The sequence below is a fragment of the Balaenoptera ricei genome, chromosome 10 (assembly GCF_028023285.1).
Source record: "Balaenoptera ricei isolate mBalRic1 chromosome 10, mBalRic1.hap2, whole genome shotgun sequence".
NCBI classification, from domain to species: domain Eukaryota; kingdom Metazoa; phylum Chordata; class Mammalia; order Artiodactyla; family Balaenopteridae; genus Balaenoptera; species Balaenoptera ricei.
In genome coordinates, this window is record NC_082648.1 from 26,425,378 (window position 1) to 26,713,735 (window position 288,358).

Genomic DNA, 288,358 nt, shown 5'->3' on the forward strand with positions numbered 1-288,358 from the left:
CTGCTATGGGCCTCTCTTACTGACCAGGAGAGAGGTCTTTGATTAGGCTGACTCAGTAACTGTTAAGTTGAGCCATTGTATTTCTCATTGGAAATGAATAACTTGGCATTCTATTTTATACATTTCTGTCTTTGAGCTTTGTTAGTGAATTAGTATCTGCGTCCTTTTAACTTAGGGCTGCTAATTAAAGATTCCTAATTAGCAAAAGTGAAAGACAAACCTCTTGGGCCTGTCTGGAGGGGCTATCAGAAGGCCAGGTGATACCTGTCTCCATGATACTACCTTGTTCTTTTCCATTGAAATGTCTTCGTGCATAAAATGGACTCTGCTCCTAGCACTCTTTCCTGCCCATGGACACCGCCCTCAGTCCTAATTGAGGATTAGAACTAAATGTGGCTGTTTTTCCACTTTATCTCCAAAAGCTGCTCTGATTTTATCTCTAAGTTATTCTTGTCCTATAAAAAGTAAAATGCTCCCAACTGATTAACTCTACTGTAATTTAGTGGTTGCATCAAATTCCCAAGAGTGTTTGTCCTTGGGCATAATTTTTATACGACTAAGTAGTTATGAGTGTCTATGTGCGTGCATGGTTGCTTGGCTTCCAATGAGATGCTTGTACAATGTGATAACCTTGTGCCATATGTTGGGCAAATATCTTGGCTGTAATTCACAGGCAATTGACACATTAATAGGTCCTCTGCCATTCTCATTGTGGAGACTCTGTGCTAGTGACCTTTGTCTACCATGGATATGACAGAGGGACAGGATTAGCTCACTGATGCTCGGAACACAGTTGACAAGGGATTTCATGAAAACAAAGCCAAACAAACAAGGCAGCTTCCACAGGCACCTGGCTGAAAAAATTAAAGTTGATTGAATCCTCTATTACAATGATAGAAAAGGAGGTAAAATATGCCTTTCCTAATGAGTTTCTTTACAATCATTAACTGTTTAAGACTTGCTCTTCCAGGAAAGCAGCAACTTTGCAAGACACCTTCTACTGGGTCTGGGCCCCAGAGGTATTGTTCACACTTCTGGCAAGCAGAGTCACTGGACAACATTGCTTCCAAGCCAGTGCTGGCAAAGAACCTGACACTCTCTTCCCCTTGGCCTGCCCTGGCTACTGAGTGGCCACGTGGGGATGGACTCAGTGCGGGAGAAATTAAATGTGCCCAGAAGGAAAAAAACTGAATTAAAGTAACAGTCTAAAAAGGACCATGAAAATAGACAAAATAAGTACAGATTCTATGTGAAAGAAGAAAAAAAAATAGCACCAAGGTTTACTAATAAACTTGGCATGAATAAATACTGTACCATCGGATTTAACATTATTTATGGATCTTTCATTTGCTGAGTTGGCATTACCAGCAAGCATGAGGCACTCAAATGCAAAAGTACACAGGAAAAGCCATTTTCACTCTGTAAAAATGAGCACATACAAGATTACACAAGTGCCCTGTGAAACGGTGAAAAGTCTGCATAGTGTGGTTTTAATGGTCACACCTGTCCACACAGAAATCCACACCAACCTGCCATTGTGCTCACCTCCACTGAGAATGTCTACCAACAGTGTCCCTCGACAAAGACAGCAATGTCAGTTCCAGACGAATAGGGTTAAAATACACTGGGATTTAACTATTACCTGGGGCTGAAAGGAGTAACTAAGGTTAGCTTTTACCCATTAGTACACTGTGGTTGGCCAGAGAATTAGCTACTCCTCTTGGTAGTTATGGGATTGATATTTGATTTCTGTGTGGGATCAGGGTGCCCACCCCGAACAGGAAGTGACCAAGGGTCAGAGAGAATAGAATAAACAAAGCATGTGAAATAGCAAAAGAGGTTCAGAGAGGCAGCGTGCATGGTAAGAATACTCACTTAACAAGCTCCAGAAAACTGTTATTACTGCCACTTCCTAAACTGTACAATTTTTCAGCAAACTACCTACATTTTGTGGGCTTCAGTTTCCTCATCTGTAAAACTGGGGTCATAATACCACTGTCATAGGACCGTTGTCAAAATTAAACTAGGTATATGTGTAAACACAGACATATGAGACACAGTATGCCCTTGAAAATACAAACTTCCCAACTGCTTCGCTACAGGATAAGCTGAAATTGTGAAGGGGAGCAGGGTAGGGCGACCAATGGAGCATGTAAGGAGCTTCTGAAGTGCGGCCAAAGTCGGAGGCCACTGCTTTAACTGATTAATACTAGACTTCTTTCATGTAACTATTATTATCAGTGCTAGACCTCAACAGGGGCTTTTGGCAAACTTTTTCTGTAAAGGGTCAGATAGTATATATTTTAAGCTTTGCAGCTCATGCTCTGTCTCAACTACTCATCCCAGCAGAGCAGAAAGGCATCCACAGACAATACAAAAAAGAATGAGTTTTACAGTGTTCCAATAAAACTTTATTTTTGGACACTTATATTTGAATTTCATGTAATTTTCACGTGTCACGAAATACTATTCTCCTTTTTTAAAAATAAATTTATTTATCTTATTTATTTATTTTTGGCTGTGTTGGGTCTTCGTTGCTGCACGCGGGCTTTCTTTAGTTGCAGCGAGCGGGGGCTACTCTCCATTGTGGTGCGTGGGCTTCTCATTGTGGTGGCTTGTCTTGTTGCAGAGCACGGGCTCTAGGCGTGCAGGCTTCAGTAGTTGTGGCACACGGGCTCAGTAGTTGTGGCGCACGGGCTTAGTTGCTCCGCGGCATGTGGGATCCTCCCAGACCAGGGATCGAACCCGTGTCGCTTGCATTGGCAGGTGGATTCTTAACCACTGCGCCACCAGGGAAGTCCCACTATTCTCCTTTCGATTTGATTTTTTCCAACTATTTAAAACTATGAAAACAATTCTTAGCTCATGGGTCATACAAAACCAGGTGACAGGGCTGGATTTGGCCTGTGGGCTGAAATTTGCTAACCCCCGTTTCTGGACACTGAATTATTTTCTTTATATTCGTTACCTCCTTTAATTCAAATATCAATCTGATGAGCTAATGTTAGGAAGGGAACTTATTTTATGGAAAAGAAAATTGACCTTGGGATCAGCTGGGTGACCTTGGCAATTTTCTTAACGTTTCTCTACCTCAGCTTCCTCATCTACCTTGTAAGCTTGGTACAGAATTAAATGAGTTCTGACACATAAAACACTCAGAACACTGCTTAACACATGGTAAGCGCCTCATAAATATTAACTGTTACATCCTCAAGCATTAAAAACTCTTCTCCAACATGATATTTAATGACGGCATAGCATTCCATGTAGATTTTCATGATTTACTTACCAAAGTCTCTAATGTTGGACTTTTAATTTGTCCTTTATTTTGTTTCCTCAAAAGGAACTCATAATTACTTTGTAGAAAAAATTTGAAGTGGAGATAAGGGGACTTCCCTGGCGGTCCAGTGGTTAAGACTCTGTGCTCCCAGTGCAGGGGGCCCGGGTTCGATCCCTGGTTGGGGAACTAAGATCCCACAAACTGCAACTAAGCCTGCACGCTGAAACTACTGAGCCCACATGTTCTAGAGTCCTCGCGCTGCAACTAGAGAAGCCGGTGCGCCACAACAAAGACCCAGTGCAGCCAAAATACATACATAAATAAAGTGGAGATAAGAAAAATAAAAATTGCTCGTAATTCCATTATGCAGAGATTATAACTGCTATTATAATGTTATGATGTATGTTTTTCCAGGTTTATTTTTATCTTCAAACAAAGCTGGAGGAATTCCCTGGCAGTCCAGTGGTTAGGACTCTGCGCTTTCACTGCCAAGGGCCCGGGTTAGATCCCTGGTTGGGGAACTAAGATCCCACAAGCCTCGCAGCCAATAAATAAATAAATAAATAAATAAATAAATAAATAAACAAACAAACAAACAAAGCTGGGGTTACACTGTACATACTGTTTTATAACATGAATTTTCACTTATCATGATAGTGAAGGGCTTCATGACCTCTAAGATCCTGATCTTGAACTCCTGGACTCTGATTTCTATTATCCTAGTTTAACATGTGCCTTCCCACTTCTCACACCTATTCCCATAAGGGAGACTGGGCTGACCATCTGGTCTTCTTGGCATTATATTTCTTACTGTGAAACTACAAATTGGCAGCTGGTTTCACACATCAGTCTCTTAGGAGTTTAGTTACTGTTAGCTCCCACTGTGAGCCTGAGTGATTACCTCCAAAACAGCAAAATAGGGAGTTTGGGGATCTTCAAAGCTGAGAACCTTGGGCATTATGACCTAAATAAAGTCACGCAGTCCTGTCTGAGCAGCCAGTCAAACCCTGTCAGCCTCCTTCTCTGACATCTTTATTTTGCTTTCTTTAAGTGCCTTACCAATGATTATACATGATGACTAGTATTTATCATTTTAAATGGCAAACAACTCTAAGTGGCTCTGGTGGAGAGCAAGTTCAGACGTAGTTGCTAGAGACTAGCTGAAAGTAGATGCCCCTTTGGAGTATTATTTGAAATGCTCACTTTATACAAAAATGCCAAATTACCTCTCCCACTGTTAAAATATCTTGTTATACTTCTCCTTCCTGTTTATGTTATCAAGGAAGTACGTATGTAGACTTCAGAACTCAAATTTTGATCTGTTTTTGACTAAACCTAGGTTCACCACACTATGGTAAATTTTCACATTGTTGAGAGAAAGTTGAATTGTTACAGTGAATTTTCTGTGGATATAGAAGCTTCTACAGTTGATTTAAATATCTAAAACTCTCAACACGATGTGTCTTCTGATCACACATGAAGTCAGGCACTGGCACACACTAGACCATGAACTGGACTGATCTGAAAAGACTACTGACTTGCTATCTTACCCCCTGTGTCTACTCTGGGCAATGAAAAGAAAGTCGGATGCATTTAATTTTTGAAGTCAAGTGTTTATTGATCTGGAAATCGAGTCTGTATACCTGCTGCTGATGGCACAGTGTAGGCAGCACGTGAGCCACTGTGTTTTGTGTGCTCTGAGTGATGTGGGCATTTCCCTTTCACCTGTGACAGGGCCAAAGCAGAGGCACAGAGGCCTGAATACAAACACGAGAAACACCTTACCACCTGGGAGTCGGCGGCAGGTTCAGGCACATCCCTTCCTCAGGCATTTGAGCAGCTCTTTCTACAGCATTGCCCCGAACGGCAGATGGAAGAGTCAGATTAAAAACCAGTGAAACAGTGGTCCCCTAACCTCTTAACCTTCTCCTACTCCACCTCCTGACAAAAAACCAAACCAAAAACCTAAAGAGGCACTTTGTCGGCTAGACATCAACCATCTTCTTTAGCTTTATATATTTCCAAGGAAAAATTACAAGGATTGTTAAAGTCATTTTAAAACACACAAGAAGCAACTATTGAACACTTACTACTACAATGCCATGCATTGTCACATTCGTGGTTTTTTAAAATTAATCTCAGAACGGGGGAAACAGCTTATTAGCAGACCCCGCCCCAGAGGATGAGGCCTAGGTGGCCGGTAACACGAGCAGGGTAAATATCATAAATGGTAGAACTCAGATTTGAAAGCAGATCTGCGCCCTCAGACCCATGTCCTTCCCACGATCACACTACCACACATCTAGAGCAGAACCTTCTTAGCCACAGAGAGCAGCTAGCAGAAAGCCACTGCAGGAGGAAGGGCCCAGAGGAAAACTGCTGGGAGTGTCCAGTGGGGCAGCGGACAGAAGCACACGCCATGCGTGCAGTGTTATTTAGAAGCTTTTTTTCTTAAATATACAGAGATGTGTTCATACCCAGGCGTGTCTCTCAAACATTCATTCATCCAGCTTGGGCACAATAGGGATGCTGGCAGATTGGCAGTGGGGGTTCGTGGTACAGCCAGCACAGGGTAACAGGGGGGCCCCCCCGGGAAGACAATCTAGCCAAGAGCAGGAGCCCAAAGGACAGTGTGATACCTGCGCAGAGGCAGGTGCTGGGCTCCAGGAACCGTATTGCGAGCTCAGGGTTAGGTCTGAGATAGTGAGTGACCTGTGGGTCGGATCACCAGAAAATGAAAGCAGCAGGAGTACTTTGGGCTAGTGGGTTTTTTGTTTCGTTTTGTTTTGTTTCGCTTTTTGCAGGGACTCCCCACGACGTGCTGGAACAAACAGTGTAACAGTTGGGTTGGCTGGAGGAACTGAGCGGCTCTCCCTCCTCACCTGCCATTCAGAAACCCCGCAAAAGTGTAGCCTGAGGGTGTGTGTGAAGAAGCAAGGAGTGACTCCTCTCTCCCCACGAGGAGAGGGCGGTGCACGCACAGTGGCCGGGTGTGTGCGCCCGGGTCGGGGAGGGCGGCAGGCTTGGCTCTGAATGCCTGAGCCTCTTCCTGGAGCTGCAGCTCTGCTTGGGGGCGACTGCTGTCATACTGTAGGTGTGCAAAGGTGCGGCCAGAGCAGGGTGGGATTCAGTCTTGAGAAGGTGAAAGGGACTTCTTCTTTCTTTTTTTAATAACTTTATTTATTTATTTATTTTTGGCTGCGTTGGGTCTTCCTTACTGCGCCCGGGCTTTCTCTAGTTGCGGTAAGCGGGGGGCTACTCTTCGTTGTGGTGCGCCGGCTTCTCATTGCGGTGGCTTCTCTTGTTGCGGAGCACGGCCACCAGGCACAGGGGCTTCAGTAGTTGTGGCACACAGGCTCAGTAGTTGTGGCTCACGGGCCTAGTTGCTCCGCGGCATGTGGGATCTTCCCGGACCAGGGCTCGAACCCGTATCCCCTGCATTGGCAGGTGGATTCTTAACCACTGCGCCACCAGGGAAGTCCCTGGGCTTTTTCTTTCTTTTCCCCAAAGAGCCTGCAGTCTGGGGGCGGAGATCTGGACAAATCCCTAATTCTACTACTAAGGGCTAAGTACTGAGCATGACTGGTGGAAATCGGAAGTCAGGAGGACCCTGAAGTTGGTGTGGAGGAGGGGCAGGGGTCCAGAGGTGGTACTGGTTATCTATTTCTGCGTAACAAATTAACAAAAAGGTGGAGCTGCTTAAACCAACAGACGGTGATTAACTCACAGTTTCTTTGGGTCAGAAATCAAGGTGTGGCTTAGCCGGGGGCCTCCAGGCTGAAGGGCTTTCGTGGGGTGGCAGTTTTGCCATTAGCCGAGGCTGCCCTCCTGTCTGAACGCTCAACTGGTGTCGGACCTGGTTCCGAGCTCGCTCCTGCGGTTGCTGACAGGAGTCAGTTCCTCACAGGCTGCTGGCTGGAGGCCTCCCCTCTGTTCCTGGTCACGTGGCCCCATCCCAGGGTGTTCGCAACAGGGCAGCTGGCTTCCTGCAGAGCAGGTGAGTGGGGGGGAGGGCCCCCAGAAAGGAGCCACAGTCTTTGCGGAGCTGATGTCACTCCCGCCATACTCTGTTCTCCAGAATCACATCAGGAAACACACTCAAGGGCATGAATACCAGGAGGCGGGGATCAGCGGGGCCATCTTAAAGGCTGCCTGTCAGAGTGTCCAAGCTGAGACCTGAAGAGTGAGGAGTTGGCTGAGCACAAGGGGAGGGGCGGGAGGGAGTGTCTGGCGGGTTGGGCTGCAGCTGTAACTCTGTGGCTGTGCGGAGAGCGGCTCCCGTGGGTGGAGACGTGTGCTAGAGAGACCAGCAGGGCCCAGAGGGCGTAAGACCTTTTAACCCAGATTTGTGAAGGTGGACTTTACCCTGGAGGGAGGGAGACCTTCAAGCTGGAGGCTAAAATTTAAGATCTGACCTTAGAAAGATGACGGTGCTGTGGGGAGAACGGATTGGAGGGAGTAAGAGAGAAAGAGGAAGGCCATTGGGGGATTTTGAACTAAGGTAGTGACTGAAGGAGTCTAGAGATACGAAGGAGTTGGACTGACGGTCGCCACCTTCTAGAACACAAGTTCAGCAGGGTCTCTGGTATCCCCAACCTTCTGGCTTGAATAACTTGGGAGAGCCTTTCTCTGAGATATGAAACACAGAGGACAAACATGGCTAGGAACTCAATATTTGAGAAACAGTGGGTCTGAGGTGCTTCGTGGGACATCCGAGAGTAGACGCTCTGTAGGCAGTTGAAATGAGGGCATCTGCAGAGCTTCCCACAGAAATAGTGAGAGATGCAGATTAGAGAACAGTAAGCACCCAGGTGCCGATCGTGAGAGTGGATAATACGGCCACCAGAGGTTCCGGGACACCCTGAGCAGCAACAGTGCTTTGAAAGACAGTACAAGAAGAGAGGCCAATTGTCATGCACGAAAGAAAGCCCAAAATATGCTGCCAGGGAGGAAAACCAGCAGTCACGGGAACCAGAAAGAACACGGGGTATAAGAGTGTCAAGTAAGGACTGCAGAGCCCAGTGAGCTGAAGCCTGGGGCAGGTGGGGAGAGAGGTGAAAAGGAATGTTTTCCAGAAATACGAAGTATTATTTAATATTTTAGAAGTTAAAGCTGCCATTTCCAAATTCCATTAAAAGACAAACAAAATAGATAAGCATTTAGACATCAGTTCCCCAAAGTTGGTCTTTGTAGCGGCAACTTGAAAAAATCACCCAGGAGGCTTTTCAAAAATACAAGTTCCAGTGTATGTCCCAACCCTATAAAATTAGTCTCCCAAAATGGAGGCAGGGGCAACTGACATTTTTTTTAAAGCAGCCAAGTGATTTTTGAAGTGTGACAGGCTTTGAAATCACTTATTTAAACCTCTAAGAACTACTGCTTGATATTTGGCTTAAGCCCTTTCAGAAGAATTAAAGTGACAGAAAAATTCATAGTTTGCTGAGCTGTGAGAGGCTGATTGTTAAATTTAAGGCTTTAATAGGAAATTTAAAGCAATCAAGAAAATAAACTCCCCCACGAAGTTAAAAAACAACAACTCAAAAACACATCTTGTATGTTTATTATCAAGAAAATGCTAATGACGGCAATTAGGACTATAAATTTAGTTGAGAGTAAATGAGAGCTAGGCTAGTAAATAAAACTGTCTGTAAACATTTCTAAAATAGTTATCCTCCTTGGTGTGGTTTGTAAAAGAACCCAGTGGATATCTGAAGAGCTGGGGACCAGTTCCTGGCTCTGACTGAGTGGGAAGTCCTCATGGTTTCATAAACCAAGAAAAGCCCCCCAGCTCACAGTTGCCTCTTCTCTGGGAAAACCCCGAAGCTCTCTTCTCGGCACTCCTGGACCAGCCTGGGCTGCACCCCGGCCTCCACGTCCTTACCGCTTTCCTTTGCCCCTTGGCAGTTTACCTGGGAGCCTCAGAAGTCCATTAAAAGCCCTTTCCGGGTCCTCGGGGACCCCTGGCCTTGTAAGCTCCACAACCAAACAGCAGCCTGTCACATACAAAGTCTCCAGAGTCCCCCTCGGGCCCCTCCAGGCTGGCAGCAGACCCTCAGGGACTTACCTCCCTTCCTCTGGAAATATATTTCAAAGTTCACCGCTCATCCCTCCCCTTTCTCCAGGACTTTAAGTTGAAATAGTTTTCCCATTTCTACTTTCTCTTGCTGTCCTTAATGAAAAACCTTATACTGGTTTTTCATTTGTTTTATACCATTAACTCCTCATCAGGAAATGAAAGTAACAAACAGAGGGAGGCTAGGAAATCACAGCTCCCCCTCCCTGGTTCAGTGGAAGCCTCTCTAGAAAGGCTCAGATGTTTACATCTTCAGGTCAAATTGCTCCAAACAATAGGTGCCCTTAGGTTTACCCTCACTGGGCAGAATGTGCCTAGTTTCACTGGTCTCCTACCCCACACAGGATTTCTCTGGGCTCCTTAGAATGTTTCTTTAAAATCAGTTGAATCCCAAACTTATTAGTCCACAAAGAAATGCAAATAAAATATTATTCTTGTTCTATCAAGATGGCAAAAAAAATTAAAATGAAGTTTGATAATACCCAGTTTGAGCCAGCGTGCTGGGAAGCTGACTCATTCTTGCATCGCTGGAGGGGTTCAGAATCGAGAGCCTTCTGTACTGTACTGAAGGGTAAATGTGGGCGTACTCTTCACAGTAATCCCACTTTTAGGAAAATATCCTAAGGAAATAATCAAGAGATGCAGTCAAGGATTTAGGAACAAAGAATATGCACGGCAAAGCCATAATTGAGAAAAACTGGAAAGGACTTACGTGCCTCCCAGGTGGGGCTATTTCCACAAATCCTCCTGCATCTCTATGGTGCATGGGGCGCATCCAGCCTTGCGGTCGTCCAGGTGGCAAATGTTTATTAGGTACCTACTTTGCATTAGGCACTTGCCTGGGTAAACAAAACAGGAAAGTTCCTAGCCGCCCCCGCCGGAAGATGCACTCACTAAAATTCCTAATCTCGTAAAACAAGTCTAAGATCGTTCACATTGTGCTTTTTGAGGGGAAGCAGGGTACACACTGTATCACCCCTCACTCTCTCATCCCCTGCCATAAGCAGTTACCAAATCCGAATATTTTTTCCTCCAGTGGCTCTCCCTAGACGACCTCTTCATTCCTTTTCAAAAGCAGATCCTAAGGCTCAGAGGTAACCTGATAATAGCAGAAAGAACACCCACATGGAAGTCTTCCGATTGGTTTCTAATTCCAGGAAGTTGCCGACTTTGGGCAAATCACGTCACCTCTGGACTGTTTCTAATCAGAATAAAGAAAGAAAGGGCTGGACCCATCTTTCAGGTTCTCGGAGTCCAATAATCTCTGACTCTGTGACAGAAACATCCGTAGATGAGGGAGTCTTACGCCGCGGCTAGAGGGAGGGGGAGGTGGTGAACCCCTTGAGGATCTGCGCACCTCTGTCCGGGGAGTTCCAGGACAGGGAAAAGGCAAGGGGCCGTGTAGCTAGAAGGAGGGCAACAGTACAGAAGCTGACGGGCCTGTGGCTGGTGGGGAGGCCGGGCAGTGGCACAGGCTCGGCCCCAGGCCAGTTCCCTACACGCTGCCCTCCTTCCCCTGGGCCGACTCCAGGCCCACCGCGTTGGTAAGCAGGCAACGCCCTTCCTTCGAGTTGCTATTTCATAGTAATAAATAACAGCTAATAATTATTGGGTGCTTCCAGGTTCAAAACAGTGTGTAGTCAATTGAGTTACCTCACAACAAAAGTATGAGGTTCATTCTGCTGTTCCTGTTCTTCTTAGCGCAAAACATAGGCTTAGGAAGGTTACAAAACTTACAGGAAGTCGCTTGGCTAGTCCCCAGGTCCAGGGCTCTTCACCTGCATACTGGCCAGTCTTCCTCTTTTCCTGAAAAGGCAGTGGGACAGTCTCCCATTTTACCCCCTCTTTCCTGCTGCAGAAGACAGGAACTCGGGTCATTATGGTGGTAAGGGTTTATTGATTACCAACTGGGAGACTGAAATAAATAAACAGGGTTGCCTAAGTTTACGGATGGTCTTAGAATCTACTGGGGCCTCCTGTTTCCATTTAGAGCCCCCTTCCTCCAGCCCTCGTCCTCCACAGCGCCCTTCCCTGTCAGGTCAGGGTGAAGGGTCAGCTCTGAAGGGGCCGTCAGGAAGGAACAATCCTCGTCCTTTCCTCAAAGGGAGAGAGAAATTTGCAACTCAGAGGAGCTCAGATCTTGACACCCAGTTTGGACTTTGATCCTTGCAGTTAAGATCTGCTCTGAGAAATTTCCTGTGACCTGTTGAGGTTCGCTGCTACAAAGCAATAAGGAGTTTTGACATTAAGGGCTACTTAATTCAGGAATCTAAAAAGGAGGTTTAGTGTCAGGGTCCTATGAGCTCCTTGAAATTGTACAGGTGTGTATGTGCACAGGTGCATTTTTCTGGGGAGAGTGTTCATAGCTCTCCTTGGATTCTCAGAGGGGCTTACAGCTGCCCATAGGTTAACAATTTCAAGTGACAAGCGGGTGTTGCTAAGGCGGGGACAGTGGGCAAATCTGGTGGGAGTGGAAAAGGGAGAATGGAAGGTGGGGGAGGGGTATTCAGGTAAGACTTCACAAAGAGGCAGGATTCTGGGATTGGGGGTTGGGGGAGCTAACATTTCTTGTGCTCTTACTGTGCGCCAGACATTGTTCTAGACTAAAATTTACAAGGATTAGTTCATTCTTATAACAGCCTTATGAGGTAAATAAGATTATTGTTCTGGCTTTGTAGATTCATTCATTTAATAAATATTTACTGAGCACTATGTATCAGGCACTGTTCCCAGAGCTGGGGCTACAGCAGTTAACAAAACAGTCAAAAATGCCTCCTCTGTGGAACTTACATTCCTGTGGGGAGACAGATGAGGAAACCAGGTTCCCAGAGACTTAAGTGACAAACAAGGGTCTTCAGCTAGTTAAGCAGTAGAGATTTGAACCCAGGCAGTATGGCACCAGAAGCTTTTGTTTTGTTTTGTTTTTTTTAAGGAATGTATAATAACTTTAAACAATTGAAAACTTAAATTTTCTGTGCAACAAAAAATACCAAAAATTAAAAGGAAAGTGAGAAAATATTGATATCGTATAGAGCAAAGAATAGCTCAAAAATGTTTTTAAACTATAAATCAAAGCCAAAACAGACATTAAAAATGAATGGGCAAAGATTACTAAAATAACTCAGAAGAGGAAATATACACGATCAATAATGTTAAATACTGGCTTCCTGAATTAACGTCAAACATTCTGTTTATTGCTTGCACAGTAAGGAAGAGCTTTACCTTGACAGAGTCTTAGTAACCTGTCAGAGGGCAAAGGGTGGAGTCTGGATATTTACTCAGGTTTTGGAAACTGGTCTAGGGCAGACCTTTGCATGGGGAAAGGGGGCTTGGTTAGGTTTGGGTAGGACCATGATCTAATAGTTTGGGATTAACTGACACAGCCATGCAAGGATTTTAAGGAAGGGAGTTTAAAGAATCACAACAGCATGCCAGGTAGAAACCTAGAAGCAAAAATGCAAGTTGGTTTTCTTTGAAGGAGTGTATAACTGTGACTGCAGTCGTGTGCCTGCAGTTCTTCATGCTAGGCACTTGTTGGGTTTATCTAGATTTACCTGACCTGCTTCCGATCTTTAGCATAGATGTCTTTAGTGCTTGTGGATAAACAGGTGATGGTGCTAAGAAGCCCATAGAATGAGGTAGAAGGGAATGATTGGTAAATCAAGTTATTGGGTTTTCCCTTTTTTTTTTTTTAAACCCCATTTTAATTACAGTGTGTGTATTCTCAACTTTTCAGTTAGATTTTTAAAAATCCTTGAGGTGTTATTGACATTCAACAAATTTCACTTACTTAAAAGTATGCAATTTTGCTAAGTTTTGACATGAGTTATGTACTCGTGAAACTATCACCACAATTAAAATTATGAATATATCTGTTACTTCCAAAGTTTCCTTGGGCCTCTGTCAAACTCCCCTCAGCTGCCATCTCCAAGCAGCAACTGATTTGTCTTCTGTAACTATAGATTATTTGCATTTTTGGTTTGATTTTATACAAATGGAACCCTATAGTATGCATTCATTTTTTGCCTGGCTTTTTTTACTCAGAATAATTGTTTTTAGATGCATTCATGTTGCTTCATGTATTAATAGCTTACTCCTTTTTATTGCTGAATAGTATTCCATTGTATGGATATATCACAAATTATTTATCCACTCATCTGTTGATGCCAATTGGGTTGATTCCAGTTTTTGGCTATTACAAATAAAACTGTGATTAACATTCATGTGTAAGTATTTGTGTAGACATATACATATGCTTTTATTTCTCTTCAGTATTTAATTACCTAAAGAATGGCTGGATCATGTGGTAGGTATATGTCAAAGTTATTATTATTATTATTTTTTGGCCACAGCTTGCAGCATCTTACTTCCCCAACCAGGGATCGAACCTGTGCCCCCTGCAGTGGAAGTGCGGACTCTTAACCACTGGACTGCCAGAGAAGTCCCACAAAGAGTGTACATTTGGGCAGAGACTACTTAGTCTGGGGCTTCGCAGATTTGTTCTCGTCTCCTTTCAGGCCAAAGGCCTTTGCCACAAATATGTTCCACTAGATCCTTGGTTAGGCCAAGAAGCATACAAACTTGATTTCTTTCTTCGTATTTATTGGAGCCGGAGGTACTGGAGCAGCACTGTATGTCTTGTATCTGGCACTGCTCAGTCATTTGGAACAGAAAGAATAACCCAGAACCCAGAAGAAATTGAATCCCAGTGATCAATATATGTTCTACTCAGTGAATGTGGATTACAGCAAACTGAAAAAAGAAGGTCCAGACTTCTAAATGAAATGTTTGACTATAAAGCTGCTTAGAATGAAGGTCTTCCAGGGCTTCCCTGGTGGCGCAGTGGTTGAGAATCTGCCTGCTAATGCAGGGGACACGGGTTCGAGCCCTGGTCTGGGAAGATCCCACATGCCACGGAGTAGCTGGGCCCGTGAGCCACAACTACTGAGCCTGCGCGTCTGGAGCCTGTGCCCCGCAACGGGAGGGGCCGCGATAGTGAAAGGCCCGCGCACCGCGATGAAGAGCGGTCCCCGCACCGCGATGAAGAGTGGCCCCCGCTTGCCGCAACTGGAGAAAGCCCTCGCACGAACCGAAGACCCAACACAGCCAATAAATAAATAAATAAATAAATAAAAGTAGTTATAAAAAAAATTAAAAAAAAAAAAAAAAAAAAAAAAAAAAAAGAATGAAGGTCTTCCAGAAGTTATCTGTAAAATTTTCTATTTAACCAGGAAGTATTTGCCCTCTACATACATGAAATCACGTTGGTGTATTGTGTTGGTGTTTACACTGATTAATAAATGTCTGAAACTTGAAAAAAAAAAAGCATACGTACATTCTTAATTTTTGTTAAGTCTAATTTATCAATATTTTAAATATTTATTTATTATTATTATTTTTAAATTTTTGGCTGCATTGGGTCTTAGTTGCAGCACACGGGATCTTCATTGTGGCATGCAGGATCTTTCGTTGTGGTGCGTGGGCTTCTCTCTAGTTGTGGTGCACGGACTTCTCTCTAGTTGTGGCCTATAGGTTTTCTCTCTCTAGTTGTGGTGCGTGGGCTCCAAGAGCGCGTGGGCTCTGTAGCTGTGGTACGTGAGCTCCAGAGCGTGTAGGCTCTGTAGTTTGTGGCATGCGGGCTCTCTAGCTGAGGCACACGGGCTCAGTAGTTGTGGCGGGCGGGCTTACTTGCCCTGCGGCATGTGGGATCTTAGTTCCCCGACCAGGGATTGAACTGGCGTCCCCTGCATTGAAAGGCAGATTCTTTACCACTGGACCACCAGGGAAGTCTCGATCAATGTTTTTTAAGGACTGTACCTTTCTTCATATCTCAGAAATCTTTGCCTAACCCAAGATCATTTACCATGTGTTTTCTTTCGAAGTTTTCTAATTTTAGGATTTACATTTATATCTATGATTCATTTTGAGTTGATTTTTGTATATGGTGGGAGGTGTGGATCAAAGTTCATTTCTTTTACATGTAGCTATTCAATTGTTCCAGGACCATTCACTGAAAAGACTATCCTCTTTGTCACTTAATAACCCTTGAACTTTGTTGAGCAATTGACCATATATGTTTGGGTCTATTACCAGACTCTTTGTTCTGTTCAATTGATCTATTTGTCTGACTTTACCTCAATTTCCCCACACTGTATTTATTAATCACTGTAGCTTTAGTGTAAGTATTGAAATCAGGTAATGTAAGTCCTCCAAGTTTGTTTATCTTTTTCCAAGTTATTTAGGCTCTTCTAGGGCTTTTGCATTTCTATATTAATTTTAGGATCAATTTGTTAAGTTCTACGGAAAAGACTGCTGGGAGTTTGAATGGGATTGCACTGACTCTATAGATCAATTTGGGGAGAACTGACATCTTAATAATATTGAATCTTCTGACCTAGGACCACACTATATTTCTCCATGTATTTAGGACTTCTTTAGTTTCCCTCAGTAGTTTTCAGTGAGCAAGTCTTGCACATTTTTTGTCAAACTTATCCCCAAGTATTTCAGATTTGCCTTGTAATACTATTGCATATAGAAATACAACTGATTTTTGTAGATTGACTCTATATCCTGCAACCTTGATAACCTCACTTATTAGCATCAGTAAGTTTTTAGTAAATTCCATAGGATTTTCTACATGGACCATCATGTCATCTGTGAATAAAGACAGTTTTACTTCTTTCTTTTCAAACTTTATGCCTTTTTTTTCTTGTCTTATTGCACTGACTAGAAACTATAGTACAATGTTGAATAGAAGTATTAAGAGTGGATATCCATGCCTTGTTCTTGATCTTATGGGGGAAGCACTCAGCATTTCCCCATAAAGGATGATGTTAGCTGTAGGTTTTTTGCAGATGACTTTCAGTATTTTCTGATCCATGAACACAGTATATCTGAGGTGAGGAAGTCCACTGAGTTTTTGGTTTTCTTTTCTAAACCATGAATGAACATTAGAATTTGTCAAAAAACTTTTGTGTTTATTGGGATGAGCATATAAATTGTTTTTATTTTTTAATCTGTAACTGTGGTGAATTATATTGCTTGACTGAATGCTAAACCAACCTTGCTCTCCTTGATAGACCCCAATTAGTCATGACATACCATTTTTATCACTGGATTTGAATTACTAATATTTTGTTAAGAATTTTTACATCTACATTCATGAGAGTTCTTGGTCTGTATTTTTCTTTTCTTGTAATTTCTTTGTCTGCTATAGGTATCAGGGTAATGCTGGCTCATGGGATGAGTTGGGAAGTATTACCTTGTTGTGGGCTGAATTGTGTCCTCTCAGAATTCATATGTTGAGGTCCTAACCCCCAGTACCTCAGAATGTGACTGTATTTGGAGGTAGGGTCTTCAAAGAGGTAAGTTAAAAAGAAGTCATTAGGGTTGGCCCTCATCCAATATGACTGGTGTCCTTATAAGAGGAAGAAATTAGGACCCAGACATGCACTGAGAGAAGACCATATAAAGACAGAGGTAAGACGGCCATCTATAAGCCAAGGGAAAGGCCTCAGAAGAAACATCCTGCTGACACCTTGATCTCAGACTTCTAGCCTTCAGAATAGTGAGAAAATAGATTTCTGTGGTTTAAGCCAACCAGTCTTCGTTACAGCAGCCTTAGCAACTAACACATACTTCATCCATTTTCTGGAAGACTTTGATTAGAATTTTCATTATTTCTTCCTTAAATTTTTGATAGAATTCACCAGTGGACGGCTTCCCTGGCACCCTCTCCAGTGGTTTCCCAGCAAGTTCTGGGCTATGCCACCTCTCCATGGATGTTCCCCTGGTGCCTGACAGCAGATTCCAAACAAGTGGCACTGGTGCAGCATCTCAGTAAACTTCTTTACCATCCGGTGGGCCATGGCTGTGCCCTCTTAATAAAGTCTGACTCTCAGCCCAAGGGGGAGGGGGCTTTTTTAGGTTTGCCTTGCCTCAGCCCTAGGGTTAGTGGCTGCTTCCTATATATGCTATTCTTGTATTCTTTAGAGTTCTTTTCATTGCTTAATAGCAAATAGTCCATAATTCCAATTTCTTATTACAGTAGTCTGTGATGGTTACTTTTATGTATCAACTTGGCTGGGCCATGGAGCCCAGATATTTATCAAACATTATTCTGGATGTTTCTGTGAAGGTGTTTTTTGGATAAGACTAACATTTACATTGGTGGTCTTTGAGTAAAGCAGATTACCCTCCATAATGTATCCTATCAGTTGAAGGCCTTAGTAGAGCAAGAAGGCATTCTGCCAGTCAACCCTCTTTGAACTTGAACTACAACTCTTTCCCTGGGTCTCCAGCCCGCCAGCCTACCCTGCAGATTTTGGATTTACCAAGGCTCTACAATTGTGTGAGCCAATTCCTTAAAATAAATCTCTATATATACATATACATACACACACACATCCTGTCAGTTCTGTTTCTCTGGAGAATTCTCACATAGTTCTATACATTAAACTACCCCTCTTCAAATTGCTGTGTGATTTCTGTCTCTTGATTTGGACCCTGACAAACACACCATTATTTTCCCCTGAACTCTGAATCCATATGTGCAGCTGTCTATCAGCATCTTTACTTGGATGTCTATCAGGCATGCCAAACTTACTGCCAAAAGTAAGCTCTTGATGTTCCTCCTGCAAACTTGTTTCTCTTATGCTTTTTCCAATTTTTGCTAAAGACAACTCCATTTTCAGTGAGGCTTTCCCTGGCTAACCCATTTACAATTGCAGTCCATCTCTAAGCAGTCCCAGCTATACTTTCAATCCTTCTTCTTTGCTTGTTGTTATTATCTAACTACTATATGTATTACCTATTTGTCATGTTTATTGTGTAACTCCTCCATTAGAATATAAATTCCATGATAGCAGGAATTTGATGTATGTGTATGTTTAAACTGCTTTATGTCCATAACCTAAAGTAATGCTTAACATACAGTGGGTAATCAATGAATCTCTGCCTTTCATTTTTGCTGCGGACTAAAAAGCTATTTTTGAGTGTTTTGTTTAAATACTACCCTTTCCCCAGTTCATACATACATTCTACATTTTCTTCAAAAATTTTTGTTTTGCCTTTTACATTTAGGTTGTTAAGCCAAGAATTAATTGATCTTTCTGTATGGTGTGAGGTAGGGTTTTTTTTTTTTTTTAACCCCTTTTAGATAACCAGTTGCCCAGCAGGCTATATTTCTACTACATAATGGTTTTATGTAGTTTTATCTCTCATAATGGTTTTATCCCTCTACTTTCTGGAGTCACTTGCCCTGTGAACTGCTCAGTATTAAGGTTCTACAAAAATGAAGCAAAACAAAGTATCAACCCCACAGTTTTATTTGTAAAGAATGAAGCATGAAAAGTCATATTTAAATGTACTCCAAAACCTGAAAAACCCACATCAGTTTCTCTGATACATATGTTAAAGTGCTTGATATCACAATACTCTTTAAATTTTAAGTATGCTCAGATGAGAAAAAAAATCCAGTTCTGATGCATTTTGTTAACAATACAAAGAAAACAATATAATTTAAATGCAGAAATGCTCATTTAAAAAAAAGATACACAGGGTACATTTATACATGGTTCAAGTGTAACATAGAGAATTCTTTTTATAAGTTTAACACCCTCATTTGATTGACAACAGGAACTCTTACCACACCTCTCTACTTTTAACAAGATCTGTCTAGTGTTTGGAATAAAGGCTGGGCCACATGTAAATACATTTAGGTAATTGGGTCAAGCGTGATTCCCTCCCACATAACCCAAGGATACCCTGGATTCCTTCAAATGAGGAGAGTGTTTTTGATGATTTTTTTTCACTCTGGTATTAATTGCTCAATGTGATAACTTTCTGGAGCCAATCTTTATTTTGTCCTTGAGAGGACAATCAGGTCTAGTAAGATCTGAAAGGATGAGGTTCTCCTTGGATTACTCTGATCTCACTCCATCGGTACCCTCTTCAAAAAGCTTGGAAATCAGTTTGATTCAAGAGATTTATAAATGTATTTTAATAGGAATAAGAGACCTAGTAGCTTATTATTTGTTTCTGTCTCCTTTTACACTAAAAGGTAATGTAACAAATACTTACATAAGAAACACGGACTTCAAATGACATGGATGACTTGGAAATAGGATTGATTCACTTTACAAAAGTAGAGAAGATCTCAAGACTCCATTCTCAATCAGTGAAGGTGTGTTAATACTGAAATGTAAATAGCTACGGTTCAGATTGTCCTTTCGAATGGTGAAAAAGATAGACTAGTTTCTGTAAACCTCACAGAGAAAATACTCACAGTTCTCAAAATGAAAATCTACTGAAAAAATCATAATTCTTAGCAGAAAGAAGCTATTTCATCATTAAGAGTTACACTTCCAATGCTGTCAAATAAATATTTCCCTGGGGAATCTGAGGTCCTTGTCTGTTGCCTCATGTTTCAAAATATCTCAGAGATGTCAACATTTACTACACATGGACTGTTATGTATAGCCTCTATCCCTCTTTTACTTACATTTACATACTACAGTGCTTTATTGCCAAAAAAAGGAAATATGAGCAATTCAGTATTTCCCCTGTATCATTCATATAGTGTGACAGAAGTTCATTAAAATGATTTCTTAAAAAGCCATGTTAAAGTAAATACCACAGTGTTACAAAAGGTACAAAATGTGTGAAATATTTAAAACAAATTTTAGAGGGAAATTATAAACTTTTGCAAGCTTTAGGTTCTTCTATCAAATTCTTGCCCCCAGTGGGAAAAAGGGTGGAGAAGGTTGGGAAGCCTTCCTTTTGTTCTCAGTAGCCCATTTTTCCCCACTGAGAACCCTATTTTATACTACTCCACACTGAGCCTCAGTCATTTTTAAGGCGCTGGTGAGCCCCCAGACAGGGCACAGCTTCAGGGTCTCACACATAACACCAATGTCGGTGTAATGCCACTATGTCACCAAGGTTGATATTAGGAGTTTCAGGACATTTGAAAAACACTTGGAAGATAAATGTTTCAAGAGATAATATTTTTGGCAATTTAATTTTAAAACAATTTCTTCTTAAGCTATTATTATGTGAAAATACTAATTATGATTCCAGGCATTACTTTTAATTTATTTTGAGGAAAAAAAAGTCAATTACAAAATTGATTTTTATGTACTTTAACTTTGAAGTGTGATGATAAAGCAATATACTAATTTAGAGTATTAACAGGAAAAAAAATAAAGTGTTAACAGAGCAGAAAGTATACCTCTGAATGACTTTCAAAAGTCAGCTTAGAAGGCTATGTACATTTATTCTAAGGATTCTGCTACTGTCCTGCTCAAAATATTTTGATATTGGCTCAAAGACAGTTATAAGCCATGTAAGAACTAAGTCTTATTTCTTTAGAATTGTGTTACTGGAAAGTTACTCTTATGTGACTCCAAACTTTGCTTAAGTATCCTTTTCATTCATCAACTTGTAACCTAAGGACTTTTTGTTGTTTCCAAATATTAAATTTCTTTTGAAAGGCCACCATTTCCCACCACTGGCAGTATTCAAAAGAATGGGCTGTAGGTCATTCAGGCAGCTCATAAGAAGGTCCCCAGCTGTCTGGAGCACTGGCTTTATCACTGGCATACATATATGGACTCCCAAGGTGACCACTCTAAAGGGCCTAGTAGCATTCTAGAGGATGTGTCAGTTCTGGTGTGATTCCTTCTTTTGAAATTGGTCGTTTCGCTACTGTAGTCAGACAACAGAAAGTGGGATGAAACTTTAGGTATAACTCTTTGGGCAGGTATTACTTTTTAAAGTAATGGTTTTATTCACAGGTCCGAAATCCAATTTTGCTCCTAGTTTTTTTTTTTTTTTTGGCTGCGCCGTGAGGCTTGTGGGATCTTAGTTCCCTGACCAGGGATCAAACCCGGGCCCTTGGCAGTGAGAGCACGGAGGCCTAACCACTGGACCGCCAGAGAATTCCTGCTCCTACTTTTTATAATAGGTGTAATTCTCTATAACTTAAGGACAACTTGTTAAAATGAATATTAATCCCTGTGCTACCTATATAGGTGGATGAATAAACAACCAAGGGGAGAAAGGCTATTAATATGAATGCCTTGAAGGCCAGTCTCATGCAGCCTGGTGTAATAAAAAACATGAATTCTAGACTCTGTGTTGTCACTGCCCAGGTGTGCGGGTAAGTATTTAATCTCTCTGACCCTTAAGTGTTCCCATCTGTAAAATGAGAAGGCTAGACTAGATGACTCAATTCTAGCCTGCTAACCTAAGCCATCTCTCTGTTTGCCCAGAATGTGTCACAAGCATGGCCTTTGGAAAAGGTAACAAGAACAAAATCCGGGATTGGATCACGCTATGGTTTCTCATCATTGAAACAGTAAGTGCCTAGTGTGAAACTGGTGCTGGATGGCTCCCATAACAGACTTTCCATGTCCCTGGAACAGCCATATCACTGTGGACAAACTTTAGCTGTAGGCAAACAAATTTCTGGTCCACCCAGGTCACCCAGAACCATCTTCTTAAACCCTTTCCACGGGTTTCTAAATGCTGCCTTCAACTCTCCCTACCCTCCTCAAGTACTCAGTCTCGTATTAAAAGCGCGTGTGCCTTGGCTGAATACAGTGTTTGATAAAGGGAGTGAGGCACTTGTTTCATTAGTTTCTTCTTCCAGGAAAAAAGGTAAACAACGCTATTGGCTAAAGCCTGGACCCTCAGATTACACAAGGGTCCTGAGAGGCCATGGCTTTGTTTCTCAGCCACAACTGGGAATAAAATCTGGAGCTCTGCTGAGGCAATTTCCCTGCTAACAAGATGCAAATGCCTAATTAGACTTACAGGACTGACCGTAAGATGAAGACTTAAGGTAACGAGCTAATACCAAATTTATTTAACTGCCTTAAAAAATACCAAACTGGAAAGTTACTCACAATGTTTGGTCTTCTAAAACTGTTGCCTCTTGTTTTGCTTCCATTTTGTCAGTACTGGCCTGTACCTTCTCTGGGCCAGTTGTTTTACATTTTCACCCCTGCTTACAAAAGAACATAAAGCTTGCCCTGAAACACCCAGAAAGGGTTCATTCTTTCTCTCTTCTTCTGTTATTTGCATTATCATGGTCAACAAATACTTTCACAAAAACATTCCAAGCCACACAGAGCCCTCCTCCTTCTTAAACATTCTTTCCATTTCCTGAGGGGGGATGGGCACCGGGCGAGGGGAGGCGGGTGATTGGAACCAAACAAAGACAGTGTTTGTGGTTATCCTTAAGAGGTAAGGGACCACTGCAGGGTTGAGATGGCCAAATTAAAAGTACAGAATCAAACTGCTGTTTGCAGTTCTTAAGACCATGAGGCCAACACTCTGAAATTCACATCTCCCCAAAGTACCTCAAATAACAAGAATAAAAATGCCAAGAATGAAGTTAGTCTAGGCTAATCTTTCCAAAGTGTAAAGAAGTTATAATCCCACAAGTTAACACACTTCTCAGGGCTTTGTGTGTTCTCTTTCCAGTTTAGCCAAGCTCCTGGGGTACAGTATTTAAAATATTTGAATCATATCTTGTGCTGACGGAAAAATTTTTCCAAAAGACTGGAAAAGTGGCTCAATTCAAACGTATGAAACCATGTGAAACTTAAAAGCTATAAGTGAGGGCTACTATCCCCTACAGTAGGTAAAGCTGTTTACATTCACAATACAAAGGATCAGACACCAGGACGGCTGGTTACGACATAACAATGCATTCTGAGTTCCTTTGTGATACCTGGAGGAAAAAAAAAGCCCCACTCGGTTGCACTGTATTTACATGTTTACTGGCTTCTTCCTGACTAGCACCACTCTTTCTCCTCTCCCCCCCAACTCCCAATACTTTTAAGCTACTTATTTTAAGTCACAGGAATATTCAATCTAAGAAAAGTTATCTTATTAGAGTAATATAATTTCTCAAAGAAGAGAGCATATTTACACACATCTAACACATGAAAATACTCTATTTTATACTAAATTCCAGGTTCAAATGAACTACAATACAGCATTTTACCTTGTCTGTAGTGTCAGGATTGTTCAAATTGGGGGATACGGTGTGTTGCCCCCTGCAGTGACTCACTACCTTGTCAGACAAGTCCAAATCGGTCCCCATCGTTGGGGAAGGTTCAGGAACAAGGGGTCTGGACTGAGAGTTTCTAGCTAATTGGGTTACACATCCACTCCTTTGATGAGTGAGCCTTCTAAGACTATGGTGAAGTCCTGGATGGTCTGCAGAATGCGGATGAGGGAGTTGACGGTCATGCGATCTCGCAGGAGGGCGCTCTCCTCGTACATTCGGGTGATGGCAGGACACTCGGCTAACAGTGGAATCCACTGTGGGAGCAGGCGATCCCTACAGACCCAAACAGAAACAAGTCCTGAGCACTGCTGCCCTCGCTGCAGAACAAGGCACACACTGGAGCTTTTGACGGGAAGGTGTGGGTGTGGGACTGGATGGGGAAAAAATCTAGCCAAGCTCTGAGGTCACCAAAGACAAAACCAAAGTCAAGTAGCTGGATAATTACTGGTTAAAAAGATAAGGTAAGGAGACAGTGTAAGCTAACGAGGAAACCCATCAGATTCTAAAAGTGGGTCTGCACAAGTTGGCCATAAGGACTTAGATGTATTAAAGAAATTCTCTATTCTGATTCTACCACTTAAAAAAAAAAAGGCAGAATGCCATTTTGTATTCTTTTTTACAGGGATGTTAATCAGACATCTGTGGCAAAGCATGCCGAAGTATACTGACCTTTTGGGAAGAAAGTCTCCATTTAATCGTAGGGACTAGCAATTTTTTTTTTAATTTACACAACATTACAAGGTAAGGAACAAAATCAAAGCAGAAAAACATTAAGTAGATTTTATAAACCAAAAGAGGGGTTGCGCTGGTCTAATAAATCAGAACAGTAAAGCGATAAAAGGAGATAAGGATCATACTCAAAAGGAACGTAAAAAATACACAGCTGAAACTGGGCAGCTTTTATTAAGAAGAAATACAGAACTTAGCTCAGTTAACCAGTTGTTTCAGGAGGACAGGATCTCAACCTTCAGTGTTTCCTGATTAAACTGACATTAGCTATGTGTCACTAAGTAGCTAGGACAGCCTCAATGAGCACCTCTCACTGCGCTTCACGACAAGGCAGCTAGGCCATCCTGCACCTCTTGTTGGGGCTTCTAGGGGTTTAGAAGAAAACAAACATTGCACAGATAAAAAAATCTTCTAAAGGTCTATGGGGTTCATTTCTTACAATTCTGAGAGCCGCTTTAAAATTAATGGCGTGTACAGCTCCTATGTGTCATTTTAAAAAAAGAAAGGGGTAGGAAACTGTCTTAAAGAGAAGACTTTCCATAGTAAGAATTACTCAGATAGTAAGAATTCCGCAATGTATTAAAATTAAAGCAACATGGTAGCATGTACACACTATACAAGCTCTATAGAGGAACTATATATGTGTGAAGGTGCTGGTGTGTCTAATTATCTACCCATCTACCTATTACTTACCCACCCACCTCTGGTGCAGTACTGTGTAACGGTTCAGAGCTTTGGGCTCTGGAGTGCGACTGGGTGTAAATCTTGGCTCTGCCTCTTTCTAGCTGTGTGACCTTGGGAAAGTTTGTTAACTTATCCATGCCTCTTCTACCTTCTATTTTCTCATCTATACAGTGGGGATATCGCTTGCTACTTCATGCAGTGGTGGTGGTGAAGTGATAGGAGGGTTAAATGAGCTAATGTATGTGAAGTACTTAGCATACTGCCCAACACATAGCAAGCACCCAATAAACAGGAGTCTCACAAAATTTGGTACGAAAGAAACCCAAGGGAGAGCTTTGGAAGGGGCATGATCTGGTATAATCTTTTCTAAATTCTTGCTCAACATATGACAAAGATAGGGAAAGTCAAGAACTGGCTTAATACCGTGTTCCAAGGCAAACTAAAATCTGGAATTTGCCGTCCTTCCCAATGTTCCTGGGCGCAGTATTAATAGCATTTACATAGTGGCAGAAGGTTTTGCAGGATGATTTCTGAATGAGGACATCATCTTCATTGTCTAGAATCTGGTCAGTTGTTTCAAAATAAGCAACTGCTCTCTCTGGAGAAGGAAGTCAGAGTCATATCACAATACACATAATACTTCAAATAAAAAAAGATGAATCACTTGGTTTATTCTGGAAATACTAACGACACTGCATTATAGCCAGTCCTAAAACCAAAACCATTACTTTATCACTGGTTTCACAATAAATTCTAGAGGCCCATGTTTCATGGTAGAACAATATGCTCCCAGGAGTTTATTTTCTAATCTAGACTGCATTCCAGACGGTTGGAAAGTTTACTCTCTTTAGAATACCTTCAAGAAATGGCAATTGACAGCAAAGAAAAAAAAACCCATGAACTTGTCTGTTAAGACTGGAGCCTTCTAAGAGTAAGTAGCAAAGACATGGTAGCCATTGAGGTGGCGCCCTTTGTTCTAGTTACAGAACGGCTGGCTAACACTGTGCAACAAAATTCTTGAAATGGAACTGCTTCAGTAAATCTGAGGAAGAGGGACTTCCCTGGTGGTGCAGTGGTTAAGAATCCGCCTGCCAATGCAAGGGACATGGGTTCAAGCCCTGGTCCGGGAAGATCCCACATGCCATGGAGCAACTAAGCCCGTGCACCACAACTACTGAGTCTGCGCTCTAGAGCCTGCGAGCCACAACTACTGAGCCTGCATGCTACAACTACTGAAGCCCGTGTGCCTACAGCCCGTGCTCCGCGACAAAGAGAAGCCACCGCAATGAGAAGCCCGCGTACCGCAACGAAGAGTAGCCCCCGTGCGCTGCAACTAGAGAAAGCCTGTGTGCAGCAACGAAGACCCAATGCAGCCAAAAATAAATAAATAAATTTATTAAAAAAAAAAATCTGAGGAAGAGTTATGTATATACATATCAGAAGCAGGAGCAGTAAGAGTCTATGCATTCCAAAAGAAAAAACAACAACCCACTCTAGGGGGCCTAGCTCTGTCAACTTTCCTTTCTTTGTCTAAAAGTTATTGGATAAAATCAACTACTTCATCCAGGCCTTATTTACAAACATGAAATGATTAATCTCCCTGTTAAAGAAACTGGGAATTGTAGAAGAAGCTGCATAGCAAGATAAAGAATACAAAGTTTAGCGAGCTAGAGCAGTGCATTCCAGTAGGACTTTCCATGATGATGAAAATATTCTACATCTGCAAGGTCCAGTTCTACAGCCACTAGTAGGGCTGGTGTGACTGAGGGAGTGAATTTTAAATTTAATTTAAATTAAGCCAATTTAAATAGCCACATGTGACTACTGGTTACCATACTGGACAGCACAGAACTAGAGTGATCCTTTAAAAACGTAGATTATATCATGTCACTCCTTAGCTCCAGGCCTTCCAAGGACTTCCCATCCCATTCAGTACAAAGAACAAAGTGCTTCCAGAGGCCTAGAAGGCCCTCCACAAGCGGCTCTGGCAGTAAACACCCTCTCCTCCGAATCCCAGCCCCTCTCCCTCACTCCGCTCCAGTCACACCGACATCCCTGCTGCCCCATGCAAGGCCAAGCACAGCCCCAGCCTGCTCTGCCGGGCGCTTCTCTCAGCCTCCAGCGCCCTCTTCCCCGTATTCACAAGGCTCACTTCCTTAAAGTCTTTGCTTAATGTTACCTTGTCAACAAAGTCTACAAGCACCCCAATTAAAAGAGTGCTCCCACTCCACTTCCTTTCACCTTGCTCCATTTTTCCGGATCAACAATGACCTTCTAATATATCAGATGAATTGCATATCTGTTATGTTTTTGTGTATTGTTTGCCCCTACCAGATTATAAATTTGTCAACCATAGGAATTTCTGTGTTTTGTTTACTTTTACCTTTATGTATATCTTGAACATATGTATATCTTGAGAATACTGTTTAGAATATTGTGGACATTTATATATATTTGTTGATTGAATGAAAAGCACAGATACTGCTTATTTGATATTTACTTTTAAAAACATACACCCTTATCAATAACTCTTATTCACTCAAATTCCTGAGTCTTCCTGAGTTTTCTAAGAAACATTCTGATGACCTTATAACAACATACACCAGCTTTAATTTACCTATGAAGTCCCAGATGAAGACGTTCTTGTGAAAGATGCGAGCAGATTTGAAGCCATGGTGGAAAACTTGCTCAAGTGCTGCAACTAAGCCACTCTCTCCACACAGCAACACAGTGAGGCTTCCTCTCTGTGGAGCGCAACACACAGTGCCGGAGAATAAGCTCTTGCTCGATGTTTAAGAAAAATACTAGAGGAACAAGTGCTGAGAGTAGCTATGAAGCATCTTTTGCAGCTATTAGAAAGCTTACAAATGAAAATTAAAGCACCTTTTATTGTCTTATGTATCATGTATAAAGCAGCTTTAAAAATCCTACCATATTAAGTTTTACAGCCCATCATACCTCTTTTTCAGGTTTGTGAAAATGTTTCACAATATTGTTCACAGCTTCTCCAATTCCTTCTTGGATCTGTCCAGCATTGGGTTCTAAAAAATAATCAATAATGGCTGAATTCTCATGCAAGGGAAATAAACCAAAGTACTACAGGACATCAACTGTGCCTGCCTGTGGTGGAAACACTTCACCAGAGCAGGCTGGCTTGTCAGGGTTCCATGAAACTTGCCTTGGCCAGTTTGGCCAAGGGAGAGGCATATTGGCACAATGGAGAAGAAACCAAGAGACCCCCAAGACTCAAATCCCAGCCTTACCACTTGCAATCCATAACCTTGGTCAAATTCTCTAACTTCCTCTGAGTCTGAGTTTCTTCAATCTAAAACAGGGAAAATACACACCTCTTGGGTCACAGGGAAAAGTGAATGAGATATTAGGTGTAAATCATCCGGCATGGTGCCTGTCACAAGGTGCTAGCTAGTCCTCAGATCTAAGGAGAGAGGTGGGAAAGACCCACAGCATCATTCCTCAGGTACCCCTTATCCCACCTACCTCCGAGTCCTTAGTAGGCACAGACCAAGGCTTCTGGAGCTCTGAATGTCTAACTTGGATCTTGTGCTTTGCTGTTGTCTTAAAAGTAAAGGGTATATGTTTAAAGATGCCAGGTACATGGGGACACCCTGCCTGAAGCCCAGAACTGTTTCTTTCTGGCTAGTTAGGCCATCTGGGCACTGCTTCATTCTCTCAGCCAGTACTTGCTTACCTAGGCCCCCTTCCTGAGGGAGAGCTTGGTGGGTTGCTTGAATGGAATCTAAAGCACCTTTGCCTCCCAAACCCCAAGAATGATTAAAAAAAAAAAAAAAGGAGAAAAAGACGGAAAAGAAAAAAAGGTGGTAAACAAGTTTCATCCATGGATAGAAGTAAGTAACAAGAGAAAAATTAAATAATTGGTCTTTTCTTGTAGTGATTAACTCTTAAATCAAACTCACATATCACACTATAAATGACATGCTATACAGTCTAGAATTTAAGAATCTTTAAATTCATACTGCTGGAGGATTTCTTGCATAAGACATTTTCCAGGTAAGACTCAAGTAAGTTTTTTCTATAGCAACGCAAAAAAATTGTTAAAATGGAAACCTCTTATAACTGAAGGACTGATACTGTGTCATCTCCAGCTCCTAGTAATTTTTTTACTTGTACCTTTCTCTTTTAAACATGAAGATCTATTTTGAAAGCTTTTATTCATTTCGAATGAACCCTGTGCTGATCAGCATTATTTTGAAACCAATTTGAAGTGTTTAGTTCTCTAAATATCACCTTGCACACACTGTGAAAAAAACACCACGGTACCCATCTCTCAGTTTCACGTTATTTAAATTTTTCTGCTTATTGAGAAAGAAAATATGACCAGAAGTGGGGGATAAGGCCTCTCAAAACATTAATACCCCATGAAATTGGACTGATTCACAAGTTGTAATAATTTGGAAGGACTGAACTGAAATCCACTTTTTAATTTTAAATCAGCATAGTTGAGGTATTACATACAATAAATTCACCAATTTTAAGTGTGTAATTTGATGAGTTTTGACAGATGTATAGACATATAACCATCACTATAGACATAATATAGAAAACTTCCATCAACCCCAAAAGTTCCCCCATTCCCCTTTTCAGTCAATCCCCTTCCCCAGCTCATAACCCCTGTCAACTGCTGATCTGCTTTTCATCGTTATTATATTGCCTTTTCTAGAATTTAATACAAATGGAATCATATAGTGTCTGGTCCTTTGTGTCTGGTTTCTCTCACCTGGCATAATACTTTTGATTCATCCATGATGTTAGATATATCCACAGTATTGCTGAATAGTATCCCACTGACTAGATATACTACTATCTGCTTCTCCACTCACCAGCTGGTGGACACTGGGGTTGTTTCCATTTTGGTTATTATGAATAAAGCTGCTAGCAGCATTTGAGTACAAGTCTTGGTATAGATATATGTATTTATTTCTTTTGGGTATATATCTAGAGTGGGACTGCTGGGTCAAGTGTATGGATAGTATATGTATATCTTTAAAAGAAATTGCCAAATGGTTTTTCCTTTTGCATTCCCACTGGCAATATATGAGTATTCCACTGTTCTCTATCCTTATTTTAGCTATTCTAGTGTGTGTGTGTGTTAAATTTACTTCTGAAGGCAGAGAAGAATTATGAATACAGGGAATCATTTGAGAAAGAATAAGGGAGATTTTTAGACTGTATCATTCTAATAGTTAATATATTACTATGTACTAAGAAATGGATATGGAATAATAATATCTAAGGAAGCTGCTTTGTTAGTTAACTAAGGACCTCTTAGGTACCTCTTATTCTACTCATGGTTACTGTCTATAAACTGAAATAAAACCACTTCACTGATAAACTTCTGTGATTTTTCACTAAATCATACTGCCTCTTTATTAGTTTTCTGTGGTTCTGGTACTAGGTTACCACAAATTTGGTAACTTAAAAAAGCAGAAATTTATTCTCCCACAATTCCAAAGGCAGAAGTCAGAAATCAGTATCACCAGGCAGAAATCAAGGTGTGGACAGGGCTGCACTTCCTCTGGAGGCTCAGTGGAAGAAGCTGCTCCTTGCCTCTTCAAGCTCTGGTGGCTCTGGCATTCCTTGGCTTGTGGCCGGATCACTTCAATTTCTGCCTCCATCTTTCTATTGTCTTCTCCTCTGTGTGTGTCTAATTTCCTTTTGCCTCCCTCTTATAAGAATACATGTGATTGCATTTAGGGCCTACCTGGATAATCCAGGATAATCTCCCCATCTCAAGTTCCTTAACGTAATTATATTTGCAAAGAGCCTTTTTCTAAATAAAGTAACATTTACAGATCCCAGGGATTAAAATCTGACACCCCTGGGAGACATTATTCAGCCTATTAAAGACCACATTAGTATAAATTAGAAGTTTATTGTACTATTCAAAATGGCATATGAACATAGTATCCTATCCACAGAATTCACTATTTTATAGTATTTTGTTTTATCACTTCTACAGGAAGTTGGGGGTGGGGTAGGGAGAGGAATTTTTAGAATTCCTCTTAGAAAAAGGGGCTCTGGATAACTAGATGTGGGAGTACTGTAACATGTAACTGTCCTTATTCCTCCTTTAAGTTTCAGGCAAGATATTATTTATTCATACTTCCAAAGCTTAATTAAAACAGAAGCATGCAATTTTTGTTGGATTTTAACATCTAAATTCTTCAGGCTTTTAATTATTTGTTAATGTCCTGCTTTATTTTTCCCCCTTTTTTCTCTCCCCATTCTTTTTTTTTTTTTTTTAATTTATTTACTTTATTTTATTGGCCTTGTTGGGTCTTTGTTGCCACACGTGGGCTTTCTCTAGTTGTGATGAGCGGGGGCTACTCTTCGTTGTGGTGCGCAGGCTTCTCATTGCGGTGGCTTCTCTTGTTGCAGAGCATGGGCTTCAGTGGTTGTGGTGCGTGGGCTTCAGTAGTTGCGGCACGTGGGCTCAGTAGTTGTGGCTCGTGGGCTCTAGAGCGCAGGCTAGGTAGCTGTGGTGCACGGTCTTAGTTACTCCGCGGCATGTGGGATCTTCCCGGGCCAGGGCTCAAACCCGTGTCCCCTGCATTGGCAGGTGGATTCTTAACCACTGTGCCACCAGGGAAGCCCTCTCTCCCCACTCTTAAAGCCTTCCTCTCAAATTAATTTTCCTCAGCTTTTTTCTTTTCAATCTCCTTACCGTAATTCATTAATACAACAGTTTTCTATGAAATGGCTACATGATGCCTGCAACATGACACACTGGAAAATAAAAAAAACTATTTACTGGTAGTTTTTCCCGTCAGTGAGGTGATGCTTAGTCTCCTGGCCGTGGTGGGTGATTTCTGCTGGGGTGGAGTCCGACACTGCTTCACCAGGTCCTCATCTGCTGCTGTCGTCATCAGTTCTCCAATGAGAATTCTCTCCAGGCTTCCATCATCAATGCCTTTCCCCAGCCACCGCCCGCATGGGAACCTGGTAGGACAGAAACACACTTCAGAATCACCAATATCTTACTAGCTTTAATTAGAATTTTTAAATGGCACCATGGGTGAAGCCCATCATTTTAGTGCCTGTGGGTTGCTTTTTTCATTATGAAAAATTTCAAACACGTAAAAAAGCAGAAAAGTATAAGAGACACCCATATTCTTATGACTTAAACATAACATTTTGCCATATGCTTCATTGTTATTTTTTGTTAAAAGTATTTTAAAGTAAATTACAAACAACAGGACATTTTACTCCCAAGCACTTTAGAATGAGTCTCTGAAAACTAAAGATATTCTCTCTTATATAAAGAGAATAAATTGTTATCACCAAATTAAAATAATTCTTTAATATTTTCTCATACCTCGTCTGTATTAAAATTCTGGGGTTAGGTTCAACAACAATATCTTCAAACTAGATGTTAACGTGGGAGTTAAGTTATAGGAGAAAAGAGGAGAATGCTCTCAAAGAAGAGTGCTGGCTTTGCCGGGAGCATCTGAAAGAGCTTTCCTCTTACTGATATTATTTTAAGCTTCTTTTTTGTGTCCTTTTTTTATCAGACTTCCACCAATCTTTTTCAACATTTGTGGACTAAGCATTAGCAGCAAACACAATCAGTTTCTTAAAAGTATTTTGGGGCTTCCCTGGTGGCGCAGTGGTTGAGAATCTGCCTGCCAATGCAGGGGACACGGGTCCGAGCCCTGGTCTGGGAAGATCCCACATGCCGCGGATCAACTGGGCCCGTGAGCCACAACTACTGAGCCTGCGCGTCTGGAGCTTGTGCTCCGCAACAAGAGAGGCCGCGATAGTGAAGAGGTCCGCGCACCACGATGAAGAGTGGCCCCCGCTTGCCGCAACTGGAGAAAGCCCTCGCACAGAAACGAAGACCCAACACAGCCAAAGATGAATAAATAAATAAATAAAGTAGGTGACTTAAAAAAAAAAAAAGTATTTTGGAGACAATTTTGTATTCGGAACAAAATAACACAATTTTGTTATGACATAAACAAAAACAAAACAACCCAAAAAACTAAACTAAAATTCAGAAGGCAGCGGGAAAGCTTTGGAATGAAAACAATTCTCAAACCTTTTCTTGTCTAAAGAGTCTTAAAAGAAGTCTGAGCTCCCAAGGACATTTACTTACCTGTATGTATGTCCTGTGATTTCATTTCTGACCATGACACAATCCACTAGCCATTTGGCTAACAGTCCTGAGTTATCGTGACCAATCTGAACAGTAGTCAGCTTCCCCAGGTTCTGGCACTGCAGGGACAGGACCACAGGTTACTCAGTACCTGATCCCTTCCTGCTACCTCTCAGCTTTAGCAGTGGCGCCATGATTCCACCCAATTTAACAACTGCAGAGGACCCACTCTGCATAATGTGTTCTGCTGTGCACTAGAGAAAAATATTCACATCTAATAGATCCCTTCTAATGAGACAGGAGACACAGGAACATTAACTGTCAAATGAGGGGGACTGCACAATGCCCTAGAGTAGAGATGTAAACAGGTACTTGAAGAACACTGGGGAAAGAACAAAGATTTCTAATTGGAGAACCCAGAAACACTGCAGAGTCAGTCATTTGTGCCTATGAAGGATGAGAAGGATCCCAAGAAGTGGGAAAAGGATGCTATTTAGATTTAGTTACAGAGAGGTCAGAGAAACAACTATAGATACAAAATATCACCAACATGACTACTTTTCTGCTTCTAATAAAATACTAAGGCAGAACTGACTTCAAACCTCACCTAGAAGTCTTTGAAGCTATTGTTAAAAAGAAAAAAAAAAAAGCATGGTTATTAGCGTCCTTCCTGACCCTTTGTGGACAAGTACAAAAGAAAGCGATGATAATAGGAATGGTGAAAATAAATGTCAACTAAATTCTGACTTTTAAATTCTGATAAAAGATCATAGACCCCAACTGACTATGTATGGTTGGGAACATCAGAGCTATGAGTTCTCATAGCTCTGATGTTACTAGCTTTAATTAGATGCTAGTATCTTTGACGTCTTTGAATCACAGCGATCTAGGTGAGGGAGGATGGCATCTTGAATTAGTTGTGGCAGCAGAGATGGAAAGAAGTAGGCAGATGTGAGAGTCTAGAAACAGCAATGATGGGACTTATAATGCAGTTTATGTTCCGTACTTGGTAGTCAAAGAAAAGCCAAGGATTTTAATCTTTTATATACAGATGGCTGTGACTCCACTAGATAGATGGTGTCAAAATAAGCTCTTGGGCAGTGTTATGACTCTGAGTGGAAACTGCTATTCCTAGACTCCAAGGAACATGAGAACAGGACATTTCAGTTAGCACCACTTCCCTCCTGAAACAAGAACAGCTGTTTGTCTTCTTCCTGCGTGCCAGGATCAACCAGCATGTGGGCTCAAAAGTATGGAAGTACTTCACCAGGTAAAACCTGAAAACTGACTACCATAGTGAAAGGTATATTTTTGCAAAATCACTTTATAAATATCACCACGTGGTCTAAAAACCAAAAGCATGGATAGCAGCTCCCCTGTCCCTTTGTCTAGGTTCAGGCAGGGTGAATTTACCGTTTGGAAGAGAACCACTGTGGGGAAAGCATTTACTTGAATGTTCTCTACTTGCCAGGTTCTGTGCTAGGCACTGGGAATTATGGAATAGGACCTGGCAAAGCCCCAAAGTGCACCATTATGAGTGGAAAAATAGAGCTTAACAATTAAAATAACAATAAAAATACAAAAATTCATGTGTTCAAGACAACTTTAGGTATATAATCCCAAAAATGATCCTGCATGCTTAATTACTCCTTTATATTATTTGACTCAAGGAAAAATGAAAAAGTGAAACTGGCATCATTGTGTAGAACTATGTATGACACTTTGTGCTAAGAAAGGTTTTAGCTGAACTTACTTCAAAAGTCATTTCGAGGAGATTTTTGGGAATCTGCATTACTCCCGTGTCTCCTAGTTCTCCTGATACACAGATCCAAGGGTTCGATGTGATGATTGCATTGCTTAGCTTTTTAATGGGAATGATCACTGACCTATACGGAATCACTGAAAGAAAAATGCTGAAATTAATACAAAATTACAATAAAATTCTCCTGATAACAAAACAAATATATATTAAGAACTCGGTTGGCTTTCACAGATAATGTTTTTTAATGATCTATCAAGATGTACTTAAACAAAAAGATAGATCATAACCTCCCCCAGTCTAGAAAGATGAGTTCTGGTTTATAAGCCAAAAGTCCAAATATTTGTGGTTTCCACACATATACATCACCATGTGTACATGACATGCTTATCATCACCACTACATTTATAAACAATGTCAGGCATTAGCACCAGAATCTCTGAGGACATAAACAGTGACTGTGCTATATAGTATTTTCATTGTTTTAATGTTTTTATTAATTTTGTTCCAGAATCGAGTATAAATGAGCATGGTTACTGGTATGGTTTCATATAAAAAAAGGTGGTAGATGACTTCTTGGATAGTATCCTCTTGTTGCTGATTTTCTTGGCCAACCCTTAAAAGCACTGCACTTCAGAACTTTCCCATCCCAGTTTTACAGTCCAATAGGCAAAGCCAAGAATAATAAACAACAGCACCTCCATTCTGGATGTAATATGAAGTCTATAAACTACAACTTGGAAAGGTGACTCATGTGCAAGTGGTGCCCCAGGGAAAGAATCAGGATATGGAAACGGATCTGTAAGAAATCTTTCCCCTCTGAAGGCTCTTCAAAAGGCACACCACTAGATGTCACTGTCCTATCACCGTCCTTTGCTCAAATGTGTAAACCACACAGGCATTACACATACCTCCATTTCCTTTAAAAAATGGGGATGGCTCAAACACATTAGCATATTTTTATCCCTCAGAGCCATACTTTTTTTTTTTTTTAAAGCAGGGTAGAATCAATATTTTGGTTGGTATTCTCAGGATTTCTGTTCATTCAGTCACAAGAGAGCTAACAGAAAGCCCTCCTTGAAAGAACTACACGTAGAATTAAAAACATTTACTGGACAAGAGGCTCAGATACAGCCTCACAATAGGAGCTCGTGTTTCAATGTGCTCTTAGATGAGCAAAATGAATGGGATAAATGGTTCATTTCCCTAACTTTACATAGACGACTTTCTGTTGGGTGAATAACCTCCCTTTCTGTCCTTTTTATTTTGGCTGAAGGAAAGGAAAATGTCAGAGGAAAGGCCATACTTTCATGGTTTAGTAATCATGAGACTCAAATGATTTTTGAAACTGAAAGCAGAAGAGGTTAGTGCAAGATGTTATTTTAGGTGCCAGAGGCTACTTTCATTTCTTTCACTGACAGGATTAGAAAAGCTACAGAAAAAGGCCTCTTTAAGGTCAGCAGTTCTGTGGCTGCAAAGGGCTCACAGATGCACAACAATGATTTCATAAAGTAGAAAAAGAGCAATATTATTAAACTCAGAATATTTATTTCATGAAGTATTTCGATTCCTCTAATTGAAAGAGTTCCTCAGATGAAGAGAAATCTGCATATATGGGGAGGAACTTAGGATCCTAACTCTCTCTGCTATTTCTTCTCTTTCAAAACTGTATATAACACCTTAGTTTCTAGTAAACTAATAGTAGCTTGAAAGACAATACAGGTTGGCCCAATAACCATTCCAACTCCATTTTCCCCTTGTCTGCCTCTACCAGAGACTCTGAAGGCCAAAACCTACACAATTGTGCCCAGTGAAATATTGGTGATATTTATTGAGATTTCTTAGAAAACTATGTTTTTCTGGCACAGATTCTAACTCCTCTTCCTTGGCACTCCTTCCCTCTTCGGGCTGGAGGGTAGACTGAGAACAGCCATCGCTGGAGGCGATTAGCACGCACTGATAACTGTCAAAGGGCCTGGGTCCGTGATAGCACTGTGGACTGCCTACCCCAAGACTTATCACTGTATAAGAAAATTAAAACAACCGATTTCTTTAAACTACTATTTTCCAAGCTTCTGATACTTGCAGCTGAATAAAACTCCTGATACAAGTAAAAATTCTCCAAAGTAGGGAAGGGGACCCACTGCAACAGAATAAATGCTGTAATTCAATTTATCAAAAACACATCTCTAATCATCATTTCCTCCCTCTATAGACCTACAACACCCAGCAAGATCCTGAAGTCTTTCTGAATCTTCAAAGTTTAATGATGTTCAGTTATATGTTTATTATCATATACTGATTCTTTGAATTTATGTGTTTCAGGTAAGATATTGGAATATTTGTTTAATAAAACATTTTTCTTTACATCCATCCCAATTGGGTTTCCTGGGAAGCAGACTCTGAGTCAGAAATTAGCATGCAGAATGTGAGGAAGAAAGCAGGATGCGCTGAGGCAGAAACTGAGCTCTGATGATGTGAGTGCTCAGCTGGTCCCACAGTGAGTTCTGGGACAGCCCATGGGTCAGGCAGGGATGCTGGCCAGCTCTGGTAGGAGGGATAGCTTCAGGTAAGGTAGTTTTCTTTGGTGAGACACTCCCCACAGGAGCTGACAGCTGAGGGTGGTCTTCCAGCAGCATCTCCGGCTGCTGGGGCATAACCTTCGTTCATAAATGGAGATGGGGTCGGGCGGGGTGGGTGGGTGGATGTCGCAGTGTCTGACTCACTGTACTGTGATATGTCTCGTTTTAAAAAATATAAACTCTTATTCCATTAGTCATCTGAGCAACTCTTCACTTAACAGTCAATTCTCCAGACTTACTGATAGTGGTGAACACACTGGTGAAGCAGAAATAGTCCACAGCATTGAGGGAAAGAAGATGGTAAAGAAACTGCTCTCTTTCTTCTTCACAACGTAGAAAAGCATAACGTTTATAAAGCTTCCTAGGAAAGGGTAAGACAAGCACAAAATAATAGTATAGTATATTTTTCATTATGTCTTCCACTAAAAATAAACATCTCCACTTAGACAAACTATAGGTAGAAACTTTAATCTAGAAAGAACAGACAATTCACAAAAATGAACACATATACAGTTAATAATACATTTAAATCTACTTAGTAATTAAAGAAACAACCTGCCGTGAATCCATTTTGTCTCTCAAAGTAATAAAGATTTAAGAGTGATGACCGCTGCTGATGGGGGGTGGGGGTTGGCAGTGAATAATAGAAAGTGGAACTGAAAATTTCAGAAAAGCAATTTGTTGGTAATAATTATTTTGAACCAATCATATTCTTTGACTCATTAATTTTACTTTAAGGACTCAGTCCTAGGGATATAATATGAAATGTGGGCAAAGATTTACTCACAAATGTCCACTTGAATATTATTTGTAAAAGTAAAAATATATCATGGTATACCCATTAAAAATAAAGTTTAGGAAGAGTTTTAACAAAAACAAAACTACTACTCCCAAAAATAATAAATAACTTTTTATTAAGCACTTACATTTAAGTATTTTTTAATTATTAATATATTTAATTCTCGTGACCACGTATGAGGTAAGTCTATTAGCATCCTCCTTTTATAGATGAGGAAAACAGAGATACAGTGAAGTTAAGTATCTTGTCTACGGCCATTCAAATAGTGAATAGTAAAGGTAGTATTTGAACACAGGCATTCAGATTTCAGAGGCTAAAACCCTTATGATATAGAAAATGTTATGGTATAATATTAAGCTAAAAAAAAGATGATGCTGAATTGCAAATATAGTATAATCTTAACTAAGAGAACATGTACAGAAGTAGAGTAGAAAACATGTGAAATACTTAGTAGTCACCTTTATGTAGTAAGATTTTAAATGATTATCATTTTCTTCTTTGTACTTTGGCCACAAAGGGCAAGTGACTTACGGGTGGGGATAAGGTGTGGGGAGAGTAATCAGTTTTAAGAGAACAAGGTCAGGTTCAGACTGTACTTCACATCACGCACTCTTTATCAAACCTATTCTTTGGACATTAAGACTCATCCTAAAATGCTCCAGAGAGTAACTTAACCCAACAGTGATATGTACAAACACAAAATCACAAAAAGAACTGGGTTTTGGTGGCATTCCAACACTGTCATGTTTGAGGTCTCTGTTGAATTCTTTGCATACCTTTGGTCTAGAGAACTCAAAGTCCTCAACCTTCAAATTAGTTCTACTATACATATTAGCTGGATGATGCATTTCATCCAAGGTTTCTTGATGGCGTAAAGGGAAACCTATCAAAACAGTTAACAATTAACTAATATGCACTTGATTGGTTTCCTGGCTCTAAACTACTAAATGTAAGTATTAGCAAGACTCTCAGAGAAGCCCTTTCCTGTGGACTTTTAAATTTTTTTGCCACTCCTGGTTTTGTTGTGATCTTTACAATATGATATACAGTTTACATAAATTCAACCCATCTTTTGGATGTTACTATCAGCCTGTGGGACTATTAGCTTTTGTTCTGAACAGAGTAGCACAATCTGCCCTTTGGCTTTGAAATCTGTACCCTCCCAGATATAATCAAATAGGAGGTCATGACACAGAGTTTCTGAAGCATGTGCCTGTTAGAAAGGAAGAGTTCATGTGCACAGGAGTCAGCAACTCATGCTGGAGAAGCCAGCTTGTCAGCCTATGCAATTTATTTTGTAAGCACACAGGTCACAGAAACAGAAATGCCTCAAGAGGCCATCTCTTACTTTGTGAGCAGTTGGTTAGAGAGCAACTGCTTGAGATGCTGGGACAAGAGCTTCTTTTCTAGAGACAATCTTATCCATGCTCGAGCTCGTCCGACATCAGTCTTGATCTCACTCATGTTTTGAATATGCCTAAAGAATAGTAAAACAGCAAAGATGTAAATCCTAAGGCTAAACTTGAACTGGAAAAGCAATGAAGAGTTACAGCACCTTGCACAGAAAAGTTATTTTATACTTAGAGGAAGCAACAGGCAACACACAATTTATGTTGATTAAACTTCAAGTGTTCCACCTGAATCATGAAATTAGTCCAACATCAGAATTACCATTACAACAAGAGCACACAGGCAATATCCTAAGATAAAGCATTTAACACTCATTCACTCTTTCAGGTTTTATTTATTCTTGTTTCAGGCTCATAGATATCTATAAACTGGCACTTGGTTATTCCTGATACTCAGAAAAATAAAAGCAATAAAACAGGCTGAATATTCAAGTTCTTATTCAAAATAATTGTTCTACAGTTGAAGTATCTGCTACAACTTTAATCCACTGAATCATTTTTCAAATTGCCCTGACAACATATGGAAAATATGAAATCGCATTTTCTATGGCATTAGAATACAAGCTGTACTGTACTAATAAATTCAAAATTCTTAAAAATTTGAGAGACTTAGGAAATTGTGTGGCCACAAACAAACTGTGTGGTCAACCCCCAAATGAATGTTACATATATGTATATATTAGTATTCTGTGTAGAAGTTGATGCCATATCCAGCAGGACTGAATTTATCTTCCTAATGATTTTCCTCCTAAGGAGAAAGAAGGATTGAGCAGGAAGGACAAGCCTAAGGGACAGGATAATTATAGAACCACTACAATGACTCACTGAAAAGTCTTTGTGATTGTGACCCACCATCCCTTCCTTTGATTTTTTTTTTTTTTAATGTACAGAATGACTCATCTCAGCTGTAATAAATATTGCAACAAACCCTTTTCTCTGATGATTCCAAGCATTCAGAATAAGGAATATCCTCCCAGTAAAACACACACATTCTCTTTCCCCACCCCAGTTTTATTGAGATATAATTGACACACGGCACTGTATAAGTTTAAGGTGTACAACATAATGATTTGACTTATACAGGTCATGAGGCCTATCACTGCCCCTCCCTGTAGCCCCTAACTCCAGGCCTCTGGAAGGAGCCAGGACAGATGAAGAGCCACTCTCCTTCCTTCCACTGGGGCTCAGTCTTGTGGACAGAAGCTGGCTCAGTGGTGGCGGGGGATGGTCACAGCACGACTCTCCAAGGCTTGGTGGTTGAGGAATGTAGCTGGGCCCAAGGTAGCAGTGGCACAAGGTGGCCTAGGCCCAGGGCTGGTAATGTGAGGCTGAAGTTTATGGTCCCGAAGTCCTCCTGAAGTGGGGTCAGATGGTGGGAAGGACAGAGAGACAGGGCCAAGGTGGGTGGGAGTGGGGACCAGGTGCTCAGGGCTCAGAGCTTGTGGGAGTTCACTCCTGGTAGGTCCCCTTGTATGGGAAGCCCACTCTCTTCATCAGCTCGTCTGCCTCTGTGGGGCCTCAGCTGCTGCAGACGTAGGGGATGGGCTGGGGCTACTCCCATTCGATCTGGTGCAGCAGCGGTGTGAAGATGCACCAGGCCTGCTGGAGCTCATCACTGCACATAAAGTGCGTCTGGCTCCCACAGAAGATGTCCAGGATGAGGCGCTCATATGCATCTGGGAGCTTCACGTTCTTGTATCTGCTGCCATAGGTCAGGCTCAGCACCGACTCCTCATGGTTGAAGAACATGCTGGGCTTCTTGGTCATCATCTTGGTGTACACGGCCTCGTTGGGCTGCACGCGGATCACCAGCTCACTGCTCTTGCACTGCTGCTGGAAGATGTCACCGGCCACGTCTCAGAACTGCAGAGGCACCTCAGCTTTGTGCTCATTCAGGGCTTTGCCATAGCGCAAGATGAAGGGCACCCCGTCCCACCTCTCATTCCCCACGTAGAGGATGACAGCTGCAAAGGTGGCGGTGGTGGAGCCGCAGGGCACCATGGGGTCGTCCAGGTACGCTTTGGTGGCCTCACCTTCTCCGTTGGGTTCCCCACGTACTGGCCCAGGACCACACTGCTTGCCTGCACCTCTGAGATACATTTCAACACCTTGACCTTCTCATCACGGACGTCATCTGAGTCGGTGGAGACGGGCTTCTCCTTGGCCACCAGACACACCATCTGCAGGATGTGATTTTGCATCACGTCCCGGATGATCCCAAAGTCACTGAAGTAGCCCCAGCAGCCCTCAGTGCCAAAGGACTCCTTGAAGGTGAGAATGACGTAGGACATGTTGTCACGGTTCCAGATGGGGCCGAAGATCCTGTTGGCAAACCTCAGCACCATGAGGTTCTGGACCATCTCCCTGCCCATGTAGTGGTCAATGCGGCAGATTTGGTCCTCGTGAAACAGGGAGGAAGTGTGGTTGGAACTCTGCAGGTACCTCCCAAAGGGCTTCTCCATAATGATACAGTTCCAGCCTATCTGGCTCATGCAGGTCTTGTGGATGTTCTTGGTGACAGCCTGATAGACTGTGGGGGGCAAGGCCAGGCAGAAGAGGTGGTTGGCCTACGTACCCTGGTGGAGGGTGTTCGTGTGGCTGTTGAGGCGCTCATAGGAGGCCACATCATCATACTGGCCGGTCACATAGGAGTTGCGGGCAAAGAACTCCTCCAGCGTGGTCCTCTCCTCTGGGGTAGCTTTGATGAATAGCTCGCTCCACTTGCGTGTATTGGCCACTGTGAGGTGGGAGAGGGCGTAGCCCATGATGAAGGTATCTTCTGGCAGAAGGTCATCCCAGAACAGCCACCAGATGGTGACGTAGATCTTCCTCTTGGCCAGGTTGCCGGATGCGCCCATGATGATGAAGATATGTGTATCAGACTGGTGGAAGGAATCACTTTGGTACAGCTCTTCCCGTAGTATCCGGCACACCTGGGTCTGGTTCAGAGCCACCTGCTCTGCCATGATGCTCTCTGCGCCGGTTGCCGGGCCGCGGGTCCCCTGTGGTCCCCAGCGCTGCTGGTCCATGTCCTGGATGCCTCGTGAGTGCCCGTGCATCTCCATACTGTTCGCACAGGTCCACATCCCCGACCCACCCAGCCCCTGCAATTTGGCTTTCTCACCAGCCCTGGGCGGAAGGGCTCCACTTCTGCAGTGTGGTCACGCCCCTTGACCCCATTTGTAGGCGGGCCTTCTGCAGCCCCACCCCCTCGCCTCCTCGCCCCCTGGCCATTGGTCACCTGCTCAGGTCAAACAAGCCCCATTAGGCAGCCTCGTTGTGGCTCCTCCCCCAGCAGGGGCACGGTGGCTCGGCTGGCTGCTCGGGCTTCCGGTCTGGGGCAGCCTCCCTCGCATCTGATCAAACACTCTTGATAAAATGTAAAGCATTATCACATCCCACAAGTGAGGCTTAAAGAGATGGCTTGAAAACGAGTCAGAATGAGGAAATAAAAGAAAATTCTGTTGCCGTTTCGTTAACCAACCTCACCTCTAAGAATTTTTTTCAGAAATTATGACAGACTTAATTTATCTTTAAAGGGCTAATACCATTACACATGGTCGTGAACGGAGAAAGCTGGTGTCAGGCAAGTCCCGCTTCGACCCTGGTTCTGGTGGTGGTGGCAGTGGTGGGCGCTGGACGACCCACACGGGCACCTCCAAAGTGAGCCTAGGAAACAGCACTGGCTGTTCCTCAACTACTGACATTGACCAAATGATGACACAGTTGACTAAAAGCAACAAGGGGGAAATGCTCAGGTATTTACCACTTAAAGTTCCACAGTATGTACAAGGTCCCCCCATGAGCGCAGTGCCAGGTTAGAGCTCACATGATCCAGGAATACCAAGTTGATCAAAGTGTATCCACCAGAAATGAATCTATATGAGGTTTGGTAAGTACGTATGTTGTATAATCTTTCCCTAAGTATTCTTCCTACTCTAAAACAGTAAAGTCTACTGAAATTAGTTTCATACTGGTCTTAGGCATCTGGAGACATGATAGGTGAAGAATGTCAAAATGGGAAATAATTATTTGAAAAACAATGTTATGTTAAAGGAAAATGGGAAGGATTGGAATACACAAAGTGAAACCTCTTTTATTTAGGTGGCTAGCAGCATTCCCATCATAAAAATGTTTGCACTAATTTTTGTTTGTTTGTTCTTTTGTGTTCTTTTTGGCAGGAAGCATGGGAATCAGGAGATGAGGCCACCAGATTCTTCTCCTCAAGCCCCTTGTTCACTGGCACCAGGGAAATTACTCTGCCTAAAAGATTGCCGCCTAATGTAATTCCTTTGTTCCAGAATATTCAAAAGCTCACGGGATATAGCCTGAACTGCTCAGGCTGGCATTCAAGGCCCATTACCCCTTGGCCTCAACATATTTTCCTATTAAAAAATTCTATTCCGGGCTTCCCTGGTGGTGCAGTGGTTGAGAATCTGCCTGCCAATGCAGGGGACACGGGTTCGAGCCCTGGTCTGGGAAGATCCCACATGCCGCGGAGCAACTGGGCCCGTGAGCCACGATTGCTGAGCCTGCGCGTCTGGAGCCTGTGCTCCGCAACAAGAGAGATCACGATAGTGAGAGGCCCGCGCACCACGATGAAGAGTGGCCCCCACTTGCCGCAACTAGAGAAAGCCCTCGCACAGAAATGAAGACCTGACACAGCCATAAATAAATTAAAAAAAAAAAAAAAATTATATTCCAAGCAGTTAACTTATAAGACTCTGTATTTTATTACCTGAAATACTTACTCTCTTCTAGCTTCCTTATTTGATTCTATTCATGTTTGAAATCCCAGCTTCTTCTAGAAAGCTTTCCTTGACCATGAGAGCCTTCAATGACCTCTCTAATTTATGGAATTCTATAGTCTGATTTGCATTTATTGTGCACTACTACTTTTATCATTTTCTTTTGGTATACATTTTTCTCAGCTTGACAAAAGCTCCCTGAGAATGAGAAGCCCAATACTTCTTACTAGCCTTGAATCCTTCTTTGCTCCCTATAGGGCCTAGTGTATATAAAAAGCTAAAAAAATTCTGTTGCTTTGTAAATCTATATCTAATTTAATGCTTTAAAACAATTTATATGTGTTGTGTTATTAAACTTTAAATCTATTAAAATTTTTTCTGTGTAGTTATACCATTTGAATCTTTTTAATTGGAATAATTTATTATAGGTAATTATAATGATATTCAGCATAATATTATACAAGTATTACTTCTAAAATAGATCTTGGGGACTTCCCTGGTGGCGCAGTGGTTGGGAGTCCGCCTGCCAATGCAGGGGACACGGGTTTGATCCCTGGTCCAGGAGGATCCCACATGCCGTGGAGCAACTGGTCCCGTGTGCCACAACTACTGAGCCTGACCTCTACAGCCCACAAGCCACAACTACTGAGCCTGCATGCCACAACTACTGAGGCCATGTGCCACAACTACTGAGCCCATGCGCCTCAACTACTGAGGCACATGTGCTCTAGGGCCCGCATGCTGCAACTACTGAGCCCACATGCTGCAACTACTGAAGCCCGTGTGCCTAGAGCCCGTGGTCCGCAACAAGAGAAGCCACTGCAATGAGAAGCCCATGCACTGCAATGAAGAGTAGACTCCACTCGGCGCAGCTAGAGAAAGCCCATGCGCAGCAACGAAGACCCAATGCAGCCAAAAATTAAAATTAAAATAAAAAACTAAAATAGATCCTGTTAATTCACAGAAAAGCATACATGGTGTGGTTTAAATAGCTTATTTATTTGATTTGTTTCCAACCCTGGTACAAAGCTTTCTAATATTTATGTATTCTGTCTTATCTGATTGTCACAATAACTAGTGAGAGGGAGACCATCATTATTTCACTTCAAAAATGAGAAAACTGAGATTCATCAAGACTAAGTGACCCACCCAAGGTCACAGAAATAGTACATATTCTAGAGATGCCACCCATTTCTTACCAATCATTTCTTCCTGGTACTCACATTCTTGGAGAAGCTCTCCTTCTACAGACCCAGAAGAACCAGAAGCAACAACTTCAGGTACCACCCTGACGGATGCTCCTTATCCTTCAGCTAGAACTGAATGGATAAGCAGCATCTGCCTGATCTGAGCTGAGCCAATCAGATTTTCTCTCAGAAACTGGAAACTAGTACACTGAAAAACCAAGTTAGTTTTTGTTGAATGCTTAAATAAGGGATGTTAAGGCCAGGGCTTGGGAGAGCATGTTCACAGTAAAGCAGAAAAGGAGGGAAAGGGACAGAGGGGAGGAGAAGCAGCAGAAGTGGAGGGAAAAGCAGGGACAATTTGCTTCTACTGAGATGGAGAGTAACCTTGCACAAAACTGTTTCCAATCCAGCCACAGTTCTTGTGCTTGGATTCTGGAAAATACCCTCATGTATCTCCCATAAATCCTCCTTTCTGCTGAAGCTAGTTTGAATGGGCTTCTGTTCCCTAAAACTGAATGATTCCTAAGAGTGGCAGCAACTAAATTTGAATCCACATTTCCTGAGTCCAAAACTGGTGCTTATTTCACTGTATCACCAATGAAACACAATAATATTTATTAGAGAGATTAAGGAATTAGCCAATTTTAGTTTGAACCCACATTCTGTATAGTCATAAAAATTCCTCAAATATTCCTTCTGAGGGTAACAAAATCAATCGTGACTATTTAACTTTAGTGTAGAATAAAGCCGGATGCTCATAAGCTCATATGCACACATTATTTATAAAAAAGACAAAGTGAGTAGCCAATTTACCCTCAAGTAATTTATTCCCATCGTAAACCAGATATTTCTAGGATTTACTCAGATATCCTGTTCATTTGTTTACATATTCAGAATATCTATACTTGGATTATAGTACTCACAATCTCCTCAATCATGTAATGTTCTACTATGCCCCTCATTATTAATTGCATTTTGTCATTAAGAATAAAAGTTGGGGGACTTCCCTGGTGGTGCAGTGGTTAGGAATCCACCTGCCAATTCAGGGGACATGGGTTCGAGCCCTGGTCTGGGAAGATCCCACATGCAGAGGAGCAACTAAGCCTGTGTGCCACAACTACTGAGCCTGCACTCTAGAGCGCGAGAGCCACAACTACTGAGCCCGTGTGCCTAGAACCTGTGCTCTGCAACAAGAGAAGCCACTGCAATGAGAAGCCTGCGCACCACAATGAACAGTAGGCCCTGCTCACGGCAACTAGAGAAAGCCCGTGCTAGTTTGTATGGCTAGATGATATATGTACAGCTACTCTGGAAAGAAATTGGTAATAATGGTAACCGCATGGTAATACTCCTCTTTTATAAGTAGACAACAACTTGTACAATTATTAATATTTACTGTCCCAAGCCTTTCTCTTTGGAAGAAAAGAATCATTCTATAACTGACAGCATGGTGATACTTGGCATCTATGAAGGTCCTGGGGAGTTGTCTGAGATAACAGGGGATAGCCTGTAGACATGTCTGGACTCATGCCAGCTGCTAAGCAGTCTGGTACCAAGACACTTGACAACTATGAGGACTCTAAGTCTCTACACTGCCAATGTCTTTGCTTCAAGAGAGAAATGTGGGAAACAGGAGGTACTGTCAGGGAATGTGCCCCACAGAAAGCGTGAACTCAGATATCTTTGCTACCTAATCTTTAAAAAACAAGTTTTTAAGTGTCCAGAGTGAAAGAAACCGAAGTTTAGAATATTACTTGGGTGTTTCTCTTTAAGGAAAAGCGTCTACATCAACTATCGCGGTAGCAACTAGGGATTACAATGAAGTACTTGCCAAGAACTTGGAAACAGAAATAAGCCCGTACACTGAGAGTTAAAGTAAACATATCATGAATAAGAACAACAATACATATAAAGGTATCTTAAAGAGGCAGAATGAAGCAGAGAAAAGGGAGAGAGAACCATGGGCAGTGTTTCTGCAGGGCCTTTCTGAGATGACATCAGTCCCCTTAGTATGACGATCAGTGGCGTGGAGCTGGGTGATCAGGCATCCATATCTCTGCTCCCGAGGACAGCAAGTAGACTTCTGATTTTGATCTAGCTTCCAGGCAGAGCCTATCCTTATCAATGAAAGAATATCAAGTCCTCTGGTTAAGGAAATAATAAATTGGTTTAACTGGCTTCCTGTGACCATGCCCTTACCTGGTCATAGATGACTAGACAAGAGTGGACAGATGACCCAAGTCCAGCCTATTATTTTTCCATCTCTCTTAGGTATCTGAGGTAAGTCTCTTGGTTAGTAGGAGTATCTTAGAGTCTGATTACATTTTGATTTACTAATGATTTGGTTTCTGATCTCATAAAGCTAAAGACTTTAGCACAAGGTCTATGAAGACCTGATGGCTACGCATGCCATAAGAAACTGGAAGGTCACACATATTAGGATGGCTACTGTCAAAAAGAACAGAAAGTAAAAGATGTTGGTAAGGATGTGGAGAAACTGGAACAGTTGTGCATTACTTGTGGGAATGTAAAATGGTGGCAGCCACTGTGGAAAACAGTATGTTGGTTTCTCAAAAAATTAAACATAAAATTACTGCATGATCAAGCAATTCCATTTTTGGGTACATACCCAAAAGAACTAAAAGCAGGAACTCAAACACGTATTTGTACACTCACATTCATAGCAGCACTATTCACAACAGCCAAAAGGTGGAAACAACCCAAATGCCCATCGATGAATGAGTGGAATAACAAAATGTGGTATATACATACACTGGAATACTATTCAGCCTTCAAAAGTAAGGAAGTTCTGATACATGCTGTAACACGGATGAACCACAAAAATACTATGCTAAGTGAAACGAACTAGACACAAAAGGCATGATTCCACTTATATGAGGTACCTAGAATAGTCAAATTCATAGTGACAGGAAATAGAACAGTGGTTACCAGGGGCTTGAGGAGCTATTGTTTAATGGGTACAGAGTTTCAGTTTAGAATGACAATCAGTTCTGGAGATGGATAGTGGTAATGGTTGTACCACTGCAAATGTACTTAATGCCACTGACTATACACATAAAAATGGTTAAAATGGTAAATTTTATGATATATATATTTCACCCCATTTTTTTAAAAAGCCATAGAAAAATGTTAGTGGTAGAATCTAGGTTGTGGGTATATGGGTGCATTCACTATAAAATCTTTTGACTTTGCTGTATGTTTAAAATTTTCAATAATAAAATCTTAGGGGAAAACCCTAGGAAGTCAGCTTGTCTTTTCTCGGCAATGCCTTTCTACCTTACTAGACACCTTTTGAAAGCAATTAACCAGTTAAGTTTTATTAAAAGTATCTATTATTTGGCCAAAACATCACTTTAGGGTACCCAGCGGTCTCTTTCAGGCAAAGTCTGAAAATTAAAAGCCAAAGTAACCCTTAAGTGAGAAGTCATAGGAAATCAACTTTTTAGTTGAGTATCCTGAACAAATACAGACTATTCAAGGTTACACTAAATTATATTTAGGGTGATGTGCACCCATACGCTACTGCCAACTTCTTTGTGCCTAGTCACACCTGGCATTTTTTCTGATGACAAGGCAAAGGCTGAGAACTTGAATCTAGTTAGAAAGAGACGTGAACTGTGTCAGGAAACCTTAGTTCTAGTCCCATTTCTGCTGTTAATTGGCTGTATATATGGTCTTAGACTTTATCTGCCTGCGCCTGAGTTTCCACATATACAAAAGGAAGAAGCTAAGCAATATGACTTCTCAAGTTTCTTCTATATTCTAAATTTTAAATTGATTAGTAAAAAGTACCTCAGCAATCACCACCTTTCTAAATCTTCAAAACTGTAACCAATGTAATTCAATAACAATTTGGCTATAAGGAGATATATATATGTATATATATACACACACGTATATATGTTAGATAAACACACACACACACACACACATAACACACACACACATTCTCTTACCCACACTCAAAGAGATTAAAATATGGCAAATCCTTCATTTAACAAATATTAATTGAACACCAATTATGTGCCACTCTGTTAACACTAACTTGCAATTCAACAGTTTCACATGCCAGATAGATTCCCTTCTCTCATGAAGTTCATAAGTAGCATTAGAAAAACAAACAAGCAAATAGGTGCTATTATGCAAAGAATTAAAATAAGGGGATTTGAGAGCCTGCGTGCCGCAACTAAGGAGACTGTGAGCCACAACTAAGGAGCCTGCCTGCCGCAACTAAGGAGCCCAGCTGCTGCAACTAAGACCCAGTACAACCAAATAAATAAATAAATATATTTTTTTAAAATAGGGGAATTTGAAAGAGAGTGACTGGGTTGCTGCTGTAGACCAGGTGGTCAGGGATGGCTAGTGGAGGAAGTGACATTTGAACCAAGGTGCAAATGACAAGAAGGAGCCTTAGCTGTGGAGATTCTATGGGGGTAGGACTCAGGGGAAAGCTATCAGGTGAAGGGAACGGGTAAAGAAAGCCCCAGGGCAGGAAACAAGTTTGGCATGCTGGAGGAAATAAAGAGAGAGTGATAGGAAATAATGCTGCAGTCAGACAGGCATCAGATCAAGTAGGGCCCTGCCACTCAGGGTAAGTGATTTGCACTTTATTCTAGGATCACCATATTAGCAGTAAGGAGGATGAATTACAGTAGGGCAAGCACTGAAATATGCGGACCATGATGTAATCCAGGAGAGAAATTTTAGGGGCTTAGACTAGAGAGGTCACAGCTCACTGATCTAACAGTCAAGAGAAGAGGTGAGCAGCAGTTGTACCAAGAATTATACCCCAGGATAATAAGCTATCTACTCCTGGGACTTCTCTGGTGGTCCAGTGGCTAAGACTCTGTGCTCCCAATGCAGGGGGCCCGGGTTCAATCCTTGGTCAGGGAACTAGATCTCACATGCCAGAACTAAGACTGCATGCCACAACTAAAAATCCCACGTGCTGCAACTAAAGATCCCACATGACACAACGAAGATAACTGGTGCCTCAACTAAGACCTGACACAGCCAAATAAATTTTAAAATAACAACAGGGACTTCCCTGATGGCGCAGTGGTTAAGAATCCGCCTGCCAACACAGGGGACACGGGTTTGAGCCCTAGTCCAGGAAGATCCCACATGCTGTGGAGCAACTAAGCCCGTGCACCACAACTACTGAGCCTGCGCTCTACACCCTGCGAGCCACAACTGCTGAGCCTGCATGCCACAACTACTGAAGTCCGCACGCCTAGAGCCTGTGCTCCACAACAAGAGAAGCCACCGCAATGAGAAGCCTGCGCACCGCAACGAAGAGGAGCCCCCGCTCACCGCAACGAAGAGGAGCCCCCGCTCACCGCAACTAGAGAAAGCCTGTGCGCATCAACGAAGACCCAACACAGCCAAAAACAAATTAATTAATTAATTAAAATAAATAAATTAAAAAATAACCGAAAAAAACAACCCCCAAAAAACAGTATTGAAAAAAAATAAGCTATGTACTCCATAGCTATAACAATAACAGCCCTTAGACATTTACTTTGTACCAGGCCTGGTTTAAAAAAAATACGCACACACACGCACACATTTTTTGGAAATAATTTGATTTACAAAAATGTTGTAAAAGTAGTACAGAGAGTTCCTGTATACCCAGCTTCCCTTAATGTTAACATCTTACATAACCAAACTAAGACATTCACATTGGTACAACACTATTAATTGAACTACAGACTGATTTCACCAGTTTTTCCACTTATGTTCTTTTTCTGTTCTAGGATCTAATCCAGCAACCCTAATGTACTTGGTTGTCACCTCCTTAGTCTCCTCCAATCCATGATATTTCCTCAGCCTTTTCATGTCTTCATGACTTTGATACTTTTGAAAAGTACTAAAAAAAAAAAAAAAGAAAAAAAAGAAAAGTACTAGTCAACTATTTTGTAGAATGACCCCCAATTTGGATTTTTCTCATGTTTTCTCATAGTTATATTGAGTTTATGCATTTATGGCAGGAATACTGAAGAAGTGATGTTCTCTTCTTGGTGTATCATATCGGGGGTACATTACTAGTTTTGTCTTATTACTAGTGATGTTAACCTTGATCACTTGCTTAAAGAGATGTCTGTTGGGTTTCTCCACTGTAAACTTACTTATTTTTTCCTCTGTAATTAATAAATTCTTGGGGGAGGATACTTTGAGACTATGCAAATATGCTGGTTTCACCTTAGACCCTTCAACCACTGATTTTTCTACTTCATTCTTCTACGTTTATTAATTGGAATGCTTCTGTAAAAAAGAGCTGTCCCATTGCTTTCATCTATTTATTTAATTAGAATAGGCTCTTGGATATTTATTTTATGGGTTATGCTCTATTACTAATGTTATTTATTTTGTTGCTCAAATTGTTTCAGCTTTGGCCATTTGGAGCTCTTTCAGGCTGGCTCCTATGTCTTTTTTTTTTTTTTTTTTTTCTATTTTTTGGCCATGCCATGTAGCATGTGGGATCTTAGTTTCCCGACCAGGCATCGAAACCACTCCCCCTGCAATGGAAGCTCGGTGTCTTAACCACTAGACCGCCAGGGATGTCCCTCCTATGTCTTTATTACCTGATCCTATACTTTCTGAGCACTTCCTTACTTTCTGGCCTTACCAAAGATGCACTAAGTTCATCCTATATTTTCCCTTCCTTAGTCCTGGAATCAATCACTTCTCTAGAGAGCCATGGTTCCTTTCATTGGAGAATGGTATTTGGAAACCAATATGTGGGCACTAGTTGTGCTCATTGTTACTGGGGTATTACTACTTCTAGGCCCTCTCAGTGGAAAGAGCTTGGAATTATACCAGTTGACTGCCAACGGTAGGAAACTGGGAGAGATGTTGATGCGAAAGGAGTGATGGAACTGTTCTGTATCATGATTGTGTGTTTATGAAAACATATAGAACTACACACCAAGAGAGGATGAATTTTACTGTATATAAATTTAACCAAAACCCAACACAAAAACCACTAGGATGTGGAGGGAACCCCAAAAGGAATACAAGCTAACAAATAACCCTAACACTATTACAAATGAATAATACAACCACACTGAAGGGACTGGAGAAAAAAAGAACTAAACTAAGTTTTGGAAAACAGTATTTTGACTGGATACTGAAAGGCTAATGACAAAGAAAACTGGAGCTGTGCACAGCACTGAGCTTAGCTAGTAACCTTGCTCCTTACAGGGGCTGGGGTAGCAATTCCGAAAATACAGGTTGCACAAATAAGTGAGTATGTTGCAGATAACAAGAGTCAGGTGTCTCATAGTTGGAGAAAAAAATTACGAATAAGAGAGAAGCCTAGAATGGTCCCTGTGGTACTGAACTGGAATCAGAGATATCATTATGAATTTGTGGTCTTAAAAAAAAAAAAAAAAAAAAAAATTAACTGTCGGGGCTTCCCTGGTGGCGCAGTGGTTGAGAATCTGCCTGCCAGTGCAGGGGACACGGGTTCGAGCCCTGGTCTGGGGAGATCCCACATGCCACGGAGCAGCTAGGCCCGTGAGCCACAACTACTGAGCCTGCGCGCCTGGAGCCTGTGCTCCGCAACAAGAGAGGCAACGATAGTGAGGGGCCCACGCACCGCGATGAAGAGTGGCCCCCGCTTGCCGCAACTAGAGAAAGCCCTCACAGAAACGAAGACCCAACACAGCCAAAAATAAATAAATAAATAAATAAATAAGAACAAGGCAAGGATATCGCCTCAACACATTTAAAAAAAAAAAAAATTAACTGTGTGTATGTGTGTGTAAAAATACATATACACACATATAAATAAATATAGAAACAGAAATAAGTATAGATGTATGTGTATGCATGAGTTCATAAACATAGATTTATTTCCAGGCCTATTTTGAGTGCTTTACACTTATTAACTCACTGATTATTTACACCAAAATTTTAAGAGAAACACTATTATTTTACAGGTGAGATAACTGGGAATATAAGGAACTACCCTTGGCTACGGAGCCTAGTGAGTGGCAGAGCTAAAATAGCAACCTTTATAGGCTGGTTCCATAGCCTGAGGTCTTAACCAGCACGCTAGACTGCCTCTTATAAAGTGAAGGGAGTTTATTGAAGCCGGACATCCCTCCCCACAAAAAACCAACAACATGAAGCAGATAAAAGTAAATAAGCAGGAAACTGGAAGGAGCAGGGCAGCCTTATGTGACGTCACCATCTCCTAATTAGGTTTCAGAAGTTTGGCCCTGAGGTCACCACTGCAAAGCTTTTGACAATCATCCCCTTAAAGTTATGGCTACTGTGAAATCACTGCAGAACAGATGTGGTTTTATGTTTCCATTAAGAGAGCTGGAGTGCATTTTCCCCTCAAAGTTACAACTATTCATCTCATGCTGACCATCAAAAGGAGTCATAAGCCACATGAGGACAACTACATTTCATCTATCAAGGAATAAGGGCATTTAAGATACAAACATAGGAACTGATTCAGATAACAAAATCCAACATTTACTGAACTCTCAGGATGACCCGAGTACTTCTTGAAACTTTTTAGTATAATGGACTAACTAGTTTAATTCTTATGAGCTAGATAACTGTTTTTATCTCTATTTGAGAGAAGGAAAAACTGAGGCAGAGAGAAGTTACAAAAAGTGCCAAGGATCACACAGCTAGTGTGAAGCCAGGATGTGTCACCACCATACTATGATGCCACTCATAAAAGTTATGCTTTTCACTTGTAAGCCTCTGACAAATCAAATAAACATCGATAGTTAATATTAAAGCACACCACAAAAGAAAAATTTCAAGCATTATACATGTTATAACATTCACTTTAGACCCACATATTTTAAAAGCTGACTAAAATGTACCCAAAATGTTTAAAAGAAAAAAGCCTCTGCCTTCCTCATTCAATAAATCTATTTTAGGTATGTTGATGCCTTCTAATGATTTCTAAAGCCAGTAACTGCATGTGATAATTCTCAGATTTGCATTTGCTTCAAAGAAAATCTACCTGTCAGCGATTTTTCTGCTAAGTAACCTGTCATTATTTGCAGATTTTTTGGTTTATATTTGGGGGCAGAAGGAATTTAAGGAGATTAAAAAAAAAAAAAGAACAAAAGAAATTGTCAAATAATTTAGGGCTATTTTAAAATTCTTCTCAGTTGCATTTTGCCTTTGGATTTAATGTCAGGAAAAAACATAATAGTATAAAAGTAAAATGAATAAGATTATAAAAAATGTTTTCTTCAGAATACATAAGCAAAAAATACCATAGCCACAGTTATTTGAGCAATTTAAATGAAAGCCATAAATATTTCAAAGTTATCACCATATGCTAGCACATATATCAAATACCTCATGTCTTGGATAAGAGAGACCCTGAGTGTTGGCAACATAACTCCTGAGTCAGATTTTCTTCTTTCTGGTCCAAGGGCAACTATGTAGAAAAATATCAGCAAAGTATTAGAAAAATAACAGTAAAGACTTAAAAAAACTACATGGTTCACATTCCATAAATAAATACTTTGAAATTATTTTGATGTGAACAAATTTTAAAGACAACAGAAAAGCTCAAATTTGTTTACCTGAATGTTCCTACTTTATTAATACAGTAAACTAGTTATTTTCTTTCTAGTTAATATGGGGCTGTATTTGAAAATTTTAAATGAATCATGAAAGCTCACTTAGCAAATAAGACAATGTGTGCACATTTTGGCCAGAAGGGCCAGTCACTTTCTAAAGTTATCATTCTAATAGCTCCAAATAATTACAGGAAAGTAATGTCTGTAAATTAACCTACTAAGTACGTGAACGATCTCTGGGCTTGTGAACTACAATTATACAATTCCCCTTTTGAAAGAATGTTTAAAAAGAAAAACCTAAGAGTTTGGATTCTTTAGTCTGATATAAGTTTCTACTTCAAAGTTCAGAATCCAAACTACAGTATGTTTATCATGCAAAGTGAGTAATCTTAATGGACAGAAGTATAATGTCTATGAGCCATTCTCCTATGAAGTCTGAAGAGCTAACATTTATAAAAGAAGGAAAGATTATTCTCTTATATAGCAATGGCTAAACAATCAATTATTGGTTAATATGTTGTAGCTGGAGTGCTCAATCTCACTTTAAATGAGACGCTGTGGAGTTTTGTCCCCTTTCTTTATTTCCATTTTCCCACCTGTAAATGGAAAGTAAATTGCAACATCACACTTGGCAAATACATTGATAAAATCAGAATTTAGGATGTGGGTTTTCGTTGTATATTAAACTTGCATTTTCTCAGTTTTTAGATCCATTCTACTTCGGGGGGCTAGAATACAATATCAGAACACATAAATATACATGAAGCTGGCACTGAAGGAAGATAGGGAACATTTTGGTGGATTAGGATCTGCAAGTTTTTGGCACTTGGTGAAAGAAGCTGGGCTGATACTTGGCAGGTATAAATGAGCACTGATGGGGTTGCCAAGACAAAGAGAATGCGGCCAGACCAACCCAAAGGCAGTCCTTTTGAGGGCCTTCCCTACCAAGCAGGTAACTAATAGGGCATTTGTCTTGGCAGTTTGGGGAGGGAGTTTTCAAGGGGTCACTGAAAACACTGGTTCATCTTGATACCCAAGAGGTAACAGACACCGAAGACACTGTTCCAGAAACTTGCAGGGAATGTGCTGGTTGTCTTCCTGTCTGAGACTATCATCACTTAAGTGTGTTAATTAATGAAAGCACATCCCTCTTTTGGGGGAGAAAGTGAAATACCTCAGAGAATGTCTCTACACTCCAGATGATTAGACAGCATGAAAGATGGCCACACACGTAGTAAGAAATGGGTTGAGGGACTTCCCTGGTGGGGCAGTGGTTAAGAATCCGCCTGCCAACACAAGGGACACGGGTACGATCCCTGGTCCGGGAAGATCTCACATGCTGCAGAGCAACTAAGCCCGTGCACCACAACTACTGAGCCTGCGCTCTAGGGCCCATGAGCCACAATTACTGAGCCCATGTGCCCACAACGACTGAAGCCCGCACACCTAGAGCCTGTGCTCCGCAACAAGAGAAGCCACCGCAATGAGAAGCGCACACACAGCAATGAAGAGTAGAGAAAGCCCGCGCATAGCAACGACGACCCAACAGACCAAAAATAGATAAATAAATGAATTCATTTTTTTAAAAAATGAAATGGGTTGAGAAGAGAAAAAGAAAAGATCATGAGGCAGGAGAAAGGAGCTGAGACCAGAATCTGGCAACTTGGCCAGAGGAAGGCATGACAATACAAGGAATCATGCCTCAGGGAGCAGAGAACAGCTGAGAGACTTAATAAAAGAGGAGTCTGACATTTAAAGAAGCAGTAGCAACCACAATAAGAGCATTCACAGGCCTAACCATGTTCTGGAATCCTGTTTTGGAATCCTGTATTCTAGCCACCCTTCACTGATCAATAGTCCTTAAACATGCGATATACTTTTTCATGTCTCCATGCAATTCGTTAAAGTCTCTGGTTCATCCTTTAGTGATTCTGTATCTTTCTCCTTGTTTATAGCCTATTTATCACTTCAGATTGAGAGCAGTATAGCTTAATGGTTAAGAACATGGCTTTCTCAAGCCCTACAGAGAACTTAATAGCTCGCTGACCTTGGGTTGGTCGTTTAACCCCTCTATGGTCTGTTTCCTCATCTGCAAATTGGGGACAGTCACAATACCTACCATATTCAAATAGATGTAAAGCACTTATAATAGTGCCTGGCATAAAGTAAGTTCTCAAAAAAAAAAAAAAAGAAAGAAATTTAGCTTTAATTTTGCCTCTGTGTGAAATCTTTCCTGAATATTCTCTTTCCCCTAGGAACACTGTTGGATAAGTCATTCCCCCTCTCTCATGGGACTTGTAAAACTGAACCTCTATCACAAACTTACCACAGTTTAACACTTCTGTTACTCCTATTAAATTATACGCCTCTTGAGGCTTGGTCATATCCTATTCTGAGAATATCCAGAGGGCCCCTCAAAATGCTCAGCAAATACTCACTGAGGAAGATGAGATTATTTAGGGCCAGATGGCAGAACCTTAAATGACAAGTTAGAAAATTACAGAAATCCTAGGGAGGGGAAAGAAATTTTGAAAAGAAATGATATGCTTCTCAGTGCTTTTTAGTTAGTTAACTAGAGTGATAGTGTGATGGTATAAGGGCTATAAGGGAGATGAGCTAGAAGTTGTTCCAAAGGCCAGCCTGTGGATGAACTAAGACAGTGGCAGCCAATGAGAACGAAGAGGAGAAATATGCAGTGGACTTAAATGACTGGATTAAGGGTAAGCAAGACTCAAGAGTCACAAACAATATTAAGTATGAATATAAACTGTATTAATATATACTATCCCATAGTTAGAACTTTCCTTAAAATTTTTTAACCTTAACTTTGCAAATGAAGAAACTGAGGCTCAAAGAGGTTAAGAAACCTGCCCAATCATATCCATTAATTAAAAGGGGCAGAGTGTTCTGATGTCATGTCCAGTGGGCTGTTACATTAAGGATGACTTTTTGGCTTATAGTTTGACTGAGAAGAGGGTGCTGATGTCATTAAGTGAAATGGAAAGAAGAAGGGAGAAAGTCTGACTGGGACAGGAGGGAGAGGTGCTAAGATAATGAGTTTGTTTCAGGATGTGTTGAGTTTGAGGTCCCAGTGGGCTATGGACGTCTAGGAACTAGGGATGGAGATAGAGATTTATGAAAAATCTGCTAATGGGATAGTTGGATGATAACATCGGATTAACTGTCAACAAAAAATGCTGAAGTCCTAATGCCCAGTACCTCTGCCATAAATGCCTGTTGTTTAAGCCACCCAGTTTATGGTCCTGTATAATGGTAGTCCCAGGAAATTAATACAGTACTTTATTAGTAACTTTGGAGGAAAGTTTAGAAGCCTGTGAACAAAAATGCAGATTAGGAATAAAGGAGTAAGGCCATACTTTTTATCTAGAGATCTAAAATCTAAGAAGTTTCCATGAAGTCTACTCTAGCCAGAAGAGAAATTTATGAACTATTTTAAAATGTGTATTTCTATTAGTATATATATATATATATATATATATATATATATATACATTTTTTTTTTTTTTTTTTTTTTGCCACACTGCATGGCTTGCAGGATCTCAGTTCCCCAACCAGGGATTGAACCTGGGCCACAGCAGGGAAAGCCCTGAATCCTAACCACTAGGCCACCAAGGAACTCTCTATTAGTATTTCTTAATTCACTATACTCAAATGCAATAGGCTTCTTTCTCCTTCAATATAAACACTCATGGATTTAATACTTAGCCACAGGAATTCCTTTGTATTCTGCCTGAATCAATGTTACTGCATAGACAGCAAGTTTGTAGAGCGCAGATTGCATATATTATTTTTATAGAGCCATCTATAGTCTACGGACAGGTAAGTAACTAAAGAAAACTTTTGATGAAAATAAGACGTTTAAAGAGTGACTCCAAATTCTTGGCTAGATCCAGAATAACCGTTCAAAATGGTATTTCAACTCCCTTCTGCATCCTACCCCACTCCCTATGTCTAAGCTGGTCAACATTCTTAAAGGTAGAAACTTTGGGGTGATATGTCAAGAACAGTGCTCTTTCTAGAATCAATTGCATTCTGAGATCTTTTCTCTAAAATAGGACTTTTAACTACTAGGTACAGTGTCTTGGTCAAAATTTGACTAGGTCAAAATTAAGACAGTTTTAAGACATGGAGGAAACTTAAATGCATATTACTAAGTGAAAGAAGCCAATCTGAAAAGGCCTCATACTATATGACTTCAACTATATGACATTCTGGATAAGGCAAGACTATGGAGACAGTAAAAAAGATCAGTGGTTGACAGGGGTTAGTTAGAGGAGAGGGAGGGATAAATAGGAGGAACACACCATTATTAGGACAGTGAAGGTACTCTATATGATACCACAATGGCAGATCCATGTCATTAACATGTATTTGTCTAAACCCACAGTCTGCACGACACACCAAGAGTGAATCCTAATGTAAATAAACTATGGGCTTAGGGTGACTATATGTCAATGTAGGTTCATCAACGGTAAGCAACGTACTACTCTGGTGGAGGATGATGATGATGAGGGAGGCTATGCATGTGTAGGGGCAGAGGCTACAGGGGAAATCTCTGAACCATCTCTTGAATATTGCCATGAATCTGAAACTGCTATAAAAATAAAATCTATTAAAAAAATTTCAAGACAGTCTACCCTGCTATGGTCCTCTTACTAAGACAGATCTTTTCCATTCTTCTGCAACCCTTAAAATGTCTGATTCCTGTTTAGTGCTGCTTCTGAAAGAATAGTAATGATCTATCACCTAATCTCAGCCTGGCTCGATGCTAATAAGAGCTGTCTTCAAACCCACTGTGAATCTCTAAGGACTTGGAGGATCTTTCCTTAATATGAAGATGCAGACTGTTTACTGCCATTAATTAGGAAGCTAAGTAGTTGGCAAACAAAAAGTATTTTTTGGGGAAACAAACAAACATCCAGATTTAAAATCATTAAAGTCAGTGAACTGCTAATTTCTAAATAATTAGAACACACTGTTTCTCAACAATGAACGATTTTACTTTTAAACTGATTTTTTAAAATACATTTCACACTGTCATCTTTTTAAGTCCTAACTTCGTGGGCTGAATTATCAGAAGTGTTAGAGCAATATTTATCAAATCCACCCCTTCAGACAGACAATAAATTTGATTTCAAAAGCTACACAGCTTACATTAATCCTACTTAGGATCAGTACAATATTTAGCTTATGTTTGTTCTTAGATCTCCAGCCCTTCATTGACACCTGGCAGTGCAGCACAGGGACTGCATGCGGCTTTGACACATTCCATATTTCTGAGCCTTGACTTCAGAGTTGTACTGGTGTCATCACTGACTGACTGAAAGGCCCTGCAAACAGCTGAGTCTCTGGTCTCTAGCTCAACCACCCACAATTTGACCATTCAAAGCCATGAACTTGCTGGTGCTGCCTGGTAGCTGCTCACTTTAACAGCTGGACATTCTCACATGCCTGTTCAGCCCAAGAGTCAAATGCTTCCACCTCCCTGCTTAACTGAGCTTGGCTTTGCAGCATTTCATCCTACAAATGGTTATTTCTTCCTAGGAATTTATTTATTCTAATTAGGGTAAACTACCTTGGTTATGGCCTTACGTCTGAAGAGCTAAATCTTCTATGAACGTGGGTAAACGTTAGAGATAGTTTCAGGGAATATGCCAATGCATTTTTACTTTTTCAATAGAAAAATGGACAACGGAGATAGATGGACACTAGAGAATGCTTTTAAACTCTATCTAAATCTTTATAAATATAGTTACATCCTGGGACATCAGAACCTTGACATTCTGTTTAGAGGGGCTCCAGGGCAATGTAGTATCAAATTCATATTCCTAGCTGTTTTATTGGATACATTGAAAAACTAGGTTTCCAACAATAAACACCACATTTAGGGTAGTATTGCCCTCTAGGGGCAGTGAGGGGAATGGAAATAGGGTGGTTCAATCATATTTGCAATGCTTTATTTCTTAAACTGGTGGTTGGCTTATGAGTTTTTAAAAAAAGAAAACTTTTTTTTTTTTACATTTTTCAATGTCTAAAGTAATCAATAATTTTAGAAAATGTTCCCAAATAGCTGACTCAGTATAAAACATTTTACCTCTACTGGCTTTCCACGGTTACTTCTACTTTTTGTGAAATAGATGGTTATTTTACCGTTATTAGGTAATGACTCATGATACTGTAACATGAGATGTCTTGTTATAAATTGAAGAAGAAATTTGATTTCTGAATATTTTTGAAACGTATATACACGTTTTCTCCCCTGAAAGATTATTAACGATGTGAATAAACTTTTATTTAAGTAAAAAACCAGTATACACCACACCCTAATACTGGTGAGAGTAAGGAATACCACTTGTATGATCTACGATTACAACTCATTAGAAGTTTTCAAATGTTTTCTGATTTGATCAACACTACAGCCTTGGCATGGCTAATATTATTTTCCCTATCTTGTGGATGAGGAAGCTGAAGATCAGAAAGGTCAAGGGACTTTTCCCAGGTCTCACAGCTAGTACGTAATATTGCTCCTTCTACTTTACCCCGCTTTTGGCAAGATGGGATGAGCGTCAGCTTGAGAGAGGTGGAGACAAAGCCATAGGCACTGACTTTTCACATGGTTCACTGCTGCCAGTGCTGTAGAAACCATCAAGCCAATGAATTCTCACCTGGTGATTCTGCAAGGTGCTCTTGTTTCTCTTCTCTGTCCTGAAACTGAATTAAATGTGACCACAAAGCTGACTTCCCCTGAAAGTACAAGGCATATAAAATTTTTCATTTTATAAGAAATGATTCATCAAAAAATAACTTATCAAAACCATTCACATTGAAATGCCTATTATTTGAAGCTGGGAGACCCAAGCTCATCCACTCCGAGCTGTGTGACATTCTGAGCATCCCACTCACGTGTAGTGAGGGTCATCCTTTGCCTCACTGACAAGACTGGCAACAGCCTGGGGAAGGGCAGCTAAGCAAAGGGCAGGAGTGCAGCCAAGGAAATTCCCGACTTCAGCTCGGTTGTTACTTAGTTGTATGTAACTAGGGCTGTCTACACTGGCCACACAAGCAAGCATGGAATTAAAGGCTCCAGCAGCACAGAATGTATTTCTGTATGCAAAATATGTTTGGATGTATGCAGTAGCAATGAGGGAAGAAAACTGGGGCAAGAGGAGATAGAGAAAAGGGGACAAAGAGAGGAAGATGAACAGAAAAAAAAAATAATAGAAAGGGAAATGAGGGACAAAAGCAAAGAAATCATCTATGTTTCCACCTTGAATAACCAGATTACTTAAAATGGCAAAGAACTGTTAATTCTGGCTAATAGATTTTTTTCTTGGACAGTGATGAAAGCAGATACTTAATGGAATCTACAGGGGATACAGCCTCCGCAATGAATGTGTTGTTTTATCTTTTCCTGTTTACCAGAAAAGAGCCCCAAACTGTCTGCTAATCATGGGTTATATTTTCTTTTTCTGGAACTAAAATGCCTGTGGCGTATTTCTAGTCATCCTGTGACAAAGGGACATAACCTTTAATTTTTATAATATCTTTTTCTTTTTGTTACTTTTCTTAACAGAGCTCCTAACTCGCCCTGTCACCAGGGTCTCTTGAGACTGTTACCTGCTTGACCTGCAAGCCATGGCTCCAGATCCTTTCCAGCAGGTCACAGAGGCTGGCGATCAGGGTGTTCTCCTCCAAGCCGGTTATGTTTGCTTCCCCATGGCCCAGTTCCACTGCTTCGTGTCCCATCTTTTCCACCAACATGCGTTTTGTCTGAAAACATCACACGTGGTCACAAGTGTTAACCCCAGCAGTGAGCCCAAAAGCCATCAAGTCAATTCCTGGATAAGGAGATCTGGGTTCCCCTTCATTATACTTCTAACTGCAGATTTTGAATCACCTTGGGAAAAGTGTCTTAATCTCTGTGGTCAACTAACAAGTAATATTATGTATACTTTTACTATTTTGTCAGAGAAATAGTCACTAAAGAGAGACTCTGATGCTATTTTAAAGTATCCTCATGTAAATGCTTATGTACAACAATTTTCAGATTACTAACTTGAATAATACTGGGGGATTACACCAGGCCTAGAAAATATACTATAGAATCTGAAACCCCATCCTGCCACAACTCACACTTCATCTTAGCATACTAAAGATATTCACACTTAGTTTTGATTGCACTTAGGCAAAAACTACAATACAAACAGGCAGCTCTAAATTTTTTCAGAACTGTCTAATTTGTGAGTGAAGCAGACCTCTTTTTTTCCTTTCTCTTTTTCTCTTTCATCTCTTCTCTGCTATGAGTATGTACCAGAAAATGGAAAGGAAATGGAAATCAGTTTCAAGTAAGTTAAGTTACAGCAGACTTAGCTGCCCTCATAAAATGTAAAGTGAGAGAGAATCTAGTTCCTCTAGGCAAGGACCTTGTCTGTGTGATTCAGCATTGTAAGCTGATGCTAAAATAGTGCATTTACTGAATACAGAGAAGGTACTCAAGAAATGACTGTCAAATAAATGAAGTTATTGGCTAAAATGATGTTCTGAGTTTTGTCAATTTGTATTGCTACCTCTGATAAACACAGATGTCTGAGAGGAGACTCCTGTGTAATATACACAAACCTACAACACAGCTAAGGTCTTCTTCTTTATGGATATACGCACACACATATGAGCACAGATAAGGTTCTGCACAGGTGCACACAGAGACACGTATAAACACATACAAAAAAATGTGTTGCCTTTCACATAAGATGATGACATCCCTGACACAACTTCTGACTGGCTTAATATCTGTCATGTTGGAGAGGAAGATAGCAATGGCTGAAAGGTGAGAAAAACCATGCAGGGCTCCCATTTCACTGACTCTGTGGCTAACAGAACCCATGGAGGTTCATGCCCTCAGTAAAGAGCACATGAGGCTTATGCCCCAGTAAAAGTGTCCTTCTAAGGAAGCTACAGGCTCAAGTGGGGGTTGGCTCAGCTCAGCTTCATACATGGATTGAACATGAATGTACACTGTCCTGCACAGTGAGTAATACATACCTTCATTCTACATTCTTTTAATAAGCCTTCTACAAATTTCCAGTTGGTTTGTGCAATCACTGCAGGAGAGAGGTCTGACAATTTGGGTTGCCTCAGGTTTTTTCCTAAACTTCGTGCCTCTTGCATGTATTTCTAAAAATTAAAGAGTATTTTTAATGTATAAACATCAGATATTCTTCTGACCTACTTAACCTTACAAACAAGTGCAGGAACAACAAGATGCAAAAAAAGGCCATAAGTGTATACGTGCAACAGCACACTGAAAGGTTTAGCACACTGAAAGGTGGAGGGTATTCATACCCCCTCTACTGTTAGCCCTGTGAAAAGGAGAGTGACAGAAGCCACACCAAGTAAAAACTCATTCAAAATGAGATGGAGTTTCATCTAGTTCAGTCTTTTTATTGGGAATACCCAGGGGTGTGATTAGTCACGATCATGGCTGGGATGGAAAAATTCACGTGTCTGAATAACAAATCCAAGGTTCTACAGGAACCCAGTGATTCTCAGATCACTGGTTTCCTCCACCCATCTCCCCACAAAACAAGAGCCTTGACATGTTTCTAACCTCTTGGGCAGTGCTGTCCAACCCAACCCTTTGCCCTAATCAAGTCACAACAGTAAAATCAGGAGCTCTGGAAAATGGTTGCAACAAATTTTATGACCTCAGGCATATCTGCTTATTCATAAAATGGGCATAAAACAAGCCCACCTGCCTCACAAGAAAGCTATGAGATCACTCTGAAAAGTATCATGTGCTCCAAATGCAGGAGGAGGCCTCTTGTTTCCAAGACATTTTGCTACATCCCTCCTTTGCCTTGTTCCACAGTCAAAAGAAAGCAGAAATATCATATTATTTTAGGAGACATCAGAGAGGACCACAGAAACTCAGACCACTGCTCTTGAGCTTTGATTAGTGAACTTCCAGGAAAAAAAAAAAAATCACTACACGTAATTAGCGCAGGACAGCTGTTGTCTCTCTTCTTTCTGTGGTACCTGCAAAAGCTCATCCAGATACCTTATGTTTGTATCAGGATCACAGGGCAGAATCTCCAAAAAGTCTGTCTTAGGTCCATATTTAGAGAATAATTGCTCTAAATTATACAGTAAAATCAGCAGTTTATTGGAGAAAGAGAGATTGCAAGCCAGCACATCCTCCCACAGATACATATGTGAAGTCTATCTTTTCTATCTTAAGGGGAAATTCGATATTATAAGAAAAAGATGTGTAAAATCCTTTGCATTCTTTAAATAAAAGAGAGTTTGCACATTTAATACATTCCCCTTGGAAGAAAAATAACCTGCTAAATCTAGTACAATTTGTTAAAAATCTCACCAATTAGGGATTCAACGAATCCATTTACCTTCTACTTCTATCAGCCCTCCTGCCGAAAGGCAGCATTAACAAAATAATCTCTTTTCCAGTGTAATTATTTTAAGAACAGATTAAAAAATGAAATGAACTCTGCAAGAATTTAGTTGCTATAACAGTTGTGTATACATCTTTCTGCTTCAAATCTTTTTTAGAGGGTCAAAGAAAGAGGAAAAATGGACAATGAGAGTCAATTATCACCACTAGGGAAATTAAGTGTAACAAGGTCTAGCAAAACATCCTGAAGGTTAATGTTCAAATAAATAAAAGCAGGAAATGAAAAGTTTCAGAAAAACAAACCTGAGATATAAGACAGGGATCATATATGAGATTATAATACCTGCATTTCCTATCATTTCAGGTTGTACTAATGTTATCTGGAATATTACAAATGAGAGATAAATGGTTGGTAAAAACAAATGTTAACTGTTAAATGTTAAAAGGGTTCTGTTTCTCCCCCAGCCTCAATTCCTCCATCTTTAGGACTTGTGCAAATGCAGAGAGACCCACTACAACACTCAATTCTCAAGAAGACTTAAGTATTAAACTTGGCTTAGGAAGAAACACACTGGCTACAAGGAAAGAAGTGAGGTACATGGTTAGGCAAGAGGCTAGGAAGAAGCCGCAGGCATTTTTCTTTTCTCTGAAATATATGCATAATTAGATTTTTAAAAGTCAATAACTGGATTAAAAATTAAGCACTGTTTAAAGTTTATGTTCTATTTTATAAATGACAGCAAGCTAGAATGGGGCTGTCCTTTGAGTGGCCATATTCACCAATCACCCTGCACATACAGGGCAGATGTAGTATTAGCCAACGGTGAATTCCACAGGGCCACGTGCAAACTCTCCTTCTGAGCACCTTTGCTGAAGTCACAAAATAAGCAACATTCCACAGACATGCACAGAATGGATACAGGGGTGGCTCAAGACCCTTCCTCACAGCAAGAAGTGAGGCTGCCCCTGTATACTACAAAAATAGAGCAGTGCCTTTACAGCAAACAAGTGACAATAAAAATGTGATTTTCTTTGGGGTCGCTGGAAGAAAAGGTGTATTTTAAGATAAAAAACTGAGAAGAAAGAGAAATCTTTCACAAGGAGTGGTTTTATAATAAAGTCGATTTCCCTACAGAGGGAAGCCACCCCAGGTTTCTTCTGAGATTTCTACTATGCTCTTCGTCGTTTTTGTCTAAGCCAAAAGCAAATCAGTAGGAGCTACCTGTGAAAATATATCCTATTATTCAGTAAACACTGAAATAACTGCTCTTTAGTACAGGCTTTCCCTGAATTTTCTAATCAACACACTGTCCCTCTAACCAACATGGAGCTTGTGAAGAGCAGACCACTGTAAAGTTAAGTAAATTTATATTAATATGTCTTTATACTAATATGTCATAATGGGAAAAAATACAACCAGGAGTCCTAAGTAACTCTGGCCCTCAGGTGAGCAGCTGTTCAGTGCAACCCAGTGTGCAGGGTTACTGGGAAGGGCACTGGCTTTGAGTAAGGAGGCCTGGCCTGTGCGCCTAGCCCTGACTTTGTGTGTCCATTTGACTTTAGGCAAGCCTCTTGGACTTCAGTTAAATCATGTCAAGTTGGACAAAGTTACCTCAAATGTTCCTCTTAGCACTAAGATTCTATATTGATGATCTGATTTTTCTGACCATATAAAATACAGACCAGGAATAAGGAAGGGTAAATTAAAACACTGTGGAGATAAAACTCGGCAAAAGAAAAGTTGTTTGAAAATGAATCACCTCTGCACTTTTGCAAAATGCTTAAATAAAAGAAAATTTGAATATTTAATGTATTTCCCCTTTGGAAGAAAAACAATGGTGCTAGATCTAGTCCCCCCTTTCCCCCTCAAAAACACCACTGATAGGGAATTCAAATAATCAGTTTTACCTGCCAATGGTATAGAATTACTCTTGTTAGTACACACCACCATGAAAAGGTACCAATCACAAAAGGAAGTGGAGAGATAACAGTTCACGTCACAAGGTGATGTGAGGCATTCTAGAGCTATGTGCACTCATACACATGGATGATTCGAGGAACACCAAAGACAAGATTCAGGAACATCTGCAAAGCACTTTCAGGCAAAGAACATACCAGGCAGCACTCAGAGAAGGATTTTTTAGGAAGTCGTGCAGGAGGAGGTGGACCCTGATCCCACTCCCAGAATGCCATGGAGTTCTGACAGACCACAAGTTCCCCGGAAGGCTAAGAGGATGGAGAAGTGCCAATGACAGAAAAGCAAAAAAGAAAAGGATAGGGAGAAAGAGACAGCAAAACAAGCATGCATATGATAAAGTCACAGCAGAAGGGAAGGGAGAGAAGAAATACAGCAGCACAAAAGAAAAGCAGTAGACAGGCTATGCTTCAGTTCTTAAGAAAATGTTTAAAATCATATATATATATATATGAACACATCAACAAAGAGCAATATATATATTTGGAATGCTGTTTTCTGCTTTATTTCTACCCATCTGAGTTTAGAAAATAGTTAATGGATCTTCTAACTACATTTTCTTTTGATCACAAGAAAAAATAAAAACTTACTTATCATTATTCAAATGTGTAATTACCGTTTTATTTTCAAGTAGTACAAATAAAGCATAAGGATCTCAATTTAAAATAATTTTAAAACACTCCTAAAAATGGTGTCAGCAAGCCAAGGACAAAGCACAGGCAAATATATCTTTACTTACTAAGTTTAAATTATGCTTGAAACTTAGAAAGTCTATGCTCTTATACCTTTTTTCCCTGTGGGAGACATACTGACCAAAAATTTATCCTAAGCTTAACCTTTACTTGATGTGGTACACAGGGAGACTTGTTTTACAGCCTTATTTTAGATGTATTAAAATTACAAAAAATGGAAAAAAAAGGTGTTTTCAGCTATGTCAGTATAAAAGGATTACTATTTTAAAACATAATTGAACGATTCTTTTAGAAGAACACGAAAGAACCTACACAATTGACACCTGCTGGGCTAAGTAGGCCTAGTTCACAGCTCTTGCATCAAGGCATCCCGGGAAGGCAGCCCACATACCTCCCTCAGGTCGTTGTCCAGCCCAACGTGCTCGGAATGTTGGCGAAGGCGGTCTTTCCGGCGCTGTGCAGTGGCACTCCGACTTACCCAGCGACTGAAAGAACAGAAGGGGTAGGTTAAAAGAAACAACCAAACAAAAAAAAGTGTGATCACTTGTCTTTAAAATAGAAAGAATGTACTGTTGAAAACCAAAGACCAACAATACTTATTTTTCAATCAATTCTTTTTAAACATATATAGCAGCTTTATTGAGATGTAATTTAGATACATACAATTCACCCATTTAAAGTATCCAATTCAATGGTTTTTAGTATATTCATAGAGATATGCAATCGTCACCACAATCAATGCTTTGTTGAAACGGACGTTAAAAAAATGCACAGTAGCTGTAATGATCCTCTCTTTTCCACCTTACCTGCCCAACAGAACCCCAAACCTGGATAGAGACTACTACCCTCTCACTTCCTTTTAAAATATCCATGCAAATTAGTTATTGATTTCCCTCATGACTACCATGAATCACTTTACCTGCCCTTTATCAACTTTCCCCCGCTCCCCATTCCCAAACCTCTCACTTTATCCTCAAGTGCCTCCACTCAACTGATGACCCAGCCTTGCCTCCCTCTTCCTACCCTCTACTTCAATGATGCACACACACAAACCCCTCATCTTTCTTCTAATCCCAAAGTATAATGTATATTGGCCACAACTATTGCTTCCACCAGGATCCCTGACCAGTTCTCTCTTGCCTTCTCCAATGTGCTCCATTAGAAACCTCCTGTGCCATATCTCCAATTTTTCTCTCTCAACTGAGTATTGCCCTTCAGCTTACAAGTATGCTGGTCTCTCTCGACATTCTATAGTTACATTTAAATCTGTTTCTTCACTCTTCTCATGTAAACATTCTTAAGAAAAGTTTAGGTGTAAGGCCTCTACTTATTTATCTTTGGATATTTTGTTCATCTCAAATCACCTTCTTCCCCTGAAAATGCTCTTGAAGCCATTTATAGCCCTCACTGCCAATCCAATGGCTATTTTTCAATTCTTAGCTTACTTAAACTCTCTGCTGATCACCCTTTCTACCTTAAAACTCCAGTTGTCTTCAACTACCTCAGTGCTTCCAATGGGATAAGCTCTCTCACCTTTGAGCCTTTGAAGATGAAGTTTTCTCCCAACTTCTATTCATCTCTCAGACAGCTTTAGATGCTACACAGAAAGTCTTCTATGGTTCCTCCAAATCTAAATTAGCTACCCCTCTTATACTCTCCAATTGTAGTATTTATCACAGTGTGTTATAATTACTTATCTCTATTTTCTATATAATCCTCTCTACTATAAACGCTTGAAGGGTTGGTATCATGTCTTTCAGCCATTTTATTTGCAGAGTCAACTACATCACCTGCCCCTTCTATAAATGTACCCTAAATAAATGTAATCAGAGACACAGTCTAATATTTAGGTTTATAGACGTTCATCACAGCATATATGCAGTAACCAATTCTGTGTTTCCATTATTCTAAGACTCACATTTTGGCTTTTAAATGTTCCTGAAACTAGGATGAATCTTCTACACCATATACATGTTTAAAGTATAATTTTTCCAAAAAGCTTTTGAATTAATAGCAGATCTTACAACCAACAGTTACTTAGAATCAAGTAAATGTGCTCAAAGCAACCCAAATGTTCAACAGTAGGAGGTGCTATATAATGAAACGTCATATAGTCATTTAAAAAAATTAAGTTACTAGTAATATCAATAATATGGGAGAGTACTCATGATACAATAATGAATGAAAAAGCAGGATACAACATTGTGTAAGCATTTTCTACTTTTGTAAAAAACAAAACAAAATAAGTATGGACATGCACACATATCAGGATCCATGCAATGGAAGGGCATAAAACCAAATGTTAACATCTCATGGTGATGGCATTATAGGTGGTTTTATTTTTATTTACAATTAATTTTTTATTGAGGTATAGTTGATATACAATATTATACAAATTTCAGGTATACAACAAAGTGATTCACAATTTTTTTTTTTTTTTTTTAGTTAAAAACTTTTATTTAGGGCTTCCCTGGTGGCGCAGTGGTTAAGAATCTGCCTGCCAATGCAGAGGACACAGGTTCGAGCCCTGGTCTGGGAAGATCCCACATGCTGCGGAGCAACTAGGCCCGTGAGCCACAACTACTGAGCCTGCGCGTCTGAAGCCTGTGCTCCACAACGGGAGAGGTCGCGACAGTGAGAGGCCCGCGCACCGCGATGAAGAGTGGCCCCCGCTCGCCGCAACTGGAGAAAGCCCTCGCACAGAAACGAAGACCCAACACAGCCAAAAATAAATAAATAAATAATTAAAAAACCCACAAACTTTTATTTATTTATTTTTGTTTGCATCGGGTCTTAGTGGCATGCGGGATCTTTCGTTGTGGCGTGTGTGCTTCTCTCTAGTTGTGATGCGCGGGCTTAGTTGCCCTGCGGCATGTGGGATCTTAGTTCCCCGACCAGGGATCGAACCACTGTCCCCTGCATAGGAAGGCAGATTCTTAGCCACTGGACCACCAGGGAAGTCCCAAAGTGAGTCACAATTTTTAAAGGTTATATTCCATTTACAGTTATTATAAAATATTGGCTACATTTCCTGTGTTGTACAGTATTATCCTTGTAGCATATTTATTTCATGCATAGTAGTTTGTACTTCTTAATTCCCTCCTCCTATCTTGTCCCTCACCGCTTCGCTCTCCCCACTGGTAACCACTAGTTTGTTCTCTGTATCTGTGAATCTGTTTCTGTTTTGTTATGTTCACTAATTTGTTTTATTTTTTAGATTCCACATATAAGTGATATCATTATTTGTCTTTCTCTGACTTATTTCACTTAGCATAATACCCTCCATGTCCATCCATGTTGTTGCAAATTGCAAATTTTCATTCTTTTTTATGGCTGAGTAATATTCCATTGTGTGTATATATGTATGTGTGTGTGTGTGTATATATATATACACACACACACACACACACATCACATCTTCTTTATCCATTCATCTGTTGATGGAAGCTTAGGTTGCTTTCATATCTTGGCAATTATAAATAATGCTGCTATGAACATTGGGGTGCATGTATCTTTTCGAATTAGTGTTTTCTGTTTTTTCAGGTAAATACCCAGAAGTGGAAATGCTATAAAATATAGCAATAGAACTATAAAATAGTTCTATTTTTAGTTTTTTAAGAAACCTCCATAATGTTTTCCTTAGTGACCTCACTGATTACGTTCCCACCAATAGTGTACGAGGGTTCCATTTTCTCCACATCCTCACCAACATTTGTTATTTGTGGTCCTCTTGATAACAGCCATTTTGACAGGTGTGAACTGATACTTCTCTGGTTTTAATTTGCACTTCTTTGATGATTAATGATGTTGAGCATCTTTCCTGTGTCTGTTGGCCATCTGTGTATGTCTTCTCTGGGAAAATGTCTATTCAGGTCTTCTGCCCATTTTTTAATTGGGTTGTTTGTTTTTTTGATGTTGAGTTGTATGAGCTGTTTATTTATGTTGGGTATTAATTCCTTATTGGTCATATCATTTGCAAATATTTTCTCCCATTCAGTAGGTTGTCTTTTGGTTTTGTTGATGGTCTCCTTTGCTATGCAAAAGTTTTTAAGTTTAATTAGGTCTTATTTGTTTATTTTTGCTTTTATTTCCTTTGCTTTAGGAGACAGATCCAAAAAATATTGCTACGATTTATGTCAAAGAGTGTTCTGCCTATGTTTTCTTCATATATCAAACTATTTAAGAAGATTTCTCAGGTCTTGACTTATCATCCCCATGACTGTATTCATTGTACTACTCTAGAAATATTTACTCTTGAGTATATCCCTGACAGCACAGAGCTATACACGAGTTAAAAAATGAATTTATACTTTTGCCATTCAGCGAAAGTCATACTGCATTAATGACAATTCACAATTTAAAATTTTCTTATTAATGAAGTATCCAATTTACAAAAAGCTTAAAATGAGAATGCTGCTTCTTTTGTTGCTTCTTAAATAATTTATGCATGGCTTTGGTTTCAAACTGACGAATCATCTCATTTCAGTCTGCTATTTAGAGGAACACTGAATAATTATGATAAAAATGGTAGCAAAGGAAGGTAACCCTTCTTAAAATAGTGTTGTGTTTTTTTTTTTAAAGAATAGGTTTAGAGCGGGAAAAAAAAGGTACAAAGATCTAGTGACAGATCTTTGAAGTAGAATTCTTGGAAATGTCCCTAAAGCAAAAGATCAATAAAAGACTGTAAAAAGGGGGGCTTCCCTGGTGGCGCAGTGGTTGAGAATCTGCCCGCTAATGCGGGGGACACGGGTTCGAGCCCTGGTCTGGGAGGATCCCACATGCCACGGAGCAGCTAGGCCCGTGAGCCACAACTACTGAGCCTGCGCGTCTGGAGCCTGTGCTCCGCAACAAGAGAGGCCGCGATAGTGAGAGGCCCGCGCACCGCGATGAAGAGTGGCCCCCGCTTGCCGCAACTGGAGAGGGCCCTCGCACAGAAACGAAGACCAAACACAGACAAAAATAAATAAATAAATAAAATAAATTTATATTAAAAAAAAAGCTAATAAAGGAACAATAAAACCTGAGGAAAGTAGAAGGAATAAAGTAGTATAGAAGTCATTGGAATAGATCATACTTCCCCACTCACTCCCCCAAAACAGAATTAATCAATAAAACCAAAAAAATCTGGTTCTTTAAAAAAAAAAAAAAAAAAAAGACTGTAAAAAGGATACAAAGAGAATTGGGTGACTGAAAAGGAAGATCCAGAAAAAAAGCATATCAAGACACTGACAAAGATTCTCTGCTTGACCAAACTTTAGTCAGACTCCTAACCTTTCCTAAGCCCATTTGTGCATTTCTTTGTAAAATCCAGTTTTAGCAAGAACCTAGCTAAGTCAGTTTAGCGGAAGCCATCTCCCCTCTCATTATATGATCATTCTGGATATCTGATCATGTTCTGAATTCTCCACCATTCCCCAGGTGATGTTTAATCACCTAGGCCTGCCTTCCACAAGAATCCTGTTAGGTCAGTTTAGTCAGAATCCCCCACACCCATGATGTTTCCTCTTAGTAATTTTCTATCTGCTGACCTCCACTCTGCTCCTTGGTGATAAATTCCCACTTGTCCATGCAGTATTCAGAGAAGCCTCTAATCTCCATCTCCACTGCAAGACCCAATTGCGGTGGTCCCTACACCTTGAATAAAGGTGCCCCTCCGCCGTGAATAAAGTCTGTCTTACCATCTTCAACAAGTGTCATGAATATTTTTTTAACAGCTCTGAAGCAAAATATAAATACCAGCTGATGAACTTATATAATAAATAAAGAGGAAAACTAAAATATAAGTAACACAATGTACAAAGACCTGGAGGCCTTGTAAACAGCCTTGTAGCAAAAAACAGTCAGTGTAAGATAGTAAAATTTGTTCAGGGATTTAAAAAATTAGGGTTACTGGGCAAGGTGGATCAAATAAATAGTAAAAATATGAAATAGATTATAAACACCAGCTAATAAACTTATATAATGAGCAGAATACACATGGATGAACATTTCTCCTGGCAGGCAAAGTGGAAAAGCACAAAAGATAAGGATAAATATTAATTTACAGGATATAACTAGCATCTCACTCTGTGAGACAAAATGCCCAGTTTAATTTTATTTTCAAAACAGGGAAATGAGCATCTGCTTAAGAAAATTACTATGAAGTCCACATATTCCTGGTCTTGTTAAGTAATTAATTTATTCTTTGCATTATTAAACCTCAGTTCTAAGCATAATTTTACCAAAGATGACCACATTTGCTGAAATACTAAAGACTGCTTATTTGCTTTTGCTTTGTAAGTAGTGTATGAAATTCTTACAGTTGATCAACCATTTGTACAGGCACAGTTACAAATCCCTTTACCCTGTAATTAGTTCTGACATCTATTCTCTTTCAGACTACAATCTAGCTGAAAATGTAATGCTTGGGGCTCTGTGTGGAAATGGGGAGATTATATATAAGATTAAAAGCAATAAAATATGGCAATAAGATTTGAAAATTGAAATCTTCCCTTCTAAGCACTCCTTACTTCCTTTCCCTTCCTTTATTTTTCTTCACAAACCTTACCGCTTTCTGACAGGTTACTTATTTTACATAGTAAGTTTTTTTGTTTGCGTCCTCATGTTGAAAGCAGGGATTTTTGTTATTTTGTTCATTGCTAAACTCCCAATGAACAGGACAGTGTCTCACATATAGTAAGGGGTTCGATAAATATTTGCCAAATGAATGAATGAGCACTCTAATGCTATCAAAAGGAAATAAAAACCATTTAAATTAATAGTCTACTCATATCAAATTGATTCAAAAAATTAGGATAATTTATAAACAAGAAAAAAATGAATAAACTGATGACTAGTCATTCACTTCTGAAAAATAGAACATTGTATCCAGTACAATCATCTGTAAAGTCTGAATCCCCATAATGGTCAACATCTCTTAGCACGTTTTAAGTTCAGTGTTTATAAAAGCAGGGATAGCTCTTCACTAGAAGGTGAAACCCTGTAAATTAACTAAGGTAAGTAAGGTAAAATTTTCAGTCATTAGTTATTTACTTCCATCTTGTAAGCAGCATATTAAATTCTCTCTACAGCCTTCCTACCCAAGACTTTAGCATAAACGCTTGCGTTTCTACAGGAGGGGCCACCTTTCTAGTGAATCATCCTCCTTTACTGTCTTCATTAAAGTTCAAACAACCTATTTAAATAAAAGAGTTCAATCAAATAAAGCTTTTTTTTTTTTAATTTTATTTATTTATTTTTGGCTGCGTTGGTTCTTCGTTGCTGCGTGCAGGCTTTCTCTAGTTGCGGCGAGGGGGGGCTACTCTTCGTTGCGGTGCAGGGGCTTCTCATTGCGGTGGCTTCTCTTGTTGTGGAGAACAGGCTCTAAGCGGGTGGGCTTCAGTAGTTGTGGTGCGTGGGCTTCAGTAGTTGTGGCTCGCGGGCTCTAGAGAGCAGGCTCAGTAGTTGTGGTGCACGGGCTTAGTTGCTCCGCGGCATGTGGGATCTTCCCGGACCAGGGCTCGAACCTGTGTCCCCTGCATTGGCAGGCAGATTCTTAACCACTACGCCACCAGGGAAGTCCAAATAAAGCTTTTTTTTTTTTTTTTTTTTTAATTTATTTATTTATTTTTGGCTGTGTTGGGTCTTCATTTCTGTGCGAGGGCTTTCTCTAGTTGTGGCGAGTGGTGGGGGGGCCACTCTTCATCGCGGTGCGCGGGCCTCTCACTATCGTGGCCTCTCTTGTTGCGGAGCACAGGCTCCAGACACGCAGGCTCAGTAGTTGTGGCTCACGGGCCTAGTTGCTCCGCGGCATGTGGGATCTTCCCAGACCAGGGCTCAAACCCGTGTCCCCTGCATTGGCAGGCAGATTCTCAACCACTGCGCCACCAGGGAAGCCCTCAAATAAAGCTTTTTAAAAATCCACAATTCTTTCACTTTACTGCATAGTGATCCTTTTCCAAATATGTAAAAGAATGCTGGTACTGAAGATTTTCCAGACCTTTCCACAGTTTTTATGAATGAGACACCATGAACATGGTGCCAGGAATAAGGAGACCTGGGTTCTAACCCTAACTCTGCCACTAACCCAGAAGTGTACTCTTACCAACATATAATGATGACACAACTTCAGGGTTAGGCTATTTGATCTCAATCTTTTCTTAATGTAGCTCTTCATGAGGCAAGATGGCGCATGAGAATGTATCTTGCTTCCCAAATTATTATCCTATCTTCTTTTGGGTCCACCCCTCTTAACAGAGCCCAGTGTGAGGCAGAAGTGAGGCATCTGAGGGCTCTTTCATTCTGAAAGACCATTAGGCTGGCATGACAGACTGTTGCTAAACTCCCTTACATTCAATATTTTAGGCGATTCAAAATTTCTTGGGGGCTACCAAAGCAAAACATCCAACTCCAGAAGTAACAAAAGGCACACGTCACCTTTATATTAGAGTAACAGAGCCAGGCAGTATACGCAGTACAATGGTTAAGTGCTTGGGCCCCTGAAACAGCAGACCTAGGTTTGAATCCTAGTTTCACCACTTCCTACTATGTGATCTTGAAGCAAGTTGTTGACTGTCTCTGAGACTCAATCATAAAATGGGTAAAGCAATAGAGGCTTTATATGTAGGGATATGTTTGTAATAAGGATCAATGAGCTAATGTACTTAATGCAGTCAGAAGAGACGCTAGTGCAGACTGGCTTAATAATATTAGCTACTATCAGCAGCATCTCCACAACCAACACTCTCTTGACATGGAGAAGGCTCCACTGGCAGGAAAGATAATGCTTTCTGAAAGCAGAAAAAATGGGTTACAAGGAAGGATAATTACCTTAAGTGAAGCAGTGATGAAAATTTTCAAATTTTTTGACTGAGATCTCAAAGGGGGCGGATATTTATAATGATACACACAAGCATACCTCATTTTATTGCACTTCAAAGATACTGCATTTTTTACAGATTGAAAGTTTGTGGCAACCCTGTGTTGTCAGATGACGGCTAGCGTTTTTTAGCAATAAAGTATTTTAAGATACATATATGTAAAAAAAATAGACATAATGTTATTCTACACTTAATAGACAACAGTATAGCATAAACGTAACTTTTATATGCACTGGGAAACCAAAAACTTCTTGCTTTATTGTGATATTCACTTTACTGTGGTGGTCTGGAATCAAAACCATAGTATCTCTGAGGTATGCCAGTACTAGACTGAAAGCAAAGGAAACAGCAATGCATATAGTACTGTAACTGTTTTCCTTAATTCATAACACACCATCTTTTTTCCTTTGATGTGTTTGCTATCACTGTAGTTTTCTCACGTGTAGACCTAAATGAATCAGTAATTTTGACACATTTCAGAAACACATTTAAAGGAACACCTTTAGCTGGGAAAATGGTAAGGGTTTCATTCCTTCAGGTTATTAAAAATAGGACAGTAACTATACAAACACAAGATATGCAAATATTACCACATATATATGCATCCCAAGAAACTCCAAGTAGCACAATACTTAGCTTAGTATAGTGTTTAATAAATGAAACCAAGCATTACCATCACATATAATAAAGATAATTTACTAAGTTTTCTTTTTTCCTGACCAATAAAATCATGACAATCATCACGGGAAATAAAGAGGTAAGTACCAAAACTTCCCCAACATGTAGCTCAGCAGATCATATGTTTGACAGAAACATCATACTTTAAAGCCATCTTTCAAGAACTTGCATATTATTATTTGGATTGGGCCATTTAGGTTAAAAGGCATAATTCCACCTGTCTTATTCCCCTCACTGATTCTCTGCTTGCCTTCTGACAATTCTGGTGGCTCAACGCCACTTCCATTTTATACGCTCAATCTCTACCACAGTCTTCTATCTCATTTGTTGGCCACTGCCTGGTTCCTCCCTTTCCTTCTCTGAGCCTCTTTAATAAAATCACAGATGTTATAGAATGTTAGAGTGTTTTTAAATGAGAAAAGGGGCAAGTGATTCCAAACTGTCCAAGGATCCTAAGCTGGTTAGTGGTCAGGAATGAACTAAATTCCAGAACTGCTGATTTCCAATTCAAAGGCTTCTTTCCAACTTACCATATTCCCCATTAATACTCTCCTTTGAGTTCTTTTCTTGTAAAATCCTTCTTTATTACATTCTTGTGTTCAACTAAAATCAAGACTTCCCCTAAATCCAAATAACTCTTTTCAATTCTAACCATATTCAGATATTTTCTGAGTGGAATCATCTACCATAAGAAACGATATGGTTTACCTTTATTTTTGGTTGTTTTGTAATTTCTGCACTTGATACTTAAAAGTACAAAATGGTGTCATGGGTTGAATTGTGTCTCCCTAAAAGATATGCTGAAGTCTTTTTTTTTTCCTAATTAATTAATTAATTAATTAACTTATTTATTTATTTTGGCTGCGTTGGGTCTTCCTTCCTGCGTGCGGGCTTTCTCTAGTTGCGGCAAGCAGGAGCTACTCTTCATTGCGGTGCGCGGGCTTCTCATTGTGGTGGCTCTCTTGTTGCGGAGCACAGGCTCTAGGCACGCGGGCTTCAGTAGCTGTGGCACGTGGGCTCAGTAGTTGTGGCTCATGAGCTCAGTAGTTGTGGCTCATGAGCTCTAGAGCACAGGCTCCGTAGTTCTGGTGCACGGGCTTAGCTACTCTGCGGCATGTGGGATCTTCCCGGACCAGGGCTTGAACCAGTGTCCCCTGCATTGGCAGGTGGATTCTTAACCACTGAGCCACCAGGGAAGCCCCAAGATATGCTGAAGTCTTAATCCCAGCACCTGTGGATGTTACCTTATTTGGAAAGAGGGTCTTTGCACATGTAATCAAGTTAAGATAAGGGCATTTAGGGTGGGCCCTAATCCAACATAACTGGTGTCCTTACAAGAGGAAAGCAGACACAGAGGGATGGTAGCCATGTGAAGAGGAGGCAGAGACTGAGTTATGTTCCTGTAAGCCAAACAATGCCTGGGGCTACCAGAAGTGGGAAGGGGCAAGGAAGGGTCCTTTCCTACAGGCCTTAGAGCCAGCATGGCACTGCCAATACCTTGATTTTGGACTTCTAGCTTCCAGAACTATGAAAGAATAAATTTCTCTCATTTTAAGCCACCAACTTTGCAGTACTTTGTTACAGCAGTCCTAGGAAACTAATACAGACAGTGAAGGCATAACTTTTCTAATTCCATTAGACAGTATTAGCATTATATTTAAAACAGTCATTTAAAATGAAACTATTCCCAAGTGCACATTACTTCAACAAGAGAAAAATATCTAGTCTTCGGATTTTCTTACATGATGGAATTAAAAGTCAAATACTCATTGAGTGTCAATTCATATTTCAAGCAGATTAATTTGGTCTTTGAAAAAGTAATGACTGATAAAATGTTTAATAGTTAAGCATTCCCCATTACAGCACTGCACCCTTCATTCACTCCTTCAACCAACTACTCAAGTGAAGAACATGCTTACTTGTTATTAGCTGGTCCTGTTGCCAAGACATCAGACTGTAACTTTGGAAAGAACCCTTGCTCATATTTGCCTTGACCAATTTTCATATCAAGTAGATGTGGGTGGATTGCAGTGTGATCCATTTTCATCAGTCGTTGCTCAATTGATTGGGCTATAAATTAAATTCATAACATATTAGAGACATTTCATTGGCTAAACTTTAAAAAATAATGCTTCCTCCATTCATGCAGTGATAAGAAACTCAACCTTTCTGATAGTCTGAAATAGATTTTACAAGAGCTCTTCAGAAATCAGTATAATGTTAAGTATAAAAAGGTTAGTTTTAAGTAAATACTAGATAATTAATTTTCATACTATTTTCTGCATCTGTCAAAAGCAGGGCAGAGGGGTTAAAAAAAAATCTATAATTTAGTATTGAAACAGTTTCCCTTAAGTGGGAAATTCAATATTCTTAATGAAAATATGGTTCTAAGTACAACATTAAAGAAAATGATGGCAAATAAAATATTTTCCTTGAGCTGAAAGACAAGTAAAGGGAAGAAAAAAGCAAGCACTGTAGCCTTATGTTACTTTATTTCTTTGTGCAAAGATCCATTAAATATTCATGCTTCTCCATTTGTAAAAACAAGGAACTGTGTAAAGTTTATTACCTCACTTTTAGCAACACATTCTCATTAGTAGGAGTCATTCAGGAGTGTTTATTAGATCAAAAGGCATAATGCAGAGAAAAATAAAATAAGCAGGCATTTAGAAAATGTCCAGGGGATAAGAAACTGCCTTTTGAAGAATAAAATAGGCCAGAGTTAAAAGATAGGAATTACTCAACATTTCTATTTTAAAACCACATAAAGTTGAGAGATGTTTCAAAGGCCCAGGAAACAGTGAACTATTTTTCTGGTAAAAAAATCTGATCTTAAATGCTTTTATCAACTGAATTTTCAAGAAAAGATATAATACTTGTGAAGTAAGATTAGGTCTCCCATCCCTTGCCTAGAGACTACTGCAAGGAGAACAAGCAGTAAGTGTGGTTGTGTGATAAACAGAACACACCGTGGGAACTGCCAATCTTGGGATTTGAGAGAAGTAAAAAGGTATTTTTACAAATATTTCATAGAATCAGTTTATTTTGCCCCATTCAATACCAGCAGATTGAGTATTGCTGGCTCTTCCCCATATATACTCTAGAAAAATTTCTGTTTTGGACGGGGATGGGTCTGTCCATGACACATTCCACTCTTGTCAAATGGACCTGCTTAAGACCATCTTATGTGAGATCGATGCCTCCCAGCCAGGTGTTTGCATTTGCAGCATTAAGGCACGTGTGCAGAAGGCATTATTACCCTAAACTTCAAAATGTTAGATATCTGTTTTAAGCTTCCCTAATTTTTCTTTATAACTCATATGAATTTATCCACAACTTTTTGAATTTCATTTTATTTTTAATGTGTAACTTGTAACTTCTCGTGAAACACAGTCCATATGTTCTAGGCTGGGCAAAAGGATGTCATGTTTTAATGTGAAATGATATTTAATTTTCAATGATGCCCCCTGACTCTCCACAACCGTATCTATACTCTTAATGTTTCCTAATATTTATAAAACACAATTAACAGATGGTTAGAGAAATAATGCTTAGATTCATGGCATGGAATTCTCTGAAGTCCTGACAATTTTATGTTCCATGAAATACTACAGAATTCCATCTCTGCCAAAAAGTGCTTCTGTTCTCACAAAAGGAAAAAAGGAAAAGTAGCTTCAGTTTTTCCATTGGATTTAAAATGACAGAAAAAAGTCCATCTGATATTGAGTTATTCTCCTTTAGTTAGGAAGCTCTGTAAAAACAAAAATCATGATTCACAATGAATTATTCTAGGGTTCATAAGATTGTCATAGGGAGCATAATGCAATGCTACTTTTCAGTGATTATATCATCAGTGAATACTGAACATTCAGAAATTATTAAATGCCTGCTTCGAGAGATCATGGGGCTGTTGTTAGACTTTCAAGGGTTTGTGCCAAAACTCATTTTCTGTGATCAGTAAGGAATAAGAAAACTCTGCGTTACTAGCAACTTGGTGTCTTTCTGCACAGAAATCATGAGGTTCTGGTGCCACAATATCAGCAGCAGATAGCCTCTGCCTAAAGAGTTCACCTGCAAATCAAAATTCTTTTTAGTTAGAGGCAAAACAGAAACAAAAGCAAAACGACAAAGGACAAAAAAAAAAAAGATACACAATAAAATCCAATGTCAACAAAAGAATCCTAGTCTCTCTAGTTTCTGCTGTGGGTGAGGGTGGGGAGGAGACAATTTTACCTGATAAAAGAAATATCTGCACCATTTGTGAGACAGACATACTTACAGCTGACTGCCTCCTTTTACTTTTTTTAAAAATAAATTTATTTATTCATTTTTATTTTTATCTTTGGCTGCATTGGGTCTTCGTTGCTGTGCACGGGCTTTCTCTAGTTGCAGCGAGTGGGGGCTACTCTTCGTTGTTGTGCACGGGCTTCTCATTGCAGTGGCTTCTCTTGTTGTGGAGCACGGGCTCTAGGCACGTGGGCTTCAGTAGTTGTGGCACGCGGGCTCAGTAGTTGTGGCTCATGGCCTCTAGAGCACAGGCTCAGTAGTTGTGGTGCACAGGCTTAGTTGCTCCGCGGCATGTGGGATCTTCCCGGACCAGGGTTCAAACCCTTGTCCCCTGCATTGGCAGGTGGATTCTTAACCACTGCTCCACAAGGGAAGCCCTCCTTTTACTTTTTAAGAAAGTCTTTGATAAATTAAGTTCCTGGGAGACTATTCCTAATTTAGCCTAATCTCTTTTTCATATATATTAAATCTGTAATGGTACATTTTTGTTGTTATTGTTGTTCTTAAAGCTCTTTTAATATAAAAGCAGTAAAGAAGAAGTGTTTTGGGTACATATTGTCTGTTTGTCAATGCTTTTTTAATAGCATCATAAAATAAAAGGACTTCACATATAAGCTATAATGGTACATTTTCAACAGTTTATATAATTTCTGCAATGACAGTAGGAGTATACAACTCTGAGAGGCTGATAGAAAATCTATTTTAATTGAAAAGATTTTCTAGAAGCACACAAATACAGCAATCAGCACTTAACTTCATTTAAAAAATTCTGTCAGGAAGGGAGGAATAAAATTTGCTCAACAAGGCATTATACTATTTACATGGCTATTAAAGCACTGAAAGTCATACTATTCTCTGAATAGGCATAGACAATTTCATTCACTCTACTCCCTCAACTTCTAGAAACACAGAAACAATTGTCACTTCCTAAAGGGGCTCCAAGGATCTATCCTCATAAGTGGGATACAACAGAATGATGTTTCAGCGAGTCATCAGAAACCTCTAAGGCTACACAAGAGACATCATTTATATACTTCTTTCCTTAAAATATGCTACAACTACAGCATCACCACTCCTGTAACTTTGATCTATTTAAAATGAAGTGAGAAAGGCAAGCAACAGAGGCAGAGCCAAGAAAATCCACATTTGCTGCCCCTTTTTGCTCCAGAAAAAAAAAATGTTCTCAAATAACTTCTACACGAAGAGGAAGAAATAAAAGGAAGGGGCACTCAAGTGATAGATATCAGTTTATTTGGCAAAGAAAGAGTTAGGAACTAGGTATAAATGTATAAAATTGTGTGGACTGGTACATTTTACATGTTTATTTATTGAATGAACAGCTAATGTGGTAGTGAGACTCCAGGGGCTAGAATCAGTCAAACTCTGGTTCAAATCAGGGCTCTACCAACCACAAGCTATGCAATCACAGCAAGTTACTTAACCTCTCAGTTTTCTCAACTGTAAGATGAAGACGGCAATAAAACAGACAATAAAATGTGTCTATACCCCCTCATTATTAAGATCAAATATCAAAATGCACGTAAAACAGCTGGTATTATGTCCTACACATAGTATGTACTCAGTAAACACTGACTATTAATATGATTATTTATTTAATGGACTATATTACACTGCCAGACAAGATTGGCCAAGACTCATAATTCTCTGAGAGAAAAAACTAATGTCAGGGTTGGGAACCTCTAATTTGAATACAAGAATCTAGAGATTTAATTTCAATAAATGAAGCTATTTTAATTAATGGCACCACTAAAGTAAATATACTGTTTTAGTTACGTAAATTAGGCAGCAACTCAAATTTACTATTTTAAATTAATACTTATCTTTCCTTGGATGAAGAGAGAAGAGGTAAAAAGCAAAAAGGCAAAATAAGCAGAAAGACAGAAATTAACATTTTCACAGCAACCTTATAGTTGTATTCCATTCAATTTGTTACTGTTTTTCATCTTCTGAGGGAAGAGGAATGTCAAGCAGGAACAGGACAGACATTAGCTCACAAAACAGAAGGAAATGAAACGATAGAAAGCATCTCTTGATACAGCACAAGGGTTAACCAAGAAGTCTAAAATTGAAAATTAATTCTGTGGTTTATAAGGCCAATGATGTGTAAAAAGATATGATCATGGATTTTAAGTTAATTTTAAAAGGCATAACAAATGTACCTGCTTCTTTTAAAGTGCTGCATTTCTGATATATAGATGTCCTCAAGGTGGGTGCCCTTACATTATACAGTCTTATCTTCTCAATCCGAGAGTCAAAGACTCGAAGCAAAGGATCTTTCTCTTCCCACTGAGACATAATTTTATTATCAATAAAGGTGGCAAACATCTGTGTTTCAATGAAGCGTGAAAGAAATGGCAGGTAAGGTTCTGGCTGGTCAGACAGAAAGGAAGCCTGTAATGAGATAATTAGGCAATTATTAGTGCAAAGAGACCATCTCAATACTACATGATAAATCCAAAAATTATCTGTTGCTAAGATCATTCCTTTTCAACCTTATAACACACAAAACTGATGCTTGAAATTTAAAAATCCTTAAAACTCCACTTTTTCTTCCTATCTTCTAAAGTCATAGAATTTAGGTCACTTAGTTCTTTAGCACTGATCCCACCTTTCAAAATTGATTTACATTCTGGTCCTCATGACCATTATGCAGAAAAAAGGGCATCATTAATGAAAGACGGTAGATCAGTTGCTGCATTATCGTCAATCATTCTCTTTACTTACCATTAAATTTGACCCCTTTCCCCAGTGAGCTGTAATTTCTTCTGCTCTCTATTCCTAGCCTGTGCCAAATACCTCCAAGTCATAAGGCATCGAGGTGATTAACCGATACAATAAGATATACATAAGCAATAACCTTAAAAAACCCAACAACGTGGAATTTGTGCTTATGGGTAAAATCTTTGGTTCAGGGGGATGTTTTCCTAGGCCCCCACAGTTAAAAACTGATGGATGAGCATTAGTTAAAGATCAAACTCCATCCAGACCTGTGCTGAAAGAATAGGTTGGGCCTTAACAACTAAAAAAAGCACTGCCTGAAAAACCATCCAAAGCTAGCCAAGCCTTTGGAAAACATGTACAACCAGCCACATGTTCCTGTTACCAGCTTGTCTGCTTGCATGGAATGGTTCAGTAAATTGTAATCAGTTTCTAATTCAAAGGGTTCATTTTTTTCCTTTGGCTCCTCAGGTCCATGTGTGTAGAGGAATTCTAGCCACAATTTGACACTAGCTAAAATTTGGAAGTGGATTACTATTTCAGCTGTGGGGTTGCTTTTGCTTTTCATTCTTTTGATTAGGTGCAATGTGGCAAAAGCCAGAAGGGGAAAGGTGGAAGGATAAGTTCTGACCTAAGGTTACTCTCCTTAATACTCACTAGCTTCCTCCTAGCATATTTATTTAGGAAATAAATTCTGAAATTTAGGATGCCTTTGAAAAACTTCCTTACAGAAATCCACTTATTCAATTTAAGTGCCTCCATAGTTCAGATGTAGTTACACAAATCCAAATAGCCAAATAAAGGTTCACAGTCATCTCCAGAAATAGTTCACCTCTTCAAAAGATGTTTTACAGATAAATATCAATTTTACTTTTCATAGAGCAAACAGCCTTTTTTCCTAAATGGACCAAATGTCTGGCTTTTGATATTCAGATCCTTGTGGGCTACATCACTTAAGTTAGCAAAGACTTGGCTTGCAGGACTACTATGTGATAGTCCTGTAAATTTTCCTAGTGAAAATGAGATGATTACAAGCCTTCTGGAATCCAACATGAAACTTTCATTTCTCTAGGGGTTATATAAAAAGAATTCCATTTATAGTTTGAAGCTACATAAAGATTAAGAAGGAAGAAAGTACCAGTGCTCGATTTAGATAAGAATTTGAATTGCTCCAAGGATAAATCATGAGTATACACAGATTAGTTCCAAGCTGGCTAGGAAAAAATGTGGAAAAATGGTTAAGCTTAATGAGAACGGAAACTAAGAGCAAGAATACATTTGGAGAGGTGAAAGCTTCTTAATTTGTTAAAGAAGTTTTCTCAAACATAAAGTGCATCAGAAATTAACTGTTAAATGTGGTTTATATAACTCATCTAAAAAAATCTGATGAAATCAGAAAATAATCTTTTATACCACCCACCTTTACAAAAATTTTTTATTAATTCTTATTTGTCAGATGCTCCAAGATTGTAGATTAGCCTCTTAGAACATATTAGCCCCTTTGAGCAGTCTTTCATGATACAAAGATACTATTTAGCAAAAAGCCATAACTCATTCTAATAGCAATATCATGCCTCGGCAATCACAGAGGCAAGGGACTGAACTACACCCTAGTGACCTGAAAGAGTTAATGCACACCCTCAAGTGCTTTTGTCTGGAAGAAAAAAAATTTGGTGGATATGTCCAGAAAAACTGGCAAAAGAATACTCTATAGTAAACCTTAGAAAGAAGCTTCAATTTCAGCAGGACAATCAAAAGTTAGTGTCGTTTTCTGTCTTCCCTTTCCAAAAACTTAGGAACAGAGGGTTAAAGTCATAAAAACTCATTTTTCTCATAAAACCTCACTTTTTCTCTCTTTTGATCCTAAGATGAGATAAAAATTTACCTTCTGAAAGTAAACTGTTACCTTTACATGGGCAAGTTGTGACTTCATTGCAGGATGAAGACAAAATATAAGAATAAGGATTTATTAGAAAAGGAATAGGCCTCATTTAACTAGACTTGATCCTAAAATATGAGTAAATAAAATGCTTACAAGGTGAGATAGTATTAACAGATTTGAAAAACATGGAATTTAAGTTTCATTTCAAACATCTTCAAAGTATAGAAAAGTTAAAAATAAGGTTAAAGGCAATTAAATACATAATTCAATGAGCAGCTTAATGAGCTAGTTGATTTATACTTTCCAGTGAAATTATTTTATATAGTATAAAATACTGGTAAAAAAGAGTTCTTAAAGGGAAAGGAGAGGGGGAAAAATCTGTATTTTAAAAAAGTTAACAAAATCAGTAATGTATAGCCCACTAAGAACCATAAAAAGGGAAACTCTGCTTCTTTTTACTTTGTCAAAGTTCTGCATCTGTTCCCGGTTGGTCAGCCAAGATTCCATGTCCTGGGCAGTCTGAATCACAAACGCTTCATAATCTGCAAACATCTGTGTAAAGCGGTTAGCAAAGACCTCTCGGAGCTGTACGTTGAGCTGGTAGTCCCTTAGTTCTGCCTCTTCACACTGCAGTTTTAAATCTTTTTCTTTTTCACTCAAAGAGGCAGAGAGGTCCATTTTTTCCACGGTCACACCAGTCCGCTTGGCTAGAGCCTGGAGGCGGGCTATGGTTTCGTTGCCCTTCAGTAACTCATACATGCTAATGTTATTAGCAGAGACGTTGCCATTCTTCTTGTCATTGACCAAGTCTTTCAGAACCAGATTCTTTAGCTTGGTGGCACTCTCACTACAATGTAGGCTGCCCTCAGGAGGGATCCCAAATTGAAGAAGAATTTCAGAGAGTTCCTGGATAAAATCTACTTTATTGGGGAACTGTGGAAATTCTTCAGGCAACTCAATAAAATGGTTGTCAATATCCACAAAACACAAATTAGCCTGAAAGAGGAAAAAGAAATACAAAGGTTTTTAAATTGGGAGATTGGGATTGACATATACACACTATTATATATAAAAGATAACTAATAAGAACCTGCTGTATAGCACAGGGAACTCTATTCAGTGCTCTGTAATGACCTATATGGAAATGGAGTCTAGAAGAGAGTGGATATATGTATATGTATGGCTGATTCACTTTGCTGTACAGCAGAAACTAACACAACATTGTAAATCAACTATACTTCAATTAAAAAAATTAATTTAAAAAACTTTTACTTAATAAAATGCTAAAAGTATCAATTAAAAAATACAAAGGTTTTATAGTAATTTTATGTTCTAAAATATTCTTGCCAACTATTATAAACAAAATCAACTATTATAAAGAAAAGGTTGCACTGCCTTTTATGTTAACCTTCTCAGAGTTAAGAGTATTTTATTCTTTAAAAATAAATCTCTGTTGCCAGCATTTTTCCCTATGTGAGGGAATATATAAGTATATATTTAATACATATGAAACATTTCCCCTGGGTCTCATCAGTTTATTATAATCTGGATATAACTCTGTAATACATGGCATCGAATAGGCTTTCCTTAGACAGGTAAAAGCACACAGACTCATAGTACCTTATAAATTAGGCACTGGGTTAAATAAAATGCTTACTGAGCTTGAACTTTCTATGCCATTCCACTGCTCTAACACCATTTATAATGTAAATTAACAATAAATGCTAAAATTTAGCAGCTGTAGTACCCCAAAATGGAATGAAATTGGCAAAGAGCAATCCAGTCCACAGAAAATCCACAAATTTTCACTTTATCTAAAATTAGCTTCAACCTCTTACATGGCAAAACCATTTCAGAAGCCACTGGACAAAGAGCAGGAGGCAGAGAGCGGTGGAGGCAAGTGCCTAGAGAAAGATAAGTGACGAACCCTTGGGTAACTCAGACTTGACTTGAACATTTTTGCGTTGAGGAAAAGAGGAGACAGAAATAGAGGAAATGTTTTTTGAGTTTGTTTACACTCTGGATTTTGAATTGAAAGACTTTTAAATATCTTTCAAATAGATATAGAAAATTCAAGGGGCTAAAAGTACCTGCCTAAAATTTGGATTGTCCCTCAGGTACTTGATGACAGTATATACAAAGACAGTATTTTACCTTTACTGTCCATACCCTCTTGATCAGAACAAGGTTGTCAGAGTAAAGGAAAACTAAGCTCCTAAGCAAGGTAGTCCATCACATAAAACTGATCCTGACTGCATGAGTAGCTGGACACAAGGCATGGGGTGAAGTCAACAAACAGAATAGGAAGCCTCACCTCATGCTTCCCCATCTCCCCGCCCCTCAACAATGCCCCCAGGTCAGCAAGGAGAGAATTCATACTGTCTTCTGATCCTGAATGCCAAGGTAAGATGAAAAGAGGAGAGCAAACAATTAGGTCTCTGTTATTCTCTCCTTTTTTTTTTTTAAGTCAAATTTTTTTAAAAAAATTAATTAATTAATTTATTTTTGGCTGCATTTGTTCTTCATTGTGGCGCCCGGGCTTTCTCTAGTTGCGGTGAGTGGTGGGGGCTACTCTTCGTTGCAGTGTGCGGGCTTCTCACTGCGGTGGCTTCTCTTGTTGTGGAGCAAGGGCTCTAGGCGTGCGGGCTTCAGTAGTTGTGGCTTACGGGCTCTAGAGCACAGGCTCAGTAGTTGTGGCGCATGGGCTCTGTAGTTGTGGCACACGGGCTTCGCTGCCCCGCGGCATGTGGGATCTTCCTGGACTAGGGCTTGAACCTGTGTCCCCTGCAATGGCAGGCAGATTCCTAACCACTGCGCCACCAGGTAAGTCCCTGTTATTTTTGTTTGATCCCTGTTCTTCATGTTAGATACTGATGAGCAAGAAGTATAGCAAAATTCCAAATTAAGATTGATAAAAACTCAAAATTTTCCACCATCCAAAAACAGAATCAACAGTGATTCTTCAAGCCTAAAATAACCTTTGAATCCAACCCTTTAATTCTGCAGATGAAGAAACTGAGGCCCAAGAAGGTAGGTGACTTCCTGACACCTGTTCCAGGTACGCACCCTCAAACAGCCTGGTAGCTTAAGGGATTTTTTTCTTCTCCATTATGCCTCATCTCCAATGTCAACAGTTTTCTCTAAATAAAGTAAGAGCTGAAGTCACATCTTACTGAAGACAGTAGTGCTATTACAGTTTTATTTAAATCCACATCTTTATATATGTTTCTACAGTCTCTAGAAAGTAGGATATATTGTAAGGCTTAAAGGGAGAAACTAGGTCACCATAATTCAAATGGATGATTCAGTATCTTTAAAAACGGAAGAAAAAATTCACTAACTTGCTAATCTAAATGTTAACCAGCAACCTCTCACCACTTACATTTTGTACTGTATCCTTCATTAATGCCTTCCTGCTATCCTTTTCTATACCTCTCCTTCCCCTGTGAAAAGAGAAAAATGATACATTTGGGGAAATTTTAAAGCTTGTTATGCTCATGTAATCACTGCTGAGCCAAAAATGTGCGGCAAGGTGGATGTTCCAGCACCACAGCTATGGGCCTGTCTTCATGTTCCCGCGAGTCTCTCTCACCCTCCTATGCTGACTTACAGGGGCCTGAATTGGGGCTTTGATTATTACAAAGTAGAAACAGGGAATGTAAACTCATGTTATAAAAACTTATTGAAGAAAAACCAAAAAGCCCTTTTTCTAAAACAGATAAGAACTCCATACAATAGAGTATTCTAAGTCAGTTTCTCACTTTTAATACCATTAAATTAAAAAAAAAATTTTAAGAACTCAAGAATGAAAAATATACTCAACATCTCAATCTTATGATGTTTTAGAACTAAATATTTCTTTTTAAAAAAAATTTAATTATTTATTTGGCTGCACCAGGTCTTAGTTGCAGCCCGCGGAATCCTCGTTGCCTCGTGCGGGAACTTCGTTGTGGCATGCAGGCGCTTTTAGTTGCGGCATGTGGGATCTAGTTCCCCCACCAGGGATTGAACCCAGGCTCCCTGCATTGGGAGTGCGGAGTCTTAACCACTGGACCAACAGGGAAGTCCCTAGAACTAAATATTTCTATATTTTTACCGATTAACACTGCCCAGAAGCCTTCATATGTAATTACTTCCAATTAAAAACAACAAACATTCCCTCAAAAGTAGGGGACAAAGACTTGAAGCTTAATGATCTCTTCTGCCATGAAGGCTTCCCATGTTCCTATCCTAAAGGCATCTTGATTTCCTCTGTATACATTCTTAGCTCTTTCATTCCTCTTATTCTTTTTTTTTTAGCCTGTGTTATTGATATTTGTAAATGTCTTATTTTGGAAATCAGAAATCACCTCTTAAAGGTGACATTTTTCTCTAGATGTCTCCCAGTATATTGTACACTAGTAGTGTATGATACAACTATTTGATGAATGAATGAATAAGGCTTAAGGAGATTGTTATTTTGTGGAACCTTAAAAATATAGGCAAGAGGAAGAAGTATCCAGGAATGTGAGTCGAGGGCAGCCCTCTTCATGTTTGGTAAGAGTCCTGGTTTCTCAATGGCTGAAGTTAAGCTGGTATAAATAAGGGTAAGCCAGAGGGGCATATTTAACATTTTCATAACATTTTAGGGCAAGATATGACAAAAAGAAAGTAGCAAAGCAATGCTGTTTCAGTTTTTCCCTAGATTTTTTTGTCTACTGTTCACTGTAAAGATGAGCAAGAATGGTAGAAACTGAGGTACAGTCTATGCAACTAATCCCCAGTGCTACATCCTTCCACCATCACTCTCCCCGCCTCCCCCGACCAAAACAATATAACAAATGGCTACCTGTGCCTATCATTTTGGAATCATGGGGCAAGTGAGTGGGTAGTTAATTATAAGTCTATGTAGTTACATTAGTTAGCTAACAACTAAAATCATGTCTTCTTAAAATAATCATTTTGTAAACTTATTTTCACAACTATTCTAAGAAGCCCTCTCACTATTTTTAGCTATTAGTTTATTTTACAGTTTTCAAGGCAAAGGAGGGTATTACCAGTCACTTTTTTAAAATGACTATTTTTATACCCACTTCCTCCTCCAAATTCTGTGGAGTAGATTATTTCATCTCATTGTAAAATGAAACCAGAGCAAAGTGATATGCTATTAGCCTTTTCTTATAAACCAGTAATGCACTAATGAATACCTTCTATACAGAAGCAGTGCTATTTTCACAGCTGATTCAGGTTATTTCTTATTATTCTACTCTGTGAATACATGAGTATGTATATTTATTAAATAGTGTTGGTTTAGTGAATGAAAAATTAGAAAATCACAGACATTACTGTAAGAGCTTTCAGAATTTTTAAGTTTGTTTATTTTTAGAGTCAGAGGATACACACAGGCATAGAGACAGAAAGATTTCCTGACAACAAATACATCAAGGTGGCATTTAAAATTTCCCAACAATTATTACTCATGCAAAAATGGAAAGATAATATTTATGTGTCTAAAAATATATCATTTAATTAACATGCAAAGAGACCAGATACTCAACAAGAAGCCAAAACATGTCACTGTTTAAGTCTTTAAAACAAAATGCATTTGGCTAGTCTATTTCTTTTTCCTTAAAAATTTAAAGGACTTACGTCTTTGAACCAACAAGATACTTAGATTAATTTAATAAAAGAGAAAATGAGAGTTCAGGTATTAGAAAAAAGAGGTATAAGAGAGAGGGAGAAGCAGAGAACGTGCACAAGCTCAGAAAGAGCAAAACAGTTTGCATGTGTATTTTATATGATCTGAATCAAGCTATTTTCCCCTGAACAAAAATGTTAATTTTGGTAGGGAAACATTCATTAGAATAAAGTAAGCAGTGGATGATTACAGGAATCAATACTGGGTATAACGTCCGTGGCTTAGTGTGTTATTTTAAATTCATTTATTAAAATGAGAATCTCTATGGGTAATAAGAACAAATAAGAGTGAAGCACAGCATGGAAGATTTTATTAAGAAAGGTGCTAATTAAATAGCGAATATAATGTAATTAACCATTTTACGTTTTTTAATAGGCCATGGCACTCTCATCAATATTTCAATTCAAAGGCTTTACATTTCAATTCTGAGTACCATTAACAACCGCTAAAAATCAGATTCAAAATGCTTTCAAGAATTCCTGTTTATTTTCTTCTGAAACAACATTTGAAAATATAACACACAGAAAGCATAGTAATCTTAAGGTAGACTAAAAGCTAAGGGTTAGAATTTTTATCTCAACCAGCAAGCTAAGCTAACATTTAGAAAAAGCTGATAACGGGCCTTACGTCTGAAAACAGACTACTAAAGTATTTAATATTTCCATGATCTCTAGCTTGCTGAAAGATGTTACTTTCCATTTGATAGAGCTCAAGAATCAAATTCACCTCAATTAATACAATAATTTAAAGGATGTTAAAATTGGGCTGTACCACTTAAAAACAAAATTTATAACAGGAATAGGGAAAAAGAAATAAAATGTTATTAAAATAATAAAGCTCCTAGATAATACTACTACTGCTCCATCTTCACAAATTTACAGCTGTGAAAATTTGCCACTGTCCTGTTTTGATCCATGTTTAATTAATGACTGTGTCATATAATAACCATCAGGAGTCAGGATCTGCATTCTATGGCTGAGCCTCTGCCCTAGACCTACTTGGAAGATTCAGAATAGCCAGAGACTCAGTTCAGACAAAGACAATGCTATCTAACAAAAGTGGGCTTGACCTAAATCAACAAACAGCAAGTGTTTCATCGTTCATTGTCAGTTTTTACCTCTTGAGGAAGTTCTAGCTTAGAACGGTCAGTTCCTTCTTTTGACTGAAGGCCCATCAGATAAGGGACAGGAGCATCAAGAAAATGTAGCAGAGAAGCAGGGAGGATGGGCACATAAACATGTTGCCACTGAAATGGGAACAGAAGTGTGGTGATGCCTTCCGCCACAGTCATCAGGCGTTGATAATCTGTACAGAACAGCAACAACAAAAATGGAGGGGAAGATTACAAATCAAAACATAATCACTGCATTAAGCTTGAAAATATCAATTTCCAGAAAAAATTCGTGTGCTAATAAATAAGTAAAATGTTTCTTCATGACCATGCAGAAAAGAGGTCAGCTCTATTCCACCGTAATTAAAGAGTTAAATGTTTTCACTGAATAGTTTTAAGGGGGTATGAGTAGGTGGGAAACATCAGTAAGCTCTTTGCTTCTGAAAACACTGGTATGTGAAATGACATTCCCTCAAAATGCAAAGCAAATAAGAACTAATAAAATTGCTCTTGGCACTTCTCCCATTGAAAAGGTGTAAGAATATTGCTACTGATCACTTTTTATATACATGTATATCTATGCAATCCTCAATTCAGAGGCTCTGTTTTTCTTGTATAAATGATCATGGCTATAGCCTACAGTTATTCTTATTATATTTATTTTAGCCTTCATTTTGTGGGTCCAAGAAATCAACAGATATATGCATTCATAGTCACACTTCCTACATTAACCTCCAACTCAAATCTAGGGACAAAGTGAAAGCTACCTGAAAATTAGAGGTTGGTTTTTTTGTTGTGTTTTGTTTACATAAACTAATTTATCAAAACTAAAAACTGTCCACAGTATTAAAGTGCCTTCTCACCCCCACCCCCAGTTTTACTGAAATATAATTGACATATAACATTTGGTGTACAACATGATGATTTGATATATGTATAAACAGCAAAATAAATTATCACAATAAGTTTAGTTAACATTCATCAACTCACACAGCTACAAATAAAGTGCCCTCTAAAACCACTCTGCCATGGATACTATACATACATGTGTCTATATCTCTATTTAAACCTTCAGAGGCAGACGTGTTTCAGAATTCAGATTTTTTCTTTTTTAATTTAGAAAGGTAATATTGTGCATACCACACATACCTGAAATATCCAGGGCAGCATCCTGTAATTAAATACATTAATGTTTCTGCAGCAAACTATATGAGTGTCCCAGTATACTCAAAGAACTTAAATAGGGTCACTTTGGTTCAGATCTGATTTTGCCGATAAATGAGTTACCAAAAAAAGTTTGGTTTTCAGAATGGATATTGTGGAATTATAATTATTCTCTCACAGAATTTATTGTGCATAAATACAGTAAAATCTGGGGGAGTAAGACTCTGGGGAAGTCTTTTTTAAAAGGTTAAGGGAAATGATGCGATGCTACTTGGTTCCTATCAAACTCAAAGAACACCCAACCATGCAAAAGCAGGATGTTTTCCATTGAAATTTTTCTTGTGTTGTTTTATAATCTGTAAATGACTACCTTTAATAGTCTACAATGGGATTTTGGTCATGAATCATCAGCTATCCATAGCCTACATGTATTTAAAATTTTCCTTATTTGGTTCATTATAAAATTTTAGGTGAAAACCTGTTTACAGGAATACTTCTAAAAAACAAATACCAGGCAGCTTGAGGGAAGAGGGTGTTTGGTATTTTGTGGGCTGCACAGTGACCCTGCTTGGAGTGGGTGGTCCCGTGAGACCGTTTATGCTCTAAGAACAACATGGCTCAGCTATGAGCATCCCATCAGTCTACAGTGACAGGGAGGCTGAGCTGAGAGCTAGATCAGTTCCTGGGTGTCAGGGGCTTTTTTCTTTCTTTCTCAATTAAAAGCCAGACACAGGTGAAAGGTTCAGGGTTTTAAGCAGTCAGATCCTGTGCCAGTTATCTACTGATCTATTTACTGAGCTCCAAATCACTCCATAGGTGGTCTATGAAAATGGACTGGACTGTACGCATGTTCTCTTTTATAGTGAACACACCGGAAAACTTTGCCAGTAGAGGACAGCGGAGAGACACTGCAGGAGGAAGCGCTTCTCCTCCCTGGTTTTCGAGCGTAGTGGGCAAGGCGCAGTGTTTTGTGTGTTCTTGCTCCTGCATGGCTGATCACTGGTGTGGATATGTGAGGACATCTGGTGGCCCACTTCCCCGGCCACACGCCCAGAGCGTGCAGCCTCAGTGACTGGGCCCTCCTAATGCAGATACGGCACACTTGTCTCTCACAGCCACCTGGCGCCCTGACAACTTCTGTGTGCCTGCTCACCAGCCGCAGCTCACTTGGACCTGGGAGGTTTGTCTTCTGCTTGCCTGGTGACTGAGGATCAGCTCTGGCCCAGGCAACCCACTGACCTCCACCATCCAATGAGCTGCCACCACACTTTCTTCAATGAGATATGAACCTCAGCCTTCGGAAGTGGGTCCCCTTCCAAGTTTGTCCTTCCTAGGGTACCCTTTAGAGTTTTCTTCATGTCTTTACAGTTTCCTATTATAGTTTAATAATTCTTCTTATTACTTTCCTCTATTTAAATTACTGTGTGGTTTAATCTGTCTCCTGATTGGACCTATCCTGAAAGGCAGAGGGTTTTAAGCCATCATACCAAATCCCTAGCAGCTTGGCTACTTTATTTACTGTTGATGGAAAATGTTCAACTCAAAGGAAACACAAATTCTTTAAGGAATGGAAACCAGCATCTTGGGCTATTTTCTTGCTTTGATTATGGTAAACTTTCACTTGGGAAGTGAAAATAAATTATATGTTTTCCCCTCTTCTAGTAGACATGAAAGACTGATACACATGGTTTATTTTTCCTTCACCACAATTCCACCAACTTGTGGGTGTTCTATGTCTATTCTTTTTTCCAGTTCTGCTTTCTCAAGATTGGTTTAAACGCCATACACTTTTTAATAATGCAGTTACTTAGCAGAAACAAGACAATTCTTTTTAACTGAATCAAGAAATAAAAGGTAGTTTTCTTCTTTAAGCATGTTTTAAAAAATTTAAATAATTTGGAAAATTACTTTTTCTTTGATACTCAAAGTGATGAATGTGTAATAAGTTTCCACATTTAAGACATGCCTCAGCATGGCATATGAGGCTCTTCATAATTTGGCCCTTTCCTGCTTCATTTCTTACCACCACATATACAGTCAAATCATCTGCTTAAAATTCATTTACTGAACATGAAATATTTTCACAGGTCCCTGTGCCTCTGTACACCCCTTCCCTCTGCCCAGAATGTCTCTTCCACTTGCAGTACCTGGCTAAGTTCCACTTTTTCCTTAGGCAATGGTTCCTTTGGAAAGCATTCCGTGAATACTTCTTATCGTCACTAGAGTCCCTTCCACATGCTTCCACAGTACCCCATCTCTATTTCCATCACACTAATTATTCCTCTCACTAAAACTATTAAAATTCAATTATAATTATCTATTCATTTATCTCTCCGCTCTTCCCTACTAACCATCACCTGCTGGAGAGCAATGACTATATTTTTAATCTCAGAATTTCTAGCACTTGGTACGGGACCTACTACATAGTGAGTGATCAATAAATGTGTACTAATAAATTAATATGTTAACATCTAAGACATGTAAAATGAAATAAAACTATTGGACAATATGCTTGCCTATGTTATACAATAAAACATACTGCCAAAAATTTGCCTAGCAGTGGCACAGGCACAGACCCTGAGATGGCCTGGCCTCCACTGTCTCATCCCCGGGTCTCGGCCCCTGTCCACCAGCATCACTGTGGAGAATAAGGTCGGCCCCGTGGGGACAGTCCAGCGGCCTGGGGCTGGAGCTGACGTTGGGGGCACAGGACCCATGTTGCAGGCTGAGGAGATGGCTGAGTGACACAGAGCAGGTCCAGCGCTGGCTGGTGGTGCAATGCCCCATGAAAACGCCATGATTATCGGGGTTTACATACTGCGAAGCACTGCCAGTGGAGGTGTGAGGATGGTGGTGTCCAGCACACCTCTGGTGAACATCCTGATGCAGCTGAAAGATTATACATGTACTAACCCAAGGCAGTGACTGGTTACTAACTGAGCCAGGCTGGCTTTAAGGGCTTGGACCCATGCATAATTCAGCTTATCTTCCTAGTTCACAAAGATATCACAAAAGGCAGAATACAAATTCAAATGAACATTAAAAAAAAAAATCACCCTCGATGATGGCTGAAAAGTGAGCTACATTTTGCTTTAATCAGATTGACAAAGATTAAAAAGAAAATCACAGCAAAGGTGTGGAGAAAAGGGTATTCTCATACATTGCCTTATAAAGGCAGCATAAATTGCTAGAGCTTTGTACTTGGCAATATCTATCAAAAGCTTAAAAAATATACAGATCATCTGACCCAGCAATTCTAGTAATTTATCACATAAATATACAAAAACATAAGTACATGGACGCTTATGTATAAAGTGTCATTTATAACAATAAACTATTTATAATACCCTAAGTAACTAACAAAAGGGTTAGATTTATGGCCAGTTATATAATGAAATATACTGAAGCTATTAAAAGTATATCTATATTATCAACACAGAAAACCAAAGTGTGTTTGGCAGCAGCAGGAAGCAGCTAAGTACTAAAAACCTGCTGAAACTCCACTTCTGGGTATATGCCCAAAAGAACTGAAAGCAGAGTGCTGAAGATATATTTGTACATCTATGTTTATAGTACCATTATTCGCAGTAGCCAAAAAGTGGAAACTATCCAGGCATCCATCAATGGATGAATGGATAAACAAAATGTGGTATATACATACAATGGAAAGTTATTCAGCCTTAAAAAGGGAGGAAATCCTGACATATGCTACAACATCATGGATGAACCTTAAGGACATTATGCTAAGTGAAATAAGCCAGTCAAAGAAAGACAAATATTGTATAATTCCACTTACATGAGGTATCTAAAGTAGTCAATTCATAGAAACAAAGAAAGAATGGTGGTTGTCAGGAAGGGGCTAAGAGGAGTGCAAAATGCGGAGTTATTGTTTAATGGGTATGAGTTTCAGTTGAATATACTTAATGCTACTGAACTTTTCACTAAGCAATAGTTAAGATGGTAAATTTATGGGTTTTTTTTCATACCACAATTTTTAAAACTTGCTGAATATAATCTATATGGAAATAATCTGTGGGAAGTGGAATCCCCCCAAAATGGATCTATGAGAATAAATAATTTGAATCTGACTTGAAAAGGATTTATTTGATATGAGATGACTTTTTAAAAAAGTATACATATGTTTCAAAGTCAAATAGGCTTGCAAAATAGGCAATGAACTATATATTCATTGAGAACTGTTTTCTAAATTAAAAGGTCTTGTTTAATTCATAATTTTAAATAAAATATAGCTTCCTATAAATATATATATCTATACCTTCATAAAAATATAATTTTCTCACACTCATGAGGATATGTGAAAAGTAGTATCTTATTGCTTCAATGAAGGTTAAAACAAAAACAAAGTATTTATGCACATACTATGTACTTAAATTATTTAATGTAGGTTAAATATAATTGGTAATTGTTGGTAAAAGAGAAAAAAGATCTGGATTATTTTCCTATTTTACATTACTAATAGTTACATTAATATGCCTAGCAGTTGTTACATTCTGTAATAACTGTCACAATCAATCTGTTCATTTTAATTTTAGTTCAGTGATCTTTTTTAAACATTTCTATTTATGGCAGTGTTGTAGACTAGGACTCCAAAACTAATCTACAAATGGTAAATAGAATAGCTATATAACACCCAATACGTGACTATGAATTTGCCAAAAAAAATAAGGGAAGTTGGGGCTTCCCTGGTGGCACAGTGGTTAAGAATCTGTCCACCAGTGCAGGGGACACGGGTTTGAGCCCTGGTCTGGGAAGATCCCACATGCCACGTAGCAACTAAGCCTGTGCACCACAACTACTGAGCCTGCATTCTAGAGCCCGCGAGCCACAACTACTGAATCCTGCGTGCCTAGAGCCTGTGCTCCGCAGCAAGAGAAGCCACCACAATGAGAAGCCCGTGCACCGCAACGAAGAGTAGCCCCGGCTCGCCGCAACTACAGAAAGCCCGCGTGCAGCAATGAAGACCCAATGCAGTTAAAAATAAATAAATAAAATAAATAAATTAAAAAAAAAAATAAAAATAAGGGAAGTCATTGGAGGCTGGGAACAAAATGTGAGCAAGAGTCCAGTGTGGTAAACCTCAAACATCTGGCTGTCTTTGGAGTGTTTACTGATCTAAGGTGGCCTAGAGCTTCGGTTTTACTTCTGTGCATGTTGAGGGACAAAGTCCAAGAAGGGCTGGAATTAAGATGGTAGATCCTCTTGCAAAAAGCTAGACCTAAAAGGGCAAAAACCTGTAGAAAGGAAAAAACAAAACCAAAATCTGTATTGCCAAGGAAAGTAGTCTGTTCTGGCCCTGGTCATGGCCCAGGGAGGAAGGGGGAAAAAAGCCTCCCTGTGAATTCCTACCTACTGGCTAGTTTTCAAGGATGTTTGGGGCTCTCATGCTATCTGTATGGCCCAAAGAAAGACTAAGAGTGAGAATTTTAACTTAAAGTAAACCTGTGTTGCCAGTGAATTCAGGTGCCTGGTGAAAGAAAATACAAACCCTTCCTGGAGGAATAAACCCTCAATCCTCAACTCATGACATACTGAATTTATCTGAGAAGGAATATAAAATATGTATGTTTAATATGTTTAAGGAAATTAAAGGAAGAATTAGGAGTAAGACTATTTACAGGACCACTGAAATTAAAATGTCAAAGGGGGCTTCCCTGGTGGCGCAGTGGTTGAGAGTCTGCCTGCCGATGCAGGGAACACGGGTTCGAGCCCTGGTCTGGGAAGATCCCATATGCCGCGGAGCAACTGGGCCCGTGAGCCACAGCTACTGAGCCTGCGCGTCTGGAGCCTGTGCTCCGCAACAAGAGAGGCCGCGACAGTGAGAGGCCCACGCACCGCGATGAAGGGTGGCCCCCGCTCGCCACGACTGGAGAGAGCCCTCGCACAGAAGCGAAGACCCAGCACAGCCAAAAAAAATAAATAAATTAATTAAATAAATAAATAAATAAAAAATAAAATGTCAAAGGAAGGGTTAACTATGGATTAAACATGGATAAAAAGAGAATTTATAAGGTGGGAGATAAATCAACCAGAATACAGCACAGAGACAAAGAGATAGAAAAAGAGGTTGAGAGATATGGAAGACTGAGCAAGACAGAATAACACGTTTAATTAAAGTTCAGAAGGATAAAAAAGAAAAAAGACAGATGCAAGTAAAATTTAGAAAGATGGTTAAGAATTTTCCAACACTGGTGAAAAATATTAACCCTAGATTTCAGGAAACACAATGACTCACAAGCAGGACAAATAAAGAAACTCTCATTTAGATAAATCACAGTCAAAATACAGGACACCAAAGACAAACAGAAAATCATATATATAGCCAGAATGAAAATAGACTTCTGGCCAAGGAATGACAATTAGAGTGATTGTGATAAATGACTTCTCAATGGCTACAATGGAAACCAGAAGACAGTAGAATATAATATGCTAAGAGAGAGAGGAAAAAAAAACTTTCAACATAGAATTTAATATCCAATGAAACCATCTTTCAAAAACAAGGACAAATTTAAAACACTGTCAGACGAACGAAATCTAATAGAGAATGCCACCTCATTTAAGGAACTTGTAAGGATACACTTTAGGAATAAGGAGACTAATCCCAGAAGAAATACCTAAGATACAAAATCGAATGTGAATTTTTTTAAAATGGCAATTACGAGTAAGTTTAAGCAAAATCAAGTACATAAAATATACCTAATTTGAGGGATTATCAAAATTTTGAACAACTATAACAAGTAAGCCATGATGGGGGTAATTGGAGTCAAAGCATTTTTAGAGTATCTGTATTTTAAAGATTCCGATTAACATAACACTGAGTGTTCATGATAAATTTCAAAGTTTACCATTAATAAAGAGAAACAGCATATAACACCTACAATAATTAAATTTAAAAAAAAACTGCAATGAGAAAAAACGTTTCAATTATTTCAAAAGAAGGCAAAAAAAAAAAAAGAGGGAGAAAGGCAAATGGTCAAAATAAATGAAAATTTAAAAATTCTTAGAATTGAATAACGAAAATACCAGATACTAAGACTTGTGGGATGCAACTAACATAACACTCAAATACTTAAGATGTTAATACTGGGGGTGGGATGGGTCCAAAGGAAGTAAAAAACAAAACCAAAAATTAATAAAACAGAAAACAAAGATAAAAAAGAGAGTACAAACAAAGGTAAAAGTTAGTTCTTTAAAAAGAGTAACATAGTGGGGGACCTTCAAAATGGAGGAGGAGTAAGATGTGGAGATCACCTTCCTCCCCACAAATACATCAAAAATACACCTACTTGTGGAACAATTCCTACAGAACACCTACTGAATGGTGGCAGAAGGTCTCAGACTTCCCAAAAGGCAAGAAACTCCCCACGTACCTGGGTAGGGCAAAAGAAAAAAGAGACAAAAGAAGAGGGACGAGACGTGCACCTCTGGGAGGGAGCTGTGAAGGAGGAAAAGTTTCCACACACTAAGAAGCCCCTTCACTGGTGGAGATGGGGGTGGGGTGGGCAGTTGGGGGGAAGCTTCGGAACCACAGAGGAGAGAGCAGCAACAGGGTGCAGAGGGCAAGGCGGAGAGATTCCCGCACAGAGGATCGGTGCCGACCAGCACTCACCAGCCTGAGACACTTGTCTGCTCACCCACCAGGACAGGTGGGCGCTGGGGGCTGAGGCTCGGGCTTTGGAGGTCGGATCCCAGGGAGAGGACTGGGGTTGGCAGCGTGAACACCGCCTGAAGGGGGCTAGTCCGCCACAGCTAGCCAGGAGGGAATCCGGGAAAAAGTGTGGACCTGCCGAAGAGGCAAGAGACCATTGTTTCAGGGTGCACTAGGAGAGGGGATTCCCTCCCTGTGTGCCCACAGAAGGCAGAGAACTGCCTAGGCAAGCTCCAGAGAAGGGCACAAGCTGCAGCTATCAGTCCAGACCCCAGAGACGGGCATGAAACGCTAATGCTGTTGCCGCTGCCACCAAGAATCCTGTGTGCAAGCACAGGTCACTACCCACACCCCCTCCCAACCCCCCCGGAGCCTGTGCAGCACGCCACTGTCAGGGTCCCGAGATCTAGGGACAACTTGACCAGGAGAACACACAGCGTGCCTCAGGCCACTGCAATGTCATGTCGGCCTCTGCCGCCACAGGCCACACCGCATTCTAATTATGACTACCGTACGCCTCCCTCGCCTCCCTCTCCCGAGCCTGAGATGGCAAGAGAGCCCTAATCAGCCGCTGCTTTAACCCCCTCCAGTCTGGGTGGGGAACAGATGCCTGAGGGTGACCTACATGCAGAGGTGGGGCCAAAACCAAAGCTGAACCTCAGGAGCCATGCAAATAAAGAAGAGAAAGGGAAATTTCTCCATGCAGCCTCAGAAGCAGCGGATTAAATCCCCACAATCAACTTGATGAACCCTGCATCTGTGAAATACCTGAATAGCCAACAAATGTTCCCAAAATTGAGGCGGTAGATTTTGGGAGCAACTGTAGACTTGGTGTTTGCTGTCTGTGACTGATTTGTTTCTGATTTTTATGTTTATCTTAGTTTAGTTTTTAGTTGTTATCATTGGTGGATTTCTTTATTGGTTTGGTTGCTCTCTTCTTCTTTTATTTATTTATTTAAAAAAATTTATTATTTTACTATTATTTTTTTAATTTTTCTAAATTTTTTTTTTCCTTTCTTCCTTTTCTTCTGAGCTGTGTGCTGACAAGGTCTTGGTGCTCCGGCTGGGTGTCGGACATGAGCCTCCGAGGTGGGAGAGCCAAGTTCAGGACAGTGGACCACCAGAGACCATGTGGCCCCACGTATTATCAATCAATCGGCAAGAGCTCTCCCAGAGATCTCCGGCTCAACACTAAGACCCAGCTCCACCCAATGACCAGTGCTGGATGCCCCATGCCAAACAACTAGCAAGAGAGGAACACAACCCCACCCATTAGCAGAGAGGCTGCCTAAAATCATACTAAGTTCACAGACACCCCAAAACATACCACTGGACGCAGCCCTGCCCATCAGAAAGATAAGATCCAGTCCCACCCACCAGAACACAGGCACCAGTCTCCTCCACCAGGAAGCCTACACAAGCCACTGAACCAACCTCACCCACTGGGGGCAGACATCAAAAACAACGGGAACTATGAACACGCAGCCTGCAAAAAGGAGACACCAAACACAGTAAGTTAAACAAAGTGAGAAGACAGAGAAATATGCAGAGATGAAGGAGAAAGGTAAAAACCCACCAGACCAAACAAATGAAGAGGAAATAGGCAGTCTACCTGAAAAAGATTTCAGAGTAATGATAGTAAAGATGATCCAAAATCTTGGAAATAGAATGGAGAAAATACAAGAAACATTTAACAAGGACCTTAGAAGAACTAAAGAACAAACAAACAATGATGAACAACACAATAAATGAAATTAAAAGTTCTCTAGAAGGAATCAATAGCAGAATAACTGAGGCAGAAGAACAGATAAGTGACCTGGAAGATAAAATAGTGGAAATAACTGTCGCAGAGCAGAATAAAGAAAAAAGAATGAAAAGGATTGAGGACAGTCTCAGAGACTTCTGGGACAACATTAAGCGCACCAACATTCGAATTATAGAGGTCCCAGAAGAAGAAGAGAAAAAGAAAGGGTCTGAGAAAATATTTGAAGAGACTATCATTGAAAACTTGCCTAACATGGGAAGGAAACAGTAAGTCAAATCCAGGAAGTGAAGAGAGTCCCATACAGGATAAATCCAAGGAGAAACACATCAAGACAAATATTAATTAAACTATCAAAAATTAAATACGAAGAAAAAATATTAAAAAAAGCAGCAAGGGAAAAGCAACAAATAACATACAAGGGAACCCCCATAAGGTTAACAGCTGATCTTTCAGCAGAAACTCTGCAAGCCAGAAGGCAGTGGTAGGATACATTTAAAGTGAGGAAAGGGAAAAACCTACAAGCAAGATTACTCTACCCAGCAAGGATCTCATTCAGATTCAATGGAGAAATTAAAACATTTACAGACAAGCAAGAGTTAAGAGAATTCAGCACCACCAAACCAGCTTTACAACAAACGCTAAAGGAACTTCCCTAGGCAGGAAACACAAGAGAAGGAAAAGACCTACGAAAACAAACCCAAAACAATTAAGAAAATGGTAATAGGAACATACATATCGACAGTTACCTTAAATGTAAATGGATTAAATGCTCCAACCAAAAGACACAGACTGGCTGAACGGATACAAAAACAAGACCTGTATATATGCTGTCTACAAGAGACCCACTTCAGACCTAGGGACACATACAGACTAAAAGTGAGGGGATGGAAAAAGATATTCCATGCAAATGGAAATCAAAAGAAAGCTGGAGTAGCAATTCTCATATCAGACAAAATAGACTTTATTTTTTATTTTATTTTTAAAATTTATTTATAATTTGTTTATTTACTTTTGGCTGCATTGGGTCTTTGTTGCTGCTGCACATGGGCTTTCTCTAGTTGCTGCGAGTGGGGGCTACTCGTTGTTGAGGCAGACGTGCTTCTCTTTGCAGTGGCCTCTATTGTTGCAGAGGATGGGCTCTAAGTGTGTGGGCTTCAGTAGTTGTGGCACACAGGCTCAGTAGTTGTGGCTCACGGGCTCTAGAGCACCGGCTCAGTAGTTGTAGGCGCACTGGCTTAGCTGCTCCACGGCATGTGGGATCTTCCCGGACCAGGGCTCGAACCTGTGTCCCCTGCACTGGCAGGCGGATTCTTAACCACTGCGCTACCAGGGAAGTCCCAAACTAGACTTTAAAATAAAGACTGTTACAAGAGACAGAGAAGGACACCACTTAATGATCAAGGGATCAATCCAAGAAGAAGATATAACAATTGTAAATATTTATGCCCCCAACGTAGGAGCACCTCAATACATAAGGCAAAGGCTAACAGCCATAAAAGGGGAAACTGACAGTAACACAATCATAGTAGGGGACTTTAACACCCACTTTCACCAATGGACAGATCATCCAAAAGGAAAATAAATGAGGAAACACAAGCTTTAAATGACACATTAAACAAGATGGACATACATGGTATTTATAGGACATTCCATCCAAAAACAACAGAATACACTTTCTTCTCAACTGCTCATGGAACATTCTCCAGGATAGATCATATCTTGGGTCACAAATCGTATTAAGTATCTTTTCTGACCAAAATGCTATGAGACTAGATATCAATTACAGGAAAAAGACTGTAAAAAATACAAACACATGGAGGCTAAACAATACGCTACTAAAAAACCAAGAGATCACTGAAGAAATCAAAGAGGAAATCAAAAAATACCTAGAAACAAATGACAATGAAAACGTGACGACCCAAAACCTATGGGATGCAGCAAAAGCAGTTCTAAGAGGGAAGTTTACAGCAATACAATCCTATCTCAAGAAACTAGAAACATCTCAAATAAACAATCTAACCTTACACCTAAAGTAATTAGAGAAAGAAGAACAAAAAACCCCCAAAGTTAGCAGAAGGAAAGAAATCATAAAGAACAGATCAGAAATAAATGAAAAAGAAATGAAGGAAACAATAGCAAATGTCACTTAAACCAAAAGCTGGTTCTTTGAGAAGATAAACAAAATTGATAAACCATTAGCCAGACTCATCAAGAAAAAAAGGGAGAAGACTCAAATCAATAGAATTAGAAATGAAAAAAGAGAAGTAACAAATGACACTGCAGAAATACAAAGGATCATGAGAGATTACTACAAGCAACTATATGCCAATAAAATGGACAACCTGGCAGAAATAGAAAAATTCTTAGAAAAGCACAACCTTCCAAGACTGAACCAGGAAGAAATAGAAACTATGAACAGACCAATCTTAAGCACTGAAATTGAAACTGTGCTTAAAAATTTTCCAACCAACAAAAGCCCAGGACCAGATGGCTTCATGGGTGAATTCCATCAAACCTTTAGAGAAGAGCTAACACCTATCCTTCTCAAACCCTTCCAAAATACAGCAGAGGGAGGAACACTCCCAAACTCATTCTACGAGGCCACCATCACCCTGATACCAAAATGAGACAACGATGTTACAAAAAAAGAAAACTACACGACAATATCACTGATGAACATAGATGCAAAAATCCTCAACAAATACTAGCAAACAGAATCCAACAGCACATTAAAAGGATCATGCACCATGATCAAGTGGGGTTTATCCCAGGAATGCAAGGATACTTCAACATACGCAAATCAATCAATGTGATACACCATATTAACAGACTGATGGATAAAAACCATATGATAATCTCAATAGATGCAGAAAAAGCTTTTGACAAAATCCAACACTGATTTATGATAAAAACTCTCCAGAAAGTAGGCATAGAGGGAACTTACCTCAACATAATAAAGGCCATATATGACAAACCCACAGCGATCATCGCTCTCAATGGTGAAAAACTGAAACCATTTCCTCTAAGATAAGGAACAAGACAAGGTTGCCCACTCTCATCACTGTTATTCAACAGAGTTTTGGAAGTTTTAGCCATGGCAATCAGAGAAGAAAAGAAATAAAAGGAATCCAAATCAGAAAAGAGGAAGTAAAACTCCCACTGTTTACAGATGACATGATACTATACATAGAGAATCCTAAAGATGCTACCAGAAAACTACTAGAGCTAAACAATGAATTTGGTAAAGTAGCAGGATACAAAATTAATGCACAGAAATCTCATGCATTCCTGTACACTCACGATGAAAAATCTCTAAGAGAAATTAAGGAAACACTCGCATTTACCATTGCAACAAAAAGAATAAAATACCTAGGAATAAACCTACCTAAGGAGACAAAAGACCTGTATGCAGAAAACTATAAGACACTGATGAAGAAATTAAAGACAATACAAACAGATGGAGCGATATACCATGTTCTTGGACTGGATGAATCAACACTGTGAAAATGACTACACTACGCAAAGCAATCTACAGATTCAATGCAATCCCCATCAAACTACCAATGACATTTTTCACAGAACTATAACAAAAAATTTCACAGTGTGTTTGGGAACACAAATGACCCCGAATAGCCAAAAAAATCTTGAGAAAGAAAAACGCAGCCGGAGGAATCTGGCTCCCTGACTTCAGACTATACTACAAAGCTACAGTAATCAAGACAGTATGGTACTGCAAGAAAAACAGAAATATAGATCAATGGAACAGGATAGAAAGCCCAGAGATAAACCCACGAACATATGGTCACCTTATCTCTGATAAAGGAGGCAAGAATATACAATGGAGAAAAGACAGCCTCTTCAATAAGTGGTGCTGGGAAAACTGAACAGCTACATGTAAAAGAATGAAATTAGAACACTTTCTAACACCATACACAAAAATAAACTCAAAATGGATTAAAGACCTAAATATAAGGCCAGACACTTAGAGGAAACTCTAAGAGGAAAACATAGGCAGAACACTCTATGACATAAATCACAGCAAGATCCTTTTTGACCTGTCTCCTAGAGAAATGGAAATAAAAACAAAAATAAACAAATGGGACCTAATGAAACTTACAAACTTTTGTATAGCAAAGAAAACCATAAACAAGACGAAAAGACAACCTTCAGAATAGGAGAAAAAATTTGCAAATGAAGCAACTGACAAAGGACTAATCTCCAAAATATACAAGTAGCTCATGCAGCTCAATATCAGGAGAACAAACAACCCAATCCAAAAATGGGCAGAAGATCTAAATAGACATTTCTCCAAAGAAGATATACAGACTGCCAACAAACACATGAAAGGATGCTCAACATCACTAATCATTAGAGAAATGCAAATGAAAACCACAGTGTATCACCTCACACCAGTCAGAATGGCCATCATCAAAGAATCTACAAACAGTAAATGCTGGAGAGGGTGTGAAGAAAAGGGAACCCTGTTGCACTGTTGGTGGAAATGTAAATTGATACAGCCACTATGGAGAACAGTACGGAGGTTCCTTAGAAAACTAAAAATAGAACTACCATATGACCCAGCAATACCACTACTGGGCATACACCCAGAGAAAATCACAATTCAAAAAGACACATGCACCCCAATGTTCACTGCAGCACTATTTACAATAGCCAGGACATGGAAGCAACTTAAGTGTCCATCGACAGATGAATGGATAAAGAAGATGTGGCACATATATACAATGGAATATTACTCAGCCATAAAAAGAAACGAAATTGAGTCATTTGTAGTGAGGTGGATGGACCTAGAGTCTGTCATACAGACTGAAGTGAATCAGAAAGAGAAAAACAAATACCATATGCTAACCCATATATATGGAATCTAAAAAAAAAAAAAAAAAGGCTCTGATGAACCTGGGGCAGGACAGGAATAAAGACACAGACGTAGAGAATGGACTTGAGGACACAGGGAGGGGGAAGGGTAAGCTGGGATGAAGTGAGAGTGTAGCATTGACATATATACACTACCAAATGTAAAATAGCTAGCTAGTGGTAAGCAGCTGCATAGCACAGGGAGATCAGCTCGGTGCTTTGTGACCACCTAGAGGGGTGGGATAGGGAGGGTGGGAAGGAGACGCAAGAGGGAGGGGATATGGGGATATATGTATATGTATAGCTGATTCGCTTTGTTATACAGCAGAAGCTAACACAACATTGTAAAGCAGTTATACTCCAATAAAGATGTTAAAAAAAATAAAAAGAGTAACATAATTGACACACTTTATGGAAAAACAACCAAGGGAAAAAGAGAGAAGGCATAAATAAATAGTATTAGGGATGAAAAGGGGGACAAAACTACAGACACAGCACATATTAAGAAGATAAGGAAATATTAAGTCTTTATGTCAATAAACTGAAAGCTAAGAAAATTATTCCTAGAGAAAATAGAAATGAACAAAAATTGATTCAAGAAGAAATAGAGGCGCTTCTAGGTTGGTGAACACACTGAGGTGCAGGGAGGATGATGTGCCTGGAGGGGCATGGAAGCTCTGTGTCCTTCCCCCCCATACCTTCTCCTATACATGTCTTCCATTTGGGTGTTCCTGAGTTGTATCCTTTATAGTAAACGGTGACAGTAAGTAAAGTGCTTTCCTGAGTTCTGTGAGTCGTTCTAGTGGGTTCGTGGGAAAATCCCCCCCCCCCCCGAAAGTGGGGTTGTGGGAAATCCTGAATTCGTAGTTGGCTGGGCAGAAATGTGGGTAGCCTGGGCACCCTATTTGTGGCTGGTGCCTGAAGTGAGGGTAGTCTTGCAGGATCAAACCCTTAAACCTGTGGAATCCGATGTTAACTCCAGGTAGTTCATGTCAGAAGTGAACTAAATTGCTGATATCAGATCTGATGGGTGTCAGGGAGGAAAGAAGCTCTCATTTAGTGTCATAAAATGTGGAATTCAGTAGAATGACACAGGCTCACAGAAGCATGTGGTTTAGGAAGAGAAAGGATGAGGAACAGGGCAGGGTATGAGGAACCTTTGACTCCTGGGTGGCCACATGATCAATCATGGTGTAGGGCAGCAGCTATGCTGAGATAAATGACTGAAGGTAAAAGTTATCGATGGAATTTGTTGATGGATCTAACTCCTGGGGAATTGTGTCAATGGATGCATAAAGAAATACAAACCAATAAGAAAAAAGTGAAATATACAATCCCTTGATTATTGTTAGCTATAATAGCTAAAATGAAATTAAGAGAGTGCTGGGTCAGATTTTGATGCTGGGCCAAGTAGCTTCAAAGCTGCCCCCAAAAGCAAAAAATTATTCAGGGACAACAAAGAGCACCTCAAGACTGCCGGTCACCAAAGTTCACGTGTGGGGTTGGGAAGCGCAAAGCCAAGAAACTACTGAGACCACGGGGCTCAGTGTGAAGGAGCTGTCTCACTTTGTAGGTTGGCATCACCAGCTTCCTGAAGAAGCTTTACTAAAAAGGACCAAGAGAGAAATTTAGGAGCAGTATATTCATTTTTATTTTTATTTTATTTTATTTTTTTAAGATTTATTTATTATTTTATTTATTTTAATTTTGGCTGCGTTGGGTCTTAGTTGTGGCACGCGGGGTCTTCCTTGAGGCACGTGGGATCTTTTGTTGCGGCGCATGGGCTCTTTGTTGTGGTGTGCGGGCTTCTCTCTAGTTGTGGCGTACGGGTTTTCTCTTCCCTAGTTGTGGTGTGCAGGCTCCAGGGCGCGTGGGCTCTGTAGTTGTGGCACACGGGTTCCAGAGCATGTGGGCTCTGTAGTTTGCAGCACGCAGGCTCTCTAGTTGAGGCGCACAAGCTCAGTAGTTGTGGCACGTGGGCTTAGTTGCCCCACGGCATGTGGGATCTTAGTTCCCTGACCAGGGATCAAACCTGTGCCCCCTGGATTATAAGGCGGATTCTTTACCACTGGACCACCAGGGAAGTCCCTGGAGCAGTATATTCATTTTTAAATGCTGCAGAGTGGAAGGGTTGGTGCAGGACCCACAGCTAACTATGGGACAATTACAGATGGCTATCCATGATACAGACACAGAGCAGCCAGCCTGGTGCACTGGATAAAAGCTGTTGTAAAGTGTTTACTCAAAGAAGGGGGACTACCTGACTCCCCCTAAAAATGTCAAGTGGAACACCCCCGATGAATTCACCCCTTGTTATTCATATGTAAGCCGTGTGGGATTGGTGTTATGATAACTAGTATATTCACAACTGAAAATGCCCATTACTCAGGTCATGGTAAATACTGTGGGCCCCTTCTGCATTAGCAACCCATGTAACCTTACAGTCAGAGAAGCCTGTCTCAGCTTCCCCTCATGAATCTTAGCAGATGCTAATAAAAACATTATATTAATTTAAAAGAAAATGTGGAGAGGCAGAGGAAAGAGTCAAGGGACTCGTCCCAGCATGGTGGAAATTTTTAAACAGTTATTAAGAAACTGAGTGAATAAAGCAAATGTTGATAGAAGTGGGAAATAGGAAAAAGAAAGAAGGGTGTCAAGAGACTCATCCCAGCAGGATGGAAATCTGCGGATGGTTATTAAGAAATGGGACGAATGCAGGGGACATGGGTTAAAGCCCTGGTCCGGGAAGATCTCACATGCCGCGGAGCAACTAAGCCTGTGCGCCACAACTAGTGAGCCTGAGCTCTAGAGCCCGCGAGCCAGAACTACTGAGCCTGCGTGCCACAACTACTGAAGCCCACGTGCCTAGAGCCCGTGCTCCGCAACAAGAGAAGCCACTGCAATGAGAAGCCCGTGCACTGCAACAAAGAGTAGCCCCCACTCACTGCAACTGGAGAAAGCCTGCGCAGCAACGAAGACCCAACGCAGTCAAAAATGAAGGAAGGGAGGGAGGGAGGGAGGGAGGGATGTGAGGGAGGAAGGGAGGAAGGAAGAAATATATAAATAAATTTTTAAAAATCTTAAAAATAAAAAGATTAAAAAAAAATGGGATGAATAAAATGGACATTGACATTGATGGGGTTGAAACAAAGGTCTTAATACAGTACTATCTGAGACTGGGTGGATCAAAGGGACCCCTGCTGGACCCCCTACATTAAAGGGCTCTAAGCAAGTTGAGTTTGTTTACCCCAGTTTGGAGACATGTAAGACACAGGGAAAGCAATGATTATAATGAGAAACCAGGCCTGACATCACCTGGGGCAATAGTCAGGCAGATTAATCTTGGCTCAAACCCCCTGCTGGCTAAAACGGTCAGGGAGTGGAGAAGTTTCTGGGAGTCCTTTACTTGGATGGGACCTCATGCACTGTGATACCAAAACCCTTTGGTGAAGTCTTAACACAGGCTACAATTAGATTGAGAGAATATGAAAAAAGTTAAGGTTGATTGATTAAGGTGGAAGTTTAGGTGAAAACTGGAATGTTTAAACAGGCTTACCTGAATGGTTTATGGGAATGGATACTATGTCTAAATGGGGAACACCTCCCCCAAAAGTAAAACAGATGGCATGTCAATCACTCTCCAATCCAAGCAATATTCATTAGACATCATGCTAAATGGGAATAAGACTGCCGGAGCCCACACAGTGTTATAGACAAGAAGCTGGAGCCTGGCAGACAAACTCTGTACAGGAGCCCTACATAGAGCACAGACTGGGGCTTATGGCAAAAGCCTGTGAGCACCTCCCAGTGACAACTACTGGGATGATGGACTGGAGCATTTCCATTTGAGAGGCAATTACTAGCCTGCTATTGAACGTTAGTCTAAACTGCCCCTATGACTGAAAGACAAAATAATCTTGAAACCCAAAATACCCATGATGTCTTGGGTAATGTCGGAAAAACACTCTAATGAGGAAGGCAGCGCACAGAAGAGTTCCATAATTAAACGGAGATTACTTATAGAGGATCTTGTTATGAGGAGAAGGCAAGGAGGAGATACAATGAGGAGCCTCTTTTCCCAGAGGACTGACTCTTGAACTGAGTGAGGAGGTGCCAGATTCTGTTGTCACTTGAACAGTATAAATACCTCTCAATTGACCAACAAAGAGCTGCTTGGTTTATGTATGACAGTTGCAAGGTGAATGGCCACCACTCTGATCAAAGAAAGTAAACACAGATGGGCTCAGTGGGCTGACTTACATGCTGTTTTCCTAGCAGTGATGGAAGAACTGAACAATGGTAAAGACCATATGCTTGGGTTTTTACTGACTCATGGGCAACGGAAAACTGGACTATTAAAAGGATGCCTGTATAAGGTGCAGCCATATGGAAATCCCTCTGGGAATTATGGGCCACTTTAAAGTAGGACATGTTAATGCCCATCAGAAGAACCCACTTTCAGGTTTGGGAGGTGATGTAACCACCAAGTGGACCTTTTGGTACACTCCCTTCAAGTGGCCACCTGGGGGACTGCAGCAATGCAGAGATGGGCTGAATCTAGACATAATCCTCTTATACCCTCTGAGGCACAAATTGCCAACAAGAACTGTTTTGTCTGCCAACAGGAGAGACAGAGGCTGCAGATGGCTGTGGGGAAGACTCCCCAGGGGGGAAGGCCCTACTACACATAGCCAGCAAGTAGACTACACTGGATTAATGCCAGCAGCCCTGGTGAGGGGGGCTATAAATGGGTCCTACCAGGAATAGACACTTCAGACTGGGCTCTGCATATGAGGCAGTAGATGCAAATGCTTAAAATACTATTAGAGGATTGGAACAGAAGATACTCTACCAACGTGGGCCGCCAAGTTACACATCTTCAGGCTATGGGACACAACACGCTTCACAGCACACAGTGTCCAACAGTGGGTGAAGAGATACCACATCAAATGGACATGTGATGTTGCTTATCACCCTCACAGTAATGGTTTAATTGAGAATTAGAACAGGCAGTTGAAACATCTGCTGTCTAAAATGTGTGAGATAAAAGCATAAAGGGCTGACTTTCATGCCTTCACAAGTGTGTGCTCACACTCAACACAGGGGGGCCTAAGGGAGAGTCCCCACTAGACAGATACCGCTGTTCTTCTGGTGGATCTGGGGAAAAGGGGATAGAGATGGATGCTGGTATGACTACAATTCTTCCTAAGGGGTAAGGATGCTGGTATGACAATATACTTTTTATTTTCTTCCCCACATCACCTCAGCTTTCTTTTTCCTACCTGATGCAGGACCAGGACTACAGCTACAAGTGCCAGAAGCAGGGATGAAACTCTATTTTTAAACCTTTATGTCAGAATTCCTAAGAGCCTGCTGGGGTGGGCTGTGCCTTCACCCCATCTGGCAAAATGGGGGTTAACAGTGAATGCAGCTGTAATGCCTGGAGGTAAAAACAGCTCACTAGTTCTGTACCTATGTAACCTTACCCTAATATGAATGGTAGTGAACTGAGGCGGAGGTACTTGCTAGACTACTATTGCTGCCTGCGATCTAAACCAGCACTATGGCCGAACCTAATGTCCCTTCCAAAGGTGGAAAAGTTTGGGTATAAATGGAAAGAAGGAGGAATAGTAGTTAAGGGTAAAGGAGTAAATAAATGAGTTATGGTAATAAGAGAAATCCAATATTACATTAACACCTTGAAAGAGGCTCGGGGCAAGTGATGACATTGTCTCTTAGCTCAATTATACCGGATGCCTTGAAAGGGGGAAGCCATATATTGCTGCAGTTGGAACCTGAGAAGATGTATTGTACTGGAACCCTGCAAACCTCAGTGGCCTTGCTCTGGGAGACATTTTCACGCAGTAGGACGACAGACAGTAAGCAGTAATGCCAAAGGGACAGGTACTATGCCAGCATCTTTTAACTATTAGGATTCTTTTGCTCTAAGGGATCGTGGTCAAAGACCAGGGGGTAGTCTGTGGTATAATAAGAGTATCTGACCCTTGTCCCCAGTTGATAATGATGATAATGATGATGATGATGATGATGATAATGATGACAGAGGAGGAGTGGGAGGGAAAAGGGGGAGGAGAAATAGAAAACCGAAATAAACCATTAAAGACACTGGACTGGTACTTAACATCTTCCCAACAAGACCAAACAGTTTACAGACAGGTTCCCTCAAATAGTCATGGATCAAATAATTACAACCTTAAATGAAGGGGCTTCCCTGGTAACTCAGTGGTTAAGAATCCGCCTGCCAGTGCAGGGGACAGGGGTTCGAGCCCTGGTCCGGGAAGATCCCACATGCTGCAGAGCAACTAAGCCTGTGCGCCACAACTACTGAGCCTGAGCTCTAGAGCCCAAGAGCCACAACTACTGAGCTCATGTGCCACAACTGCTGAAGCCTGCACGCCTAGAGCCTGTGTTCCACAACAAGAGAAGCCACCACAATGAGAAGCCCGCGCACCGCAATGAAGAGTAGCCCCCGCTCGCCGCAACTAGAGAAAGCCCGCGCGCAGCAACGAAGACCCAACGCAGCCAAAAATAAATAAATAATTTTTTAAAAAAGAACCTTAAATTAATTCTTCTCCATTTTATCTTCCAGACAAAAATGGAATACTTTCCGACTCATTCTATGAAGCTAGAATAATCTTAATACCAAAAACCAGATAAGATAGTGCAAGGAATAAAAATGATAAGCCAAATCAATAAAAAAATAGATGTAAAACTTTTTTTTTTAAAGTCTATTTTTTTTTTTAAAGGAACTCCTTTATTTACTTATTTATTTATTTATTTTTAGCTGTGTTGGGTCTTCATTTCTGTGCGAGGGCTTTCTCTAGTTGCAGGAAGTGGGGGCCACTCTTCATCGCGGAGATGTAAAACTTTTAGTCAAAATATTAGCAGACTAAATCAAGCCATATCTGAAAACCATGACCAAATCAGGTTTGTCTCAGGAATATAAGGGTGGAATATACATTTTTCACCTTAATAAATGGTTAAAATGAGAAAAACACAATCATCTTACTTGATGCAGAAAGAACATTCAATAAAATATGACATGCATTCATAATTTTTAAAAACTTTGAACACGCTAGGAATAAAAGGAAACTTCTTCAACCTGGTACACGGTACGAGGTATTTACCAAAAACACTACAGCAAATGTTATGCTTAATAGTGAAGCATTAAAAGCATTCTTTTTAACATCAGGAAAAAGACAAGGATGCCTGTTATTATCAATTCCATTCTATACTGTACTGGAAGGCCTAGTTAGTACTACAAGGCAAGCAAAAGAAATAAAGGTGACAAAGATTGGAAAAGAAGAAATAAAACCATCATTATTTGCACATTATCACCTACTTTACTATTATAAAACTACCTAGAGACATTAAAGAAAGCCCTTATAAATGGAGAGATATATCATTTTCATGGAGGGGAGACTCAACATTCTAAATACGTTAATTGTCTCAAAACTACATTCAATGAAATTTCAGTAAAAAGAAGGTGGTGAAGAGAACTGTCCTATAAGATACCAAGACTTACTTTAAAGCTATAGTAATTACAACAGCGTGATTTACTACAGGGACAGAAAAACTGGCAGAATAAACTGAATGCCCAGAAATACACAGAGGAACTTCATATACAGGAACTTATACATGACTGAAGTGGCACTGCAGATCAGAGGGAGGAAGAATGGTCTATCTAATAACTAGTTACAGATATTTCTAAAATATTAAATTTGATCTCTTCCTCACAACATAAGCAAAAACCAATTTCTTAGAGATGTTAAATATAACTTAAAAACATTTAGGAAAAAAATGTAGACTATTTTTAAAAACTCAGAATAGAGAAGGATTTCTTAAATAGAACAGAAAGTTAAGTCATAAGAAAGATTTGTAAATGAGAATTTATGATTAAGAGTATCTTAATTCATCAAAAGATCCCTAAAAGAAAATTAACAGCCACAAACTGGAAGGAGACATGTGCTTCTCATATAACTGACCAAGGATTAGTTTCTTGAATATATAATGAAAACTTACTAAGAAAAATGTCTTAATATTTTTGTTTATCACAAAGTAAAACTAGTATTATAATAATATTGGCCAAAGCTGTTAAAATTCTAATGCTTTTTGGATACAGGTCATGGGAACCCACTTTCTGCCATCAAAATATCAAGTTTGATTTTATGATTTATCAACTCCATAATCAATAAGCTATAATGTTTAGTTGAGCATGACTAGCAATTTGTGTTTACAAGGCTCCCACCTTCTTCAAGAAAACTTCAAGCAGCTTCTACTTTCTGACAAGGTTAATTCATGTACAACTTACAAAGGGAGGGGAAGCGAGAGGAGTACTGTGAAGGCTCACAGGCAGGCAGTGCAGCGTGGGCTGTGGGTAACTGCTTATTTCCATTGTGAAGAGTCAAAGAAGGTAATAAGCAAGATCCAGAAATGGTCCTGAGACCTTAATTACCGGTATCAAAAGTTAGACCCTGGTGTTTAAATTCCCCTTTTATTTCTCCACTATTCCTTTGAAAAGATGATCAGACTCCAATCTTCCCACTGTCTTGCTCCAAGTATTTCTAGGCTGCAGAAGAAAAGTACTCTTTTCAGATCTGGGGTCCTAGAAAAGAGCCTTTACCTCTTGGGTTCATTCCCTGCTTAAAATTTCTAGCCAGTTACCACTGCAAAGTGACTGTGATGTACACACTCTCTAAATAACAGACTGGATAGATTTTTTTTTAATTAATTTATTTTTATTTATTTTTCTTTGGCTGCATTGGGTCTTCGTTGCTGTGTGGACTTTCTCTAGTTGTGGTGAGCGAGGGCTACTCTTCATTGCGGTATGTGGGCTTCTCACTGCGGTGGCCTCTCCTGTTGTGGAGCACAGGCTCTAGGCACGCGGGCTTCAGTAGTTGTGGCACGTGGGCTTAGTTGCTCCGCGGCATGTGGGATTTTCCCGGACCAGGGCTCGAACGCGTGTCCCCTGCATTGGCAGGTGGATTCTTAACCACTGTGCCACTGGAGAAGTCCCCAGACTGGATGGATTTAAATGGGCTGTGGGGGACTTCCCCGGTGGTATAGTGGTAAAGAATCTGCCTTCCAATGCAGGGGGACTCAGGTTCGATCCATGCCGCAGGGCAACTGAGCCCGCACACCACAACTACCGAGCCTGAGTGTCTCAACTAGAGAGCCCGTGTGCTGCCAACTACAGAGCCCATGCGCCACAACTACAGAGCCTACGCACCCTGGAGCCCACACGCCACAACTACAGAGAGAAAACCCGCCTGCCACAACTAGAGAGAAGCCCACGTGCCGCAACTAGAGAGGAGTCCATGTGCCGCAACGAAGATCTCACGTGCCGCAACTAAGGCCAACGCAGCCAACAAACAAACAAACAAACAGGGCCCAGGAATGTGTGCGGCAGCATTTTTTAAAAAATAAAGGAAAAAAAAAGGGCTGTGGACAAGAATTTCAAATCAGTCTAGAAGGACATTTTCATCACTGAAATCCATCTACTTTTATTCTTTTTGGGTTTTCATGGTAATTGTTCAAGACTTGTAATGTTTTTAAATTTTATGGCATCAGTGAACAAGAAATGAAGTATCAGATGTTACTAAAACCTCTTAACACAGTCAGGAGAAATGAAGAATGGCACCAGAGTACAAAGCAACATAACAACTCTTAATTCATTCCTTCCTTTCTCTAATGGGAGAGACACTTGTCATTGTTAAAATTTGCATTTACACAGATAATCTACAATTATTTAACATGGTACCTTTACAAAAGACCCTCAGAGGTGAGTTTATAATTTAAAAATAAATACTGAGACAGATAAGGAAAGGTTAAGTGCAGTGTCCAATACAGCTAACATGTGGGTAAGTGTTCTGGATAAAGACCGATCCAAGCCCATTCTCAGCTCCACCACGTTACCTAATAGCTGTGTGATCTTGGGTAAGTTACTAAGCTTCCCTGAGCGTCAATTTCCTCCTTCATAAAAGCATGTGCAGGACTAACTCATTGTTGAGAGGATTAAATGCAGGGGGCAAAAAGACCAAAATGTACAAGGCACTTTAATAGTACAATTCCTAATATAGAGTGATTTCTGTGAATGATTAGAAAATTACTTTATGAGCCTTTTTTTTGTATGACACTTTAGAAATATATGTATGAGAGTTCTACAATCTCAAGATTCACTCTTGTGTTCAGCATAAAAGACCAAGTTACCAAAAAATACTCATTTGAGTACAAAAACATGCTCATAAATATTCAGTCTTAATTTGAAACTGAAATTAATACGTAGATATTAATCAACTATAACTTTTCAACAGACTCCATAAACTAAATGGGATAAGCTAATCAAGCTGAGCAGAAAGATGAGAGCTCAAGACCACAAGCACAGAGACATAAAGTGCTATTTAAAACAGGAAGTGTGATAACGAAGGGTTTTTTTCTTTAAAAAGCATGACATTCAGTATAAGAGAACATTTATTAAGTTCTCAACCCTGAAACAAATGCCTTGACTATTTAATTTAACAAAGTTATACTTTGAATGTAATAATATGTCAGATCCTCACAACTTAAGATGTGCATAATTTCATAGAGGATTATGTAGGACTAATAAAACTGATAATAATTACAACAACATTGGCTATCATTTAGTCAGCACAGGTTTCTTACTTTCTCACAATAAATCAGTGAAAGAGGAAGGAAAAAAACTGTTATCCCCATAAAGATGAACTGACTGACACTCAGGAAGATTATGTAACTTGTCCAAGGTTACAGATAGTAAGTGACAGAACAGAGATTTGAACCCATGATTGTTATCACTTCAAAAACCAATATTCTTTCTGCCCCAAATTGCTTCTCTAGGCAGAACATTAGGAAACGGAACTAAATGACTGGGAAGATCTCTTGAAAATCTAGGATTTAAATTCTTTTTACTAATAAGCTAATATACCTGAGGGTATTAAGCTTCAAGCCCCTGCCCCAACAAGCAACTCTCCAGCCCCTAACCCCTTCAGGGAAAAAAGCAAGACAGGAAGACATAGAAAGGAAGAAAGAATTACTTAACATTAAATCTTTCAGATACAAAAGGGTGATCTGCCGGTAATGACCAGCACTAAGAAAGTGAGAGCACGAGGACAGGAAAGAATTTAGATTAGTCATTAGAGAAGAACTTCCTGACAACAAAAATTGAGACACCGGAACACATTATCAGAGAACATTATGTAGGATAAACTGAAGAAAATACAACCTCATGAAGGGCTGTCAACACATAAACAGTGTCAACATACACACAAGATGGGGAAGTACAAATATAGCCTACTTGGCTCAGCCTCATTTATAATTTAAAATAGAAAAGAAAAAAAGGAAACTGGTAAAATAAGCTTGACAGCAACAGTCAGGAGACTGCACTACAATTCTGTCAGCCTAAGTACAAGTTAGCAAAATGCTAACCCAATATTTGTGCCACATTTTTCAAAAGACCCATCAAGGCACAGGTACCATTTTATATTTTCCTTCAGTTCACTATCCATTAAAACACAGCATCTCTATTTCCTCTCCAAATTCATGTTCAGACTAGAACCAGTGCTCTAGTCTAGGCTCAAAGTTAGTCATCACAGATGCACTGGTAAAATAAAACCCAAATTCTGCTAGTTTCTTAAGTATGTTTTGGGAGAATTTTGAATGAAAAATATCACAAAGATAACTTCCTTTGGGATTAAAAACAAAACAAAAAACCCCCACATAACTTTGGTGGAATTATTAGACCTAGGAGAATCGTGTCTGTTCCACACGCCTATACCCCTTTCTCTCACTACATGAAATCAACCCATCCAAAGTTGATCGCCTTAGGAAACTGCAGAGTCAACGATTCCGTTTATCCCTTTCCAATGTCAGCTGAGTCTTGATGTGAACCTTTACTAACCTGTAAAAAAATGAGAAGTCTACATGTTCCTGGTAGTAAGAGGATTTCTCACTTTCATTATAAAAAGAAATATGTTTCTTTTATGATGATTATGTTATTATCAGGGGAAAAAAGGGCTACTTCCATTAAAAAACAAATACACTCAAGTCAGCCAAGTTAATGCTTTTATATTCCTTCCCTTTTCTTCTCTACAGCCACTGCCATCCAAAAGAGAAGTAACCTCTCAGCCTCTGGTCCTACCTAAAACCCTCTCCTTTACACAAGACAGAAGAGACTTCGGACCATTAATTATTTGGTTCTAATAATATACCCCAGTAGTTGAGAGCATAAGTACTTGCTTTTGGGAGACCTAAAATCTAGGGCAGACCTACCTTGTGAGTAGAGAAGGATCTGCATCTCTAAAAGAACACAGGTAAACACCTGTACCAAGTTCTCCAGGCCCAGGAGCTCGAAGACCTCTCGGAGCGGGTAATCGGAGAGAGGAAGTTCACTGGGGCCCGGCCTCTGACAGATGACGGGTTCATAAACACCATAAAATTTCAGTGATCTCCCTGGAGGAGGAAGGGGCACCTCATAGAGAATATTATGGATGTAGCTCTCAAGCGGCAAGGGCGGTGGCTGCTGTGAGGTAACTGCCTTGTAAAGCTGGATAAGGAATTTCTTGCAGGCCTGCATGAAAGGCAGTGGTGTGATCAAACATATACTTTTTGAAACATACAGGGTGTCTCTGCTGATGTCATAAGAGTTGTATCGCTGGAGTTTCAAAAGGGAAGTTGTATCTCCCTCGTCAATACTGCTTGCCAGTGAGTCCATGCTGCAGGAGGATGAAGCGTACAAGCTGCTGTAATGCTCTGCGTTGTGCATCTGGTAGAGCGTCTGCATTGCTGTGCAGATTTGCTTACTTGTAACTTCTTCATAAAAAGTGAGAACAAAACCGTAGGTACGAGAACCATCTTCCCGGGTAATTATAAATGAGTGGAACTGAGGGTCTTTATTGTCAGTTTGTGTTCTGAAAGATAGCCCTTTAGGCATGCACAACTGTGGAGGAAGGAGAAGAAAAGCATCAGAAGGCAGTACACAAACAAATTCAAACCAGAAAAAAATGTTTGTGAAGCTCCATCTGAGCTTGTGACCTTCATTAAGTCATGTAACTTCTCTGAGCCCTGGTTTCTTTATCTACAACATTTGCTGCATCAGTGACTTGAAGACAAAATATGCAAGGGCACTTTACAAATATTTAGTATTTAAGGACTATTTTTAGAGTCATGTTGATAATGTTTCAGAGGAATACACAGACAGGTGAAGGCTCATTTGATAAATGGAAAAAAAGTTAAACACAGAATAATAAAAACGACAGTATCATTTTTGCTATTTTGAGCAATATTATCCTTAGGAAAATAAACTTTGAAAATTAAATGATTTTTTATTTACTGAAGCAGAAGGGTAGAAACAAGACATTTTAGATTATTTCCAGCAGAGACCATGTCCCAGGTCTTGGGAACTACCCAGGATTGAGTCAAACTTGGGAATAAAATTACGTGAGGAGTTAAAGATGCTACATTTAAGATACTTACAAAGCACAAGAAATTAAAATCAAGTCTTTAAAACATTTTAAACAAATTACAGAAAATTTGAAATACACTAAGGAAAACAGAACTTGTAATTCAACTATCCTAAAATAACGATCATTATTAACTTTTCTTATTCCTTTCTACTTTTGTATTACAATATACTTTCTGCATAGAAATAATTTTACCATACATTATGACATTTTTTTTCAGATTTAATAATCGATCTGGTGTAAAATTTAGAAGTTCTCCCAAATCCCCACATTACCAAAAAAAATGAATTCACTTAAGAGTTACATGTCCTTCATCCAAACTGTGAACAAACACTAAGTGCCTTTCTGAGCTAGGCCCTGTGACGGTGAGACAACGGTGAGAAAGACACAGTTCCTGCTCCTCTGAAGCTTCCACTCCAGTAAGGATGACAGATGATTAAAGAATTATAACGTATTAGAAGTGCTATGATAGGGTAAATATAGGCTGCTAGGAAAAAAACACAGCAGGAGGACATAAATGAGAAAAGAGGGAGCCACCAGGGGAAAAAATGAAGGAAGCCCAAGCGGAGACTTGAGGATAGGTATAGGTGTCTATAGGTGTTAGTGAGATGAAGAGAAGGCAGAGAGGGCACGTGCAAAAGCCCAGAAGACAGAATGTGAGGTTTTGGGGAACTGAAACCTGCTCACTGTGGGTGGGGAGCAGAATGCAAGGTGGGGGGAGCGGAGAGCGAATGCAGGAGACATTAGGTCATGAAGTGCCTTGGAGAGTCACGGTAGGAGCCTCAGGAGGATGCTGGGAAGTCTCGGAAGAGTTGTTAGCAGGAGAGGGACAGAAACAGATGTGCCTCTTAGCTCATCAACCTTCCAGCATGCAAGGGCAGTGGTTTTCGCAGGACTCCAAGGAGGCAGCAGGAATGCTCAGAGCCGTGGAGTCATCTTTGACTCCTCTCTTTCTCTCTCACCCCATTACCCAATCCATCAAAAAAAATGATCAGCTCTACCTTCAAAAATATATTCAGAAACAAATTACTTCTATCTTTACTCTTACTACTCTAATCTAAGCCATATTCTTCTCTGGCCTGGATGACTATTTAATAGCCTGCTAACCAGTCTCCCTGCTTTTGCCCTCGTCCCCCATAACCTGCTCCCCATCTAGCAGCCAACATGATCCTTAAAAACATACATTAGATCATGCCACTCTATTCAAAACCCTCCAATGGTCTCTCATTTTGCGAGAAGGTGAAATCCCCACACTGTAAGGCCCTTGTGAGGCCCTGCGTGACTTGGCCCCGGCAACTTCTCTGTCTCCATCCTCCACTGCTCTTTAGCTCACCTACTCTGCTGGGGGCCTTCAGACAATCCCAGTCCTCGGCCTGGAACCACCCTAACTCACATCCAGTAGAGCAGAGGGGCTACCCTGCCAAACCCGACTCAAACTGCAGATCTGTAAGCAAAACGAGGATTTAGTTGTTTTAAATCAAGAGACTACAGCCCTGAGGTCAAATCCAATCTGCCACTTGTTTTTGAAAATAAAATTTTATTGGAACACGATCACGCGCCTCCATTTAAGCACTGTCTACAGCTGCTTTTGCACTACAACAGCAGAGCTGAATAACTGCAACAGAGACTGCATGGCCCACAACGCTCAACTATTTACTATCTGGCCCTTTGTGGAAAAAAAACCCCTGCCAGCCTATGTTTTAAGCCACTTAAGTAACATTGGGATGGTTGTTATAGAGCTATATATACCCAAAACACTCCCTTACTTCCTGTAAGTCTCCATATAAATACTACCTTAAAGAGGCCTTCCTTTATCTTTCCATAAAAAATAGTGTTTTCATCCTATAAATGCCGTTAAAATGTCACTTCTTCTCTAAAAAGTCTTTGTTGAATGAAGCAGTTAAAATCTTGCACCATAGTATACATATGTACATTGTATACTGACACGCAGTAGTTTCTCGAATTTTGTTTCATCTCTAGATTGAAAACTACTCAAGGACTGGTAATAGCCTTAACCATTCAAGAGTACCACACATGGAACAATACACTATTTGGAGCCGTAATAAATGGTGACTGATAAAGATAAAAAGCAAAAATTGTGAAGCTCAGCATAAGCATCCCAGTGAAAATGTCTTTACATTTCATATCACTGAATATAAGAATTGGAAAGAGCCACAGTAGCTTTACTTAATTATTATTATATATGTATGTTGACAAAAATTAAATTACTGTGTACATTTGGGCAAAATAAGATATAGATTTAGGTAAAACACATGAATACCTTGATTTGTTGGGGGGAAATTTTGCTTATTCCTAATCTTGGGAATAAAAGGCCATAGCAGAATATTTTCATAATGAGGCCTTCATAATTAAAGCTGCTTTCACCATAACAAGTCAATGAGATCTTCTACTGATTATGAATGAAAACTCATCTGACACATTTACTATAGTCAATAAAGATTGTAGGAAGGATGATCTGAATCAGTCTTGCTCCAGGCTAAGCTCAAACCTGCATAGTATAGTGCATGGCACACAGAAGTATTTGTTGAATGAATGAATGAATAAATGAATGAACAAGAAAACAATCAAAAACAACAGTTCGGGGTACAGGATCAGATTTAGTTCATCTGTTCATTCAATCTGTAGTTCTCTTTTTACATCAAATAGGCAATACAGAAACACAGTGACTTCCAAAGTCAACATAAAGACTTAATTTAATTGACAGGGTTTCCTGACATCATAAACCACAAAATTCCAGCTCAAACTGTTTTTGAACAGCTGCCAAATATTCCCTTAAGGATTTGTAGTTTTCATCAGCATGCATTCAAACATCTACAGGAAAAGCTTGCCAAAAGTTGTGCTCAAAATGAAGAATGACTTTCTATGCTACAGATAACAGATGTAAGAATTATTAAATTCCCTTCCTACACATCAACAAAACTAAGAATTATATTTCTAATCTGGGAACCATAAATTGGAAAATGCTATTGCTTTTTCATTTTTAAAAGTGAGAATCATATGATTTGTCAAGTTTATTTTTCATAATCCTAAATTGTAAGTCAAGATTTGCTCACCATGGCATTCAACAACATATTTTATCCCCTGATATTGCTGTTTACCAACAATATCCCCTCCCCACCCCACTCTCCCACAACAACTAAAAATTTAGAGTTGTCACTGCTGACCAGATTGTTGCTGGCCATCAAATTACTCTAGCCAAATTGGGCTCACAATGCTGTGTACCTCTCCTGGTTTGAGTGACCAAATGTCCTTATTATCTCTCTGGACTCTTTTAGGCAGTGTGGCTAGAATTTTAACAATTTTTTTTTCCATTTTCTATACTTCTATTAATCCCATTCCTTCTCTCTTACTATACAAATAAAACTCTCAATGAGTCAGTTTGCCCTTCCTTTCTTCCTTCCTTCTTTCCCTCTCTCTTTCCTTTCTTCATTTAATAAACATTTATTTTATGTCATGTATTGCATTAGATCTTGATAACTCAAAAGACAAATATGAAAATAATCCCTTACTTCTGGGAGCTTCTAGCCTAATAGGAAAGAGACATATAAACCAGCAGTTACAAAATAATGTGATCAATACTGCTACAGAGTGTGTTCAAAGTATTATAGGAATAGAGAAGACAGAGCACCTAACCATTCTTGTTTAAGAGATGGTTTTGCAGTGGAGGTGACACCTGAACAAAGACAGGGAATGGAAGTACTGTAAGCAAGCATATAGACCTCCATTTATTCAATGATTAGAACCTCTACTATGTGCAAAGCTAGGGATGTAGCAATGAATAAAAGAGAGTGTTCCTGTCCTAATGGTACTTACTTTATAGCAGGAGACAGGGAGTAGACAACCAGCTACATAATTAATTAATGGCAACTGTAACAGTGCTATAAAAAGGTACACGGTGCCAAGAGAGCCTAAGGGGACGTGGCTGAATGCTGGAATGGTGATGGAAGGTGGTGGTTAGAGATGGTTTCTCTGAGGAAATCATGTTTACAATGAAATCTGAAGGGTCAATACGAAGAATTCACTAGGGGAAGGAGAAGTGGAAGAGCCTTCTAAAGAGAGGTGAAAGCAGAAGCAGAAGCTGTAGTGTGAAGAACAGAAAGGACAGGAGCAGGAGGCCAGTTAGACAGCTATTGTAGGAATCCAGGTAAGAAAGCTTGTTGGTTTGGACTAAGGCGGGTATGTAGAAGCAGAGAGAAGTAGATTATATCTGATTGCATATGGGAGAGGGAGAGAAAGTGGGAACTTTCAAGCATGATGCTAGATTTTTGGCTTAGGCACCTAGGTAGATGGTTGTACCATTCACTGACCAAGATTGGCAGGAAGACTGTGAATTCAGTTTTGGGCATGCTAAGTTTGAGATGCCGGTGAAATATTCTAGCTGCGATGTTAAGAAAACAAGTGGGCTCCCCCAGTAATGGCTGGATTAAAGCCCCCATTCCTATGATTTTATTGTGAAACATGAACTTAAAGCTGGGTCAAAATGAGGGCTTACTTTCATTCCAAAGTCAGATCTATTAATGTAACTAAGGGTTATCCATTTCAAATTCAAGTACTTCCTGAGTCTGTCAAAAGTATATAGTGCTCTTTTTCCTTGCATTTTCCAAGATGGATGTCTAAATAGGTTTTTTCCAGCCAACCCTTTACCCTTTACTCTTCGCTCATCATTCCACTCCACCCTTCTTTGTGATCAAAGTAAATAGTAAATTGTAAACTTAGAGCTTTACAGATTATAAAGAGCTATATAATAGTTATTACTCTTTAGTTACCTGAAATATCATATATCAGATGTTTCATTTAGGACATATATACAAAAAAGAATCTTTATATTTCACAAAACTTGCTTAAAAAGGTATTAACCATATTTTCTTCCTAAAAATTCCTAGGTTCTCTACATTCTTAAGGATAAGCTCCATCCATTAGAACATTACATAGACAGTCATGGATGCCAATATGCAGATTTCCTTAAAGAGATCTGAAATGGAGGCGGTGGGGTGTGGGGGGAAGACAGGAGAACTTCAGCTCCATTTGCAATGTTTTGTTTCATTTAACAGGAAAGGTATGACTCTGAAGCAAATCTGTCAAATGTTGACATCTGTTAGTTCTGGGTGGTGGGTATATGACTTGTTTTGTTCTCTCTGTTTTATGATACTTCCATTTTTTTCCCCCACAAAAATCTGTGAATCCACAACCAAAAGAGACATAAAAGCAATTAATTCAGAAGCAATTTCAAATGTCACATATCTATTTTCTGTTATATATGTACTGCACTCATATACATGGCATTTTTTTTATTTAACAAGTTTCATTGCTTTGGGGTACTTAATTTGTATGAAATTAATGACCCTTATCCAAAGCTCCACTTTGTTAGCAGAATGAGTGATATTACAGAAGGTGATAATTTATTGGAGTGGGGTTTTGCTAAAGGCAAGAACAAAGCTTTATACCTTTAGGTGGGAATAAATTATAGCTTCATACAAATGTACTTACTAATAAATCAAAGAGGAAATTAAGGGAAGTAAATCTATGACCCAAATGCAGACTAGTTTAATGGGATGCTTTTCAGAGATTTTTCAAGGAGTACCAGCAAATCCCTTTAGATTTGCAGCAATAAACAAAATGTTGTATGGTGCTTAAGCGGCAAAACACAAGCCTACGTGTCTATTCTTCAGAGGGAAATGTTTTCTGCTTATGTAAAATAACTCAGAGAGAAGGCATAAAGAAAATATCAAAGACAGGTCAAGGAAGCTGATAATTGCTTTAAAGATGAATGTTATGCAGATAGAGGTAAAGGCTAACACAGATATCTTGCTGTTAATCCATCCAAATGATTAAAAGTAATAAAACACATCAAGTGTGGCATTTTGTTCCAAATGACTGTGGATTCACATTGTAGTAAGAAACTAGTTTTGGACACCATTCTGATTTCTCACAGAATAATTTATACTTTGAAATATATTACTAATTTAAGAAGATTAAGTGTTGTAATCTGTTTACATTCTTATCCATTTTTCCACTGCTTCATTTAGGCACTCTTTTCTTTAATATCTTTCCATTAATTTGCTGGCATAAGCAGATGATAAATTATTTTTTGTCACTGCTGTTTGCTCACTATTTTAATCAGAAGCTTGTCTGTGCTCCTCCAAGTCTCATAAATATAACTAACAGTTGTGTTCCTCTTAATACCTATAGCACTGTCTTCACCAACGATGAGGTTAGGCCCCACAGTATGAACTTCCAGCAAAAAGGCAACTCTCATTATTTTGGTATAGGGTAACAGTTAAGAGAAATAAGTACACTGTGCTCTGTAAAGAATCAAAGTTGAACTGCCAAGTGCCTTAGGCATCTGTCCTTAGAAAAAGTACCATGCTATTCCATCCTTGGAGTAAGTCCAGACTGGAATGGGTCTACTGTGATAGAGAAATACCACAAAGGATCCAATGTGACCCATATCATTTTGGGGCATGTCAAAACCAAGTTACATAGCTTTTCTTTGGGGGAGGCAGCATGCAGGTGGGAAAAAAGTGAGCTAGAGAGTAAAAATGATCTGGATTTAACCTCTGAGACTCCCTGTATAACTCTGGGCAAGTAAACTTAACCTCTGTAAAATATGAATAAGAATCCTCACTGGGTACATGTAAGCATGTACGTGAAAGTAACATACATGAGGTATCCAGTGGGCATCTACTACTAAATATTAATTTTCTTCCCTTACAGTATCACATCATAATGGGGTCTTTTGGCTCCACCTTTAAAATACTCAAAAAGAACCACAACTATGTGTCTCACTCCACCTTTCTTTTTTTCTTTTTTGGCCGCGCCGCATGGCGTGTGGGATCTTAGTTCCCCGACCAGGGATGGAACCCATGCCCCCTGCAGTGGAAGTGTGGAGTCTTAACCACTGGACCGCCAGGGAAATCCCTGTCCACCTTTAATCACTTCTGTGCCTATCGTGCCTGATCTCTGATTTACTCATTTTGGGGGCCCCTGATTTTTATAATCACAGAGATCATGGAGGAACAAAATATTATCCAGTCTTCTAAGAAGGACCCTTCCTAAATGACCTGAAAATTATGACCTACTGTATTTTTAAGAACCTCTAAAGGGACTTACAATCACCACTGGTAACTCATTACATTAATTTAAATTCCTTATAAACAAATTCCTACTAATGTCTAAATGATGCATTGAAGTTCCTTTCCTACCTTACTTTGTGAATATGATAAATTACAGACCCATCATACAACATTCCTTGAAATATGAAAACTGTAATCATGCTCCTTCCATCAGGCTCCACTTCAGGCCAAGAAAATGATATCACTGTTACCAAAGTGTCTATGTATTAATTAATACAAATTCACCACACAGCTTAATAGCCGGAAAAGAAAATGGGCTTTGAGGGTCTGTTATATACACTTATTAGCTATGGGGACCTTAGGCAAGTTACTTAACCTCTCTGAGCTTCATTTTCTACATCTGTAAAATGAGGATAATATATCTTAAAGAATTTTTTATTTAAAGGGTTAAATTAAATGAAATAATGTAGACATTCAAAATATAGTCACTATTGTCATCTTAAAATAAAAAGAAGGCTGAAGAGAAAAAAAAAAACCAAAAACCAAACACATACCATGTTTACTGCATCTTGATCGAAAGGGTTCCATTCTATATTCTGAGGATAGTGGGCCAGAACTTTGGATTTGAATGTTCTTCTCAAAGGACTCTGGTCAAAATTTTCACCTACAACAGATAATTAGTAATTAGTTAATATCTAGAATTTTTTCAAAAGCATGTCATAGTTTTATTTTTATTTTGTATGTATACTGACTGATAATGTTGAAATCTGATTCAATTTCTACCTCTAATAGTCTCAGTTGTAAATTTTTCAATGGACAACTGAAAAGGAACTGTTAATAAGAGATCTGCATTTAAAAGTTCAGAATCTGAATTTTAAAATCTTGGCTACACAACTGATACTAAAAATCAAGACATGCTAAAATAATCCTTGCTGTAACCTAATTACTGTCCTCATTTCAACATGTGGTGACCAAAAAAAAAAAAAAAAATCTATTTGGAAACATTTAACTCACTAAAGAAACATCTCAAATTAAGCTAATTATACTTCTTAAGATCCTGAAATTTTGTACATGGATAGACTGAATGCTGCAGTGCCCAAAGGAGGCAACTTTGCTTGAGTTCCCACAAAAATCTCTGGTAAATTTGACTGCATCTCCATGCTTTTACAAGTAACATTATTAACAGAATCAGAAACATCATTACTGAGTTGTCTGGTTTAGCAGACAGAACACATTAAGCACACTAACCTCTGAAAAGAAACAAGCTATTCTAAGCCAATTTCATCACCTGTTAAAATTCTGGAAGGGTAAAAGGCTATCCTTTGATTATTATATATAAGAAAACTCAGTAATAACTGTTAGCTCAGTTCTTTATGTCCTTGACCAAATTAACTCCCATGAGACCTGTTACCTCCAAATGCCTTACTTTCACAAAATATTTTAATATGGATGGATCTTAAATTCTCAGTGTCAAAAAGTTGAGATTAAGGAATTAGAAGACCTTGGGAGCAATACCATTCTGTCTCCTGTGTTCTACTTGTTAAGTTCTAAGTAAGTACAAAACACAAGCTGATGTATCAAAAGATAAATGCCACCTATCAGTATTTGTACAAATAAAAATATCATAAAGCAATTCACGAGTCATATTTGGACACCTAGTTAGACTCAGTTTCCATCTCTGGTAAAAATATAAAAGACGTATACTAAAACACCTTTCAGTGCAAAACTTATCAGATCACAGGAGGGAAAAGTCACACTGTAAAATCTTGCTGGAGACTGCAATATAAAATACGCAGGAGCGTTTTTGAATAAAGGCACATAATTTAAATAGATTTACTGAAGCAACTAACCTTTTACTTCTAATTTAAGCCCTTGGCTAATGATCATTTTCCTTTGGATTCCTCTTACTTATTTGGGCAAGCACTTCATCTCTATGTCTTTCTACCTCATATTTCCATCTTCTAAGAGATAGAGAGCTTTCACTTCTAGAAGAGAAGCTGTCAAAGGCATCCCTAAGGAAAGTTTATCAATTTCTGCACCATGCCTCTAGGGTATGGGAAAGTCAATGGAAAATGTGAAACCATCCATGGGTCACTACATCTGAAGAAAGGAGTCAGGGCTCATGGTTGATTTCAAAAAGGGTAAATGGTATCTTTAAGCTGGTACTAGATTCTCATGCAAACGCTAAGAAGTTTTAGATTATTTACTTCTTCATTAAAAAAAGAAAGGTTACTTTTCACTTCAAGTCGGAGAAAAAGAAAAACAAAAATTCTCTCCTGATTCTAAGGTTTATGCTGCTGACTGTGCTAGTGACACAGCAACGGGATATCCTCAGATAATACCCAGCCATCAAGAAACCCTCTCCTTCGCCCACCCTCAAATACCAAAAATGCTTATTTTATCATTCACAAATGTAAATAAAATAGGAAATACTGCAGGAGCAGAAGAAACAGCATATAATGCAGGATGTAACTCCTTGCAACACTTACCTTTTAATGAATTCCTGCCTCAGTTTGGTTAAAATAGTAACATTATCTTCATTCATATATCAAGTTACTAATGGGTCGGGAAATAAATCAGAAAAGTCATGACACTGCCATTTTCAATATAATTGTCCTGTTAAGGAAGGAACACCACACCCTCTTGAGGCACAATGAATCAACCAGAAGAGAGAGAAGGAAAACCACCTCCAGGGAAAAAGAATTTCACAAAAACAAAAACCCACGAAACAGAAATACAAATCTAACAAAAGAAAAACAGAACCACCACCACCACCATCACTTCTTATGAGACTGCTTTAAAAGGGGGGAAGATCATTGCTATATACACAGCTGTCTTGGCAAATATTATTTTGAAGAAAATTTGGAGAAAATCTGAGTGATAATTCTGATAACACTGTTAAGGATTCAGAAGTGAGTAAATGCAGCTACTCCTACTAGTACCAGTCAAAGAAGAGAATCTTGGAGATGCCTTTTGGAGGTGTGAGACAGAGCAACAACCTAACACCTTTGCACTTTGAACCCATAAACCTCTAACATAGAATTTATTGCTAGGACTTAGCAGGAAAAATGAATCAGTCTAAGAATTTGGATTCCCAGGAAATGGAAATTACATAAGTATGCTTTACTTAACTTAAAATCCACCTTTTAAACATTATCCTGAAATAAACAAGGATTATAAATTTGTGCAAATATTAATATCCCCCACGACAACTACAAGTGGACTTAATTTCAAGTAATATTGCCAAGTAACCTCCTACTGACCTTAAGCTACAATTAAGACTTTCCTCCTAAGAAAATAGGACATATCTGCCAAGAGAGCTTAAACACTAATGAATAAATAATTTCTTCAAGGCTTGAAGCAAATGAGGTCTTTACAAAAATTAAGATGCAAATGAGAGAACACAAATACAAAATAATATCTTTTTTTTTGCCTAAGCAAAACTGAATAAAGAAGCAATTTGATGGGCTTGGGATGAATTAAAATAATAATTTCTAACACCTCAACTTTTATTTTTATTTTTACCTGAAGTCGTATTTGCAGCATCTTGGCTCTTGCCATGACGATCTGCTTCTAGCCATTGGTACAAAACTACATAATGTAACAGAAACAAAAAAGCTTTATGAACAAAGAAACACAAACAAACAAAAAAGCAAAAATGACTGTGAAGAATGGAAAATGAGAATTAAAAAATTAAACAAAAGCAATTAAACATGAGACATTAACATCAACGGAACATAGCTTAACACTAATAGTACGTAGCTTATAAGCTATTAGTAATAAGAAAGGAAAGAGAATAGGTAATTGTATTTTAATGTAATAAGCGAAATGCTATTGAAACATCTGTAACAGTTATTCATATGGGAAAAAGTACACACTTTTCTTAATGCTAATTTAAAGAGAAATATCAGGAGAAAGCTAATGTTTCTATAGTCAGATATAATAAAATATGGTAGCAAGACCAAATGGACTAAATGACCAACTATGGAAATTACATCCCAATTTCTGCAAACCTATCAGAATGGCTGAAGTCCAAAAAACTGACTATACCAAATGCTGACAAGTACGCAAAGAGACAGAACTCTCGTAAATTGGTGGTGGTAATGCAAAAAGGTAGAGCCACTTAGGAAAGACAGTTTGCAGTTTCTTACAAGGCTAAACATAGTCCTACTACATGATCCTATAACCCCAGTCTAATCAGTAGAGAAACATAATACAAATTTCAAGAGGAGCAACCTACAATATACCTGATGAATACTTGTCAAAACTGTCAAGGTCATCAAAAACAAGTAAGGTCTGAGAAACTGTCATAGCCGAGAGGAGCCTAAGGAGACAAGACAACTGAATGTAATGTGGTATCCTGGATGGGTTCCTCCAACAGCAAAAGGACATTAAGTAAACAAAAGGAAATCTGAATGGAGTATAGACTTCAGTTAACAATAATGTATCACATTGATTCATTAATTGCAACACAAGCATCCTACTACCCTAGGATGTTAATGACAGGGAAAACTGTGCATGGAGGGAGGTGTGGTGGGGTGTATATGGGAACTCTCTTATTATCTTCTCAATTTTTCTGTAAATCTAAAACTGTTCTAAAAATCAAGTCTGTTTTTAAAAATTACATTCCAATATTTAATGTAAGGGCAAAAACATATATTATATCCAATCTTATAAGTAGTCTACCTTTTGTAAAGGCTAACACAGATATCTTGCTGTTAATCCCTCCAAATGATTAAAAGTAATAAAACACATCAAGTGTGGCATTTTGTTCCAAATGACTGTGGATTCATATTGTAGTAAGAAACTAGTTTTGGACACCATTCTGATTTCTCACAGAATAATTTATACTTTGAAATATATTACTAATTTAAGAAGATTAAGTGTTGTAATCTGTTTACATTCTTATCCATTTTTCCACTGCTTCATTTAGGCACTCTTTTCTTTAATATCTTTCCATTAATTTGCTGGCATAAGCAGCTGATAAATTATTTTTTGTCACTGCTGTTTGCTCACTATTTTAATCAGAAGCTTGTCTGTGCTCCTCCAAGTCTCATAAATATAACAAACAGTTGTGTTCCTCTTAATACCTATAGCACTGTCTTCACCAAAGATGAGCCTAGGCCCCACAGTATGAACTTCTAGCAAAATGGCAACTCTCGTTATTTTGGTATAGGGTAACAGTTAAGAGAAATAAGCTATGCAAACACAAGCTCAAGTTTGCTCGGTACAGAGATTCCATTAGTCAACTATCCTCTTATGTACTATTAACTAAGAAGTATCAACTCTTGGGGAAAAGTTTACTACAATGAGGACACAGGCTATTAAAAAATTCACACTAGAGCTCTGTAACTTAGAAGCTTTGAAGGGTGTGTAAACTTCTGTATGTCTTAGAGATATCAGAGTCTTTCCTTTAAAGAGCCAAATAATGATCACTGTAGGGTCCGAATAGCCGGGGAACCTTCCTATCCACATCTCAAAGGTCTGAATGATCCCAAGAGAGTAGCACAGGCTAAGCTTCTACTTTTGGATGCTATTTATCTATTCACAGATATTGTGAGGGTTCTAGATCCCAAACAAGGTTTGCAGAAATTTTCTATGCTCTCCCTCCACAAAACAACAAAAACAGGGCTGGGAAAGCTACCTATGGAACTCCTGAACTGAAGAAGTAAAGGAACTGATTCATTATAAATGGCTAAGGGCACCCTGAAATCACGACGGAAGTTATCTGGATCTTTAGGGACAGCCAGAACTGTGAACTGACATCCATCTATCATCAGGGATAGATGACCCAAAATAGACCTCTGAACAGCCACAAAAATACACCCAGTGTGCAAAGCCCTTGGTTGAGGGTGCCCCAGTGGGCACACAAGTCAGTACACTCCTCCACTCCTCCAGGTTACTGCATACTCCTGGGAGGCAATATTGTTACAACTGGGACTAACATGAAAGAAGTGGAGAAGCAGACCTCACTCACTGAATATACACTACAGGCGTTCCCTCTTTCTGGGTCACAAGAGTAACAACTACTAATTAGAGTAGTAGCAGAGTAGGGTAGTATTAGATTACTTACTCCAAGTGACACAAATATCTCCCCATTTAGAAAAGCAATCATGAATTTTACAAATGATGCTGAATATCCCTCTTACAGAAATGAGACACAAAGTAGGGAAACGAATCCATTCAGTGGTCTGATAATTCTGCCTAGCTCTTATTTAAAGCCTATCCTGCCCTGTTTAAGGTGTAAACTCTTGGCTGTGTTCAGAGTATCACTGCCATTATATTTACCAATTACTTCATATAGCCTTTGTTTCTGGTTTTACTGGACAAAAAGAAAAAATATGAAAGCTATTCCAGATCATTTTACTCTGGCCAGTTATATGGAGAATGGTACATAAGCAAAAATAATTTTAACAGATTTGAGATTCAATTATTTTATTACTGCCTCCAGATTACCAAACTCCAATTAACTATGGCCTAAATAATTCAGAGAATTTCCAGTGAAATACGTGCATCTGCTTCATGCAAAGCTATAATGTGAATCACCATTAGACCCAATTTGGATTTCAAAGTCTACTTTACAGCACATATATTTAAAAAGATAATGTATAACTATAAAAGAAATGTAACAAATATTTTTACTTAACATACTAGAATGTATACAGGCAGGTCTAGAAGGACTGAGCTCTAAAAATTTCTTAACTCTCATAAAGTTTCTGAAATATGTCATATTACAAAGAATCTAATCCTCTTCTTACTTTGTAGATGATGTTAGAATACCAAAAATACACCTCTTCTCCCTGTGGCTGGGAGCACAAGATCTGGCCTTTTGGTAGCTCTATGCTTCCTCTCAATTGGAACTAAGAGTAAGGGACCCTGCCCCCAGCTCCAAGTCACTGGTGAGGATTTCTATAGTCTGTGCATGAGGTTGCAAGTAGAGGGAGATCTGTGAACCTTGGAGCTATTTCTCAGGCTGAGATACCCTGTTACATATTTCTTCACTCATCTCCTCTCTGAACCTTCCCACTCCTAGGGCCCCAGTGAGTTCCCTCCCTTGTTGTCCATTTCCACCACAGTCTATTTCTGAACAGGGTATTTCTCCACAAAACAAGGCCAAGTCTCCCAATACTTCCCTATGCTCCTGTCCCTGAAGGATACCACTGAAGTCTAGACGCGTTAAAGAAAGTTTGCTGATAGGAATAATGAAAACAGAAGGGAAGTTGAAACAGGTAATCTCTTCTGCCCTGTCCCTTTTTCACTGTGTTCCTTTTCTCTCTAAAGGTAAAGTTAAAACACACACACACACACGGACAGAATACTCACAGTGAGTAATTTTTCCTCAGTATTTTGATAAAGGTGAGAGGAGGAAATGGAGATACTATGGATGCTGCCTAAGAAGTCCATGCTGAGGCAAAGAAAAAGGGATGATATGGTGGTGAGGTAACTCTTCTCCTTCCCATGTCTAACACTACAGGTCTCCAAATGTCTATCTCCAAAGACCCAGCCTGAATTAGTATGAGCGGGAGTTGGGAGAGGGAATACTAGGCAGCAGTGGGTCCTACAAGAGACTGACCAGGGAAAGAGAAAGGGGGGTGGGTGAGGAGGGGTGGGCACCTTCATGGTGGCAACTAAAATAAAGGGGCACTCCTGTGACATTCACAAAAAGACATCTCCTGCACATGTGCTATCTCTACACCACAGTAAGCTGTCCCCTTCGAAGCACATCCCCAGGAGGCTGCATATTCACTATTCATTCTGATAATTCTACAACCATTTAGACATCTCTGAGCAGGCGACGTATACGCAGAGACCTGATGAAGTAGTAGCCATCACATAGTTAACACACAGAGCTTACTATAGGCAGGTGTTATTCTAAGTGCTCTACATATATTAACCCATTTCATCATCATAATTACTCTATGAAGTAGGTCCCATTATGGTTCTCATTTTACAGATGTAGAAACTGAGGCACAAAAAGGTTAAATAACTTGCTCAGGTCAGATAACGAGGAAATTCAAACCTAAGCAGTCTGACTCCAGAGTCTGTGCTCTTAATTCTATGTAAGACGTCATCTCAGGAAAGCGTATTTCAGGCAAGGGAAATAGCAAGTGCACAGTCCCTGTGGTACAAGTGAGCTTGTCCCAGGTGAGATGCAGCAAGACCAGGACACCGATGCATCTGAGTGAGGTGGTGGAAAATGAAGTCAGAGAGATAGCCAGGAGCCAGATAAAACAGGACCTTGTAGGCTGTGGTGCGGACTTTTGATTTTATACTAAGTATCATGGGAAGTAACTGGAGTGTCTTAAACAGAGAAGTGACTTTGTTTTAAAAAGATCACCCTGGCAGCTGAGAGAACAGACTGTAGTGGTCAAGGGTAGATGCAAAGAAATCAGTTAGGAGCTTCTGCAACAGTCCAGGCAAGAGATGATGGCAGTACGGATTAGAGAGAGAGTGCTAGGGTGGTGAGAAGTGATAAGATTCTAAATACATTCTGAAGGCATAAAATATTATATATGATTTGCTGATGGATTAGATGTGAGAGAAACGAATAGTCAAGAAGGATATCATGATACCATGGGTTTTGGTCTAAGCACCTGGATGAATAGGGTAGCTATTTACTGAAACAAGGGACAATGGAGAAGACGGGGATTTTACTGTGGGGAGGAGGGCTGTCAGGGAGCTGGAATGAAGAATTCAGTTTTGGATACGTTAACTCTGAGATGCCTATTAGATATCCAAGAGAAGTTTTTGAATAAGCATTTAGATATACGAATTTAAATTCAGGGGAAAAGTTAGAAACATAAAAAGGACGGTATTTAACATCACAGGGCTGGGTAAGATCACTTAGGAAATGACTGTAGATGAAGAGAGGAAGCCTGGGGTCAGACCTAGGGGGACTCAAGCAACACTGAGAGGCTGGGAAGAGGATGAGGAACTGGCAAAAAGGTAAATGAGAAAAAGCAGTCAGTAAGGTAAGAGAAAACCAGAAGCATCATGGAAGCCAAGTTAAAGAAAATGTTTTAACAAGGACGGTGCTGACAACAGGAAGTCACTGTGACCTTGACAAAGAGATTTCTGTGTGGTGTGGGGGTGAAAACCTGCCTGGCGTTGTTCCAAGAAAGACTGCAAAGAGAGGAAGTCGAGGCAGAGAGCATAATCAACTCTTCTGAGGAGTTCTGCTGGAAAGATGATAAAGGGATGATATTGGAGGAGAATGTGGGGTTGAGGGAAGGGTTTCAGGTTTTGTTTTGTTAAAGACAGGAGGATGTTAACTCATTCAAGCAACATTTCCAGTGTGCCTACACTATGCCAGGCACAGTGACTGATGCTCTAGGTCTGGTCAGGACAGTCCAGTCCTCTGAGGATCTCTCGCTCTCCTATCTTGCCTTCCTAATTCTACACAGAGAGCTGGTTTGCCCATTCCATACTACATTATGGCTGATACAGGGTGTACTCCCCAGGCAACCACACTTACTATCCCCAGCATACAGCTTACCTACTTTATCCTTGTAAGCCTTTATGAAACAGAACAGGACCCTCTGAAGCCCTCCCAGGTACAAATCCTTTCCATGTCACCCATTTCTTGTTTGCAGGAAATAGGCTTCATTCAGCTTCCTTGACCTTCCCTGAATCCCAAAGGGCAGATTCAAACAGTTGCTTATCAGGGAAGGGAGAGAATGCAGAAACAAAGGAGGAGCAGTCAAGAAAGAGCAGTGCAGCCACAGGGCAGGGTCCTGGTTCCATCACAAGGAATATACTTAACAAAATACCTTTGAGTTCTTCTGCAGGAACTAAGGCCCCCACCCAGGTGGAGGATGGTAACTTCAGGCTGAGCACAAGAGTCCTGGAACACTGCCCTGTTACCTTACCACCAACCAATCAGAAGAAAGTCTGCACACAGTGGAAGAGAACAAAGACTCTGACGCCCTCCTCAAATAATTCTCCCTTTAAAAATTTCATGGTAGAGCAGAGTCTTTGGAGTTGGTTTTCAGACATGAGGCCGCTTTCTCCCCAGGTTGCTGGCCTCCTGAATAAAGCAACCTTTCCATTCCTACCAGCACTTGTCTCTCAAGTATTGGCTTTCAAGCATCAAGCAGCCAAACCTGAGTTTGATAACATTTATACAGGACACGGAATCCATGAGGGACTGCATTCTCTCCACTTTATCTTTTCTCCCTCTGGCACTCCTTGAAACAGTCCCAAACCATTCTCACTTGAATAAGCCATGCCAATTATCTTAGCACCAGTGAACAGCTATTAGAGATCCTGGATTTATGACAGACAGCAGGTGCTCACCAACATCCATGTTCTCCTCTCCTTCCCAATATCCTTGCATCTGGGTGGGGGCCAAAAGACTATTTCTTACCAATGAAATGCGAGCAGAAGTGATGGGTGTCACCTCCAGCTTGAGGCACACAACCTGTCTTTCTTCTGCTACTCATCAGCTAAATGCAAATGGAAACGGGGCCTTAAAGACAGGAAGGCCACACATGGAAGAAACCTGGCTCACTGAATGCCTCTGCAAAACAGAGCCCCTTCCCATCTTGGCCTACATTAGACTAAACAATGAATGAGAAATAAGCTTCTATTGTTCTGAGCCACTGATAGTCTAGGGTTGTTATTACAACAGTTAGCTATTTTTATATTTCTGGATTAGCCTGAATTTTAATTTGTGTTAGTTTTGACCTTCTGATTATAATGCCAATCCCTGACTATACTGCACCTTCTTTTCCTTGGTAATGCTCTACATTGCCTGTTACTGTGCTCAAATGCATGATGAGTATAGTTCTTCAAATATGGGATAAAATTTGCCCATTTTCTATGGATGCTCTCTACCTTTCATAGAAGAAGCCATATACCCACCACTAAGCTACTAATCAAGACCACAGGTTCTAACTCACGATGGGCCTATTAGCCTTTCTAAATCTACAACCTCTAAAATCCAGTTGGCGATCTTGCAGGTGTGGGCTGCTGGTCACAAAGGGAATCAAGCAAAAGAAGCTGGAGGGATCTCTGAAAATTCATAGACACTACTGAAAAATGTTCATCAATAAAGAAACCTGAATTCTGGTAATCCTAAAAGTTTATTTTGATTAAGATCTTAATAAAAGTACATCAACATCCATCCAGTAAGCTGTGAATTTCTAAAAGACTCATAATATATTTCCTTCTTGATTACATCAAATTTAAAGAGCCATACTTTATTTAGTTAACATTAAATATAAATACACTTCAATTACTGAAGTTTATTCACTGGGAACCAAAGGAGTACACAATACAGATATTCTGTTTCAAACTCAGCTGGAGGTACCCCAATTTAATTCTGTCCCTAACCACCTGGAGTTAGTGCAGGCATTATCCACTAGAGGGCATGGTCCCCAATAAGACTGCCCTGATTTCAGAGATTCCGCAGGCCATCTGCACTTCTCACAGACTGGCAATACATTTGGAAGTTCCCACAAACCCCTCTAGTTTGACAATTTATAACTCACAGAACTCAGGAAAGTGTTATGATTATAGTTTTATTACAAGGGATACAAATCAGAAGGACCAGACAAATGAAGATACACACAGGGTGAGGTCTGGGAAGGACTGCAGAATTTTCATGCTCTCTCCTTGTGGAATCAGGGTGTGTTACACACCACCTCACCCCCTCAACAATGTGTTCATCAACCAGGAAGCTCCACTAAGCTTTGGTGTCTAACGTTTGGGGCTCGAATGGGAGCCTGAACCAAGATGGCGGAGTAGAAGGACGTGCTTTCACTCCCTCTTGTGAGAACACCAGAATCACAACTAGCTGCTGGACAATCATCGACAGGAAGACACTGGAACTCACCAAAAAAGATACCCCACATCCAAAGACAAAGGAGAAGCCACAATGAGATGGGAGGAGGGGCGCAATCACAGCAAAATCAAATCCCATAACTGCTGGGTGGGTGACTCACAGACTGGAGAAAAATTATACCACAGAAGTCCACCCACTGGAGTGAAGGTTCTGAGCCCCATGTCAGGCTTCCCAACCTGGGGGTCCAGCAACAGGAGGAGGAATTCCTAGAGAATCAGACTTTGAAGGCTAGTGGGATTTGATTGCAGGACTTTGACAAGACTGGGGGAAACAGAGACTCCACTCTTGGAGGGCACACACAAAGTACTGTGTGCATCGGGACCCAGGGGAAGGAGCAGTGAACCCAGGGGAGACTGAACCAGACGTACCTGCTACTGTTAGAGGGTCTCCTGCGGAGGCGGGGGTGGCTGTGTCTCACCGTGGGGACGGGGACACTGGCAGCAGAAGTTATGGGAAGTACTCCTTGGCATGAGTCCACCCAGAGTCTGCCATTAGCCCCACCAAAGAGCCCAGGTAGGCTCCAGTGTTGGGTTGCCTCAGGCCAAACAACCAACAGGGAGGGAACCCAGCCCCACCCATCAGCAGTCAAGCGGATTAAAGTTTTACTGAGCTCTGCCCACCAGAGCAACCCCAGCTCTACCCACCACCAGTCCCTACCATCAGGAAACCTGCACAAACCTCTTAGATAGCCTCATCCACCAGAGGACAGACAGCAGAAGCAAGAAGAACTACAATCCTGCAGCCTGTGGAACAAAAATCACATTCACAGAAAGATAGACAAGATGAAAAGGCAGAGGGCTTTGTACCAGATGAAGGAACAAGATAAAACCCCAGAAAAACAATGAAATGAAGCAGAGATACACAACCTTCCAGAAAAAGAATTCAGAATAATGATAGTGAAGATGATCCAGGACCTCGGAAAAACAATGGAGGCAAAGATCGAGAAGATGCAAGAAATGTTTAACAAAGACCTAGAAGAATTAAAGAACAAACAGAAATGAACAATACAATAACTGAAATGAAAAATACACTAGAAGGAATCAATAGCAGAATAACTGAGGCAGAAGAACGGATAAGTGATCTGGAAGACAGAATGGTGGAATTCACTGCTGCGGAACAGAATAAAGAAAAAAGAATGAAAAGAAATGAAGACAGCCTAAGAGACCTCTGGGACAACATTAAGTGCAACAACATTTGCATTATAGGGGTCCCAGAAGGAGAAGAGAGAGAGAAAGGACCCAAGAAAATATTTGAAGAGATTATAGTCGAAAACTTCCCTAACATGGGAAAGGAAAGAGCCACCCAAGTCCAGGAAGCACAGAGAGTCCCATACAGGATAAACCCAAGGAGAAACACGCCGAGACACATAGTAATCAAATTGGCAAAAATTAGGGACAAAGAAAAATTATTGAAAGCAGCAAGGGAAAAACGACAAATAACATACAAGGACTCCCACAAGGTTAACAGCTGATTTCTCAGCAGAAACTCTACAAGCCAGAAGGGAGTGGCATGATAGACTTAAAGTGGTGAAAGGGAAGAACCTACAGCCAAGATTACTCTACCCGGCAAGGATCTCATTCAGATTCAATGGAGAAATCAAAAGCTTTACAGACAAGCAAAAGCTAAGAGAATTCAGCACCACAAAACCAGCTCTACAACAAATGCTAAAGGAACTTCTCTAAGTGGGAAACACAAGAGAAGAAAAGGACCTACAAAAACAAACCCAAAACAATTAAGAAAATGGTCATAGGAACATACATATCGATTATTACCTTAAACGTGAATGGATTAAATGCTCCAAGCAAAAACATAGGTTTACTGAATGGATACAAAAACAAGACCCATATATATGCTGTCTACAAGAGACCCACTTCAGACCTAGGGACACACACAGACTGAAAGTGAGGGGATGGAAAAAGATATTCCATGCAAATGGAAATCGAAAGCTGGAGTAGCAATACTCATATCAGATAAAATAGACTTTAAAATAAAGAATGTTACAAGAGACAAGGAAGGACACTACATAATGATCAAGGGATCAATCCAAGAAGAAGATATAAAAATTATAAATATATATGCACCCAACATAGGAGCACCTCAATACATAAGGCTAACAGCTGTAAAAGAGGAAATCGACAGTAACACAGTAATAGTGGGGGACTTTAACACCTCACTTACACCAATGGACAGATCATCCAAAATGAAAATAAATAAGGAAACAGAAGCTTTAAATGACACAAGAGACCAGATAGATTTAATTGATATTTATAGGACATTCCATCCAAAAACAGCAGATTACACTTTCTTCTCAAGTGTGCACGGAACATTCTTCAGGATAGATCACATCTTGGGTCACAAATCAAGCCTCAGCAAATTTAAGAAAATCGAAATCATATCAAGCATCTTTTCTGACCACAACGCTATGAGATTAGAAATCAATTACAGGGGAAAAAACATAAAAAACACAAACACATGGAGGCTAAACAATACGTTACTAAATAACTAAGAGATCACTGAAGAAATCAAAGAGGAAATCAAAAAATACCTAGAGACAAATGACACTGAAAACACGACGATACAAAACTTATCGGATGCAGCAAAAGCAGTTCTAAGAGGGAAGTTTATAGCTATACAAGCCTACCTCAAGAAACAAGAAAAATCTCAAATAAATAATCTAACCTTACACCTAAAGGAACTAGAGAAAGAAGAACAAACTAAACCCAAAGTTAGCAGAAGGAAAGAAATTATAAAGATCAGAGCAGAAATAAATGAAACAGAAACAAAGAAAACAATAGCAAAGATCAATAAAACTAAAAGCTGGTTCTTTGAGAAGATAAACAAAATTGATAAGCCATTAGCCAGACTCATCAAGAAAAAGAGGGAGAGGACTCAAATCAATAAAATCAGAAAGGAAAAAGGAGAAGTTACAACAGACACCACAGAAATACAAAGCATCCTAAGAGACTACTACCAGCAACTCTATGCCAATAAAATGGACAACCTGGAAGAAATGCACAAATTCTTAGAAAGGTATAACCTTCCAAGACTGAACCAGGAAGAAACAGAAAATATGAACAGACCAATCACAAGTAATGAAATTGAAACTGTGATTTAAAATCCTCCAACAAACAAAAGTCCAGGACCAGATGGTTTCACAGGTGAATTCTATCAAACATTTAGAGAAGAGCTAACACCCATCCTTCTCAAACTCTTCCAAAATATTGCAGAGGAAGGAAAACTCCCAAATTCATTCTATGAGGCCACCATCCCCCGATACCAAAACCAGACAAAGACACTACAAAAAAAGAAAATTACAGACCAATATCACTGATGAATATAGATGCAAAAATCTTCAAGAAAATACTAGCAAACAGAATCCAACAACACATTAAAAGGATCATACACCACGATCAAGTGGGATTTATCCCAGGGATGCAAGGATTCTTCAATATACACAAATCAATCAATGTGATACACCATATTAACAAATTGAAGAATAAAAACCATATGATCATCTCAATAGATGCAGAAAAAGCTTCTGACAAAATTCAACACCCATTTATGATAAAAACTCTCCAGAAAGTGAGCATAGAGGGAACCTATCTCAACATAATAAAGGCCATATACGACAAACCCACAGCAAACATCATTCTCAATGGTGAAAAACTGAAAGCATTTCCTCTAAGATCAGGAATAAGACAAGGATGACCAGTCTCACCGCTATTATTCAACATAGTTTTGGAAGTCCCAGCCTCGGCAATCAGAGAAGAAAAGAAATAAAAGTAATACAAATTGGAAAAGAAGAAGTAAAACTGTCACTGTTTGCAGATGACATGATACTATACATAGAGAATCCTAAAGATGCCACCAGAAAACTACTAGAGCTAATCAATGAATTTGGGAAAGTTGCAGGATACAAAATTAATGCACAGAAATATCATGCATTCCTATACACTAACGATGAAAAATCTCTAAGAGAAATTAAGGAAACACTTGCATTTACCATTGCAACAAAAATAATAAAATACCTAGGAATAAACCTACCTAAGGAGACAAAAGACCTGTATGCAGAAAAGTATAAGATACTGATGAAGAAATTAAAGACAATACAAACAGATGGAGCGATATACCATGTTCCTGGATTGGAAAAAATCAACATTGTGAAAATGACTACACTACCCAAAGCAATCTACAGATTCAATGCAATCCCCATCAAACTACCAATGACATTTTTCACAGAACTGTAACAAAAAATTTCACAGTGTGTTTGGGAACACAAATGACCCCGAATATCCAAAAAAATCTTGAGAAAGAAAAACGCAGCTGGAGGAATCTGGCTCCCTGACTTCAGACTATACTACAAAGCTACAGTAATGAAGACAATATGGTACTGGCACAAAAACAGAAACATAGATCAATGGAACAAGATAGAAAGCCCAGAGATAAACCCACGCACCTATGGTCAACTAATCTATGACAAAGGAGGCAAGGATATACAATGGAGAAAAGACAGTCTCTTCAGTAAGTGGTGCTGGGAAAACTGGACAGCTACATGTAAAAGAATGAAATTAGAACACTCCCTAACACCATACACAAAAATAAACTCAAAATGGATTAGAGATCTAAATGTAAGACTGAACACTGTAAAACTGTTAGAGGAAAACATAGGAAGAACACTCTTTGACATAAATCACAGCAAGATCTTTTTTGATCCACCGCCTAAAGTAATGGAAATAAAAACAAAAAGAAACAAATGGGACCTAATGAAACTTAAAAGCTTTTGTAAAGCAAAGGAAACCATAAACAAGACGAAAAAACAACTTTCAGAATGGGAGAAAATATTTGCAAACGAATCAACGGACAAAGGATTGATCTCCAAAATATATAAACAGCTCATGCAGCTCAATATTAAATAAACAAACAACCCAATCCAAAAATGGGCAGAAGACCTAAATAGACATTTCTCTAAAGAAGACATACAGATGGCCAAGAAGCACATGAAAAGCTGCTCAACATCACTAATTATTAGAGAAATGCAAATCAAAACTACAATGAGGTATCACCTCACACCAGTTAGAATGGGCTTCATCAGAAAATCTACAAACAACAAATGCTGGAGAGGGTGTGGAGAAAAGGGAACCCTCTTGCACTGTTGGTGGGAATGTAAACTGATACAGCCACTATGGAGAACAGTATGGAGGTTCCTTAAAAAACTAAAAATAGAATTACCATATGACCCAGCAATCCCACTACTGGGCATATACCCAGAGAAAACCATAATTCAAAAAGACACATGCACCCCAATGTTCATTGCAGCACTGTTTACAATAGCCAGGTCATGGAAGCAACCTAAATGCCCATCGACAGACGAATGGATAAAGAAGTTGTGGTACATATATACAATGGAATATTACTCAGCCATAAAAAGGAACGAAATTGGATCATTTGTTGAGACGTGGATGGATCTAGAGACTGTCATATAGAGTGAAGTAAGTCAGAAAGAGAAAAACAAATATCATATATTAACGCATATATGTGGAACCTAGAAAAATGGTACAGATGAACCAGTTTTCAGGGCAGAAATTGAGACACGGATGTAGAGAACAAACGTATGGACACCAAGGGGGGAAAGCCGCGGGGGCATGGAGGTGGTGGTGTGATGAATTGCTCGATTGGGATTGACATGTATACACTGATGTGTATAAAATTGATGACTAATAAGAACCTGCTGTATAAAAAAAAAACAAAAACCTGAGCCTAGGGGATTAGGGGAGGGATGGAGTGGGAGGTTGGGGTTAGCAGATGTAAGCTATTATATATGGAATGGATAAACCACAAGGTACTACTGTATAGCACAGGGAACTATAGTCAGTATCCTATGATAAACCATAATGGTAAGGAATATTAAAAAAAGAATGTATATATATGTATAGCTGAATCACTTTGTTGTACAGCAGAAATTAACACATTGTATATCAACTACACTTCAATAAAAAAATAAATTAGTATTAAAAAAGTAAAAATAAAAATAAAGTTTGGGGCTCCATTACATAGGCAGGACTGATTAAATCATTAGCCATGTTATTGAAACTCAATCTCCAATCTCCTCCCCTCTCCTAGGTTGGTTCAATGTCCTTCTGTGACCAACCCCTACCTGAAGCTATCTAGGAGTCCCATCATTAGTTGCCTCATTAGGATAATATTCTTATTACCAGGAAATCCCCAGGGTTCTAGAAGTTCAGTGCCAGGAACTCAGGACAAAGACCAGATAAAGTCTTACTAGGCACTGTGCATCCTACCACCAAGCATAGAAGACAACAGTACATTATTTACTTGCAAAAATAACCTTAACAATGAAGCCAGGATCTATAGTCCTCTGCTAATGATGAAAAAACAAACCGTTCTGCTCCTAATCCATGCTTGTCATACTATCCCCTTTGTAATAAAATATGAAACAAGAAAAAAACTTTAAAAAGCCATTGAAGTACTATAACTGACATCATGAAACTCTCTAAGAGGAAAGGGTTTACTATTATTATTATTATAAATAATATAAAAGGGTTTATTTATTATTATAATTATTATAAATAATAATTATAGCCAAGAAAACAAGGTTCTAGGGAGTTCCCTGGTGGCGCAGTGGTTAAGAATCTGCCTGCCAATGCAGGGGACACAGGTTCGATCCCTGGTCCGGGAAGATCCCACATGCCATGGAGCAACTAAGCCCATGTGCCACAAATACTGAGCCTGTGCTCCAGAGCCCGTGAGCCACAACTACTGAGCCTGCGTGTTGCAACTACCGAAGCCTGCGCGCCTAGAGCCCATGCTCCACAACAAGAGAAGCCACCACAATGAGAAGCCCGTACACCGCAATGAAGAGTAGCCCCCACTTGCCGCAAGTAGAGAAAACCCACGTGCAGCAACGAAGACCCAACAGCCAAAAATCAATAAAAAAAATAAAATTAAAAAAAAAAAGAAAACAAGGTTCTAGCTCTAGTTGAATATCCTGGGGTCTAGTAGCCTAGGGCAAATCACAATTTCTTTGAGCAAAAATTTCCTCATACATAATATACAGATTATTTTATTACTATAATAACACATTAGTAGTATGCAGTATTATTAGATATCTATCTCCTGTGAGAATCATTTATCCAATGTATTTCTGGGAAAGCATGTTAATGTTATTCTTCATGTTACATTTTATCATACAAAATAAAACAAATCTCCTATTGCTAAAGAACTTATTCTCTGCTAAAGACCCTCCAAGAGAGCCACCCTTTGCCTTTAGGAACTAAAGAAAGTCACCTACCATTAAAATATTATAGCTGACAAGTAATACTACAGAGCTAGAGTTCTGAGATGTTCAAACGGAAGCTTTTCTGCTGCTTGACTCAAAGAAGCAGCTATTTGCACAGAGCTAATGTAGACCTTTCCCTCCACTTCCATTCGTTACTTTTTGCTGCCAATACTCTCACCAAAAAAAAAATTATAAGGTGTTCAGACACACGTGTAACCCAGTTTAGTTTGCACAGGAATACCAATTAACTTACACAGGAATACCACTTTATTCCCCCTACCCGCTTCAAAAAAAAAAAAAAAATCCTGCATAAGAATTCAACCATGTTCTCTGAAGAAAAGAAATTATTTCTTTTGTTTCATTAGTAAAACATTTGTTTTACTAATGCTACTGCCCCATGGTGTATGAAATTGTTGTAATATGAGCAAAATCAGGCAAAATAAATATTAGTAGCAGGATTCACTGGGAAAGAGAATCTTCCTATAAGAATCAAAAAGAAGCAGTATCATTCCAAGAATTACCTGAAGTTGCTGGTAGCTAGAATGGTCCATTGATGTGACAGCCTCCGAGTCTCTGTGCATCAGTGTGCACTTTCACCAAAGGTCTTCCAGGCCCTCCTCTAATATGCTGAATGTGAGATAGAACACTCAGGCTTTAAAATGAACTAACGAGACTCTAGGTTTTAAAATGGTATTGAGGTTGAGCACAGACCCAGGACATCACGGTCCACATACATGGGGAAGGGGGTGGGGGGGCATGGGGGGAACATGACCTGTAAGATGACCAAGACCTTCCCATTTCTACAAGAGACTGTGATTCCTAAAGCTACTGTCTAGCATATTAAGAAAGAAAAAGGTCAGCTTTGGTGGGGGAAAACCCACTTTCTTAAGGTTTTGAAATTAACATGAAACAAAACCCACCAAGAAGGATAAAAATGGGAGGGGGAGTAGAATTTTCCTCTTCTCTATGGGAAAAACAAACCCCTCCTTCCCCTCTCCACCAGAAAAACACAGAAGAAAACCCTCAAGGTGATCTTTAGCCCTGAGTTTCAATTCACAATTCCTACTTCTCACCAAGAATCTCAACTCATCTTAGCAGTACCAGCAGCCTCAACTTCAACACTTTCAAAGCTAACTCCTCTTCTCCCCCAAAGATTTTCCTCTGTTAACAGTGCCATAATCCATGTAGTTATCAAATATTACTATTTACTGTTCATCTCTGAAGAGAGTTAATTTAACACTAAAAATAACTCTATCAAAAAGGTATCACGGGCTTCCCTGGTGGCGCAGTGGTTAAGAATCCGCCTGCCGATGCAGGGGACATGGGTTCAAGCCCTGATCCGGGAAGATCCCACATGCCGTGGAGCAACTAAGCCCGTGCACCTCAACGACCGAGCCTGCACTCTAGAGCCTGCAAGCCACAACTGCTGAGCCCACGTGTGACAACTACTGAAGCCCGCGCACCTAGAGCCCGTGCTCCGCAACAAGACAAGCCACCGCAATAAGAAGCCCATGTACTGCAAGGAAGAGTAGCCCCCGCTCGCTGCAACTAGACAAAGCCTGCGCACAGCAACAAAGACCCAATGCAGCCAACTATAAAATAAATAAAATAAAATTTTAAAAACAGTTAAAAAAAAAAAGAAGGTATCACATCCACTACTTGTATTCTAGCACTCAGAGCACTACCTGGTATGTAGCTGGGATATCTGACTGACTGACTGGGAGCCATTCTAGATTTAGAGTCTAGATTTCTCCCCCTTCCCTCACCTGGCCCCACACCTTTCCTTCCATATTCAAATAGCCATTAAAATTTATAATTTATGCCTCTTTAATATCCCTCCCAATCAGCCTTTCCTTTCTATTTTCACTGCCACTTTGTTAATTCTGAATGTCAAGCCAGCCTCAGAATACTTACAGCTTCCTAACTTACAGTCTCCCTGCCATACATTGTACATTGTACTCCCCTTCTAATCATCTCTCTCCTCTTGTCCTCTTTCTCTCTCTCTCTCACTTACTCACTCACTCAACAAATATTTATGGAGCTCTATGAGCCAAGGCACTATTCTAGCTTTGGGGATGTAACAGCACAGCAGACTGTATTTTCCAAAGATGTCCACAACAATATCTCCTGTTCTACATGCTCTTCGGAAACTCCATCAGAAGGTGGAGTCCATGTCCCCTGCCTTTAAAGCTAGAAGGGCCTTATGACTGCCTCAAACATAAGAGTACCAGAGAAATGAGGCTATGGCTTCTAAGGCTAAGTCATAAAAAAATGCCACGCATTTCCACCTCGTTCTCTTGGGACACATGCCCTTAAAACACAGCCACATGCTGTGAGAAGGAGAGAAACTGAGGGCCCAGCCAACAGTGAGAAACTGAGGGCCCAGCCAACAGTGAGCAACAGCCCGCCAGCCCTGAAGTGAGCCAACTGCAAGTGTGTCCTCTGGCCCAAGTCAGGCCACTCAGCTGATGCAGCATGGAGCACAGACAAGTGGGCCTCATGGTGGGCTGCCCAAATTGCAGATCTGTGAGCAAAATTAATGACTGTCATTTTAAGCAGATAGTTTTCAGGTGGTTTGTTATGCAACAATAAATAACTGGAACAAACAGTGAACAAAAAGGCAAAAAAATCCTTGTCCTCATGGAGTTTGTATTTTAGGAGGATATAAACAAAAACAATAAATATAAATTATACAGTATGTTGAAAGACAAAAAAGTGCAATGGAAAGTTAAAGAAAAATAAGAGCAGGGTGAGGAGAGCAGAACAGAGCACCAGTTGCAATATTAAATAGGGAGGTCAGGTGGTCTCATTAAGATGATGATGTCTGAGCAGAGACTTAAAGAAGTGAATAAACCTTATCTCTCAGGAAAATCAAAGTGAACTAAGACACCAATCTCATAAGTTCAGATCCCTGTCACCCACAGTCCAGATTCCTCAGATGGCACTTGAGGACCACCGTGATCTAGACCTAGCCTACATGTCCAGCTCCGGCTTCGGAACTCCCCACTCCCAATACACCTGCACTTGAGCTCAACGACTTGCAGTTCCCTTTAAGTACCGTGGTCTTGTGTCTGGAATGTCTTCCCTCATATTAGTTTTCTATTGCCTCCTTAATAAATTATGACAAACTTGGCAACTTAAAACAATACCCACACTTATTATCAGTTTCTGTGGATCAGAAGTCTGGGTATAGTGTGGCCCAAAGGGTTCCTTTGCTCTGGGTCTCACAATACTGGAGTTGTCCTGTTGTCAGGGCTGCATTCCTTTCTGAGCTCTGGGGAAGAATCATTTCCAAGCTCACCCCAGTTGTTGGCAGAATTCAGTTCCTCTCGGTTATAGGGTGAAGGTCCCCATTCCCTTACTGCCTGTCAGCTGGGCTGCCCTTAGCACCTAAGGCCTCTCTCTGGTCCTTGCATTTGGCCCCTGCTGGGCTCCTACAGGTCTTTAAGCACAAAAAAAGTAAAGAGTTTCTTCCATAACACAGTATAAAACTACAAATTAGAACAGATCATTTTTATGGTCCAACACCTTTTGAATTCCATGAGCTTAATTTTTAAATGAATCACTACTGTACAAACATTGTACTAAATACCTATTAGTTGGTGTGTTAAAATAACAACTTTCACTGATATTAAGGTTTAGAACACAGCATTTCTCTTCTTTTCTTGGTTGGCACATAACACATAAATATAATGCCTTTTTTTTTTTTTTTAAAGGAAATAGAACTGTTTAGTTTTTGGAACTCCATTCCTGTAACTACTCTGCATATTGCTATCCACTTAACATACTGTATTAAACTGTTCAATTCTATCTCCTCCTTTCGACTTTAATCTCTTCAACACATTATTCATCCTTACTTCCTCAACACCTACTTAATACTGTGCCTGGTACATATGTTCTTTAATGTTTGTTGCATAAATGGATAAATGAATGAAAATTGTTCTCACGTCTGAATCATATACTCTAGAATTTGTAAGACTTATTTAAAGAATTGGTAGCTGTGAAAATGAGTCATTTCAAAACTTTGACTATATAAACTGAAATGTAATTTAAGTAAAGGAATAAAATTAGCCCAATTTCTTTAGAACATTTTATTTCTTTTCCAATTTGTGCTGACTTGTACATTAAAATTTGACACCTACCTTATTTCAAACATAAGAACATAAGGATATTATTACTGTATCATATGTCCATGGTGGTATCACATGACCAGAATTTTATTATTCTTTGCTTTGAATCCAGGACTACGTGGCTAACTTTTTTTTTTTTCAAAGTAAACTTTAGTTTTTGGAATGGTTTTAGATTTACAGAAAAATTGGGAAGATAATACAGAGTTCCAATATACCCTCCAACTAGTTTCCCCTTATCCGTAAACATTATATTACCATTAATGAAGCAATATTGATACATTATTATTAATTAAAGTCTATACTTTATTCATTTCCAGAGTTTTTATCTAAGGTCCTTTTTTTGTTCCAGAATCCCATACACACATTACATTTAGTCATGTCTCCCTAAGCTCTTCTTGGCTGTGACAATTTCTCAGACTTCCCTTGTTTTAGATGACACTGACAGTTTTGAAGAGTACTTGTCAGGTATTTTGTAGAAAGTCCCTCAAATGGGATTTGTCTGATGTTTTCCTAATAATTAGACTGAGGTTAAGGGTTTTGGGAAGAAGATCATGGAGGTAAAGTGCCGTTTTCATCACATCATATCAGGAATATATATCAACAGGACTTATCACTGTTGATGATCACCTTGATCACCTGACTGAGACAATGTTTCTCCATTGTAAAATTCCTCTATTTTCTCCATTTTCCAACCATAATCTTTTTTTTTTTAATTAAATTTACTAATGAATGTCAGAATTTTCATTGTTCCGTTAATGAACTCTCCTTAGTTTTTTTTTTTAAAGGAATTCCTTTATTTTTATTATTTATTTATTTATTTTTGACTGTGTTGGGTCTTCGTTTCTGTGCAAGGGCTTTCTCTAGTTGCGGCAAGCAGGGGCCACTCTTCATCGCGGTGCGCAGGCCTCTCACTATCGCGGCCTCTCTTGTTGCGGAGCACAGGCTCCAGACGCGCAGGCTCAGTAGTTGTGGCTCACGGGCCTAGTTGCTCCACAGCATGTGGGATCTTCCCAGACCAGGGCTCGAACCCGTGTCCCCTGCATTGGCAGGCAGACTCTCAACCACTGCGCCACCAGGGAAGCCCCCAACTATAATCTTCAGAAGGAAATCACTCTAACCAGTCCACACTCAGAGTGCAGAGGTGTGCTCCATGTCCTTGAGAGAAGAGTGTCTACATAAATTATTTGGAATTCTAATGCAAGGGAGATGTGTCTCTCCCCTCAATTTATTTGATCATTTATTTACATCCGTATGAACTCATAGATATTTTATATTTTGGGTCATAATCCAATGTACTTTTATTTTGTTGTTCACACGGCCACTGGGAACTCTTTCATTTGTCTCTTGGGGCCCACTGACATACTCTGATCTATGTGTTGTGTTTTGGTGTTGGCACTTCCTTAATTTCTGGCACTATAAGATGCTCCAGGCTCATCTTGAATATTTCCTGCTCCATTTCCAGAGTTAGCCATTTCTTCAAGGATCCCTCAATCCTTTAACTGGAGAATGGTATTACAAACAAGATCTGGGCACTAGGTGTGCTCATTTCTACTGGGGTATCACTGCTTCTAGGCCCTTCAGAAGTTAACCTGTTTTTAACTACTACTTAAATAGGAGAAGGTTTATAATACTAGTTTATAAACACATTTTTAAACTTCTTTATAACAATATCTTATGAAGTATTTGTTCTTTGTAATATTTTCAGCAGTTGCCTAATATTTTCATATTAGGATTGCACCTTTCCCCTCCACTCTACCAGCCTACCTTTACATAGTCGTCAATTCTCAACCTGGAGGGGCAATGGGAGATACAGCTTTTAGCATCTTTGTTGAGATCTTTGGAGAAAAGATGCCAAGAATATTTTTATAAACTTATTAACTGCTGATTTTATACAAATGTACAAATAGTTTTGTACAAATGTAGCTGCAAAATAGGTCAAACTCTTAATGCAAATAACTTTATCCTACCCTTCCTATATCTGAAAAGATTTTAGGAATCTCATCCATCCCAGACGGAGACAAGAACTGAGTATATTCAAGACAAGAACTGAGTATACTCAAGAACTAAGTATATTCATATTTCTGTGGAATTCTTGTATTTCTCAGAATTTTTTATTTTGGATGGTCTTAAATCTTTCAAATACTAAACAATTTATGTAGTATTATATAGGAGGTCATTTTAAAGAAAAATATATATTTCCTATTCTCTAGAAGTCTCTTCACTATGCCCTTTCAGCAACATGTAAGGTAAATTACTTTTACAGCTTATTCATTTTATCCCATTTTCTTGCCTATATTGTACCTTCCTTATTAAATTTCTCATAAACTCTATGATTCAAGTTGTCCAAACCAAAGAGCTTTATAGGACTTCCCTGGTGGCGCAGTGGTTAAGAATCTGCCGGCCAATGCAAGTGACACAGGTTCCAGCCCTGGTCCGGGAAGATCCCACATGCCACTAAGCAACTAAGCCTGCGTGCCACAACTACTGAAGCCCGCGTGCCTAGAGCCCATGCTCCGCAACAAGCCACCACAATGAGAAGCCCGTGCACTGCAACTAAGAGTAGCCCCCAGCTCTCCACAACTAGAGAAAGCCTGCACGTGCAGCAACGAAGACCCAATGCAGCCAAAAAAAAAAACTTTACAGAGGCCTTCGAGTAGTTTCTACTCTAATATCTTATTTATTTCTTAAAAAGTTTTCCCATTACATTTCAAATATCTTTACAAAAAGATTTATCATTTTGACAAATGCAATGCCACCTTACTTTATTTTTGGCTTAATTCATAACTGTCACAAAGCTCTACGTAATCCTTTTCACTGTTAGTAACTTTATGCATTTGTTTTACATTGCCACTCTGTGAACGTAAAATGGATCATGTAACTTTGTTTATTCACAGAATTGTCATGTTTGGTCATTTAGATGTAAACTACAAATTTCTGAAGCAAGTGGGAATTTGAATATTAACTAGATAATTTTTTAAATGATATTATTTTAAAATTTTAGGTTTGATAGTTGTACTGGAGTAATGTAAAAACAAAGAGGCCTTGTTACCTGAAAATTGGGTTTGCCTCTTGGTGGGTGTCAAGCCAAAAGACATAGTCAAGCCAAAGACAGAGGAAAGGAAGGATTTCTTACAGCAAGTAAGGAGAACACCAGGGATCTTTCCCAAAGTACTGTCTCCTGAACAGCAAAATTGGGGAAGTTTTAAGCTAAAGATACATGCATATTCACGAAGGGGACTGGGCAGTTTACAGGTCTACAGAGTCCAAGCTTTAGTTGACTGAAGTCAGGAGGGTCAGAAAAGTTCAGCATCATCATCCTTTGGGTTCCAACTGATCTGGTGGTTGAGCACTTCAGGCTAACCTATACCACTGACACAGAACTGGGAGTCTTTACAACTGTCTTTGCAGCAACAGCAAAGTTACTTCTTTTGCCTGATAACAGTTTGTTTCTGCATTTTTTTGTTCCCTTAAGGTCATTTCTGGGACTTCCCTGGTGGTCCAGTGGGTAAGACTCCATGCTCCCAATGCAGGGGGCCCAGGTTCGATCCCTGGTAGGGGAACTAGATCCCGCATGCATGCCGCAACTAAGAGTTCGCATGCCGCAACTAAGAAGGCCACGTGCTGCAACGAAGATCTCGCACGCCACAACTAAGACCTGGTGCAGCCTAAATAAATAAATAAATTTTTTTTAAAAAAAAAAAAAGATCATTTCTGAGACCTGTTCAAGGACAAGCACTGGGCCAGACTTAGATCACAAAATGGCTTAGGCCAAAAATGGCTTCTCTTATATCAAGAAAGCAATGGCTGGTTCTCTTTCTCCGGAAACCCCCTACCCTAACTGCTTACAGCCTTATTTTTCAGAGATAGCTGCTGAAATATTTCAAATAAAATCACATGATGTCTGGGATTTGCTTAAAACATAATACAGGGGCATGAAGAGGAAACAATGCTGACCATGAGTTGATAATTCTTGAATCTGGGTAATGGGTATATGGGGGTTCATTGTACTACTCTATCTACCTACATATGTTCAAAATTCTCCATATGAAAAGTTTTTTTAAATCATTAATGCTAAAAGAAAATAGGTCATTCATGAAAAATTTAGTAAATGTAAGGGCAGGAAGTAAATATTTCAATGTCTCTCTGAAAGATAATGACTCACTCTCCTCCTTTTGTAAGACAACCACAATATATTATGATGTCTAAAAAATAAACAGTAATTCTCTAATATCAAACATCTAGCCATTATTCAAATTTCCAATTATTTCATAAATATAATAATTATTTTTAACAGTTTGTATCAGGACCCAAATAAAGTCCATACATTGTGATTTGTTGATATGCCCTTTAAGTCTCTTTTAATCTTAGGGTTTCCGCTCCACATCTTTTTTTTCCCCCTTGGGGTTTCTTTGTTGATAGAGTTTCCCATAGTTTGAATTTTGTTGACTGCATCCCCATTCTATGGTTTAACATGGTCCTGTCTTCTAACTGGTAATCTAGAGCTGCACTGTTCAATAAAGTAGCCACTAACATGTGGCTATTTAAATTTTAATTAATTAAAAATAAATAAAATTTAAAATTCAGTTCCTTAGCTGCATAAGACACATTTCTAGTAGCTATCATACTGGACAGACCAAGACTCACGCAAGTCAAGACCAGGGATTGACTCTCTCTTCTCTTGAAAAAGGCTGAGGAAAACAGAATGGAAATAAATAAAAATAAACATTCCTCTAGCATACAAAGTGTTTTCTGTAATAAAGAGGGTTCAATATTCTCATAATGTGGGGAATAAATCTTAGTTTTCTGTTCCTGGAGCATAAATATAGAATGACTAAGCTATATGTGACCTTGGGTAAACTACTGATTCTATGTTTTCCAGAAAGAAAAATGGCAATGATGAGTAAAGTTATATCATAAAAAATGTAAATATCATAAAGGTTATTTTCAAAATTCTCATCCAAACGCTAGGAAAAGTGAGCACAACAGCAAGCATGCCTAACAGTGTTCTTTTCTTTCTTGGTAATATTTATTTATTTATGGCCGCGTTGGGTCTTAGTTGCAGCAGACGGGCTCTTTCATTGCGGTGCACAGCTTCTCTCTAGCTGTGGCATGCGGGTTTTCTCTTCTTTAGTTGCGGCACGCAGGCTCCAGGGCACGTGGGCTCTGTAGTTGTGACGCACGGGTTCCAGAGCGTGTGGGCTCTGTAGTTTGCAGCACACAGGCTCTAGGTGAGGTGCATGAGCTCAGTAGTTGTGGCATGTGGGCTTAGTTGCCCCATGGCATGTGGGATCTTAGTTCCCCGACCAGGGATCAAACCCACATCCCCTGCATTGGACAGCGGATTCTTTTTTTTTTTTTTTTTTTTTTTTTATTTATTTATTTATTTTTTAAAGTCTTACAAGATTCTGTTTAATGCTGCTTAACCCAGTGTTTTCCAAACTTATTTGATCAAGAAAGTTAATTCAGAGAGTACTATGAGAAGTGAAATGAGTCGGTCAGGGAAAGACAAATACCGTATGATATCACTCATATGTGTAATCTAAAACATACAACAACAAAGTAGTGACTATAACAAAAAAGAAGCAGAATCACAGATATAGAAAACAGACTAATGGTTACCAGTGGGGAGAGGGAAGAGGGGAGGGGCAAGATAGGGGTAGGGAATTCAGAGGTACAAACTATTATGCATAGAATAAGCTACAAGGATATATTGTACAACATGGGGAATATAACCAATTTTTTTTTTTTTTTTTTTGTAATTGTCCTCCTTTATTCTGGATATCATTCTCCTATTTTTTTTTTTTAATTGAAGTATAATTGCCTTACAATGGTGTGTTAGCTTCTGCTTTATAACAAAGTTAATCAGTTATACATATACAATATGTTCCCATATCTCTTCCCTCTTGCATCTCCCTCCCTCCCACCCTCCCCATCCCACCCCTCTAGGTGGTCACAAAGCACCAAGCTGATCTCCCTGTGCTATGCGGCTGCTTCCCACTAGCTATCTATTTTACATTTGGTAGTGTATATATGTCCATGACACTCTCTCACTCTGTCACATCTCACCTCACCCCCTCCCCATATCCTCAAGTCCATTCTCTAGTAGGTCTGTGTCTTTATTCCCGTCTTGCCACTAGGTTCTTCATGGCCTTTTTTTTTTTTTTTTCCCCTTAGATTCCGTATATATGTGTTAGCATACTGTATTTGTTTTTCTCTTTCTGACTTACTTCACTCTGTATGACAGACTCTAACTCCATCCACCTCATTACAAATACCTCCATTTCATTTCTTTTTATGGCTGAGTAATATTCCATTGTATATATGTGCCACATCTTCTTTATCCATTCATCTGTCGATGGACATTTAGGTTGCTTCCATGTCCTGGCTATTGTAAATAGAGCTGCAATGAACATTTTGGTACATGACTCTTTTTGAACTATGGTTTTCTCAGGGTATATGCCCAGTAGTGGGATTGCTGGATCGTATGGTAGTTCTATTTGTAGTTTTTTAAGGAACCTCCATACTGTTCTCCATAGTGGCTGTATCAATTTACATTCCCACCAACAGTGCAAGAGGGTTCCCTTTCCTCCACACCCTCTCCAGCATTTATTGTTTCTAGATTTTTTGATGATGGCCATTCTGACCGGTGTGAGATGATATCTCATTGTAGTTTTGATTTGCATTTCTCTAATGATTAATGATGTTGAGCATTCTTTCATGTGTCTGTAGGCCATCTGTATATCTTCTTTGGAGAAATGTCTATTTAGGTCTTCTGCCCATTTTTGGATTGGGTTGTTCGTTTTTTTGTTATTGAGCTGCATGAGCTGCTTGTAAATCTTGGAGATTAATCCTTTGTCAGTTGCTTCATTTGCAAATATTTTCTCCCATTCTGATGGTTGTCTTTTGGTCTTGTTTATGGTTTCCTTTGCTGTGCAAAAGCTTTTAAGTTTCATTAGGTCCCATTTGTTTATTTGTGTTCTTATTTCCATTTCTCTGGGAGCTGGGTCAAAAAGAATCTTGCTGTGATGTATGTCATAGAGTGTTCTGCCTATGTTTTCCTCTAAGAGTTTGATAGTGTCTGGTCTTACACTTAGGTCTTTAATCCATTTTGAGTTTATTTTTGTGCATGGTGTCAGGGAGTGTTCTAATTTCATACTTTTACATGTACCTGTCCAATTTGCCCAGCACCACTTATTGAAGAGGCTGTCTTTTCTCCACTGTATAGGCTTGCCTCCTTTATCAAAGATAAGGTGACCATATGTGTGTGGGTTTATCTCTGGGCTTTCTATCCTGTTCCATTGATCTATATTTCTGTTTTTGTGCCAGTACCAAACTGTCTTGATTACTGTAGCTTTGTAATATAGTCTGAAGTCAGGGAGCCTGATTCCCCCAGCTCCATTTTTCGTTCTCAAGATTGCTTTGGCTATTCGGGGTCTTTTGTGTTTCCATACAAATTGTGAAATTTTTTGTTCTAGTTCTGTGAAAAATGCCAGTGGTAGTTTGATAGGGATTGCATTGAATCTGTAGATTGCTTTGGGTAGTAGAGTCATTTTCACAATGTTGATTCTTCCAATCCAGGAACATGGTATATCTTTCCATCTATTTGTATCATCTTTAATTTCTTTCATCAGTGTCTTATAATTTTCTGCATACAGGTCTTTTGCCTCCTTAGGTAGGTTTATTCCTAGATATTTTATTCTTTTTGTTGCAATGGTAAACGGGAGTGTTTTCTTAATTTCACTTTCAGATTTTTCGTCATTAGTGTATAGAAATGCAAGAGATTTCTGTGCATTAATTTTGGATCCTGCTACTTTACCAAATTCATTGATTAGCTCTAGAAGTTTTCTGGTAGCATCTTTAGGATTCTCTATGTATAGTATCATGTCATCTGCAAACAGTGACAGCTTTACTTCTTCTTTTCTGATTTGGATTCCTTTTATTTCTTTGTCTTCTCTGATTGCTGTGGCTAAAACTTCCAAAACTATGTTGAATAATAGTGGTGAGAGTGGGCAACCTTGTCTTGTTCCTGATCTTAGTGGAAATGGTTTCAGTTTTTCACCATTGAGGACAATGTTGGCTGTGGGTTTGTCATATATGGCCTTTATTATGTTGAGGAAAGTTCCCTCTATGCCTACTTTCTGCAGGGCTTTTATCATAAATGGGTGTTGAATTTTGTCGAAAGCTTTTTCTGCATCTATTGAGATGATCATATGGCTTTTCTCCTTCAATTTGTTAATATGGTGTATCACATTGATTGATTTGCGTACATTGAAGAATCCTTGCATTCCTGGGATAAACCCCACTTGATCATGGTGTATGATCCTTTTAATGTGCTGTTGCATTCTGTTTGCTAGTATTTTGTTGAGGATTTTTGCATCTATGTTCATCAGTGATATTGGCCTGTAGTTTTCTTTCTTTGTGACATCTTTGTCTGGTTTTGGTATCAGGGTGATGGTGGCCTCGTAGAATGAGTTTGGGAGTGTTCCTCCCTCTGCAATATTTTGGAAGAGTTTGAGAAGGATAGGTGTTAACTCTTCTCTAAATGTTTGATAGAATTCACCTGTGAAGCCATCTGGTCCTGGGCTTTTGTTTGTTGGAAGGTTTTTAATCACAGTCTCAATTTCAGTGCTTGTGATTGGTCTGTTCATATTTTCTATTTCTTCCTGGTTCAGTCTCGGCAGTTAGTGCATTTCTAAGAATCTGGACAGCGGATTCTTAACCACTGGACCACCAGGGAAGTCCCCCTAAGAGCATTCTTCACTTACAAAGTTAGCTCTCCATTTGCTTGCATCAATTTTTCATTAAAAAAACAAAAAAAAAAACCCAAACACCAAAACTCTTCAGGAACATGAATCTCTTATTAGGTACTGATTTGTAGTTTTAAGAAATGCCCTAGAGTTACAAATGTAAGACAATATAAGCAGTATTTCCAACAAATACTGTGAAAGCCAGAAAAAAAAAAATTTGTGTGTGTGTGTGTGTGAATAGAAGGTAACCCTGAATAAAAGATGATCCACACATCAATATCACCCAAAGTCCATAGTTTACAATAGGGTTCACTCTTGGTGATGTACATTCTAGGGGTTTTGAGACGTGTAATGACATGTATCCACTGCTGTAGTATGGTACAGAATAGTTCACTGCACTAAAAATCCTCTGTGTTTTGTCTGTTCATTCCTCTCTCTTCCCTAATCCCTGACAACCACTGATCTTTTTACTGTCTCTATAGTTTTGCCCTTTCCAGAAAGTCACATAGTTGAAGTCTTTTCACGTTGGCTTCTTTCACTTAATAATATGCATTCAAGGTTCCTCCACATCTTTGCAAGGCTTGGTAGCTCATTTCAATTTAGCTCTGAATAATATTCCATTGTATGAACATACCACAGTTTATTTATCCATTTACCTACTTAAGGACATCTTAGTTGCTTCCAAATTTTAGCAATTAAGAATAAAACTGCTGGACTTCCCTGGTGGCTCAGTGGTTGAGAATCCACCTGCCAATTCAGGGGACATGGGTTTGAGCCCTGGTCCGGGAGGATCCCACATGCTGCGGAGCAACTAAGCCCGTGTGCCCAACTACTGAGCCTGCGCTCTAGAGCCCATGAGCCACAACTACTGAGCCCTTGTGCCGCAACTACTAAAGCCCACACACCTTTGCTCTGCAACAAGAGAAGCCACCGCAATGAGAAGCCCGCGCACCCCAACGAAGAGTAGCCCCCGCTCACCGCAACTAGACAAAGCCTGCGCGCAGCAACAAAGACCCAACACAGACAAAAATTAATTAATTAATTAATTAAAAAGAAGATTAAATTGATAAATATTTTTTTTTAAAAAGAATAAAACTGTTAGTAAAAGAATGAAATTAGAACACTCCCTAACACCATACACAAAAATAAACTCAAAATGGATTAAAGACCTAAATGTAAGGCCAGACACTATAAAACTCTTAGAGGAAAACATAGGCAGAACACTCTATGACATAAATCACAGCAAGATCCTTTTTGACCCACCTCCTAGAGAAATGGAAATAAAAACAAAAATAAACAAATGGGACCTAATGAAACTTAGAAGCTTTTGCACAGCAAAGGAAACCATAAACAAGACAAAAAGACAACCCTCAGAATGGGAGAAAATATTTGCAAATGAAGCAACTGACAAAGGATTAATCTCCAAAATACACAAGCAGCTCATGCAGCTCACTATCAAAAAAACAAACAACCCAATCCAAAAATGGGCAGAAGACCTAAATAGACATTTCTCTAAAGAAGATAAAAAGACTGCCAACAAACACATGAAAGGATGCTCAACATCACTAATCGTTAGAGAAATGCAAATCAAAACTACAATGAGGTATCATCTCAACCAGTCAGAATGGCCATCATCAAAAAATCTACAAACAATAAATGCTGGAGAAAAGGGAACCCTCTTGCACTGTTGGTGGGAATGTAAATTGATACAGCCACTATGGAGAACAGTATGGAGGTTCCTTAAAAAACTAAAAATAGAACTACCATACGACCCAGCAATCCCACTACTGGGCATATACCTTGAGAAAACCATAATTCAAAAAGAGTCATGGGGCTTCCCTGGTGGCGCAGTGGTTGGGAATCTGCCTGCCAATGCAGGGGACACGCGTTCGAGCCCTGGTCTGGGAGGATCCCACATGCTGCGGAGCAGCTGGGCCCGTGAGCCACGATTACTGAGCCTGCGCATCTGGAGCCTGTGCTCTGCAACAAGAGAGGCCACAATAGTGAAAGGCCCGCGCACCGCGATGAGGAGTGGCCCCTGCTTGCCACAACTAGAGAAAGCCCTTCCACAGAGACGAAGACCCAACACAGCCATAAAAAAAAAAAAAGTAATTAATTAAAAAAAATAATAACACTTGCTCCTCTTCTTTAAAAAAAAAAAAAAAGAGTCATGTACCACAATGTTCATTGCAGCACTATTTACAATAGCCAGGACATGGAAGCAACCTAAGTGTCCACTGACAGATGAATGGATAAAGAAGATGTGGCACATATATACAATGGAATATTACTCAGTCATAGAAAGAAACAAAACTGAGTTATTTGTATTGAGGTGGATGGACCTAGAGTCTGTCATACAGAGTGAAGTCACTCAGAAAGAAAAAAACAAATATCGTATGCTAACACATATATATGGAATCTGAAAAAAAAAAAAAAGGTTCTGAAGAACCTAGGGGCAGGACAGGAATAAAGACACAGACGTAGAGAATGGAGTTGAGGACATGGGGAAGGGGAAGGGTAAGCTGGGACAAAGTGAGAGAGTGGCATGGACATATATACACTACCAAATGTAAAATAGATAGCTAGCAGGAAGCAGCCACATAGCACAGAGAGATCAGCTCAGGGCTTTGTGTCCACCTAGAGGGGTGGGATAGGGAGGGTGGGAGGGAGGTGCAAGAGGGAGGGGATATGGAGATATATGTATACATATAGCTGATTCACTTTGTTATACACCAAACTAACATACCATTGTAAAGCAACCATACTCCAATAAAGACGTTAAAAAAGAAAAAAAAGAATAAAACTGCTAGAAACATCCATGTGTAAGGGTTTTTGTACGGATATAAGCCTTCAACTCCTTTGGATAAATAACAAGGAGTGTGACTAATGAATCATACGGTAAGGTATGTTTAGTTTTGTAAGAAACTGTCACAATGACTTCTAAAGTAGCTATACCATTTTGCATTCCCACTGGCAATGAAGGAGAATTGTCAAGTGTTTACCTTTAACATCTATTAATTTATTTAGACATATTTATGTTATCATCCTTGTCAACAGTGGCTCTGTTATCATTACAGTTACTTTTTGAGTTATCTGACACATGGCTACATTGACTATAAAGGGTTATGTATAGCTTCGTTACATATGTAACTAGACAAAATTATACATTGCCTACAGAAAACAATATTCTCTCTACTTTAATAAATAAACCAATGAGCTCTAACAATGAACCTCACAAATTATTTTGAACTCTGAGAGTAACTAGGGATATGGACATCTCAGGAATGACTTTTACATTAAGTGGCAGTAAAAATGATCTAATCTGTAGATTAGATAATGAGCTTTCTCAGGAGTGTCAAGAATCAGAAATTCTTATACTCACAATAGGAAGAGTTCTCAGAGATCAAACAGGGAATCACTTCCAAAGCCCTGACTGGTAATTTCTCCAGCTCAAGGAGTAGTACAACCATTCACCCAGTGGCTCAAGCTGTAGAGCTGGAATTACCCTTGACTCCTCTTTCCCTCTTATTCCCCACGTTTAATCCATTGCTTCATCCTACTGATTTAACCTCCTAATTTTCTTACATCTATCCGACTCTCTCCATCCCCACTGCCACTTCTCTAGTCCAATCCAATGTCGCCTCTTACCCGAATTATTACAAACGTCATCACTGTTCTGCTGCCAGGCTTACCACCCACCTCCCCCCACTCCATAACGCAGCCCAAGGAATCTTTCTAAATACAAATCCGAGGTTACTCCCCTTCAAAACCCTTCAATAGTGCTTCATTATCCTAACATTAAACCTCAAATTGCCTAACACTGCTTCAAAATTTTTCATAATCTGACTGCTTATATCTTAACCCTTTCTGCAAGATTTTCCATATCCTTTGTATTCTGTACTCCAGCCATGAGGAAATTACTAGCGGCTCACCATATGTACCTCGCTCTCTCAAATTAGCCGACTTTTACACATGCTGTACGTCTGCCACAAATACTTCTTCCAGTATTGCCCCCACTCCCCATCCCACCTGTATATTCTTGGCCGCCCTTCAGATCTAAGCTTATAGTCATTTCTTCCGGAAAAGACTGCAGCTCTATGAGGGTAAGAGCTGTCCTCTACTGAATCCCCAGAGCCTACACAGTGCCTAGTATAACATGAATTCAAGGACCATTCACTAAGTAAATGAATAATTATGAACACAGGCCAGCGGAAAGAACATGGGTTGTTACTGACATTATGTAAAGATTTTTATCTTGTTTGTACAAATTTTAGAATAATAGTTTTGTAGTAGTATGAAGGTCATTTAGTAAGAATTTAAGACTTGCAATTATAATAATATCAAAATTATAAATTAAAATTATCGTTACTATCATTGTAAAAGTATTTGTTTCTTTCACAATATTATGTAGAAATAGCTGAGAAATAACTAGGGAAGCTGCATTATGGATTTTGTGCTCCTGCATGACCATTCCAGATACTTATAATTTTGTAGACATACTTGTATAGTGGATAAATTTAATTGCCATAAATGTTTGTTAAATTGTACTTCTGTGAGAGAATAAATAAGTCAAATTCTTTTAGGATGAATTTTTTCCTTCAACTTTTTTATTGTAGTAAGATACACATAACATAAAATTTACCATCTTAACCATTCTTAAGTATACAATTCCGTGGTATTAAATACATGTATAATATGCAACCAACACCACCATTCATCTCTATAATTCTTCTCATCTAGTAAATTGAAACCCTATGCCCATTAAAAAATAACTCCTCATTCCCTCCACCTCCTCAGGCCCTGGCAACCACCATTCTACTATCTCTATGATTTTGATTACTCTAAGCACCTCATATGAATAGAATCATAGAGTGTCTTCTCATGCCTGGCTTATTTCACTTAGTATAATGTTCTCAAAGTGTATTCATGTTGCAGCATACTGAAGAATTTCCTTCCTTTTGAAAGCTGAGTTATATCACTGTATACTATAAGCCAAATTTTGCTTACCCATTTATCCACTGATGGACACCTGGGTTGCTTCCTTGTTATAGCCATTGTGAATAATGCTGTTACGAACCTGATACATATATCTCTTTGAGACTCTGGCTTTCAATTCTTCTGGGTATACACCCACAGAGGTGGAATTACTGGATTATATGATGATTCTATTTTTAATTTTTTGAGGAACCACCATAATGTTTTCTATAGCAAGTGTACCATTCTACATTCTAACCAACAGTGCACAAGGGTCCAATTTCTCCACATGCTCACCAACATTTGCTGTTTTCTGGTTTTTTGATAGCAGCCATCCTCATGGGTGAGGGGTACTTTTAGGATAAGTTTTAAAGGCCTTTCCATTTTGCATGAATGAATGAACAAAAATCCAAAAAACTCAAACTTCATTCAATTACATATAAATAATCAGTAGTTTGTCATTTAGAAAAACTATGTTACACGGACATACTTTTTTCAGTAAGATTACACTTATTTTTTCACTAGGAACACAGTATTAGGTAGTGAATAGACTGTTCACAATTCTATATCACCAACCAACAAATATATCCAGTTCTTTTTATGAGCTTAACCAAGTTTATTAGGAATACAGAAAAATTATTAGTAATGGTTCTTCCCTCAGTGCTTACAGAAGAAATTCCTGGGAAGGCAATAATTCAAGCTGGTGAACAGAGACAATTATATCACAAAAGAGAGGCTATACAGTATATTTTAACAGAATTTAAATATATGGTCTTTTTTTTTTTTTTTTTGGTCACACCGTGTGGCTTGTGGGATCTTACTTCCCCAACCAGGGATCGAACCCATGCCCCCTGCAATGTAAGTGCGGAGTCCTAACCAATGGACCACCAGGGAATTCCCTAAAGCATATGTAGTAAAGCCACTCTCTCAGAAAAATAATTCTTATGCTTATGCTTACGATTATTTTTCATGGATATATATAGGTGTGAAAACTAGGTGTACAGGTTATACTTACTTCCTTTCTTCCTGAACTTGCTCCTTTTGATGATAGTGACTAAAATATATCATTTATTTATATTCATTTCCTCCAATGATGTACAACATATTCTCTGTGTTAGCGTATCTCACACCTAAAGGAGGTTAAGTCCAAACCATGGAGAAGCTTTGGCCTGTTATTTATTTTTTCCACTTCCTCATTAATTTGATCTTTCATGATGGGTGATTTTAATCACTTTTCAGTTCTTTGGTTGCAGAAAAATACATTATTTGTATGTTCCTTCAAGACCCTTGATAAAATGACTACCATTACCCACCTGCCTACTCAAGAGCTGGCTACTGACTTGTATGTTATTTAAGTTCTTTCGTTTGTCTCTTGTACTGCCCAGCTTTAAGGCTATTTCTTTTCCCTTTTTTTTTTAAAGTATTTATTTATTTATTTGGCTGAGCCGGGTCTCAGTTGTGGCATGTGGGATCTAGTTCCCCAACCAGGGGTCGAACCGGGCCCCCTGCATTGGGATTGCAGAGTCCTAGCCACTGGACCACCAGGGAAGTCCCTCTTTTCCTTTTCGTAATTAAAAAATATTTCAAACATAGAGAAAAGTAGAACAGAAATAATGAACACCTGTGTGGGTATATTCCACCTGAATTCAACAAATGTTAACATGTTGCTGTATCTGCTTTACAATTTTTTAAAACAGAAACAAAGCTTTAGAGATAGAATAAAAGTCCCCTTTGTGCCCCTCCCTGACCCCTTTAGGCCTGGAGCTTAGAACACCAGCCTGTCCTCACTTGGCCCATCCTCTTTCAGGATGCAGCTTAAATTATAAACTACCCTACTATAGCCCACAGTGATTCCTGTTTTCCCTAAACCCAACCCACTTTATTTCCAATATAGGCAGATCTTTATTTTTTCTGTGAGTTCCCTCCAGCCTGAACTTACAATGACCTGTGAGTAGGTAACGCCCTGACTACACTGCTCTGTGTCTTAATTTAGTACTCCTGTTGCTTCCTTGGTCTTGAGACATAAGGTAAATTATCTCAGTGGAGGTGAAGGGTAGTGAAATGTACAGTATAGTGCTGAATGAGAAGTACACAGTTGGTAAAACGAAGGATCTCTCTCTAACCACACAAGCTGCAGTTTAATAGTCTATTTCATTAATGGTTATATTCAGGGGTTGGTCTATAAGAGAATTCATTTCCCTTAGGAACAGTGTTATAAGGTGGTTAAGTCTCCCTATCTCCCCAGCCCTAAACTAGCAGGGGTAAAACACCTCACGACCCAGGACAGGAAAGGTCAGAGCGAAGAGAAGATCAGGAGCTCTCAAACCCACAGCTGATGCAAGGACTAGAGGGGTGAAGCATAGAGGCCCGGGAGTCAGATGAGACACTGGGTCTTTCATCTCATACTCTCTGTATTTGCCTCTTCTTCCCCCTTTCCCGTCCTATACTTCTCCTCCGGCTCCTCAGCTAATTACTCCGCCTCTTCCCCTCAACTCGGCCCTGAATGCTAGGGTGAGAAGCCTGGGTTCCCAAGAGAGGATCTGTGGGCAGGCTCTGCACAAAAGGAAGAAGAAGGGAGCCTGGTGCACCGAAGCCTGGGAAGTCAGAGACCTCTTGGGTTCGGGGTTCTCTCTTTACATAGTTCACCTTGCTTTCTCATCTAGTCTGCAAGTCTGTCAACCAGAGACTGCTCTATAAACACATAAAATCTGATTCAAATATTTTAGAAAATAACTGCAAAAATGAGTAATTCATACCATGCTAGACCTGAATAATCTTTAAAAGATTATACAGTCCACCTACACCCCTGTCCCATTTGGAGCAAGCAAATCTTTCAAGCGACTTTTAATTAGCTTTTAGTACTGTATACTACCTTACCTTTTCAAACTAATTTAAAATCACCTGAATTCCATACTCACCGCATCCTACTCAACTAGCATAGATGGTTTTCAATTTTTTTCTTTTTTTTATCCATTTTGCTTCATGCTGTGCTAATTTAACCTCATCTTGGTAAACAAGAAAATGGTCTGCATTTGACAGACTCTACTTGCAGCAACTGCAGCTGGCCTGTGTGCAAACCAATTTTGTTCATTCTTCATCCTGGCAGGGAGCTCTGCCCTAGAATTGTTTTGGAACTAATCAGCATTAAACCTGTGTCAGAAAGGTTGCTGAAAGCAGCCCTAGAGCAAGGCCGCAGTAACAAGGCTGCGCAGGAAAGGGATTAGGACAAATGCAGCAGCTGTGTAAAAACCTGTGAAGAGTTCTGCTTTTAACAGAAAAACCGGGGCTCAGCTTCTCTCCTGCGCCTTGGCACTTCTGTGGAAATGACCTGGAAAGAGGTTATGGAGAGAAAAGAGATGCACCAAATCCACTCTATTTCTTCCTTTCTGGGATGATAGGTGCTTGGTGATGAGCCAGAAAATCTTACTTCAGATGGTAGCAAACAGGAAAGAAATAGTAAATGCATCCTCTGCTAGTCTCTGCAGCTGAAAACACTGCATGGCTGCCCTCTGGGTATCTAGTGAGTTAGATGGCATGGTTTTCTACAGGATGAACTGAGACACAAGAAACAGGAGACATACCTAACAAGATCCAGGGTAGATATAAACCAACTCTAACCTGGCCTAAAAACTTTAAGAATAAATTCCTCAACATCAAATGATCAAATATTGGAGTATTATTTTTTCTACTCACCTGCTGGATTCAGTCTACACCTTTCAGTGTATCACATTCATTTTGTACCAGAATATGAATGAGAATCGAGTGTACTCAGTCAACCTTTCAATCCCTTAAGCTAGATAAACACTGCTTAATAACTTCACAAGTACCCACCAAAGAAGGCCACTAGCTAGGCTTCCCATCTACCACCAGATCTGTGAGGCTGGTACAGAAGCCAAAAAAGAACAGACCATTTTTGTGTGATCACAGGAATTTTTGTATATATGGTTGCTTTTTGTGGGTCTGCTCACATAATTCTCATTAAATAACTAGGAAATCAGTAACTGCAACAGATGTGCATGAAAAAATTGAGGGTTTTTTATAACAGCTTTACTGAGATATGTTCATAACCCTAACATTCACCCTTTTAAAGTATACAACTGAGTGGTTTTGGGTATACTCACAGAGTTGTACAACCATCACCATTATCTAATTTTAGAACATTTCATCACTTCAAAAAGACTCTGTACCCATTAGTAGACAGAGTTTTTGATACAGTAGCCATCCCTGTTGGCTATGAATGTTTGTTACCTATGAGGGCATTTCTTGGCCTTTGTCAATTAGAACATGGCAAAAAAAAAACCTCCAGAGTGTTTAGACAACACTTAAAAAGTTTCAAAAAATGTTTTTCAAATAAACTTTTTCTCTATTCCAGTCTTATCCATGCACCAGGTCTGGAACATCTGTTGCAGAAATAATTTATTTGCAGAAGAGTGAATAAACATTATCTAACAATGGATTTAAAAATGCACTGTGGGGCTTCCCTGATGGCGCAGTGGTTGAGAGTCTGCCTGCCAATGCAGGGGACACGGGTTCGAGCCCTGGTCTGGGAAGATCCCACATGCCGCAGAGCAGCTAGGCCAGAGAGCCACAATTACTGAGCTTGCGCGTCTGGAGCCTGTGCTCCACAACGAGAGGCCGCGACAGTGAGAGGCCCGCGCACCACAATGAGGAGTGGCCCCCACTTGCCACAACTAGAGAAAGCCCTCGCACAGAAACGAAGACCCAACACAGCCATAAATAAAATAAATAAATAAATAAATAAAATTAAAAAAAAAAAAAAAGCACTGTGACCTCATAGCAAAAGCCAGTTTCCTGCAGATACTCTGTATTGACACTCTTATTAATAAAATTAATTAATTAATAAAAATACAGTCTTACAGAGCTTTTCAACCTTGTTTCCCAAATATATGAAAACCATTTTGCATTCTGCAGTTTCCAGACCTATTATGAGTTAAAATGAAACACTTTCTAATCAAACAGCTAGCATAAATTAGGCAAGTAATTGAACTGAAATAAATTTAGCCAGCAATGAAAAAAATAAAAATATAATGTGAGCCATACATATAATTTAAAATTTTCTAGTAGCTACATTCTTAAAATAGTAAAAAGAAACAAGAAAAATTACTTGTAATGATATATTTTACTTAACCCAATGTATTCAAAATATTGCTTTAACTTGTAATCAATATACAAAAACATTTTACTGAGATACCAAGGCTTTGAAATCTGGTATTTTACACCTACAGCACATCTCATTTTGCAACAGTCAAGTTTCAAGTGCTCAACAGCCATGTGTGGCTAAGTGGCTCCCACACTCAGCAGCACAGCCTTAGATTACTGAAGTTAGTTTCTCTTTCAATTCATCATAAAGGAGTGCCTTAGTTTAGGTACTCATCATCTCTGGCCCAGAGTATTCCAGTAGACCCCTAACTGGCCTCCTTGTCAATCTGGCCTCTATATTGCTGCCAAAATGATCTTCTTAATATGCTATTATGCTAGTCTGATCATTACCATCCTCTGCATAAAATCCTTCAGTGGCCCTTTAATGCTGAATAAAAATCCAAATTCCTTAGCTTGTAATAAAACACTTGTATCTGGTTCCTGACTACCTCTCCAGTTCAACTAACGACTCTTCCTCTTCCCTCCCACATTAGCTAGAGTGATTACTTGCTGGCACATTCTTACCCCTTTCTGCCTTTACAAATATTTTCACTCAGTTTAATACATTCTCGCCTCAATCCCTGCCAATTTAGCAAACATCTGCTCCTAGTTCAGTGACACAATCTCAGGGAAACGTTCCCCATTTCCTGCCAGGGAACATTAGGTGCACTCCTCTAAACCCCCTTTTTCAGCATCTATCACATTGTGCAGTGGAGTCAAATTTTACAAGGGTTTGGCTCTAATGTGATCATGTAAGGCTAAAATCAGAGTCAAATTACCTCTGGAAACTTCTTAGGATACCATGGCCTTATAGGGAATTGAAATTTGCTGTACTCTGCAGTCCTAAATGCACCTTCCTCTGGGAGTAAGGCAGATCTCCATCTCACAGATGAGATATCAAACAAGTTATGACTGGTATTAAATTTTAATTAGTAAGGTTGTTAACATTATTCTTGATGTATCCCATAATCATCAGCACTACTTTTCCAACATCTTGTTAAAAAAAAAAATCACTGGGCTTCTACTATCTAAGGAGGTTATTTTCTCTTTAATCTTCTTGCTTCTATTCTATTCTATCCCATTCTAATCATTAAGATGGATATTGGAATGATCGATTCTTCTGGGCAGAGTATTTCTTTGTATTTCTTTTTCCTCACAGATGTCTCCTCCTTCCCCCACCCCTCCGCCCCTTTTTAGGTCAAGGGAGGTGGTAGCTAAGTCTTGAGACTATTGTAGGTGTGTGAGGGAGAGTATAGCAAAATTTTAAAAACATCTTTAAATCTCTAATGACTTACTACATCTGTTCAGTTCTTACCTGACCCCAGTAAAACAATGACAAAAGTATCTAAATATCTTTCCATTTTTAGGGGAAGAGGGAGCAGGGCCTACAAGTAGCCTGCAACTTCAAGTTTACTGCAGGTAGCCTTGGCCCTCAGGACAACCTGTGGGTCATTCTGAGGCACAAAAAAGGACGGGAAGAGGCTAATGAATGCCCACAATCCCTGCTCCCCGGAAAAGCGTTGTTCTCAGATCTAGAATGGGTCTGTGAAACTCCCAAGCCTTGGGATAGAGGGGACCAAGGTGGTAGATTCCCTGAGACTGCTTACCATCCTCAGAAGAGGGAAGGTAAGATAAAATTGAACTAATCTTGCAGTTTTGGAGGACTTAGGAGGCTGGCAGGGGGCAAGAAGGAGATTGCTTAGGCCATGCTGCTGCTGACCAGACACTGGCACTTCAGTGGGAAGGCAGTGGTCCCAGCATATCTCTTAAACCATTCCACCAAAGAAGTGTTCTTTTTGAGTTAATGTTTGGACATCTTATTAGTCTTTTTTGCCATAATTTTATTGTTCTTCATTTCCCTGACATAAACCCTTCCTTTAAAAAGTATATGAGGAGACGTACAACACTGTGAATATACTAAATGCCACTAAATTGTACACTTTTAAATGGTCAATGGTTAACTTTATGTTATGGGAATTTTACCTCAATTTTTGAAAATGAAAATCAAGTATATGATAAGAAAAATACTGCAGGATTACCAAGGCCATCCTACTTTCCTTCACTGTGTATATGATACACTTGGCCCTATAACGTTGCCCAGGATTAGATCTTGAATCCTAAGACTGCTGTGATGGGCTCAGACAGAAGAGATTATAATGTCAGAATACTTAGTGCCCAGGATGTGATTAAGCTCATTTTGTTCATCAGTAAAGTGGCATCATAATGTTCTTTCTAGCATATTAAAGGAAATGAATCCTAATTAACATCTTTAATAGCTCAGTAAGCCTCCTTGTTATATACCACTGAGCCTTTTTTTATCATCTCCAATTCTGAATATCTTAGAAACATTGGTAGCAGAATATATGCAGTAAGGGATAAACAAATGCATGAAATAAAAAAAAAGAATTGGAAAGATACTTAGAAATAAATATAGGAATAACTTACAAATTATATTTTTAATGAAATCATCTTTTATTAGGAAATTCTAAACATCTACTCCACTGTAATAAAATATCACAAAAAATGGCCACCAAAAATTCTTCCCTGCCCTGTATGTGTGCATGCTGCCTCTTCCATCAAAAGAAGGGTTCTGGGCTTCCCTGGTGGCGCAGTGGTTGAGAATCTGCCTGCCAACTCAGGGGACACGGGTTCAAGCCCTGGTCTGGGAGGATCCCACATGCCCCGGAGCAACTGGGCCCGTGAGCCACAATTACTGAGCCTGTGCGTCTGGAGCCTGTGCTCCGCAACAAGAGAGGCCGCGATAATGAGAGGCCCCGTGCACCGAATGAAGAGTGGGCCCCGCTTGCCACAGCTAGAGAAGGCCCTCGCACAGAAACGAAGACCCAACACAGCCATAAATAAATAAAATAAATAAAATAGTGTTAAAAAAAAAAAAAAAGAAGGGTTCTATTTTCCTCCTCTTGAATCTGGGCTGGTTCTGTGACTTGCTTTAACCAGTAGAATGTGACAGAAGTGTTGCTGTGCCAGTTCCAGGCCTAGCACTTAAGAGTCCTGACAGCTCCTGTTTTTTCTCTCTTAGAATCAAACCACCACATAAAGAGACTTGGGCTAAACTACTAAATAATAATGAGAGATGACATGGAGAAGCAGGAGAGGCCCACCTGGCCACTAGCCATTTCAGCCACCCAAGTCAAGTGAGAGAAGCTATCCTGGACATCTAGCCAAATTAGCGACCCAAGTAGGCAATGGGTGAAACTGAAGACCTGCCTAGCTGACCCAGAGAATCGTGAGAAATAGTAAATAACTGCTGATTTAAGCCACTATGGAATACAGCATACATTGTTACACAGCAATAGATAACCGAAAAATCCACATACCCCCTAACCAATCTTCTTCTACAACCCTAGATTTATAATTGGAATTGAATTTCTGCCGATAATAAGTTGACCTATTACTTAGATGCCCAAAGAATCTTGAAACCTCTAGACTGAATATTTTACTAATTTTCAAAACTAAAAGTCCTTATATCTGACAAAGGATTCATCACCAGAATATTTAAAGAATTCCTATAATCAATATTTTTTTTAAAAAAGACAACCCATTTTTTAAAAATGGACAAAAGATCTGAACAAGAGAATAAATTTAATATATACAAAAAGCCAATAAGCAAATGAAAAGGTACTCAACATTATTGTCAGGTAAAATACAAATTAAAACCACAATGAGACACCACCTCAAACCTACTAGAATGATCAAAATTTAAAAGACTTACCATACCAATACCAAGTATTGGTGAGGATCTTGACCACTTGGAACTCATACATTGTTGGTGGGACTATAAAATGACAAAGCCACTTTAAAAAACTGTTGGTGAGTTTTATACCTAACCCATACACCTACAATTCTACTCCTAAGAAGCATATTATCCACAAAATTATTTGTACAACACTGTCAGCTTTATTCATAATAGCAAAAAACTGGAAACAACTCAAACGTCCACCAAAAAGCAGAAGGATATACAAATTGTAGTATATTCATTCAATGGAACACAACTCAGTAGTAAAAAGCAATAAACTGCTGATGTACACAACAACGTGGATGAATCTCAGTGACACTCTGTTAAGCAAAAGAAGCCCAACAAAAGATTCCAGATGATGTTTAAGAACTAACCTATGGTTCTGTCAGCAGGAACCACCATCTTCCAGTAATTCGTAAAAAATGACCAACACAAAGGGAAACGAGAGGTACCTGCTACATGTTCTCTAGGCCTTTTAGAAAACATGGAGTTGTTCCTTTGGCCACATACATGTGAATCTGTAAGAAAAGTGATACTCTAGACATGGGGTACAGTTCAAAAAGGAATACCCCACAACTGTTAATATGGCAAAACTGGAATAAGTCCATCTAAAGAAAGCAGAGGAAGTACACAGCAAGTTAAGTTTTTTGGAAGTTAGACAAAGAGGAAAATTATTTTTATAGCTATGTATCTAAGTTTGGAATAAATAAATGGAGCATCATTAATTAAGCCCTGCTGACATAAGAATAAATTAACAATATAATTTAATAACCTTGACATTTGGACCAAAGTACTTTTGGCTTATAAACTTTCTGTAAAACAAGAAATAATTCCTTAAATGGGTGATTGGTTTTTTAAGGACTCAAGAGATTTTCCAGCCTTTTAATAAATATTTATTGAATAGCTTATATGAATAAGATACTCTGCAAAGTGCTATGAGAGCAGCAAAGATTAAAAAAAAAAATCCAGACTTCTGCAGTACTATTTCATAGTAATATCTCATAGAACTTATTCATTATAATATGAAGATTCATTATATATCATATGGAGGGGTGTAATGACTATTGCACCCATCAGATTCAACAAACGTTATGGTACTATCAGCAATCTGATGCCAGATTAATTGGCACACCATCCGTAACGCTAATAAATAAAGCAGACAATTGGGGCTATTCAAAATCTATCAAGATTTCTGGATCCATCAAGATTTCTGGATTATACCATTAAAAAAAATTTTATTGTAATAAGATACAGTATCTGCTTTCCACCAAACTTAAAAATTAAATGGGGAGATAAAAAGTCATTTATTTCTCCTTAAGACCATGAGACCTATAATAGGTTATAAGACAATAACTAATAAAGAATATTAACATTATGGAAGACTGAAACGAGATTACACGGCTTAAATTAGGATGAATTTAGTTTGTATAGATAAACCAACTGCACATTTCATACAAAAATTTATTTTTTTACACCCCTCAAATAAGTCATTAAACTTCTTTTCCAGTGACCTCATGAAATAATACATTCTATTTTTTTAAAGTCTTAATAATTAGAAAATAGTTTAACATACAATCTGCTTTCCTATAATTTATACTCTCTAGTCCCGGTTCAGTTCTCTAGAGCTACCGAGGTCCACATTCTCTTCTGTATGACTAGGCCTCAAATTTTCAAATTTGGTTGATATATTCACTAATCTCCTTTTCTAAGGAAGCACACCCTATTCATTTTATCATTCCTCAAGAAATAATAAAGAAACATCACCATCCTATTCTCTATTCCCTGGATTCAGTAATTTAAAAAACTTAAAAAACTGAGCACCTTTGGTCTGCCAGGCATTAATACTCTATATTGTATGTACTGGAGATACAGCAGTGAATGACAGACATAGTCTCAGTCTCACTGAATTAACTTTTTAGGGGATGTGCTCAAGTTAGTCAATATGTATCTTAAAATCTATCACCCTAGTTCAACACAACATAAATACAGTGGAACTATTCTGAACATTACATACAACTAGTACAAACTAGGAATCACACTGAACTGGTCATATTATTGAGTTATATTGAGCTTGCAGTCAATTTTTTTTTTTTAATTCATGTATTTATTTGGCCGAGCCGGGTCTTTAGTTGCAGCACAAGGGATCTTTGTTGCAGTGTGCAGGATCTTTAGTTGCGGCATGCGGAATCTTAGTTGTGGCATGTGGGATCTAGTTCCTTGACCGGGGATTGAAACCAGGCCGCCTGCATTGGGAGCATGGAGTCTTAACCGCTGGACCACCAGGAAAGTCCCAGTCAATTCTTTTTTAAAAGTGAATAAATGATTACATGCCAAGAATATACGAGGAACTATGAATGTAACAACAAGAGAGTATACCTTTGCCCTCAAAGACTATGAAATCCCATAAGGAAGACAAACAAGTAGACGATTATAAGCAGTGAATTAAGAGTTATAAAAGAGGTCTATACAGAGTGCTAGGAGAAAACAGTGGAAGAGTACTTAACTTGGAATATACAGAAGCAGCTGTCTTAACCAATTTCTCCTTAACCAATAGCTTGGATTGAACTAACACTGTTTCTCCTGTAAAACATAATGGCTGATGTCCACAGTAGGCCAAAAATGCTTGTAGCCAGTAGCACTTCCACATCCTGTACTTGAATTTGTTTGCCACAGCCATTCCCAACATGTTTATCCAGTTTCACATGATACTGAATTCATAATTTAATTATTAAGTAAATTATGAAATATGATTGTGAAAAGACTCGTAATTTCTATGAAAATGAAGCTGAATATGTACATAGGCAAGCTGCTAAAAAAATAATAAGCTGTCTAATTAGATACAGAAATACTAAAGACTGGAATGGAAAATCATAAAAATCTAGAAAGATTTTGCACTCAGATTTCTTTGAAATGGCTTTAAATTCTCACTCTACTGTAAAGAAACGGAAACTAAAAATCATAGATGATTCATTATATGCGAGCTTTATAATAAGAGACATCATAGAAAATTATAGTCAGCAGATCCTTATTCAAAGGAAAAGCCTTGGTCCTAAAACAAACATTTATGAAATACACATAGTATGTTTTAAGAGAAAATGTTTAAAATATTCATGTAACTTTTTTTTATAGTTCATCAGTCTTTTTCATTAATTGGTACAAACGACAGTGGAAAAAACTTCAAGTGTAGCAGTCCCAGAAAGAGAAACAAGGATGCCAAGAGGGATTTCAGGATGCTGCTGTGTAAGGGATGATTAAAGATTAAACTTTAGGTCTGAAAAGGTGAAAGCTGAAAGGCGCTATGACCCAAGCCAACAAAATCAGCAACAGCATGAACAAAGTAGACCTGGATTTGTTTACCGAGCCCAGAAATGCTGGATAAAGGCAGCCTCTAACAGGCAGTTTTTCATTGGTAAAAAAATCACCCCCACTAGAAAATAAGCTCCATGAAAAGCAAGGACCTTGCCTGTTTTTGCTCACTGATCTACCCCCCTTACTAACTGAGGACTGGAACGCCTGGAATGAAGTAAGCCCTCAATAATTCTTTATTTAAGGTTGGATGAATCAATCAAATGCGCTAGCCACAACACACTGACATTTACAAAAGAAGGAATATCCTTGAAATTCAAGCAATGTTAAGCTTAAGAGAAGCAGAGGACAGTGTGACTTGACTCATCAAAAAATAAACTTAAGAGACCCAAGCATCCCTAAATCTTCCAGTGTCCTCTCTCACTCCCTTCTTCTGGAGACCCTACTCTATAGTTTTACTGATTCTTCACCATTTCTCAGGCCTTTGACCCTGTTCTGTTAGGCTGAAGTGCTCCCTTCCCTTTTCCTTTCTTTATCTATTAAAATTCTATGCCTCAAAAGAAGATCTACAAATGGCTGATAAGCACATGAAAAGATGCTCAGCATCATTAGTCATTTGGGAAATGCAAATCAAAACCACAATGAGATGCCCCTTCACATTCACTAGGATTAGGCTAAAATTTAAAAAAAAAAAAAACAACAAAAAAAACCCCCAGGGAATTCCCTGGAGGCCCAGTGGTTAGGACTCCACACTCCGCACTCTCACTGCCGAAGATCCCGGTCAGTCCCTAGTCAGGGAACTAAAATCCCACAAGCCGCGTGGGGCAGCCAAAAAAACCCAAAAACCAAAAACCAAAAAACAGGAACACGTGTTGGCTAGGATGTGAAGAAATAGGAATCCTCATATACTGCTGGTAGGAATGTAAAACGGTACCTTAGAAAATATTCTGACAGTTCCTCAACCCAGCAATTCCATTCCCAATTTCAATACCCAAGACTATTGAAAATACATGTCCCCCCAAAACCCTGTAAGTGAATATTCACAGCAGCATTATTCGTAATAGTCAAAGAGTAGAAACACTCAGATACCCATCGACTGATGAATGGAAAAATAAAATATAATACTTCCAGTACAATGGAATAATATTTGGCAATACAAAGGAATGAAGTACTCATATGTACCATAACATGGATGAACTTTGAAAATATTATGCTGAGATAAGTCAGACACGTATTGTATGATTTCATTTATATGGATTGTGCAGAATAGGCAAATCTATAGACACAGAAAGTAGATTTGTAGTTGCCAGGAGCTGAAAGGAAGGAAGAATAGGGAGTCAACACAGATATGGGGTTTCTTTTTAGGATAATGAAAATGTTCTAAAGTTGATTTGTGCTTATGGTTTCATAACCCTGTGAATATACTAAAAGCCATTGAATTGTATGCTTTAAATGGTATGTTCGGTATGTGTAGGGTATGTGAATTACATCTCAATTAACCTGTGTTAAAAGCTCTATGAGTACTTTAAGGGCAAGTTCAAATATGATCCTCCCCCATTTCTTACCTTACCTAGCAAAAATTAATAATTTCCTCTACACTGTCAAACCAGTTGTTATTAAAATTTGTTAGTTATATGTTACCTATACTAGAGCACAAGCTTCTGAACAGTAAAAAACTTCTTACTCTTCTTTGCATCCACTTTCCCAAGACCTAAGGCAGTGCATTACATAGAGCAGATACTCAATGTATCTTTAGTGTACTACAGAATTAATTACCCTCCAAGAGTAACATAGGCAAATAATGAGTGAAATTAAACATATGGAGTCAAATTTACCTGTTAAAAAGTCAAAAATGGTTAAGTGTTATTCTAGGATTCATCTCTTCAAGTGATAGCATGGATGGGGTGGGAAGTTCTGATAGCAGAAGAAAATGGACTAGATAGGTATACTCTGCACCTAAACCAGAAAATACCGTCAAATCCTACGATCTTCTTGTCTGAAGTTTACCAATGCTCCATGGCTACATATTCTGGTGCTCCTGAGTTTTACCATCTTTCTTTCCCTTGAAATAGCCACCTGTTCAAATAATGCACAAGTTGCAGTGTTTTACAATAATTTACACAAGGTAGTATTCCTGGGAAAGATTTACAGTCTTTTTGAATCAGTCTCTCCACAGATTAGAGCACACTAAAGAGACACAACCAAATGCAATGTGTGGTATTCTGTATTGGGCAGAGGAACAGAAAGAGAAGAGTAGTGGAAAAATTAGTGAAATCCAAATAGAGTCTGTAGTTTAGTTAGCAGTATTATGCCACTGTTAATTTCTTAGTTTTGATAAATGTAGCATGATTATGTGGAATGTTAACATCTGGAGAGGTGGATGAAAGGTATACAGGAACTCTGTAGTGTCTTAGAAACTCTTCTGCAAATCTAACGTTATCTCAGGGGCTTCCCTGGTGGCGCAGTGGTTAAGAATTCACCTGCTAATGCAGGGGACACGGGTTCGAGCCCTGGTCCAGGAAGATCCCACATGCCGCGGAGCAACTAAGCCCATGCGCCACAACTACTGAGCCTGCGCTCTAGAGCCCATGAGCCACAACTACTGAGCCCACGTGCCACAACTACTGAAGCCCACACACCTAGAGCCTGTGCTCCACAACAAGAGAAGCCACCACAATGAGAAGCCGACGCACAGCAATGAAGACCCAACACAGCCAAAAATAAATAAATGTATTAAATAAATAAATAAAGTTATTTCAAAGTAAAGTGTTTTGCCTATTTTTTTTTTAAGCAGACTCTCTACTGTGGAGTAACATAAAATTAGATATACTCATCTAAAGTTCGTTCACGTTTATTCAACAAATGTTGTGTACCTCCTATGAACATGAGATCATGGGATGAATCTGTGAACAAAAAACAAAGATTTCTGCCTTGTGGTGATTGTATTTCAAGTAGGAGAAGCAGACAATAAATAATAACTTTAATAAGTAAGTTATGTGGTGTGTGAGAAGGTAATAAATGCTATGGAAAAACACAACAGTAAAGCAGTGTTGGGAGATCGGAAGTGGGGGAGGGGAGGAAAGATGGAATTTTTAAAATAGTGGTGTGGAAAGGCCTCACTGAGAAGAGGACATCTGAGCAAGACATGAGGGGGAGCAGGCCAAAGGATACCTGGGGGAAGAGCATTCCAGGCAACGGGGCAGCTAGAGCAAAGGTTCCACGACTGGAGCGTGCCCAGCTTGTTCAGGAAGCAGCACCACAATCAGTGAGAAGAGAGCACAGAGTGAGGGGTGAGTGGGAGGGGAGAAGGCGAGGCAGGTGTCAGGAACCACACCACAGGAGAGCTTTGGCTTTTCCTCTGAACAGAATGGGGGCCACTGGAGACTGCACAGAGTACTGTGCCCCAACTTAATGTTTTAAAAAAATCACTCTGGCAGTTGAATTAAGAATACTCTTTACTCAACATCACCTATGTGGTATTCTCGCCAAAAAATGTTTAGCCTGAACCTAACCATGAGAAAACAATAAGGTAATTCCAGAATATGGGACATTCTACAAAACAACAGGCCTGAACTCTTTAAAACAGTCAGTGTCGTGAAAAACAAAAAAAAGGGTGAGGGGAACTATTTTAAATTAAAAGAGCCCTAACGACCAAGCAAAATGAACAACCTTGACTGAAATCCTTAAAAGGGGTGTATATTAGTTTTCTATGGCTGCTATAACAATATAACAAACTGTGTGACATAAAACAGAAATGTAATGCCTCACAGCTCTGAAGGCCAGATATCAGAAATCAGTATCACTGGCTGAAAGCAAGGTGTTGGCAGGGCTGTACTTCTTCTGGAGGCTCTAGAGGAAAATCTGCTCCTGGCTTCTGGTGGCTGCTGGCATTCCTTGGTTTGTTGGCTGTATCACTGCAATATTTACCTCTATCTTTACATCAATTCCTCCTGTGTATGCGTGTGTGTGTGTGTGTGTGTGTGTGTGTGTGTGTGTGAAATCTCTGCCTCCCTCTTATAGGGACACATGTGAAAAGCATTTAGAGTCCACCAGGATAATCCAGGATAGGATAATCTCTCCATCTCAAAATCGTGAATTTAATCACATCTGCAAAAATACTTTTTCCAAGTAAGGTAACATTTAGGTTCCAGGAATTAGGATCTGATATTTTAGAGGGCTATTATTCAGCCTACCACAGAAGGGAAAGGTATAAAAGATATTTCTTAGACATTAGATGATACTGAATTAACATTAATTTTCTTAGATGTGATAATAGGATTGCAGTTACAGGATAATATCCTTGTTCATAGGGGTTATATATTGAAAGAATCAGAGATGAACTTTCATAAAATGTGTAACTTTCTTTCAAATTGTATAGCAAAAACAAATACACATGTATAGAGAGAGAACACTCACTAGATAATTTACAAATGTAGCAAAATGTTAACAACAGGTGAATCTAGCAGGAAGGGTTTACGGGTTTTTATTATACTATTCTTTCAACACTTCTATAGATTTGATATTTTTCAAAATAAGAATCTGCAGGAAAAAAAATTTTAAGTATACACTAGAGGGGGCAAAGGAAGAAGCAGAAGACGGTAGAAGCTGTAATCTAGGCAAAAGATGATAGTAACTCTAACCGGGTGGTAGCAGTGGAGTTGGTGAGATGTGGCTGGAGTCTGGATATATTTTGAAGGTTGAGGCAGTAATTACTGATAGACTAAACAGAGTGTGAAGTGTGAGAGAAAGAGAGGAATCAGGAGTGACTCCAAGGCTTTGAGACTGACCTACCGTCAACTGAGAAGGGGAAGAATACTTTTTATAGGAAATAATAGAATTCCAGTTTTGGACATACTAATTTTGAGATACTAATTCAAAATGGAGATGTTAAGAAGGCAGTTAGATAAAAGTCTGGATTTCAGGAGAAAACTCTAAGCTAGTGATATAAATTTAACATTTAATCAGTAGAGTGCTAATATAAGATTATACTGAAGTCATGATATTGGACTAGATCACCAAAGGAGACAGTTACAGCAACCTATAAAATCACAAAGTGGTACACATCAGGGCAGAAAAGAACCAAAGAAAAATTTATAACCTCAGTCATCCTAAGATTGGATGGAGCTATCAGCATTTCTTCAAGGAAACTGGATCCACTGAAGGAAGCCCAGACTACTTAAATGTCTTGAAAGATTTTCTGGTTCCCCCAAATTTTACAATATATACTGCTATATACCATTCCAAGTCCTATAAAAAGAATTAAACATCCATCACTCAAGAGAATACCTTTTAAAAAAATGCCCAACACAAAATGATGACAATTTTTATTAAGAATCTCTTATATTACATTTTTAAAAGACAAAGTATATACAAATATATAAAGTATATAAAACAGGGATAGCTATATTTGCCTTATCAGTAGTCACTGCTTTGAATTCTGCACCCTCCAAAAAATCCATTTAGCACAACTGCCCCTCCTCTATTTTCTTTAAAAATATTTATTTATATATTTGGTTGCGCCGGGTCTTAGATACAGCAGGCAGCTCCTCAGTTGTGGCACATGGGCTTCTTAGTTGTGGCATGCCAACTCTTAGTTGCGTCATGCATGTGGGATCTAGTTCCCTGACCAGGGATTGAACCTGGGCCCCTGCATTGAGAGCGCTGAGTCTTTTATCCACTGCACCACCAGGGAAGTCCCGCCCCTCCTCTATCTTATTATTGCTTCCAAAGAGACAATCTAGAACTTCTGTGTTATGCAAACTAAACACTATATCACTGTAGTTCAATTTTAATGAAATTTAATACAATGAGACATTAACTAAATGGAAACAGACTAGTAACATATCTAAGGAGGAGCAACAGTTTTGTTCTTTTTTGCCCTGGTAGAAGGAACCTTGTTTTTTAATTTAATTTAACTTTATTTTATTTTATTTTGTTTTTTAACTTAGGAGGTGCAACAGTTTAAAAACAATATATGGATTTTTGTTTCAGGATATTTGTGAAAAATCTCACACTGTATACAACATTTTGAATGTACATACATTTTTCTAGAAAGAAGGTTCAAACATTTTATTACATTTTCAATGGGATCCATGATCTTAACATAGTTCAAACTTTCAGGCTTGAAAATTAACATTGCTAGATATCTGAAAATCCAAGCACAAACTGAATGTGTCAGAATTAAAAATTTATTGGATTTTAAAAATAGAATACACACTTTCACATCTTTAAAAGCAAGTACACTGATGATAAGGGAAATCTGTCAAGTTCAAGTCATGTTCAGACACCATGAAAATTTTCTTATGAAAACATGCTCCAAAGAAATTCCTTAATAGAACAAGTACATTTACTTCTGAAAACTTTAAACCTTAAAGGAACAGAAGCCTAAGACCTTACATTTAAATTCCTGTTCTCAATTACCAGTGAGATTATTAGCTAATTCCCCCTGCTTCTAATAATCAGCCAAGATTTATCTCCCATTTTACTTCAGGCATCTAAAAAAGGCTTTTAAATTAGAGAAATAGGTAAAACCGAGGAAGGTCCTCAGTAAAATGGGTAAAACATGAAGGAGAAAGAGAGGCACAAACAGGCTTAATCATTATTTTCAACTTGGTTCAGTTTATTCAGTGTTCAAAGAAATTCACGCTTTCTTGTTAAAAAGGGTGTAACTACTTTTAACATTAAACATAAAAGCTGACTTAAAGTCTCCTCAGTTCTTTACACAGTACCTAACATCTATATTCTAACTAAGTGGTAAGAATTGTTCTTAGCACTTTATTTGTATCAGCTCACTTAACCCATGTATGTGTATACATATCTTTTATTTTGTTTTGTCCTTTGCTGAGGCTTGAACTCCCTGGGCTGACAAAATATACCTGCACCGCATCCTAATTATCCCCAAAGGTTCACTTTGGGGTTTGATTCAGAAGTGTGACTTCCCCAAGAAGAGCCTTCCAAGTCCTGAATCCTGGCATCAGAGCTGTCACTGGTCTGGACTAAAGGTCTAGTGTGGCTCTGTTCAACCTGGGATTACATTCTTTCCAGGATGAATGTAAGAATCTCTTTCAGTTCAAAACTCAAATATCGAATGGACCCCACAACTGCCTTGATCTCTCCAACAGAAAATGCTTCCTATGCCCATTTCCCTCATCATAATAAAAAACCTAGACCTAGCCTAAAAATAAATCAAAGTAAAAAGATACTTCTAAGCTACCCATTTGGGGGCCATGAAGGTCTTCACTCTGACCTGACAGAGAATTACTTTACTCAGGTTATATTTATAAAAGACTGAATAATAATGAAAAGTGCATATTTTATACTATTCAGTGAAAGAACAGGATAAAAGGATATGTAAGGTAGGAGAAAAACTATATAAAATCACATTAAAAACAGAAAGGAAAAAAAAAAAAAAAAACAGAAAGGAAATACAATGAAATATTAACAATCATTGTGGCTGGGGTTTACACTTCTAAAATATTTTATTTTTTTATTTTCTAGTTTTTGTTATTAACTTAGCATTAATTTGTGCTTTTTAAATATTTATTCTCAAATTATAAACTATATATATGACCTATAAAATAACTAATCTAGATAGTTAGCTTTATATTAGAGTATATTTGTTTATCCCATATCAAAATGTTCTTTCCTAAACAGGGTGCCACCCGGTAACTATTTTCTGATCATTTTCCCGAAACCTTACCAAAACAAAGCTCTGTTATATTCTTTCTCCATTTTGTTTTCAACTCCTCCCTGAAAAATACATATTTAGTGGGAATCAAGATTTTCTGCTCAGAGTGTAAAATCACTCTAGATTTAAAAGCAACATTGGGCTTCCATGGTGGTGCAGTGGTTAAGAATCCGCCTGCCAAGGCAGGGGACATGGGTGTGAGTTCTGGTCCGGGAAGATCCCACATGCCACGGAGCAACTAAGCCTGCGAGCCACAACTACTGAGCCCACGTGCCACAACTACTGAAGCCTGTGCACCTAGAGCCTGTGATCCGCAATGAGAAGCCACCGCAATGAGAAGCCCACGCACTGCAGCGAAGAGTAGCCCCCGCTAGCCACGACTAGAAAAAGCCCACGCACAGCAACGAAGACCCAATGCAGCCAAAAATAAATAAATAAATTTATTTAAAAAATTTTTTTAAAACCTTGCTTATACTAAATAAATAAATAAATAAATAAAAATAATAAAAGCAACATTATAATCCCACATCTAAAAGCCCCTGGCATAGCAGAAAACATTGTTGAATGTGTATTTCCTGTACACTAATTTAAGTATCTTTGTCCTATTTAAAAAAATGGCGATATTTGATTGATACATTCAACAACAGCAACCAAAATCTATGTTGTGTTCACAGTTTGCAAAGTGAATTTCCAAAAATATCACACTAACACAGTCAAGTTTAGTTGGCAGAGACACGTCTGCAATGTTTAACAGAAACAAACAGCCTAAGATTCGCACATGGAGAATGGCAGCTCTGAGTTTATCTCCTTCCAGCAAATGTGCTTCATTAGCCATTGTGCTTTTTTCCTTCAAAGACTCTCTCAGGTCACTGCCACATTGCTTCCTATTAGGCAAGTTAGTACTGAGAAATGGTGCCTAAAGCTAGATAGATATAGATATGTATATATATCATCAGTCTGTGATAGTGGCAAATTCACATTTAGTTTTGTTTGTGTTTTACTTTTCTTTCTTTGTTTAAAATACATTTTCAAACTTTCACCTAAGGACAGAGAATAAGGGAAAAGTGTAATTAACCTCTATGTATCCGTCATCCAGCTTCAACAATTACCAATATTTTGTTATTCTTGTTTTATCTATTCCCCCTCAACTTTTTTAAGGGAGGGAGTGGAATACTTTAAAACAAATCTTAGACATGATCAGAAGAAAGTCTCTTGCTAGCAAACTTAAAAGTTGTAAAGACACTTGTCTTCTTTCACTTAAACCTAATAGTATTAAAAATATTTAAAATGGAAACTTCCCTGGCGGTCCAGGGGTTAAGACTCCATGCTTCCACTGCAGGGGGTGCGGGTCTGATCCCTGGTCGGGGAATCAAGATCCCGCATGCTGCAAGGTGAGGCCAAAAAAATATTTATTTAAAATGTTAAGATATTAAACAATGTCTACTACAGCTTAAGTTAGAATCAGTCTTTTGGAGCTAGAAGAAAACACAGATATCATCTATTTCCTTGCTATTCAAATTGTGATATTTGGGCCAGCGGCATTGCTATTACCCAGGAGCTTGTTCAAAATGCAGAACCTCAGGCCCAGTCCAGACCTACTGAACCAGACTCTGCCCCCCAGTGACTGACACGCTCATTCAGCTCCGCAAAGCGCGGCTGAACCAACTCTGCTCAGTTGAGAAAACTGAGGCCTAGAGAGGTCAAGTGAGTCTCCCAACAGGAGTAAAACCCAGAATATCTGACTCTGAGACCAGGTTTTTTCCTTACATGACACGCTGTCTCTCAACAAACCTGACTCCCATCACAAGATCTGAGGCTTTCACATCCTTCTGGAAACGAATTCAATTAACAGGTAAGTGAATTTCCCATAGGATAATTTTTTTAAATTAATGAGAGCCTGATATTTTCCCAAATAATATATAATATACTGGAGCAGAATCTGTAAATTAATCAAACCTTTTTCTTCTTTGGGTAAAAGGATGGACCTGTTCAGCAAGAGTGCCCTCAAGGGGACCAATTTAATTAATTTATGGCTAGGTTATTTTTTCTATGGTCAGTACTATAGTTTCCTTACACAGAGAATATATTCCTGCATGTAAATGAAAACTTGGGCCTTTCAGCATAGGATCAATAAGCACAGTACTGAAAGCCAAGCTCATTTTCTAATTATGGCTTCAGTAAGAAAGTTCAGAAATGAGTTAAAATGTACCATCTACTCGCATCAGCAGTGATAACCAAGTCTCCTTGTTACACTAAAAAGGCACTGTCTTTTTTTCTTAATTCTAAGAAAAGAAATTATAATTTTTAAAGTTGTGAATAAAACCTAAGATTTTAAAAATTATTTTAAAAGGCAAATGTTACTTTAATTATGGTACCTATGTATTTTTTTAAATTAATTTATTTTTATTTTGGCTGTGTTGGGTCTTTGTTGCTGCACGCGGGCTTTCTCTAGTTGTGGCGAGCGGGGGCTACTCTTCATTGCGGTGCGTGGACTTCTCATTGTGGTGGCTTCTCTTGTTGCGGAGCACGGGCTCTAGGCACACAGGCTTCAGTAGTTGTGGCATGTGGGCTCAGTAGCTGTGGCTCACGGGCTCTAGAACACAGGCTCAGTAGTTGTGGCGCACGGAGTTAGTTGCTCCATGGCACGTTGGATCTTCCCGGACCAGGGCCCAAACCCGTGTCCCCTGCATTTTCAGGTGGATTCTTAACCACTGTGCCACGAGGGAAGTCCCTATGTATTTTTTTAGAAAAAGAAATTTTTGTCACATGGGTTTCTGGAAGAGGACACTCAATTTTCAAAAGAGAACTTTACAACACCTGGAAATTCCAGAGGCTTTTGCAGGACACTAGTAAGAAAGCTATTTTCTATAGAATAAAGAGATTCTGAAATTTTCACTGGAGTGTCTTTTCTTAACAAAATAAATAATGGAGGATTTAAAAAAATGTCAAAACCAGTAATATTTCTTCAAGAATACTGGTAGAGTAAACCGGTACAGCCCTTATGGAGGGCAGTTTGGCAATATGCATTAAAAAATAAAATATATATGCCACTGGATCCAGTAGCTTGCCCCTTAGGAATATGACCTAAAGAAATAATTTAAAATGTGTGCAAAGATTTTCCTACTAGGAAGTTTTGTGCAATACTGTTTATAAATAAAAAATTCAAAACAACCTAAGAACCTATTGGAAGACAATATGTAAATAAATAAGTGCATCATAAAGTACATGATATTCTATTCTTAAAAGGATAATGCAGCTCTAAAATGAAATCACCTCCAAAATATATTATGCAGTTTGAAAAGATTAAGATAGTGTTTTATACAATGAAATCATATTATGATTATGAAAATATATTAAATAAAACATTTAAGTCGTATATATTAAAGTTACTATTAATATTAAATAAAATAAATTACTTATTATATGTTGTATCTTCACGTATAGAGAGTAGAAATATGATGTCCAATAAAATGTATCAGTAATTACCTCTCAACAGTTGGGCTGCTGTTCATTTTTACTTCCTTTATATTTCCCTGTACTGCTTGAATTTTCTATAAAATCATGTATAATATATTTACAATCAGTTTAAAAATACAATTATATTCATTTTTTTTAAAGGCAAAAAGTAGAAGTACAAATTCAAGGCTTAGAGTGAATAAGGAAGCTTAACAACGGAAAAAAAATAAATAAAAGCAAAAAGCCCTCCCCACCTGCCTACTACACTTCAGGTCTTTTGGAGAGTAGGGAAGAGGAGAAATGAGTAAAAGAGCTGAGGGGTGGCAACAGTGAGCAACCTGTTACACCACAGAGAAGCTCACCACTTTAACCACAGCAGAAGCATAGCACGGGAAGGTGCTCTTAAGTCCACCACCCCCCGAAACAAAACCAACCACACAGACTAGTCTCAGCAGCTCACTATCATGATAATCTAGCTTTGGCCATCCTCAGACACTGAGCCCATTCTAAAGTTACACGGAAGTATATCACAAAGTTTTACTGTTACTTTCAGTAATTCCTCATAGAGGGCAGTTGTAAATTTCTTCATATATGATGTATCAATATGGGTCAAAACTTCCCTGTCCCTCCTTTTTTTCTTTTTCCTGGGCTTGGAACAAAAAGCAATTGCAATGATATCACTTCACTAAGATTACTGCAGTGAGGGGACTTCCCTGGTGGGCCAGTGGTTAAGACTCTGTGCTCCCAATGCAGGGGGCCCACGTTCGATCCCTGGTCAGGGAACTAGATCCCACATGCATGCCGCAATTAAGAATCCACATGCCACAACTAAAAGATCCTGCATGCCGCAACAAAGATCCCACATGCCACAACTGAGACCCAATGCAGCCAAATAAATAATTGAATAAATATTTTAAAAAAGATTACCGCAGTGAAACTGAAGGAACAGCAAAATAAGAAAACCAAACCCCAGCTCTCTGATCTATGGAGACTTATAGATGTCCAAGGTCAAACAGAAACTATTCCCTAGAACTTCTAAATTTTAGACGCAAGATCCAAATAACTCCCTTCCCTAGTTTTTTAGTTTGTACCCAAGTATCACAAGCTTTTATTTTCAAGGTTTATTCTGACTTTGCAAATAAAATTGGGCATTTTACTAAAACTTCTTTGAACTCATTACTCCATGAATAAAACAAGAAGAATACCCATACTGATGGAGAAAAACACATTTGCACACTACTCTAAATCAACTCCCCTTTGTTTCCCTCCCCAAAAGGACTGGCTTAATTACAGTAGTAAAGCCCAAAAAACCAATCAATCTAATGACTAAGAATTGACTACACATCCATTTAGCAATTGAAGGTTTATTTTAGTATTTGAAATTCTGTGGTTGTTCAAACTAGAAACCTCATGAATATAGTTTGATATTGATTTCTATTAACAAATGCAACTGACACAATTTCATCCCTCATTAGGAGTGATTTAAGACTCTTAACTGCCAACTTAATCAGCATTGTTGAAGCATTATCTGTGTGGAGAAAAAAAAGTATACTTGTCCTTCCAAATATCAGTCATTCAATCACCAGATACACCTTCATTCAGTGGTAAATATGTTATTTAGAACAGAAGTTTTAATAACAGATGAAAAATGAAAAGCAAACTTTCTACCATCCTAGTACTGACAGATAATCCTTATTACTGAGGGAAGGGAAAATAATCAGTCTCCAACCTATTTTAGTTGAACCCTTCCATTAGTAGAGGAAATGAACTGACGGCACATCAAGCTACTCTCCATAAGTTACTTTTCCTCAACAAATTCAGAGACAAGCTCAAGAACTGGGACACAGAATGGAAGAGAGAAGAAAGAAGGACATGGTCTCCTAAGCCACATTATAGTTCAGAATCAGCTCCATTCAACTAATTGAAACTATCAGTAAGAATTTTCCATCAGCTAGATCAGCTACTTTCTATCATTCATTATGATACACTGATTAAGCACACAAAGTTGCTAAAACACAAATATTTTGGCATTATCTCGAGCAAGGAATAAAAACAGAAGAAAAAAATTTAAACCCTACTATGTCCAACAGCTAGTCATTTTCAAAATTTATAATATTAATATATCAATTACACCAGTAAAGATATTCTGCCTATATTTTGTTTCATTGTTCAGCTTAATGAAAGTGTGATGGAAAAGTAAGCATCTGACAGTATTTATTAATATCTGTTTAGCAATTATATACTTGAAGTTCAATCGAAGATTTTAGAACATCAGTGAAACAGTGAAAGGAACACAATGAAAAGATGTTAATCCACCAGGAAAAAGGTCAGCCGTATGTTCACTCTGACCTTGAGCTTACTACCAAAGGAAAAATTTTAAGAATTTTCTAAGAGAAGGAAAAAGAGGGAAAAGAAAGAGATACTCTGAGTGCAGCCACCATCCTTTACTATTCTATCCTTTAAAAAAATACTCATGGGACTTCCCTGGTGGCACAGTGGTTAAGAATCTGCCTGCCAATGCGGGGGACACGGGTTCGAGCCCACATGCCGCAGAGCAACTGAGCCCGTGCGTCACAACTACTGAGCCTGTGCTCTAGAGCCCGTGAGCCAGAACTACTGAGCCTGCGTGCCGCAACTACTGAAGCCCGCACACCTAAAGCCCGTGCTCCACAACTACTGAAGCCTGCACACCTAGTGCCTGTGCTCCGGAACAAGAGAAGCCACCGCAATGAGAAGCCCACGCACCGCAACAAAGAGTAGCCCTCGCTCGCCGCAACTAGAGAAAGCCCGCGCACAGCAACGAGGACCCAACACAGCCAAAAATAAATAAATAAATAAATTTATAAATAAAAATGTAAAAATATATATATTAAAAAAATACTCATAATTTCTCCCTAAAAATGTTTTAAATGTGCTTATTAGATACAGTATTAATGCTAGAGTGTCCATGAGCTATCGTTGGCCCTTTTCCTCTCCTCTATCTACAGTTCTCTCCCTGGGTAATGTTATCCCCTCTCAAGGATTTAAATACATGCATAATTTATAATTCCAGCTCAGTCTTTTCTAACTTGAAACTCATACACTTAACCACATACTTGACCAAGATATCTAACAAGCATTTCAAACTCAGCATGTCCAAAAATAAATTCCTGATCTGCACTGCCACCCCTCCAACCAATGCAACCCAGTCTTCCCCATTTAAGCTGACATCAACTCCATTTTTCAAGTTGCTCAAGTCAAAACCTTTGGAACTGTTCTTGATTCCTATCCTTCTCTCACATCCCATGATTCAGTAATGAAATCCTATTGCTTCAATCTTCCAAATATATCTAGAAACTAACCATATCTCACCATGTGTTCTGAGCTGCCACCATCTCTTGCCTAGATTACTGCAGGCTTCCTCACAGATCTTCCTGCTTCTACCCTAATACCCCTACAGTTTCGACTTTATACAGCTGCCAGAATGATCCTTTTAAAACTAAGTCAGAGGCCTCTCCTCTGTTCAAACCCTGCCATGGCTCCCCATCTGTCTTAGAGTTAAAACCAAAGCCCTTTCAATGATACAAGGCCCTTCATGATCTGAGCTCATGTGTGACTCTTCTGCCCTCGCCTCCTGTTATTCTTCCCACTGCTCATTCCTCCAGGCCCCTTAAGGTTCCTTGAAGTCACAAGACAACCACCAGAACGCCACTGAGGGCCTTTGCTTTTCCTGTTCTCTTAGCCTGGAAGGCATTTATCCCAAACATTCACTTTGTTAACTTACTTCCTTCAAGTCTTTGTTCAAAGATCACTTCTTAGTGAGGCCTACCCTGTCCACTCTACTTAATATAGCAGAAGGAAGGAAAGAAGGGAAGCAGGGAGGAAGAAATTCACCCTCAGTGAACTCATCTCACCTTGCAAAGACTGTGGAAGAAAGTACTAGTACTAGAGGGAGTATATTCCCATGAGAAAATGGAACAGGAGATTAGCTGGAACCCTTCATCAAGACCCTAGTTATGTTTAGAGACTTGAAAAGAAGAACTCTATGTGCAAAGGACAAAGAAAAGAGGAGTTCTGCTACCAAAAAGGACCTATATACAGAGGCCCTATCTGAGTCACAAATATATTCCGGTATACACTAATGTAAGAGTCTCATGGGAAAAAAACAAACAAACACAATTTAAAGCATAGCAAACCATTTCCTTACCTACACATGGCAAAAGAGAAACAGCAAGGAAATATATCTCAATGCCAGGTACATGCAAATAAATTAAATAATTTCTGCTCCATATACCTGTAACAGTTTGTCTCTTACCTGAGATGCTCAGCTTTAGAAACAAAAAACAAAAAAACTCATCATCATTTTGAAATCTGACTAGCCAACATCTAACTTCCTGAATTCATAGTTTCAGTTTTCAAAAGGGACACCTAAAGCTCTAATCTGTTTAGCATAACATAAAGTGCCAAACAGAAAAACTTGTCATTTCAAGGACAAGTGAAAAATCAACAATTTATTCAAACATGTATTGAGTACCTAGTATTTGTCAGGCCTGTGATAGGAGCTGATATGGCCTTGAGTGTAGTGACTATAGTCAAAATGAGGTACAAATATCAAACGCATGAGCATTTGCTTTTGTTTTAAGCATATTTATCAATTATATTGATAATGAGTATACCTTCTGGCACTGTACTAGATGCTCAGGGGTTATAAAGGTGAATAATAGATTATATTTATTGTTTCCTATGTACGCCAGACACTGCATATTATCTCATTTATGAATCCAACAATTTTATGAGTTAAACATCCTTGTTTTAGAGATGATAAACTAAAGCTTAGAAAATTTAAGAGGTAAAACTAGCAAGTCTCAGAGCTGGGGTTTAATCTCAGGCACTTTAAACTCCAGAACTCATGTACTTAACTGTTATGCTAAACTGCTTCCCTCAAGTAGCTTCAAGTCTGGAGGGCAGAAAGATAAGCTTAGAAATAATGTTAATACATGTGGCCAGCGCCATCTCATTTAGTGCCCAAAAGTCTACCTGGCAAATAAAAATGGCAAATTAAGTACCTACAGTAAAGAATTTACACATTTTATACTACAGAATTACTCCCTAGAGGACAAATTTAATTTTTAAAAATTTATTTATTTTTATTTATTTTTGGCTGTGTTGGGTCTTCGATACTGCATGCGGGCTATCTCTAGTTGCAGCGAGCGGGGGCTACTCTTCATTGAGGTGGCTTCTATTATTGTGGAGCACGGGCTCTAGGTGCATGGGCTTCAGTAGTTGTGGCACATGGGCTCAGTAGTTGTGGTGCACGGGGTTAGTTGCTCCGTGGCACGTGGGATCTTCCCAGACCAAGGCTTGAACCCGTGTCCCCTGCACTGACAGGCAGATTCTTAACTGCTGCGCCACCAGGGAAGACCAACAAATTTAATTTTAAAGAAATAAATGGCTTATAGTTGTATATGATTTATATAATGACAGCAATTTTACAAGAGAAATAAAATGAATGAAAATAATAGATAAAAGCAACTAAGTCCTTTCTACTCTAAAAAGGCCGATCTGCAATAACTTCAATTTAATTACTTCAGTAACAAGACCTCCAGTTCTGTCCAACTCATCTCTTCCTAACACATGGGAACAAAATCAGGTGACTTTAGCACAAAACTGAAAGCCACTTTAAGTATTTACCTAGAAACTTTCTTTCACAAATTCTAAATATTTACGTAGAAAAGGTTTCCTTCTGCCTCTAAGTAAAACTTCTTTTTACACGTTAGCTACACAAAGCTTCCTAAGACAGATGGGCAGCTTGCAAGGCCTTCAAATCCTTTGTTTAAAAGGTGGCAAATGGGTCCTATTGACCAATAAAGCCAGCCAGGTTTCTGAGAAGCACTGACCCCAATAAAGCCATTATGTTTCTTCATCTTGCAAGACCAGAGCAGACAAAGAAGCCAAAGCTAAAAGAAGAGAAACCAAAGGAAGATCAGACAAACATTAAAATCTGTATCATACAAATCTGTGACACAAACAGCCCCTACTTTTTTTTAACAGTGCTGTCACAATGTTAGCCTACAAAAATGAAAAGACTGACCCCACTCTATTTTTAAAATCTTAATCTATCACTCAACTAGGTAAAATCTCAGCAGTTGGTATGAATAAAAACTGCTCACCTCCTTAAAAATATATACAAGTGTTTTCTTCCCATGTAAAACAGGGAGCAGACAGAAGAAAGTCATATTTGACCACTGAAGACATTCCTAAATAGTGGAAAAGTTTCTTCTTAAAAAAAGAAGTAGGTATGTATAGAAAACCCTGAAGAAGCTATCAAAATTCTGTTAGAACTAATAAACAAATTCAGTAAAGTTGTAGGATATGAAATCAATACACAAAAATCTGTTGCAATTCTGTATACTAATAACAAACTATCAGAGAAAGAAAGAAATAAAACAACACCGTTTACAACTGCATCAAAAAGAATAAATATTTAGGAATAAATTTAACCAAGGAAGAGAAAGACTTGGATATCAAAAACTTCAAGACATTAATGAAAAAAAAAAGGATGACACAAATAAATGGAAAAATATTCCACGCTCATGGATTGGAAGAATCAAGATTGTTAAAATGTGATTACTACTTAACGCAATCTACAAATTCAGTACAATCTCTATCAAAACTCCAACGATGGGCTTCCCTGGTGGCGCAGTGGTTGAGAATCTGCCTGCCAATGCAGGGGACATGGGTTCAAGCCCTGGTCTGGGAAGATCCCACATGCCGCGGAGCAACTAGGCCCGTGCGCCACAACTACTGATCCTGCACGTCTGGAGCCTGTGCTCCGCAACAAGAGAGGCCGCGATAGTGAGAGGCCCACGCACCGCGATGAAGAGTGGCCCCCACTTGCCACAACTAGAGAAAGCCCTCGCACAGAAACGAAGACCCAACACAGCCATAAATAAATAAATTAAAAAAAAAAAAAAACTCCAATGACATTTTTCAAAGAAACAGAACAAATAATCCCAAAATTTGTAAGGAACCACAAAAAAATCTGAATAGCAAAAGCAATCTTGAGAAAGAAGAACAAAGCTGGAGGCATCACACGCCCTGATTTCAAACTATATTACAAAGCTATAGTAATTAAAATAGTATGTGACTGGCACAAAAACAGACACATAGATCAATGAAGCAGAGTAAAGCATGCAGAAACAAACCCACACATAAGTGGTCAATGAATTTACAACAAAGGAGCCAAGAACATACAATGGGGAAAGGACAGTCTGTTCAACAAATCATGTTAGGAAAACTGGACAGTCACATGCAAAAGAATGAAATTCAACCACTATCTTACACCATACACAAAAATTAACTCAAATGGATTAAAGACTTGAATGTTAGATCTGAAACCATAAAACTCCCAAAAGAAAATATAGGCAGTAAGCTCCTTGACATAGGTCTTGGCGATGATTTTTTGAATCTTACACTACTTGCAAATCATGTATCTGGTAAGGGGTTAATAGCCAAAATATATAAAGAACTCTTACAATGGCAAAAAAAAAAAAAAAAAAACCCAAACAATCCAATTTAAAAATGGGGAGAAGATCTGAATTGACATTTTCCCAAAGACACACAGATGGCCAGCAGGTACATGAAAAGATGCTCAACATCATTAATCATCAGGGAAACACAAACCAAAACCACAATGAGACATCACCTCACACCTGTCAGAATGGTTATCATCAAAAAGAACATAAATAACAAGTACTGGCAAGGATGTGAAGAAAAGGGAACCCTCGGGGATTCCCTGGTGGTCCAGTGGTAAGGACTGCACACTCTCACTGCCAAGGGTCTGGGTTCAATTGCTGGTCGGAGAACTAAAATCCCATAAGACACATGGCAGGGCCGAAAAAAAAAAGAGAACCCACGTGCACTGCTGGTAGGAATTTAAATTGGTACAGGTACTATGGAAAAGAGTATGGAGGCTCCTCAAAAAAGTAAAAATAGAACTACAATATGATACAGCAATTCCACTTCTGGGTATTTATCTGAAGAAAATGAAAACACTAACTTGAAAAGATATATGCACCCCAATATTAATTGCAGCATTGTTTACAATAGCCAACATATGGAAACAACCAAAGTGTCCATCAATGGATAAATGGATAAAGAAATTGTGAGATATATATATACATAATGGGATATTATTCAGCCATAAAAAAAGAATGAAATCCTGCCATTTATGACAACATGGATGGACCTCGAGGGCATTATGCTAAGTGAAATACGTCAGACAGAGAAAGGAAAATACCGTATGATCTCTTTTATATGCGGAATCTAAAAACTATACATATATATATATATATATATATATGTATAGTTATATATATATATATATATATATATATATATGTATAGTTATATATATATATATAAAACCAAGTTCACAGAAACAGAGAACAGATTGGTGGTTGCCAGAGGTGGGAGGTGGAGATACAGAAATTGATGAAGGGAGTCCAAAGGTAAAAAGAAAAAATAAAATTGAAAACAACAACAAAAAAATTTAAAAACAAAGAAGCACTGGGTAAGGGGGCTCTTTAAGCTTCTCACAAGGCATCCCTCTCAAGACAACAGCATCGCCTCCAAAGTGCCAGGATGTCCCTCCATTAAAGCCCACATCAAGGGAGTTTGAGATCAAACAAACAACAGCAACCAAAAAAAAGCAACAACAACAAAAAAGTAGGAATAACTAGATGAGTGAAAAAAGCATTTTCATGAGCTTAGAGAGTAATTTATAAGACCAATTTTCAGAACTTTTTTTTGGAATGTTAAATAATAATTCTAGTATCAATGATCTGAGGTAAAAGAAATTAAACAACCTACTGAATGGGAGAAAATATTTGCAAATGATATGACTGATAAGGGGTTAATATCCAAAATATATAAACAGCTCATACTACCCAATATCAAATAGACCCAAAGAACCCAATTAAAAAATGGGCAGAAGCTCTGAACTGACATTTTTCCAAAGAAGACATATTGATAGCCAAAAGGCACATGAAAAGATGCTTAACATCACTAATCATCAGGGAAATGCAAATCAAAACCACTATGAAATTATCACCTCACACCTGTCAGACAGGCTATCATCAAAAAGACAAGAAATAACAAGAATGTAGAGAAAAGGGAATCCTTGTGCACTGTTGGTGGGAATGTAAACTGATGCAGCCACTGTGGAAAACAGTATGGAGGTTCCTCAAAAAATTAAAAATAGGACTACTATATGATCCAGCAATTCCACTTCTGAGTATATAGTTGAAAAAAAAGAAAACACTAATTCAGAAAGATACATGGACTCCAATGTTCATAGCAGCATTATTTACAATAGGCAAGATATGGAAGCAACCTAAGTGTCCATCAACAGATGAATGGATAAAGAAGATGTCACACACACACACACACACACACACTATGGAATATTACTCAGCCGTAAGAAAGAATGAAATCCTGCCGTTTGCAACAACAATATAGATGGACCTACAGAGTATTATGTTTAGTGAAATAAGTCAGAGAAAGACAATCTATGTTATCTCATATGTGAAAATCTAAAAGCTAAAACAAACAAATATATATAGCAAAACAGAAACAGACAGATACAGAGAACTAACTAGCAGTTACCAGTGGGGAGAGGGAAGAGGGAGGGACAAGTTAGGGGTATGGGATTAAGAGATACAAGCTACTATGTATAAAACAGATAAACAACAAAGATACAGTGTACAGCACAGGGAAGTACAGCCATTATTTAAATGGAGTATAATCTATAAAAATATTGAATCATTATGTTGTATACCTGAAATTAATATTATAAATCAACTATAATTCAATAAAGAAAGCTAATCTTAAAATATAAAAGGATTCCTTATGTTCTCTCTTGATCTACATTCTAAATGATTTCAAGAGATCTCTAAGAAATAAGAAACATGCAAATGTCTTTTACAAACAAATTTTTTTAAGTTTACTAATCATATGCTCTCTAAATCAAAAATAAAATTTCTTTTATGAAAATGAAGGGTACTCTTTAACGATCAAAAGAGATTCATAATTCAGACATGCTTAGAGTATCATATGTACTTTTAAGCATAATGAACTGTAGTGGTTACTTTATTCAAATCTGACATTATTTAATTTGTTTCACAGTTTATTTTTCAAGAGAATTTGAGTATACACAAACTTCTCCTTGAGTGTCTATTCTTTATTGATTACATCCACAACAACAAGGAAAGAAAACAAGGGCAACCCACTGCAACTCCAGATTGGCTACCAAAACTGAGAATATGAGAGAGTCTAATGGAAACAAGGCAGGGACTGTTGGAGCCCATGAATATTTCAGAAGAATAATGAAAAAGGGTGCCAGATGGGTTCGCTTGCAGCTGGCTAACAATTAAATTTCTGACCAAAGCCAAATGCTTCCTTACATAATCTATCAAGCACTTTTCAGTTCCCTTCTACTACCACCCTTTTCATTCTTTCTTTTTTTCATTTTCCTTTTTCTTTTCTTTTTTAAAGAGCAATACCACCATCATTTCTCTTTCAAAGTGGGACTGCTTTTTATTTTTAATTTTTAAAGAAAAGAAAAGAACACCTGTGTGCCCTGTACTGCTGAGGCCGAAGCATGAGTAGCTAGGTGTTACTGCTGAAGCAAAAATGGACAAAGGAAGTGCTATAAAAGCCTAACCACTCTTTCGTAAACACAGTAGTTTAAAATAAACACTAATTGCCAAGGGTTATCAAACGTAAGTACAAATCACTCTGCTTAGCTGACAGAGGGGAAGGCTCATCCTTCGCAGAGCACACTGGTCCCCGCCTACCTCTCCAGACTCATCTTCCAACACTGTACCCTATATTCCAGAGACAAAAGCAGCTGAGTTCACTCAAGTTCTTTTAACAATAAAAATTAAAATTACAAATAACATGTAAGCGCCTACTATGTGCCAGGCACTGTTCTAAGCATTTGATCAGCAAATCCCACGAGGAGTCAGAGTACTATTATCATTAGGTAAAGGGAATTTAAGTAACTTGCCCAAAGCAGTCTGCTTCAGAGCCTACACTCAAACTCTGCTACTGCCTCTCTAAAAGAGCAGATCGGTTTTATTTCTTTGAAATACAGATTGCTTCAAATCCTGCCCACTACTACAGCTTTGACATACTCTATTTAAAATCACTGCTGAAGGTTTTAAGTCCTAAATCAGAGATTTAAAAGCTTTAATATTGCCAAAATCATCGTGGTAGCCAGCCCGCAAGATGGCTCAATGACCCCTGCCTCCTGACATCCACAGCCCTGAGGAGCTCCCTCTCACAGTGAAACAGGGTTGGACTGTGGGTCGAACAGCATAAGGCAGAAACGATGGTATGCCACTTCTGAGATAAGGTTATAAAAAAACCACAGATTCCATCATGGGCCCCTCTCTCCATCTGTTTGTCTGTGTCTGTCTGTCTGTCTCTCTCATCATTTGCTCTGAAGGAAGCCAGCAGCCACGTAATTAGGACAAAGAGGCAGCCTACAGAGAGGCCCAAGTGGTGAGAAACAGAGCCCTGCTAACAGCCACACAAATGAGTGTAGAAGCAGATTCTTCAGCCACAGCTGGGCAGGGCCCTGGGGTGACTGCAGTCCCTGCCAAGATCTTGACTGCAACCTTATAAGAGAGAGACTCTGAGCCAGAAGCACCCAGCTAAGCTGCTCCTGGATTCCTGACCCTCAGAAAGTATGCAAGATAATACACACTTCTGTTCAGCACTAAATTTTAGGATAATTTGTTCCTTAGCAATAGTAAACTAATACAAGCAAGTGGCCCTATTGACAGCTTACTTATAACAAGATGTTAAAAGAAAGAGCCTTTTATTTTACAGCTCAGGGAATACAGACAATATTTCATAATAACTATAAGTGAAGCATAATCTTTAAAAATTGTGATTCACTATGTTGTACACCTGAAAGTTATACAATATTGTAAATCAACTATATCTCAATAAAAAAAGTAGAAAAAGACCAGCAAAAAAAAAAATCTAAATTTCTAAACTAGAATAACATTGATGCTTTTAATAATTAGTTACATCTTGGGAATTCCCTGGTGGTCCAGTGGTTAAGACTCTGCACTTCCACTGCAGGGGGTGTGGGTTCAATCCCTGGTCGGGAAACTAAGATTCCCCCATGCCACGTGTCACGGCCCAAAAAAAAAAATTAGTCACATCTTTAAAATCTATGTCAATTTAACTTTCAAAATGTTAAAAGCACACACAAGATTTACTTCTTGACTTAATTACTGCATTTGGTTAATGAAACATTTCATATTATTTATTCATTACATAAATTGTTTGTACCTGGGACCTGAAGATTAAATAGAAAACCAAAACTCATTTCATTAAAGTGTACATAAAAGAGTACTTATCTTTAGAGAAACATTCTAAAAGATTATGGTTGAAATGACAAAATCTGGCATTTGTTTCAAAATAATTCTGTAGTGGTAGGTAGGAGTAAGGAGGGAGGAGGGTGAAGATAAAATAATATGGCAGTAAGCTGATAATTAGTTAATGGGCACATATGGATCCATTATACTATTCTTTTTCATGTATGTTTCAAACTTTCCATATTAATGAGGGTTTTTTTGGTTGTTTTTTGGGGGTTTTTTCTAAGCAGACAAAACAAAACATAGTCTACACTGGCTAACTTCCTACTTTTTTTTTTAACAAATTTACTGAATTTATTTACTTTTGGCTGTGTTGGGTCTTCGTTGCTGCACACAGGCTTCCTCTAGTTGTGGCGAGCGGGGGCTACTCTTGGTTGTGGTGCGCGGGCTTCTCATTGCGGTGGCTTCTCTTGTTGTGAGCATGGGCTCTGGGCGTGCAGGCTCCAGTAGTTGTGGTACGTGGGCTCAGTAGTTGTGGCTCACAGACTCTAGAGCACAGGCTCAGTGGTTGTGGTGCACAGGTTTAGCTGCTCTGTGGCATGTGGGAACCTCCTGGACCAGGGCTCGAACCCGTGTCCCCTTCATTGTCAGGTGGATTCTTAACCACTGCGCCACCAGGGAAGTCGCTAATTTCCTACTTAACTACCATAATCCATCAAAACTTCCACTTAACATACCAAGACTCCATGAAATCCAGGTGATGTCACATAACTTATAGAAATGTATCTTACGAAAGAAAAAGGTTAATTAAACCAAAACATGTGTTCTGTACTTCTTTAGATAATAAAGTTTGTTTGTTTGTTTTGGCCCTGTGGCGTGGCTTATGGGATCTTAGTTCCCCAAACGGATTGAACAGGCCCTCAGCAGTGAAAGCACCGAGTCCTAGCCACTGGACAGCCAGGGAATTCCCGATAGTAAAGTTTTTTAAAAATTTTTTTGAATTTATTTTATTTATTTGTTTACTTATTTTGGCTGCATCGGGTCTTAGCTGCGGCACATGGGCTCTTCGCTGTGGCACACGGGCTTCTCACTAGTTGTGGCACTGGGCTCCAGAGCGCCTGGGCTCTGTAGTTGTGGTTCGCAGGCTCCAGAGCACTCAGGCTCAGTAGTTGCGGTGCACAGGCTTAGTTGCCCCGCGGCATGTGGGATCTTAGTTCCCCGACCAGGGATCGAACCCAGGCCCCCTGCATTAGAAAGCAGATTCTTAACCACTGGATCACCAGGGAAGTCCCAATAAAGGTTTTTTTTAAAGTAAAATTTTCATTAATCCAGCATGTGCAGTTACACTTGTGGATGATTTTCACCTGTCTATTAAAAGAAAAGGTTATATCTATTGAGTCCTTTTACATTTATGCTGTTGAGCCCTTGTGACTGACATATATATGTCTTGCTTATGTGGGTGTCTTTGGTCAATTAGAGGTATACCTCAGAGATACTGTGGGTTCAGCTGCAGACCACCGGCAATGAAGCTAATACTGCAATAAAGTGAGTCACGTGAATTTTTTGGTTTTACAGCGTATATAAAAGTTATACCTACACTATACCGTAGTCTATTAAGTGTGCAATAGCACTATGCCTAATAAAAAAAAAATGTACGTACCTTAATTTAAAAATACCTTATTGCTGGGCTTCCCTGGTGGCGCAGTGGTTGAGAATCTGCCTGCCAGTGCAGGGGACAACGGGTTTGAGCCATGGTCTGGGAAGATCCCACATGCCGTGGAGCAACTAGGCCCGTGAGCCTGCGTGGCTGGAGCCTGTGCTCCCAACAAGAGAGGCCGCGACAGTGAGAGGCCCGCGCACCGCGATGAAGAGTGGCCCCCGCTTGCCGCAACTAGAGACAGCCCTCGCACAGAAACGAAGACCCAACACAGCCAAACATAAATAAATAAATAAATAAATTTATTAAAAAAAAAAAAACCTTATTGCTAAAAAAAAATGCTTACCCATTATCTGAGCTTTCAGTGAGTTGTAATCTTTTTACTGGTGGAGGTTCTTGTCTCAAGGTTGATGGCTGCTGACTGATCAGGTGGTGGATGGTGAAGGGTGGGGTGGCTGTGGCAGTTTCTTTTTTTTTTTTTTCACCATTCGGCTTGTGGGATCTCCATACCGACCAGGTATGAGCCCACGCCCTTGGCAATGAAAGCACAGAGTCTTCACCACTGGACTGCCGGGGAATCCCCTGTGGCAATTTCTTAAAATAAGACAACAATGAAGTTTGCCACATCGATGGACTCTTCCTTTCATGAACGACTTCTCTGTAGCATGCAATTCTGTTTGATAGCATTTTACCCATGGTAGGAATACTTTCAAAATTGGAGTCAATTCTCTCAAACCCTGCTGCTGCTTTATCAACTCAGTTTATGTAATATTCTAACTCTTTGCTGTCATTTCAACAATCTTCACAGCATCTTCACCAGGAGTAGATTCCATCTCCAGAAACCACTTTCTTCACTCATCCATAAGAAGGAACTCCTCATCCATTCAAGTTTTATCGTGAGATTGCAGAAATTCAGTCACATCTTCAATCCTCTGCATTTACAACTTGGCTTACTGGTGTAAAAGGCCTAGCTTTCTGCCTGTCTCGGTTTTCGACATGCCTTACTAACTAAGCTTAATCATTTCTAGCTTTTGATTTAAAGCAAGAGACATGCGACTCTTCCTTTCACTTGAACACTTAGAGGCCACTGTAGGGTTATTAATTGGCCTAATTTCAATATTGCTGTGTCTCAGGAAACAGGGAGGCCCGAAGAGAGGGAGATGGGGGAACAGTAGATCAGTACAGCAGTCAGAATACACACATAGGAGGTGGAGTCAAGATGGCGGTGTGGGAAGACGCGGAGTTAGTGTCTCCCCACAACTAGGGAGCCTGCCGGCCGCTGGTGGGGAACTCTGACGCCCAAGGAGACGGGAGGAACCCCAAAGTGAACTGGTAGGTCGCAGGGGGACTGAGGGGGGAGGAGAAGTGGAGGCCAGACAGGATCGGCGCCCCTGAGGCCGGGGAGATCAGGAGAGGCAGGCGGGAGGGGCCCTACCAGACTGGAAGAGGAGAGGAGAGGAGGGCATGTGCCCTGCCCACTCGAGCCCAGGAAGCCTGCTGGGCTCCCAGATGAGGTCCCCTGCCCTCTGAGACCAGGGGTGGGGGGCACGCCTGGGACCCTTCTGTTCCTTGAGCCTAAGCCCCACCCCCCACGGCCCCCAGGGCCTTTTCCTGCCCTGTGGGTCCTAAGCACAGGCCCCACCCACCGCCCAAACCTCACCCTTGCTTAGGCCCCACCCTCCACAGCCAAGGCCTTTTCCCCACCTTTTTTTTTGTTTCTTTCCTTTTCCCTCCTCCTCTTTTTTACTATTGTGTTACTAACGTACCTTCCAATTGTTGATCTATATTTTTATTTTTATATTCTTTCTAACATATCTGTTACTTTCCTAGTCTAATTTTATTTTTTACTTTGTTATTGTGTGCTTTTTTTTTTTTTCTGCCCCACACAGCTTGCGGGATCTTGGTTCACGAGCCAGGGGTTGGGCCAAAGCTCCTGCGGTGGGAGCTCCAAAGCACTGGACTAACAGAGAACCTCAGGGAATATTCAACAGAGTGAGGTCTCAGGAAGTTCCTCATATCAGCAGCAAAACCCAGCTCTACCCAACAGTCTACAAACTCCAGTGTTGGAAGCCTCAGGCCAAACAACCAGTAAGGCAGGAACAAAATTCCACTCATGAAAAAAAAAAAAAAAGAGAGCAAAAAAATATGTCACAGATGAAGGAACAAGGTAAAAACATACAAGACCAAATAAATGAAGAGGAAATAGGCAATCTACCTGAAAAAGAATTCAGAGTAATGATAGTAAAGATGATCCAGAATCTCAGACATAGAATGGAGGCACGGATTGAGAAAATACAAGAAATGCTTAACAAAGATCTAGAAGAACAAAAGAACAAACAGAGATGAACAACACAATAACTGAAATGAAAAATACACTAGAAGGAATCAATTAACAGAATAACTGAGGCAGAAGAATGAATAAGTGAGCTGGAAAACAAAATGGTGGAAATAACTGCTGAAAAGCAGAATAAAGAAAAAAGAATGAAAGGAATTGAAGACAACAATCTCAGAGACCTCTGGGACAACACTAAATGCATCAACATTCGAATTATAGGGATCTCAGAAGAAGAAGAGAAAAAGAAAGGGTCTGAGAAAATATTTTCAGAGATTACAGTCAAAAACTTCCCTACCATGGGAAAGGAAATAGTCAATCAAGTCCAGGAAGCACAGAGAGTCCCATACAGGATAAACCCTAGGAAAAACATACCAAGACACATACTAATCAAACTAACAAAAATTAAATTCAAAGAAAAACTATTAAAAGCAGCAAGGGAAAAACAAAAAATAACATAGAAAGGAATCCCCATAAGGTTATCAGCTGATTTTTCAGAGGAAACGCTGCAGCCCAGAAGGGAGTGGCAGGATATACTTAAAAGTGATGAAAGAGTGAAACCTACAACCAGAATTACTCTACCCAGCAAGGATCTCATTCAGATTCGATGGAGAACTCAAAAGCTTTTCAGACAAGCAAAAGCTAAGAGAACTCAGCACCACCAAACCAGCTTTACAACAAATGCTAAAGAAACTTCTCTAGGTAGGAAACACAAGTGAAGAAAAAGACCCACAAAAACAAACCCCAAACAATTAAGAAAATGGTCATAGGAATATACATATTGATAATAACCTTGAATGTAAATGGATTAAATGCCCCAACCAAAAGACACAGACTGGCTGAATGGATACAAAAACAAGACCCATATATATGCTGTCTACAAGAGACCCACTTCAGACCTAGGGACACATACAGACTGAAAGTGAAGAGATGGAAAAAGATATTCCATGCAAATGAAAATAAAAAGAAAGCTGGAGTAGCAATACTCATATCAGATAAAATAGACTTTAAAATAAAGACTGTTACAAGAGATAAGGAGGGACACTACATAATGATCAAAGGATCAATCCAAGAAGAAGATATAACAATTATAAATGATTACGCACTCAACACAAGAGCACAATACATAAGGCAAATACTAACAACCATGAAAGGAGAGGTCAACATTAACACAATAACAGTAGAGGACTTTAACACGCCACTTACACTGATGTACAGATCATCCAAACAAAAAATAAATACAACCTCTAAATGACACAATAGATCAGATAGATTTAATTGATATTTATAGAACATTCCACCCAAAAGTGGCAGAATACACTTTCTTCTCAAGTGCACACGGAACATTCTCCAGGACAGATCACATCTTGGGTCACAAATCAAGCCTCGGAAAACTGAAATCGTAACAAGCATCTTTTCTGAACACAACGCTATGAGACTGGAAATCAATTATAGGAAAAAAAGTGTAAAAAACACAAATACATGCAGGCTAAACACTGTGCTACTAAATAACCAAGAGATCACTGAAGAAATCAAAGAAGAAATAAAAAAATACATAGAAACAAATGATAATGAAAACACAACAACGCAAAACCTATGGGACACAACAAAAGCAGTTCTAAGAGGGAAGTTTATAGCAATTCAATCTCACCTCAAGAAACAAGAAAAATCTCAAATAAACTATCTAATACTACACTTAAAACAACTAGAAAAAGAACAACAAGAAAACCCAAAGTCAGTAGAAGGAAAGAAATCATAAAGATCAGAGCAGAAATAAATGAAACAGAAACGAAGAAAACAATAGCAAAGATCAATATAACAAAAAGCTGGTTCTTTGAAAAGATAAACAAAACTGATAAACCCTTAGCCAGACTCATCAAGAAAAAAAGGGAGAGGATGCAAATCAATAAAATTAGAAATGAAAAAGGAGAAATCGCAACTGACACTGCAGAAATACAAAGGATTATAAGAGACTACTACAAACAACTATATGCCAATGAAACGGAAAACCACGAAGAAATGGACAAATTCTTGGAAAGGTGCAATTTTCCAAGACTGAACCAGGAAGAATCAGAAAATATAAACAGACCTATCACAAGTAATGAAATTGAAACCATAATTAAAAATCTTCCAACAAACAGAAGTCCAGGACCAGATGGCTTCACAGGCGAATTCTATCAAACATTTAGAGAAAAGCTAACACCAATCCTTCTCAAACCCTTCCAAAAAATTGCAGAGGAAGGAAAACTCCCAAATTCATACTACGAAGCCACCATCACCCTGATACCAAAACCAGACAGATATCACAAAAAAAGGAAATTAAAGACCAATATCACTGATGAACATAGATGCAAAAATCCTGAACAAAACACTAGCAAACAGAATCCAACAGCACATTAAAAGAATCATACATCATGATCAAGTGGGATTTATCCCAGGGATGCAAGGTTTCTTCAATATATGCTAATCAATCAATGTGATACACCATATTAACAAATTAAGGAAAAAAAACCATATGATCATCGCAATAGATGCAGAAAAAGCTTTTGACAAAATTCAACACCCTTTTATGATAAAAACTCTCCAGAAAATGGGCACAGACAGAACCTATCTCAACATAATAAAAGCCATATATGACAAACCCACAGCAAGCATCACACTAAATGGTGAAAAACTGAAAGCTTTTCCACTAAGATCAGGAACAGGACAAGGATGTCCACTCTCGCCACTCTTTTTTTTTTTTAAATTACACTATACTAGGTGTGCTTTATTTATGGCTGTGTTGGATCTTCGTTTCTGTGCGAGGGATTTCTCTAGTTGTGGCAAGCGGGGGCCACTCTTCATCGCGGTGCACGGGCCTCTCACTATCGCGGCCTCTCTTGTTGCAGAGCACAGGCTCCAGACGCGCAGGCTCAGCTGTGGCTCACAGGCCTATTTGCTCCATGGCATGTAGGATCTTCCCAGACCAGGGCTCGAACCCGTGTCCCCTGCATTGGCAGGCAGATTCTCAACCACTGCGCCACCAGGGAAGCCCTCGCCACTCTTATTCAACATAGTTTAGGAAGTCCCAGCCACAGCAATCAGAAAAGAAAAAGAAATAAAACACAAATTGGAAAAGAAGAAGTAAAACTGTTACTGCTTGCCGATGACATGACACTATACACAGAAAATCCTAAAGATCCCACCAGAAAACTACTAGAACTAATCAATGAATTTGGTAAGGTTGCAGGATATAATATTAATACACAGAAATCTCTGGCATTCCTATACACAAACAATGAAAAATCAGAAAGAGAAATTAAGGAAACACTTCTATTTACCACTGCAACAAAAAGAATAAAATACCTAGGAATAAACCTGCCTAAGGAGGCGGAAGACTTGTACTCAGAAAACTATAAAACACTGATGAAAGAAATCAAAGATGACATAAACAGATGGAAAAATATACAATGTTCTTGGACTGGAAGAATCAATATTGTGAAAATGACTATACTACCCAAAGCAATCTACAGATTCAATGCAATCCCTATCAAACTACCAATGGCATTCTTCACAGAATTAAGACAAAAAATTTTACAATTCATATGGAAACACAAAAGACCCCAAAGAGCCAAAGCAGTCTTGAGAAAGAAAAACAGAGTTGGAGGAATCAGGCTCCCTGACTTCAAACTATACCACAAAGCTACAGTAATCAAGACAGTATGGTACTGGCACAAAAACAGAAATATAGATCAATGGTACAGGATAGAATGCCCAGAGAGAAACCCATGCACATATGGGCACCTAATTTATGACAAAGGAGGCAAGAACATACAGTGGAGAAAAGACAGCCTCTTCAATAAGTGGTGCTGGGAAAACTGGACAGCTACATGTAAAGGAATGAAATTAGAACACTACCTAACACCATACACAAAAATAAACTCAAAATGGATTAAAGACTTAAATTTAAGACCAGACACTATAAAACTCTTAGAGGAAAACATAGGAAAAACACTCTTTGACATAAACCACAGCAAGATCCTTTTTGACCCACCTCCTAGAGTAACAGAAATAAAAACAAAAATAAACAAATGGGACTTAATAAAACTTAAAAGCTTTTGCACAGCAAAGGAAACCATAAAAAAGACAACCCTCAGAATAGGAGAAAATATTTGCAAATGAAACAACAGACAAAGGATTAATCTCCAAAATATAAAAACAGCTCATGGAGCTCAATATCAAAAAAACAAACAATCCAGTTTAAAAATGGGCAGAAGACCTAACTAGACATTTCACCGAAGAAGACATACAGATGGTCAAGAGGCACATGAAAAGATGCTCAACATCACTAACTATTAGAGAAATGCAAATCAAAACTACAATGAGGTGTCCCCTCATGCCGGTCAGAATGGCCATTATCAAAAAATCTAGAAACAATAAATGCTGGAATGGGTGTGGTGAAAAGGGAACCCTCCTGCAGTGTTGGTGGGAATGTAAATTAATAGAGCCACCATGGAGAACAGTATGGCGGTTCCTTAAAAAACTAAAAATAGAGCTACCATATGACCCAGTAATCCCACTACTGGGCATATACCCTGAGAAAACCATAATTCAAAAAGAGACGTGTACCACAATGCTCACTGCAGCACTATTTACAATAGCCAGGACATGGAACCAACCTAAATGTCCATCAACAGATGACTGGATAAAGAAGATGTGTCACATATATACAATGGAATATTACTCAGCCATAAAAAGAAACAAAATTGAGTTATTTGTAGTGAGGTGGATGGACCCAGAGTCTGTCATACAGAATGAAGTAAGTCAGAAAGAGAAAATCAAATACCGTATGCTAACGCATATATATGGAATCTAAAAAAAAAAAAAAAAAAAAAATGGTACTGATGAGCCTAGTTGCAGGGCAGGAATAAAGAGGGAGACATAGAGAATGGACTTGAGGACTTGGGGTGGGAGGGGGAAGCTGGGGCGAAGTGAGAGTAGCATGGACATATATACACTACCGAATGTAAAATAGTTGGCTGGTGGGAAGCAGCATCTTGGTGCTTTGCGATGACCTAGAGGGGTGGGACAGGGAGGATGGGAGGGAGGCTCAAGAGGGAGGGGATATGGGGACATGTATATGCATGTGGCTGATTCGCTTTGTTGTGCAACTGAAACTAACACAGTATTGTGAAGCAATTATACTCCAATAAAGATCTATTAAAAATAAAAAAAAGAATACACGCATATATTAAGTTCTATCTTATATGGGCTTGGTTCGTGGTGCCCCAAAACAATTACAATAGTAACATCAAAGATCACTTAACACACATCACCATAACAAATATTACAGTAATAATGAAAAAGTCTGAAATATTTCGAGAATTACCAAATGGGACAAAGAGACACAAAGTGAGCAAATGCTATTGTAAAAATGGCACCGACAGACTTGCTGGACACAAGGTAAAAATGCAATAAAGTGAAGAGCAATAAAGCAAAGCTCAATAAAACAAGGTATGTCCGTATGTGTAGATAATCTATTCCTAAAACAGATGGGCAACCAACAAAATCTGTAATTCTCATGCGTACAACAGCCCAAAGTTGGTCTTGCTTTCATTCAGAATGCGATTTAAAGTTTAACGAGTTTATTATCGTTCTTTTTAAGTATAAGCGCTCTGCTTTCCAATAGATTAAAGGGGTGGGCTCTTTTACCCATGAGAATAGTTAAGTTCTTCTGTAGGGAAGGGGGCCTGAATTTGGAGAAGAACCTTCCTCTGGTTCTAATTCTACAAAAGCAATGCAAACTTTGGCAAGTCATTTAACATCTCTGAACACAACTGCCAACTGCAAACTAGGGTTTGTACCTGACCTGCTATAAGCAATAAAAAATACAATTTGAGTAATACCTTTATCATTAACATTACTAAATAAAGTGAGGTAAAAGGGCAATAACATGGATAAGATAAATACATCAAAGTTCAAAAGTAAGACTATACTCTGAAATTAATAAGAAATATGTCACGGAACACAGTATATCTCTAGAAGTATACACAACAAAGTGATAACTATGGTTGTGTCTGGGGAAAGGAATTGGACAGCTGAAGAAAGGGGACATATTGTTTAACATAATCTTTTTTGTATCTTCTGAAAATGATTCTATGTAAATGTATTATGTATTTAAAAATAATGGATAAGATTAGCTGTCATTTAAAAAAAAAAGGATGCAATCCTAGGAATTATCTTTTAATGTCTAAAGGAAAATTCCAGCAACATCTTAAATCTCACCAGTGTCTGAGGTTTAATCCACCCAATTATGTTAAAGAGGGTCGTAGCTGATGTTTATTGAGCAATTATATCTCACCAGCCTCTACAGTACCCACTATACAAGCATTTTCAGCCAGGTGGTATGCATAGTTCTATAGCAGTACCAGAGGACCTGAACATTCTAGGTGGGAATGCCTAGAACCCAGTACAAGCACTTGCAGACATTCAGCACTGGTCGGGTAGTTGTGTGCTGTACAAACTCCAAAGAGTTTATGCAGCATATGGTTCACTGCCTCCCAGCTGAAGAATACAGATGCATTCTAAATGCTCTACTAAAGCCTACCACAAAAACTGTGCATTTTAACTACAAACTGAAGCATTGCAGGAGAAAGGTAAATTACTTACTCATTAATGCCCAACAAATTACCTTAACTCAAAAATAAGTCTCTCAGCTTGTGTCCTGGGCAGTTTCTATATTTTTCTTAATTATAGTATTTTTATACTTCATGTTTAAAAACACAGTTTTAAATTAACATACACACATTCTTGGCTCCCTTAAAAGAGAAAGAAAAGGAGGGAGGGAGGGAGAGAAAAGGAGGAGAAAAGAATGCATGAGTTATGTCTATAAATAGAAGTGTGACATAATATCAAGATCATGGAATTCTGGGTCTGAAGGCTTGAATTCAAGTTCTAGCTCCACTACCTGCTCACACACACATCCTTTAACATAGTTAATCACTACTATTATAATAAGATGTGGACAAAGTGGTTTTGGTCCACCCTGCTATAAAGGAAAATAATGTCATACCAGCACCATCACTACCACAAATTCAAAACTAAACTCACCTACATCCTCTGAAATTTATTTCCTCCTGTGTTCCTTCTATGAATGACATTCTGATATCCTTGTTGCCTGGGCCCAAAGTCGAGTCATGTGCATCTCACCTCCCCTTTAACCTCACATACACTAAGGTTGCCAAGTTCAATTCATCCTATGTCTACCCTATCTCCTACATCCATCCTTGCTTCTTTGTTCCCACTGCCACTATCCTAATTCAGGCCTTTCCCCTCTAGTCTGTTCTGGAGAACAATCTCCTAATTGGCTCCCCACTTCTAGTCTCTTCCCAGTTTAATTCTATTCTACACCCCTCATCCTGGAGCATGCCATTCCCTTGTTAAAAACCTTTGAGGGGCTCTTTTCTGTCTTCACAGTCTAGCATTCAGCAAGGATGCTTTCCAGCAGCCACTCCCCCACTCTTCCATTGTGAAGCAGCCCTGTAGTTTTCATCCCAAACTGGTCTCTAAACAGTCAGTTTAACCCCATTTTCCTTGGCCACACTAATGGTTCAAGGATGGCCTTAGGGAAGTGTGACCTAAAGTGGACTGGTCATAGCAAAGACCCAGAATGGGGAGTGGAGGAGGAAAAGTTAAATCTCCTCTAGTGAAGATGTGATATGCAAATGTGAAGCCAAATGGGGACGGAGGGAGCATAAAGAACTGCAGTGAAGCGGGGCGAGAGCTCTGTTTAAACTATACCTGACCACCTCCAGCCAAAAAAACTGTTATGTGAACCAGCCAAATTCCTTCATTTCTTAGGTCCTGTTTGACCTACAGTCACAAGCATTCTGATAGAAAAATCTTCTAAAAGCTAGATACAACTCATTTCTACTCCATGAAATGCTTAAAGGAGGCTAGTCTATGTACCTCTTTTAAGTGTGTAAGCTATACATTCAGTTCTACAAACAAACAGTGGGAGCAGAGATCTGGGCATAAATAAACCCCCTCTTCCCCATGTTTGCCCCTCTACTTTCTTTTGTCAATGTGCTAATATTCTCAAAAAATTTTTTAAAGAACCACTGCTAGAGTTTAGAGCAACTAAAATTCACCTCAATTCAGCCCTCCTAAAAAACAACTCAACAGAAACAAAAACGCAAATACTACTCTCCAGATAAGAACTAACAGTCCTCTCTCCCTCCTCCCCTCCCTCTCCCTCCCTCTCTGTCCTTAAAAAAATTTCTTTTGGAGGAAGCATTTTGCCTCATTTACTCAAAATTTTTAGAATGCATGGTCATTACTAACAAAATTCATATTCATGGCAGGAAATTGACAGGTTTAAAGAAAATGAGAGAAGCACATCTGTCCTTGTAAAGTTTTTCCAATTACAATGACAAACATGCCTTCTTTGGTATCTTAAGGTCTCTGGTTGGTTGGTTAAACACATTAAACATATGACTCAGTGTCTTTTAGGAGGAAAGTAATTTACAGAAAGGATCTAAAAGAACCAACAGCCAAAACATTGCAAGACAATCAAAAGATTGTCCCTGTTCTTATTATTCTGCTACATGAAAAGGGAAACTGCAGGTCCTGCTCTCTGAATTCTCTGAGGTCAGTGCCAGCACTGCTCCTGAAATGTTTACACAGCCCCTACGTGGGAGACAGGAAGGGAGCTGTGAGGGACAAGTGTCAGGTCTGCTGCTGCTTCTAGACTCAGCAACCTGAGGGGAGACAACCAGATTTTCCATCAGAGGTTTCTTATGCCATCTAAACGTATTTCCATTCTGCAACGTGACTACGAATAAATTGGATTCCCAGTAAGACGGAGATCAAGAGTTTATCTCAGTTGTCACCGAACTGCCTCTTTTGCTTACCAGCTTCTCTTTCCTCTGTCTTCGCATCTCATTTGTCCACCAGTGCTTTCCTCTTTCTTTTCCATAATGAAAAATTTTTTTAATATATTATTTTAGTGTTAAACTCCTGAGATTCAAAGCTACTCTTTCTTTATCCATTTCATTTTAATTACTGATCTTACAGAGGATTTTGGTTTTTAAAAAATTGTGTTTTGGGGCTTCCCTGGTGGCGCAGTGGTTGAGAGTCTGCCTGCCAATGCAGGGGACACAGGTTCGAGCCCTGGTCTGGGAATATCCCACATGCCACGGAGCAACTGGGCCCATGAGCCACAATTACTGAGCCTGTGCGTCTGGAGCCTGTGCTCCGCAACAAGAGAGGCCACGATAGTGAAAGGCCCACGCACCGCGATGAAGAGTGGCCCCCGCTTGCCACAACTAGAGAAAGCCCTCGCACAGAAACGAAGACCCAACACAGCCAAAAATAAATAAATAAATAAATAAATAAATAAATAAATTTAGAAGTTCTTCTGTTAAAAAAAAAAAATTGTGTTTTAAGTACTAAGGATTTAATTTTATCTCTCAAAGTAAACACCTGAGGTAGACAACTCCATACTATTTATTCATTCACTCCTTCAACCAACAATTCTTCACAGAGATCATCACAACTGTCTTACTAAATCAATGGCAATGACTTGGACAAAAGAAAATCTTACTGTGTTTCTCAGATTATTGCTCAGCTCATTTAACCACAACACCTCAGTAAAATGGTCACTCTGGCTTCTAACTAGTGACCAGAAATCAGAACTTCTTTTCTTAATTTAAATTCCACCCCTTTGGGATAACAGATACTTGTGTTTCCTTAATACAATCCTCTATTCTTCAGCTTTTAGATTGAGCATATTATTATTTTTAAATTTAAAAGCCACATACTTTTTCAAAAGCACTTATTGTCTTTTATTATTTCAAGCCAATTATTTTACTTATCCTCACTTCTGGTAGGATATTCAGTACCAGGAAAGTGCCATGTAAACAAAAGTCCAAAAGCTTCATTATATAAAGCCTTCGGACAGTGTGTAAAACACACATTCCTCAGAAAGTCCTACTAAAATGTCCAAAACAGAGCAAATGCGTAGTTTTCTGGATAAACTTGAAGATAGTATGCAAAACAATAATAAAATACATAGACAATCCACAAACCTTTATTTGTGACACTAATTTTAGCCTCTTTCCAAAAACAAAACAAAAACTCTCACATTAACTACAAACAAGTAGCAAAACTAAATGCATTCATCTCCTTTTGTCTGTCCCTAATCTTCTTCCTACTCACTTTTTGTCTAAAAAGTGCTTATTGTAAGATAAGCAAGTTAAAGTATTGATTCTCTCTGAAAATATTCGATTTGTTGCTCTTGCATAACACCCTATGAATACAGATTTTTAACTTCTCGTACCTAAAGAAACAACAATGGGGAACAAACAGTTGGGTTTCTCTTGGGTTCCCTTATCCTGGAAAGCTCGAATTTTAAGTCTCTCCCTAAATAAACACCTTTACTTTGTGACACTTTTCTCCAAACAAAAAACATATTTAGTCATACACACAGTCACAAAACTTTAGAGTTCCTATTAGAAAATATATAGATACTTTGGACAGAAAAAAACCAGACTTTTTAAAGAAAAAATATTTACAAAAGTCATGCCCACAATTAAATCTGAATGTTCTCCTCAATTCTAAGAACACCTTTTAAGGAAGCTTAAAGCTTTATGTTTCTGTGTAAGGAAACCTGGGTCAACTGGTGAAAAGCTCAAAGGCCCATAATCTCACACAAAGCAGCAGGGTCAAAAGGCAGAGGTCAGGGAACAGAGGAACAGGGTGCAAAATAGTTCCCACACTTGAGAGGAGGCTGTATCTCATTATCTCAGAAGACATTCAAAGACTGTTCAGTCATGTTCACTAAAATAATACAACCGTTTCCTTTAAGTCCCAAAGCAAATCTGAATTTTATGAAAGAATTCCTTATTTTGAAGAGCAAGGAATTTAAGAAGTTACTTCTTTCCCCTACACTGAAAACAACACCAATCTCTCACACACATACACCCATGCTTCAGCTGCCCCTCAAAGACTGACTTTCAGATAAAAGCTGTCACCTGATCTATTCAACAGGGTTCACTGGGGCACGGAAATAACTACTAAATATGCATACATGTCAACAGACATTTCACAGCAAGGCCTCTGCCCTCTAATGATTCAACAAAATATGTCTACTTCTTGGCCTTATGGCCACATTCAGAAAAAGCTACATTTTTACTCCTAGTTAGAGAAGATTTCATCCCAGGGAAGAGTGAACATGATTCTGTTAAACTTTTAGCAGGTGTGACATTTGTACAGAAGACCCTGTAATGACTCCTCTAGCACAATTACTGTGGGCACTCCAGGATCTAGGGCATTTGTCTGGATATCTCTGTACCATTTCTCGCACTCTAACCACAAAATCTGTGTTCCATGTAGAAGAGAGAGTAAGAGATAGATCAATGAGATCAGGAAAAGAGGATTTTGGAATAACAGGCGTGGTTTTAAGTTTTTGTCTTCCATCCTCTATACACGCACACTTTAACTCTCTCTCCACTGGCCCCTTCCCCCAGGGACAAGACGGTTTACAAGTGCTTCACAGTAAACGAGGCCTGTCAGTCCTTCTCTGTGAGGAATACACAAGATTCTACATTGCAGCCCACAAGGCTTTCATGTATTTATTTAAAATAAAACTGTAACTAGGGCTGCCAATGGAAAAATAAGCACTGCCAGACAGGAGTGAGAACAACTAAACAAAATAACCTATTTTGGCATAAACACCTCAATGGTACCAATGCTTATGGTTTAATAAGCTGTGAAATCACAGTCATTGTTCTCATGAACAATGGCACAAAGCAAAGGGAATCAAGTATGAAAGCTCATTTTCCTGGAGCTGAGCCAGAATATTATGAAATTTGGACAAAAGTTCATTAAGAAAAAGAACACACTTGAGATAGGAGATGGGGAAACATTTTTAAACAATTTGTTATCTTGTTGCCCCAGCCACTTAAATTTCCTTAAAAGTTAGGGTTAAACTTAAAGTGAAGAAAACTAACCTGGAAAGTAAAACAAAACACTGTGGTCCTAGAAGTGAATCATTCATAAGCTTTAAACCTATAAGTAGTCTTAAATTCCTACTACCCAAACTATTCTTATTAAAGTCTCATTTTCATGGAATTCCAGTTGATATGCTGGTACTGATTCTTATGACAGGGAGGACTTCCATGTCAGGGAATTGTATGAGAGTACGGGATGCTCACTTCCCCCAAAACAATTCACATTTCATCTGCCTACGGGGAAACAATCTCTCCTTGTTATTTTAGTCCTGGGAGGAAACAAAATGATATAAATTTAATATATAGAAAGAATATTGTTGATCTAGCAGATTGTCCCTGTTTTCCCAAAGGACTATGAGGGAAGGAAAAGGAAGGAAACTGAAGGGATACTAGAAACAGAAAGTATGGAACCTGAATAGCTGTGGGAAATAAGAAAATCCTCCCTGGACTTTCCTGGTGGCACAGTGGTTAAGAATCTACCTTCCAACGCAGGGGACACGGGTTCAATCCCTGGTCCGGGAAGATCCCACATGCCGAGGAGCAACTAAGCCCGTGCACCACAACTACTGAGCCCACGTGCCACAACTACTGAAGCCCACGTGCCTAGAGCCCGTGCTCCAACAAGAGAAGCCACCGCAATGAGAAGCCCGCATACCACAACAAAGAGTAGCCCCTGCTCACCACAACTACAGAAAGCCCACGTGCAGCAATGAAGACCCAACACAGCCATAAATTCATTCATTCACTCATGCATTCATTAAAACAAATTAAATTAGAAACTCCTCCCTGGGAAATCCCTGGTAATCCAGCGCTTTCACTGCTGGGGCCCAGGTTTGATCTCTGGTCAGGGAACAAAGATCCCAGGAGCCGCAGCACTGCCCAAAAAAACAAACAAACAAACCTCTTCCCTGTTTGTGCTGGGGATGAAGGTAACTGGAGGATTCATGAGACCTCAATTTCTTCACTATGAGATGCTAATGACAGTGAAAATTTTTGCCAAAAAATTATTTCCTCTTCTCCACGTTGTTACAGAAAAAAGAACCAAAAGAGCAGGTTGTGGTTTTAAGAGGACTAAGATGAAAATAAGGGTGATCTTTGAAGAAGGAATTAGGGGAAAAAAAAAAATACAAAAGCCTGGTCTATGAGCAAACTTGTGCCATGCTGACTATTGGAAACTTAATTTAGATATCACTTCTACATGAATGTTTCCTCAAACTATAGAATAACTTTCTGTGTTAAATAACAGTGGGAGTGGGAATGTGTTGTACTAGAAAAGAGGAAGACACGGAAGGCAAGAAAACACGATCTTCAAAGCAGAAACCTGGATTCTCTAGGCCAGGGCAGGAGACAATTATGCAAAACAGGTGGATTTACATCACAAGGCCTCTGGGATATAGAAAACAAACTATTTAAAATATCTTTAAACTGGGTTTCACAGTTTAAAACCTAGAGGTCTACAAGCTGTATCTAAGGATTCAGACTATTAGTCCACAGCAGGGTTGAACTTTAAAAATTCTACAACTCTAAAATTATAATTCTACCTCATATTTTTATTGTATTCTATAGTTTAAAAGCTCTTTGCAAAACACTGTCATATTTTATAATTGAGAAAAGTATCTAGAAACAATCTAGATCAGTGTTAAGTGTTGAAAAGCATACTCCCATGTGTGTCCTTGGACTATGAACAAATTTTTAAAAAAATATACAGGGAAGGGAAGCAAATAGACTACTGTTGCAGTGGTATTCCTAAGAGAACATGAACATATGAAAACTATTCACAGCTCACCAATAACTAGCTTGGCAGTAGCATTAACAAGATAGATTTCCCATCATGTATGGGGCTATTCACAATTGCTGGTATGGTGCATGTAATGCCACCTCTTTCTCTTCCACTCAATAAAAGCACATAGGAATGTAAATGAGAGTGACATCATTAGAGGGAAGACCTTGAATTCATCCCACTTATTTAAAAATACATACCATTTACAACCTCAGTATTTCAACTATTATTAATAATTACTTGTGACCCAACTCACAACTGCCAGGCACAGTAATATGTCACCACCCAGCAGGTGAGGACAGCTGGTCTGGAGGACTTGGAGGGGCAGCAGGGCACAGTGGAAGAGGGTCACCGGGATGCAATTCCAGCTTTGGCCTTTATTGTCTCTGTGACTTTGGGCAACAACTCACCAAACCTCAGCCTCCTCGCCTGTAAAGTGATGATAGTAATACCTTCGAGTTATTGTGAGGATTAAAGACAATGTTTATAAACCAACCACAGTTCATGGCCCAGTAAATGTTAACTATTTTCATAGTTTCATCACATAAAGGTGATTTCCTGGAACTACTTCTGACTTAATAGTGCTAGCACGTATCTTTGAAAGTCATTTAAAGAAAGCGTTATTTCAAAATTAACTTTCTGTACCAGTGATGTATACAACTATTATATATTTTATATATATGAAATATATATTTTATTTACGTAAATTACATATATATGTATAACTTGTATACAAGTTAAAAGGCATTAACTTAAGAAATCCATTAATTAAAATAGTCACAATATTTAATTTAGAATAAAGTTAGTAAAAATCATGGATTCTTGGGAAAGGTGCAGGAATGAAGGGGAAAGCAACTGTTTCATGTTCTTCTAGGCTCACGAAGTGCTGTCTCAGCAGTGCATAAAATACTTCCATTTTTATTCCCAGAATTCTCAGTTCTTACCCTCCTCACACTAAGACAGATATCCTTGCATTCTGTTTGAAAAGTAAGGTAGAAGACAGCCTCATACTGAAAATTTTTGGAATCTCTGGCTAAGAGGTTATTAAATGGTGCCATCTTAAAAAGTCAAGCCTTAGGCAGAACAGAACATTATACAAGGTACGATAAAGACAGAGTATAAAAGGAAAAAAAAATACAAAGGATTAAACTTTATAGAAGAGAACTGTCCTGGCTGACCAGGCCCACAACTGATGTGGATGCCCACGAAGAAGGAAACTGAATGCAATTTCCTAAGGTATTCCTCTAAAGACACAACTGAAGCTACCAGTGCTCGTTTGTACAGACACTTTCTGAAATTTCATAAACACTACCCACCATTTATGTGCTCATCACTTGGCACTAGTTCATAAATAAGTAAGACATGTTGTTTGCTTAAAAAAAAAAAAATCAAAGCATTGCTGGTATCTGCATGCTTGCTTGCATAAAACTAGTGTTTAAAAAAAAAGTTTATTACTTTTATTTATCTATTTATCATAGCTTATTTCAAGAGGGAAGGATTAGGCTAATAATATTATGGACATATGAAATTTTAGTAGCTTTCCACAAAGCTGACATACACCTTTTAAAAAATTAATCATTCATCCACTCTCTTGTTTTTTTTTAGCAATTTCAAGCTTCCTATTTAAAAAAAAAAAAAACTCTAGTCCATTTTAGAGGTTAAAAAACCCACAAATAAACCAAATATACTAACTTTTATTGTTGGTAACAAAAGGAAAAGTTCTATATTTGTCCATTTCAAATTATCTCATTCATTTATTCAAAACAATCTGAGTCCCTATAATGGGCCAGGCACTATTTTAGTCAAAGGGTATACAATACTAAACAAGAGGGACAAGGTCCTGCCCTCTAGGAGCCGACAATCTAATGGGGAAGATTGACATTAAAAAGTAAAAGCAGGGCTTCCCTGGTGGCACAGTGGTTGAGAATACGCCTGCCAATGAAGGGGACATGGGTTCGAGCCCTGGTCTGGGAAGATCCCACATGCCGAGGAGCAACTAAGCCTGTGCGCCACAACTACTGAGCCTGCGCTCTAGAGCCCGTGAGCCACAACTACTGAAGCCCATGCGCCTAGAGCCCGTGCTCCACAACAACAAGAGAAGCCACAGCAATGAGAAGCCCATGCACTGCAATGAAGAGTAACCCCCGCTTGCCACAACTAGAGAAAGCCCACATGCAGCAACAAAGACCCAACACAGCCAAAAATAAACAAACAAACAAATAAATAAATAAATAAATAAATAAAAAGTAAAAGCAAGCAAATGCATTCACAATATATTGTCGGGTACTAATAAGTGCTGTGGTAATAACTGTGAGGGAAATACAGCAAGGCGACTGCAGGGTGGGGCAGGCAGGGAGAGGAAGGACACTATTTTATACAGGATGGTCTGGGAAGGCCGCTCTGAGGAGGTAACACTTGTGCAAAGACCTGAACGAGGAGAAGAAGCCACTCCCACAAAGATGTAGGGCTGCACTGCCCAAAGGGTGGCCACCGGCCACATGTGGCTACTAAACACTTGAAATGTGGCTAGTCCAAATTGAGATGTGCTGTAAGCGTAGAATACACACTGCATTTTGAAGATTTAGTAAGAAAAAAAGAATGTGAAATATCTCATGAATAATTTTTATATTGATTATATGTTGAAATAATCTCCTAGACATATAAATAAAATTAATATCACCTGTCTCTTTTTACCCTTCTAAATGTGGCTACTAGAAAATTTAAAACTACAAACGTCTCTCACGTTATATTTACAATGGACGATGCTGGTCTAGGGGAAGAGGGTCTAGTGAAAGAACAGAAGATGAACAGGCCATGAGATAAGAAGCTTGCTGGGGCTTCCCTGGTGGCACAGTGGTTAAGAATCTGCCTGTCAATGCAGGCGACACGGGTTCAAGCCCTGGTCCGCGAAGATCCCACATGCCGTGGAGCAACTAAGCCCATGCGCCACAACTACTGAGCCTGTGCTCTAGAGCCCACGAGCCACAACTACTGAGCCTGCGCTCTAGAGCCCGTGCTCCACAACAAGAGAAGCCACCGCAGTGAGAAGCCCGCGCACCACAACCAAAAGTAGCCCCCACTTGCCTCAACTAGAGAAAGCCCGCATGCAGCAACCAACACCCAACAAATCCAAAAATAAATAAATAAAATACATAAATTAAAATTAAAAAAAGAAGAAGCAGCTTGCTGTGTTTAAGAACCTGCAAGAAAACCAATGTAGCAGGAAAGAGTGATCCAATCTGAGAAGGTTGGAAAGGCAGGCAGAAAGCAGATCATGAACAGCTTTGCCAACCAGGGTGAACAGACTAAATATTTGTGTCCCCCGCAAAATTCCTATGTTGAAATTTAACCCCCAATGTGATGATATTTGGAGGTAGGGCCTTTGGGATGTGCTTACGTCATAAGGGTGGAACCTTCATGAATGGGATTCATACATATTCTTATAAGTGATATCTCAGACAGCAACCTCACCCCTTTCATATAAGACAGCCATCTATGAACCAGGAAGTGGGCCCTCACTAGACACCCGATCTGCCGGCACCTTCATCTCAGACTTCCCAACCTCCAGAACTGTGAGAAATAAATTCCTGTTGTTTATAAGCCACCCAGTATATGGTATTCTGTTATAGCAGCCTGAACAAACTAAGATACCATTAAAGAATTTGAATACAAAGGAATCTATTGAAGAATTTTAAGTGGAAAAAATTATTCTAAGATCCCACTGGCTATTGTGTGGAACACTGGCAGTATCATCCATAATGCTAGAATACAGACGTCTAGAGATTATATAATATGGTCATTTCAAACAGGGGTCTCTGGGTTTCTAAGAGTCCATGCAGATAACAACTGAGAGCCCATGAACTGATACTAATATTTCAAAAAGCTTATTAAAAATTGCACCTTTCCTGTAAAGGGCACTGCATAGACTAACTTATTTTTTTCCATTCCCTGTGAATGAAATTATAATTACTCCATCAGTCCTCATGTGAAATATGGGGTATATTCAGTCTTCATGTTCTATGTCATCTAGGATTAATCTTTTAAAAAACCGATATACTTAGTTTTTCATTCAAAAATAATTTCAGGCCCATAGAAGACAAGAGTGGTAAGTTCAGAAATCAATCATCTCACTTAACCCCTTCGAGACAGATAAAAACACTTGAGACCAGTCCCGCCCATCAGGAAACTTGCACAAGCCTCTTAGATAGCCTCATCCACCAGAGGGCAGACAGCAGAAGCAAGAACTACAACCCCACAGCCTGTGGAACAAAAAAGACATTCACAGAAAGACAAGATGAAAAGGCAGAGGGCTATGTACCAGATGAAGGAACAAGATAAAACCCCAGAAAAACAACGAAATGAAGCGGAGATATGCAACCTTCCAGAAAAAGAATTCAGAATAATGATAATGAAGATGATCCAGGACCTCGGAAAAAGAATGGAGGCAAAGATCGAGAAGATGCAAGAAATGTTTAACAAAGATCTAGAAGAATTAAAGAACAAACAAACAGAGATGAACAACACAATAACTGAAATGAAAAATACACTAGAAGGAATCAACAGGAGAATAACTGAGGCAGAAGAACGGATAAGTGACCTGGAAGACAGAATGGTGGAATTCACTGCTGCAGAACAGAATAAAGAAAAAAGAATGAAAAGAAATGAAGACAGCCTAAGAGACCTCTGGGACAACATTAAACACAACAACATTCACATTATAGGGGTCCCAGAAGGAGAAGAGAAAGAGAAAGGACCCAAGAAAATATTTGAAGAGATTATAGCCGAAAACTTCCCTAACATGGGAAAGGAAATAGCCACCCAAGTCCATGAAGCACAGCAAGTCCCATACAGGATAAACCCAAGGAGAAACACGCCGAGACACATAGTAATCAAATTGGCAAAAATTAAAGACTGGGATGGACATGTATACACTGATGTGTATAAAATGGATGACTAATAAGAACCTGCTGTATAAAAAATAAATAAAATAAAATTCAAAAAAAACAAAAAACAAAAAAACACTTGAGGCCCACAGCTGTCCTATGTAACAGGCCCAGGATGGCACTCTCAGCTTCTGACTGTGCATCCAGCTTTAACAACTGTACTGACAGCCACACAAGCCATGGTTTCACAAGCAACCAACATTCCTCTTCAAAACTATAAACTTACCTAAGAACAAGTAATTTGTGCTAAGAAAAGATAGGTATAAAACCCAGTAAGAAGAATGAAAAGGTTTAAAATTTTTTTGAAAGTGGTATTTTTATTTATGCAGTAAATGCCTTATACCTATATAATAGCTTATCTTTATAAATATTCATTAATAAAAACAAAAGTAGTGCTCACTTAGGCAGCACATACATTAAAATTGGAACAATACAGAGAAGATTAGCATGGCCCCTGCGCAAGGAGGACATGCAAAGTCGTGAAGCATTCCATATTTTTGTACAGCAGAAACTAACATAACATTGTAAAGCAATTATACTCCAATAATGATATTTAAAAAATTTAATACCACAAAAAAAGAACGAAAGTAAATCAAATATATATTCTTTTTTTTTTTTTTTTTAATAAATGAATGATAGAATGCATACAGTGCCACCTTTAAGAAGAGACAAGCCAAGTCAGGTCTTAAAGGTCATAAAGACCAGTCTTCTCCCTCTTAATATCTTTCCTCTACAGAGGAGTTAAAAGATAATCTCATTTGATTATAAGGTTATCCATGAAGAGTACTGGTAGATTTTATAATCTGTGTGATACAGTATATGTTACTAAGGAGGCAGCAAATATAGTGGTTATGAGCATGGATGGATCATGTCAGACTTTTAATCCAGGTTTCTCACTTCTTATATGAACTTAGGTAAAGTACTTAAATTCTCTAGCCTCAGTTTCCTCATTTGGAAAATAGAGAAAATAGTGCCACCTCCTAAGGTTGTTGTCAGGATTAAATGAAGTAATAATCATGAAGTATTGATTAGGCCAGTGCTTGGCATGTGGAAAGTACTAAATAAATGTTATTTTATTATTGCTATTTCATTGTAGATTCTTTCAAAACAGTGACTGTCACCTATATACTCCTCAACTTGGCACACTGTAAGCATTTAACATTGAATAATTAGGGGCTTCCCAGGTGGCGCAGTGGTTGACAATCTGCCTGCCAATGCAGGGGACACGGGTTCAATCCCTGGTCCGGGAAGATCCCACATGCCGCGGAGCAACTAAGCCCGTGCGACACAACTACTGAGCCTGTGCTCCACAACTACTGAAGCTCGCACGCCTAGAGCCCATGCTCCACAAAGAGAGAAGCCACTGCACCACAACAAACAGTAGCCCCCGCTCGCCGCAACTAGAGAAAGCCCACGCACAGCAACGAAGGCCCAACGCAGCCAAAAATAAATAAATAAATTTATTTTTAAAAAATTGAATAATTAATCCATAATAGCTAGTTATGGCTTTACCAAAAACAAAATTTAGGTCATTATTAATCAAAACTGTTAAGGATCTGGACATATGATACTTGTTTCCTAAAGTACTTTTTTTTAAATTGAAGTACAGTTGACTAAAGTACCTTATGTAGGAACTACCTCTACCCTCTAACAAATTATAGAAGAAGAGAATGTTTTCTTCCATATGGAGTTCCATGGAAATTATGACTAACTTCTATTACTCCAAGAGTGTCTGTGACCAGAAGTGGAAATGCAAACAAAAGGATATACTCAGGAATTTCAGAACAGTCTGTCTCAACTCCTTAGCAGTGGATATTATGTACTTGCCCTCCTCCAGCCTTCTTTTTCTCTTCCCGTCCCCTTTCTTTCCCTTTCTCTTACTATTTTCTCCTCCTCCAAAGACACTTATGTTCCTCCCTCCTCCCCTCTCCCTATCCATCTCGTCTTCTCCGGTCTTCTGAGCTCCCTATGCTGGAAGGTCCTGCATTAACCAGTGCAGCAGGTGCCTGAGCCCTAGGGTTACCACAGGGACTTAGCTGCTCTCACTGTTGGGCCAACTTCACCATGAAGAGTTTTATTTCCAATGGATTTTTTTAAACTTTTTTTTTTAAATATTTATTATTTGGCTGCGCCGGGTCTTAGTTGCAGCACGCGAAACCTTTTAGTTGCAGCATGTGGGCTCTTAGTTGTGGCATGTGGGATCTAGTTCCCTGACCAGGGATAGAACCCGGGCCCCCTGCATTGGGAGTGCGTAGTCTTAACCACTGGACCACCAGGGAAGTCCCTCCCAGTGGATTTTTAAAATCAAGTTATCACTATACCACAGCAACCAGACCTTGAATCTTCTTTGGCCCCATTAGAATGGAACTTGATCCTTGTATTATTCCTTCCCCAGCCTCCCAGTTACCAGGTCAGACCTTCCAAACTCCCAAACATAATCTATTGTGGGCCAGGGATGTCAACAAGGCTAACAATTGAGGCACCACCAATGTAGTCAGATGAATGAAGCTCCTACCCCACCCACGCCCATACACCTGGCGGCAGTTTTTAAAAGACTTTAGCACAGTCTTGACTATTGACATTCAGTCTGGATTAAGGGCAATCCTGAAATGCTTGCTGAACTTGAGCCAACCTCATCTTTTTTCTGAGCTTAAATAACTATGGAGCTTTGTGTATTAGAACAAACAGGCTTGGGAATTCCGTGGCAGTCCAGTGGTTAGGACTCACTCAGCGCTCTCACTGCCGAGACCCCAGATTCCATCCCTGGTCAGGGAACTAAGATCCCACAAGCCACGAGACAAGGCCAAAAAAACCCAAAAAAAAACAGGCTTTAGTCTGGTGCCTGCGCTGGTCAAATGTGATCTCTAAGACCTTAAACTCTCAGTCTTGGTTTCTTCACTCTAAATGATGTCTAAGGTCCTTTCCAGCACTACTGTGGCATGATACTGTCAGTCTCAACTAAATTTTATATTTGAATTTAGACCATGGTCTCCACTGCCTCTAAGCTCTTCTGGAAACCAGAGCCAAGACACCAAGGCTAAAAATAAACAGCTGGAGGCACCAAGGAAGATCTCTAAACAAAGGTCTGTGGCAGTGCTCACCCATCAGACTTCCATATCTATCAGCAGTACTGAATCCAAGCTACCATGGGAAAGCTTCAAGAATATTCTGGTCACCACACAATTTGTAGACTCATGTGTAAGTCTTATTAAACACTAAGGTACTATGAAAGAGAGAGGCAAAGGCCTTTCCTTCTTGGGGGTTCGCATAATTATGTTACTTAAATAAAGGTCTAATTACATCCTTCATTTTTCTTTTTTTTGTTTTTTGTTTTTAAATTTATTTATTTATCTGTTTATTTTTGGCTGCGTTGGGTCTTCGTTGCTGTGCATGGGCTTTCTCTAGTTGTGGCGAGCAGGGGCTACTCTTCGTTGCAGTGCGCAGGCTTCTCATTACGGTGGCTTCTCTTTTTGCCGAGCACAGGCTCTAGGCACACAGGCTTCAGTAGTTGTGGCTCGTGGGCTCTAGAGCACAGGCTCAGTAGTTGTGGCTCACGGGCTTAGTTGCTCCGCGGCATATGGGATCCTCCCGGACCAGGGCTCAAACCCGTGTCCCCTGCACTGGCAGGCGGATCCTTAACCACTGCACCACCAGGGAAGCCCCACATCCTTCATTTTTCCATTGCCTGAAAGATCTGTGCTGTAAATCAAGCCACATAAATTCCTACAGCTAGGTCTTAGAGGAAATGAGAGACATACAAGAAAATTTCAAAATGACACCTGCTTCCCTTCACATCAACTAATTCCAGTGACTTCTATTTACAGCCCCTTTCTTCTTTATGCAATAAAGAATCAGTTTGGAACTTTTTCTTTTCTTTAACATTAAAGGAAATTTAAACATTTCTGCTTTAACATTTAAGGGACAATTTTGTTAGCGGATAAAGTACATCTTGAAAATATACATTGAGTAGGAGAAGCACAACAGCTAAGACATGGTAGAGAAAGGACAATAGGCAATACTGCTGTATCAGTATACATATAGAGAGAGACATCTCCGTAAAATTTCTAGGTCTTCCATTTTAAAATATTTTAAATTTATATATATTTAAATTATCTTCTGCTGTTAAAAGACCTACTTGAAATGAAAGAAGTCTTTTCCATTGTTGGTAAAGCAGCGCCTTACTGGAGGAGTGTCTAAAAAACAATCCAAAGTCCTGATAACTTTATTACAAGGTCTCATTTCTCATAAAGTCTCAGTCTATTTAATTGTTACTTCATCATATGGTTTGTGTCCTTCATTTGATAACAATGTTCCACCACCTGCCCAGTATGAGTTCTAGGAATATACACATGTTAAGAAAAAGTCTATAAAGCAATTGGTAGAATTTACGTTTAATAGAAGTCAATTAAGATCTTCTACAGGCAGGGTGACAACTTGCTAAGAAACAGTGTGATAAAAATGGATCAGTTCCAGAAAAGTAAAATAGAAACTTAACTCTCATTAACTTTGAAATTAATGCAGAAAAACAGAAACAACCTTCTGACTAATTTGCCTAACTCACTGACCTTGTTTCCTGATCCTTAAATGTAACTCTGTGGAAACAGTTAAGAAGACTGTTAGCTGGAACATGATACTACATTCTCTTGTTTCCTCTCCTCTCACTGGTCACATTTCTTAACCTCCTTGGTTGTTTCCCCCTCATCCTTCTCACCTCTGAATGTTGGAATGTCTCCAGGACTCAATCCTCGAGCCTCTTTTCTATCTACACCCACTCCCTGGGTGATGTCACCCAATTTCATGGCTTTCGAATCATATCTAAAAATAAATTCAGACCCCTGAAAGATGTCTTGCCTACTTGGTATCTCCATCTGAATGTCTAATGGGCACCTCAAACTTAACATGTCCAAAGCTAAACTAATCTTCTCCAGCCAGCTTCTCCATCAGTCTTCCAATTTTAGTAAATAAAGGTGCTTATAATTGCTTAGGCAGAAAATCCTGGAGTCATCTCTGATCACTTTCTTTGAATATGAATACCATACTCAATTCATCAGCAAGTCCTGCTGACTCTCCCTTCAAAATATATCCAGCTTCTAACCACTTCATGGCTACTGCCCTGGTCCAAGCCACCAACAACTCTCACCTCAAACCGTGAAAAAGAGCCTCCTAACCGGTCCGTCTCTATCCTTGCCCCTGATATACTCTAGTCAACATGGCAGCCACAGCCATCTTTTCAGAAGGTACATCAGATCTCATTACACTGCTCAAAACCTAGTGAGATGGTTTCCCATCTCAGAGTAAAAGTCTGTCTATGAGGCCCTACAGAATCTCCCCTACCCCTTCTCAATGATCATATCTACTATTCTTCCTCTCACTCAGTATCAACCACATTGGCCTCCTTGCTGTTACCTGCAAAACTAGGCACTCTTCCACCCCAGGTCTTTGCACGTGCTGTTTCCTCTGCCTACAATGCTGCTCCCTGAGACAATCCACATAGCTTGCTTCCTCACCTCCTTTAGGGTTCTGTTCAAATATCACCTTATCAGTGAGGCCTTCCCTAACCGTCTTATTTAAAATCATTACGACCCCACAAGTCTCACCATTCTGCTGGCACTGCCCTACCATCATTTCCCTGCTTTATTTTTCCTCATAGCACTTATTAACTAACCTCTGACAAACTATATATTTTTATTATTTCGTCATGCTAGAATGTAAGCTCTATGATGGCAGGAATTTTTTGACTGCTTTGATTACACCTGAGCCCAGGGCCTAGAACACAATCTACACCTGAAGGCTTTCAAAAATATTTGCTGGGGCTTCCCTGGTGGCGCAGTGGTTGAGAGTCTGCCTGCCAATGCAGGGGACATGGGTTCGAGCCCTGGTCTGGGAGGATCCCACATGCTGCAGAACGGCTGGGCCTGTGAGCCACAACTGCTGAGCCTGTGCATCTGGAGCCTGTGCTCCACAATAAGAGAGGCTGCGACGGTGAGAGGCCTGTGCATCGCGATGAAGAGTGGCCCCCACTCGCCGCAGCCGGAGAAGGCCCTCGCACAGAAACGGAGACCCAACACAGCCAAAAATAAATAAATTAATTAATTTTAAAAAAACTATTTGCTGAATGATCAAATGAAAATATTATCAGACAAAACTGTTACCTCAAAACACGAAGTATTATGAGGGGCAGAAATCCCAAACAACACCCACACTCACCCATAGTATTGCAAAAGAAGCCAGTTTGTGCCTTAAAAAAAATGCATTAAAAGTTTTTTTTACTGTTTAATTTTGTTAAAGCCATTTGCACTATGCCTAAAGAGTCCCAGGCCACACTTACGGGTGTTGTTTTAGCTTTACTAGGCATACAGACTTGATGACGAAAAAAATACAGGCTTTTTCCAGTCATCAGTCGCCACTGACAGAAGGTCTCCAAGTGCCTCAGTGCCACAAATGCTTAGGGAGATGTTTAGGGGAAAAGGGATTCTAGAAACATAAAGTAATACCTTCACCAATCCCAAAAGAGGAATCTCTCCAAATCCCTCTGCAAACATTTTTTTCTAACTCCATAACCCTTAACAAAGCCATTCTTAATATGTACATGAAATCTTAATTGAAGAAACAACATGAATATATAATTACACATAGAGAAAACCTGGTACTCCTCTCTCTTTTCAAAAAATAAAATTAAGTAAAACTAGACATAGTTTAGCTTTTGTTGAAAATGTTTTGCTGTGAAACTGACAAGATGGTCACTTGGGTATTGTATCTTAAGGCTAAACAGTTTTGTTTACTATTGTTTATTATTTAATACATTCTTCCCAGTCCGCCCCTCCAAAAAGGAAAAGAAAAGAAAAATACACACTGGTGCAATCAAGAATGCTATGTCCAAAAGAAGCTGTTCTGAAAGGCTATGACCTAAGTGTTTAACACTGACACAGATAAAGTTCAAGCGTTAGATGTCACTTATCTCACCCATTTAAAAAAAAAAAAAAAAATCCAGATTCAGATCCCAAGAAGGCAAGCAGAAAGAAACGCGTGAAAAATGAAATCAGCCTTTTCTCGCCGGCCTCCTCCCGACACTGTGCACTCACCCCCGGCCCCTCCACCACCATCTTCTAACAGCCCCCTTTCCCAGCGTCGGTTCCCCAGCTCAGCCCTGCACTGCGCCACCAAATGAGTCAAGAGGACGGGCCAATGCCCCTCCAGGAAAACGCAGGCAGCAACACTCGGTGCACCCAACTGAGGGGAAATATCCAACTACTTAAACTCGGAACAGTATAAGCGGTGTCAACAAAGCGTCGTGCCGGGACCCGAGCGTTCAAAGATCGTCGCCAGCTCCGGTGACACTGCCAAACCGACAGGATTCCAAAAGGTGACTCGACGGTCATCGCAGAACCCAAGGCGTGAGGCGGCGCAGACCGGGAACAGTCAGGGATGAAATACAACCAGCCTCCCGCCCGGTGCTCGCCCCACGGGCCACCGCCGCCTGGGTGGGCGCGAACCCCGCGGCCTCCAACTCCCCTCCCCGAGGGGACCGGGGCGCCGCGTCACGTGCCGAGGCTGAAACTTCGCAGCCGGGGCGGAGGGTGGAGGGTAGGGGGCGGGAGCCGCAGGAGCACAGCGAGGCCTGGAGTTAATGCTCCCGGTGACTCACCGGCCGCCTCCGTGGGCAGCTGCGGGCGAGGGGGCCGGCGCGCCGGGCTGGGGCCGTGCCCTTGGGGCCGCCCCCGACCCTGCCCCCGCGCCCGTTATTCATAACCCCGCGCCCGCCAGGCAAAAGCCCCCGGCGGGCGCCCGCGGGCTCAGCAGCGCACCCTGCACGCGGAATAAATAACAATGTCATTAATCGCCGCCCGAGAGCCCGGCCGGCCAGAGAGCGGGCGCCGCCGGGAGCTGACTTTGTCTGGAGCCCGCACGCCGCCTCTCGAGCGTCCCCGCAGCGCCCCCCGCGTCCCTGAGGGGACCCCCCGCGCCGCCGCAGCCCGGCCTTACCCGCCAGCTCGTCGGGCTCCAGGCCGCTGTCCGCGTCGATCCCGCACAGCACGAAGTAGTGCGCGAAACGGCAGGCTGCCGGGGAGGAGCCCGAGCCCGGGCCGGGCGCCGCGCCGCTCCCGCTCATCCCGGCTGCGCTGCTCCTGCCGCCGCTGCCGCCGCCGCCCGAGAGGGCTCGCTGCCGAGACTGCCGCTCGGGCTTCGGTCTCCGCGCGCCCGCCCTAGGGCGACCCGGGCGCGCCCATGGCCGCGCAGCCGCCGCTCGTCACCGCAGCTTCGCTCCTCGCTCAGCGCCAGGGAAGGGGCCGCGAGCTCGCGCGCAGTCGGTCCGGATCCCGGTGCGGGGTGGGGGAGGGGCGCGCGGGGCGGGGGGGGAGTGTCGCCGTGAGAGGCCCGCGCCGCCGCAGCTGCACTCGCGAACTGGGAGCCACGGCGTCTGGCGCCCGCCGGTCAGCTGAGCCGGCGCTCGGGCTGTGGGAGCGCGGGGGCGCGGAGGACCGGCGCGTGGGGCGGGGGCTTGGAAGGGGAGGGCGCGCTCGCGAGGGGCGGGAGCGCGCGTTTCGGCCGTGTGTGTGCGCGCGCGTCCAGCGGGCTCGGAGGGAGAGCCCAGGGCTGGAGGGATTCGTGCCCGCCCGCCGGCCGGGGCTGCGGCGCGTGGGCGACCCCACACACGCGGCTCCTGGCCTCCTCCTGCCCGCAAGAGGCAAAGCCGCAGAGCAAGATTATGCCTTTTAAATGGGATGCTACCTATCCTGATTTTTTTAAAAAAGAAATGCAGCTTTGGGAAAGGTTAACGGCGCTCTGAAACCATTTCCCACAACGATCTGGACCATCAACATGTTTTAAACTGTGACAAGTGCAGATGCCAATCTCATTTTAAGATCCTAGTCTTTGAATCCTTCCCCCAGCCCTCAGCCCCATTCACAAGCTATCCTTCCTCACTGAATTGGTGCCAGCTCAATGGTGAAGGGGGCCGGGGGTGGGGGGGAACAATACTCAATATCCACAAAGCTTTGAGACTTCTAAAAGGACTTCAGTTACCAACTTCCCCTCCTCGACCCATTCCGTAATATATCCTGACATTTTCCAGGTCAGTGTAAAGTAGCCAAGGCGCTCCAGTTCCCCAGCTCTGTACTCATTTGATATTATCAGCTCTCCCAGCAGGTACAATCGGCGGCTGATAAAGCAACAGGAATTAGACCCTGAACTCTGCTCTTCACAAGACTATGGCTCTCTTACCCTGCCCTTTCCTCTGACTTTACATTATTCAGAACGAGCTCACCAATCAGTTCTTACTCTCTTGAAAGGTGAAAAACTGAATCCATCCCACTCCACATTGTCATCCCTTCCACACCACTCCGTACTCTCTTCCTTCGGGATTTGGGTATAAGGGGGCGGGGCGGGGGGGGGGGCGTGTGGGTGTGCATCGTGAACACCGCTGCTAGACACACAAGCAAACCTTACAGGGAGGTGGACTGAGAGAACGAACCTCAATTATTTGACTGAATAATGTTCTTCCTGGAAGATATGTATGCATGCATACCATCAATTACTCTAGCTTGTACCCTCACTTTCTCTCCAAGTTTGAAGGGTAAGAAAAATCCAAAAATCAGAATGAGCCACAGCCTGGGAAATGCACCATTAGCTCCTGTTGCACCCTGCACTTTTCCTTCAAAACGCTTATAATGACTTTTTCTGTGTCTGCTCAGCTGGATTGTAAGCTCCACAGAGCAGGAGTCACCATCCTGCTATTCCTATTTCTAGTATCTAGCAGAACCCTGGTCCACCTAGTCCTTCAATTTATGTTTATTGAATGAATGAAAGAAGGGTGGTTATCTAGGTAGTATCAAGTTGTCGATGCTACTAGGAAAATACAGAAACTGTAATATCTGTGACATATTTATGAACATATGCTAATTTGCTATTGTACAATGATTGCTGTTTCTCATATACAGAGTACTGAAATATGTAAAACAATTTCACTAATGGTGGGGGGAGGGAATGACAGGTTGTGTATGTGTTTCTTCTATCTTTGCTGGTAGATCCTTACAGATTGTTTGTTAGATTCTAGACTAATAAAACAAAGCACAATAGAAAACTAATTTACTGTTTGAACTAGCCAAGGGATATGTCACGTTTTGTTCATTTGAAAAGTAACTGACTTATGAGTTTGTAAGCCCTGCATTAATGTTTTCAAGATGAAAAAATAGAAAGAAGCTCAAACAGAATGCATTCAATTATGATATATAAATTTCATCAAAATAGATAAAATCTCTAAAAATCGCCCCTAAAGCTTTCAAGAGAATTGTCACACATTACAAGATTAAACTCTAATTTGAAGATACCTGGGTATGTTCTAATTATCACTTCAGAATGACAGTGTGTAGGTATATTCTGCATTAAGCTGCAACAAAACAAAGCTGAAAGGATAACCAAGAATTAACTATATATCATTGCATACATGTTTTCCTCCGAAATGATGGCATAGAAATAAGCTAAGTGAACAAAAATGACTTAAATCTTACAAAATGTTTAAATTTTGTTGAGGAGGGGAGAGATCATATCCCTATTCCCATGCCAAGACAACCTCTGTCGGTACCATCCTTCATTTCCACCATGTCATCCACACATACAACCAAGAGAGATGGGAGTGCTAAAGTAACTATTCAGAGTCCCAGATGTTCATTGGACCACATTTTACTAGTAGTCAGAGTCACCACATGATATGCCACCAGGTTAGCCGTGCTCAGTCAATTCCTCATTCCTGTGCTTCCTGCAGGCAGCAGACCCTGGCATGGCTGAGCCTCTCCAAGCATAAGTGATGCCCTCCATTGGAGTTTTTACCGGAGAGTCCTTCAGAGGCAGCAGATCATTGATCAAATACTTAGAGCATGGCCTTCCATTCTGCTTGTACATATGCTGCCTGACTGGGAACCTGCAATGGAGAAAACAATCCCAACTTTAACCTCTACATAGCACAAAACATGCCAAATAATCACAATTCCAACAAAAGATTTTCTTTTGTGAGTGACGTTTTCTTGAGTGACATTTTCTTCTGCCAGGGTTTTAGCTTTCTGGGAAAATCTTATCACAATGAAAAGTTATTTGGAAAATCAATAACCATATTCCCTCATCATTAGTTTCAGAAAAAGTGTTAGTTTATGCCAATAAGAGTTTGGTAGCAAAATAGCCAACTCACGATTTTGCATAAATCTGTTTCTACCGTATACAATGGGTCCAAGTTTATAAAAAATCTCTTTTATGTAAGTCATTATGCTAATGCTTTGAGAATATGAAACTAAATAAGACACAATCCCTCTTCTTCAGGAGTCTAGAGTCTAGCAGGAAGGAAAATATTTTTCAAAAATAATTAAAATACAAAAAAGAGATAATAAAAAGTAAAATGTCGTATATTCCACAGGACAAGTTCAAAAAGTGATGTAGGATTTAGTGAGCAGAGGTCAAATCTTATTAAAGAATCCACTAGGACATCAAGAAAGTGGTAATATTTGAGATGGCCTTATAAGAGGAATAGGAGTTCATCAGGTAGAGATGGGAAGGAAGACGTTCCAGGCACAGAAGAAATGACTGGAGTATAAAAGTGCATAGAGGACAATAGTTCAGTTGGAGCCAGAGTATGAAGAGCCTTCAATGCCAGGCAAGTGGGGATGACTCACTTTCTTAAAGTCTTGCTGATACCTGAGAGCTAGTCTTAGCTAATTATTTCTTTTAATAAATGTATTTATTTATTTATTTTTGGCTGTGTTGGGTCTTCGTTGCTGTGCGTGGACTTTCTCTCTAGTTGCAGTGAACAGGGCCTACTCTTCATTGCGGTGCACAGGCTTCTCTTGTAGCAGAAATCAGGCTCTAGGGGCTTCAGTAGTTGTGGCACACGGGCTCAGTAGTTGTGGCTCACGGGCTCTAGAGCACAGGCTCAGTAGTTGTGGCTCTCGGGCTTAGTTGCTCCGCCACATGTGGGATCTTCCTGGACCAGGGCTCGAAGCTATGTCCCCTGCATTGGCAGGTGGATTTTTAACCACTGTGCCACCCGGGAAGTCCCTAGTCTTAGCTAGTTTTGAGTGAGTTTAACACAGAATATTTGAAATCAGCTAAGCCAGCCCCCTCACTTAACAAATAAAAATGTCTAAGTTCCACAGAATTTTCGTGACTTACCCAAACACACATTTTTAGTGACAGGACAGGAACAAAGCCTAAAAGACTGGATTGTAGGATATCTTAAGGCCCTTTCAGCTCCGATGTTTATAAGTCTATGAAATCTCTTTACTTGAGTTGACTAATCTTTCCCCTCTATGCTGCTTATGACTTCTTTTCAGAGATCCACTTTGGAATTTGATTATTTTTTTCTTTTGAAATGAACATTTTTCAAACATACAGAAAGACTAGGATAATGAGCACATATATACCCATCACCTAGTATTAACATTTTGCCATTTTGTTTCATCTTTTTTTTACTGAAGTATTTGAAAGTAATAAGGCATAACATTTGTCAACATTTTGAGTATGTCTGTACTGTCTAAAGTTTCACTTGGGGACTTCCCTGGTAGCGCAGTGGTTAAGAATCTGCCTGCCAATGCAGGGAACATGGGTTCGATCCCTGGTCCGGGAAGACCCCACATGCCACGGAGCAATTAAACCGGAGCACCACAACTCCTGAGCCTGCGCTCTAGAGCCCACGAGCCACAACTACTGAAGACCACACATCTAGGGCCCGTGCTCTGCAACAAGAGAAGCCACCACAATGAGAAGCCCATGCACCACAACAAAGCCTAGACCCCGCTCGCCATCACTAGAGAAAACCCACGCACAGCAATGAAGACCAACGCAGCCAAAAAAAATAAAAATTTTTTTTAAAAATCCTAGTTAAAAAAAATAGGGAGATGCAAGAGGGAGGAGATATGGGGATATATGTATATGTATAGCTGATTCACTTTGCTATAACGCACAAAGGAACACACCATTGTAAAACAATTATACTCCAATAAAAATGTTAAAAAAAAATTTCATATGAATGTTTCCTTACTTTCTCAATGAAATCTCTAGACCTTCTTTTCTCCCTTTACCTCACGTAAAATACCAAACATTAGTTCCTATTCATCATCTAGTCCTATTCTTTCTCTTTTTTCCAATAATACTATAGTAGATTTATGTGTAATTATTTTCTCAGGACCGCCTCCTTCTCCTGAGAACCCTTTTCCTTTCATTCCAACCAAATTGCTCTCTCAGGAGCTATTGATACAATGATATGATACAACAACTCACAGACACACACATACACACACACATCTCTCCCTCCTCTCAAAACAAGTGATTGGTCTAGAAGAAGGCTTGTGGCCCAAGCTGGGCCAATAAGCAATTTCTCATTTGTCTTGGACTTGGGACCCAGAGAGTTGAGGTGGTCTCTCTGCAGGTGGCCAGCGTTGTAAGCTGAAAAACTCAGGAGATACCAGTGGTCATGCTTCTGTTATGTGAAGAAAGATAATCTGCAGCGAGAGAGAAGAATGAGGCTGACACTCAGGACAGAGGAAACAAATGGAGCAAGCATCCTCTAATGTTATCATGAATTTGACTTTTTTTTTGCCTCAGGTAATTTAAATTGGGATTCTGCCCCTTGAAGCCAAAAGAGCATATATGTAAGTGTGATTTGGCCTGGAGAATATTGATAGGAAGAATTAGACAAAACCTTCAGGCTACCCCAGGCTAAAAGGTATAAAAACCTCTCTATGCATCCACCCAACCCCAATTCAAAAGACGTGAAGAGAAGCTGTAACTCTGTATATGTTTTCAAGATCTCTATATAACTATAATATAAACCTATAAAAACTAATTGTACCTTATCTGTCTACTTCTTGAAACAATAGCAGACTATATTTAAAATATCATAAACTTATTTTTTCAATTGTTGATAGATTGCATTTTGTGTTCAGAAATCTTCCCCCAGGCCAGACCCTGGCACAGCACACAGAAGGGAACATATGAGACTGCAGAACATCTACATTTACCCTAGTATTGCTGCCCCACATAAGCTCCAGGTGGAAAGAAAATAGCTGAATCTTCAGTGCTTACAACCTTTAATTAGATTAGCTCCATCCAGCAGAGAAATGAGGCCCATGAATGGCAGACTTTGCTATCCATCATTCAAGAGAATAGTAAGCAAGGGGCAAAGGAGGGGCCATGAGTGTTACAGTAGTAGAAGTCCCTCCTTATGGAAAAGAGGCAAGAGGAAAGGAAGTTCCTCCCTAAGGAGTGTTTGTTTAATCAGAATCCATTCCCCTCCCTTCATTGTTTAGCCCTGATGTTGTTTTGGGTGGGATTGGCCTTACTGCTAGCTCTAGGGTGAGGCTTTGTGAACCTATGTCCCTTTAAGGGTTAATGATTTGGAGATGGACAATTGTCCTAAGCTGGTCTACTTAGTGTGAGGTTCAGAACTTTCATTTGATAACTGGAGGAAGGAACACCCTCTTCTCGTCTTGGATGTAAATGAGGAAGTATACAGAATTGCTGGTAGCCCTACAAGGAAAGCCAGGCCAAGGATGAAGCCAACATACGGAACAGGGCAGAGACCAGAGGAACTCTGAAAAGCAGATTATATCATGAACTCCGGATCAAATCACACAAGAAGCCAGGTCAATATCTGGAATTTGTCAGTTAATGTGAGCCAATACATTCCTTTTATTGTTTCAGCCGGTTTGAGTTATTTTCTTTTACTAGCAACTAAAAGTATGCCCCCTAAATAAGGGGGTTGATCTGTAAGTTCCCTCCCAGTTAAAAATAAAATTATACATATTCTTAATCTAAAAGGAAAGAATATATAATTCCATATTCTGGAAAAAGCCCCAGTGGTATCTCTTCTCAAGGAGGTAACAACGATATGCCACTAGAATCTCAGGCAGCTAGGGCAGGCTCCCCCTGAGAATCAGGGACCATAGGATGAGGAAGAAATCTTAACAGTCTTCTGTAGAGGATAGTTTCCTTGGTTGGATGGGTTCCTTCTCACTAAACCAAGATTGAGAATATAAGAGTAGCAATTAGGGGCTTCCCTGGTGGCGCAGTGGTTGAGAATCTGCCTGCCAATGCAGGGGACATGGGTTCGAGCCCTGGTCTGGGAAGATCCTACATGATGCAGAGCAACTGGGCCCGTGAGCCACAATTACTGAGCCTGCGCGTCTGGAGCCTGTGCTCCAAAACAAGAGAGGCCGCGATAGTGAGAGGCCCGCGCACCACGATGAAGAGTGGCCCCCACTTGCCGCAACTAGGGAAAGACCTCGCACAGAAACGAAGACCCAACACAGCCATAAAAAAAAAAAAATAGTAGCGATTAAAATACAAATTTTCCATCAAAATTTAGAACACTCCCACATTTTGTTTCATCAATTCTGCTTCTCAGAATCTCTCCTACAAAAATACACAAGCAAAGGATACGTGTGCAGTGATATGACCTGAAACATTGTTCATGGTATTAAAAAAACGGAGACAATCTTATTTCTACCAAGAGGAAATGGCTATATAAATTATGGTATATCTATGTGGTGTAATGCTAAGAAAGAAGTTGCACAGATGGAAAAATAATTATCTACTATATGGTTGAACATATAAAATATATAAAATCAAGAAAGAAAAATATATAGTATGATCCTATCTGTGTTAAAAATAAACTCTATACATATGTTTGTGCTTAGAAAATATGAAAAGCTTCCACTTTTTATTTTTCATATCTCAAATATGAAATTTATAAATTGTTAAAAAATTTTACAACAGGCGTCTGTTGCATTTTTGTAATTCAAAACCTTTCCTTTTTAAGTGTGTATGTGTATTTTTCTGTGAGAAAAGATTGTCAACATTGTGAATCATGATTATTCTCATAAATAACTCAAACTTGTAACTATTTTATTGACTTATTCTTAAGATTAATTTGAATGACTATAGATATATTCATATATGCATATATACACATGCATGCATAAAGGAGTATGAATGTTGACAATTCATTCATTATTCAACAATTCTTATTGAGTGCCTACTGTTTGCCAGGCAGTGTTCTAGTGATATGTCAGTGAGTCCTATAGATTTATAGTGTTGCACATAATGAGATCCAAAATAGTCTCAAGAATATAAGTAACTATAAATGTCGAAATGTAGCAAAGTATAATGTTTATGTATGTATAACTTTCAATCATCAAAACCATTTAATTTGGCTATTCAGCGATGAACTCGATTTCGTGTTATAAATGTGTCATCTTCTTCAGTTTCAACTATAAACCTCATGGTTGAAAGCACTGAATTGAAGAGCCAGCTAAATAAAATTACCGATCTTGATTTGGGTGTGTTTTGGATCCAACCCTTACCACATGCCAGAATTTAAACCTGAGTTCTCAGTCCCAGACTTCATATACAATTTCTAATACTTTAAATCACAGAAATCTCACTCATCAATTCTCTCCCACTCTGAATTCGGGGGCACTTGTAATTAGTCCCACACAATTTAGTCTTGCAATATTAATTAATTCAGATATATAAATCTTTTCTTTCCAACTTGTGCAGCGGAGAGCTTATGGAGGTCAAGAACTGTTTTCTCTTTCCTCACGTGCACACATCACAGTTTATTCTTTCAGAAAACTGTGTAAATGCATCCCTCAGCTTCCTCAACAAAGAGTGTACATTTAAACTAAAAATAGAACACAGATCCTGTGTTTTTCAGTCATAATCAATATGACTATTCGTGAGGCAATTATTTTAAGCTTAGCAATTTAGACGTAATCCCATCGTTGAATTAGGCTTGAAATCTTAGAAAGAAATTGCAGCATGTTTATTCATCTTAGTTGCTTCTAAGCAACTGTTATCCTCCAAGCTTAGAACCCCCTCCGTGATTTCTAGGGAGCAATTTTAGATTACATAATAGTTTTTGGAATACATTCTGGAAAGTACCTATTCTGTTTTAGGAAAACTATAGACTCTTTCTCTCACTCTCTCTCTCTCTCTTTTTTAAAAGAATTCTTCTCCTATGACTATTTCCTTGAACTTCAGACTCCAACGATAAGTAAAGGTAACAAGAAAGATGCCGGGAGAAAAGCCAATTTAATTGTGCTATCCTGAATAATTGTTTCTGACTTCCAGCTTGCCCATTGTGATTTTTTTGGCAGGAAAGAAATTAATATCAGACTCCAACAACCTTCAAACAAGTAAAAATTATAATCTGGTGGGTGCCTATTTAAAGTAACAGAATCCAAGGCAACACAAGAGGCTTAATTTTAGATATGCATGTTATTAACTAAGAGTAGGAAAGAGCATTATCTAGTAGTGAAGAACCAAGAGCATGAAACAACCATTTTAAATTTATATTCCCATTTCTTCAAGGTTTGAGATGGATAACATAACTTCAACTTTCTGTATTTAGCTGTCCTGTCCTTAAATTTAGTTAAAAGTTAAGTTTGCTTAACTTTTTATCACTTTACAAAATTGGCTATCTAGGCTTATAAAACACCAAACTCCTTTTCTTAGTTCAGGCTGCAATTATCATAGACTGGGATGTTTAAATAATAAAAATTTATTTTTCACAGTTCTGAAGGCTGAGAAATCCAAGATCAAAGTGCCAGCAGATTGGGTGTCTGGGGAGAGCCCTCTTCCTGGTTTGCAGACGGCCATCCTCAAGTTGTGTCTTCACATGTGGCAAGGGGGTGGTGGTGGCAGGAGTATCTTATTTAGGGTGTAAAAATAATTTATCGTTAGAAATGTTAAAATATTGTGGAACGACCTTTTCAACATCATTGGGTAAAAAGTGAGTTCTGGAGACGCCTCTAAGGCAAAATATGCCCAGATTGCAATAAAGAACTAAGTTAAAACAGAATTTAAAAATTTTCACCTAAAAAAAGTAAATTACTGAAAAATGAAAAACTTGCTAGGTTAACATCTGAATTTAGACACTAAAATGTCTGTCTTGTCTAGTGATGTATTACTAGGCAGTACCTACACAAAGGTAGCAATTAATGTGACAACAGTTGAACGTTAAGACCAAATTAGGGGGAAGTATTTACTCTCATTGCTATAATTGGAAGTGTACAGGAGGCACCCAGAAGCTACGATAAAGGAGATATGGATAAATACACACTACTTTTTATATTTGTCTTGAAATGTACAATTTTACAGAATCCTTTCAAGAAAAAAGAAAAAAGACCCTAAAGCAAGTGAAATATAGAAAACAATTTACAGTCTTGTATCCTGTGTCCTGTTTTTGAACAGCAGCACACTCTAAACATTGGATAAATATTGAACTCTTTCCTTAAACTTTTGTTCTGGAAATTTCCAAACATACACAAAGTAGAAAGAAAGAATGGAATAATGAGTCCCCATGTATTGATTACCTGGATTCAACATTTATCGATATGTGGTCTATCTTGTTTCATTTATAACCCCACTGTCTCCTCACCCCCACTGCACTAGATTATTGGAAATCAACTGTCAGATATAATATCATCTCACCAGAAAATACTGTAGTATGTATATCTAAGAGATTGACTCTTTTTTTAAAAGCACAATCATAATGCCATTTTCAAACGTAAAAAAATGAACACCTTAATACCAAATAATATACAGTAAGTAATATTAAAAGTCTTACTGATAGTCACTTAGTTTAGATAATAGTAGTAATACAAAATTTTTTTTCAGACTGAAGTTGCAGGAATTTGAATTTTGAGTTTAAGTATTTCCATGTATTGTTTTATTGTGTTGAAATTATGTTAAAATGAATATATCTTATAAGTCACATTCCCATATTTGATAGGTTGGTTGGTTGGGGGGTTGATTTTATCCGAGGACTAGAAATGGAGCAAGTTGATCATTTACAGGACAAGAAACAGCGCAAAACTGAAACCCAACATCTTTGCTTTTGAAAACAATTTCTCTGAATCCAGAATGAGAGGAGAAATATTTTAACATCCACCTTGCCAACACCACAGCTCACTTTCAGCTGGCTTTACACTGCTATAGTTGCACTCTGTTAAAATATTACAATTCCTCTTAAAAGGTGAGAACTTACCTTATCGCCTCCTCCTCCTCCCCCCAACCCACCCCCTGGTTTCTCCTGCCCTGAGTGGAGCAGGCCTGGGCTCTGGTTGTCAACTCTGCCCGCACCCTAGTGGACATGCTTGATGCCCACCTGGTCCCCCTCACCCTGTGCAATCCCACAGAAAACCTGCCGTTGCTACTCCTGGGAACTGCAGCCTCCACAGGGTACCACGCTTGTTGTTACGTATTTTAAATGTCACTTTTTACCTAAACCCCTTTATTATTTCCTCCTGTTTGGGAGTTCAGGTGAATTTAGTTTAGGGCGACTGAGATAAGCCAGGATTTCAGAGTCAGACCTGGTTCAGGTCAGGATCTATCTCCTGCGTTCTAGGCAAACTCTGAGTTATAATGTCTTCACCTGTAAAATGGAGACAATAATATCTAACTCATTGGATTGGAGGGAGTATTAAATGAGATCATCTTTCAATGTCCAAATGTCTAAATTTCTGACGTAGAACTTGATTTTCTCTACCAAACCTCCTCCTCACACAGTTCTCCCCATTTCAGCTCATGGCATCACCATCCACATTTGCTTAGGCCCCAAACCAGAAGCCATTCTTGACTCTTTTCTTCCTCTTACTACTAACATCTAAACCCCCAGCAATGGAGTCTACCTTCAAACCACTTTGTACTACCTCCATTGCTATAATTCTAGTTCAGCAGTCCTCAACCTTTTTGGTCTCAGGGTCCCTTCACACTCTTGGAAACTAGTATTGTGGACTCCCAAGACCTTTGTTTATGTGAGTTATATTAATACTTATCATTAGTATTAGAAATCTGAGCTGAAACAATTTAAAATATTTATTTACCCATTAAAAAATAAGTCCATATCATGTTAATATAAATAATATATTTTTCTAAGTAGACATATGTCCCCACAAAATTTAGAGAGAATAGTGGCATTGCTTTACTTTTTTGCCAATCTCTTTAATGTCTGACTTAAAAAAAAAGGTTGCATTTTCACATCTACTTCTGCATTCAATCTGCTGCAATATCACATGTCACGCACCCTCTGGAAAATTCTTTTATTTATTTATTTATTTTTGGCTGCATTGGGTCTTCGTTGCTGCATGCAGGCTTTCTCTGGTTGTGGTGCGCGGGCTTCTCATTGCGGTGGCTTCTCTTGTTGCGGAGCACGGGCTCTAGGTGCACCGGCTTCAGTAGTTGTGGTATGTGGGCTCAGTAGTTGTGGCTCAAGGGCTGTAGAACACAGCCTCAGTAGTTGTGGCGCATGGGCTTAGTTGCTCCGTGGCATGTGGGATCTTCCCGGACCAGGGATCGAACCCGTGTCCCCTTCATTGGGGACTGTGCCACCAGGGAAGCCCATCGTCTGGAAAATTCAACTGTATACTCATGAAAGAAGGAGAATAAGAAAGGCAAGTAATGTCTTAGTGTTATTATGAAAACACTTTTGACCCTGCAGACCCACTAGAATGTCTCAGAGGGATCTCCAGGGCTCCCCAGACAGCACTTTTTAACATTTAAAAATATGGAGCTATACTTACCATAAACTTCAATTACCATACTTTGTAAGATCAACAGGGGATTCCCTGGTGGTCCAGTGGTTGGGAATCTCGCTTCCAGTGCTGGGAGCCTGGGTTCGATCCCCAGTAAGGGAACTAAGATCCTATAAGCTGTGTGGCACAGCCAAAAAGAAAAAAAGAAAAGATTGACAGTTCAATAGTTTTCAGCATGTTTACAAAGTTGTGCAATAATCACCATTATCTAATTCCAGACATCTTTATCACTCCATTAGCAGTCTTTACCCATTGCCCCTCATACCAGCCCCTGATAACCACTAATCTACTTTCTTTTTCTGTGGATTTGCCAATTCTGGGTACTTCATAAAAGTTAAATTGAACTTTAGTTGGTCTTTTCTGTCTGGCTTCTTTTACTTAGCATAACCATTTTCAAAGTTCATATGTAGCATGTATCAGTACTTCATTTGTTCATATAGCTTAATAATATTCCATTACATGGATATACTACATTTTATTTATTCATCAGTTGGGTTGTTTCCACTTTTTGGCCATTATCAATAATGTTGCTATGAACATTAATGTGCAAGCTTTTGTGTGGACATGTATTTTCAATTCTCTTGGGTATATACCAAGGAGTAGAACTGCTAGGTCATAGAGCAACTCTATGTTTAACTTTTTGAGGAAACACTAAACTGACAAGACCACACTTTGAGAATCGCTTCCCTAGTCTGAGCTATCCTCACCTACTGCCTGGACCATTGCCTAATTTCCCTGATCTTGCCTGGTGCCCCTACAGTTTTTACTCCACACGGCTGCCAGAGCCATCTTTTTCAGAGACCACATTAGAGAATATCACTCCATTTTGTAAAACTCTCCAATAGTTCCCCATTATACACAGAATAAAATCCAAACTCCTCCAGGGCCCAAACATGATCTAGTCCCAGCCTACCTATCTGACTGCATCTCCTCACCATCTCCAGAACGTGCTTCCTTCTAATCTTTGTATAGCTGGCTCCTTCTCATCATTCAGATCTCTACCTGAAAGCAACTTCCTTAGAAGGTGTTTACTTATTTGTTTAATTGTTAATTTTCACCACTATATCCAGTTCCTAGAACTGTCACATGGTAGAGAGTCAATAAATATTTTGGAATGAGCACATTAATAAAAGGCAAAGGCATCTGGTGTTCCAGTTATCTATTGCTGCATAACAAACTATCCCAAAACTTAGTGATTTAAAACAACTGTTCAATTTGGCTAGGCTCAGCTAAGTGATTTTTCTATTGATCTTGCCAGTGGTCACTTGTGTATCTGCAATCAGCTGGCTTATTGACTGGGGGCTGGGCTCAGCTGGGCCTCCTCCTCCCTGGCCACATGACCTCTTCATTTGTCTCTACAACAAGGTAATTGGATTTCTTCCACGGCAGCCCAGGGCTCCCAATAGCAAAAAGTGGAAGCTACTGCCCTTTCAAGATGTAATCTTGGACCTAACACAGCATCACTTCTGCCATATTCTATTGGTTAATAGTGTCAACAAGGCTAGCCCAGATTCAAGGGACTACATAGGGTCTTCAATACCAGGAGGAGTGTTTCATGGGGGTGGGCGGGTGAACCAGTGAAATTGACAAGCACACCATGCAAAGGCATGGTACATTTAACCTTTTATTATTATGACCATCTGGTAGCTGGAGAGCAAGTAAATCCTCTTAAAGGGTTTGGCTGTACTGCAAATTACAGTATCTTTCCTAATGTAGAGTTGCATGAATAAGAATAAGAGAAAGCTTACGATTTATTGTGAGTACAGGAGTCTTTGCTGCAATTTGATGGAAAAGAATACACCTAGATATGGAAATATTTTATTAGATTCTTTGTAGCTATATTTGCTAACATGGAATTCTAATGGAATCCTTACCCAGGCTGCACAGTACCGTAGTACAGGACTCTGGAATCTGGCTACATGGGTCTGAGTCCTGGTCGGATGCTTATTGCTGGTGATCTTGTACAAGTTTCTTAACCTTTTCGAGCTGCAGTCTCCTCATCTGTAAAACAATACCTGCATTATGGGTTTTTGAGAATTAAGTTAGTTATTACCCGTAAAGTACAGGATAATGCCACATAATGCCTGGTAGATAAGCATTTGTTAAATAAAACACCAATTTCAGGAAAAAAGAATACTGAAATGTTAATTCTAAGAATACCAGCAGTTACATTAATCAACCAGTAGATAAGTTTGGTTTTTTTTTTAACTCGCCAAAAGGCAATCGCCCTAAATCAAAGTAATCTGAACACTTCCCTCCTCCAGGTTTTCTCCAGTCATTAACTATTCAAACACAACCAGTGGTCATGACAACTAATCAGATAGTTCTTTTTTTAAAATTTGTTTTTGCAATTATTTAATCAGACTTTTTAAAGACTTTGACCTTTATTGCACTTTCTTTCACCTTCCTTAATAAGTTTTAAAAGGTCTTCAAAAAAAAGACACAGTAATGACTGGCAAGTTAAACATTGGAGAGCAATGCCCATTCAAAGGTTGGATTCGGCTGTGAAGGGTTAGAGGTCGCCTACAGCTGTGACTGTCATAGTCCCAGGCGGGCTGGTCCCTGGTCTCCCAGACCCAGGTTAAATTCAGGGCCACTCCATGAACTTTACATGCAGTTTGATTAGCATAGACTATTCCAGACTCCGCAGCCTCTTTCTTCACATACAAAACATGGAGTCCCCAGGCAAACAGTGGCCGTGAGACTGGAGGTAAACTAGGTTCTTACTAGAGCATTCTTGGATAAATTCCCACGCCAAATTGCCAATGACAATCTTAGAAACCCTGGATAAGATGGAGTCATTATGAAAAAGATTAAATAAAATATCATCTTATGTTTACATGTCATAGTAGCTTTTTAAAGCGTTTTCAGTCTCATATCATGAACAGTCTTAGGAACATAGCAAGGTTAATATAATAATTATTGCTTCCGTGACAATCAGCATACCGAAGATGAGAGGTCATAACAGAAAGTTAATTATAAATAAGTATATCTGTCGATCCTCTGACCTGGCAGCTTATCTGAATGAGTGAATTACAGGAAGAACTGTGTTCTCCCTATATCTTTCCTGCACTTCTTCAGTACATGTACCTGCCAAGTACTGAGCACTGACAATTAAAGCTTTAATTCTCTTCTTTTCTTCTCATTTTCATTTTTCATGAAGCTGTAACAATAAAGAGGAAAATGGAAGTCATGCAGAATCTTACCACCTCAAGGCAATTATTTTCATTTCTACATATTTCCTTCCAGACTTTATCCAGATGTGTACAGGTTTTTACATAATTATCATCATAGTGCACATGCTTTTTTTAAAAAATTAATTTATTTTATTTTTCACTGAGTTGGGTCTTCATTGCTGCACACGGGTTTTTCTCTAGTTGTGACTAGCAGGGGTTACTCTTCTTTGCAGTGTGCAGGCTTCTCACTGTGGTGGTTTCTCTTGTTGTGGAGCACAGGCTCTAGGCACGCGGGTTTCAGTAGTTGTGGTGCATGGGCTCAGTAGTTGTGGCTCATGGGCTCAGTAGTTGTGGTGCATGGGCGTAGTTGTAGCGCACAGGCTTAGTTGCTCCGTGGCATGTGGACCGCGGACCAGGTCCTGGACCAGGCCTCGAACCTGTGTCCCCTGCATTAGCAGGTGGATTCTTAACCACTGCGTCACCAGGGAAGCCCCTGCACGTGCTTTTGAATTTTATGTTTTCTCTTTTTATAGCAACACTTGTTCATGTTGTTTCATAATCTTCTCAATTATTATGGCTTTTTATTCCTGTTAGTTGGTGTGTGACAGTTGACTTAGTCATTTAGCTATTGGTAGACATGTAGATTGTTTCCACTGTTTGGGGGTTTTTTTCTACAAAAGTCATAATGAACTTCTCTTTTTTTATACCGTCTTTCTCATTATTTCCATGTGATACGTTCCTTAGAAGATTATGGGTTGTGGCAGACTGTATGTTCTAAAGATGGCCACAAAATATCTCCCAACCCCATTGTTCTTCTGCAACAATAACTTGACACTCTCCTTGGACCTGGACAGGCTCTGTGACTGCTTTGACCAATAGAATATGGCAATAGTGACACTGCACCTGTTTCGGGTATAGCCCTTAATTGGCCTAGTAACATCTATTTCCTGCTTCTAGTAAGTGCAACTTTCTTGAGCTCACCATGCTATGAGAAGCCCAAGCCACATGAAGAAGGCCTGGGGTCTGAAGCCCCAGGTGGACAACAAGAAAAGCCCAGGAGCATCAAGACATCTGACACATGAGCAAATACGCACCTCAGAAGTGTAGGGGCAGACTTCACTGCCCCACACGAAGCCAGGCGGACAGATTGCCCAGGGGAATCCTCCTCACATTCCTTACCTGTAAAACCGCATGCAAATAAATGGTTGTATTAAGCCCTACATTTTGTAATAGTTAGCCAGTAATACGTATTTGAAACATAGGTCAAAGATAAAAAAAATTTTCCTAAACGCTGGCAAAAGCATTTCTAACAGGATCGAAACAGTTTATACCAGAGGTCCCCGACCTTTTCGGCACCAGGGACCAGCTTCATGGAAGACAGTCTTTCCACAGACTGGTGGGGGGGCACGGGGATGGTTCAGGCGGCAATGCTCCTCTGAGGCTAAGAGAGCCTCATGTCTTATTCCCCTCACTTTAAGCTCTGCTCATCTTCAAGCAAAACTAATACTTACCATTCACCTACTTTGAATTTAAACACATGAAGCTCTTGGAACTCACGTGAAGAAAGGAACCAGAGAGGACGGAGTGTGTGGGGACACCTGCCCGGTACATTAAAGATAAACACATGCTTGAATCATACATTCATTCCAAAACCTATTATGTGTTAGGCATATTGACTCTGCCGGTTAGGACTGAGTATACAGCGATAGAAACTAACTCAGACTGGGCTCAGATGAATGGGAATTTATCAGCACACAGAATTGAGGACTGGTTTCAGGAAAGGCCTAACTCGAGGCTCAAACAGCGTGAAGAAGAAACAGATTTCTCTGTTGGCTGACTCTTCTCTCCTCTGTGTGCTGGTTCTGTTCTCAGGCTCTAAGTTGCTGGTTGAAGCAGTAGCTCCAGCCTCACAGCCTCTTAGGTTCAAGTGCAACGAAAGGGAGAGAGATTCTTCCAGAGAGCTGCAGCACAAGCCCCGGGATTCAACGGCTGGACCAGCTGGGGTCTTGTGCCCATTTCTGAACCAGTTGTGGAGGCCTGGGGATAAGGATGTATGGACTGGCTTAAGCTGGGCCCCAAGTTCTATGCCTGGTGCTGAGTCAGCACCACTGGGAGCACAGAGACTGGAAGTGGGGAGGGGGAAGAGGGGTACTCTGCCCAAGATGTACTGCAAATGACACACCCTGCTCCCTTGCAGGAATTCTCTGCAGACAGCAGGGCATCGTTGAGCGCAGTATTGGTTCACAACCTCATTTGACTAAATACTCAGCTCACCCCCACCCCTCTATTTAATCAATGCCTCCCTCTAAAAGTGTTATCTCTACACCCGCGGTCCACACTGCTTCAGCCTTCTTTTAATGCGCTGGATGCGAGGATATTTCTAAATGTTTGGTCACGTCTCCTTTAAGATGCCACAAACTACCCTTCTCTATAGGAAGAAGCAGCCTCTAGGGGAAGGAAGGAGGCCAACAGATGAAAGGTTACTTCTTTCCTTCCACCCCTAGAAAGATTCATAATTAGAACCTTCCTAGATGTAAAGAAAAAGGGCCAGAGCCAGCTTTCCAAAAGTGGAGGGACAAATATTTTCCCAAAGGAGGGAGGTGGATCAGACAAGTCAGTAAAGTCCCTTCCAGTTACAGGATCCTCTGATTCACACCCTCTCTCAGAACAGGCAGGGTTTGGTTTTGTTTTCAAGAAGGGGAGAGGGCATTGGCTCCTGACAGGCAGGGAGGAGGGGAGACAAGTCCCTTCAGGAAAGAGGAAGGGGCGGGGCGGGGAGGGTGGCGGGACCCACTGCACCCACTTCCCAGCTGCACGCATCAGGCTGCTGCTTCTCGCACCCCGCTTGGATTTTGAGCATTTTCATAAATCCGCAGAATTAGCTCAGATCATCAGCTTGTACTTGACAGCTTTATTCCCTTGGCTCTTGGAAGGGAAAGTAAATCAAAGCTTGATTGCTCAGAACCTGGCAGGAGCGTATAATAAAGACGTTCCCCAAGGTGGGGGGCAGGCGTGGGCAGCCTCTCAGGGTCTACCCCAGATCCAGGCTGCCTCCAGGGCACATCGCAAATTGTAGGAGTTACAAGATTGCCCCGCTCCATGGTGGACTATATGAGCAGCCCTCAAGCCGTGTCAATGGAGAAGGAAAGGCTATGCAAGGAGAGGACAGAATGAGAGGGAGATTTTCCAGGTGCAAGCTGGCCCGGCTGGAAAGCCCTGACACGCCAGCCAAACGCTGGAACCCATACAGGTGAAGTGAAGAAAGCAGCACAGCTTACTGGGGTGGGGGTGGGGGGTGGGGGGAGGGGGGGGCGGGGCAGGGCAGAGGGTGCTCTGCAGGGGGAGAGGGCGGAACAGCATTTCAACGCTGAGACTCCCCAAAGCACCAGCAGAGAGCTGGGCCCTCAACACGCGTTCAGCTAAAGCACGGTTTCAGCCTTTGTGCTGATGTTGCCTCATTTCAAGTTTTATTTCTTATTGATCCACTCATAGGTCAGAAGCAATGCAAGAGCCACACAAGTTACACAACGAGTATGTTCTGAACAGTCCCATTTACCGAGGGCTTTGCAAACAAACCTGCTCTTCCCTGGCCCTTCTGCCTTACAGACCTCAGCCTCTGTGTAAGGATCCAGGATCTCTCAGATCATATTAAAGCCCAAATTTCATCCTTTATCTGAAACACAGCACTTTGAGAAATAGGAAACATGTAATTTGCAACCTGACAACGCTGAATTTTACCTGAGCCCTGTGATCCTGGAACACGTTGGTGAGGATTAAGAAATCCCCCAACAGCCTTTGCTTAATGCCAAGACCGGTCCTTTCTCATCTGACTTAACATGCCCCCTGTTCACCTGTGACAAGGCCAGACACAGACCCTCATGATTCCCTTTCTTTGCCTCATAAATGATTAGCTGAACTGCTTGTCCCCATTGATCAATGCAACAAAACACTGTTAACCAAACTTTGGTTAAGCTCTCTCCTTCCTCCAGGCCCTTGAACTTTGGCCCACCCTCAGCTTCTGCGAATAGGCTGACCTCAAGGTCAAACGTTCTCTGATCTGTCATCCGTTCGTGCCACTCTTTCATCCCATTTTCCCGAGCCCAGCTCTTTCCAGGCTTGTTTACTCCTCTCTATAACAGAGGAAAATTTTTTTGCCTAACTCTGAGATGTTTGCAGATCTATGGTCACAGCCCTCTCTCACGGCAGTAGTTCCCCTCACCCCTTGCAATAATTCTTTTGAATTCAAGTACCTCCTTACTAAGCCTGGAATATATATGTTTTGGACAAACGAGAAATGAAAGACAACCCATCAGCTTCCTTTATGAGCATATGCTGATAGTAGAAGTTTTTTTAATAATTGTTTGATTCTTCAGTCCCCTGAATGGGTTTCCAGAGTGCACTGACCATTGTGACCTCTGACAAATAATGAATAGGGTAGATTAGTCTAAGTTAAATGCCTATCATACGTTAGGCACTGTTGTGTTTGCATATGTTATCTCATTTAATTTTCCCAGTTTCCAGAAGAGATAGGTACTAATTTTACTTTCTTTTACAAAAGAGGAAACAGGCACAGAGAAGTTAAAAAACTTATCCAAGGTCACACAGCCAGTGAATGGCAGAGCTGGGATGCAAAGTCAGGTCCGTCCAAGGCCACAGTTCAGGCATTTAGCCACCATGCCATGGGCTTTCCTGGGGATGACCTCCTGGGATGCTTCTTCTAACAGCTGGCACCCCTGTGGATAGGAAGCACGTGAAAAAAAAAAGAAAGAAAGAAAGAAAAGGAATCCCGACAGCTGTCAGCTGGGAACCGGCTTGCCCTCCAGAGCTGGGAACTGGTTTTACACCTACCAATCATAAACCGTTTCACAGAATAGCACTGTCTCCTGAGATCACTCTGTGGAGTGAGACAGAGATCACTCTGCAACCGTGCCTTTAGCAGAAGCCAAAACAGCTGAGAGAACCACAGAAACGACCAAACAACCCCCCCTCACAACCCCCTCCTACCCCCCCACCCCTGCCTTCCTGGTTAACACGAGCAACTACCACTTCTTTATGGGTGACTGTTAGCTAGATGCCGTTCCTGTCACCTCTTCGATGAAAATCATTAAGATACTCAATCACCAAACCATTAAGATACCCCCACTTTCTGACAGCACCCAATCCAGAGCAATCCTCACTCTGCTGAACCCTTCCCCAAATCATCTAACAGAAAGCCAAATCCTATTATAAGCCCTCCCAATTCTCTCTTGTCTAGATGTGGCACAGTTCCACGGTGTTTACAGTCGCGCTTGCTCTATTTGACTACAGGTGGGAACCTGGCGGGCTGTGCGCCACCTGGTGGTTGTATCATGTAATCGCAGGAGCTTCTGTATGGGCTGGTTCCTCAAAGCCCACTCCCCTTTCCCCTTTCTGCTTTGCAGTCCTCCTCCTTCCCTCTTCTTAACCTCTCCCTCAGCTCTCTTCCCCCATCCCCCAGTCTCCCTCTGGAAAAGGCTTTATTTCCTTTGGGATAGTGTGAATTGTTTACCTTACTGAAGAGGTCTCTCTAACTTAGTTATCTTCAACTCAATTTCACCAGCTGGGGAATCTCAAGCCTCAGCCTTTACAGTCCCTGTGCTTCTCAATACACCTGAAAAGGGAGGAAGGGGGTCAGCAGAGGCCTCTGTGGGTACAGTTAGGCTCTCCCTGTGGGAATAGGAACTCCAGAAGCATCTCTACCACAGCTCCTCTTCCCAAAGTTTGCACCGTTGAAATGAAGGGTAAAACTGTTCAGTTAAATTATTCTTCTTACTAATATTCCCAAACATGAATCACAAAAAGTCACACACACACAAAAAAACTCTTGGGACTTCCCTGATGGTGCAGTGGTTAAGAATCCGCCTGCCAACGCAGGGCACATGGGTTCGAGCCCTGGTCCGGGAAGATCCCACATGCCGCGGAGCAACTAAGCCTGTGTGCCACAACTACTGAGCCTGCATGCCACAACTACTGAGGCCACACGCCTAGAGCCCGTGCTCCGCAACAAGAGAAGACACCTCAATGAGAAGCCTGCGCACTGCAACGAAGAGTAGCCCCCGCTTGCCGCAACCAGAGAAAGCCGGTGGGCAGAAAAAGAGACCCAACGCAGCCATAAAAAAATAAATAATTAAAAAAAAAAAAAAAAAAAAACCTCTGGATTAGTGCAGAACATTGTCTCTAAATTTAAAAGTTTATTTTTGTTGTGACTTTCTTTCATTACCTATAATAAAACATGTCCTACGTAACAACCCATGGCTGTGGCCCAGATGAAATAATGACAGCAGCACATTTCTGGAACTGTTTTTGGTTACAAGAATATAAGATGATGATGTGGAAACTCAAATGGACATGATGATATTACTGCAGCGGGCTAAAGGTGATGACTGCTCTATATGGCAACACGATAATGAAAATGGATGGCATGGTCAAGTACTAACTTCCGTTATAATTACACCACAGGAGGTTTCTAAGATGATGTGATTGGAGCACATTAATACAGTTTTCTATGACACTGCTTTACCTACTTCCTAAAGCAATCCTCTGCTATGGTAAAAATCAATGTGAATTTTTTCAGATTTGTATTTTTTCTAGATATTTTCAGGTTATTTTAGAAAACACAAAACCTGTATTACTTACTGAAATGATAGATTTTTTTTAGTATATGTTGTGATGTTTTCTAATAGTACTGCAATGACTGACAGTTCATGTCTATATATCATTTTTAAAGTTCCACAAATAACTCACTTAGAAATAAATTCTCATGTAAAAATTAAAATTCAGAAAAATACAGAGTAAATGTTAAAAGTCACCCATCATTCCCAACCCCTCCCCCAAATCTTACTCCCCTTCCCTAGAATAACCACTATTACCATTTTTGTGTGCTCCCTTCCAGATCATTTTTTTTGCATTTACACTCACATATACGCACATATTTTGCAGATAACAATAATAAACGTTTCTTCCATATTGATGCATTTCAGATACACTATTTAATCCTTGTAGGGGAGGCAAAATTTTACCTCTACCCTCAGAGTTTTCATCTGGGCATGAGAATTAAATTGACATGAGGCAGATTAACCAGAGAAAAGCATACACATTTATTTAGTATAAGTTTTATGTGACATGAGAGCCTTCATAAGGAAATAAAGACCCCAAGCAGTGGCGAAACCTAAATGCCTTTACACTAGATTGAACAATGACAGGCAATTGTGGAAAAGTAACTAAAGTAAACGGGGAGGCTAAAGAAAGCTAAGAGTTATTTTAACAAGGTCTGTTTGCAAAGAAGTCTCTTTCCCTCAACTTCCCACCCTTGATGATACGGTTGTTGGACGTCTCCCATAGGGCAGTTTATCTCCTGCTTTCAGGAAGAAAAGGGGGCCAGTCAGTGCACCTGCTGTGTACCTTTAGCTCAAAATAATCCTCAAGCCAAAGTGGCCTGTTTTGGGGTGGCATCTTCAGCCATCCCTCATCTTCACAACAACCTTTGAGGCTGGTGCCATTAGCTATCTATTTACACGTAAGGTGCCGGAATCACAGAGGACGTAGCTGTTCAAGTTGCACCACTGGTGAATAATGAAGCCAGATTTTGAACTCAAGCTCTCTGGGTTCTGTCCCAAACTCTCAATCACGACCCTGTATCGCCTCCCAGTGGCAAGTTCAGTATCACCCCAGATGCTTTTCGGTCTGCTAACCACAGGAGCTGAGTGGGCTACATGCTCGTGCTATGTGGCTATTCAGTGGTGGCTGATGCGACTGCAATGATGGTCACCCCGGTAACGTTGTGCACCTGAACCTGGGCTGTTGCAAAGCTTTGCTGTGGTATAAACACAATAGGAACACAGTAGAAAGTGTTGCTAACTTGAAGCAACAAATGCAGTCGATCTAAGCTTTTATGCATTGTCAAAACCTAGGGTGGGTTTCTCCAAACTGCAAGATTTACTTAACTGTCTTTGTCAGTTGGGTAAAATTAAATTTGGGAGTATTTCTTCAAAATCACTTTCTTGCCACACTGCTGACCCCCAGTGGGGTTCCCCAAATACTGTTCCAATTTATCAAGAGTGAAAAAGTAGGTTTTTCCTTGGATCTCATTTCACGCTGCTGTCTTTGTTTCATCTATGTAATGAAGATAATCCTGGCCCTATTCCTTCAGAAAATTGAGGACTGTGTTGGAGGACATGTAAGTGAAAGCACTTTATAAGCTGCAAAGTGCTGCACGTGCCTGTCTCTGACAGTGCCCCATGCATTCCTCTCTGGGCTGTAAAGGTGGATGAATCAGCTCTTAGCATCAATCATTAAGAAATAATTAATGAAAGGGCTCAGATATGATTAATGCTTTCTAAATAACATTCAACCAACACAGACTCTATCTCCATAACCTCTTGTTACGAATATCTGGTTCAAATATTATAGTGGTAGAATGTTATTCTTCACCACTAATATAAGCACATTCCCTCCTAGGGAATATAAAGCAATGAAGTAAAAACTGCATTAGGTGCCTGGCACTAGCAGGCATTCAAATATCTATTCAAAGAATAAAAAAGAAACACTGGTCCCAGTCCAGCCCTATGAAAAGCTGACCATTTAAATTTATCGCACTTTCCATATGCATCCATTTTTCTCATCTTAAGATGGAGAAAATAAAGTCTGCCATCATCTTTGTCTCTCAGAGGTGTCATGAGATTGAGATCATATATGAAGTATTTTATCTCAATATATAGATTTATGTTATTGCTTTTTTCTTTTCCATTATGGTTTATTACAAGATATTGAATATAGTTTCCTGTGCTATACAGTAGGTCCTTGTTTATCTATTTTGTATATAGTAGTTTGTATCTGTTAATCCCAAACCCCTAATTTATCCCCCTGCCTTTCCCCTTTGGTAACTATAAGTTTGTTTTCTATGTCTGTGAGTCTGTTTCTGTTTTATAAATAAGTTCATTTGTATGATATTTTAGATTCCACATATAAGTGATATCAAATGATATTTGTCTTCCTTTGACTTCATTCACTTAGTATAATAATCTCAAGGTCCATCCATGTTGCTGCAAATGGTATTATTTCATTCTTTTTTTATGGCTGAGTAATATTCCATTGTATACATATACCACATCTTCTTTATCCATTCCTCTGTTGATGGACATTTAGGTTGCTTCCATGTCTTGGCAATTGTAAACAGTGTTGCTGTGAACATTGGGGTGCATGTATCTTTTCAAATTAGGGTTTTCTCTGAATATATGCCCAAGAGTGAGATTGCTAGATTACATGGTAACTCTATTTTTAATTTTTTGAGGAATCTCATACTGTTTTCCATAGTGGCTGCACCAATTTACATTCCCACCAACAGCGTAAGAGGGTTCCTTTTCCTAAGATATTATTTATATATGTATTTTCCATTAAGGCCCACATAGGTAAGGTGAGTTATTATCAGTGTGTTACACAGGGCATCGATGGAAATGGGAGCTGGCAGTGCTCAGGTCTTGGAGTTAAGCAGGGGGACCAAGGCCAGGTAGGCAGTAGGTAAGGCAAGGAAGTGTGTGGGGGAAGCCTGAGAAGGAACAACTAGAGGGAAGCAGCATTCAGAGCTCAGGAGGTCTCACCAAGTGAATGGGAACTAGTCAGCACTGGGAAGAGGGTAAAAGGCAAAGGACTCATCAAAGGTTGGCCACAGCAGGCAGGAGACTGGCAATCAGTGACAGCGAGTGAGTCCTGGTACAGGAGTTAGTTTCACTTGCCCTGATTTACAATGTCTGTGCCAGAATTCCATTGAGCTTTGCTCCGTAAGGTTTTGCTGACACGTGGAGCTGAAGGTTGAAGTCAAGAGAGAAGCGGTCACCATCCAATCAGCCCATGTTGCTTGTAGCTGTTGCCATGTTATAGGTGTGTGTTCATGGCCCCATCTGCTGCTAACAGTGAGTCATTCTTGCAAATAAAATAAATATCAATATATTTACATGCATCATATACCTTACACAAATCCTATGAGTGGTGTTACAAAAAATAACACATTTGGGAAGCAAAACAAATGCTTAAGCTGGAAATTTCTTCACGTGATTCTGGTAGTGCTGTTAACCTTGCTGGGAGATATGACTGTTACCTTATTCAAATACTATCTACTAATATTCACCCACGTTTATTCAGTGTTTGGATATCCGCCATAGACTGTAGTTCTCTGTAATACCACTAACCGTAATATTTATTAATTATTAAATAAATTAGTTTCCTATATGCATAATCGTGAATAAAGAGTAGGAAGAACGTTGGCAGTATTTTAAAAAACTTATGGTTTCAGGAATTCTTGGGAATTCTGATATCTCATCCCTAAATCCCAAAGATTAATATCTGTCAGGAATTTGGAAACATTAATGTTTTTGTTGTGTTTGGGGTGGGATTAAGGCTTTGCAAATGTGGAGAAGCAAGACCCTACAAATGGCTGTAGGTTCTAATTGTAAGACGGTGTGAAGTCTAAAGGTGGGAACGGTAGGGTGAGGGGGAGTGTGGTCATTGTTCTTCCATCTATGGAGGGTGGCTTATAATTAGAATATTCTTCCAGGTTAAGTGAAATCTTTTGTAGATAAAGATGCTTGTGTAGGTTATGTAGGCAATAAATTCACAAGGATGCAAAAGTTTTATTTAATTTCTCCCTGTTATTAGAAATTTTACAGAATCCCAGAAGGTGGGATTGAAAGGGAAAGGTGAACTTGATATTTACAGAAAGTTCCTTTGTTAGAAATAAAGATTCATGATCATGGCAGAGCTGATTCTATGTGTCCACCAAACCATTTCATTTTCTTTTTGAGCTCAGAGGAAGACTACGTTTCCCAGCATCCCTTACATAAAACTTCCTCACGTTCTTTCAGTCTGTCTGTCTCTCCATCTGCGCTGCTGGAAGTGAAGACTCCAAGATGGCAGAAACACATGATAGGAGAAGCGCCAATCCCTGAAGTTGCTGCTTAGAGAACAGCTGTCCTGGAAAACGCTCTGACCAGGAACATCAGCATGAACGAGAAACAAATTGTTATACTGTTCAGCCACTGAGAGTTCAGGGTTTCATTTGTTACCCGGTATAGTCTAGCCTATCTTAACACTGTGCTGTGATCTTCCTTACTCTTCACTGGAGAGGAGGACCACCTTGACATGGGGAGGAACAGCATGTGGGATGTACGGTGTGGTAAGTGACTATAAAATAAGGCACATTCATACTGTAGTATGTGCGGGACATTACAGGAAAATGCATTCCCCACACGTGGAAATGATGTGTCCCCTGAGAAATCAGCAAACAAAACCCACAACTAATGGATTTGGCTACTATCAGTTGAAACAATTCAATAACTAAGAGCTCTTTCCATCAAACCGTGTGCCTCCATCAGTGCTCCTCTGCCCTACTTGTTCATTATGATGTAATAAGTTGCAGTGTATTGTTCTTTGTACCATAGTCTCTTGGGAATGTGGTAGTATAAGACTCCATCTTTGTGCCCTGCCAAATTTGGCTTTTGGACCAGACCCTGACTGTGAGGTCCCCACCAGCTTTCTGCTTCCCAGGAAGACCCTCTTTAGCAGCCAGCAAGGCTTACCAGCCAAAGCTTCTCACACAGCCCAGTTGTCTTTTAAATAGTTTAGAGTAACTTAGGCTTTAAGTAAGCAGATTGTCAGCAATAGGAAACAGCTGAAAGGGGAAAGCATACTGGACAACATTAGTGCAAGAGAAGGGGGGCCTACAGCCGTCACGCAGCAACACTAGGTGTCTTCCCGGGAGCGGAGCCCTGGGAACCGAGAGGGGCTGCATGACTGCCATTTTCTTGACTCAGGTTTTGATTTAGTCTAGAATCTGACTCCTGTCTTGACACCAATAGCACTTACGCAGATAAATGTAAGTGCGACAGTTTATCAAATTTAAATAAAGATCTAAGGTCAGATTCCTACTTAGATTTGGTGTTTCAGGGTTCAAAGAGATAAAATAATCTACTCCAGCAGACAAAGCTACTGGGGACTTGTCAGAACTGGAATAATTCTACAGGCTCTTGAGAGAATGGAGAAGTGAGAATCACTTACCCTTAAGACTGCATTTAAAAGCATTTATACAAGGGATGTCAGTGACAGCAAAAACTGAATCACATCCTGAATCTCTGGCAGTCTCTTGGTTACAAATACTAATTTGTAAAAGTCCCAACTGAATGAATGTATTAAACAGCAATTTGTTTTTTCCTTCTTAAACCACACTGGAAATGTCATCCTTCACTTACAGCTCCCCGGCCAAGGCAGTTATGAATGAGCTGATGGTGCCTCCTGGTGGCCACCATGGAGAATCACCTGGCACAGGTGCTTCCTTGATTTGTACTGGCCACCTCTTTACTCTTGTACCGATGTGCAGCATTTCTGAAAATCAAAAGTTAAAAAGTTGGATTTATGTGGTCTATATGAACTTATGTGTTATGGGAGTTTTCATTGCTAGAGAACTAAAACGGAAAATCAAATCTTTAATTTTATTTCACACTCTTCAAATATATATTTCTAATACTGGGCACATAGTCTTTAATTTTCTTCTTTTCCTTCACAGCTTGACCAGTGGACATTCAACTGAGACTTAGGAGGTGTTCCTTTGAGAACCATCTCTGTCTCAATTGTTTTCTATTAATGTGGTCTTTATTTTTTAATTTTCTCTGATTTTTTAATTAAGATAAGAGAAAACAGAGTAAGGTATTAAATCACATGGGCTAACAGTGCCAAAGATGACATCCTGTAAAGTTGGCTGGCAGAAACCTCAAACAAGGGCCCAATTTCAACATTTGCTGGGTACCGTTGTTTACCATGTAAAAGTGCAGGTTTGAAATGTGCAGTGGTTGAAAATCAATGACTGTTATATTTTATTTTTCTGTTTGGGGATTCTATCCTGCTTTTTTTTCTTAAAATGGAGTTAACTGTATTCCAGACAGCTTTTTCTTCCACATGTATACATATCATTTTAAGGAAAATGTTTTGTCCTCTTCTGCCTCTTTTTAATTCCAGGTACAGGTGCAAAACCACTGCTAATAGTGGCTGGGAAAAAAAGCCATATAAGTCCTGAATGAGATAAGACTTTCTAAAAACTTAGGAGTGTCAACCTCTAAAGCCTTTCAAGTACCCAGATGTTTCTTTTCATCTTGTCAGAAATTTCCATGTTCATTTTCATCCATTTAAAAATCTACTCTGGGGACTCCCCTGGTGGTACAGTGGATAAGACTCCATGCTCCCAATGCAGGGGGCCTGGGCTCGATCCCTGGTCAGGAAACTAGATCTCACATGCATGCCGCAACTAAGAGTTCGCATGCCACAACTAAGGAACCCACGTGCTGCAACTAAGGAGCCCTGAAGCTGCAGCTAAGGAGCCCGCCTGCCGCAACTAAGACCTGGTACAACCAAATAAATAAATTAAATAAATAAATATTTTAAAAAATCTACCCTGTTTTTCTTAAAGTGTCAACTTTCAAGATAAATAAAAAGTTACTGATTATATTTTAAATCATTTTTTGTTTTTTCTATTATTACAATAGAACGGTTTTAAATTTGTTTTTAAACTGCAAACATGAAAGTCTTAAGTGATAGCATGGCTTAAAGAGTCTTTTGTTTGAGGGCCTGGGAACTAAACATCATCTATTACATCTATTACAATGTTTCTGTATAAAGATATACATATTCTAACTCCTGAAATAATGAACAGATGAGAACTTCCTGTGCTAATTTATAAAAATTCTAGCTGATTTGACTCATGCAGAGATATACTTATTGGTATTTTAAATAATAATTATTATAAATATTTATTGAATGTTTTCTGTCTTCTAGGCGCTGCTTTAAGAAGCTTATAAGCATTGACTCATTTAATCCTCACCACGATCCTATGACAGTTACCTCTCGTTATCTTGTTTTGTATATAGACAAGGATGTTGAAGCACAGAGAGGTTAAGTCACTTAATCAAGCTCACAGAGCTATTAAGTGGGGGAACAGTTTGCCTTTAGAGCCACTGTACTCTGCTCTTTTACAGAGTTTATTTTGTAACATAGGCAGTTAACTACTGAGATTCATATTTAAGCTCCTTGAAGGGAGGCAGCAAGCCTTACTCATTTTTGTTTCTCCCACAGCATCCACCCCTAGCAGATTCTCAAAAGAGAGTTGTTGACAACTGAGCTAGTTGGGGATACCTCTCTCTAGTGGTTACTACTGTCCATCATACACAAGCTTTCTGTGTTCTTAATATGTCCCTGAGGGACATACCTTAGCAAATGTGAAAAACCTCAGTGCCGTAAATGTTGATGTAATCAAAAGAGCTGACGAGTAGCTTGGGGTGCTGGCCTAGGTGAGTCCCTCTAGCCTCCACAGGTGACTGGGAGGGACACAGCCCACAGCCCTTAGCAGTATGTGACCGGGTCAGGGGGCACCTTATACCCGATGCACCTTCTTTGCTCTGGTCCCACCCATTCAACCTTCATGTCTCTGTTGTAAAACCTTGGGTTCTACCTGCTGATCACTGCCAAATATGGTGAGGCCAGGACACTGTGTGTGATGTGAGGTCTTATGGAAGTCACCTAAGTAAACAGAGAGGGCATAGTTCTTGTGTTTCCCTTTTGAAGTGTTTTGCCACACGATCGGGTGGGAGTAAGAGTGGTGGGAGATGCTTCTGGATGCTGTCTCTAATGGGTGGGGCCCGCTGTTTCCTCCCCAGCACTGGTACAGATGTTAAAGGCATTATGTGTTGAAGCCAGAAGCTGTCCAAGCAGCTTACTGACGGACAGCAATTTGGGTACAACTGGAGACTCTACTGGAAAAGCCAACGGAGAGAGAAGAGAGTGCACAGGACGTGATGCAGATGAAGTCTTGAGCCAGATGGACCTGGATCAGAATCCAGGTTCTGCCACTGCCAGGCCCAGGTGAATTTACGCAGATTACTTAAGCTGTTTGGCCTCAGTTTTCCTATGTTGTATTAAAACTGAGATTAGTGATCTAGTTCACAAGGTTGTCAGGAGAAGTAAATGAGATATTGTGAATAAAGAGCCTGCCATACAGTCATACATGATACATATTGTTTTACTTTCCCCTGAATTCCCTTCCTGTACTTCTGGCATATGAAAAAATGATTAGGTAGAAATAGGCTGAGTCCAGAAGGGGAAAATAGACTAAGCTTTCCTGGACTACATTTTTATATGGATAAAGATTTTTGCAACTGCAAATACAGGCAGCACTTAGTATCCTTAAGATATTCGTGATATTTTTCTCTGATGTTCTTGTAGCTCCTGAAGATCGCTGTGGGCTGAGGGTGAGAGACTGACTTTGTGAAACGCTGCCCATCCCCCCTCTCGGAAGCAGGCAGGACTCTGGTGAGTTTCAGATGTTGTAGAGAAAACTGAACCATAGCGCGGATGATACTAAAGTTTGTTTCCATTCTAACAGACCATGATTCTAGAACTGAGCATCAGTTTCTTCTTATGGTCAGGTTGCTGTGCAGATTAAATGAAATACTTTATGTAAAGGGTGTGAAATGTAGTACTCGGGTGATACCTGTCATGGCTGCGTCATCACTATTAACAATGGCTAATTACTGACTAGGACATCTAAATCTGTCTGCTGGAGACAGGGAAAGTTGGTGAGGATTGCCAGGCTACCTTTTCATCTGTTTAAAATGCATAATTAAAATACAGAGTAGTTTGAACTTGGTGATGAGAAAGCTTTTCTTTCACCCTCCCAATACTCCTTACTGTGTCTGCTTTGTTTTCAGAGGCTGTTAACATGCTGACAGCTACTGAACTGCTGTTTACATTTTGTTACTCCTCTGATCACACACCTACCATGACTCCCAGTTGAAATTCCTAATGGAATCCAAGCTTCTAAGCCTGGCAATTGAGCTGTCCACCAGCCAGCCCCACCCTGTCTTTCTAATTTTCTCTCCCATTTCCCGGAGCCCATGAATGTCCTCTCTAGTCAGACTGGGCTCTTTCTTCTCTCCAGAATGAACTTGTAAATTCTGGCCTTTCAGGAATGCTGTGTCTGAAATATCTTTCTCCTTTCTCATCACCAAGTCTAAATCCTTAAAGGCTAAGGGAACTACAGCCTGATCTTTACATGCCCAGTTCTGCCTGAGTGCAGTCATCCCAGCCCTGCTGCGAATTATTTATGAGACTTCGAGCACGTGACCTACCCTCCCTGTGCCTCCGTCTTTACCTGTAAAACAGAAGTCACAAGAGCACCCACATTCTAGACCCATTTTGAAGCTTAAAAGACAATTTATGTAAAGTACTTAGAACCGTATCTGGTGGGTAGTATGTAGCCAATAAATGTGAGCTCCTATTGCTCATGCCGCCTTCTTGGACCTGCGCCTTTTGTGACCGCCCAGTGTCACAATGACTCCTTTTTCTAAGTTCATGTATTGTCTCTGCTACTTCCTTGCCACATATCTGTTCATTCCACAAATATTTGTTGGATGCCTACTATGTGCCACACGATGTTCTCAACGCTGAAAACAAAGCAAAGGCCTTGTTTTCATGGAGCTTGCATTCTAGTGGGGAGACGGGCAGTGGATGATTAAATAAGTGAGATGTATGGTAGGTCAGGTGGTAATAAATGCGACAGAAAAAAATTAGGCGAGGGATTGGGAATGATGTGGTGGGCATGGCGGTGTTATTTTATATCGGTTGGTCAAGGAGACTCCCTGAAAAGGTCATCTGTGAGCAGAGCATGGAAGGAAGGGAGAGCTTAGATATCTGGGGAAAGAGCGAAGAGCAGCTGGTGGGAGGGGCAGCAAGAAGGCTAGGTGACTAAATCCTCAGAGGGCAGTGGGGGAGAGGGCTGGGGATGAGAGAGGAGCTCTAGTGGGGGCCTTGAAAGCCAGTAAGGACTTTGGCTTCTCATTAGAAGAAAAGCAGTTTGTACATTTGTGGCTTTTTTTCCCCTGGGCACTGTCTCTATCAATTAACTCCCATATCTACAGCTTCTCCCTGTCTATTGTTTTTTTTACTTTTCCTCAATGTAAAACAAACTTAGGTGTAGTTATGAATTTAAGAATTTCATCCTCTGGTTTGTATCCCCTCATCTGGAGATTGTGTCCTCTCCTCACCTTCGATTTCCATAGCAAGATCCTCAAAAAGGTGTGGTCATGTGCTTTCCGTCTTCCCCGTGGCTCTGCTGAAACAGCCCTGGTCAAGGTCACCATTAGACACTTTCAAACATTTATCTTCCTTGGCCTCTCTGCAGCATTTGAAACTGTTAACTCTCCTTCCCCTTGTTCCTAGGACACAGCTCTTTCTGACTTTCTTCCCACCTTTCTTTCTTTCCTTTTCCATCCCTGTATCAGTAGGGATGGGTTTGGCTGCTCAGTGATATCAATTAAGAATCCAGGCTCTTTCCTTTGGATATGGTTTAGTGGTACCTACCTCTGTGGACACCAGGTGGCGCTGAAACCCCTGGTAGGTAATATTTGTACCTACCACCAGGACAGTGTCCCATACATTTCATGCCATTTTACCACTGAGGCCTTTCCTGACTTTCCATATAAAATGTTACTGTATCTCGACCCATTTTCCCTATTCCCCTTATTCTGCTTTTTCTTCTTAGGGATTATCAATAGCTGACATATGCCTTTATTTCTTTATTATCTTTCTCATCCATGAAAAAGTAGACTCCATGAAGTCAAGGATTTTCTTCTCATCTGTATCCCCACAGCCTTGGCACCTGGTAGGCAATCAGTCCCCGCTTGCTGAAGGAACCGACGAATCTCATTTGTCAGCACTGGGTCACAAGTCCACCCTTAGACCCACATGGAAAGGGGGAGAGGATTGCCACGATTGGCTGGGACCAGCCACAGGGAGAATGGCTATTGGGTAACCAACCAACAGAGCCATACTACCTTGGCCAGTTTTTTGTTTCTCTACCTTTTCATTTAGTATTAGCATGCCTCAGGATTCGTTCCTTGGCAGTTTTTTCTTTTCACCACATTCTTCTTGGGTGATTCCATCCCTTCCTTGCTGTCACTTACAGACTGGTGGTGCCACATATATGTTTCTAACTCAGCTTTCTCTCTGGGGCCCCAGACCCGTCCTAGGGTGACCAGCTGTCCTGCTCTGCCTGGGACTCTCCTGGCTTTAGCACTGTAAGTCCCATGTTCCAGGAAAGCTCTCAGTCCTGGGCACCTGGGAGGATTGATCACCTTGCAGACTGTCTACACAACATCCAAACCAGAACTCTCTTGAACTCCAGTAGTATATCAACTGCCTCTAGAGCTTCCCTTAATCCCAGAGTCCCTTACTTACCTCAAACTCAAGATGAACCCAACTGGAATTTATGTATTCCACCCCAAATCCTCTTCTTGTACTTCTCTAATTAGGGGAGTATTGCCACTAATTACATACAGTTTTTTCAAGTCAGAAAGCTAGGTGTTATCATCAAAGGAAAAAGTCCACAGTGCATTTGCCTTAGTTCTCTGCAAAATTTCTAGATTTTACCAAAAATCTGAAAAGGCTCCTTAGAGTGTGTTGCTCAGGTAGAAAAACAGCTGACTGCCACATTTCTGAGTATAATGTCTCTGTGTCTCTTGAATCTGTGCTTCCTCTCCATTCCTGCTACAATTTTAATTAAGATCATCCTTTTTGCTGGGGACTAAGCAACTGTCATCCTGCCCGGTTTCTTTGACTAGTTATACACCTTCCCTTTCCACAATCCATTCTGCATACTTTAAAAGTCTCGTCTTAGTTCTTGATGCTTAAAATCATCAATGGTTCTCTTTCATAATATGAATCCCTCCCCCAACCTACCTCTTCTTCCTTTTTCCAAAAATTTCCCCCTTCACTTTCTTGATCCAGCCACACTGAACTACTTCAATTTCCAGAACACATCCTGTATTCTCACCCCTCCATCTTTCTCCTCCTGACTCCTTTGACTTGAAGTTCCCCTTTCCCATTCCAGCCTAGTGAACTACTAGTGATCTGTCATGCTACACAGTGGTTATGAATATGGGTGGTTAAAGCTCATTATGCCTGGTTAGGGCTGCTCAGCTTTACCACTTCAGAGCTGTGTGACCTTCTTGCCAGAACTGTGAAGTTTAGCCAAGTCCCTGAACTTCACCAAAGCTCAGTTTCCTCATCTGTAAATTGGGGGTAATATTTATACCTACCGCATAGGGCTGTAGAGAGGATTAAATGAGACAGTAATCTGTTAATAATGTTAACTACTATTATACAAGAATTAATTTCGGCTTCTCTTAAAAGCATTTACTGAACCCTCTCCTTCCCCGGCCCTGAGTTTGGATTAGGAAGACCTCCTCTGAGTGCTGGCAGCACCCTATGCTTAGTGCTAATGTTGATAAAACTGTAATATAATTAGTCCTTCTACTAATTTTCTCCATGAGACAGTAAGTTTCCTGAGGACCTTGACTCATTTATCATTGACTTTTAGGGACTACCTTATGGCCTGGCCACAATAGGAATTCCCTTTTGCTCAATTTATCTTTCCTGTCACTTCCCTGAAGATAAGAACAGTGTTTGATACTTCTTTGTATCTTCCATAGGCCCTGGATACACTATACTCTCCATGCACGGCTTTATCTACATCTACTGTCCATTTTACTTGGTGGGAAATATGTTCCCTGACAACTCCTAAGAGTCAGTTGGTTCCAAGGAGTCTTCTTGGTTCCAAGTCCAAATTCAGTCATTTCCTTTCTTAGGCCATCTGAATCAGGAGGCAGGGTCTCATAGTACAGACAAGCTGGTAGAGCCCAACCCTCTAGAACAGAGCAGGGACCCCTCTGTGGCCTGAAGAAAAGGTGACTACCAAGAAGGTGGGTTGTGAGCTGAGGGAATTTGTCTATTTTAGAGAAATTAAGATATTTCCAGATAGAGACTTCCCTGGTGGTCCAGTGGGTAAGACTCCATGCTCCCAATGCAGGGGGCCTGGGTTCAATCCCTGGTCAGGGAACTAGATCCCACATGCATGCTACAACTAAGAGTCCGCATGCTGCAGCTAAGAAGTCCACATGCTGCAACTAAGAGTCTGCATGCCGCAACTAAGAAGCCCACATGCCGCAACTAAGAAACCCGCATGCTGCAACGAAGATCCGCGTGCTGCAAAGAAGATCCAGCGTGCCACAACCGAGACCCAGTACAGCCAAAAAAAAAAAAAAAAAAAGGTATTTCCAGATAAACGAAAACCAAGAGAATTTGTTAATAGCAGACAAATAGTAAAAGAAGTCTTTCAGGTTGAAATGAAAGGACACTAGAAATGTTTTTTGGTTTGTAACACTTTTTTCTTATCCTATCTGATTTAAAAGGCAACTACAGAAAGCAATAATTATAAATTTATGTTAATGGGCATAGAATGAAGATGTAATATGTATGGCATTAATGGCACGAAAGAGGGGAAGAAATGAAGTTATATAAGAGCAAAATTTTTATATACTATTGGAATTAAATTGGTATTAATCTGAGCTACATTTTTATAAGTTAATATATTAATTGTAATCCCAGAGCAACCACTAAGAAAATAACTAAAAAATATATACCAAAACAAACAACAAGGGAATTAAAATAATACACAGAAAAGATCTATTTACACAAAGGAAGGCAGTAATGGAAGAATAAAAGACCAAAAAAGACATGAGACATATAGAAAACAAGTAGCAAAATGGCCGAAGTAAGTCCTTCCTTATCAGTAGACACTTAAATGGATTAAAACACCAATTAAAATGCAGAGATTGGCAGAATGGATTTTTAAAAAACCATGGTCTAACTATATACTGTCCACAAGAGATTCACTTTAGATTTAAAGACATAAACAGGTTGAAAATAAAAGAATGGAAAAAGATATTCCATGAAAAGAGTAAGCAAAAGAGAGCTAGAGTGGCTATAACAATATGAGGTAAACAGACAGTTAAGACAAAAATACTGAATAGTTATGAAAGACAAAGAAGGAAAGTATATGATGACAAAAGGGCCAATGCATTGAGACTATATTATAATTATAAACACATACACCCTAACAATGAAGCCCCAAAATACATGAAGCAAAAATGGACAGAACTGGAAGAAGTAGAAAATTTAATAAGTGGAGAATTTGATAATAGCTTCAATAATAGCTAGAACAACTAGACAGAAGATCAACAAAGAAATAGAAGACAAACTACACTACAAAACCAACTAGACCTAACAGGCATCTATAGACATTACACCCAATAACAGTAGAATACACATTCTTCTCAAGTGCACATGGAACATTCTCCAGGATGGACAGTATGCTGGGTGAAAAAAACTAGTCTCAATGATTTCAAAAGTACTTAAATCATACAAAGTGTGTTCTCTAATCATAATGGAATGAAATTAAAAATCATCAACAGATGAAACTTGGAAAATTCACAAATATGTGGAAATTAAACAACAGAAAGAAAACTGTAAAATTCTTATTTCTGCAATTTTCCCATTCTCTGATCACCAACTAGGTGCCCAGTTACTTCTATTCTGACACCATCTATTTGGAGTTAGTATCAGACTCCACAGGTCCAAGGGCTCAATCCCACAGACTGCCCTCACTGCAGACACCAGTCACAAGGACCCGGTCCTCAGGTTACCAACACTTCTGCCCAACTTGGCTGCAAAGTCAGGGGTTCCCACAATCCCTTTCTCAGTTTCAATAAACCACTACAACTCACAGAAATCAGGAAAGGGCTTTACTTACTGTTACCGGTTTATTACAACTCAGGAAGAGTCAAATGGAAGAATGCATAGGAGAAGGTACTGGGGAGAGAGGGAGGGCAGAGCTTTCATGCCCTCTCCAGGTGCACCACCCTCCCCCAGTCTCGATGTGTCCACCAACCCAGAAGATCTCTGAACCCCATCATTTAGGAGCTTTTATGGAGGTCCCATTAGGTAGGCACGATCGACTAAATCACTGGCCATTGGTGATTGAACTCCATCTCCAGTCTCTCTTTGCTCCCGTGAGTTCTGGGGATGGGGCTGAAAGTTCCAGCCCTCTAATCATAAGGGTGGTTCCTCTGTTGAGCAGCCCCCATCCTGAAGCTGTCTAAAGGTCTACCAAGGGACTTCCCTGGTGGTCCAGTGGTTAAGACTTCGTCTTCCAATGCAGGGGCTGTGGGTTGATCCCTGGTTGGGGAGCTAAGATCCCATATGCTTCGTGGTCAAAAAACCAAAACATAAAACAGAAGCAATATTGCAACAAATTCAATAGACTTTAAAAATGGTCCACATCAAAAAAAAAATCTTTAAAAAACTGCATTAAAAATAATAATAATAAATAAAGGTCTACCAAGAGTCACCTCATCAACCTAAACTCAGGGATGGTTGAAAAGGGCTTGTTATGAGTAATGAAAGATGCTCTTATCACAGGAAATTCCAAGGGTTTTAGAAGCTTTGTGCCAGGAACTGGGGACAAAGACCATATATATATTTTAAAATATACCACAGGTCTGAGGATCCTAACAGTTAAGAGATGCAGCACATGACTAGAGCCCATTCAGTCATTAATAATTAGTCCGGTCCAGGATCCATATTGTATGAAAATGTCTCCAGGATGAGGCCACTCAGGTTTGCAGCCTTCCATTCCATCTTGTCAGATTCTAAAAGCAGGACTGCCCTCAGCAATATCTGCCTTTACCCTTTTAGGCTTCTGATAAATTGAGCTAAGAGACAATGTCATCTCTTGCTCTGAGCCTCTTTTGAGGTATTAATGTAATATTGGATTTCCCTTATTTCATAACTCATTTATTTGTTCCTCTACCCTCAGCTACTATTCCTCCTTCTCTCTACCTATACCCAAACTTTTCCACCTTTGGAAGGGACATTAGGTTTGGCCACAGTGCTGGTTTAGATTGCAGGCAGCAATACCAGTCTAGCAAGTACCTCTGCCTCAGCGCACCCTGATTCACATAGGGAAGGGTTATAAGATTAGCGGGCTATTTCTAACACTAGGCAATACAGTTGCATTCACTGTTAACCCCAATTTTTTTCAGATAGGGTGAAGGTACAACCTGTACCAGGAACAAAGACCAAATACACATATCTTACTATATCAGAGTCTTCAATAAGCCTTTGTAGGAAATCTTTCATAAGACTTCAGAGGATATCTCTGGAATATGATCCATCCATCCAAACCATACTCCTGGGAAAACTGTAAAGAAGGAACATTGAAATGAGCCAAAACCTTTATGCTCTTTTAAACCTCTACAGATGGATTTAATTCAGTCTCTTTCTTACGGGATTCTAAATGTGTTCTTACTACTCCATCTCTGTTTTCTGCTTGGGTTGAAGCCTTCTCTTATTGTAAAGCAACTGCTATGACAGTAGCAAAAATTTTTTTAGTACTTATGTTTCCCACTTGAAGAAAACTCACCTAATTTGTCTAGTGATTGAGGAACCCAATTCACTGAAATACCAGTTAAGGAACTCTCTAGGGCCCTGTCACACGTAAGCTTTGCTGCCTTATCACCAACAGTCCTCAGAGAAAATTGAATGAATAAATGGTAATTTATGAAATTACCAGAGGAACTCTGGTTACTACAGCCAAAGGCTCTAATGGCCTTTCGGGTCACTCCAGCAGGAACTCATAGACAATCCCCACATATGCTGCTCACTGAATACTCCATGTGTCTGTGGATCTCACCCTCATCCTTGACTCTGTTCTTGTACAGTCCAATATGGCAAAAGGTGATAGAAGGTGAATGCAGAATATGCCAGTTTATAAAATGGGTTCAGCAACTTTTCCAAAAGGTAAACTATAGGAACCTCTGCATGACCTTCATCCCAGAGACTTTGGCTTATTGAAAATCATACCAGTGTAAGACTGTCTTGAGCATCACTGGGATGTTATCAGAAACAGAAACATCATGAAGGAGACCATTTTCCCAAGAGCCTCAGACTACACAGCAGGTGGCTATCTGTGAGCAGTTTCTACCCAAGACCTGGGAACCAGGATGCAGGCATACCTGGAGGAAGTGACTGCCAAACTCTTCTTTGTCTCTTTCCCTTCCTTTGCTTGGCTATCTTTTCTCTCTCTGTTATTGTTATTATCTCTCTTTCTCTTATTGCTAAAGTGAAATTCATAAAGTTTCTTCCCTTAATCTTTGTTACTTTGGGAAAATGAGAAGGATGAGCAAAGAAAGTGTCACACAGACCCGTTAATGTAGAATCTTATTTCTCAGTAGACTCGGGGGCCAGCAGGTTGGGTTCTCGGTGAGGACTCTCTTCCTGTTTACACACAGCCACCTTCTGGCTATATCTTCACATGGTGCTGAGCAGAAAGAGAACAAGCTCCTTCCTGTCTCTTCTTCTAAGGGCACTAACCCCATCATGAGTGCTCTACCCATATGACATAATTACCTCCCAAAGCCCCCATCCCCAAATTCCATCACATTGGGGATTAGGGTTTCAACATCTGAATTTGGGGGGATGTAAACATGCAGCCCATGACAGCCAGTATTAACAGGACTGAGAGGCACTGTTCAAGGTCTTCTGATAAATCTCATGCTAATACTTGTCTCCACAGTCATTTGCTATATCCTCCTCTGTGCAACCACTCACTTGTCAAGTGACTCGAGTTACAAAGGCAAAAGTCATGGGAAGCTTGGATGCCTGTTCTTTGCAGAGTCTGAGATAGCAATCTTTAGGAGTCACATAGATGTAGTGAACTGAACAAACAAAGATGTGGTAAGACCTAGATATGAGGCTCAGTATCCATGTCGACCAAAATTAGGAACTGCAAGACCCTGAAAGACTAGAAAATTTCCACTGAGAACCTGGCAGGTGTTTGTCCCAATGGCTCTGCTGCCCAACCCTCTTGCACAGGACTTTAGCCCCTATCGGTTCTTTCCCAGCACTGTAAGTAAAATCCAGATGGCTAAAGATACGGCTGCTAATCTTCAAGAACAGTTTTTCTCTATTCCCAGAACGATCTGAATTTTGACAGACCCCTCTTGCTAAAGTCCCAGAAAGCAGTCTACTCTTTTCCCCTCAACTGACTGCTCCGCTTGAGATTTCTCATGCCAGGTATTCTCAAATAAAGGCTCATGCTTAGATTCTGTGGTTCAGTTTTTTCTACATAAACAATAATTAAACTTTCTAAAATGCCTGGGGGATGCCTAGGGTCCTTGCAGAATCACCACCTGAAAGTCTGATTATGGCAGAGTTGAAGAAACAGCAGTTTATCAAGCCCTGGAGGAGATAATTCAGAAGTTAACACCAAAGCTGTCACAGGGAGGAGACCCACATGTGTACGGAGACTAACCTACTTTCTCTTTTCCCACCACAATCCATTGATCTATGCCCACAGCTGTGCTCGCTTAACAGGAACTAAGGCAGACGCCACATAAGCAAAACCGCAGAACCAGCCAGAGCCAGAAAGGCCCAAGATGGGGACAGTCAACTGCCCTGAACCGGTTCCAGCCTGACCATGAGGGCAGCTCCTGCACAGAAGAGCCCCAAAGTGTCTAAAAGTTGCCTTTGCCCCTTACCATGCTAGGACCTCCGCCCAAAGGTGGGACTTGCACATTGCGAGGCACAATTAGTCCGTGTGCAAGGGAGCCCAAGGGACTGCGCATGTTCCAGCTGTTTCTGGAACTCTCCGCCCCTTTCCCAGAATTCTGGTGGTGCACCCACCTCTTACCCGTTAAGTTTCCTGCTCCCCCCAACCCCCCGGCAGGGAGAAGGGGTCTTCAGAGCAGGAGCTCTCCCTTGCCCACTCCTTGATCAACAAATAGTTTCTTCTCTGCTTTGCCGAACCTGGTCTCGTTCAATTGGCGCCATCGGCACAGGGCAAGGAAAGGACCCAGTCGGAATCCACCCGATCCGAGACGGTCGTGATAAAGTCGAATGAATGAAAGAATGAAGAAATCCAAAAGCTGGAAAGCAGAATGGAATGGTTTTTAAATTGTGTTTGAGGGCCATCGTCTGCCAAACTTTTGGGCTGCTAGTCATTTGTGTCCCTTGTAAAATAGATTCCTGGCTTCCACCCCAAATCTACTAAATCAGCACCTCCAGGCGAAGACCCGAGAACTAGCATTGAATCCAGTGTCTTAGGTGGTTCTTATCATCAGGGCAGTTTGGAATACGTTGTTCTAGCACTGTGTTTGTAAACAGAACTGGCACTTGGAACTTTTAAAATGACAGCTCCCAGATTCCGCTCTGAATATGTGCACCTAAACTGGTAGTGAGGGATATACGTGTGTGATTTTAAAACTCTTCTCAGGTGGGGCTGGACACTGCCTTCCCTGGGAACTCGACAGGAATGCAGACTCTCGGGCACCACCAGGACCTGAGCCAGAATCTGACCTTTAACAAGATTCCTAGGTGACTGGTCTGCATATTAAGGTTTGAAAAGCACTGCCCTGGGGGTACTTGGAGGTGCAGGTATTCTAATTCTGATTCCTAACGCTTATGTAAGACAAGTGCAGCGCCCTCCGGAGGGGAGGCACCGAGGCACCTGTGAAGAGGAGCCCACGTGCCTTCTTGGGCTCTGGGTAATATTTCATTTGAAACAGTTTTTGCTGATGAGAAAATTGGAAACAGACGAAGGTGAAGTGATGCTGTAGAAAGAAAACTGAAGTATGAGTGAGCAAGATTTGAGGTTCAGAGTTTAGGGGCTACAATATGACTTGAAGGCGTGTTGGGAGACGTGTTTGGAAACTATTTGCAAGTGGTTTCTTCTTAGGGTGTTTGCTTATTTGAGGCTGCTGGGAGAAGGGGTTCATGGCCAAAGACACCCAGGCTATCCTTGGGGTTCCCCCGCTGCTCTCTGGTAAACCGCATCATCTCCCCAGATCTCCGTTTTGACTTTTGTAAACAACGAACTTCGGCAAGGGACAAGTCCCTTTCAGCTTTAAGATTGAGAAACTGGGAACAAGGGACCTTTTTTCCTGTACTGAAAATTAAAACCAAGTTTACTTTTAAAGTTTCATTTGTAATATTACCTTTATTTATAACAAAAATGACTGGCCTTAGAGTTCAACTCTCTTGTTTGCTGTCCCAGAACTTTTCTGTATGATTTCATATCAGTAATATAGTTGAGGAATTTCTAGCTACTTTTTGATCTCCAGGAAGAACGAATGAACCTGTAGTTTTCTGAGTGTTTCCCCTGGGCCAATAATAAATTCTTCATATAAGTTTCATGATTCTCTAGTGAAGTAAATGTATTATGTGGAAATAAACGAAGGGCACCCAGATGAGAACGAACAGAGGCTATGTACTGGGAGTTCGCTCTAGCAAGGGAATCAGCCAGCATCTCTTACATTGGGCAGAGACCCACAGGGGAGTGAGAGTCGCCAGGTGAGCAGTGATTGGAGCTTGCTGGCACCGGAAGCAGGAGGTGGGCTGACTAGAGCAGGGCATCTTATGCTTTTGGTCTGAGGAGCATATTTGGCTTCCTCCGGTAGCTCCTGAGTTGGAAGTGGGGCAAATATTAAGGAAGCCGGCAGTCATTGACCTCATCTGATCATTCTGGACTGATAATTGCAGAGGTTGTGGTTTGGCTTCTGGGACCGCTTGCTGCCAAGGTTGTGGGTCAGAGTCTATTGTCATACAGGCTGGTCATCGTCCATTTGTATATTCAGTCTCTTAATATGAAACTGTTGGGAAATAGATAGTATTCTGTTTGTTTCTAAGAATAGCTCCTGTCACAAGCCACATTTAAAATATATTTTGAAGCAGAGAAAATATAGAGCTAGTCTATCTTAGACAACTTTTGTTTTCAAAAGACATAAGAACCATGTCTATTGAAAACCAAGTTTCTTTCTTATTTTTTTTTGTAATATAAAGCTTCTTAAATTGAAGTATAGTTGATTCACAATGCCATATTACCTTCCAGTATATAGCAAAATGACTCAGCCATATGTATATATATGAATATATATATTCTTTTTCATATTATTTTATACTATAGGTTATTATAAGATATTGAATATAGTTTCCTGTGCTATACAGTAGGACGTTTTGTTTATCTAATTATAAATAGACCAAGTTTCTAATCAAATATTACCTTAATTACCTCTCTGCAATCTGATCAGCTTGATCAGTAGGTAAGTGTGGGGCGAAACAACAACTAAACTAATTCTGGCTAAAGTAAGCCAGATCCCAGTTACTACAGATCCTCTCTCTGTTAATGATGTATGTAGGTGAACCCGATTCCCAAAGTTAGAACTTAATTATGAGACTTCTTATATGGTTAACTAATTCTTTAATTGATCAGCCAATTATTTAATTAAAGGATAATTATCCTCCAAAGGGCAAAATTATTACTCCCATACAGATATTATGAAATGAACATGTGTAAAATATTTTTTAAAACTCATTAATGAGGAAACTGGTGTCAAAGAAAAACCATAATGGAGGCCACAGTTTTAATATACCCTAAGCAATCACCCCTAGCCCCATAACCAAAGCTTCAAGTGTCCTGATCTCCCCCAAATGCTGACTCTGACCTTAAACAAAACTTAAGCTTTCTTCACATCAGCATGCCCTTACAGCTTCCTAGCCCATCAGCTATAAACAGGTAAGCTTGTGCGATGCTACACTCCCTGCAAGAATGTAAGTTTCTATTAACCAATCGCGATAGAAAACAACATCCTTCCTCATTTAACTGAGCTGTAGCTGATGAAAGTGAGCGTCTTACCCCTTCTGGTTTTCAAGTCTCCCAGTTTGTGAAGTTTTTCTTGCTCAATAAAATATTCATATCAAGTACAGCTCTCTGAATTTTTTTTTTTTTTTTTTTTGGCAGCACCTCGCTGGCTTGTGGGATCTCAGTACAATGACCAGGGATTGAGCCCAGCCCCGGCAGTGAAAGCACTGAGTCCTAACCACTGGACCGCCAGGGAATTCCCTCTGAATTTTCTTTTGACACAGGTAAGCTGTTACAACCAGTTCAAAGAGGACTCTAACAGATTCATTTCATAGAGCAGGAGAATTGAAATGAATCTGCAGATGGAGGCAAAACTAGCTTCTTTTTCTGTAGAGCAGGAGAGAAGGAAACTGGACAGGATAAGATTTGCATGACTATGGTTGGGATTTATTTAGGATTGCTACAAGCTGTCTACAATTTACAAAGTTGTAAAATAGTTCCCAGAGAATCAGACTCGGATGACTGAGAGAGGCTGTATGCTAAACAATGCAGTTTTCCATTAAAACAAAATTTTCCCTACTAGTGTTAGAAATTCTAACCTCAGAGATCCTTATAGTTTAACACCTCTATTCCCAGCCTAATTTTTCTTTATTAGATAAGGTAATAGTTTATGTGAAAGCTTGTGCACACGGTGGTCATTACACTTTAAGAATTCTGAGCGTATCAAATAAAAACCCAAGGATAATTTCCAATCACTTACCTAAATTTTATTAAAAGTTCTTACATTTTTTTTTCTCTCCAAGCTATAAAAGCCTGATAATGTTCAAAAGTATCAACAGCACTATGGGCATAAAATAATTTGAAAAAATTTAAACAAAGTTTTAGGGAACTAAAGCACTATGGCAAATTCTAACTACCATGACCATCAATGTAATATTAGTTCATAATGGGAAAAATGGGCTGTGAGTTGAATATCATTTCTAGTGAACTAAGCTAGGATATCTTTTCTCTTCCACTAAAGAAAGATTTCAAAATCCAAGTCAGAGAGAATGTTCTTTGGGTTATTATTAAGGGATAACAACCTTGAATCCAATCTAATTTGTTTATTTCTTAGAGTAAATCATTGATTAATTCATTCAGCAAATATTCATTGATATCCTAATATGGGCCCCACCTTGCACTAATGGGCAGGAAATAAAGCAATAAATAAAATGGACAAAATCCCAGCCTTCAATAAGCATGTGGAGGGGACTTCCCTGGTGGCACAGTGGTTGAGAATCCACCTGCCAACGCAGGGGACACGGGTACAAGCCCTGGTCTGGGAAGATCCCACATGCCGCGGAGCAACGGAACCCGTGTGCCACAACTGCTGAGCCTGCACTCTAGAGCCCGTGAGCCACAACTACTGAGCCCTCGTGCCACAACTACTGAAGCCCGTGCGCCTAGAGCCCATGCACTGCAACGAAGAGTAGCCCCCGCTTGCCACAACTAGAGAAAGCCCGCGCATAGCAATGAAAACCCAACACAGCCCCAAAATAAATAAATTAATTAAAAAAAAAAAAGCATGTGGAAATAAGTCATAGGAGAATGCAAGTTAAAAACCATAATGAGATCCCACCCCACAGCCAGCAGAATGGCTAAAATTGAAATGGCTGACACCACAGTCCATGATGTGGAGCTTTTACACAGCTGGCAGGAATCTTAAAATGTTATAATCATTTTGGAGAACTGTTCAATAGTTTCTTATAAAGTTAAACATACACCTACCCTATAGTCCAGCAATTCCACTCCTAGTTATTTATCCAAAAGACATGAAAACATATGCCCACAAGAAGAGTTCTACAAGAATGTTCATAGATGCTTTATAGCTTTATCAATAATGGCCTCAAACTGGAAACAACACAAATGTCAATAAGCAGAAAAAGAGGTAAACAAACTGAAGTATGTTCACACAGTGGAATGCTACTGAACAAGAAAAAGGAGCGAAGGACCACTGCAAGCAACAACGTGGCTGAATCTCAAAAACATTATGCTGAGCAAAAGAAGCCAGATACAAAAGAGTACAAACTGTATAATTCCATTTATAAGAAACTCTAGAGCAAGTCAAGCTAACCTATGGTGATAGACATCAACACAGTGAGTGGGTGGATGTGTAGATTGACTGAGAAGGGGCAGAAGGGAGCTTCCTGGGGCAATGGGAATGTTCTATGTTTTGATAGATGTGGGTTACATGGTTACGTGCATTACATTTATCAAAATTCTCATCAGACTGTTCACTTGAGATTTGTGTCTTCAGCGTATGTGAATTAGACCTCAATTAGAAAAAAGGGAAAAAGGAAACAAACCTCTGTCCTCACGGCAAGTCCCTGTCCTCGTGAGAGTTCAACAAGCAAAATAAGTGATGAATGTCTATGGAGAAAAACAAAGCTGGGAAATTGTTTTCAATTTTAAATAGGGTGGTCAGACCTCATGGAGATTGTAGCATTTGAGCAAAGACTTAGAGGAGATGAGGGGTAAAAATCCTCAGCAAAGTACTAGACAACCAATTTCAGCAGCACATTAAAAGGATTATACACCATGACTAAGTGGGATTCATCTCTGGAAGGCAAGGATGATTCAAATACAAAACTTGATCAGTGTAATACACCACCTTAACAGAGTGAAGGGGAAAACCACGACACCGTCTCTTTGATGCAGAAAAAGCATTTGGCAAAAATCAAGGATATGAGGGGTTAGTTGTGCACACGTCTAAGATAAGACCATCCCAGGCTGATGGTGGAGCAGGTGTAAAGACCCTGAAGCAGGAAGCAGCAAGGTGTGTTTACAAAACATCAAGACTGTAGGGGAAGGGAATTCCCTGGCATCCAGTGGTTAGGACTCCGCGCTCTCACTGCGGAGGGCCCGGGTTCAATCCCTGGTGGGGAGAAAAAGATCCCACAAGCCTCGCAGGACAGCAAAAACAAAACAAAAAAACCCAAAAGTTGGTCGAGTGTATTTGAAAAGTCGTCGAAAGGGGAAGGCAGTCGGAGTGGAAGTCAGAGAAGGGGCTGGGCTGGATGTGACGGGAATGGGCAACGGGGTGATGTCGGAGGGTTCCAGTGGAGCGTCAACAGGACCTAACTTCCTTTTAAAAGGATCACTTTGGCTTTTTTGTTGCAAATAGACCACAGGGAGCAAGGGCGGAAATCAAGGGGTTGGTTAGGAGACCATCACAATAATCCACGCTAGAGGTGATAGTGGCTTGTACTAGAGGGAAGCACTGCAGGTGGTGAAGAGAGGTCAGATTCTGGGTATATTTTGAAGGTAGAGCCTACGGATTTCCTGGTGGGTTAATTGTGGAGTGTGTGTGTATGTGTGTGTGTGTGTGTGTGTGTGTGTGTGAGAGAGAGAGAGAGAGAGAGAGAAAGGGAGACAGCCAGGGATGGAGAATGTGTCATGGGTGATACCAAATCTTTCCTAAATTTTAGGCCTTAACTCTTTTTTTCTCTTTTTTTTTAAAAGAATCAATTTTATTTATTTTTGGCTGTGTTGGGTCTTCGTTGGTGCGCGCGGGCTTTCTCTAGTTGCGGCGAGTGCGGGCTACTCTTCGTTGCGGTGCGCGGGCTTCTCATGCGGTGGCTTCTCTTGTGGAGCACGGGCTCTAGGCTCACAAGCTTCAGTAGTTGTGGCTCACGGGCTCTAGAGCGCAGGCTCAGTAGTTGTGGCGCTCGGGGCTTAGTTGCTCTGTGGCATGTGGGATCTTCCCGGACCAGGGATTGAACCCGTGTCCCCTGCATTGGCAGGCAAATTCTTAACCACTGCGCCACCAGGGAAGCCCCAGGCCTTAACTTTTATCAGTGAGAAGTATTTCTGCCACATCCTACAACTAAACAAGTATACCAGTGTGTGGTCAAATTGTGGGTGAGAATCTTTGCTCTTTATTATTTTTTTATTTTTACCATTTTAGCTCAGACACACGTAAATTACCACTAGATGGCACTATAGCTTTAGTTGGCTGAGGATTTCACTTCTCAGTGGGCGCGCAATCCTTTCTACAACAAACTGGTCTTAAAGGGCCAGATGCCGGGATTTTTAGGCATGACTTAGTGACCGGTGTTTAAAAGCTTGCCTAGGGACTTCTCTGGTGGTCCGGTGGTTAAGACTCCGCGCCGCCACTGCAGGGGGCGTGGGTTTGATCCTTGGTTGGGAAACTAAGATCCCACATGCCGGGACGCGTGGCCAAAAAGTAAAATTAAATAAATAAAACAAAAGCTTGCCTAGTGACCAACTAAAGGCTGCAAACGCAGATAAGGAACTGAGAAGAGGAAGCCTCTGAATTTACATAGACGTGGCGCGGTAGACTGCTTGCAAGGGCAGTTTGGGGGAGAGAAGAAGAAGTGAAGCTCTAGAAAATTCAAAACCTCAAAACTTCATGCAAAAGTCTGGGGAGAAACACATTCTGGGATGGCAGAGGCAAATCACACTTGATTGAGTACGATTTATCTGTTGTTTGCATCTTGAAGCTGATTTTAGTATATATTTTATTAGAAATATATTTACAAATTTATTTAGAATTTATATTTATAAACATCTTCAAATTGTGTTATATTTACAAATAATATTCTCCAAAAATGGCAAGAGAGGTTATTTTTCTCTCATCATTCCATTAGCTTTATTGAATTGTTCTTCCAGCACTGAGGAAAAACATAGATAAAAAGTGCCTATTTATTTATTTAATTTTTGGCTGCATTTGGTCTTCGTTGCTGCTCGTGGGCTTTCTCTAGTTGCGCGGGGGCTACTCATTGCAGTAGCTTGTCTTATTGCGGAGCACAGGCTCTAGAGCGCAGGCTTCAGTAGTTGTGGCTCACTGGCTTTGTTGCTCCTCGGCATGTGGGATCTTCCCGGACCAGGGATCGAACCTGTGTCCCCTGCATTGGCAGGCAGATTCTTAACCACTGAGCCACCAGGGAAGTCCATATTTATATTTTTAAAAATATTTATTTTATTTATTTATTTTAGGTTGCGCTGGATCTTGGTTGCAGCAGGCGTGCTCCTTAGCTGCGGCATGCATGTGGGATCTAGTTCCCTAACCAGGGATCGAACCCAGGCCCCTTGCATTGGGAGCTTGAAGTCTTAACCACTGTGGCAATAGGGAAGTCCCCAAAGTGCCTATTTTTAATGTGCCCAAATTATGAAAAATCAGAAAAATAATGCAACAATTTGAACTTAAATGAGACATAATTGGAATAGAAGATGTATGCATGGCAAACAAACACACAAAAATATGCTCAGACATTGTTAGTTGTTGAGGAAATGCAAATTAAAGCCATGACGAGATACCACTTCATACCTACTAGGATGGCTATAATCAGAAAGAAAGACACTATCAAGTGTTGGTGAGGATGTGGAGTGTGTTGAGAAGCCGGAGCTGGTGTATTGAATTAAGAATATGGAGATTACGACCTGATGAACGAAGGGGCACAAGCCACCTACCCAGGGTCAGACTGCCTCAGCATCCGAGCTCCCATTTAGGGAAGTAAAGCCCACAGGTCATTTTGATTGAAGATGCAATTTCAGTACACCCACACAAAGGAAGTAGAATCACAAGATTTATTATTACTTACAGACCCCAGAAGCAAGAGGGTACAATGAGCTGGGGGAAGGGAGAGCTGGGCGAGCAGGAGATGGAGAGCAGGGTAGCAAGCACCTATTACTCATGAGGTAGTTGGGCAGAGGTCACTAACTTTCAGCAGGCTTAACCCAAAGTGGTTATTTTAAAAGGTGCCCCGGGAAACACAAAGCGGGTACTTACTGTGGGTATCCTCAACTCGTTTTTTTCTAAATGCTCAGACTCTAGGTGTGAGTGGTGTTTTTATACTGTAAAACAACTAGGCAGCAACTCAGAAAAATGAAATTGTTTTCCTCATCACATGGAAGGAACTGGGATTCTCATTCACTGATGATGGGAATGTAAAATGACAACCCTTTTGGAGAAGGTTTGCAGTTAATCACACCACCATGTGATCTAGCCATTTCACTCCTAAGTATTTGCCCAATGGAAAAGAAAGCATATGTCCATAAAAAGACATGTGCACAAATATTCAAAGCAGCTTTATTTGTAATAGCAAACAAATAAACAACCCCCCCAGATATTCATCAATAGATAAACGGATAAACACATTTTATATATACATACAATGGAAAACTACCTAGCAATGAAAAGGAGTGAACAATTGATGCATGAAAAAACAGATGAATCTCAAAATAATCATGCTGAGTGAAAGCAAAGACAAAAGAGTACATACTGTATAACTGCATTTATATAAAAATCTAGAAAATGCAAACTAATCTGTAGTGACAGAAAGCAGATCAGTGGCTACCTGGGGATGCAGGGGATGTGGAGGACAGGAGGGAGAGATAACACAGGGCACTGAATATGTTCAGTCTCTTGATTTTGGTGACAATGTCACGAGGGTATACACATAGCAAAACATCAAATTGTACACTTTAAATATGTGAAGTTTATTGTACGTAAGTTATACCTCAATAAAGCTGTTAAAAATAACATTTGGAAATGAGACACTGATATGTAATATTTGTTAATTTCCTCCTTTACTGGCTTTTTCTTTCATTTAACAGAATTTATTGATTGTCTTAACTGTGGCAGAAGGTAAAAGAGGAATGAGATGGTCTGCCTCTAAGCCCAGTAGAGGAGGCAGGCAGTGACAGTTCTGCATGGTGCTCTTGCTGGATATATCTATAGGAAGCTAAGAAAATGTCAAGATCAGTGTGTGTGTAGGGGCCATTTCTGAGGGCCTTAACTCTGAGCTGCGTTCTGAAGGATGAGGAGGCGGTTAGGGTCAGTGAGGAGAGGGTGTATGTGTGGTGGCCCCAGCAACTTTGTCTTAAGCAAGGCATGGAGTGAGAGGACAAGGGCTTGCCACAAGAAAGCAAAGTGTAGAGGAGGGGAGGGTTCTGAAACAAGGCAGGATGGGTAAGTAGGGACTGATTACTAAGAGCTTCGGAAGCTGTGATCAGGAATTTGACTCTGATATTGAAGACATGGGGAGCCAGAGAGGCTTTCAAGCAAGGAAGAATGAGATCAGATAGCACGGTCATTCAGGTCAAGTTGATAAAGAAAAAACGATATCTTTCCCTTAGATTGTCTATCATTATGGTTAAGCAAGCATACTTCATTGCTCTCCAAGTCCTGCTAATGGCTTTTCCTGAATCACGTCCAGATATGTCCAATTCTTTCCATGCCCTCATCAGTGCTTGCTTGGGTTACCACCACATTCTTCAACTGATGTCTCCTTCAATCCAACCTCTCTCTTTGATACCCGCAGCTTAAAACAGTTTTCTAAAACTCAAATCTGATCCCCTCACTCTTCGCTGAAAACCTGATCTTCAGCCTCCAGTCTTGCGTCTTACCAACACTAACTCCATAGTTCCAATAATGATAATCACAGCGTTTATGATATGCCAGGAACTGTGCTAAGCTACTTTTATCCCATTAAATCCTCCCAGTACATTATTATTATCATCATTATTATTTTACAGAGAAGAACACTGGTACTTAGTGTAGGGGAGGAACAACTTTCCTTTACCCTCTTATGTTCAGTGTCTGGGATCTGCAAGTTAAACTGACAAAAGACAGATTAACAGGAGAAAAAAAAAGAGTTTACACAGGCAACGCATAGGCACATGAGAATTCAGTGATGAATAACTCATAGGGGGTGGTTAAAATTTTGTGTTTATATACCTAACTTAGTAGGTGTTGATGAAGAATTAATTAATAGTCAATCTAAAGAAGAAATAGAGGTTTTTTTCCGAGCCAACCTGAGGATTATAACCCTGGAGACAGTCTTTCGGAAAACTCTGAGGACTGTTCCCCTAGTTAGAAGTCGAAAGCACATTTATATACATTTTTGAGACAAAGGATCGTTCATCAAAATGACACACTGACATTTTACATAACGTTAACCAGAGATACAAAGACCAGACCTACATGTAGGAAGGGAGCAGCAGGTCACCATGACCCCTTACAGGATTAAGAAAAGAATGTTATCTTCTAAGGAGTTACATTGCTGGCGTCAGAAGAAGGGGAAAAAATGATCTTTATGGTTGAGCAGACATTCCTGTCTTTGAGGAGGTCTGGTTAATGTATAATGTAGATGCACATTGCACATTAGGAAGAGCCCTGTTGGGAAGGGCATCTGCTATGCTTAAATTTTCTTGTCCTGCCTTAAAAAACATATATTTCATTCCATCATAGGTGATGGGGAAGGAGAGAAAGGGCACTTATGGGAATGACTTTTTGGAAAGATAAATGGTTTTTTAGGAGAATAGATAGGAGATATGATAGTCTTGAGACAATGTCTGTTTGGGTGTGTTGTCCACTTCTCAAGTCCAAGAAGATTAAAGTTGTTCTTGAAGAGGGGTTTTATGACAGTTGAGTTTTTTTGGGAGAGTCAGCTTTAGGCAGGTAAGAGATTTCAGAAACTCTTTCGCTCAAAATAATTCCTGTGCCACAATGGCATATCCTAATCCCCTTCATTAGGAAGGTTTAATAATGTGCCCAAGGACATACAGCTAATAAGTATAATTAAATAACTTGTTCAAAAAACCCTTAAAAACAAATTTGAGAATGGGGATAATTTTTTTTTTTTTACTTGCACTTGCAAGAGTGTCCAGTTATTAGAGAATTGGCTCCTGTACAAAAATGTAGGCAGATATTTAAATGCAAAAACCACAAAGTCAGATGATAGCTCAATTGTTATCAGACAGTTGATGGGTCTGCTTGGTTGCATTTGGGTCAATTTTGATAAAAGCGAGACAGTTCTTTCAATTAAAAAGAACAAAAGGGTGGGACTTCCCTGGCGGTCCAGTGGTTAGGACCAGGCAGCTCCCAATGCTGGGGGCACCGGTTGGGGAACTAAGATCATCTCGCACGAAAAGCAGCGTGACCAAAAATAAATAAATAAAATAAAAACACCAAACAATAGAAAAGAAAATCCAGGTTTGTTTCTCAGGGCTTATAGTCTGTTTCTCTTGGCTTATCTGGTTTATCTTATCTTGTAGGAATGTAAGGCCTTTTTTTGGACTATGGAATGAAAGTTTCAGAAAAACCATTTCAGCTGAACTACAGAGAATGGGATAGACGAAGGCAGGATTGCAGAGAGACCAGTTGCAGGAATTCAAGCAAGCAATCATAAGGCAGAGGCAGGAGGGATGGAGAGAAGCGGATCGATTTTTAAACTATCACTGGGATAAAATTCAGAAGCTGGTTAAAAACAACGCTTGACCTCCCTGGTGGCGCGGTGGTTAAGAATCCGCCTGCCAATGCAGGGGACACGGGTTCAAGCCCTGGTCCGGGAAGATCCCACATGCCGCAGAGCAACTAAGCGTGTGCGCCACAACTACTGAGCCTGCGAGCCACAACTACTGAAGCGCCCCGTGCCTAGAGCCCCTGCTCTGCAACAAGAGAAGCCACCGCAATGAGAAGCCCGCTCACCGCAACAAAGAGTAGCCCCCGCTCGCCGCAGCTAGAGAAAGCCCATGCGCAGCAACAAGACCCAAGGCAGCCAAAAATAAATAATGTGGTTTGATTGCTCATCCATTAAAAAAAAAAAACCTTAGACAAATTGATTTTTCAAACGGGGTGGGGGGGGGGGAGGTGGCATGCGGGATCTTAGTTCTCTGACCGAGAAGGCAACCGCGCCCCCTGCAGTGCAGGCGTGTAGTCTTAACCACTGGACTGCCAGAGAAGTCCCTAGACAAATTGATCTTGAACATCTATTACAAATTATTACTAGCAAGAGAATCAGTGAGTGTTATTGAAATGAGAAGTTACAGTTGAAAAAACAAAAAAGATTGTACGTGTATGAAAATTATTATAAAAGGGAGGACATATTATGATTTAATCCCAGTTGAATATAAGCGTCATTAAGGGTTTGTGCTGTGTCTATTTTGCTCACCGCTCTATGCCCAGTGCCTAGAAGTGTGACTGACACGAAGCAGATGCTCCACGGCTTCAGAGTGGATTTTTTATAAATCAGTATTTGACATTCCCTTATTTCCCAAGTGAGGTCAGGGGGCCCGCTGGTTTCGCACTTCCTGTCCCTTTAAGAAGCCCAGGTAAGGGAGAGAAAGTGCTGCCGGGAAGGAGGGCGGAGCAGGAGGGCGGGGTGGGGACGCAGGGCGGGGGTGGGGGCGCTGGGTGTTGGGGGCCGGCTCTGGGGTGGGAGGTGGGACCCAGCGTGCAGTTGTAAAGAAGGCGCTAAAAGAGGCGCAAAGGCGAGTGACCGACCTGCCCTGTGCTTAGCTTCCCAGGACGGTGTTAGCACAGCCAGGTAAGGAGAAAAGGAGGACTGTGCCTGCCCCTTTAAGACTGACTCCCGTCCTCCTTCGAGGGAAGTTACGTGCTAACACTTTGGAACTTGCCCCTTTAAACCTGTTTTCTTTCCTTACCAGTTAATCCATGTACCAAGTGTCCACCGCATAATCATATATTCATAACGGATGCTTCATTGGGGCTGGCGTGGGCGGGGCATCATCGGTCTGCATGACAGGGTGTCGAAAATCAATCATCTTGTATTTGCTCTGCTTTCTTTTCAAACCTTAGGCTCGTGCGATTCAAGGGCTGACCCAATCCTTCCCTACACAATTAGTCCAATGAGGTCAGGTTGTTAGAGACCCTGAGATTAAAAGGGATAAACGTGGGCTGGCACACCCACTTAAGGTCTATCCTTGGTTCACAGACAGACATTTTGCCCCTCCTCGTGTCTTGGTATTTTAACTAATTGCCCACGTTTAAAAGTGGGAGTTTATGGGTAAATAGCTGGATTGTTTTGAGAAATTGAAAGATCTGGCCACGTGTCCCCTGGCTGCCTCCTTTGGACTGTTTTGAAATAGTTTCCAGTTTGCCACAGCCCTTCTGTGATCTAACGACCAGCCTGCATCACACATTTATCACCAGTCTGGCCCTGGGTAGGCATTTGAGTTTGGGGCCCCTACTCTAAATACTTGGGTGGACATAAGACTATTTATATATTTATGCAGAACAGATCAGAGGTCCCAAACAACTGGGTGTATAATTCATGCTTAAACTGCTCTTCCTCATTCTTATTTTTATCAAGGTGTCTTTCTATTAAGTCCAGGTTTGGTAAAGATGA

At 39.9% G+C, this 288,358-nt stretch overlaps 1 protein-coding gene, 1 long non-coding RNA gene, 1 other non-coding gene and 1 pseudogene across 6 annotated transcripts; 2 read left to right on the forward strand and 2 right to left on the reverse strand.

Moving 5' to 3' along the window:
• Positions 1–9,768: 9,768 nt before the first annotated feature.
• Positions 9,769–10,415, reverse strand: LOC132372471 (uncharacterized). The gene is made up of 2 exons (XR_009505196.1): positions 10,066–10,415; positions 9,769–9,973 (listed from the first exon to the last, which is right to left on the reverse strand). It is a non-coding gene; the product is annotated as an uncharacterized LOC132372471 (long non-coding RNA).
• Positions 10,416–13,892: 3,477 nt separating this feature from the next.
• Positions 13,893–14,603, forward strand: LOC132373088 (cytochrome c oxidase subunit NDUFA4-like; annotated as a pseudogene).
• Positions 14,604–18,680: 4,077 nt separating this feature from the next.
• DENND5B (DENN domain containing 5B) lies at positions 18,681–233,302 on the reverse strand. 4 transcript variants are annotated; one of them, XR_009505338.1, is made up of 23 exons: positions 232,849–233,302; positions 132,959–133,024; positions 129,988–130,097; positions 121,150–121,816; positions 93,383–93,570; positions 87,048–87,584; positions 84,148–84,379; positions 79,600–79,750; positions 68,536–68,629; positions 64,112–64,243; positions 62,687–62,839; positions 61,735–61,813; positions 54,822–54,903; positions 39,469–39,597; positions 37,561–37,682; positions 34,734–34,879; positions 32,981–33,099; positions 31,637–31,824; positions 27,805–27,887; positions 27,464–27,590; positions 25,270–25,444; positions 23,368–23,706; positions 18,681–19,547 (listed from the first exon to the last, which is right to left on the reverse strand). XR_009505338.1 is itself a non-coding variant. In XM_059935598.1 (22 exons), the coding sequence occupies exons 1-22, from the start codon at positions 232,973–232,975 to the stop codon at positions 23,523–23,525; spliced, it is 3,891 nt and encodes a 1,296-aa protein (XP_059791581.1). In that variant the 5' UTR covers positions 232,976–233,302; the 3' UTR covers positions 21,106–23,522. The 4 variants fall into 4 exon arrangements, 3 of the variants coding, with proteins under 3 accessions (XP_059791581.1, XP_059791582.1, XP_059791583.1); XM_059935598.1 differs by lacking the exon at positions 18,681–19,547 and having other exon boundaries at positions 21,106–23,706; XM_059935599.1 differs by lacking the exons at positions 18,681–19,547; positions 132,959–133,024 and having other exon boundaries at positions 21,106–23,706.
• LOC132373882 (U6 spliceosomal RNA) lies at positions 225,258–225,364 on the forward strand. Its single transcript, XR_009505538.1, has one exon. It is a non-coding gene; the product is annotated as a U6 spliceosomal RNA (small nuclear RNA).
• Positions 233,303–288,358: the final 55,056 nt, after the last annotated feature.

Bases quoted from the DNA above. Each gene is read 5' to 3' on its own strand.
- DENND5B (XM_059935598.1), bottom strand. From the start codon at position 232,975: ATGAGCGGGAGCGGCGCGGCGCCCGGCCCGGGCTCGGGCTCCTCCCCG. The intron at 68,630-79,599 runs GTAAGCATGTTC...CTGTTCTTTCAG, and splicing joins ACAGGACCAGCTAATAACAA to TCGCTGGGTAAGTCGGAGTG. The intron at 39,598-54,821 runs GTATTTGATATA...ACTATTCTTTAG, and splicing joins TCTCTTATCCAAGACATGAG to GCATATTCAAAACATGAGTG.